General features: G+C 38.4%; 29 protein-coding genes, 2 long non-coding RNA genes, 1 other non-coding gene and 1 pseudogene across 43 annotated transcripts in view; 13 read left to right on the top strand and 20 right to left on the bottom strand.

The window, feature by feature from the left end:
• The window catches only part of LOC116303169 (radixin), a 36,670-nt gene extending 35,146 nt beyond the window's left edge, over positions 1–1,524 (bottom strand). The window contains exon 1 of one of the 2 annotated variants that reach the window (XM_089032387.1): positions 1,374–1,524. The gene's annotated coding sequence lies outside the window, so the exon portion shown is untranslated. The remainder of the gene's footprint in view (positions 1–1,373) is intronic. The other variant, XM_089032390.1, reaches the window with a different exon arrangement.
• A 231-nt stretch (positions 1,525–1,755) lies between these two features.
• LOC116303168 (radixin) lies at positions 1,756–15,069 on the bottom strand. 2 transcript variants are annotated; one of them, XM_031712663.2, is made up of 17 exons: positions 15,009–15,069; positions 14,533–14,662; positions 14,277–14,360; positions 12,526–12,621; positions 10,889–10,993; positions 10,392–10,481; positions 9,732–9,799; positions 8,898–8,981; positions 8,395–8,541; positions 7,784–7,880; positions 7,539–7,702; positions 7,036–7,145; positions 6,296–6,447; positions 5,687–5,791; positions 5,322–5,522; positions 4,681–4,858; positions 1,756–3,770 (listed from the first exon to the last, which is right to left on the bottom strand). In XM_031712663.2, the coding sequence occupies exons 2-16, from the start codon at positions 14,542–14,544 to the stop codon at positions 4,694–4,696; spliced, it is 1,680 nt and encodes a 559-aa protein (XP_031568523.1). In that variant the 5' UTR covers positions 14,545–14,662; positions 15,009–15,069; the 3' UTR covers positions 1,756–3,770; positions 4,681–4,693. The 2 variants fall into 2 exon arrangements, with proteins under 2 accessions (XP_031568523.1, XP_031568524.1); XM_031712664.2 differs by having other exon boundaries at positions 14,941–15,036.
• Positions 11,813–11,886, top strand: LOC116303177 (small nucleolar RNA SNORD34). The gene has a single exon (XR_004197921.1). It is a non-coding gene; the product is annotated as a small nucleolar RNA SNORD34 (small nucleolar RNA).
• Positions 15,070–16,329: 1,260 nt separating the features above from the next.
• On the bottom strand, positions 16,330–29,090 carry LOC116303170 (radixin). 2 transcript variants are annotated; one of them, XM_031712667.2, is made up of 16 exons: positions 28,959–29,090; positions 26,848–26,903; positions 26,673–26,756; positions 26,252–26,347; positions 25,663–25,767; positions 25,315–25,404; positions 24,674–24,747; positions 23,856–23,939; positions 23,082–23,228; positions 22,497–22,593; positions 21,982–22,145; positions 20,883–20,992; positions 19,883–20,034; positions 18,739–18,834; positions 18,174–18,329; positions 16,330–17,739 (listed from the first exon to the last, which is right to left on the bottom strand). In XM_031712667.2, exons 2-16 carry the CDS (start codon positions 26,857–26,859, stop codon positions 17,575–17,577), a joined length of 1,632 nt encoding a protein of 543 aa, XP_031568527.2. In that variant the 5' UTR covers positions 26,860–26,903; positions 28,959–29,090; the 3' UTR covers positions 16,330–17,574. The 2 variants fall into 2 exon arrangements, with proteins under 2 accessions (XP_031568527.2, XP_088888511.1); XM_089032385.1 differs by lacking the exons at positions 26,673–26,756; positions 26,848–26,903; positions 28,959–29,090 and adding an exon at positions 26,495–26,581.
• Positions 29,091–30,271: 1,181 nt separating this feature from the next.
• On the bottom strand, positions 30,272–31,559 carry LOC116303175 (uncharacterized). The gene is made up of 3 exons (XM_031712675.2): positions 31,367–31,559; positions 30,816–30,983; positions 30,272–30,590 (listed from the first exon to the last, which is right to left on the bottom strand). The coding sequence occupies exons 1-3, from the start codon at positions 31,443–31,445 to the stop codon at positions 30,370–30,372; spliced, it is 468 nt and encodes a 155-aa protein (XP_031568535.1). The 5' UTR covers positions 31,446–31,559; the 3' UTR covers positions 30,272–30,369.
• A 689-nt stretch (positions 31,560–32,248) lies between these two features.
• LOC116303167 (solute carrier organic anion transporter family member 4C1) lies at positions 32,249–42,955 on the bottom strand. Its single transcript, XM_031712662.2, has 11 exons — positions 42,841–42,955; positions 39,806–39,954; positions 39,167–39,358; positions 38,487–38,866; positions 37,760–37,969; positions 37,108–37,297; positions 35,916–36,093; positions 35,602–35,746; positions 35,154–35,332; positions 34,338–34,552; positions 32,249–33,643 (listed from the first exon to the last, which is right to left on the bottom strand). Exons 2-11 carry the CDS (start codon positions 39,951–39,953, stop codon positions 33,420–33,422), a joined length of 2,061 nt encoding a protein of 686 aa, XP_031568522.1. The 5' UTR covers position 39,954; positions 42,841–42,955; the 3' UTR covers positions 32,249–33,419.
• Positions 42,956–44,451: 1,496 nt separating this feature from the next.
• Positions 44,452–49,032, bottom strand: LOC116303172 (SH3 domain-binding glutamic acid-rich-like protein 3). The gene is made up of 3 exons (XM_031712670.2): positions 48,873–49,032; positions 47,583–47,756; positions 44,452–45,024 (listed from the first exon to the last, which is right to left on the bottom strand). Exons 1-3 carry the CDS (start codon positions 48,918–48,920, stop codon positions 44,962–44,964), a joined length of 285 nt encoding a protein of 94 aa, XP_031568530.1. The 5' UTR covers positions 48,921–49,032; the 3' UTR covers positions 44,452–44,961.
• A 343-nt stretch (positions 49,033–49,375) lies between these two features.
• Positions 49,376–52,549, top strand: LOC116303176 (SH3 domain-binding glutamic acid-rich-like protein 3). The gene is made up of 3 exons (XM_031712676.2): positions 49,376–49,534; positions 50,627–50,794; positions 51,474–52,549. Exons 1-3 carry the CDS (start codon positions 49,484–49,486, stop codon positions 51,537–51,539), a joined length of 285 nt encoding a protein of 94 aa, XP_031568536.1. The 5' UTR covers positions 49,376–49,483; the 3' UTR covers positions 51,540–52,549.
• A 695-nt stretch (positions 52,550–53,244) lies between these two features.
• LOC116303171 (uracil phosphoribosyltransferase homolog) lies at positions 53,245–61,045 on the bottom strand. The gene is made up of 8 exons (XM_031712668.2): positions 60,717–61,045; positions 59,305–59,347; positions 58,342–58,411; positions 57,296–57,358; positions 56,679–56,773; positions 56,119–56,185; positions 55,776–55,874; positions 53,245–54,998 (listed from the first exon to the last, which is right to left on the bottom strand). The coding sequence occupies exons 1-8, from the start codon at positions 61,034–61,036 to the stop codon at positions 54,886–54,888; spliced, it is 870 nt and encodes a 289-aa protein (XP_031568528.2). The 5' UTR covers positions 61,037–61,045; the 3' UTR covers positions 53,245–54,885.
• A 189-nt stretch (positions 61,046–61,234) lies between these two features.
• Positions 61,235–69,240, top strand: LOC116303166 (spermine synthase). Its single transcript, XM_089032885.1, has 10 exons — positions 61,235–61,507; positions 63,012–63,105; positions 63,776–63,918; positions 64,450–64,541; positions 65,561–65,718; positions 66,139–66,225; positions 66,574–66,685; positions 67,346–67,425; positions 68,181–68,296; positions 68,799–69,240. Exons 1-10 carry the CDS (start codon positions 61,329–61,331, stop codon positions 68,836–68,838), a joined length of 1,101 nt encoding a protein of 366 aa, XP_088889011.1. The 5' UTR covers positions 61,235–61,328; the 3' UTR covers positions 68,839–69,240.
• A 93-nt stretch (positions 69,241–69,333) lies between these two features.
• Positions 69,334–75,891, top strand: LOC116303165 (monocarboxylate transporter 10). The gene is made up of 5 exons (XM_031712660.2): positions 69,334–70,156; positions 71,637–71,871; positions 73,114–73,667; positions 74,146–74,515; positions 75,264–75,891. Exons 2-5 carry the CDS (start codon positions 71,646–71,648, stop codon positions 75,620–75,622), a joined length of 1,509 nt encoding a protein of 502 aa, XP_031568520.1. The 5' UTR covers positions 69,334–70,156; positions 71,637–71,645; the 3' UTR covers positions 75,623–75,891.
• Positions 75,892–80,057: 4,166 nt separating this feature from the next.
• Positions 80,058–84,839, top strand: LOC116303164 (uncharacterized). 2 transcript variants are annotated; one of them, XM_031712658.2, is made up of 5 exons: positions 80,058–80,186; positions 81,935–82,013; positions 82,184–82,394; positions 82,967–83,525; positions 84,128–84,839. In XM_031712658.2, exons 2-5 carry the CDS (start codon positions 81,953–81,955, stop codon positions 84,164–84,166), a joined length of 870 nt encoding a protein of 289 aa, XP_031568518.1. In that variant the 5' UTR covers positions 80,058–80,186; positions 81,935–81,952; the 3' UTR covers positions 84,167–84,839. The 2 variants fall into 2 exon arrangements, with proteins under 2 accessions (XP_031568518.1, XP_031568519.1); XM_031712659.2 differs by lacking the exon at positions 80,058–80,186 and adding an exon at positions 80,903–80,961.
• A 154-nt stretch (positions 84,840–84,993) lies between these two features.
• LOC116303174 (trafficking protein particle complex subunit 10) lies at positions 84,994–99,500 on the bottom strand. The gene is made up of 23 exons (XM_089032674.1): positions 99,337–99,500; positions 98,404–98,485; positions 98,157–98,298; positions 97,647–97,846; positions 97,257–97,458; positions 96,818–96,929; positions 95,884–96,131; positions 95,544–95,687; positions 95,117–95,228; positions 94,302–94,381; positions 93,795–93,886; positions 93,115–93,255; positions 92,227–92,336; positions 91,926–92,056; positions 91,099–91,270; positions 90,650–90,831; positions 90,124–90,271; positions 88,771–89,221; positions 88,093–88,216; positions 87,908–87,962; positions 87,290–87,345; positions 87,097–87,159; positions 84,994–86,105 (listed from the first exon to the last, which is right to left on the bottom strand). Exons 1-23 carry the CDS (start codon positions 99,359–99,361, stop codon positions 85,539–85,541), a joined length of 3,639 nt encoding a protein of 1,212 aa, XP_088888800.1. The 5' UTR covers positions 99,362–99,500; the 3' UTR covers positions 84,994–85,538.
• An 87-nt stretch (positions 99,501–99,587) lies between these two features.
• On the top strand, positions 99,588–102,292 carry LOC116303163 (glycoprotein endo-alpha-1,2-mannosidase-like protein). The gene has a single exon (XM_031712657.2). It carries the CDS (start codon positions 99,841–99,843, stop codon positions 101,251–101,253), a length of 1,413 nt encoding a protein of 470 aa, XP_031568517.1. The 5' UTR covers positions 99,588–99,840; the 3' UTR covers positions 101,254–102,292.
• Positions 102,293–102,620: 328 nt separating this feature from the next.
• Positions 102,621–123,882, bottom strand: LOC116291773 (cAMP and cAMP-inhibited cGMP 3',5'-cyclic phosphodiesterase 10A). Its single transcript, XM_089032730.1, has 27 exons — positions 123,665–123,882; positions 119,962–120,111; positions 119,800–119,828; positions 119,609–119,720; positions 118,814–118,863; positions 118,700–118,731; positions 118,127–118,226; positions 117,746–117,779; positions 117,537–117,596; positions 117,292–117,350; positions 116,672–116,722; positions 116,530–116,588; positions 115,998–116,049; positions 115,579–115,721; positions 114,242–114,403; positions 113,580–113,635; positions 108,445–108,503; positions 107,743–107,885; positions 106,814–106,903; positions 105,984–106,131; positions 105,355–105,510; positions 105,045–105,095; positions 104,828–104,949; positions 104,003–104,114; positions 103,731–103,811; positions 103,314–103,402; positions 102,621–102,880 (listed from the first exon to the last, which is right to left on the bottom strand). The coding sequence occupies exons 1-27, from the start codon at positions 123,801–123,803 to the stop codon at positions 102,769–102,771; spliced, it is 2,451 nt and encodes an 816-aa protein (XP_088888856.1). The 5' UTR covers positions 123,804–123,882; the 3' UTR covers positions 102,621–102,768.
• Positions 123,883–124,444: 562 nt separating this feature from the next.
• LOC116291018 (uncharacterized) lies at positions 124,445–138,530 on the bottom strand. Of its 2 annotated transcripts, none has more exons than XM_089032589.1 (16): positions 138,373–138,530; positions 137,899–137,974; positions 137,348–137,486; positions 136,897–136,995; positions 136,572–136,730; positions 136,384–136,482; positions 135,750–135,867; positions 135,170–135,345; positions 134,645–134,773; positions 134,380–134,445; positions 133,460–133,569; positions 132,898–132,967; positions 132,660–132,759; positions 127,521–127,626; positions 126,148–126,208; positions 124,445–125,730 (listed from the first exon to the last, which is right to left on the bottom strand). In XM_089032589.1, the coding sequence occupies exons 2-16, from the start codon at positions 137,970–137,972 to the stop codon at positions 125,689–125,691; spliced, it is 1,548 nt and encodes a 515-aa protein (XP_088888715.1). In that variant the 5' UTR covers positions 137,973–137,974; positions 138,373–138,530; the 3' UTR covers positions 124,445–125,688. The 2 variants fall into 2 exon arrangements, with proteins under 2 accessions (XP_088888715.1, XP_088888714.1); XM_089032588.1 differs by having other exon boundaries at positions 137,899–138,007; positions 138,373–138,527.
• Positions 127,716–135,809, top strand: LOC148909874 (uncharacterized). The gene is made up of 2 exons (XR_016120192.1): positions 127,716–128,007; positions 134,897–135,809. It is a non-coding gene; the product is annotated as an uncharacterized LOC148909874 (long non-coding RNA).
• Positions 128,003–131,131, bottom strand: LOC148909875 (uncharacterized). Its single transcript, XM_089033366.1, has 2 exons — positions 129,770–131,131; positions 128,003–129,494 (listed from the first exon to the last, which is right to left on the bottom strand). Exons 1-2 carry the CDS (start codon positions 131,129–131,131, stop codon positions 128,298–128,300), a joined length of 2,559 nt encoding a protein of 852 aa, XP_088889492.1. The 3' UTR covers positions 128,003–128,297.
• Positions 138,531–138,582: 52 nt separating the features above from the next.
• LOC116304473 (inhibitor of Bruton tyrosine kinase) lies at positions 138,583–172,255 on the top strand. Its single transcript, XM_089032586.1, has 34 exons — positions 138,583–139,161; positions 140,670–140,760; positions 141,382–141,552; positions 141,651–141,781; positions 142,252–142,362; positions 142,885–142,970; positions 143,142–143,226; positions 143,624–143,741; positions 143,823–143,863; positions 144,408–144,538; positions 144,715–144,832; positions 145,358–145,427; positions 145,497–145,538; positions 146,134–146,362; positions 146,850–146,955; positions 147,293–147,466; positions 148,086–148,423; positions 165,344–165,412; positions 165,546–165,628; positions 165,723–165,760; positions 165,978–166,077; positions 166,741–166,790; positions 166,966–167,017; positions 167,464–167,581; positions 168,028–168,088; positions 168,344–168,667; positions 169,062–169,238; positions 169,321–169,364; positions 169,668–169,940; positions 170,161–170,349; positions 170,709–170,789; positions 171,009–171,110; positions 171,242–171,272; positions 171,682–172,255. Exons 1-34 carry the CDS (start codon positions 138,850–138,852, stop codon positions 171,826–171,828), a joined length of 4,293 nt encoding a protein of 1,430 aa, XP_088888712.1. The 5' UTR covers positions 138,583–138,849; the 3' UTR covers positions 171,829–172,255.
• On the bottom strand, positions 145,618–149,421 carry LOC116291019 (uncharacterized). 2 transcript variants are annotated; one of them, XR_016120191.1, is made up of 3 exons: positions 149,059–149,421; positions 148,707–148,814; positions 145,618–148,289 (listed from the first exon to the last, which is right to left on the bottom strand). It is a non-coding gene; the product is annotated as an uncharacterized LOC116291019 (long non-coding RNA). The 2 variants fall into 2 exon arrangements; XR_016120190.1 differs by lacking the exon at positions 149,059–149,421 and having other exon boundaries at positions 148,707–149,052.
• A 1,222-nt stretch (positions 172,256–173,477) lies between the features above and the next one.
• Positions 173,478–187,545, bottom strand: LOC116304472 (DNA polymerase theta). Its single transcript, XM_031714210.2, has 15 exons — positions 187,337–187,545; positions 187,147–187,193; positions 186,259–186,965; positions 185,679–185,896; positions 185,415–185,563; positions 184,504–184,795; positions 183,621–184,229; positions 183,300–183,515; positions 182,897–183,132; positions 182,526–182,684; positions 177,790–182,259; positions 176,929–177,076; positions 176,437–176,597; positions 175,771–175,950; positions 173,478–175,301 (listed from the first exon to the last, which is right to left on the bottom strand). Exons 1-15 carry the CDS (start codon positions 187,452–187,454, stop codon positions 173,952–173,954), a joined length of 9,060 nt encoding a protein of 3,019 aa, XP_031570070.2. The 5' UTR covers positions 187,455–187,545; the 3' UTR covers positions 173,478–173,951.
• Positions 187,546–188,515: 970 nt separating this feature from the next.
• Positions 188,516–191,460, bottom strand: LOC116304469 (metallophosphoesterase MPPED2). Of its 2 annotated transcripts, XM_089033370.1 has the most exons (4): positions 190,768–191,460; positions 190,193–190,308; positions 189,669–189,779; positions 188,516–188,933 (listed from the first exon to the last, which is right to left on the bottom strand). In XM_089033370.1, the coding sequence occupies exons 1-4, from the start codon at positions 191,292–191,294 to the stop codon at positions 188,824–188,826; spliced, it is 864 nt and encodes a 287-aa protein (XP_088889496.1). In that variant the 5' UTR covers positions 191,295–191,460; the 3' UTR covers positions 188,516–188,823. The 2 variants fall into 2 exon arrangements, with proteins under 2 accessions (XP_088889496.1, XP_031570067.2); XM_031714207.2 differs by lacking the exon at positions 188,516–188,933 and having other exon boundaries at positions 188,942–189,779.
• A 323-nt stretch (positions 191,461–191,783) lies between these two features.
• Positions 191,784–198,318, top strand: LOC116304474 (uncharacterized). Its single transcript, XM_031714212.2, has 9 exons — positions 191,784–192,038; positions 192,235–192,270; positions 192,480–192,515; positions 193,868–194,092; positions 195,133–195,213; positions 196,054–196,080; positions 196,275–196,301; positions 196,859–197,056; positions 197,432–198,318. Exons 1-8 carry the CDS (start codon positions 191,900–191,902, stop codon positions 197,014–197,016), a joined length of 729 nt encoding a protein of 242 aa, XP_031570072.1. The 5' UTR covers positions 191,784–191,899; the 3' UTR covers positions 197,017–197,056; positions 197,432–198,318.
• Positions 198,319–200,060: 1,742 nt separating this feature from the next.
• LOC116304470 (melanocortin receptor 5-like) lies at positions 200,061–201,414 on the bottom strand. Its single transcript, XM_031714209.2, has one exon. The coding sequence runs from the start codon at positions 201,335–201,337 to the stop codon at positions 200,129–200,131; it is 1,209 nt and encodes a 402-aa protein (XP_031570069.2). The 5' UTR covers positions 201,338–201,414; the 3' UTR covers positions 200,061–200,128.
• Positions 201,415–206,081: 4,667 nt separating this feature from the next.
• On the top strand, positions 206,082–213,365 carry LOC116304482 (pyridoxal kinase). Of its 2 annotated transcripts, none has more exons than XM_089032599.1 (10): positions 206,082–206,303; positions 206,449–206,503; positions 208,508–208,612; positions 209,547–209,630; positions 210,647–210,681; positions 211,064–211,149; positions 211,645–211,690; positions 212,325–212,427; positions 212,670–212,858; positions 213,228–213,365. In XM_089032599.1, exons 1-10 carry the CDS (start codon positions 206,211–206,213, stop codon positions 213,341–213,343), a joined length of 912 nt encoding a protein of 303 aa, XP_088888725.1. In that variant the 5' UTR covers positions 206,082–206,210; the 3' UTR covers positions 213,344–213,365. The 2 variants fall into 2 exon arrangements, with proteins under 2 accessions (XP_088888725.1, XP_088888724.1); XM_089032598.1 differs by having other exon boundaries at positions 208,505–208,612.
• Positions 213,366–213,586: 221 nt separating this feature from the next.
• LOC148909873 (uncharacterized) lies at positions 213,587–215,430 on the top strand. The gene is made up of 2 exons (XM_089032600.1): positions 213,587–214,508; positions 215,102–215,430. The coding sequence occupies exon 1, from the start codon at positions 213,587–213,589 to the stop codon at positions 214,175–214,177; it is 591 nt and encodes a 196-aa protein (XP_088888726.1). The 3' UTR covers positions 214,178–214,508; positions 215,102–215,430.
• Positions 215,431–215,770: 340 nt separating this feature from the next.
• On the bottom strand, positions 215,771–220,461 carry LOC116304481 (uncharacterized). The gene is made up of 4 exons (XM_031714222.2): positions 220,172–220,461; positions 219,109–219,348; positions 217,858–218,069; positions 215,771–217,474 (listed from the first exon to the last, which is right to left on the bottom strand). Exons 1-4 carry the CDS (start codon positions 220,389–220,391, stop codon positions 217,202–217,204), a joined length of 945 nt encoding a protein of 314 aa, XP_031570082.1. The 5' UTR covers positions 220,392–220,461; the 3' UTR covers positions 215,771–217,201.
• Positions 220,462–221,434: 973 nt separating this feature from the next.
• Positions 221,435–226,023, bottom strand: LOC116304477 (uncharacterized). The gene is made up of 3 exons (XM_031714216.2): positions 225,594–226,023; positions 224,530–224,789; positions 221,435–224,099 (listed from the first exon to the last, which is right to left on the bottom strand). Exons 1-3 carry the CDS (start codon positions 225,862–225,864, stop codon positions 223,287–223,289), a joined length of 1,344 nt encoding a protein of 447 aa, XP_031570076.1. The 5' UTR covers positions 225,865–226,023; the 3' UTR covers positions 221,435–223,286.
• Positions 226,024–226,703: 680 nt separating this feature from the next.
• Positions 226,704–236,224, bottom strand: LOC116304475 (NADP-dependent malic enzyme). 2 transcript variants are annotated; one of them, XM_089033172.1, is made up of 13 exons: positions 235,993–236,224; positions 235,684–235,843; positions 234,531–234,664; positions 233,652–233,877; positions 233,243–233,404; positions 232,811–232,914; positions 231,717–231,826; positions 231,303–231,400; positions 230,231–230,344; positions 229,754–229,865; positions 229,288–229,430; positions 228,580–228,753; positions 226,704–228,044 (listed from the first exon to the last, which is right to left on the bottom strand). In XM_089033172.1, exons 1-13 carry the CDS (start codon positions 236,070–236,072, stop codon positions 227,790–227,792), a joined length of 1,872 nt encoding a protein of 623 aa, XP_088889298.1. In that variant the 5' UTR covers positions 236,073–236,224; the 3' UTR covers positions 226,704–227,789. The 2 variants fall into 2 exon arrangements, with proteins under 2 accessions (XP_088889298.1, XP_088889299.1); XM_089033173.1 differs by having other exon boundaries at positions 235,684–235,822.
• A 717-nt stretch (positions 236,225–236,941) lies between these two features.
• On the top strand, positions 236,942–260,971 carry LOC116304479 (17S U2 SnRNP complex component HTATSF1). 2 transcript variants are annotated; one of them, XM_089032364.1, is made up of 14 exons: positions 236,942–237,196; positions 237,739–237,882; positions 238,582–238,651; positions 239,042–239,089; positions 239,725–239,805; positions 240,677–240,750; positions 241,893–241,967; positions 242,757–242,848; positions 243,256–243,346; positions 243,559–243,648; positions 244,039–244,104; positions 244,999–245,145; positions 245,923–246,008; positions 259,515–260,971. In XM_089032364.1, exons 1-13 carry the CDS (start codon positions 237,032–237,034, stop codon positions 245,968–245,970), a joined length of 1,191 nt encoding a protein of 396 aa, XP_088888490.1. In that variant the 5' UTR covers positions 236,942–237,031; the 3' UTR covers positions 245,971–246,008; positions 259,515–260,971. The 2 variants fall into 2 exon arrangements, with proteins under 2 accessions (XP_088888490.1, XP_031570077.2); XM_031714217.2 differs by lacking the exon at positions 259,515–260,971 and having other exon boundaries at positions 245,923–246,725.
• Positions 247,340–253,590, bottom strand: LOC116304480 (BTB/POZ domain-containing protein KCTD16). 2 transcript variants are annotated; one of them, XM_031714218.2, is made up of 3 exons: positions 253,310–253,590; positions 252,940–253,015; positions 247,341–248,885 (listed from the first exon to the last, which is right to left on the bottom strand). In XM_031714218.2, the coding sequence occupies exon 3, from the start codon at positions 248,808–248,810 to the stop codon at positions 248,043–248,045; it is 768 nt and encodes a 255-aa protein (XP_031570078.2). In that variant the 5' UTR covers positions 248,811–248,885; positions 252,940–253,015; positions 253,310–253,590; the 3' UTR covers positions 247,341–248,042. The 2 variants fall into 2 exon arrangements, with proteins under 2 accessions (XP_031570081.2, XP_031570078.2); XM_031714221.2 differs by lacking the exons at positions 252,940–253,015; positions 253,310–253,590 and adding an exon at positions 250,661–251,059 and having other exon boundaries at positions 247,340–248,885.
• Positions 260,070–269,014, bottom strand: LOC116304476 (pre-mRNA-processing factor 17). Its single transcript, XM_031714215.2, has 20 exons — positions 268,827–269,014; positions 268,523–268,609; positions 267,947–268,007; positions 267,598–267,666; positions 267,205–267,253; positions 266,646–266,826; positions 265,789–265,885; positions 265,381–265,504; positions 264,819–264,909; positions 264,420–264,465; positions 263,999–264,100; positions 263,693–263,757; positions 263,546–263,596; positions 262,624–262,664; positions 262,432–262,524; positions 261,953–262,029; positions 261,758–261,858; positions 261,317–261,360; positions 261,162–261,230; positions 260,070–260,970 (listed from the first exon to the last, which is right to left on the bottom strand). The coding sequence occupies exons 1-20, from the start codon at positions 269,001–269,003 to the stop codon at positions 260,862–260,864; spliced, it is 1,734 nt and encodes a 577-aa protein (XP_031570075.2). The 5' UTR covers positions 269,004–269,014; the 3' UTR covers positions 260,070–260,861.
• A 1,400-nt stretch (positions 269,015–270,414) lies between these two features.
• LOC148909872 (uncharacterized) lies at positions 270,415–271,606 on the top strand (annotated as a pseudogene).
• Positions 271,607–277,469: the final 5,863 nt, after the last annotated feature.

The following is a 277,469-nucleotide window of genomic DNA, read 5'->3' as shown; positions in this document are numbered from 1 at the left end:
AGGGGGTGAAAGTTATGGCACTTGGATACAAAGGAAGAGAAAGTCATCAATGATGAAGCTTAGATATAATCTTAGGGAGTGTTTTTCTTTTGCACGCGAAGTCTTTAAATAGTACATATATTTGCTTATAAACACATTCGAAAATGAGTGGATTCAAAAAAATTCAGTTGGTTTCCATACGACATACTAATCGATGTGTGTTCACCGACTTTGATCAAAATTTAATGGAGTTTCGTGCCGAAGTTGAAATTAATAAGCGATAAATTTATTCTTATTTGCAATAAATATTCATAAAGATTAAATAACCTGAGGATAAAATAGGAGACATTGTAGAATATCTAAGTAAGCAACAAAAATTTTTTTGGTCTGTAGCGCCGAAAGTTTCAAGTATTCAAATATTATAAAAATTTTTTTGGGTTAAAAATAAATAAAAAAATATACCTAAATATGTGTAGTATGAGCAATTGGTCGAATATGTAAAGTGTTATTAGTAAACGCGTCAAAGTAGTTAAGGTTATCCGTGACAATATCAAAAGGCATTTGTTCTTTGATTAGAATGTGTTCAAACTTGTTCTACGTGTCTAAGACTCGTAAATAAAGAGTTAGCTCATTACCGAGTCCCCTGAATCTAGACCGGGGGTGTGGGATTCTTGGTATTTTGAACGTTCGAGAACTGGAGCCGTGCAGAATGAATAAGCTTCTGAGAATGTGCCTAATCAAGCGATCGTTTTTACATTCAATGCAAATGTAGTAATTTCTAACTCGAAAATTTTCAATTACCAAATTTATAAATCTTGCCTGGTTTGTAAATATTCCTTTTCTTTTTTAAATATATGTATTGATCAATGTTTTAAAAGGGCGTATGTTTTGAAGAATTAGATAATTGGACTTTCAAAAATTTCAAGAACTTTTGATAAACTTCATTCGAAATGTTGAAATCATCCATCCTTATTATTTATATCTTGTCTTTGATCGAAGAAAAATAACTCTCTAATCAACTCTTCAAAAATTAGAAAAGTCTTTTGGTGCTTTACCCTTATATAACAATTTGTTTTATGTATCAATTCGTTTTTTATAACGATTTGTTTTATATAACAGCTTTACACTCGTTAGATTAACCTTTAAATCAGTGATTTAATGTAATTTTTTAAATAAAAATACTTGATATGAATCCGTACTAAATTATACCAACTGGACTAAAACGTTTTTGAATATATATACAAATATCAGAATGCTCTGGCGGGAAATTGAGATAAAGAAGGCCATCGCGTGGAGAGGTTATAATAGAGCCTTGTAGATATCTTGAAATAATCAATAACTAAATAACTCAAAACATAAATAGTATTTTGGGTGATAAACAGTGTACAGCTTACCTTAAATCGAGTGCAGAGAAGAGATTGTAAATTGAAGGCTTGATTTGACTTTAAGTCCGACGATATTCCAACTAAATCTTATGGATGCTTTCAGAGTTTCTTTCCAAGTAATAAGACAACTCCCAAGAGCTCACGCAACATTCATTCAAAATTCCATGCGTGATTGGGAACAAAGTGATGACGTCAACGCACTCGTGACGTCATTTATTGGGATATGCATGCCTGGAAAGCAACAGGGTCACCATAGCAATAGATTGAACGTCATTTGTATATGTATGTCTGGAATGTTATGGATGTAATTTAACGTGTCTTGAATGAAGTCACTCGAGTGAGTTCATCACTGAAAATATGACATCCAAATACCAAAAGACAAAAAGAAAGATAGAAAACCAGTAATTTTTAATCAGCAGTTTGTCTTGCATGAGGACTTACTTGAGTAAGGGCTTTCGATTTCCGGTGTATTTCTTTACAAAAACACTGCAATATATACCCAAAAACAAAATACTGCTGTTAAATAAACTTGGTTTTTCCCCCCATACTAACTGGACTATCTATTTACATGACTTACCACTATTTGATCATGGATTTGATGTGAACAGCACTGTATAGAAATAACATGTTTATACCCAAGCTAGACCAGAATGCACCATGTTCACACCCCATACTAAACGGTCTAGCTTTAAAAAGAGCCGTATGGAAAGAACAAGATGTTTGTACCCAAGCTAGACCAGAATGCACCATGTTGATAACCCAAACATAATGGTCTAGCTTTGAACAGCACTGCATAAAAAGAACAAGATGTTGGTACCAAAGCTAGACCAGGATGCACCATGTTGATAACCCAAACAGAATGGTCTAGCTTGCAGCACATATGAATGCTGCTCAATTTGGAGGACTTAACAGGTTTCCAATTCTCAAGATTGGAATACTATGGCTTCATCCAAATTGAGATGCTGTGACGTCATATGTCAGGGGCTTATTCCAAGTAGAATGGGGTTTGCCCCCATCAGCATAAAAATTAATCGATTTTTTAAACTTTTTAAAAGTTTGTATGAAAAGAATTTAGCATTTCAACCAACTATTTGTCTAAACTATTAATAAATATTGGGAGAATTGGTGATTTACATTTTTAAAAATATATTTAATTGTTCCACACTGTTCAGTTACAAATATTCACAATTAATGACAGTAATAATACCTTATAAATCACAATTATATAGATTATACTACAATAAGCAAAACAAATTAATAGTTAGGAATTAATAATTTTATGATTTTTTTTAGAATTTTGATATATTTTTGCTCGTTATGATTTTAATCATATTTATGAAAGTTTTAATTATTATATATTAAGTATTAAGATTGCCATTATTATCATTACTAATATTGAAATAATAATCATATATAAAAAATCATAATGGCAATAATAATAGTGTCATCAATCATTATCGTCATCAAAACTTTAACTGGTTTCAGAGGAAGAGATTTCATTTAACCAGGTCATTAGAGATAATTTGGTTATATTATGATTTGATGGTCTTTGATCATAAACGTTTTCAAAAGGGTATAATCATTGTTTTTTCCTTCACAGCTGTGCACACCTCTTGAGAATTCACCAAAGCTCTTCACAAAAGGTTCCAAAGCTCAACAAAAGGCAGCTGAGTTAGAACGATATATTCCCTCCTCCAGCAGTTTTTCGACTCAACAATGCTGTTTTTTTCTGTCTCCAGCCTAAAAACAAAGGACTCCAGGAATCCAGCTTCTTTTTCTTTGAGTGACAGATGTGAACCTCTGTCACACCTAGTTTTGAAGCTGCTTTCAGTTCGAGTAAATAATTCTTATTTAACTAGGGTCCTTGGTTTCTTGATGCAGAGACTTGGTTAGTAGCAATGTGTTAATAGTTCTGTAAGAGGCTAAATTAACAACTTAGATACTCGAATCTCTAGAATGTTTTCATTTAGTGCAAGAGAGGTTTCATCCCACTCCCAAGAAGCAACACAGCTGTCAAAGGAATTATATCATTTATATGAAGATAACATATCTGTAATAACAATGTGGAAGCATCTCTCTCTGACCAAGATATTTCAGCAGTTAAACAACTTTATAAGCAGCAATGAAAAAGAATAAACATCAAATACAAAAAATTCTATCCGAATCTTTAAGGGCAGCAGGACTAAACAAGGAAGTTTTCAATCATTGGAAAAATGGTCTACAAATCGTACTTATATTTTATTGTTTTATTTAAGTGGTATTTATTTAAGAGATGATTCTATTTCTATCTATGCTTTCATGTTGCCGAACTACTAGAGTAGCAGGGCTATAATTAGTGATCTACCTAATTAACTAACACACAACTAGAGCAAGAATGATTGGTCTTCCCATCCTATTGCCCTTTATCTGTTAAGATAAGATAAAATGAAATAGAATAAACATAAGGCTATAGAGTCCTTATAGTTATAAGCAGCCAGTCAGCGGGTCATTCACAATGGTTAGCTACTAGAAAAGTCTATATAGTGACTAATTATTTATGAAAACAATGTCTAGTGGTAGAGTTTCATGTGATTGAAGTTACTATTAACAAGATACATGTAATAAGAAAAAAATTGCACCTGGCAAATGTCTCAAATGTCTTTTGACTACTTGCTATTCATGGGTTGAATAAACGAACAATAAGAAATAAAAAAATGGTTCCCAAACTTTGCATTGTTAGGATGTTGCTCAAGTATTAGCCCATTTTCAGTAGGGTGCAAACTAGTACCTGCTAAGTTATTATAAGAGTGTTGCTGGGTTACTGTCTGCCGGTTAATGGAAGTGTGTCAATAGGTACAGTAGATTGATGTTAGGATGTTGGCAGCTTTATGGCAGGCTGTCAGTGGGTTGTCACGTTATGCTATTTGGGGTGGCACGTGCTGCTAATATGCCACCTCTCACCAAGGCAACTCGGGTTTCACTCCCAGGTTCCCATTTATCCCATGTGAGTAGAGTTGTTTATTTGTTCTCTCCTGCACTTCAAGGGTTTATCCCATGTGAGTAGAGTTGTTTATTGGTTCTCTCCTGCACTTCAAGGGCTTATCCCATGTGAGTAGAGTTGTTTATTGGTTCTCTCCTGCACTTTAAGGGTTTTTCTCCAGGTTCTCCCGTTTTCCTCCCACCTCAAAAATCCACTTCTAAATTCTAATTTGATCTTTGGGTTTTCGCTTAGTTGGACCCTGTCTCTGTTGTGAATGAATGTCCCAGGTTGTGATACAACTGGCAAAGCTTAATAGATTTTTATTACGACACCTAGAAGAAAAATACCATGACTCACCTGATGAAGAGATTTACATGCTTTCGAATTCATCAATTCTGCTCTTGGTGTTGCCCTGCCTGATTTGTTTCAGGGTCTTGTACTTGTCCTTTCCTTGCCTCATGTTCTCGGCATGAATTATGTCCATTTGTGTTGCTTTCTTAGCATCCTTGGCCTGGTTAAGTTCGGCTGACAGACTCTATAGAAAATATTAAGGAATGATTAGTATACATGTATTATACTAAATATAGATATTCCAAAGTCTTGTGAGATTGAAATGCGGTCAAACATTGCAAAATAATAAAGGTCTTTGGCTACATGGAAAAGAAGAACAATATCAGTCAGAAAACCATAATTTTTCCATGACCTGGAACCAATTGACTACAAAATATGGTTGCAACATATTAGCAGTCCGCTTGGCTAGGCTTGTCCGCATTTCAATTTCATGGAGTTAGGCTTCACGAATTTGCAACGTCCCCTGTGATTGGTTAGGTTTAGGGGCGGGGTTGGGAAAAGGTCATTGTTTTCTATTGTTTTACACATGTGCCCCCTCCAATAGGATCACATCTTGCAAATTCGTGAAGGACAACCCACTCCATGATGCACAATTGTGACGACATCTGTGAAAAATGCTATTAATGTTAAATTATTACTGTACTCACAGACAACTGCTCTTGCATTCTTTGGTTCTTGTCAGCTTGAGTCAAACGGTTCTCTTCAGACCTAAGGAGGCTCTCATCAGCTGCATTCATCTGCAGGTCAGCAGTCTTGGCCTCCTCCTCTTCTTCCTTCTGTGTGACCTGTAACTGCAGTTCCTCCAGTGCCTTATGCTTCTCCTCTCTTTCTACCCTAGCTACCTCAAGCTACAAGTTAGTCAGCAAAATTAGTTACTATTGCACCTCAACCATATTCAGTACTAGTAGAAACAAATTAAAGGTATGTTCTATTCAAGCAGCTGGGTTTAAAATAAAGACCGGTCAATGGACAACTTGTTAATGGGTTAAAAGAGAATTCTCCCTGGACTTACCGCCTTCTGGTTCTCTTCCAGTTGTATCCTCAGCTCCTCTGCTTGTCTTTCTTTCTCAAGACGGATTTTTTCCTTCTCTTCTTCAGTTAGATGCACCTTTTCAGACTTTAGGCAGGGAATGGGGAAATTAGGAAAAAAACAAAATGGATTTAGGGAATTCAAGGGTAGTAAAGTGACGGCGCAATTATTAGCCATTCTACAGTGGGAGGTGAAATCTGGGTCGAGTTGGCATTGCAGTGCATTCAGGGACTGTTTTAGGACCAGGAAAGAAGAAGCTATCTTGTCCCCTAAAACAGTCCTACAATGCGTTCATAATCAAATGAAAGCATCAAGTTTAAACTATCAAATCAAAACAATGACTTCAAGTCAAGGTTACACTTGATGAGATGATGACAGTAATCATTATTACAATGTATCTCATCAAGTGTAAACTCAAATGGGAACCATTGTTTTCGTGGTCCTAACTTTTTAGACCAATTTGGGAAAGATCTATGGAATCACACATCTGCATGGGAGTGGAGTATTTTGGGTCTCCTAAATGTAGGATTCAAGAATTTTCTCTGGGCTCTCTGGCTTCCTCAGGCAAGCTCAGAGGTAACCAATACTCACCAGGTCTTCCTTCTCCTTCTCAGACTCTTGCAGTTTAAGGAGAGCCTTCTGGTTCTCTTCCATCAGTTTGGTTAATTCAGTATCCTTCACAAGAAGTATTTCTTGCTTTTCTTTTTGAAGCATTTCAAGTTCTTCATCCTTTCTTCTCTTTTCTGTGCAAACATAACCAGGATTTCACTTGATTTTCCACCCAAATTCAACCCGGCCTCATAAAAGTGTTTAAAATTATGCAAGCTATTAAAAAAAACTCCTGCTGCTGTCAATCAAAATTGATCAGTTGGAACCCTTAAGATCGTTGACTGGCGGCAGTGAAAAACAAAAAGCAGAAGTCTCCCAAATATAATAATAAAAGTTACTCTATGTATGTGTTATGAATAGGACTACCGCATAATAGGACCTGTATGTGTGGTCACACGACGGCAATAGGTCACTTGCATTATAGTCATTTACTAAAACTACTAGAACTACTACTTTCTTTTGCTCAGTTCAATGGTCTTCAAAAGGAATATGGGCTATATCGTCTATGAGAATTGTCAGGGGAATTCTATTCAAATTCAAATTTCAAGTAGTCGTAATTTTGTTTCTAAGGGAGGAGAACTAAAATCCTCAAAAAGGTTCCACTAGTGCGTTCCGAAACCTATAGCATACTTCGTTAGCCCTTACACGACGATACTACCGGAATATGTTGTTTTGTTCCCATCTACATGTAACAAGGCCACTGACATAAATATATGATCTACCTTCTTCTTGTTGCTTGAGTCTCTCTTCCAACTCTAACTGTCTCTTTTCTTGTTCTCTAAGCTTTTCTTCATTTTCTTCACGTTTCTTTTTCTCCCGCTTTATCTTTGCACTGAAAAAGAATGCTGAATCAGTGACGATAGTAATCAACTTTCTTACCAAAATGACTAATTAAAACCCTCTTCGACAGGGTAGTTGTGGAGATAGAGTTAACTTATACAGCCTGTATCAGGTATTTTTGGGTATTAAAAAAAAAAAAGAATTACCATAGCTGGAAAGAGAATGTTAAAATCAGTAAAACTGCAAAGCTTTTAAGTTCAAAATTTGCGAAGATATGACTTTTGAAAAGTGTGAATGTTATAAGAAATTCCCTAGAGATGCCTCCAACAAATGCTTTCAGATAAAATTTTGATTTTTGACAATTCGTGTATTATTGCAACATTTGAAATTGCATTATTGAACCCACTTTGTTCCAAGATGATTGCATGGAAATGGATAAACTTACTGTTCAGCATCACGCACTGCTTTCTCCTCAACACACTGTTTCTTCATCTGCTGAACTTCAATGGAGTCAGGCTTTCTTCGGCGCATGTAGAGTTCATGGTTGCCCATGCATAATGCCAAGATGCGCTTGTTAATTCTCAAACGTTCGGTAAAGAAGATGAAATCCTGAAAGTTGTACAGTGAAAGTGTTACAATATTTCATAAATGTAATTGAGGTACAGTACCAAGATTTTTTAATATACTTACTGGCGCTTTCTTGTCAATTGGCTTGATGACAAATTTCTTGTCATTGAACGAGATGTTTCTGATTTCACTCCATGGGAATCCAATCTTTGGTGTTAGTCTGCAAGAGATTCATTTATTCATTCATTCAATTCCTCAGGGGTCATTTTGATCTAGGTTGTTTGGTTAAGATTGATCCAGAAACGAGGTAAAATCAAACTTAAAATAATTTGGTCAGTGATCACAGGGTTCGTGCTGAGGTAACCACTTAAAATTCAAGGACTATTCAAGGAGTAAACAAGGACCCAAAAATAAATTTTCAAGGAGTATGTTCAGCAAACATATTCCAAGGTTCTACACGGTGGTGCACGTGGCCGACTTTCAGATTTTCCAGTCTTTCTGACTAGATCTATTTCAGAACCATGCAAGTAATGACCAAAGCAAAAATTCAAGGAGTTTAAGGAGTAGCACGAATCCTGTGATCATGACTGGGGACTCAACAAACAAACTCAATATTTCAGTAAACAATATAGATTGAGCTCTGGTTGCTACAATACATTAATTATCTATAGGTGACCTTGAGCATCCACACTGATACCGACCCCTTATTATACCAAAGTATCATCTTTATTCACCTGTCTTCCTTCTCATAGATGTTCAGTCCAAGAGCGTCCACACCCAACAGCAATCCAGTGCCCTTCTTGTTCTTGATGTCGAAGTAATTCACACCATACATTTCAAGATCCTGGCAGATTTTCAGATATTCCATCATGGCGTCATCTCTGAATATAAATACAACAGGCAATATCAGAAATTTATTATCTATACTTTTTCGTATTTTTTAAAGTTAAACCTCAATGACAGACCCTTTTTTCTGGGCTGCATTTGATAGGGGCAATAGAAAGAGCCTTGGTATTGTGCTAAAATTTTAGGGCCTCAAACGCTGTTTATTGTATCATATCAACAGTGTAGACCCCTTGCATTTGACATGAAAGCAGCTCAATATTTGGAGGACAAAACAAAAGAATTTCAATCTCCTGAGAATTGGAAACCTATTGTTATGTCCTCCAAATTGAGCTGCATTCTGACATGCTCCAAGGCAACTAATGGGCATTTACTCTTGTAACGATTGACTTACTTCATGGTATCTTCATGTTCCTTCCACCATGTCATGATCTTCTCTGCCCATTGTTCCTGTCCTAGCTTGTGTTGATCCAACACTCTGTAATAGAACAATCAAGAGTGAACCTCTAAAAAATATCTAAAAGATCAAGATCATGTGGCTCGGATGATCATGTTAATGGCGGTCCCGTCCCTAATTAACTAGAGACGTTAACAGAGGACCACGAGTTTATCAGTAGTATTACTGTCAAGTGTTATCCTCTATAAACAAAGTTAATTTATTTTATTTATTTATAAGACAACCTCTAACAAATATCTAAAAGATCAAGACTGAAGCTCTAAGAAATCTGTTGACATTGTTTTGTTCTGAAATGTTTGAGCAGTTGTTTCTTAAGTTAATAAACCGGTAGACTTGATAGATTGAGTGGTTTTTTGACTTGACTGACTAAATGACTGATAGACAGAAAGGATGTAGAAGTAGTTCCAAAAATTATCCATACCCCCCCCCCCAGAGAAATTTGGAACTTCTGAGGGGTAGGGGGTCAGAAAAAACAAAACTACTAAGTTTGTATGTAAGAAAATTGGAGTTTCTGGGGGTGGGGGGTCTTAATAAAAAATCATCTGTGTGGGGTTTGGATATGCATAATTTCTGGAACTACACATTGGGTGAAATGAATGTGACAGGGTGAATGGACTGCTGTATCAGTGGAAGGGAATGGATGGATCAATAGAATGAATAGCTGAAAAGGAAAGATGGAATAAATAAAATGAATGGATCTTTTACCCAATTTTTTTTTTAATGGATGGATGGGATGGGGGATTGAATGAATGCAGTGGATTCCAAACTAACCTTTGAGGTAGCAATCTATCCTTGGATATATCTTTACTCGAATCCCAATCTCCATACTTTACTTGACACTAAAATAAATTAATAAATTAAACATGAGAAAAGCTGGTGGGGTCTATAAGTTGTAGTATTACTTTCCTTTTACTTTGAGTTCTGTATAACTTTTATTACAAGCATAGTACATGAACCTTTCTCACACAGCAGTCATGTTGACTTGAACAATAGATTCCCCCCGTGAGCCTCGCATTCAAGCATTTCAGGATGAGGTTGTTTGAGGTTAAACAAAGGTATTTATTCTTACATGTAATAAACATGCTCAAAGAATGAAAAGTGTTATTCATTTTGGAAATAATTGTTATAAAAAATACTCATTTGTCTTATCCTACAAATGGACCTCAATCATAAGGCAAGTAAATAAGTATGATTTTAATAAACATGGTTTTATGTCACTATGGGACTTTCATTTTTCCAAAAACATTTAAAGGATTTTTATTAAAATTTGTTAAAAGTTAAAGTTCGTTAAAATTTCTCCAGATTTTTTGACTTGAGGAGTTTTTCTGCTTAATAGTAAAGAATCTAGGCTGGGATTCAGGCTGCCTTGCTTAAAATCGTTAAAGGTGTTTATGGACTCTTCATACGTAAAATATTTTTGGTTGTACTTACAGCATAAGAAGCCAAAAGAACAGATGTTTCTGGCGGACAGTAAACAGAATCATTTAGAATAGCCTCTTTGACTTGTAAATAGAACATCCTCTGTAAAAGTAATAAATAATAAGAATATTAGTATATTTACACAAGTGAATATGATAAATCTGAAGTACTCATTGGTTACAATAAACGTCTTATGCTGCTATATTCCCTTACAGGTGAATATAACGTGCACATGTGCACTTGTTTTTCAATTTGTGCTGTTTGCAGAGATTTAAAAAATTTGAAAAAACAAAAACTCTTACAGTGAAGTAAAAAATATACAACTTCTACAATAAAAACACTTTGAAATCCAGCAGACCATCATTGAACACATGAATATTTTTGCATGAAATAAAGGCTAGAAGTTTCTTGTGAACTCAAAAAGTTAAAAAGAGGCAATTCATGTAACAATGTAAGGTACACCTATATTGTATGAAAATGGAACTACATGTATAAACTTCAACACCCACCAAAGTAATTTCCTGTATGATTTCTTCTCCAACATCCTCTGGGAAGAACTTGACAATGAACTTAAAATGAAGAGGGTCTTCTTTCTTGACATCTTGAGCTGTTACCTAAAGAAAAATTGAAATATATTGAAAAATATAAAGGCTAACCCTGTGTAAATGAGTCCGTAATCAAAGAACACAGTGGTAATTTGGAATTCAAAATTGGTCTATTCAAGTGAAATTGTGATCACAATTTTTTTAAATTTTTATGATCTGTGATGAGATCAAAATTCATCCTTTTCTGTGATCCAATACTAGCATGTTCTAAAATCCATGAATCCTGAACAATTAATATTAATTTCTGTGAACCATGATTATAATTTTTTACTGTCCTGAACTGTGCAGAGAATCCCCCTTACCACCCCTGTAGAATATTTTAGATAAATTTTTTTTAAATGTGTGCTCATGCTGTGTGCTCTCATAACACACACACCCCCAACCAATCAGAAAGCAAGAATACACCATAATAACCCTGAGGCACTACTAAGTAATAATCTCTTGAAAATAAACCTTTATTTACATGGTTTTAATGCACAATATTTCTCCAGGGAAACCTTTCTTAGGAATAAACAGTAAGCTGAGTCATGGGGCTTATAGTAAGACAATTCGTGGATTTATTGATACTAAGGACAAATATTTGAGGAAGCTTTTCCTTAAACAAAAGGTGTCATTTCTATATTCATAGGCATGTCATAATCATGCTTGAACTAGGATTTGGTTGGAAGTGACATAGTAATTCACCCTGCATTCCCAAGGGATGTGGTCATCGCCAAAATCAGTTCTTTCTAATAACATTTTTCTTTCATTATTTTTGTATGCTTCGTAACCATCTCTAAATATTATCTACTCTAATTAGTTTCTAATAGCACAACACTTTTTTCTCATGATTTTCTGTGATGACCAATCTTACCCACATTGTTTGAGTTTTACTCTGATAACACTAAATGTCTGAGAAAATCAAAGTCTATAGTAATATATTAGGCATTCCAAGTTTGAGGGAAAAACTGGGTTGATGTAACATTGCAGTGCATTGTGAAACTGTTTTGGGGATGTTTTAGTTGTGTGATTACCAACAATCTGGGCAGAAATGAGACTCAAGAAACAAAGGAATAATTATTACACAGTTTATTGTTCCCTCATAACATTAGTTATACAGTACTTTCATTTGTTTCTAATAGCACTTTTAATGTTTTGATCGATTGATCACTAGTTTTCTGGTAGAAATGAGGTTGAGAAACAAAGAAAAAATGACACAGTCCTTTGTTTGCACAAAGCCTTCATTCCCCCTTGATGTGCACGACCACTTGATCAGAAAAACCACAGTGGGCTACTATGAACAATATGCTGAGTGGTGTGATGTTTAAACATTAACCACAGGCATACTTCCAATACCTCATTTTAATAATTTATGAAGAAAGAACAGTGTAACAGTGTACTTTCACCCACAAAGGAACTTGTCACTGAGTCCCTTGAGGAATTGGTCTTGGGACCAAAACAATTTTTTGCATAAGGAAAGATGGCCTAGTGTCTCGTCCCCCAGAACAATAAATTCCTCTAAGAAATCACTACAAGGAGTCTATCATAAATATTTTCTGTACCTTTTTATTGAGCTTTAACCAAGCAATCAGACCTTTACTATCAACATATTGGAGACCAAAGTACCAAATTTCACGAAGACCAATAGTCTTGACAACCTGGAGAAATAGATCAATGTTTTAACTTCAACAAAAAGAAATAGATCAATGTTTTAACTTCAACAAAAATCATAAAAGCACCAACAATTGTAATGTTAATATTTTTGTTAAATTTTTAATAGAGTAATTATAACAAATCCATTAAATAGATAGGTTATAGTCATGAGACATATTGGCACTAAATTATTAATCCCATCAATTCACTGCATTGATTCTTTTGTTTCAACTTTAGTATTACATGTTAGAAAACTCATTAATAATTCATGAAGAAAACACAATAGAAATCATGACCATGAAGGTGATTTTAAATCTGATAAAGATTCGTCTTCATTTGCATAAACTTTAACTTGGATTTTCTCTATCAAACTTGGTTCATTTTGTAAAAAAATCGGTACACAATGAGAACAAACATCATAAGTTTTCTAAGCCGTTTAATAATCTCGCAGATCATGTTTTATCGGGTCTAAAACCACTCGGCTGCGCCTCGTGTTTTATACCCGATAAAACACTCCTGCTCGTTTATTAAACATTACTTAGAACAGGGTTGTCTTCAAAGATTAAATTAAAAAATTGATGAAATCCAATTTGCTAATCTTTCTGATTTGTATTTGAGATAAATACATCAAAATAATGTAGTGTTACACAAATGATGATCTATATACGATATGATAAAAAAAGAAGTCCAAAAATATATAAATAGTAGTTATATTAGACTTTTATAGTCAAAGTGCATGATTCAATGGTTATGAAATTCAAATTTGTAGTATTTAATATAAAAATTATATCGTTCATTGATGCCTTACGTGGTTGAATACCCAGATGCCTCGGTGATATCAGCTTAGAACTATGTTTTAAGTGCCACTTTGAATATAACAAGTCGACAAGTGGGTTTAGTATTTTCATATTTTTTTCAAGGACCAACTATGAAAGGCATTCTGCACTTTATGATGTCATTACAATTCAAACAGAAACTACTCAAAATAATCAAATACTGAGGTTATGATTTAAATTTTAGACTGAGCTGCAAGATAAATTTATCATTTTGAACTTTACTTATTTAGAATCAATAAATAAACCCTTGAAAAAAAGATAGTTGTACTCTGTTGGATTGAGCCCACTTTTATGCTTGATTGGGCAAGACAATAGAAAAACATTCCTGTCTTCATGATAAACACTGTTCTTATCTTTTGATGAAAACAACAGCTATTGTAAGACAACTGTGACATTGTCTTATTTCAAAAAAAAATTGTTAGGCACCACTGGATCAAAACAAATGGAAAAGGAATTTGAGAATAACGAATTGCACTAGAATCTTAACAGAATTGTTGGAAAATCGTTCTTACCTTTGCTTGAATTCTCACACAAACCAAAACAGCATTTTTCAGATTTCAAAATTTTAAAATAAACGGACCACAGATTTTGCACTGAGGGGGTGTACTCACATTGTTGCCAAGGGCAACCAATACGAGAGGGCCACACCCATTTCCACTCTTCTTTGCAATCAAATATTCATTAATCACAGGAATAATATGAGGTCAGAATATTCATTAAGTCATTATTTTGGCGTTATAGGCCTTATCTTGAAATGTCATCCAATGAAAGAGCGACGAAGACACCTTAATTCGCATGTACATAAGGAATGCTTATATAAATACCTGATCAAAAAGTTGCTTGCCAGTTGTACTAGATTGGATTGCAAAGTCTAACTCTGCATCCATGGTGGTGATCTTCACGTTTATCTGTAGGAAAGAGAAGAAAAGAGCAGCTCTGCTAGAGGTCCGAAACACATGGACGGCAATTTGATATGATTATCGACGTTATAACTAAAGTATGCACGCCATTGTTACGGCCGCCTAGAAGTGTCACATAAAAATCAAATTCTAAATTAATAGAAAGGTGATTTGTACTCACCGGTTTAGGCATCTTGGTTTTTTAGTATAACACCAGCTACGAGATGAATCGATGAATAAAAGTACGAAAGATGAATGAAAGATTTGTGAGTTTTGGTCGACGTCCAACTACACCAAAAGCGAAACTGCACCTAAGACAGAACGAAAGACGATACGATATCAAAAATTAAGACCACGAGCCTCAAAGTAATAAAAGGACTGACCTTTTTCTCCTATAAAATGAACAATAAATAAAAAGGGCCATAACCAACTCAAATTTTTGGCTTAACTTAATTTTTACTCAGAAATATGCGGTTAAGGAAGTTTAGATATTTCCGAGTAGCGCTGGGTCATTTCTTAGTTTTGACTCGAAAAAGTCAAAACTTTCATCTCAAATTAATAGAGCATAAAGACTAAAGGTTAAACTTACTTAAAATGTCGTTCTAAGAGGAAAATATTTGTAACAAAGAGTATTTTTAGCTGGCTTTTCAAGCATACCTAATTTTGACTCCTCCGTCGCAAGATGGGTGTACCAAGTAATAGGCTCATTGATGTAATCCCAAACCTTAATATATTGACCCCCCTCTTGGGAAATACCTGCTGGATCGCGGGCGCATATTTGGATCCAGATCCTATTAGCTTTATACAGTCACGCAATGCGCTGAAGTAAAGTGAAAGTCGTCGTGAAAAGTTAGGTTAAAAAAACTTCGAGTTTATAAAGTTGTTTATTTGGAAACGTATTATTTTCGAGATATTATTTTAGCCTCCGACATTAAGGTGAGAGAAATTAATAACAGTGACGACGATAAAATTTAAACCTTCATTACTATCATTATACAAAGCTAAATCACGTGACGTAATTTGAATAAATGCGTAGCATTCCCTCCCACTACGTACCACTTTGACACACAAGATTTTTAATTTTTAAGCACAAAATTTTGAGGCGAAAAAAACACGGCTTTTCCTAGGAAATGACTTACAATTTCAACCCCTAGAGAGAGATACGAAAATCATCCCTGCCCCCCCCCCCCCCCCCCCAGTATACCCCCCATCGATCCCCCATCGATCCCCCCCTCCCATACCCGGGAAAAATTGGCGAAATCCAAGGTACGCAATAAAGAAAGTTCGCAGTATTTGCAATCAGAAATGGCACGATCTTTGATTAGGAATTTGCGCGGAAAAGGAAGAGAGGATATATTTCTGACGATATATCGATATACGTGATACTGACATCATACTTGGGTACTCCATCGCTAATAAAGATCCTTTGACATTAACCTCAAATTACTTATGATCTATATTCGCGTTTTATGCTTCGTAATCACTACGGAAGTGAGCTATGGCATGAGAATGCGAACGGAAGAGATTTTTAAAAGCATTGTGACCACAGGTGGCTGTTTTGTATTTTTATTTTGAGCTCTCCAGTTACAAATTATCAATTCATTCATCGTTCGTTGTTTAGTTTCTTTATAAGTTTGTTCATTCTTGATCATTCACTCTTTTAGTCATTCTCTTATTCTTTCTTTCCTTTAACTTGCTTCTTTCTTTCTTTCTTTCTCTCTTTCTTTGTTTCTTTGTTTTCTTTTCTTTTTGTGTGTGTGTGTTTATTTGTTCATTGCTTCTGATCATTCATTCAATTTCTTTTTTCTTCCATTTATATGTTCGTTTCTTTCTTTCTTTTCTTTCTTTTTTCTTCTCATTCTCATTTTCTTAACGATTTATTCGACTGCGCAACGCTTGTCTACTCATTTAAAGATGCTACAGAACCCTGTAAATTGTATCCAGTCTAAAACTACAAATTAAAACTTCAGCAACAAAATCTTTTTGCTATCTTTTTATTAGTCAAGTACAAAATGTAACTTTGTCTATAAAAATGATTACAATACAAATTTTTGTGGAAGCTGACCACAAGCATCTTACTTTATCTTACTTTATCTTACTTTATCTTACTTTATCTTACTTTATCTTACTTTATCAAATAAAGGAATATATTGGACATTTTACCATATGAATTTTCAGTTGTCAAGTAGAGTAAGAACCAAATGGCTTGGATGAGAAGGGAATGGAAAGGAACAGCAGGAATGGGAAGAAAGGGAGAAGGAAAGAAGGATGAGAAAAGAAGTAAAACTGAAGGAGATGGGTGAGAGGGAATGAAATGAATGACAAAGTGAGAAGGAGAGGGATAAAAAAAGACAATTGAAAGTGAAATGTTGGGATGGGAAATGGGATAGGGGATGGAAATAAAACAGGAAGGAGGGGAGAAGAAAAGCATGGAAGTAAAATGGAAGGAGAGGGAGAAAGAAAGAAGAAGTAAGATAGAGGTGAGGGGTTGCAGTGGCAGATCCAGGATTTTAAAAGGGGGAGGGGGGTACCAAAATGGACACACAGAAAAAGCTGACTTTAGTAGCCACAGGTAGCCCAAGAAAAGAGAAAAACACATATAAATGTTGCCCATCCCTAATCGCAGTGCCTCCTCATTTTTTTTTTTGTTTGCAAAAGATCAGATGAGGGTACATTAGAAAAGAGGATGTGATCAAAGCAGGTTAGACGTACTATGTTTAAAATGATTGTAATAATCAATTTCATTCTACCGAGCGTAAAGAATATGATTGACTTCACATAGGGGAATCAATCTTATAGTCAAAGAAAAAAGATTAGATTGAAGGATAAAGAAATGGTAGAGTTAAACCAAAAAAAGTGGGTCACAAATTATAGAGCAGTTTTCACATGATGTGTGAAAAATGTGGTTTCATATGCCTGAGCCTTATTTGCCTGCACAGTGATGTTTTCTAATGTTTTGATTGGCTGATATGTTTCTCCTGAAACGTGATTGGTCCGAATGTCATTTAACCTTGGTGAGACCGTGTCTGTGCTGTGTTCATGCCATGTTTCAGGTATTTGATTGGATGGAGAGTAATTTCTAGTGCAATGTGATTGGTCTAGCTGGCAAATGCCTTGCCATATCATGACAGCATTTGTGCAGCTAGGTTTTTATAGTCATATGAAAATTGCTTTAGCAACTGTAATGAATGGTGGCTAATGAATGCATACCTATGAAGAAGATTTACAAGCATTCAAATTGATCAACTCTACTCTTGGTGTTGCCTTGCCTGATTTTTTTCAGGGTCTTGTACTTGTCCTTTCCTTGTATCAGGTTCTCTGCATGAAGGATGTCCATTTGTGATGCTTTCTGTTCATCCTTGTGCAGATCAAGATCTGCCCTCAAGTGCTGAAAGATTCGAGATTTCAACTTTAACTTAATTTAAGATTATCGTTTTATGGATTGCGCTATCTCCTTACTCTCTCTCAGAACTCCCAAAAATCACCCCTTCCCCCTCTCAGAATCTTACACTTCACATCTCCTACCCCCTTCAATAATACCCCCTTAATCTCTTCATTCCTTTGAGACTATTCATTATTTATTGGAGGGGTGGATGGGAAACAATTGGCTTTTTTGAATTTCTCTGTTTATTTCCAACATTCTTAAGGCTCCTATATATAACTCATCAACTATTTCTAGACACAATTTTTTGCAGGGTCACTTCCTCACCCTCCCCTCCCCTCCCCTCCCCAATAAACAATAAATTAACTGGATGGTTCCTTTGTCCAGGTGTAGTGGGACCCCGGGGACTGGTACAGACCAGAACTTCAATCAATACTTACTGCGAGCTTCTCTTGAAGATTCTGGTTCATTTGAGGCTGAGTTTGACGATACTCTTCAGAACGATCCTCTAAGTGTGCACTCTTTTCCATTTCTATGCTGTATTGTCTCTCTACTTCATTGTGCAGGGCTCGGCGCCTCTCTTCTATCTCGTCACGCTGGAAAGATCAGGCAAAATTCTACTCAATACACCTGACTTACTAAATTAATAACAACAAGCCATTAGAATGTCTGAGTTCGCAGAATATTGAGAATCTCAGTTATACAGAATAAAGGGTTAACATTGAATACAGGGTTAACGTTGAATACTGGATCATCACTGTCAAGGCTTAACGTTGAACAGTGGTTCCACTTTTCAAAAGATTTTATCAATTTAAACCTAGTCATTCCCAGCAAGGGGTCCTAGAGTGAGGGTGGCCCATTCCCTTACCCTTCTCACTAGCAGTCTTCTAATCTGCATGTCTTTTGGGAGAGGGGAGGGGGGGAGGGGCAATCATCACCATCGCAAATATTTCATCCAACAACCAGCTCATTTACTAAATTATGCCAGGTTTCCTGGAATCTCACCTCTCTTTTATTTTCCTCCAACTGTTCCTGCAATACTTCTATCCTTTTGGTATTGGCACGGCCGATTCTCTCTCTTTCATCTGTGGTCATAGATGACTTTTGATACAAGAGAAAAAGGAATAAATGAGATTTGTTTAGAGAGGGACTCCCTTCCTCTCCTTCCACCCCTCCCATCTCCACCACTTCCCTCCCCCTCCTATACCCATTCCCCCATGTCAAAAAGAAATAAAAGACTCATGGGATAGTTCAGGAACGAGGTGTAGTACACTAATTTTGATTATTAAACAATAATTGTATAAAATAAAATAAAATTTAAAAAAAATGAGATGAGATGCGATGAGATGAGATGAGATGAGATGAGATGAGATTTAATGAGATGAGATTTAATGAGATGAGATGAGATGAGATGAGATGGGATGAGATGAGATGAGATGGGATGAGATGAGATGAGATGAGATGAGATGAGATATGAGATGAGATGAGATGAGATGAGATGAGATGAGATGAGATGAGATGAGATGAGATGGGATGAGATGAGATGAGATGAGATGAGATGAGATGAGATGAGATGAGATGAGATGAGATGAGATGAGATGAGATGAGATGAAACTCACATACGACACCAAGCCTGGCTGGACTCGAACCTGGGTCACATTGGTGAGAGGTGAGTGCTTTTCACCCCAATGCCACCCCCGGGGGGTACTACCACCCCAACTTGGGTAGGGGTGTGCCGCCAGGACCTCAAAACCCTAACCCTAACCCAGACCTAAAATTTTGATTTTACATACCCTACCCCAGACTAAAACTAAGAATTGTACACCCTATCCCAGACTAAAAGACGGAAAAGACGGTTTTTCAATAGATTGCAATCAATATTTACTAATGTTTTTATTGTTTTTGTGCCGGCAGAAAGCGTAGCCTATTCGCCAGACAAAAACAACCAAATCGTTAACCCTATCCCAGACTAAAATGATACCATATCCCAGACAAAATGTCAAAAAATGATACCCTACCCCAGACCCAAAAGCCGAAAAACCATACCCTATAGGGCGGCACATACCCGTATAGCAAATATAGGGGAGTACCCCCCCCCCCCATGGGTGCCACCCGTGCTTCCCTTTTGATGGACATGTGTTATGCTCACCAACTGTTCCCTCTCTTTCTCTATCTCTTGAAGCGTAATGATTGTTTTGTTGTTCTCTTCTATTAGTCTTTCAGACTGAGAATTAATTGCTTTCAGTTCTTCCTCCTGCTGGATTCTCTTTCTTTCATACTCTTCTTCCCTTCTTCTCATCTCTGTTTTGAATTAAATCAGGAGTTTAGTTCAGTAAAATAAAGGACAATAAAAGGAACTGGTTATTGGAGATCAAAATTGGCTGAATTCGAATAAGTCAGGGTACAGCTTTATGACTCACAGATTGAACCCTGAAACAACATACTTTCAATGCTGATCTAAGTCAGGGCATGGCTAACTCACAGATCAAACCCTAAAACAACCTCTGGGCTGATCTAAGTAAGGGCATAGCCAACGCACAGATTGAACCCTGAAACAACCTCTGGGATGATCTAAGTAAGGGCATGGCCAACTCACAGATCAAACCCTAAAACAACCTCTGGGCTGATCTAAGTAAGGGCATAGCCAACGCACAGATTGAACCCTGAAACAACCTCTGGGCTGATCTAAGTCAGGGCATGGCCAACTCACAGATTGAACCCTGAAACAACCTCTGGGCTGATCAAAGTCAGGGCATGGCTAACTCACAGATTGAACCCTGAAACAACCTCAAACAACCTCTGGGATGATCTAAGTAAGGGCATGGCCAACTCAAAGATTGAACCCTGAAACAACCTCTGGGATGATCTAATGCTGATTGAATTGCAATTTGGCTTGCCAAGTTTAGTAGAGGGAGGAAAACCAGAGAACCCAGATAAAACCCTCAAGTCAATAGAAAGACCTAAAAAATATACTCGCATGTGATGTGGAGTCCAGAAATTGAACCTGAGACCACAGAGGTGAGAGGAGAGTATACTACCTACTACATCAATCTTGATACAAACACCAACCCTCACCCCCCTCAAAAAAAGCACTAAGGTCCACTCGCTCTAACAGGCAGCAACCTAACAAAACAAGTCACAGACTTTACCCTCATTGAAGCTTTCTATTTTTTTCTCCATTTCCAAAAGCTTTGCTTCTTGATTTCTTAGGGTTTCTTCATTTTCTCGGAATTTTCTTTTCTCTTCCTTCTTTTGGGCACTGAAAGAATATTCCATCTCTAGTTATTTTCATTGCTGTGCAGTTTACAATGATAAAATAGAGGATAAAGTGTGAAGACAGGGGGATTAGTGTGAAGACAGGGGGATTAGTGTGAAGACAGGGGGATAAGTGACCATTAGAATCTTTAAAAGATTATCGTTGTTTTTTTTTTTATTTTAGTTTTTCCTATGACGGTTGTTGAAATGCAGTAGACCCCCAAACAAGACATCAAACTTCACAGGTCACACTTCAATAAAGGTAGTTACTACCATTATTGTTGAAATGCGACCTGCGAAGATTGAAACTATATGGTTTATTTAGGCTCTAGGCATTTCCTTTCATTAAGACTTATATTTAGCTTTATTTATTTGGGCAAATGAGTATTTTCTTTCTTTTCAATGATCTAAATATATAATTTAATGTAATCTAACATAAAAGGAAAAAGTGATATAAAGATGTATTGTATTGTATTGTAGAAGATATAACTAGCTAAAAACTAGTGTGAGCTGGGTCGGTGTTTCTAATGAAACAGTAATGATAAAAGGGTAAATTATACACAGTGAAAAGATGAAAAAACTTACTGACGTTTCGGACGCTAGTAAAACTCCGACGAAGGACTAGCGTCCGAAACGTCAGTAAGTTTTTTCATCTTTTCACGGTGTATAATTTACCTTTTCATCATTACTTATTGTATTGTATTGCAAGGGCGGATCCGTTTTTTTGAAGGGGGGGTCTCAGGGGTAAATTTTGTGGGCAAAGGAAACCCAGTCGCATTTTTACCACAGGAAGCCCATTTGACCTCAGGAATGACAGGGGGGTCGCGACCCCCCGACCCTCCCCCTGGATCCGCCCTTGTATTGTAGTGTTTGAAGGACCGTCAATCAAAGAACTGCAATTAAAAAAAACTATATCTTGACAGAGATTTTAGACTAAATTAAATTAAATTTTTGAGGAAAAGAATATTATAATATTAAATGCAGCAAACTTACGTGTTAGCACTACGGATCTTTTTCTCCTCTTCACTCTGTTGCTTCATTTGTTTGACTTCAATAGAGTCAGGCTTTCTGCGTCGTATGTACAGGTCATGGTTGCCCATTGATAATGCCAAGATTTGTTTGTTTGTTCTCAGATGGGCGGTGAAAAAGACAAAATCCTACAAGGCAATCAAAAGTTATCCTAAACATTTTGAATGTATTTATGGTAGCATTTGCTGAAAGCTAACAGCTTTAAATTTAGACACAGTTTAGTAGGCAGCACACTTAAACCAACCCAGCCCTACTTTAAGTTCTTAAAACAAGTGTTACAGGTCACTGAGGATAAAAACTATGGACCTCTTTCTCAGTTTTAAGGCAGCATGCTCACCAACCAAGCCACACTTGCTCCTTAAAACAAGTTAGTGTGTGAGGTCAATGAGAATCAAACTATGGACCTCTTGCTCAGTAAGCAGCACTGTCACCAATTCATTAGCACTTCCTAGTATTAAGCCAGCAATATGTCTACTCACTGGTGCTTTCTTGTCGATTGGCTGGATGATAAATTTCTTGTCATTGAACGAGATGTTTCTGATTTCTTTCCATGGGAATCCAATCCTTGGTGTCAGCCTACAATAAGGTTTTAAAAAATATTTTTAAGACTGAAAAATTATAGAGAAAAAATGGAAATATTTGTTGTGGTAACATGCAAATTATTCAATTATTCACTTATTCATTATTTCATTAACCCACTCATTAAATCTTTCAATCCTGTATTTATTTATTCATTTACTCATCCATCCATTCATTCATTCACTCATTTTCTCATAATCACCCATTCATTCACTTATTAATTCGTTCATTCATTCATTCATTCATTCCCTCCTTCATCCTTCCTTTGTCCCTCCCTCTCCCTCTCCCTCCCTCCCTCCCTCCCTCCCTCCCTCCCTCCTTCCTTCCTTCCTTCCCTCCTTCCCTCCTTCCTTCCTTCCTTCCTTATTTAAAATTATTTATTAATTCAACTCCAAAACTTATTCATTTATTCATACTAGATGACTCAGTCAGTCATTAAGTAAATTCCTTTTTTCAATTATCCATTCGTTCTTTCTTCCACTTACTTGTCTCCTGGCTCATATACATTAATGCCCAAAGCATCCACCCCCATCAGCAGCTTTGTACCCTTTCTATTCTTGATCTCAAAATAATTCACACCATACATTTCAAGATCCTGGCAGATTTTCAGATATTCCATCATCGCTTCATCTCTGAATCATAGAAAATAAAAATAGGGAAAAACAAGTCAATTTTCTGTGTTAGCTGGCACTTCAAGGGGTTTACTGGCTGACATCCTTAAAATGGAGTTATAGGATCGTAAAATGTGAAAAGGTTATAATTAGTTAGAAGGAAATTAGTCAGCAGGAAGTTTGAATTTACTAAGTTTGCATTTGCTGATTGCAAATGACCAAAAAATTTAAGTCAAATCCATAGGAAATTGACACTCTAAGTTAACGAAGAGTTTAAGTTGACCATAAGTTCAAGTTTTCTGATAGTAAATCACTGAAAAATTTAGGTCAAATCTATAGGAAATTTGGAGACAGTTTGAGTGAGGAGCTTGGGTTACTGTGCGCACACTGCAACCAGGACCACTTTGATAAACTAGTATCATTAACCAATCATATTGAGACATTAACTTCAATATTCTTTAACCAACCAATCAGATAGCACATTGAAATAATAAGAGCGTGAGAACATGATAATTTGATGGGCTAACACTGTTATCAGTTCAATCTCCATCTAGTTTACTGTTATCTGATTGGTCAGTTATATTCAAGTGTCCCGGTTAGTAAGTCTGCACAGTAACTGAGTTACCAGGGGCCTACTGTAATACGTACTTTGGCATATCTTCATGCTCTTTCCAACATAGGGCAATCTTGTTGACCCATTCTTCTGTTGATAACTTGTGCTTATCCAAAACCCTTAACAGTACAAACATTCATCATTTGTTAAAAATATAATAATACAGATACACATATAGGCCAATCTTTGTTTACGTTTTTTCCTATTAGCATTAAAAAAATCAAGCTATGAGCAAACCGACTCCAGAAATCGAAAGAGAATGTCTTATTTAGTTACTACTGAAAATTTGAGAGCAACATGTTAATTTTTTTGGGAGTAAAATTTTTTTGAAAACACTATAAATTAATATATTATATGGTTGTGTCGCAACATGACCATACATTTCTTTGCAAATCATACCGCTTTCAAAAAAAATTTACTCCCAAAATATTGAACATATTAATCTCAAATTTTCAGTAGTTACTAAATAAGACATTCTCTTTCGATTTCTGGTTTGCTTGTAGCTTGAATTTTTTTAATGCTAATGAGGAAAAAACGTAAACAAAGATCAGCCTATAGACAGACAAGTGGACAAATTATCTGCTAGCATACTGATTGCAGACAATGATGCTAATGAAGAAAAACGTAAACAAAGATCAGCTTATAGACAGACAAGTGGACAAATTATCTGCTAGCGTATAGACTGCAGACAATGATGTTAATGAAGAAAAACGTAAACAAAGATCAGCCTATAGACAGACAAGTGGACAAATTATTTGCTAGCGTGCTGACTGCAGACAAATCAGTCAAAAGAAGCTGGCAGACAGGTATATACAGAGACAGGCAAACAGACTTCAATAAACAATAAACTAACCCCTGTGGAAGAAGCTTGTCTTGCATTAGCTCCTTTTCTTTTGCTTCTTCATGGTCTCCATGCTTTACTTGGCACTAAAAAAAACATTCAATAGCTCATGATCAACACATTAAGTTCTTGACTATTTCTTTTAATGTTTTAATGGGGGAAGGGGAGAGTGAAACCTTGAATCTTCGATGATAGCCAACTCAGGGTCAGGGCATGGCTAACTCACAGATTGAACCCTAAAACAACCTCTGGGCTGATCTAATTAAGTCAGGGCAAAGCTAACTCACAGATCAAACCCTGAAACAACCTCTGGGATGATCTAAGTCAGGGCATGGCTAGCTCACAGATTGCACCCTGAAACAACCTCTGGGCTGACATAAGTCAGGGCAGGGCTAACTCACGGATTGAAACATAAAACAACGTCTGGGCTGATCTAAGTCAGGGCATGGCTAATTCACAGATTGAACCCTGAAACAACCTCTGGGCTGATCTACGTCAGGGCATGGCTAACTAACAGATTGAACCCTGAAACAACCTCTGGGCTGACCTAATTCAGGGCACAGCTAACTCACAGATTGAACTCTGAAACAACCTCTTGTAGTCTCACTGTCTATAGCTTTCAGTAGTAGTCCCTTCTCAGGGCGTGTACTTACAGCATATGATGCTAATAATGTGGCAGTATCAGCAGGACAATAAATTGACTCATTCAAAATGGATTTTCTAACTTGAAAATAGAACATCCTCTGTGGAAAAAAATCAAACAATTTTTATTTATAGCTACTGTTTTCTTAGTTTTTCGTTTTTACTGTACTGTATACTCTCCTCAGACTGTCCCAACCCCTTGGAAATTATAATCCCCCTCTGTTGGGGAAGTATATAAATTTTCTGTAATTACACAATTTATCCTCTCAGACCCTACCCACCCCTTTGAAAATCGGGTATCGATATATTCAGGAGCTATTAAACAAGGGTACCAAGAGTAGATAAAATATTCAACCAACCTGAGTAACTTCCTGAATAAGCTCCTCTGTGATATCTTCTGGGAAGAATTTAACAGCAAATTGGAAAAGAAGGGGGTCCTCTTTCTTCAGATCTTGGGATGTTATCTTTGTAAGACAAGGATAAATATTTTTTTAATGCTGTATCAGGAGGGTGCGTGCCAGTAAAACATCTTTGGGGAAGGAGGAGGAGTGGAAGGACAAGGAGCAGAAAGCAGGAGGAAGGGGGGGGGAGGTGTGCCAGTAAAATATCTTTGGGGGAGGAGGAGGAGGAGGAAGAAGTAGCAGCCACATTTGGGAAAGAGAACTAGGTTAAGTGACATGGGGGTAGTATGAGGGCACACTATGGAGGGGTGTAGGGAAGGATAAGTAACATGGGGGTTGGTGGGTGGGGTCAAATGAGCAAATTAGGATGATGACTTGCCTAGGGAGGGAGTACAGAGGTGGAGCGGGGGAAAGGGGAAAGGATTGAATCATATTCAAAATGAAGGTAATATAGGGAGTAGAAATCAAGTAGGGGAGGAAAGGAGGGAAAGAGGGGGGAAGAAGCTAGGAGGGGTCATGGAAAGGACATAGTCAGGGGGCCACCTACCTTCTTGTGCATCTTAAGCCATGCAACCAGACCCTTGTTATCAACATACTGGAGCCCAAAATACCAGGTTTCACGAAGACCAAGAGTCTTGACAACCTAGAGAAAAAATATAATAAATTATTAAAGCTTTATATGTAGCTTGCACATTTTAATCCAAAAATCATCTCCAAAATGCGCAAATAGCCATTACAAACTGCAAAAATATACTAGAAATGCCACAGAAAATAGACAGTGTTTCCTTACTTGTTTTGTAAAGATAAAATTGGCTTAAAATGGGGAAAATTCAAGCAAGTTTTTCTGATACAGCCAAACCTTGGCGCCATTTTGAAAGACACAGGGATCCCAACTGGAATCGCACAGGAACCCCAATTCATCCCATTTTCCATTCCCACCAAGGTTCATTTAATTAGTATTTATTCACCTGATCAAAGAGTTCACTACCAGTTATTTTGGATGGGACGATGAATTCTAGTTCTGCCTCTATCGTGGTTACTTTAACATTAATCTGAAAGGGAAAAAATGTTAAAGGTTTGAATCGTTTGGGTGGAGAAGTTGCATTGGGTTCCAATTATAACTACGATTATTAGAGTACTTACAGATTTAGGCATTTTGGTATTTGAAGCTCAAAGCCCGCTTACAGCGAAGTCAAAACCTAGGGGGAAAAAGCAGCTTTCGTATCACAAAAAAGATTATTCTTAAATCTTAAATAATCCATCTTATGAATCCAAGGATATCTTAGGATTATTTAACTACATAATCTACTGTAAGTTTCGTACTAGTTTTGTCGATTATCGCATGGGTTTCAGAACTTAACTTTATGAATTCTAAAAAAACAGAATTAAATAAGATTCGTTATTAATTTTTTCGCCAAAACCAAACAGATAATGAACAAAAACAAAGAAAAAATAAACAAATAGTAAAACAAAAACAATACAAAAAACAAAATACAAAATGATGAATACTACAAAGTGAAAAAAAATTTCCTAGACAGTAGTTCTCAACTAATTTTAATCGAATCAAAGTATTTTATTTCTGTATAGAATCGAAGGAACCTAATCTTCGTAGAGAAAATTCAAGAGAATCAAATAAATAAATCGTTTTGGTTTTGTAAATGACTGATTTCTCGGCCTGCCCTTGCTTGAGCTGTTCGCCACTCGCTTCTACAACTGATCCAATCGCCGGCACGAACCCTTTAATAATTTGATAACCTCAAATCTTTTATTAACTTGTTGAAAATTACAGTAAAAACCAGAAATTTCTTATTAAGTTGTTGTATGGCTGTTTTTTTACCAATATTCCTTGATATTTTAGATAAATTTTCAACAATTCTCAACTCCAATAAACAAGAACAAAAAGTCTGTTTGGAAGCCAAACATGGTCATATTTTCATGTTGTTATAGTTAGTAAGACAATGCGTGCATACAAATACTTTCATAGCATGGGGGGAGAGATGGCTGGGGGAGTTTTATTCTAGCAGTAAATTAAATTTTGAAGCCGGCCACCTATAGAGATGGGCGTAGTTTCCATGATAATGGTTGCCAAGGTGATAGAAAGGGTTTTCATATTAATGGTTGCCATACTTTTCACTAGGAATGCAAACAAAAAAATAAAGTTGGGGAGGGGAGGGGGAGGAAAGCTAGTGATTACTTAATAGGGGATGGGTAAGTACGAAATTGTACATTATTTTTCAATAACCCACGTTCTTAAATAAATCCTTCCTAAAACCAAGCTTCTCATCATGTAATTATTTGTTTGCAGTAAATTATTTGAATAAATATTTTTGAATTATAAATAATTATATTTATTAATAAATTGGCAAAAAGTTGCTATCGATTCTAAGTTATCCACTGAATGAATTAAAAACCTGGATTTTTTAATACAAATATTCTTCTATAAACGAATCTTTTTATAATTATTTACGCGCGTTCACACCTAATGTGAATTCTGCAGTCCAATTAATTGAATATTAAATACTGTCAGCATGAAGCAAACTGAAAATAATCGTCATTATTAATTGCATTTTTTATTTTAAATCTAATCTCGAAACAAATCAAACAAACAAAGTTTGCTCCAAAACCATTTTAGTTTGAAGCTTAGATCGTAAATTTAATTCCTACGTAACAAAATTGCTCCCAAAAATTGATTATTTAGTTGTGCACATAGAACAAAAGCAAATGGTAGAATCACTCACCCAAAAAATTCAAGAAAAATATTCCCTAAATTCTAGAACTTTTGCAATCTTTAGTTGACAAATAACATGCATTTTTTGGATAACGTACATAGCCTTTGTTGTAATAAATATTCGTTTTGCTTTGATATATGAATTCTAACATTTGCTCGAAGAAGTTCATTTTATTCTAGGAGAAAAGTTTCCAATGCTGTTGACGGTACAAAGGGTTAATTGATTTCGCTTCGACTGAAATATTTTCACACCACTAATTAATCTATATCAAGCAATTTTTTCAATGGTTTTTCAAAGTGTTGTTTTTGATATCAGAATTGATTTAGTATTAATTGACTTTTTGAAGCTACAAGTTAATTTAAAAATTGCTTGTGCAAAAAATATCTTTAAAAGAGTGTTTTAAGAGTTTGAATATAAAAATTTGGAATTGAGTATAAAAAGTATTTAGCAGTTGAAGCTAAATAACGCGAAACCAACATCGCTACGAATATTATTATTATCATTAATTTATACAATTTTACTTACCTATATTTCTTTTGGTAATGTGGGTTGAAAAGTTGCACGAGCACTTGTGTCGAGCAGTGTGGGAACGAAGCTATTCCAGAAGATATTTGTCCTTTCAATTTATCTTGACAACTCCCACACAGATGCAATAGTCACCCCCTGCTATTGAGTCACGCAATGTCAAAGATCATTCTTCTCGCGTTTGTAACGATGTATGACGTTAAACTAAATATGCTATGTCACGCTACAGGGACCAAGAGTAATACAGTCTTGGACTACAATGGTTACTATGGCAATGATGATTTTTTTTAGAAATCATTATCATTCTCTGTATATACTTATTTCAATAAAGTTAGTCACCAAAAACCTAGAAAGCTGAGATGTATGTCACGCTACAGGGACCAAGAGTAATACAGTCTTGGACTACAATGGTTACTATGGCAATGATGATTTTTTTTAGAAATCATTATCATTCTCTGTATATACTTATTTCAATAAAGTTAGTCACCAAAAACCTAGAAAGCTGAGATCACTGAGCATCATGGGAAACTTTTCATATCAAAAAAGCATGTATATGCAAAGCTTTTTTAATACAAACTGCAGCTCGATGATGCTCAGAAGAGGCGAGACTGTAACCGGTAAAAAATTCGCAAGTTCATGAACAGTTATCAAGCGGTTGAACGTGAAAAATGAATCTACCCATAATACTTGTCGGCCTCAGCTTTATAGCTTTTCAGGTGACTACCTTTATTGAAATAAGTGTATAAGGCTCATGTGAAGTTCGACGTTTGACATGAGCATACCTTTGATATTTTTTTCTTCGCTTTTATGAACTTAAATAAAGACTTTGTTCATTTATTTATTGGAGTAAGTAAGTTGTAAACCAAATTGCTTAATTGAACTGTAGCTGATTGAAGAAAAAAAAACATCAATATCACAGCCTCATTAAAATCTTAAATTAAGGGAAGAAAGAAAGAAAGAAAAGAACGAGCGAGCGAACGAACGAACGAACGAACCAACGAACCAACGAACCAACGAACCAACGAACCAACAAACGAACGAACGAACGAACGAACGAACGAACGAACGAACGAACGAACGAACGAACGAACGAACGAACGAACGAACGAACGAATAAAAGTTCTCTGACTCATATCTGAAATTTTTCCCGCGCAACAAGATTTCGATAAGAGGCCTGAGGCCTTGCTTCAGTCAACCATTACAATGCGTGATGTATTTTCTTTACCATGCTCGCGTCCAGTTTTCCATCCAATCAGAAAAAATTCAAAGTGTTTTGTTTATGTCGCTCAGATAAAATATACACGTTCATGATCAAATATTAAAGCCGTTTAATCTGCCCGAACTAATTGTTCATACAAATCAAATCAATATGACAGTTCTTTTATATATTGAGTAAATTCTTTTTTTCGTCCTATCCAAGTTGTTGGTTGTTGATATTTTTCCCCGGGGACCCCGGTGGTCCTGGAGGTCCAGGAGGCCCCGCTGGTCCGGCCGGTCCTTGAAAACCCATGATCCCTGGTGGCCCTTGCTGCCCAGTCCTTCCGCGTCTACCGTTAGTGCCAGGAGCCCCGTCAGCGCCATTGCGGCCATTTTTACCCGGTTGACCAGGAATTCCAGGCGGACCCTGAGAACCTGAAGAAACATGCACAAAAGGAACCTGAGTGGACCTTTTTAACTTGGACATGAGATTTCTCATTTCATACCACATATCATTCCCTTGAGTATTGTTTTTTATTTTGTACCCCTTCCATGAGAATAGAAGGAACGCTCGCCGCCATGTTGGTTGGCATGACAAGACACCAATACCATAAAATCTTTAAAGCATACAAACTAAACTGCGCAAGTATCAATATTTACCTTGACGTCCTCGTTTTCCATCTTTTCCTGGCCTCCCCGGAATACCGGGATCTCCTGAGCGTCCAGAGGGACCGGGGGGCCCAGGAGGCCCTGGTAGTCCCGGTGGGCCGGGTTTACCCGGGGGCCCGGGTGGTCCTGGCGGTCCTGGAGGGCCTTGAAACCAAAAATCTGAAAAAGAAATCGAGCGGTTCATAACACATTCCCGTAATTTTCGTGTTTTTGCAATCTTTTGTAGCGAACCAACAAAATTTGACGTCGAAAAAGCAGCACATGAGCCCTCGATAAGAACGACCCAACAAATCGCTCGCTTGTCAATCATCACGGTTGGCAGTAGCTCACAGGAATCTTCGAAAATCTGTAACCAATTTAAAGGTCTTTTTGTGATTTGAATTACTGTTAAATTCATAAATGTTATTTCAAACCCCACGAAGAAATGATTTGCGCGCATTTAACGATACGTTTTATTACTTTTATGTGCGTAATTCTGTATTTACCTCAAAACTTATCACGGTTAAATTGGTATGAGCGATGTTAAGTGATAAAATACTCACTGTTTTGTGGCCTTGCAAGAGAGTTTTCCCCAAAGAATGCCAACAGTAACGTCAATAATACGAAAATGCCCCTCAACATCTCGTAGTTCTTGTCTCTGGCTGTCCAAACAGGGCTTACGAGTCAAGCAGACAAAAGGCTGTATATTCAGGCTTGTCCTGCTTGTTATGTTGACCTGTGACGCATAACTGTCCTGTCTCGTGGGGATTTTATGTCGTTATCTGATTCGACTGACGTACCGGTCTTTGAAGTCACATTGTGGTTGGAAAAATAGTTGGCCGTTTTTATAATGCAATTAAAAAACGACGTCACTTCCTTAGAAAGAAGACGGTATGTCGCCGTACTGCGTTGCCCACAGGCAGCCCAAACAAGGTTCCTGTGTATGGTTTATAAGGGGATGTATGGGAGTTATGATAAAGTTATGAAAATAAAACGTTTCACTCAACAATTTGCTTCAAAACATGTTGCAGTCGTTGCTTTTCCTTTGTTAAGTCTTCTGGAAAAGTTTCAGCGCGATTTGAGGCCGTTTAGTGGGTTTTTTCAAAATCTGCTCTTCTCTACCTAAATTGAAACTTCTCCAGAAGACTTAACAAAGGAAAAGCAACGACTGCAACATGTTTTGAAGCAAATTGTTGAGTGAAACGTTTTATTTTCATAACTTTATCATAACTCCCATACATCCCCTTATAAACCATACACAGGAACCTTGTTTGGGCTGCCTGTGCGTTGTCATGCGCTTCCCCACCACCCACCCCCTGCAGTATTAAATCCACAATATTTAGGTCATGCTCTTCTTTCCCACCTCCCCCCCCCCCCCCCCCCCTCCCTTAAAAAGACCTCAATTCAAATTTCAGGTCATTCAAAAGGATGAAGAAAGCTCCCGCTAAAATCATGTAAGATTTTTAATTTTGAGACTCATTGAATACGTACAATTGACTATTTCTAAAATGATAGCTTTTGTTTGTGTTCTATAGATGTCAAAAACAAAACATGGGTTGCCTGTGGCTTCTATTGCCGTACGAGAGACTGGACATAAATCAGTCAACATTCAAAATTATACGACTTGAGATTCATTTTAGTATCAATAGAATAATAAAAAGAAAAATTATAAAATCCATTTAAAAATTGAATTCAAATTCAAATTTGGTGTTTTTTTTCCCAATTTCATTATTAATTAAAAAATTGATTCGTGCGATAATAGCAATGCATGTGTGTTTATACCAAGTATAAAAGTTTAAATAGATAAGAAATCGAATTAAAATTCCATATTGCTCACATAATCACGTCAGGTGATCCCTTCCGCCATATTGGATTTTCGTAGTCACGTTACCCATGCTAAGACGGCTGGTCATATTAATCACAGTATCCGCCCTAACATAATAGAAAGAGGTCACGCGACCTTTCCAAATATGGAATGAAGTGACCACGTGCTTTATCATACAATTACGTGACACTCCCTCATAAGGAAGATTGAGTCACCATTTTCTTCGAAAAAGCATTAGATGCTCGCGTGGATCAAATGCGGCTGGACAATCACAAGGCAATCCCTCACAGGACAGAATGAGTTGCGCGCTTCTCAACAAAAGTGGAGTAGATGCTCACGTGGTCAACACGTGCTCACATCTAATATAAAAACTGACCACGTGATTTGTAATACCTTATAAGGCAGATTGAGTCGCGCGCTTCTCAACAAAAATGGAGTGGATGCTCACATGGTCATCACGTGCTCACATCTAATATAAAAACTGACCACGTGATTTGTAATACCTTATAAGGCAGATTGAGTCGCGCGCTTCTCAACAAAAGTGGAGTAGATGCTCACGTGGTCAACACGTGCTCAAATCTAATATAAAAACTGACCACGTGATTCGTAATCCCTTACAAGACAGAATGAGTCGCGCGCTTCTTAACAAAAATGGAGTGGATGCTCAGTGTGGTTATCACGTGGTAACGTCTAATACAAAAAAGACTGACCACGTGATTGGTTGGTACGTATGTCGTATATAAGCTGAATCATTCTCATGTGTTAACTGGACCTAGGTTTCTCGTTAAAAGTTAAATTTCAGACTCTTTGCCGAGCAGTTCCGTAGAGTCCGTGGCGCCTGGTGACTGAGGAGGTGATTCACTGACAGGCGAACCCAGCTCGATGTTGTCGTTGTCATCTTCTTGTTTCTTGTCTTTCAGTTGAATCAAGGTCTCACCCATGGCCAGCTCTTCGGGTCCCTCGTTCGAGGGTTTGTAAAACCAGAATGACAGGAAGAAGAACGTGATGACCAACACTGACAACATGAAAAGGTGGAAAGAATTTAGGTGCGCATGCGTAAATTGTTGATCAACATTGTCTAATTCTGATTGGACAGTCTGTAATGGGTACTATTCCCTTAATATCAGCCGGGAATCAAGGAGGAATTTACCTCTCACCTTTAGGGTCTCGGGTTTGTTTCCTGAACTGAATTGTCATCAAATGCGAGTAGAATGACTGGGTATCTCGAACCTTAAACCCAACATAGCAGTGCTCTGATTTTGATCAATCAGGAGGTTGTTTCAAGGTTTGATCTGTGAGTTAGGCTTGCACTGACTTAGATCAGCCCAGAGGTTGTTTCAGGGTTCAATCTGTGAGTTAGCCATGCCCTGACTTAGATCAGCCCAGAGGTTGTTTCAGGGTTTAATCTGTGAGTTAGACAGGCCTGACGTAAGATCAGCCAAGAGGTTCAGGTTAAGGCGTTTTGAGAATTAGCCATGCCTGCCCGACGATTCAGATCAGCCCAGAGGTTGTTTCAGCTAGCGTTCTAAAGAATGTGGCTTCTTAAAATTGTCTTGAATGCGAGACATACATGGGAATACAAAAAGAAATGCCACAAATTCGGTGATTTCTTTTGTATTTTCATGTTAGCCTTGTATCCACGATACTTTTGAGAAGTGTCAATTGACGTTTGCTTTATTTCTCAAGATGTTCTCGCAAGAGGTACTTACATCCTGTCGCTACACCAATTCCAGCTAAATAGTACGAGAGAGTGTTGATGTCATACACAAAACAGCGGCCAACCTCGTCGCAGCTCTCCCCCCACAGCATACAATTCTTGTCGAATAAGAAGCCGTAGAAGATTGGGCTGGGAATCGAACCAAGGCCACGGAAAAACACGAACTGTAGACCCAACGCAAACGCACGCTGGTTGTAAGGCACGCACCTGGAGAGGACATAATGCAATGCTTTAGCTTTTGTGAGTTTAGACAGATAAGGTGCAAACTGGTCTAGCTTTGGTAAAATATTTGCTTTACCCCTTAAGTTATTTTGGGCTTCCTTTGTCAATAGCCACACGGGCACCCCTAATTGAGAAGTTTGTAAGCATGAAAGTCGATCATCAGGGCCCCGTCCACACGTATCCAGGTTTTTTTTTCTATCCGCAAATTATTTTTTGCGGATACGAAAATGTTTGCGTCCACACGCAGCGTATTCCAATCGTTTTCACCGTCCACACGTATCCGTTTTCGTAAAATTTGCGGATACGGACACAAAAATTTCCGGACACGTGTGGACGGGGCCTAGGACTAGCATTAGGTTTCAGCACGCTCTCCGCTGGCATCCGAGAAAGGAATGGGAAAGCTGATGACGGAGAGATCCTTCTTTGCCTCTCTCCCCGTTCCCTGTCTCTTCAAAGTTGCCACCGGAAACGTAACTAGGCTAGTTTTTTTGATCCCAAGTATTATCCCAAGTTCTACCTGATTTTAGACATACTGGGCTCACTGTGTGCAGGAATGGACCACAGGTATCCCAACTGAAATACTGACCTGAGGATAACAGTTTTCGATGGGATTGCCTTCAAGAACACAGTCAACAGTAGAATAAGTATAATGGCCAAGAACCAAATAAAATTCGAACAACCATCACCACGATCACAGTACCCTTTCTCCGCGACGCTAACTGTCTGGTTGATCAGCGGAGGAACACAACTGCAACTGCTGTAATTCTGTAATTGAAAATAATAACATTTTAGTTCAAACTGTTCAGCAATCTCTCCATTTAAATAGCTTTACATTCTCCCAGTCCAGGTTACGCAGTCCAGGTTACACCCCTTCCCCCCTGAGTATATTTCTGGCCAGTATCTTGCTTGAGGTAACCTTCCTGCCCACTCTCCATGAATATATTTCTGACCAGTTTAAGGTAGACCCCCACTCCCCTCCCCTGATCATATTTCCTTCCTACCCCCTCCCCCTGAGTATATCCCCAAACACCTACTCCAGGTCCTTTCACCAAACATCCCGCGTGACAAGGCGACATGTACGTGACTCCATCAGATCCACACACTGGGTTGAAGTACTCCTTGGTGCATGCGCAGTCCAGGTTACAAAGACTGCTGACCCCTGAATCGACGTTCAAACTCCTGGTAAGATATAAACCACAGGGAATCCAATTTAGAAAAAGCATTTTTGGCGGCGTCACTTCTCATGAAAAATAAATAACAAAGACATGGCTGTCACGGTGGTCGACATAAAATAAAAAAGAAACTAAGACCAAATTTTTTGTTTAAGTCATCCAACATGGCGGCATACCCGTTATGATATGGTTGAGTCACGCCAGCGAGATTCACCGGATCACAGCCAGGAACGAACCAGCTTAACGGTCCAAAAATCCCGACACACGAGAAAATCACACAGAATTTGGCCGCCATTTTGCAGGAATCTCGGACTTTGAACCGACGCACGACCAAACTACCGATCAATACACCACCTAAAACAAAAAAAACGATGTATGCACTGAAATGGTTTATAATAGATTCATACAACCTAAAGGCAAACAAGGCGAAAGACACATAGAAAAACAGACAAACAAACAAAAAAAAAAAAAAAACAGAAAGACAAAAAGACATGCAGACGGACGGACAGACAGACACTTTAAAGAAAATGACGCGCATGCGTACAACCAAGAAAAAAGGTGTAAGGCGAACATGCGACTGTCATGTTGGATTATCTAACAAGAGAAGCTAATGAGGAATGATTTGTTATCATCAACCAAGATGGTGGTTATGGCGTAACATGCACATGCTCGCTATTGATGCTTGCATCCACTCGTAGGCACCGTTTGATGTCATGAGCACTCTTTGATGCTATTTCTAGAATCATTAATCTATTTTAAGAATCATTGATCTATTTTTAGAATCATTGATCTATTTTTAGAATCATTGATCTATTTTTAGAATCATTGATCTATTTTTAGAATCATTGATCTATTTTTAGAATCATTGATCTATTTTTAGAATCATTGATCTATTTTTAGAATCATTGATCTATTTTTAGAATCATTTTATCGCTGTTTTTCTGCACACGCATACTGCGCGCGCTCTAAGCTGTTTGCTACTGGCCAGTCAGAGTTTCAAGAAAATATGAGCAAACAGCGTAGAGTGCGTGCAATATGCCCGTGCAGAAAAACGACGCTATAATAAATATTATAAAAACAGATTAATGATTCTAAAAATAGAACAGTGATTCTAAAAATAGCATGAAATAATGCTCATAATTACGCGCTGAAATTCCCTCTTTTAGCTCATTTTCTCTTGGTACAACACATCGATACTCACAGAACATCCCTGGGATAAGAATGATATGTGAATAATTCTAAAAACAGATGAATGATTCTAAAAATAGAACAGTGATTCTAAAAGTAGCATCAAAGGGTGCTCATAATGACGCGCTGAAATTCTTTCTCTTAGCTCATTTTCTCTTGGTACAACACATCGATACTCACAGAACATCCCTGGGATAAGAATGACTCCCAAGTAAACGCCAGTTTCAGTAAGATTAAGACCAAACTTATCCTGAAGGACTTTAGGTAAGAATGAGGATATTCCGGCCGAGAAAAACCCACAAGATGTGGCGAGAGTATTGAAGATGTAGGTTTTGTTGGTTACAAGTTCTTTGGCAGCAGGGATTATATCCTATAGACAAGATATATATAGATATAAATATATAATGCAAGGGCGTAGGCAGGGTGGTGGGCGAGGGGGCTATAAACTCCCTTTCGTTGCAACAAAATGGCGGCATTTGTAGAATATATACACTAATTTTGATTTCTTTTCTAAGTGGAAAATTAAAAGAGATGCCGGTTGTTTTTTTGTTTTTTTTCGTCCTGAGTTCCGGGGGCCCAAAATAAAGCGGATTTATGAATTTGCCCCCCCCCCCTCTCCTCGGAAAATCCTGACTACGCCCCTGTAATGTTCTCCGATTAAGCCATCTGTCATTCGCTAGAGTAATGTTATGAGATTACGCCACATGTCATTCCCTTGAGTATCAATTCTTTGTTTAACGGTTGCGCACGAGAGAAGACACAAGAATATGGATACCACAAGAACAAAGAATGTCTAAAATGATAAAATTAAAAAAAAAATTCTTCACAATACCTTGAGGTTTCCTTTCAGTTGTTCGTTATCCTTCGGAATATCGCCCGCTTTCATGGCTTTTTCTCTCATCTCACGGGAACCTGGTAACTCCCTCGGGAAAGCCAGTAAACCAATTCCGCTAAAAACGAGAAAGACCGCACCAAAGACGTACCCCACCCACCACGCCCCTATCCAACGTGGGTCATCGGTGTTCAGATCCATTCCCTCTGGCTGTTGAAAAACAGAACCCCTTTTAATGACAGGTTTGTGATCACGTGATACTAGTGTGCTGTAGACGAGGCAACAGGCTTATATTTTGATACTCAGTGAACTCACACACTTGTTTTAAGGAACAAGTGTGGCTTGGTTGGTTAGTGTGGTGCTTTAACTAAGCACGAGGACCATGCTTTGTTCCTCAGCCGACCTGACCTGCTAAGCAAAAGGTCCATTTTTTTAAAGGAGCGAGTGTGGCTAAATTGGCTATTTGGTTAGTGTGCTGCTTGCTAACCAAATTGATTATAGTTTGATCCTCAATTACCTCACACATTTGTTTTAAGGAGCAAGTGTGTCTTGGTTGGCTAGTGTGCTGCCTGCTAAGCAAGAGGTCCATAGTTTGATCCTCAGTGACCTCACACACTTGTTTCAAGAATCAAGTGTGGCTTGGTTGTGCTGTTAGTGTGCTGTCTGCTAAGCAAGCTGTCTATATTTTGATTGTGACAGAGGTAACCCAGTCAAACATCACACAAACCTGCTTTAGATCAACGAACACGCCAAGCACCAGTCCCCCTAATACAAATCCGAGGCCGGGCCCCATAATAGACGATGCAAACCAGACCCCAAGATATAAAGGCATGTTTTTAGGCTTCACGTTCTCATCGATATACGCGGGCCCAAGAGAGTACAGCGGTGTGGTTCCTGCGCCCATGAACAGTTGACCACATACGAAGATGAGTATGTAATACCAATCAGAGTCGTAGCTGGACACACACAACACGTTGTCCATCGCCGTCTTATTCTTCACACTACAAAGATCTTGTCTTGTAAAGGTGATATTTTCATCTTTGTTACTTGAAGGGTAGTATGCACCGATGAGAGCATGGGGAAGAGCGAAAATTAAACAGCCAATAGCTGTTGGGGAGAGAAAGAGATGTTAGAAGGCGAAGAAAAATGAATAACAGTTCGGACTAATCTTACTCTCAGCTAAATTGTTAGTCTGGTTTTCGAACATTTTGCAACATGCAACATGCAACATGCAACATGCAACATGCAACATGCAACATGCAACATGCAACACGCAACATGTAACAAAACCTTCACCAACATTTTTTGCTGAAATGCCTGTATATAGTAACACCGCTTGCATTTAAACCACATGCTAAACTGATTTTTCTCACTAGATAAAAACCCTCTTATTAGTACTAGATTTACCCGTGATGAACGATCCGTAGCCCAGCCATCGGATCTTGTTGCCAAAACCACCGTAGAAGCTCACAAAACAGACAATAATCAACGCCGAGACGTCGTTCCCAGCAGAAATGATTCCCAACTCAGTTCCTGTGAATTGAAACCGCTTTTCGATGGAAGGTAGAATCAGCTTGGTTATACCGTTTACAGCTATACCTGATATGGTTAGAAAAATGTATAAAAGTTATGATTAATATTGATGTTCGGCTGCTTCTTAGTCACGCAAAGTCTTATCTACCGTCACGCGTGATACCTTGAAAACTGCTTCGTTTGTTAAAATCATCAATCAAGGGTGCCGTAGCTGGCGTATATTAGGGGGCTTTCATTTATTAGCACATGGTGGTGTTGGTGTGTGTGTGTGTGTGTTGGGGGGGGGGGGGGGGTGATTAGGCGAAATTGTAGGGGGGGTGATATGTTATTTTGGGGAAGTGGTACTGCACGGCCACGGTACAATCATCCGTAAAAACCAATCACAGCGCGCGAGATTATTGCTTATCCAATCAAAATCCTTTTATAGACAAACGTCGTGGCCACCAAGGAAATTCCATACCGTGCATTTTTCTCAGTCACGTAAAGTCTTATCTACCGTCACGCGTGACTTACCTTGCATTACGGAGAATATGACAAGAAATACCATGAAGCATTTTGGGCCATTGAAACACTGGAGACAATCGGGTTTGAACTTTCCCCATCCAAAACGAAGGTCGTCTTCCTTCAACTTCGAATTCATTTTTTCTTTTTTCTCTTTCATGCTGAAATGGGATAAATGAGTTATCTAGCTGTTGTCGTTGTTGCTACATTTGCATTTAATGCTATCAAAATTGTTATATAGCTATTTCAAAAAAGGTTGAATACTGAATACAGCATACTGAATAGTGCATTCCAAGACCGAAGTGTCGGTCTTGGTAATTTGAAATAAAAAGTAAATATACAGCAAATTAACTCTCTACATGTAGTTAGTTTATTGTTTCAGATGGAATACACTAGAAATAAAATAAATAATAATAATTAATCCTACTTTAGACAATGTCACTATGACCCACAATGCAGTTCGGTCTTGGAATGCACTATTCAGTATGCAGTACATGTATAGTATTAAGTAGTATTCAACTTTTTTTGAAATAGCTGTATAAAAAGTTTGAATTTAGTCGTTGAGAACTTTTGATAGTAAAGTAATGTTGTTCCTTTCTTGTGTAGTAAATACCGAGAAAATGGCGCGAAAACGCGTCTCGCAAACTACAGACGAAAAAATCGTCTTAATACAGGAAAAGATTAAAAGAAAAAGGCGAAACTCAATATTAAATAACCTAATTTTTCCACATGACTGGAGAGTCCTTGAATTTTCAAGTGTACAGTATACAATTACAACTTGATGAAAAAAAGGGGTCAAAGAGTGATAAACTTGGACACGTTTGCCCCACAGCAAAAGCGTATCTCATAACATGAAAAAGAGTATCGATAGTCTGTTGACATAAGCCCTTCAAAAACGATTTACACCGACATAACGGCTCGTACCTACATGAAGTTAATTTGAGGTCTACGACAAATTCTGCTTCTTTCTGTTTTTGCTTCGTTACACGTTTTCGTTCATAAATAATAAAAGATGATGATGAGACGGATGATGACTAGGTTATTATTTTTCTGACGTATTCGTTATTTCGACGAGCGTTCATTCAGTCCGTTATTTGTTCCCTTCTGATTCGTTCGTTCGTTCGTTCGTTCGTTCGTTCGTTCGTTCGTCCGTTCGTTCGTCCGTCCGTCCGTCCGTCCGTCCGTTCGTTCGTCCGTCCGTCCGTCCGTCCGTCCGTCCGTCCGTCCGTCCGTCCGTCCGTCCGTCCGTCCGTCCGTTTATCGTTCATCCATCCGTAAAACTGAGATAAAGGTAAAGGTGATTCATATTACTGCAATAACGCGAGACAGACGTGGCCGAATCCCGGAATTACTAACCAATTGAGCATGAGCTACTCCTGCTCCATCCGTCTGTCAATTCAATCAGTTCGTTTTTTCCTGCATCACCATCACTTTTTTCACACGAGCTCTCTCCTTAAGCTCCCTCCCGTCCCATAAACATCGATACTTTACAAAAGTAATCCCCTAACGGACCAGTAAGTCCTTCGATGTTATGATAACCTTAATAACCCCTCCAAAGCTATCAGACAATGGTAGCAAGTCCAGACTTGTATAATAGAGTCATCCGATTATAACATTCTCAGTCTCGGCCTTCAAGCATAACCGACTAGTCTTTGTCCTCAAAATTTATTCAAAAACAAACTTAAATTGAAATTAAGACTTGCATGAACGATTCTAATATTGAAACGAAAGCTTTCGTATAAACATTGAAAAGTTAAAAATTTCAATAAACATGGGTGGATGGAAGAGTTTTCGAGAATGTTAATTTTCAAATTTAATTCGCAGGATAATAAAGTCTAACTCTAGAATAAAAATCCTATAGGAATATAATAGAAAATATATGTGTATAGAATGCATAATTGAGATATCTTAATAAGTTTTAAAAGATAAAGTTATCCAAGTATCCGAACCCAAGAATCAACATTATAAAAAGGCTCGTTTGAGATATTTTAACTGAACGTACAATTCTTTATAATCAGCAGCAGACTTAAACAAAAAAGAATGTTCAATTCGTTTCTACCCCTGTAAATGCATAATCATGAAAATTAGAGCGACTATGCGTGCAGGACTAGCCAACTTGTAAATATTTAAGAGGTGCTAAGCCCTTGTGCATTTAACAAATTTAATCTACAATCATTTGATCCCTATTTTTGACTTTATAAGTTATATTTGCAGTGATTTTACTGAGAATTAATTCTACAAAGTTCGTGGGATAACTTTAGCACCTAATGAAGTTAATAACCAATTTGCACTTTGACTCCTCGTCACAAAAGCGTTCTTACGTAATAATACATATATGATATCTGCACTGAACTCTCTAGAGATAAAATACTCTTTCCTCTAGGGGTTCATAAAATACTTGGAAAAAAAAGACTCAACTAGCTTAATTTAAGATCCCAAAGTTAAAAACTGTTCATGGAAGTTTTTTTAGGTCGAGCCACGATTCCGAATTTTACACTTGCAAAAAAAATTATTTACATTTTATATTTTTACCTTATGTACGATATTTCATCCACAATCCTTAAGTTGAACGATATTATTCATAGGTGATTTGATGTCAAACTGTTTTTAGAAAAATTTTGCTCAATTTGAAATAAACTCAAGCAGTTTTGCAGCAGTTTACGGTTCTCGTATGCTGATTGTACAATAAACTTTACAGTTTAACATTTAAATTAATTACATATTTCACACGCAGTGCCAATGACAGAATTAATTCAATTTGCTGTCATTATGGCTTTATAACACTTTTACTGCTGCCCGGGAAGGGTGCTAGAGTTTATCATTCTTGGCAGTATTTAGCTGAGTTCTAGTTTTGGGATAAGAACTAATTTGCTGCTTTTAAATGCGTTTAAAGCAAGGAAGGTCAAGGCAAAAGGCATCTCTCAAGAGATTTAAAGCTACAAAAAAAGCATAAAACGTTTTCTTGAAAATTAAATATTGCTGACTTATAGATTGAGACATTTTTCTTGAAACTTAGATATTCCTGACTTATAGATTGGGGCATTTACCTGGATTGAGTTCTGCAGGCTTGGAACTTTGAAGAGCTTTGTTGTACTTCTAGGCTAACAAGCTTTTCTGAAACGCAGATCTTAACTCAAGCGGAGAGGAATTTTAGAAAACAATAGTGGTGTTAAATATTTGTCTGGATCAAGGACTCTGGAATTTACGGATCATCGAAGAAAGGCAAGGTAATCGAAAGAGGTCCAAAGGTATCGACTTTCTATCAATTCAAATGAAAATTTCAAGGAAAAAAATCAAAAAATAAGAGAAAAAAATTGCAGCAAAATATGCTCGTTTGCTGGTGTACTCCGGTGAAGATTAAAAAATATCAAGAAATTTGACAGTCTGAAAGGGGGATCGGATCCCGAATCCCGCGCTGTTCTTTTCCCGAAATCCCGCATCCCGCGACATTTTGCCATCGACGATCATATCCAACATGCTCAAAGGCATTTGAATTTTTATTGTATCTATTTATGTTTTCACGTTTTTTCCCGAAAATCAGAAAGAAAAAACCCACATCCGGGACATCCCGAGTCGAGGCCGATGCAATTGTTATATTCAATATTGTGCCGGCGCATCAGTTACAGTGCAATAGCCCACTTCCGAGATATGCTTCGGTTGTCACGCACAAAGGTTTCAGTATGAGGCTACGTGCTAAATTAAATTCATTTTTACCGCCTGTCACGAATGACTGAGCATTTAGCAGGTAGCCTCATACTGAAACCTTTGTGCGTGACAAGAGAAGCGTATCTCGGGAGTGAGCTATTGTGTTGTTACATTCAACATTGTGCCGGCGCATCAGTTAAAGAGGTGGACACACGGCGCAATTGCGGTTTTTTTTTTCTTTTTGCGTTGTTAAATTCAACATTGTGCGCATCAGTTACAGAGGTGGACTCAAGGTGAATTTAGTGATTCAGTCTTTGCAAAAAAAATACTAAATGAAACATTTGACTCTATTCATTATATTTTCATCTTCGTCTGCACACTCTGATTGATCTCAAACTGTGCTGTATTAAGAAACAGAACATGGTGCTGACACCATTTACTGATGTGCAGCAAAAAAAAAAAAAAAAACTGTTAAAAAAACGATATTGACAATGGTAATTCCATGTTTTCTTTTTACATAATGAAACAACAAAACAGCATTTTTCATGCTCTGTTAAGTAGTGCAGCATGTAGGAAGCACCAAAAGCACTGAAAAAGTGCAAGAAGCACTCGTCACCTATCCTATTCTTCATGCTTCTCTTCACACTTCTTTTGTGCATTCGTCACTTCCTGTGTGGGTTTTACTCAGACAGAATGGAGCATAGAGAAAGCTGTTTCATTTCTTAATTGAATATTATTTTAATAGTGATTGGCATATCAGTGAGAGCGCTCGCCTCTCACCAATGCCACCTGGGTTCGCGAGTCCTGCAGGTTTTTTTGTCGTTTGGGAGTAGAGTTGATTGTTGGTTCTCTCTTGTGCTTCAAAGGTTTTTCCTCCCTCCACAAAAATCAACTTCTAATTTGCAGTTGGAATCCAGAGGAAGAAGAGCCACTGTGGAGTCCACTGTTAAATCTCATTTTTACTTTTTATTTTCCCATTATTTCCCCCATTATCTCTTGAAATTATACTCCACTAAAAAACGTATCATTTAATTCTCAAACATTTTGTGTTTATTTTATGGCATAATTTTAGAAGGTGCATGTTATCACAGGAAACTTTTTCAATTTCCCAAATGGGAACTTTGGGAAATTATTGGGAAATCACAACCCAAATCTTGGGGATTTCAGAAAGGAATACAATTTTTTCCCAACCTTAGATTTTGTTGCATTTTCCCAATCATGGGAATTTATGTGAATTTCCCATAAAAGTCCCAGAAATTACCCAAACATTTGCCAGAATGGGAATCATGAAAAAATTTCCTGTGTTATTAAAGTTGATATTGTGACAAAAATGTGAAATAAACTGTGTATATTAAGAATTCAACATTCTTGGAAATTTACTGAATCTTACAAAGTATAAATTGCTTGATTGATAATGTTATCTTAATAGTTTTTATGGCCTTGTATTAATTCAGTCGCATGATTCTTCTATCGTTGTTCATGCATTCTGCAACTACATGGACTGTTATTGAATGAAATTTTGCTCAAATCTGTAAAAATCCTGCTATGTCCTCATCTTCAACTGCATTATCGAAAGCGTTAAAATCCTTTAAAAATATAAAAAAGAGAAATACTTTAAATTCTAACTTTTAGATACATTTTGATGCATATTAAATGCCTATCACCCTTCTGACAATATTCTCAGAATTGCTTCTACATGGGGTAAGATGCGAATGATCTGAAAAAACTGCATGGTTTGAGTGCGGCTTCTTGAAGTTATAAAGGTTTTTCTGTGCCATATGCTAATGTCGTAACCTATGACTATGTCGGATCCAGGGGAGGGGTGCAGGGGGTGGGCACTGCACCCCTCCCCGGTTCGACTTTGTGCCCCTACTTCGAAGATAATGAATATGAAATAATGTTTTTTCCCTGTGATTCTAAAGGGGGCAACCCTCCCTGGGTTAACTTTGTGCAGAGCTCCCCTCCCTGGATCCGCCCCTGTATGAGATGAGTCATTCATGGGTTATTTGTTGTTCCTCTTAATTCAAAACCATGACTACTATGTGGAAACTAACTTTAAATAATTTCTTTATGAGCAATGGGGAAAACAATGACGTATTTCAAATTCAATTTATCTGTGCAAGTAATGTTTTGTATATTAAATGATTACTCCTCATATGTCACAACATTAGCATATGGCATAGAAAAACCTTTATAAATTCAAGAAGCTGCAATCAAACTATAAAAAATTTTCTGTTCCTTCATCATCTTATCACATGTAGAATCATATACTGTGAATATTGTCAGACGGGTGATACACTTTAAGTAAAGTATGGAACACTCTAGTTTTTGAATTCTCTGCTGCTGAGGGTGAGCCTCAATTTTGTATAGAATATTCAGTAATGATGAAAAGGTAAATTATACACCGTGAAAAGATGAAAAAACTTACTGTCGTTCATTAATCCCGTTGGGACTAATTAGGCTTATTCACCTATTGGGCACTCTTAGTCCCAACGGGATTAATGAACGCTTTATTTTCAACTAACCTTTTCTTTTGTCTTTTGATTGTTTGTTTTTGTTTCCTTGCCTACCTTGCTCTCATTGGTTTCTTTTGTCTTATTCTATCATATATACACTCCTTTCTACCACTTCTTTCTCTTTTACTCCGACGAAGGACTAGCGTCCGAAACGTCAGTAAGTTTTTTCATCTTTTCACAGTGTATAATTTACCTTTTCATCATTACTGTTTCATTAGAAACACCGACGCAGCTCACACTAGTTTTTAGCTAGTTATATCTTTATAGAATATTCAAGTGTTTCAGTAAATGTCTTCATGGAATTTGAAAGTGATTGCATTGTTGAAGTTGTGCATTCTTTACTTTACCATTGGTATTTGGAATTATTTGACACAGAAGTTAGACTAATCCTGGGCAAATGTAAAAGTCAGTAATCAAAGGAAGACAGCAGTTTTTTACCAATGTGTAGTTCCAGAAATTACCCACACCCACACCCCACAGAGGAATTTGGAAGTTCTGAAGGGTTTGGGGGTCTGAGAAAAACCAGAAATTACAGAGTTTGTATGTAAGAAAATTGGAATTTCTGGGGGTATGTGGTGGTGGGGGTGGGGTGTGTGTGTGTGTGTGTGTGTGGGGGGGGGGGGGGGGGGGGTGAAGTGGAAAACATTCCTCCACAAGGGGGTATACATAATTTCTGGAACTACACAATACAAAAACGATTTATTAGACAAGTTTGCTCTAACAGACCTGAGCATTAATAAAATTTCCACAAGAAAACATGTACATGTGCTGCGTGCAGTTAAAAATTGCGCACAGGATTAATTGGCAGAACAAAAAAGAAGAAGTGCTTTATAGAACTGCACACAGCACAGCATTAAGCATAAAATACAAATTACAATAACCAACATAGATAGGAAAGGCTCTAAAGAAATAGCACTTTTGGCATGCTCTCATACATAGAGCATGCAATTTCAACCAATCAGAATGCAAGATTGATAAGAGTTATTTTATGAGATTTAGCCATGGTTACATATTGAAGCTTCCGGCTGAAACTCGTGTGAGACACATTTCAGGAGTCAGGTTGCTAATTTAAGCCTTTTTTGAGTAGGATGAACATGCGGCATTGAAATAATATTATTGTCTAGCTTGGATTCTAGGCCTTAGAATAAATTAAATGTAAATTAATCAATCAATGGTATATTATGTATTATTGTGGTTTCAATGTGACGAACAGATGTTGTATCTGTTTTTTCAATCATAAAAATAAGCTCAACAAATATGAACTCCACTAAGACCCTTTTAGGTTGTATATTTGCTATTATATTTCAGTCCACATAGGTGTCATTCTCTTGAAGATAAGATTCTTTGTTTGAGTTGTATACATATTGCTTATGCACAACTAAAAAAGCAAAGAAATGATACTCTAGGGAATGACACATAAAATGAATTGTATGCATGTTGATTGTGCAAAACTTAAAAAGCAAAAAAATGATACTCTAGGGAATGACACATAGAATAAATTGTATACATGTTGATTATGAACAACTAAAAAAAGCAAAGAAATGATACTCTAGGGAATGGCATATAGAATGAAATAAGAAAACCTTACACCCAGGTAAACATGTCAAAATATTAATCAGTAAACCTACCCCAAGATACTTGTCTCCTTTAGCAAACTGTGGTGGAAGTGCTTTGGGATCATTAGCTACTTCTCGCATTTTCTGTTTGAGGTCTACAGAAGTTGCTATGTCGATATATTCAATGTCACAGCCTTTGTAGTTGTTGCCAAGTATGCATTCAATCTTTTGTTGATGCTTCTTTAACTGTAGATAAAAATAAATTCAATACAAATGCCTTAAGAATCAGTGATATCTTTCCCATCTGCTTGAATTCGTAAATTTTAGCTGTATATTGACTGACAATATTATCCTAGTGGTGAAAAATGATGGTTTAAAATGGTGGAAAAAGTACCCCTTGTCTTCATCTTAGCTTTTATACAATAATTGTTCATGGGCCATTAATCACAAAGCTATGATTTAATATGCTTTGCAATAATGACCCTTATCAAAAAAGCTGGAACAATCTAACGCTTATAATGTAACATTATATTTGAGATATAGTCTCTCGTAACCCCAAAAGAGATTAACATGCTTCTAATATTTTTTAAAATTTGTAGATTTTAGCATTTTTTATTCCAAAATACCAGCAAATCTTTAAAGGAGAAAAGAGTAGTAAGCTTATTAATTAATTAATAATGAATTATTAATATTTCTGAAAAATCAATATTATTGTTCAGATGAGTATTGTTCATGTCAACCCTGTCAAAACACAATCATTTATTTATAAAATATTTTTCACTTGCTAATTTTGTATAAAACTGTCCAACTGCTTCAGCAATTAGTGAAAATGAAACAGCTACATGCATAATTTTTACCTACCTCGGTGTTGCAATATTTTTGAAATTTTTAGTAATTGATGATTCGTGGTGGCAATTATTAAATGCATCATTAGCCAGGCATAATGGCACAGTTTGATAAAATTTGCAATTTAAGAAACTTTTCAATGGAAATTGTTCGAAAATAACATTAAAAACTGAAACCGTATTTGTGACAAGCCGTTTTAAATATAATACGTTTTGCAGAATAAAAGCAACATCCTATATAAGTCGAACAAATACGATCATTGTTTTGCCAATGGAGTTCTGTTTTAGGAAGGGAATTTAGTGTTGATCCTAAGGATCGAGTCTTAGCAATACTACTTAAATTCCAGACACATTAGACTCTGTTTCTAAGGCAAAGGATTGAAGTTTTTGATAGTTAGAAGTGAGCCAACACAGACGTAGAGATAAATTTCAAATTACACTATTATCGGAGCTCAACTGCAACCAAAAAAGGACAAGAACAAGGAAAAAGATTGGAGAGAGAAAATAATCTTCTTACCTCCAAATTGCTCGAAACTGTGGAAATATAGACTGTGATTTTAGACATTTTGTGGTGATTTAGGAAGAAGAGACGACAATGATACTACTGCAGAAAAATGTATAGAAGAAGAACTGGCTACACCCTGACACTTCAAAGGCTAATCTTACTACTGTTTTCCAATTGGCTATTGAGCAGTTTGTTATTTTTATGAATATTTGTCACGCAATCACTCCAGATCCTTAATCCTCAACTCATTCATCTAAGACAACTAGACATTTCGTCTCAAAAATAATTAAAATGACTAAAAAAGTAAATAAGAAAAAATAAAACAATTTTGTCGTAAACGAAAATATGGTTTTTTGGCTCCCTGTGGTGTCATGTCCGAGTAGAGATTGGTAGAAGTAGTAGTTCCAGTCTTTTTCGGTTGTTAGTAAGTAACGCCTGGTTAACATTATTAGTCGTTTTTAGTCCTACTCGGTTAAAATTATGCCCGACGAGCAACGCCTGGTGAATTCTACCAGGGCGTGTAGAATTCAGTAATAAATTAAAAGTAGGCGTTATTGTTAAAAGAGAAGTTGTATAATTCTATTCTCTTCCTCTCGGAACTCGTTTTTTTCCAAATTTCCACCATGTCAGGCAAGATAGTACTTTATTTCTCGTCCGCTTCGGGCAATCAAGAGGTAAGTCGATTTGTGGTGAAATTTTAGTAGCGGTTCTTGTACGGTCTTGCATTTTCAAATTGACCACAGACGAGGTCAATACTTTGCGAGGAAGGAAAACTTAGATGAAATTGTTCGAATTTTTTGGCTTTGGTAGCTCATTCGCCATTAAGAAATGAGCCCAAAGAGATTTTCTAATTTTTTGGTGCTAGAAAACTTGAGTTATCGCGTTCAGCGAGCTAAAATTTGCGAAAATTTAGAAGACTCGTTTTGTTTTTAAGACTTCAAAGCTCAAAGGGAGACAAGCGCTTCAATATGCAAATAACGTTTGCTGAAAATTGGCAATGAAATGCATTGAATAATTGACAATTTTTTTATCCTTTGAATGCGATCCAAAAATATAAATTATTAAAGATGCGAGTTCCTTTCTGACTTTGTAACAAAGAAAGACACGAAAATATCTTTTTTTGACTTTTTCAAAAACATATGCGTGAAAACGGTATAACTGTGGTTTTAGATATTCTGTGAACTCAGACAATATTCGACGGCTTGTTGTGAAATTGGGTTTTAACTGCTGTCAGAATATAAAAGCTATGGACAGATCATTTTTGATTGACAGCAGCTAAAAGTCTAATTTTAGTGTGCAGCTCGCAACTGCCGAGTTCACAGAATATAGAAAACCACAGTAAATACAATATTTAATGCATGTGTTTATATCACCCTCCTTAAAATGGGATTGAAATTTTCAAGGGGTGGGGAGGGTATATTGTGTAGTTCTATAAAATATTCATACCTTCCCCACAAAGGGGGATTGGAATTTCCAAGGGGTGGAGATCCAGAGGGTGTATCGTGTAGTTCCAGAAAATATCCATACCTCCCCCACAGAGGGGGATTGGAATTTCCAAGGGGTGGGGAGGGTCTGAGGAGGGTATATTGTGTAGTTCTATGAAATATTCATACCTCCCCCACAGAGTGGGATTGGAATTTCCAAGGGGTGGGGAGGGTCTGAGGAGTGTATATTGCGTATTTCCAAAGGGGTGGGCAGGTCTATGGAGGCTAGGGTATATGAATAGGGTATCTCTTTGTAACATTTTCTTCTCTTATTTAAATCAGATAAAGAAGCAACAGATCAAAATCCAACAGGTATTGGATGGCAAAAAGATACCCTATACAATATTGGATATTTCAAGCGATGCAGATCTTCGAACAAAAATGAGAGAACTGATGGATGATGAAAAAGCACTACCACCACAAATTTTTAACGGCGACCAATACTGTGGGGTATGATGAGTATTTATAGTTATTAAACATTAATAATGGATTTTATTATGTAGTTTACGATAGTATGAAAGCTTTGATTGGTTGAGAACTGTGATGTATTAGTAAACAGAGCATGGTAGCTGACGCCAACTGCGCTGACAGCCAACTTTGCAAAGTTGTTTTTCAAATGGATTTTACCTCATCGTGCATCGGATGACCATCATGGGGGGCTTAATAAATTTCTTTTTCTGTTAAGGGGAGGGGGGTTCTTATTTGAAAGGGATGCTTGAGGATATATGGTTCAATTTTTCACTATGTAAACCAGCTTCTAGCTGATAGTTCATTTTTGTGTTATGATTATTTTCAATTTCATAGAGTGAAGGCATTAAACCCATGAAATAAAAACTACTAGTCAACATGTAATAGTCAAAAAGACACAAAAGAAAACAATGGAATTAGGGTCTACTAAAGTGTATTAGGCCTAGGGCAAACGTCGAACTTTCCATGCACCGAACTCATTAAAAACAATGGATATCAGGTGATAATGAGGTGGCATTCTTTGATGTAATTAAGTTCGGTGCATGGAAAGTTCGAGTTTGCCCTAGGCCTTAGTCTAATATCTATTTCGCGGGTTTAATGAGTTCCCTCTATTGCTGCAGCTGCCTTGATAATCTGTCTTATCTTTTCATCTAATTCACAGAACTTTCAAAGATTTGAAGAAGCCATTGAGGAGGAAACCCTCGAACAGTTCCTTAAACTAGAATAGGGTCACCCATGGAAGAGTAAAAATAATTTCACATTTTATCACAATCTCATTACTTTTGATCAATTTCTATAATCGTGCACTAATAACATTTCCAATGCAATGTTCCAATGTTGCATCCACCTCCAATACATATTCCATGTTTTTCTTGCATTGGTCCGAACCAGATAGGTTTATCAGTGCAGGAAATGTTGCAAGCAGTGTATGGTAGTACAATGCATGCATTTTTATCTTTCGTTTCAACTAATCATTAGGTTTAAATATTAGGTATATTTTAAAATCAGTCGGATTCGATTTTACATTTTCCCGAAGTTATTTCGGTCAGTAACTCAATGTCATTAAATTTGCTTGCAGGTAGAAGCATGGCATACAGATATAAGTAATAAATACAGTATAAGTGGTCGTGTTGTATCAGATATACAACCACGAGGCGTAGCCGAGTGATTGTATATCTGATACAACATGGACACGAATACTGTATATGACTTATCAAACGTCTAGGTTAGTTCCTTTGTGTTTCACTAAAATTTTCAAAATTAAAGTGAATTTGGCCAAGAAAATCCAACTTAAAGTTTATGCAAATGAACACAATTTTGTATCAGATTTACAACACTCTTCAGGGCTGTGATTTCTGTTGTGTTTTCTCATACATTATTAATAAGTTTGATAAATAAATTTATGAAACAGTAATAATAAAAAGGCAAATTATACACTGTGAAAAAGTTTTTCAGAGTCTTTTACTCCGACGAAGGACTAGCGTCCGAAATGTCAGGAAGTTTTTTCACGGTGTATAATTTACCTTTTTATCATATACTGTTTCATTAGAAACATCAACTTAGCTCACACTAGCTTTTAGCTAGTTATCTCTTCTATATAAATCTGTGCATGTTATTGAAGGAAATATTTGATCACCATTTGTTCTAACGTATGTTTTGTTGTTAGCACATAATATCCAAGTGCATTTTAAAAGACATTATGTGAAACATCCATGAATAAACTGGTTCGTGAATGAATTGTGTGCTTCTTTTTTAATCACAGGGTAGGGGTGGGAATGAGGATGGTTATAATTGGGGGGGATGGGAGGCTAAAGCACTTTCATGTTATGATGTTATAGGGGTGGGGATGAGGATGGTAATAATTGATGGAAGGTGGAGGCTAGAGCATAATACACTGATAGGTTGCAAGCATTTTCAAGACAGTTAACAGACAAAAACATGGCGGCCATTGTGGTGCCCTTAACAATGGATGCTAATAAGAAATCTTTCATTAAATGGCACCAACCTCCCCCGAGAGGCTGAATAGGGGTGGGGATGAGGATGGTATTATAACACTACTTTAAATTTCAATGGTGAGACCTTACATTAAATTTATTTTAGTGGGCGTTTTACAAATAAATGTATATCCAACCTGAGGCTAGCAGGGCATGTAAAACAGTTTCAAAACTTAATATTTTTGTTAGTTTATGGGCAATCTTTACAAAACTTTACAGTTTTGATATTAGAGTGCAAACAATTAATCCATGAAGCACTAATTACTAAATAGTACAAAATAGTGCTAATTAAACAATAGAAAACAATGGAATTTGCATGAAATTGTGCTGTTTAGTATTGCTAAAGTTTTGTGGATATATTGTTTGCACTCTATCAAGGTTACAGATTCGATAGTTAACCCTTTACCAATAAATTGAATTGCTTGTAACACCACTCTCACTTATTATAGGTCTATTGTATTCAATAGTTTGAATTAATTTATTTTCCTTTTTTTTGACATTGTTTTATCATAAATTTAACGAGTATGTGTGAGTCATTGGTCATTGTGTATTTCCAGAAACCATACCCACCCCACAGAGGAATTTCTGAGGGAGGGATGTCAGAGAAAGAACAAAATTACAGAGTTTGTATGGGAGAAAATTAGAATTTCCACTAGTGGTATGGGGCAGGGGGTCTTAAAAAAATTCCTAGGGGATTTCCTCTGTAACTACACATTACCATATTGCAGCAAAAATGTTATTTTTAAGGGTTGTGTAAGGTATTAAATGGAACCTTCTCAAAATTATAGTGGCTACAAAGTTAAAATGAAAACAGTTATACTTTTTGTCAATGGAATTTCATTTGTATTTCCATCAATAAGCCTTGCATTCAAAATAACTTTGAGGTGACTGGGAGAGCTTGGTTGGCCCAACAGTTTTTAACCATGCTATATCATTGTTTTTCTAATTATTATCAAGGATCTTTTAACATCAATAATAATCAACACCAGCATCACCATGACAATCATCATCAACACCGAACCATCAACACCAATCAATTAGTCATCATCATCACCACGTCCTTACAACCACCACTTTCACCATCATTTATCATCACAACCACCATCATTTCCAATGTAACATTATCTGTCAATGTTTATCATTATCGTCGTCATCATTAAAAATTATCATTGTAAAAGCTCACTCTTAAGATGTGCCTTGCCTGTCATGAACACAGTTTCCAATGTAAGCCTACGTGACATGCCAGAAAAGGATTAATTTAATATAGCATAGAGCCTCGTACTGAAACCTTTGTGCATGACAACTTAGAGAAGCATATCATGGAATTAGAGAACTGTAATCTTTTTCTTAGTTTGGCAAGGTTAATTCCAAACCATCAGTAACTTTAGTGATAAATATGATAAAATAAAAAATAGATTAAATTTTATAGAATATTAATGCTGATTAATTTCAGGCGATGCAAAGCTATCAGCCTAAGTAACAACTACAATAACACCAATAGGTTAATGTTGGGGTATCAACAGGTTGATACGAGGGTTAATGGACAAAATTAATTTTCATTGGCTTCCTTGGTTACAGTATGTCACAAATACTGCAGTGTATGCATCCCCTTCTTCTGTAATCCTTTTATCCTTCAAAGCAGCCCTTAGGGAGAAGCCTGCGAGGTTTATAGGCAATAAGATGAGAAATTTACCACTTTCCATACTTCAGTTCACTGGTCAAACAAAATGTAAGTTTAGTAAGTTTTTTCATCTTTTCACGGTGTATAATTTACCTTTTTATCATTACTGTTTTATTAGAAACACCGACGCACCTCACACTAGTTTTTAGCTAGTTATATCTTCTGGTCAAACAAAATGCATTTAGTCAATCCTGCAAGGTTCAAATTTAAAAAATCCTATGAAAATACCTGTTAGGGTCTAATATTTTAATGCTTTCTGTGTTACCAGTGAACTGATGTATGGAAGGTGGTGAATTGGGTTGACAATGTACATGTTATCCCTATCCCCCTTCCCAGACAACTGCTTCATTTTTAATTAACGTCTTTACAAACAATATTATAAAACCAACCAAAAATGACTAATTGACATCAGTCCCAAAATATTTTTGTCCAAATAATATAGAACAGTCCTCGTGAACTTCTGATGTCAGGATTTTTAATGAAGGGAATTTCTTGAGTATTGTTCTCACAGCTGTGAATGAAATAACGAACAGAAAGCTATTACTAACGAGCGGATCTGAATTAGTGAGGTAACTGAAGTAGTGGGGCACTGCAAAACTGAGGAGTTATGAAGCCGAGCGAAATAGTGAGGTAATTAAAATAGTGAGGAACTGAAAAACTGAGATGAAAATTGATCAGTGAAAAATTAGAACATGTTCTCCATTGGAATATAAATATAAAGCTTAGAAATCATGTCACTGCGAGTATTAGCAATATTACTTTTTTCATTTTGCGGCCTGGAAATCCATGGTTTCAAGTGCAAATTGACACCTTCAAGTTTTCTAGATTCTGATTGGCCTAACTTTTTTTCCAGATCAGCTGGAAGTACATGGGAATCAAAGGTGGTGTACGGCACTTGCCTCACACCTCTGTGGTCTCTGGTTAGGAGTGTGTTGGTCTGTGAAATCTAACATGCTAAATTCAAATTCAATCTCTGAGATAGTGGTGCCCTGTCTTACATCAGCCCCAAGGTTGTTTGAGGGTTCCATCTGTGAGTTAGCCCTGCCCTGATATAGATTAGTCTAGAGGTTGTTTCAGGTTCCATCTGTGATACCCTGACTTAGATCAGCCTAGAGGTTGTTTCAGGGTTCCATCTGTGAGTTAGCCATGCCATGACTTAGATAAACCTAGAGGTTGTTTCAGGGTTCCATCTGTGAGTCAGCCATGCCCTGACTTAGATCAGCCCAGATGTTGTTTAGGGTTTCAAGGTAGTTGCTGCTTATTGTACTTTGCTCAAGTTTTTACTTACCTTCTGGGGTAGAGAATAACGAAAGTATGATAATGTTTCTTTCTTGGACGCCATGTTCAAATAAAACATTGATAGCAGTGGTTATTGTTGCTCCTGTGTCTAAGAAAAATAAACAAATAATAACATCTAGCCATTACAGCATTATAAGGGCCTGAGTAGGGTATATTGTGTAGTCACAGAAAATATCCATACCTCCCCCACAGAGGGGGATTGGAATTTCCAAGGGGTGGGGAGGGTCTGAGGAGGGTATATTGTGTAGTTTCATAAAATATCCATACCTCCCTCCACAGAAGGGGAATGGAATTTCTGAGGGGTGGGGAGGGTCATATTATTTCATACTTACTTAATAAAGGGTACATTAATAACACCTTTCTTTTGTCAATATCTTTAGGAAACTTTGCATAATAGACCTGAAAGACAAGGACGACATTTAATAAACACACTCTGGTTGGAATCACGAATAAAAAAAGAAACTGTTCTTACACAAAATGATGAAGTCTAGATTTGTACTGTTGTTCTACTCTTACTGTGAACACTCGAGTTTGTCAACCAATTAGACTATGAATCGAAAACAATAGAATTCCAGTTTCACTTATCTGTTTATTCATCTCTTTGAATAACTTTTATAGACATTCATAATAATTTGTTTTATCAACTAAAGATTTAATAACTATGATCCGAGCTTTCGGCCTACTCACCCATCCTCAGGGAAATGAAAAATGTTACAATTGACAAAGAAAAATGCGATCAAACCATGGCATATGTGCGTGCGCATTAAATTTTATAGACTTTCAACGCATGTAACTCCAATTCTATCGCTTTCGATTTGTAATCTGATTGGTTGACAAACTCGAGTGTTCATCGTTAGAGTATAATGACAGTAGTCCTCATTCATTTTCCTACCACTGGTTGTTGCCTTTCTTCATGTACTTTTATCAGTATTTTGCCTATTCTAATTGATCGACAGCAGTCTCTCAAGCCTTTCTCCATGGCTTCACCTGCAAACAGATCACAAAGTTATGAACATAGAGTAAAATGACCAAAGTTTTAGGCCTTAGATAAACAGTTACTCTTTTAATTCTAGTTATCCTGCTTAAATAATTGGTATTATTATTATTGGTAGTAAAACTTAAAGTGCCTATCACCTGACTGACCATATTCTCAGTATTGATTCTACATGGGGTAAGCTGTTAAATGATCCCAAAAAAAATTCAGTTTGAGTGTGGCTGTTTGACATCATAAAGGTCTTTTTCCATGCCATATGTTAATATGCAGATTAAGATTCCCATTTTTCCTTTCCGCAAATGGCAAATGTGACTACGTTTTCATCTTAACCTTTTGCAAACCTTCTCGACAAGACAAGACATTCTTTTGTTTATCTACTACTTGGAGTTTTTTTCAATTCTTTTTCACTAATTTTAAAGAATTTTTTAATGGTCAACTGACGTTTCACGTTTGTCGTAAACGAGAATCTTAAACTCTCTAATGACTGTGACATATGAAGGGTTATTTCTTCTTACCACTTCTCATTATGCTCACTCCACAGTTGCCGCTCATAAAGGAAAGTCCCTCATATTCAGCACCTTGAATGGTAAATATTCCATAATTATATTATAGAGGTTTTACAGTGTTGTTCTCAATAATTTCACAATAGTCCCCTTCACAGTTCCTTGCATATCCGCAAGTTAAAAACCTACATTGCTTTGCTGGCATGCATTTCGGTATGCATTGCTTTATTTATTTTAGACCAAACTTCCGTTCTCTTCCCTTTCCTCTCCATTGCTGGGTTTTATCAGCTGATAAAAGTCTTTGAATCTCATTATAAATAAACTATGTATGTATGTATGTATGTATGTATGTATGTATGTATGTATGTATGTATGTATGTATGTATGTATGTATGTATGTATGTATGTATGTATGTATGTATGTATGTATGTATATGTGTGTGTGTGTGTGTGTGTGTGTGTGTGTGTATGTGTGTGTCTGTCTGTATGTATGTATGTATATGTATGTATATGTGTGTGTGTGTGTGTGTGTGTGTGTGTCTGTATGTGTGTATGCGTCAACCAGAAAGAATTCTACCAGAAACGTGAGATTCAGCTGATATCCATTCTGCATGAGACAAGAATTAATGACCTAATTAAACCACCAATTGCATCCTATGATTCACTCAGGTAAATCAAATGAATAAAGATTAAAATCAATTATTAATTTTACTGAATAGTGTTGTAGAGATTGTGATTTTCATATGGAAATATAGTTCATGTGCACACTTTGATGGCGTCAGTTTTTGATGATGACTATCGTAGTTGTTGGTTGAGTCGTCGAGTTGAAGTGTGTGTGAAGTTGAGTGCATTTTATACAGCAATAAAGAAAGCTCTATATCAAACATCAAGTAATTTTTTACACTTTGATGGCGTCAGTTTTCAATGATGACTATCGTAGTTGTTGGTTGAGTCGTTGAGTTGAAGTGTGTGAAGTTGAGTGTGTTTTATAAAGCAATAAAGAAAGCTTTATATCAAACAACAAGTAATCTTTTACAGTATTAATGATTTCATGCTACCTGTTGGTGTTTTTACTGTACTCTTTTCATAAGGAAGAATGTTCAGACCCTCTTCTACAACAAGCCGAATCTAAAATACAGAGAGAAGACTTAAGACAACTGGGAACAGATGCTAGTGCACTTATCTCTTCCTGAAGTAGCATCACCAATGATTAGAATTTGTTAGGTCTCTTACCAGGGTTCGTGCTGAGGTAAACACTTAAAATTCAAGGACTATTCAAGGAGTATTCAAGGACCCAAAAATGAATTTTCAAGGAGTATGTTCAGCTAAATATGCCAAGGTTTTACACAGTAGTTTCACATGGCTGACTTTCAGATTTTCCAATCATGCAAGTAATGATCAAAGCAAAATTTCAAGGAGTTTTCAAGTAGTTTAAGGAGTAGCATGAACCCTGTCTTACTCTCTTAGTTGTCCTCCCTCTACAAAGCCCAATATGCCAATTAGCCCCCCCGGGGAGAAGGGGGTACTCCCATATATGGACTATACGGGGATGATCTGCTGAACAGGGTATGGTTTTTCGAGCTTCTTGTCATAAACAGGGTATGCAATTTCACTCAAGTTCAAAGTTCTTCCTAAGTTTCCTGTCATATTCGGGTTTCTAATTTTGTGATGATGGAACTGGTTATTATGGTCGTCAAAAAACAATACGTAAGCTGACATGATAATTGAACAGGAACTCAGTGCAATTAATTATATCTTTTGTCATAAACATGGTCTACAATTTTGAGTTTTTTTGTCATAAACAGGGTACCCCTTTCAGAATCCCAGCAGAACTCCCCTACCAAAATCCTGGCGGAGTACCCCCTCAGGAGATCAGCCCAGCATTTGTTTCAGGATTTGATCTACGAATTTGCTGATCAGCCCAGAGGTTGTTTGAGAGCTTACTTTTTGTATGCCCACAAAAATTATGATATAACTAGCATAGGACTTCTTCCTAACTGCATATTATCAAAAACACTTACTAATCTGTCACCATAGAATATAAAGTCTCCACGGCTGGTTGTTCTACGATTCAAAACCAGAATATAATATATTTGTTAGATTACGTGTGACTTTAACTGGCATCTTACGACTAGAAAAATGTAGTTTCAATGCGTAGTAGTATGTTCAGGTGTTGATTAGATGATTCATGTCTGATTCATGGTTCATTAGTGCCTATCATACAGGCTATATCACAGATCCACGTTTTTATTTTGCAGTCTGGGATGGATACCACATGCATGGTCTTGTATGGTCAGCCTTGCATATTTATATAGTTGTCTCTCACTGCTGTTAACTGGAATAATAGTCCCCTTCACAGTTCCCTGTGCCATCTTGAAAGGTAGCCGTACCTTTGCATCGAAGCGAGACAAACGGTGAGCTTGCAATGACAGAGACGTGCATAATTGTTCAAGGTGTTAAAAAAGGTCTCTATCATTGCAAGCTCATCGTTCGTCCTTCCCATTGCTGCCAAAAATCAACATGCAAGTTGAACATAAAGAGTTTAATAAACATGAGTGCATAGTGCATGATATACTTAAACCATCTAATCATAAAATAAAAACCACAAAAAGAGTTTTTAAGAATTTTGTTAATGCGTAACACGTTTTACGAGCCAACGATATCATCTATGAATGAATGGTTTGACCTTTAATTTACGAACTCTCAGTCACCCAAAACGATGATCAATTCACAAAGGTAACAAATAACTTATAAAGAAATGAGTTCTTCGTTTTGATCGATATTATTCGTACAAATGTGTACAAAACTTCCAACAGACAACTCTATATTTAATCAAGAAAACAGGAATTATTCAAATGAGCCCTAACGTTTTTCTACAATTTTGAAAAACATATCAAAATACATCCTTTTTATGACGTTGGTTATTTACCCTCGTGTCTTTAGCTCACAATATTTACAATCTAATTTTGAATAATAATCTAAAAAATACCAAGCTCGCATGAAATTTAGCGCCTGGGAATAAAGACAAAGAGCCTAGCCGTTTATATATAAATATGCTAAGGTTATTTTTATTTTTAAAAAATAAAAAATAGGTAAGGAAACGATTTTTACTTTGGAATTTAAGTAAACCGAATGCGAAAGTTTACTTTAATTATACGGTAAGTCTCGGAGTTAATGAATTAAACTAGCCTTGGATTTGATATCTTTAATAAGTTTTGATAAAATGGTGTCGTAGTATGCTTAGTTCAAGCTGTGAGTTTGTGTGAAGTTTGTTTTTTGGTCCATTAGAAGAGAATGTTTAGATAAAAACACTGACGATTTGAATGAATGACTTCACATGTGGTGCAAACTTGCTCCACAATTAAATATAATGCACCAGAATTATCAACTAAAATGGTAAAAATTATTCAAACTATTTAAACACAAGACCTACCTATCTCTCAAAATGGTCTGTAGCTCACAAACTTGGTCGTTTACTTTTATTTTTCGGAGTTGTGGACCAAAGTCAAGGTTGGCGTGCGTTGAGTTTTCTCGTTCGATTCGCGCGATTTTGCTTTTTGGTTTTTCTTCAACTGGTTCTTTTAAATCTCCATTTACGAGTAAAGCGTTATTCTGGTTGCCGTCGCATTCGCCATTCTCGATTCTATCTTCCTTGTTTCTATTTGGAGTCTTTCCCTTTCGTTCTGCTAGTATTTCGGGCATTTTTAAGATTCTTCTTACTGTGTTTTTCTCCGCACTTTCGAACTGCTGCATGACTGTGTGTGCACGATGCAAGAACTACTTCGGAGGACACTCGTTAGTGTTTGTGTGCTTCCGACGTCGTACGAATAAGTCCCGACGAGTCTCGAGTATCCTTCGGAACAGTTGCATAAATTTTGCATATTTTGCATAAATTTTAATTTCAACTTTGAAATTACGAAGATTTCCGAAGATTTCCGAACATGCATCGACTGCTGCATAAGAATTTTCACCTCGTTTACATCGGTTCTGCAAAGAGAAGGTTTCTGTGCATGTGGTTCTGTATATTTGAACTACACGTGAAAACATGTCTGTGGTCCAAAGTTTGTTAGATTTTTATGAAACGTCTTTAGATTTCTCCAAAAATGAAGCTCGGACAAAGGTATTCGATATTCTGAGAAGCTGTAATGTGAAAGGGCCATTAGTAGCTACAGACCTTGGGGATAAACTTGGTTACATGTTTGTCTTCGTTGGTACTGATGGAGGGTAAGTTATCACGACAACGGGGTAATTAAGTTATCATGACAACGCAGGCGAAAATTCAAATATTTCCTAACTCTTAAGGACATCAACCTCACACTAGTCTACCCCCTCTGGGTAGTTTTTGCTTTTCTCAATAATAAGGGGGGAGCAGATCACGCCGGGCACAAATGACCTCAAAAACGGCATGGGAAAACGTGCCCAGAATAAAGAAATCCTATTAATTTTGTTATTCGACGTCCAACTAAGCTGAAATTTTCATAGAATATCGGGGAAGTGCAGGTTTATAAAATGATTCATTTTTAAGAGGTTATGACGTTTCTATGACGTCATTTTCAGCATCTCCTTTTATGGTAATTTCTTATTGTTGATTGCTGTCTTTATCATTTGACTTGATCAGATGGAGAGTGTTGTGCAAAACATTGCAATGTTTATCGGAACTCGCTACGACGTTTCTAACTAAAGTTATTAAAGATTAAAGGAATTTGTGACATCACCCAATTTGACGTCATCTTGAATTGTAAAATACTCTTAAATGCTGTGGAACGAGTGACTTCTCTGAGCATAATTGTTACTTAGCACTAAAGCAGTGTTGATACTCTTTAAAATCTTATTGGGTTAACTTATATAAGCATTTTAAAATTCACATGTCGTCATAATGACGTAAGCATTATTTCTTGTCTTAATTATAGCGCTTTGGCTTCAAAATTCAAAAATCTAAAACGATACGATTTTAGATCATTACTAGTGTAGTTTATGTAGAAATTTTAATGCAACGTTGTTAGGAATTCGAAAAGATGAATGAAGCAACAGTTTTTATCAATGCTTTTCAAATCTTTTTCCCGCCAAAAATTGGTGGGAAAACTATGAAATTAAAAATTTCTATAACTTTTGACTGCCTTGACCAATCGAGATACGGTTTTCAAAACTGTGTTGGTTATATCAAGAAGCGTCTACAAACACACATTTCACGAAGCATGAATCAGGTTCAAATTATATGAAAACCATTGGAAAACAATGTTATGACGTCATTATGACGTCATACCCGTAACAGTAATGCTAAAGACTATTTATTTTAATCCGTCTGGTCAACCCTGATATTCTTTCCAAGTTTGATATATATCTGCTGACTTGTAATTTAGAAAATACCCCAACCATGCCGATTTTGAGGTCATTTGTGCCCGGCGTGGAGGGGAGAATTTTACCCTTATGTTATCACAGGCAGAGAATGCAGTTTCAGTGAGTATTGAAGGGTATATACTCGTCACTCGTGCTTGAGTCGGGCTCGAGCTTGGCTTGCTCAACCGTCGGTGACACAGGGATTTGTGTTCCCCCGAGTTATGTGGTCCCCCGAGTTATGTGGTCCCCCAAACACTGAGCACTAGTGCTGTGTGTTACCCCTCTCCTGCCTATGAAACATCTTTTGACACAATTCTCTCCCTCAGGTCAAGGACATATAGAGAAATATATTGTTTTTTCTTTATTCTTTGACACATGCTTTGTTTTTTAGGCACTGGACATTGAGAAACTATTCTAATGGACTTGTATCTCTTGATATTGTACAAATTGTCAAAGATGGTGGATCTGAACTTTTATCAAAAGAGGTGATACAAAAATCAATGGAAAGACTGCCCTTCTATAGGACATATTATTATGCACTTGCTCATACAGAATACCCTCCCCATGAGCGGGATTAGGCCAAGCCTTATATCCCAGAGTTTTTATTAAGGATCAGAAATTGGAGAATGCTCTGCTAACTGGTGCTCAAAATTCATGATCATCTCCTATTATTTCAAAACTTAAGGAAAACCCTGTATCTCCTGGGTATTCCAAGAAAATTAAGGCTTAAAGCTAACCTCCTCAGACCCTCCCCACTCCTTGGAAATTCCAATCCCCCTCTGTGGGGGAGGTATGGATATTTTCTGGAACTACTTAATATACCCTCGTCAGACCCTCCCCACCCCTTGGAAATTCCTATCCCCCTCTGTGGGGGAGGTATCGATATTTTCTGGACCTACACAATATACCCTCGTCAGACCCTCCCCACCCCTTGGAAATTCCTATCCCCCTCTGTGGGGGAGGTATGGATATTTTCTGGAACTACTCAATATACCCTCGTCAGACCCTCCCCACCCCTTGGAAATTCCAATCCCCCTCTGTGGGGGAGGTATGGATATTTTCTGGACTTACACAATATACCCTCCTCAGACCCTCCCCACCCCTTGGAAATTCCAATCATTGTTTTTTAATGATTCAAATTTTATATCATCAAAGGCATTAGAAACTCTAAAGAAATCTCTTCAAGAAGTGTTTTCAAGTAAGAAATCAAGAAGACTCCCAAAAATCATACGGGATGGACCTATCGATCCATACTTGGGTACCATGGATGAACGTTTAGTGGAGTATGACATTGACAAGTAAGGAATGGGGTTATCATCATTACCATCAAAGATGAAACTGTGTAGACGAAACTATATGATACCAAAATAACGGTTGTTCATCAGACAAAGTCTGGCCAGAATTGGGACTTGGCTGGTCAATAGACCTCCTTGGCTCTCACGTAATGTTTTCCCATTTCAGACCACGTTTCATTCCCTTGAGTATCATTTCTTTGTTTAAGGTTTGCACTCGGTTGTACATGAGAAGACACATGAATATGGATACAGCTCCAGAGATACAGAATCTCATTCTCAAGGGAATGACACGTGGTCTGAAATGGGACAACATTACGCCAAGCCGAGGAGGTCTATTATTTGCCTTGTCAGCCATTTTAACCAATGACGTAGAGCCAGGATGGGGTATGCCCAAGCAAAATCTAATTTGGGCGGTTCAAGCAGCGACTGACCAGTCATTATCTTAAAGCCCTGTCTGCTTATCTCAATCATCCATAAAACAGGCCTCAAATGTGAACATGTCTTACGTATAAAATAACTCCTTTTTTTCAACAGGGTGGTTGTTAATGAAAATTCTCCTTATCAAAATATCAAGATTTTACACTCCATAATTTATGGCAACATTCTTGTGCTGGATGATGATGTCAGTAAGTGTCATTCTTAATAATCTTTTTGAAATTCCAGCTTCACACATATTAATGATAAAAGGGTAAATTTTACGCCATTAAAAGATGAAAATACTGATGTTTCGAATGCTAGTCCTTCGTCAGAGTAAAAAGTTTTTTCATCTTTTCATGGCTTACTGTTTCATTAGAAACACTGATGCAGCTCACACTAGTTTTTAGCTAGTTAACTCTTTGCTTCACATATACACCTCGATACCTCAAATACTGCAGACCTTGTAGACCTTTTTACAAACAAAAAAATTAATCTTTATTGGACATCAATCAAAAGTGTTTCTATGACAACAGGACGTGAATACTCACATGAACACACTCACACACATTCAAACACCATCATTCCTAATGCCCTTATCTCATGCTTCTTGTTGCTGTGAATTTCTCACTCGAGATATATTTTCTTTTAATGTAAATGTCACTGGATTCCGGCTCCAAATTTAAAATGCTTGACTGCAAAGCGATGGGTATTGACTATAATTTGAGGGTCTTCAAGATCAGGTAAATTAACACTGAGAGCTTTGCAGTCATGCAAGCGTTTGAAATTCGGATTTGTAATCGGAATCTTATCACATATTTAAGAAACCCTTTTGACCCAAAACTCAATTTTTCGTTTGTGATGAAGGTCAAGTTGTATGGTCACATGCCCGGGGAGGGGGTACTCTTGCCAGTTTAGGGTAGTGATGTGCCACTGAGCCCACTGAACCCTAACCCCATGCTGTTCCAGAGCAAGATCGCTGAACATCACAACCTGTTCCGGTATTGCGAAAATGGATACCCTGTTCTAGAGAGGAGAGATTGTAATTTCATATACCCTGTTCCAGAGCGAGCGCGATTTTATATACCCCGTTCCAGAGTAGAATCATTGAAAACCATACCCTGTTTGGTGGCATGTACCGGTATAGCGAATATGGGGCAGTATCCCCCCCCGGGTCAGGTGACTGGGAATCGCAGTAAATTAAACTGATTTTTTATTTTGTTGTTTCAAGACTTAGCTGAAAGTGACATTTCCTACACGAGAGCCATCACTGGTCAAGGCCGAGAAGATTACAAAGACAAGACAGTGTTGATTCTTGGAGGTGGTGATGGTGGAATACTTCATGAACTACTGAAGCAGAGTCCCAAGCAAATTGTTATGGCAGAAATATCTTTTTTATACATGTGGGTTTCCTTTTTCTTGCACTTTTCAAAACAATAAGGTTGTTTATACAATAGAGTTCCCTGTGCCCTGACTTAGATCAGCCCAGAGGTTGTTTCAGGGTTCAATCTGTGATTTAGCCGTGCCCTGACTTTGATCGGCCCAGAGGTTGTTTCAGGGTTCAATCTGTGATTTAGCCGTGCCCTGACTTTGATCGGCCCAGAGGTTGTTTTAGGGTTCAATGAAATTCAAAATTTTGAAGGAGGCACAAGTCCATGGGATGTGACCTCAAGTTTGAGATAATGGGATTCCACTGTAATAACTTTCTCTGCTAGTAGAGGAGGCGGTGTTGTTTGCTGAGAGTTGATTTATGTTCACAATTAAGCATAAATATTGTTAACAATCAGTCCTTAATGGCTCTTGAACATAGATGAAATAGTTGTTAATCATGCAAAAAAATATTTGAGGGGCATCTGTGGAGATTCCCTGGATTCCTTGAAAGGGGACAATTATGAGGTAAGTTGTTAACGAGTCAGTGTTAATGAGTCTGGGACAATCAGTCTGTCAGTCAGTCAGTCAGTATAGGTCTGTCAGTCAGACAGTCAGTCAGTCAGTCAGTCAGTCAGTCAGATGCCCTGATCAAACACTCCCACTTGTTTTTGATCTATTACGTAAAGTCCATAAATGTAAAGCGCATTGAGATGTTGTATAAATGTGCTGTTTAAGAACCTACCATTATTATTGATATTATTAGTAATATTATTAATATTATTATTATCATTATTATTATGATTAAATCTTTATGTTAAAAAAGATTTTTATGGTAAAAAAGTCATTCAGTTGATATTGATGGATTTTGACCAGGTTATCATTGGTGACTGTGTAAAAGTCATGAATCAATACATCAGTGAAGGCAAGGTGTTTGATTATGTAATCAATGACTTGACAGCTGTACCAATTACTACTGAACCTAGAGGTAAGCAGCAAGTAATGCCCTGTGATTTAATGCATTTTAAATTGATACTTTGCTTTGCTGAAAGTCCTCCACAGAAAATTAAAGATTGTAAGGCTCATTGAGGAGCAAGTACAGTATGATGTACAATGCTATATAATGTGCTATATCATCATCATCACCATTATCATCATTATCACCATTATCATCATTATCACCATCATCATCATCACCATTATCACCATCATCATCTTATCATCATCACCATTTTCATCATTATCACCATTATCATCATCATCACCATCATCATCATCACCATTATCACCATCATCATATTCACCATCATCACCATTATCACCATCATCATCTTATCATCATCATCACAATCATCATCACCATTATTATCAGTCATCATTATCACCATCATTATCTTATCATCACCACCACCATCATTATCATTCATCATCATTATCACCATCATCATCATTATTAGTCACCACCATCATTATTAGTCATCATCATTATCATCATCATCATCTTATCATCACCACCATCATCATCTCACCATCATCATCACCATCATTATTAGTCATCATCACCATTATTAATCTTCATCATCATCATTATCACCATCATCAGTCATCATCATCACCATCATCATAATCATTATTTTGTTCTAAATAGGCTCACAGTGGGATTTCATGCGACTCATTCTTGACCTGTCTATGAAAGTCATGGCTCCAAAAGGAAGATACTTCACACAGGTTAGTGAAACTTTCCACTGTCCCCTCCCCCCTCATATGCCTGAATAATGCTTCCTTGTCACCAATCTCCCCCTTCCCCCAGCACCCTGTCTGGCATAGGCCATTCCAAAGTTAAAAATTCAATCAAGTTAGGACATTTTTTATGGATGATGAAATAGATGCCATCTTAGAAATTTTTCCAATAAATCAACCCCATGATGCACTCAAATGCTAACTTAACCCAGTTTTTCCTTAACCTACGAATGGCTAGTACTGTTTTCAAGGCCAGGAATCAAGGAAATAGGAGTTTATTCACCTCATCTCCTAGGTCTTGGGGTTGATTCCTGAACTTAAAAATGTGTGTGCAAAGTTTGTTAAGTCAAAGTTTGATAGGCCATCAAATAGACTGTTATCTCAAGGTTGTGTGTGCATCCAACTTGACGGGCCACAAAATTAAAAAATGCAAATTCAGTAAAATTGAGAAGCCAGTTTTATATTTAAAAAGGAGAATAATCAATTTTATGAATTCTTATTGACAAAAAATTCATAGAAATGTATGATAATTCCTATTATGACCTCATGTTCTGGCATCGTGGCCTGCCTGTCAAGTTCCTTAAATTTGGATGTGTATGCAACCTCGAGTTTTCCTGCATCTCTTAAACCTAACATGCAAAATTCCAATTTGATCTGTGAGATAGCCATGCCCTGACTTAGATCAACCCACAGGTTGACTTAGGATATTGACTAAGATTTGAAGTTTTCTATTTCCAACACAGGGAAATTCCTTCATGATGAGCGATGCTTTAAAGATGTATGAAGAACAGTTGGGAAAACTATCATGTCCTGTTGAATTTTGCAAAGAATCTGTTCATGTACCTTCTTACGTAGAACTGTATCCTTGATTACATATATAGATAATGCTCTCTGATTTGTTTAAGATTACTATTTAGAATCTATTTAGAACATACTCTGATTGGTTAAATTTAATTAATCTCTAGAATATTCTTGCTTCATTGGTTACAGATTACTAAAACCTCTATAGGACATGCTCACTCATTGGTTACAGATTACTAAGACCTCTATAGAACATGCTCACTTATTGGTTACAGATTACCATATAAAACTGTGTTCTCCAAGCACATGTTATGCCATAGCCGCCATGTTGGTTGATGATAACAAAGCATTGCTCTTTAGCTTCTCTTGCTAAATGAACCAAGATGGCGGCTGTTTCATTAATTAGATTTTGAAGGATTTTGAGTCATGTTGTTGAAACCCAAGAATAGGACATGTCCTCTAACTAGTTACATATTCCTTCAGAGAAACTCTGTAGGATATGGTCTCTTGCCTAGGTAAATCTAATAGTATCTTGAATATTTTTCCTTAATGGTTTCCAGCTGGGTGTTTTATGAAATTTGGAAGAAGGATCAAGCTTGAATTAGGAATAGGCCTTTTGATACAACAGGTGACGTAACCCTACCCCCTTCAAAGGAGAAATTGTGTCAAAATGAACATCAGGAATGAACAGACCACCTCCATATTAGTAAGAAGGCAAAGTTTCAGCTCATAATGTTGACTTTAGGAGAAAAGGCTTTTTTTTTTTTGATTTTGTATTTAACACCATTTCTCCTATACTCAACGTTAAGAGCCTAAACTTTGCCTTCATACTAATATAAAGGTGCTCATTCCATTTCCGATGTTCACTTTGACACATTTGTTTTATTTTTAAGGGGGCAGGGTCACGGTCACGTGACCAATTGTTGCAAGGGTCTTTAGCATGGTATTAGCATCTTCTCTAAGTAACTTACTTTTGTTTTGAATTAAAATGTGGTAAATACATTTAACTAAATCAACTTATATAGTTAATTCCACTCTACTCCATTTCATTCCCTTCCATTATACTCCACTCTTGCATGATGGTCGAAAACGTAAACTGTGCTCATTTGCTTCAGACCATCGTAGTGTCTCAGGTAGGAGATTACAGAGCTCCAGCTGCATCCAAGTCGTAATTTCGGGAAAAAACTAGACTTTGTACGGTGCTTTGTCTTTTTGATGTTGATGTGTGTGGCAGCACAAATACAGAGAAACTAGAAGAGGTCGACCGGAATTTTTCAAAAGGACATTCTTCACTATTTAGTCCATTCAAATCCTAAATTAAATGATTTCGACTAAGGAACTTTCGGTAGAAGAAAAACTAAGTGAAACGTAGACAATCACTTTATAAACTTCCCACTTTCAAGCGAAGAAACAATAGATATTTTGTTTAGTTTTACTTCAAACTTCACTTATCAGTAGTAGAAGGCCTATCCTTTCCATGTCCTTGCAACAAGCTCTTAATTTTTAATGTCGAAGAAATAGAGACGCTTTTTCTTCAGCAATAGGAATTTTGGAAAATGCTTCAAACTCATTTTTTTGCGCGACATTCGCCTAAAAAAGTAAAAAAAACAGGGAATCTGATTGGACGATGCATGTGACGTGCACCGTGTCGCACACCACCTGACTCTTTCTTTAACTTCAATCCTTTCAATTTCACCTCATCCTCTTCCACTCGACTTTACTCGCCTCATATCTGGCGCCCGTCGTTAACCATTTCAGTAGAAAACGCCGCGATAATCCGCTATAAATTTAGACGGCGGTCATCGGTGTACGAGTGAGAAACAATACGACAACTTCGTAGCCGCACGGTAATTTACCGTAGCCGTAATTACGCGTTGTGATTGGTTGAATTACTTGAAGACTATATGGTACAGTATAGGTATGTTCTATAAGTCTTTCCCACTCATACGATAATTATTCTCATGGGAAGCCATTTCAATGTCACTGATAGCATTTCGTACAACCATAGTAGTTAATTGGAATGTCTGGGAAACCTATTGTTGTATGTTTTTGTTCGTCTTTATCGTTATATATGATGTTGACCATGCACAGTGAAGGAAAAGTTGCTCCATTTTTTCACAGTATTAGGGAACATAAAAGTTTTTTTCCCTAAAAAATCGTTCTAAAATATGTATTATTTGTTAATCAATCCTTTTTGATAATATTAATTGTTTATTGAAAATGAAATTGCCCTTTTTAATGCTTTCTTTATCATCTAGTAACTTTTAACTGTATCTGCGCGGAAATATTAATTCGCATGGATTTTGGTCTTGGAATGAAAGTTTTCACTTTCAAAATGTTCATACATGAAAAACATTTAGGGGGGATCGGAAAAACGTTTACCAGTAAAATGGAAGGGGGGGGGGGGGGGTTCAAATTTTTTTTTTCAGATAATTGGGGGGGATGCAAAATTTTTAGAAGAAGCTACGAGAGATTGCCCGGGGGGATAGTTATTCTTTGGGAGACTTCAAGGGGGGTCTTAAGAATTTTTTTGTCATTTAAAGATTTCACCTGCTCCCCTCTACCATACATTATGAACGCAGCCTTAGGAAATGAGTATTTTCAGCCATACTTGCTTTGGTTCATTGTGCACGGTCAGTAACACGTGATGGTACGATTATTCAACATCAAAGGTACAAGCGTAAACTCTGACATGTAAGAAAATTGCTCAATTTTTTCTCTTCTCTTATGAAATTTGCTCCGAGCGAGTGTAAACCAATAGCAATAGGTGGGGGTTAATATATGGGGTCAGTCTAGGCTGGGGAAAGTCGTCTAGGCTGATGAAATACGTGCTGGCCGAAGGAGGAATTAAAAATTCCACCTGGGTAATTTACTAGTCTCGCATGCCATTATGGCGTGATTGAGGTGCGGAGGGTCTAGTTCACGAGAAGCGGATCTATTTTCCCTTACTGCTCACCCCAAAAATATCTGAAATTTCATGTGGTTTTTTTTCCTTCCTCAAATCCATTACACATTCCTCCACGAATAATAAAACTACCTATCTCAAACTTCATGGATATTTTAGGCAACCAAATTTGATTAAATTCTGCTCGAAAGGTTCCCCAAAAATTTGAAATTGTATTCAATTGTTCAAAATTTCGTTAAACAAAAACTGATATGATTAATGAATTGCTGTCATTGCAGTTGAACCCGCAATGCGGTATTCCTTTGCTTTAAGAATCTTCCAAGTGGGGCTTTACGGCTGATGCAATGCGGTTGTCACATTTGCATCTGATTTGTATGCACCATTATGTCACGTAAACGCGAGCTACGTGACCGGTTACCGTCGCATCCAAACGCTCACAGAAAAAATAACAAAAAAACACATTGAGCTGTGCTTAAAATCTTTGTCATAACAGAATCACACAATGGCGAAGACTAAAGATTCAAATCTTGATATAAAAGTCCTTGAAGCGTCAGAAATTCGGGACATCTCATCTTCCGAACACCCAGACATCCCAGATGGCGGATGGGGCTGGTGTGTGTGTGCAGGGACGTTTATCGTAAATTTTATCGTATTTGGAATCCATAATTCTTTTGGAGTTGTATATGCTAACCTCTTAGATGAACTTAACATGGGGAAGGCAGAGACTGGTGAGTTTTTAATTCTTAAATTGAATATTGAAATATATAATTTTTATTCAGTCCTCAGTTTGACAACAACGCCGGTAAAATTTGTACAAATTATAAACTAAACTAAGACTTGACGTCGGTCTTGGAGCAAAAAAACTTTGAAATTTCAATTGATGCTAGATTTTACGGGGGGAAATCCGTCTAAAATCTGACATTTATCTGCTATATATAAGATAAGTTATGATGAACGCGACAATAAATCTTAATTGTATCGCTAGTATTTATAGAAGATGCTTATCGTCGAAGATATCAATTTTGAAATTAATTATTTGAATAATACTTGACTTGAACTTTAGTCTATTTTGGGTCTTAAATTTCGTATTTTTAGTTTTAGCTTTTCCTTTCAATCCAAAGAGATTACTTTTCAATACGACTCATCTCTCGAAGTCCGTGCTTTAATTAAAATAATAGTGTTATTACAGAAATTTGGCAGACGAGTTTGTAAAATAGTTTATAGTTAAAATTTTTATTTGACTTCTTAAGGCCTAACTTCAAGGTTAAATTACCACGACTTTAGACGTTCTTTTACTGATTAACCGTGCCGAATTTAAACAAATACAAAACAACTCGCATATTAGGACATTAGCTTGTTTTGATGCATTTGCATTTTGAGAAGCTTGTTTTGATGCTACGAATATAGATAATATAATCTTAAGAGTTTTTCTATTTATTTTGACAAAGTTGAACGCCTATGTCAAAATAAGGGTTCAATGGACGCGCTTCCGAGGGGCGAAAAGTCTGAAAAAATGGCTTGGCGCCAAAATCTTAGCCGGCGTTCAGCCGGTATAATATAGACCTATCCCGAATTCGCTTGACTGATCACGAAACAATGGTTTCAAGTCGAGGTTGAACTTGATGAATAAAAGAATCAAGTTCAGTCTCGACTTCAAACCATTGTTTCGTGGTCAGTCAAGCGAATTCGGGATAGGTCTATTTCCAAATAATGGATATTTTTAAAGCGCCAAAGCCATCATTCTATTTGGTCAAAATTATATGGCCTTTAGTCGTGCTTCGTGACCTTTTTTATGATTCTCAAAGCCTTTCGACGAGAAAAGGTTAACTATACCTGCATAAAATTTTTCAAAGCTCACACGTTAATGTTAAAAAATGTACAAAAATGTAGATCAAGGGAGGGGAGGGCCGGGTGGCAGGCGGACCAACGCGACCTCTAAAACTCCTTTTTCCTGTTCCGTCTCTTTACAGCGTGGATCGGAGCGATGGCAATGGGTCTTAACTTCATGTTCGGGCCAGTAACCAGCCTCCTCTGTGACCGTTACAGCTGTCGCGCCGTTGCTTTCGTAGGCGCACTTCTTTCGGTTCTCGGCCTATTCTTGACGTCATTCGTCCAAGAACCAACCAAAATGTACGTAACTTATGAACTTCTATTCGGCGTTGGGTCGAGTTTTTCGTTCGTATCTTCGATTGTAGTGCTTGGGGATTATTTTCACGATCGTTTGGCTTTTGTTAACGGTCTGGCCACGTCTGGGAGTGGTGTTGGATCGTTAGTTACCAGTCCCGTTATGAGCTATCTTCTGTCTACGACTGGGTGGAAGAATTCAATGAGGATACTGAGTGCTTTTGCTGTGTTGCTGTGGGTGGCAGCGTTCTTGTATCGACCCAACACGAAAATCGATCGAACTAGAAAACAGAGAGCTAAGCTCTTTGATTTTAAGATATGGAAGAACAAAGCCTATGTGTTGTGGGTGGCAACTGTCGCCATATTTCAGTTTGGGTATCTCATTCCGTTTGTTCATTTGGTGAGTACACGGGTCATTCCCTTGACTATCATTTCTTTCTTTAACTTTGACAGTAATATTTTCCAAACTCCAACCACGTGCGATTCCCTTAAGTATCATTTCTTTCTTTAACTTTGACAGTAATATTTTCCAAACTGAGATCACGTGTCATTTCCTTGAGTATCATTTCTTTCTTTAACTTTGACAGTAATATTTTCCAAACTGAGATCACGTGTCATTTCCTTGAGTATCATTTCTTTGTGGAGGAGAAAATGTTTTTGATACAAAAAACTTTCCAGACCCCAACCTAATAGCATTCAAAATTTTCGGGTACCCCCCTTCAATCGTTTAAAAAATCCTCCCAATCTTCCTTTTGACTTTTCAAGGCCTCCCCTGTTCCACTAAAAAAAATTTGAGGGCCCACCATTTTCTCCTCCACCCCCCCTCCCTCCCCGACTTAAATAATGACTGTGGTCCCTTACATCCACTGTTATTGCAGGTCAAGTACGCAGAGGACCTTGGAGTGTCCAAGTCTAAAGGCGCCTGGCTCATAGGGTTTTTGTCCATCATGTCAACCTTAGGCAGAGTCGTGTTTGGGAAAATATGCGACTTCAAACGAATAAAGCGGCTCAATGTCTACCAGCTTTCCATCTTTGTGATTGGCATAAGCACCATTCTGTGTCCGCTGGCCAAGTCGTACGGTGGGCTCATCGGATATTCTTTGACCTTTGGTTTCTTCGATGGTTGCTTTGTTGGCCAGGTCGCTGTCATTACGGCCGATATTGTGGGACACGAGAATCTGTCTCAAGGAGTTGGGAATCTTTTCGGTTGCCTCGCGATTCCCATGAGTTTTGGACCCCCTGTTGCAGGTAAACACTTGATTATCATTGGATAACTGAATGAATCCGCAACGCACACGCACTCAACCAACTCCCAGTGGCATTTGCGTTGTCTGTACTACTTGTGGTCAGCACCTTTGGCTGGTTGATTGTACGCATGCGCACTTTATTGACTACAGCATTTCGTACACATTTTCAGTTGCGTAGTACTGCATGCAGTGTGTGCGTTCGTTACTTGTGGCCAGTAGCTTATCATGTTGATATTACACATGCGCAGTTGAACGACTGCCGCTGACCACATCCTTGTCTACGTTACTCATGACCAGCGGTTTATACTGCTTTGCTGATTACACATGCGCAGTTGAGCAACCGCAGGTGACCTAAAAATTTCTGTTTTCTGCGTTACTTGTAGTCAGTAAATTTAAATCGGGTTGATATAACGCACGCGCAGATGAGCGACTGCAGCTGACCTTGTCTGTGTCTTAATAGACTGCAGGATTGAGCACGTGTACGTTGATGTTACGAATGAGTCAAGTGACTAATCCCTTGTTCAGTACCGTCTCACGTCGATCAGACAAAAAGAAAACAGGACATTTTCTCGCTCCTGTTTCCCCTTCACCTGTTTTTCAGTATATTTTGCTTTAGGCGGCCATTAAGGCTTAAATCAATAGTAATTTTTCCTTATGTATAACACTGAAATCATGCCTCCAGGACCCACGTACGTTCTTACTTCAAGTGCTTCACTCTTCAAAATCTCTGATAGTTTCTTCCTCAACAGGCTGGTTATACGATGGATTTGGCTCCTACGCAGTCGCCTTCTACGTGTCAGGAAGTGTCGCCATCTTTTCATTCTTCCTCATCTTCGTAGTAGCTTTCCTGCTTCGACACAGGAAATCCAAAACTAAGTTTGAAAGTCGTCGACGAGTTTCGGTAACAGACTCTAGAGAACCGGTGAACAAAGATGGTTTTTCGATTCGCGAAAGCTCAGGATATTCGTCTTCACGAAGTGGGAGTGAAAAATATGATAGTCAACCGCTTCTTCTTAAGAGAGAGCTCGTTAGTCCTAGAGAGGATTACTTATCAGGAACAAAGCTGAGAGATTTGTTTTTTGAACTTGAAAGAGAAACTGTTCTATAAAATATTAGGAATTCATCAAATGCCTCAACTGACTTTTTTTAAAGCTTTTCATAAAACTAGCGGAGGGTTTTGGGAATTGTCTTCAAGTTTGCTTGATTTTATATACAATGGAGTATTTCTATATTTTGCTATTTAAAGAGTTTAGTTATGAGGTTAAGAAGTTAAATTATCTTTCAAAATTGTGTTAAATGTAATAAAAGTTATAATACAAAGATTACTGTCTCCATACAAAACAAGGAACACTAATAAACTATATCTAAGGCAATCTATTAATTCGGTGTTATTGCTGTTGTTGCTGCTGCTCTTAGAAATCTCAATCGCATTTCTAAAGTATAAATTTGCCGAAATATCAGTTTCATCTGTTTTGGACTAATGCGCATGCTCGTAGGTAATTACGTAATACTTTTTCCGCTGTGCCTCTGGTTCGCCGACTCGGAATAAATGTCATGAAGAAATGAACCATCGACTTTCAAGAATGTTAACAAATTTTGTAAGTTTTCCATTTTTAATTTTAAGCCAAGAGAAAAACGAATGCCTTTTTTCATATTTATCCCGTTTTGCTCGCCAGCCTCAGTAATGAAACTGTATTTTACGGCTCTTTAGGCCTCTATACACGTTGGTGAATCTTTTTCGTGTGTAAGTATAAGTGGGGGCGAATTCTCCTAGCTTCGTCCATTTACTAAACACGCGTGCATTGAGTACCAATTATCCCCTCGAGGCTCTAACTTGATTGGAAGGAGGCTTGTCAAAGTTAAGTGGTATAACATCATTCTAGTTGTCAAATTGTGTCCTTCTTTCTCCATTTTCATTTGATTTAGAATGTCATTTGAAGGGTGAAAAAAAACTCAAAATGATACTTTTCGCTTTAATGAAAGGAAAAAGTTTTCGGAATGCTCCGACGGAACCGCGTCCTTTACCATTTCTTATTATTATTCCTATCTTTAAATATTTGCTCCGGGTCACTTTAGTATAATTTAAATTACCACTGTCCAGATTCCGAAATGACTACTATCTTATTGCTATTGAAAAATTATGATTCATTTTGTTATGACTTATACAATGAATACCAAAATTCTTCAAAATAGTCCTGTTTAGCTCGGGCGTAATTTTTACCCATTTCAGACCGTGTCATTCTCTAGAGTATCATTTCTTTGTTTAACGGTTGTGTATGAGAAGACACATGAATATGGATACCACTCAAACACATATTCTTATTCTCAAGACCATGTGCCATTCCCTAGAGTATTATTTCTATGTTTAACGGTTGTGTATGAGAAGACACATGAATATGGATACAACTCAAACAAAGAATCTTATTCTCAAAAGAATAACGTGGTCTGGAATGGGAAAACATTACGGTAAGGAGGTCTATTAGCTTGGTGCTAATTCGGGTTCGGCATGCCTTTTGGACTATTTTTAAATTTGTTGCGTGTTTTTTGCCTTACCTGTACGACGACGAACAATCGGTACAGCGGATTCCGTGTGAAAATACACGCGTAAGCCCCCATTGTTTGCATGTACAGCTGCGTGAATCGCATTCAAGGCTGTGATTGGACGTTTGGAATTTTCGTACTCTTTGATTGGTTCAGAGGGAAGTCATTTAAGAAAAATAACTAATTAAGTTTTCATATAATTAAAATGGCGACTCAGTTCACATTAGGATCGGACATGTCGGAGGATGATTGAAACAAAGTAATATTAGTCACCGATTTTTTTTTTTTTTCTTTGCTAAACGCTGAGGAAATATGGTATTCATCGAGGGAGAAACGCGCGCTATAGAGTAACGTGAGGGATCAAGAAACGCTTCGAAAAGAATCAACAAAAACATCAAAGAAATGCAAAAAAAAAAAACGAAAACAAAAAACCAAATTCACGGCCATCAAATATGACTTTCTTTAACATTTCTAAATTAAATGCATGTAAGTAAGAGTTAGTGATAAAGATTTATGAGACTTTCAATTCATGTGATGAAGTCAAAATGCGTACTATTCGAATTCGTTAGCAGCTGGACCTTTTTTTCTAAATTTGGTGTCAATCATTCCCTTGGTATCAGAATTTTCTAGATTTACATATTTTATACATTTTGGTAGTATCTTGATTTCAAGACAAAGAAAAATGGGGGTCAACGAATTGGTTTCCGATATGTTTTGCCGTAAAGAAGTGAGAAATGACTTTTCTTGATATTTTGCCCATCGAAACATTGTAATGACGTCATCACCATGAACGACCGCGCCCTTTACTCATGCGTAGTAAGGATGCACTCACTTGTTTGACTTGATAGTTGACTTTTGTTGTGTTTTCTTATATTCTAACCCCTTAATTCACCTAAAATATATTAATCCAGCATAACTTACAAGTGTTATTTTGTACTTTCGACTGCCAAACGCTTGTAAATGGGACAATTTCACGAGGGAAAATTCCGGCATTTAAAGAATGTTGTACGAATTTAGGAAGTTTAATGTTCGAGTATTGAGTTGACAACGGGCTATTTTGATAGGCAGAATCAACTGCGCATGCTCTGTTAGGATTAGCATATTATTTACTGAGATAATCCCTCTAAGCGGTTTGAATTGTCATTTTTTGACAAATAAGACATGAATTCTATAAAATTTAAAAAAATGGAATGAATAAATGAATGAATGAATGAATCAGAATGAATGAATGAATGAATCAGAATGAATGAATGAATGAATCAATCAATCAATACTATGAATAAATGAATAAATGAATAAATGAACGAATGGACGAATGAATGAATTAATGAATGAATGAATGAATGAATCAGAATGAATGAATGAATGAATGAATGAATATATAAATGAATGAATAAATGAATGGGATGAATAAATGAATTAATCCCATTTATAAGTTTACCACGGCAATCACATGAAAGTAATAACATTGGTTTTCATGACATTCGTGAAATAAAAGTCTATTATAGGAAATTACAATCATCGACCTAAAATAAGTTTAATCAGGATAGAGAGAGTTAGCGATCTTTATTTATACACGAAATTTTTATCCGTCGTTACAACCGGTTGACATAAAAGTCGTGCAGAAAGAAGACCTTGGAAGTTCATAAAAAAATATCTTCTTACTAACAATGTCATTACGATATCAAACAGTGAAAAAATCAAATATCTGTGTTAACTATTTTAACGATTTTCTTGGCCAAATATCCAAACTTTTCTGTACAAAATGGGTTTTTATCTAATGTATTAGTCAATTAAGACTCCTGCCCTTGGACAGATCGCGGAATTAACGCAGCGAGACCGGGGATTTAACGCACTTTAACTGCCATTGTGTGAATGCAGGAAGACACGTGGAATTTAAAGCGTACTTCAACAGTTTTAAACAACAAATCTTTCCCCGGGGGTCGGAGGTGGGGATTTTAATTGACTACTGAATAAGATAATAACGAATACGAGTCCCACGACTAAGTAAAAACTCAGAAAAACTCTAGCAATATGAAACAAATTTTCTCTCCTCTTCGTAAGATGGCGTCTAGTAAATTCGACGTCTACCATTAGGTGACTACGGTACTCAAATATATCGTAGCTCAAGGGTAGTAGTCAAATTAACGACTTTTTCTTATAAAGAAATTAAGCCTGACTGGGAGGTCGCTAACGGTTGTTATAAAATATAAAATGACTCGTAAAACTTGCACACGAATTATTGGCATGTCGTTTGTAAACAATTAAAGTATGTGAGAAATATGTTTTTTTATTATTTTTCCCTCTTTTTTCTTATCAATTTTTGGCTGCAGAAACCCGTTATCATAACTGATTTTCAAAAAAAAAAAAAAATCTCGTTCAGGCGTTAGGTTCAAGAAAAATATTTAATAAACACGCAGAGAAAATTTTCTTATTCTTATAAATTTCTAAAGGAGTCTAGTCGCCGCCTTAGATCGTTTTAAAAGCGCGCGATCTACTTTTGAAAAACATTGGTTTCTTTCACAAGTTTCTCTATCTTCGACTTCTTGACCCGACAACTATAAAGACAAACGCAAAACACTCAAGTCATTTTCGCTTTTTTGAGGTTTGAATCAAATGGACTTGAAATGATATATCTAAGGCCAATTAATAAGACTTGACATTATGTTTAGTCGGATGAAGATAAGAGTATAAAGCAGTACTATTTGTTTCTAGAATAATTTCTTTATATAATATGGCTATTTCATCGAAAGCTGGCTTACGAATTGTTATATTATCTCTCAAAAGAGTCCGTTATATATCCAATACCTTTTTCAAAATAAATGATCACTTTAGCTTAGATTAAGTTCCGGTTTTACCATGACCCTAAACAACGAAAAACAGGTGCTGCTTCTAAATATTCTTAAACGCTTTACGGTATCTGCAGGATTCATTAACTCTTTTGGGAGCTATAAAATAAATAAGTGCTTCCTGTCTTAACTACTTTGAATCCTAAATTATAGCAATAAACTTCCACAACGGCTTGGTTAACCAATAAATAGTTAGGAATTTTGGGTGGAAAAACACTTTTTCGTGGTCGGTGAGCAACAGAACGGCAAACTTGTGTCGTTTCGTTTTGGGGAATAAATAAGGTAAGAGTATCAACCAATTAAACTGGTAAAATCAAATTTAAAAGTCTTGTGTTACTTGAAAAATTTAACTGAATTTTAGCTCTATAACGTTAAAATACTTTGTGAAAAAATCTTGGATGTTAGAAGCCTGCGAAGTGCTCTCAACTCGTTAATTGTCGAGACTACGCCTCGAACTTTAGCGAAAAAGCTCTTTGAGTACAAACTAGTTTCCCTAAAAGGTTAAGTTAAGTTTTCCCTGAAGCAAAATCTGAGAGAGTTAAACGTTATGCGGGTTGCGAAGACATGAGTTTTGGTTTTCAAAATGAAGAAGATTTGCCCAACAAAAAAAAAAAAACGTTTTTTTTGAAAACCCTTTCACTACTAAAGGTTTTTTAAATTATCTTTATCAAGAAAAAATTAATTCAATTATTCAAAATTATCTCAGCTTGAGAGGAGAAAAAATTTTCTTAGCTTTTATAAACCAATCTTTGCTTTAGTAAAATTTTAAAAACAGACCGGCTTTTGACTTATTGTGCGATTGCCGCTCGAGGCGACCTTGAACGTTTTATTAAAAATTAGCGAAACGGCTATTTTCCAAAGCATTTTCTTTTCCTAATATGAAAGAAGTAGTGGGATTACTAAGTACTTGGTACTCATTGGACTATACTCATTTTGAAAGGATATAAATGGGGTAAAATAGGCGGATGAGTTTATTAGGGAAGTTGTAACAAATATAGTTCTACGCGACAATAAAGCACTTCAAAAACACTTTTATCAGGATAGCTAACCAGGCAAGGTAAGAAAACGCCCAAAAATTCTTTTTACAAGAGTTAGGATTTTGCAGAAGAGTAATATGAAATAGAATAAGCGGATCCTGCGAAAAGCAAAAGACTTTCGATTCCGAAGACACGTTCGTGTAAACATACCGAGGAAATTGTCTTTAAAAAAAAAAAATTCTTTGAATTCTTGAAATTTTTCAATGCAACTTTTAAAGTCAATTTCTTTTTCGTAAAAAACACATAAATGGTTTCCATAAAAAATCCATTTAAGGATAACACCTCTTCATATAAAGTTATAAAAAACTATTACAAATCTCGCGTTCTGATTGGTTGGGAGCGCATGCTCTATGAGAGCACACAGCATGTGAGCGCGCTTTTTCATTCGTATCAAAAAACAAAAAAACGGTTATCGTAATTTGTATTTCATAAAAGAAATAAAAAACTTGCTCGTTGTGCTGTGTGCAGTTATAAAGCACTTGGGGATTGGCAGAACACTCGAGAAGTGTCGAGAAGCAATCCGCTGTGCGTCGTGCTTTTCCTAACACTTCTCTCGTGTTCTGCCAAACCCCGCGTGCTTTATGACTGTACACAATTAACACGCGCGCACATTTTCTATTTCTTCAAAAAGAGCCGTTTTTTGAAGAAAAAAAGGTTTTCCTGCCTCCACGAAAATCCGTGCCCTGACTTAGATCAACCAAGAGGTTGTTTCGGGGTTTGACCTGTGAGTTAGCCGTGCCCTGACTTTGGTCAGCCCAGAGGTTGTTTCACGGTTGATCTGCGTGTGGTTTATCAGTGCAAAACGCTTTCATCAATCTCACTTTAAATATATTGGTTCCTTGTTGACTAAATAGGAGGGTAATGAATTTCTTACCGAGTGAAAGGAGGAGGGCTAAAACCATTTTCATTAACCAATCAAAACCCACTACTCGAGCTGTCAATCATATTTCTAGACATTAAATATCACACACGTTTGTTTGATTTTTGTTGCAGATCAACCGTCTAGTTGTCATGGCAACGGCATTCACTATAGTTACTCTGTTGGTATTTTTATCAAGTTTAGAAACAACTGGTAAGGCGATATAAACGTTGAAATAATAAATCATTCCGAAATTTTTATCAAAATTTCACAAGTATGAGTTTCCTGTGGTTAACTTCGTTTCCAGTCTCTTCTGTTTTTCTCAGTTTTCTGAGACACAGGAATCCCATTTCTTATTTCGTTATTTTTTTCGATGTCTTTAGAGTCTAGAAATACTCCTTTTCAAAATGAAAATTCTTTAAGACGAAATCAGCCCAGTGATGAACAATGCGCAGTACGCCGGCCAGACGGTACTTGCCTCAATCAATGGCGAGTGGGAAAGAAAGAAAAAAGCGGATTAGACGTGTTAGAGAAAAGACAAGCCAAATGCGATAGAAGAATGTCAATGAACTGTAGGATGATGGGAAGAAAAAGGTAGGTGATTTGGCGAAACTATCACAACCACTACTACTATACCACTAGCAATACACTATTGCTATTGCTGCTGCTAATATACTACCACCACCACCACAACTACTACCACTACTACTACCACTACCACTGTCAATACTACCACTACCACCACCACTACAAATACCACCACAACCACAACCACAACCACTACCATCACCACCACACTACTACAAATACCACCATCACTACTACTACCACTACCATCACCACTACAAATACCACCATCACTATTACTACCACTACCACCACCACTACAAATACCACCATCACTATTACTACCACTACCATCACCACCACACTACTACAAATACCACCATCACTATTACTACCACTACCATCACCACCATACCACTACAAATACCACCATCACTATTACTATCACTACCATCACCACCACACCACTACAAATACCATCATCACTACTACCACTGCTTTTGCTACTACTACTACTAACAGTTCCACTCCACTATGATAAAACCTCTACCTAAGAACTCTTTAAAAACTATCTTCATCTTAGGATTCTTTTGTCTCAGAGCGCTACACAACATAGACTGTACTCAACCAGAAGGTCGACGTAGCCTCCTCTGCAGAAAAGAATACTACAAACGGCTGTACCCTAGCACACCATGCGACAAGCGATTCGAAAATTGTGAGAAGCTCTACATGTACAAATCAGCTCAGAAAAGCGCAGACTTAGAAACGAAGGAAACCCAGAAATGTGACTTGAAATCCCCCCTCTGCTACTTTCCATACCCTGGGAAACGAAAACCCAAGCAAGACAAGGATTTGGGAAAAAAAGAAAGTCCTGACAAAACTGGGTCGAAATATTCACTGCTGCCCGAAACAAGCCGAGAAGAAGTGGAAGAAGAAGAGGTTGACCACAAGGAAAGCGTTACTGAGACAGAGAATAACCTCTTGGGGGGATTTTTCGTGGGGCGCGAGACGACAAAGCTGCCGTACGAGAAAGAAGAACAGGAAATGGACGGTGTACCTACTATAGAAGAAGATGGCGACGACCCTAAACCTGTTGCTTGTAACCCGAAGAGAGACTATCAATGTCGTTTTAGAATATTTTCTGGCAAAAGAGACCAGGTAAGCTGAAATAATTCATAACGAATTACACTTTTACCCGGTATTTTTAGGTATAATAAGGTGCACTGTTTTAGCGTTTTTTCTACCCAGACAATCGATGAGATTTTTAAAAATTTCAATCACCAAATAACCAACCATTCACTCAACTGACTTCAATCAATTGAAAACCATGTAGTATAAAGGTACGATGCGATTTTTCATGCGACTTTGAAAAGAGTATAGTGAATGCATTTCACCCGTGAAATAAAAATTATTAGTCAACGTGTAATAGTCACTAGAAAAGTGAAAAGTCTCACCGTGCGCGACCAACGTCGCACGGTTGGACACACGGTGTGATCTAGTTTTTGCAACGATGCATAAAAAATTAACAGAACAAGAGAGAAGCGCTATGAAAAGCACGACGCCTACTGGGGCAGCAAAGCAAACAAGTTTTCCTTTACATTTTCTTATGAAAAAATACAAAATGATACAGACGCTTCTTTGAAAACAGATAAAATAGTGAGCCCGCGCGCGTGCTGTGCGCTTTTATAAAGCACGCGAATATGACCAATCAGAAAGCGGGATTCATGACATTAATGAAGCATTCTTCTTTTTTCTTCCAGACCTTCAAAAAAGCAGCAAGCCCAAAGTCCTACAAATAAACTATAGCCAAGCTCCATGAAAAAAAAATCACCGAAGTAAAAGAAATTAGATTAGATTAAGAACATTAGATTTACTTAAGATTTCGATTGCAGATTATATATATTTTTTCGTCTGTATAGACAAAGAGTAAAATGTACTTAAATTAGCTGCAGAAAAAGGAGGGAAAATGGATGTGGAACTTAGTACTTTAGTTCTCGTAGAACCTGCACACACTTAGAAAGACGTTTTTGTTGGGCTTGTGACGTCATGGCCGCCATGTTGGATGACATCAATAAAAGACATCATTCAATATGGCGGGTTTGGACGAATTTCAAAACCTATTTTGGGCCGAGCACGAATGTATCCCGCAGGGAATTCTGGGATACTTCAGAAACCAAGCAAAACCACAATACATCGCGTTTCGTATATCTAGAAGCCCATGCAAGGTAATTTAGTTTTCAATTGTCATAGAGATCTTTTAAACACACTCAAATTGGGTTTCCTGTGGTTACATTATCTTTCCGAGTCTGCGCACTATTTCATTACTACGCAACTAACTACAACTCCCTTTCTCCTTTATTAGAAGCGATAGGCATTAATAATCATTAGGATAATATCTACAAGGCTAATAATTTCTTAAGATATGACAAGCTAAATGAAAATTACTGAATGGAATAAATTGAGAGAATTGAATTTGGATCAATCTCGTTTTTTAAAAGCTTTTTTTATAACATTTTAACTGTTTTTCAAATATTTCACCTCCTTATCCCAAGAAAACCGTTTTCCCTTATTTCTGTTTCTATAGAAATTTTGTTGACTACTGCAAGCCTATTAATTTCAAAAGGTATTTCCTGACATTTCAATGGTTTTTTTATTCATTTTTGCCCACCATCATTGTATTGATTTTGTTTGACCTTTTCTTCCTATAGCATTTCAATGTAGTTATGTTCATTTTCCCTACCAGCATTGCAATGGTTTTCTTTGGAATTTTCTTCCGGCATTTCAATGGCTTTTTTGTCTCCTTTGCCTGACCACATTGCAATGGCATTTTATCATCTTTGACACAATGAACACTTCAATAGCTTCTTGGCGATCTCCTAATTTTAGTGCCTTTTTATCCATTTATTTTACTAACACTTCAACGGCTTCCTGCTTATCGATACCTGATTTTTTAGCATCTTCTGAATATTCTCTAAGCATAATAATGGGTTTTCAGTTGTTCAACTTTGCTCATCTCATCACAGCTCCAGAGAACTGCCTATATTGAAGGCATAATTGTTTAAAATGTCACCATCTTTTCGGGCGTTCCTACTCAAACACTACAATGGCTTTTCCTATCCCATCACTATCAATCAACCTTATTCCTCCAGTGACTGTCAACCACGTCATGAGTCATAAACATTCCTTGTTGCTTGGTAACACCAGCACTTGAATGGCTTGTGTGGCATTGTAAACTTGTCCACATTTAAATGGCTTCACAACGGGCGGTTCCTTCGGCGAAATCTTCGCGCTCACCGTTTGTTCCGGGTTTTTCTCCGAATCGTTTTTACTTCCACTTTCTTGTAACTCTTTCTCAGAATCCTTATCAGTAGTTTCTGATTTCTTCTCGCCTTCTTTCTCCTCGTTATGCCATTCGTACGATTTTAACTTTACATCCGGGAACGGTAAATACCCTCCAGTCTGAGGTATGACGTCAAGGGTGACGTCACATGTTGCCATGAAAACCATCGGCATGGCAACTACACCACTATTCTTACCCGAAATTATCCATAAGTTAGTGTCCACGGCGACTTCGTACAGGAGTTCCCGTTGTTGTTTTCCCGTTGGGGTGGGGGGTGAGGACACTTGGTCCGCTCCATGGGTATTAATGATGGTAATATTTAGTCTACAGAGAGTTCCCTTGTGGAGTTTATTGTCCGATCCTGGAGCTTCTATCCTGGACTGGATCGTAAACAAGGTCTGAATTGTTTAAGAAAGAGGTATTTTAGAAGAAAGATTCTGACATAGAGTCAGTCCTACTTCAAAATGTGTAGATTAGAGATGCGCGCATGCGTATTTGTACGCTAATTTGATCCCACATGGACTAAATCACAACCAGGATATTAAAATCAATGGAATTATATTTTTTCGGAATCTTTTGACTAGAGAATTGATCTGGTACGAAAAAGGGTATAAAGGAAGATTTCCAGATTCTTTATGAGCGATATATTCCTCCAGTAGCTTGAAGGCTTCAGGGGAACGTGTCTTTCGGCACATTTACTCAATTAAGTAAGGCACAATCATCCTTCAACACGGACTCAGGATATTGCAATTTCTGTAAATAGCACTCTGTGTGCGCTACTATTTCAGTTTGAAGACCTCTTTATGGTGCCTTAAGCGTTTAATCCAGTGGATTCCTAATGTTCACATTTTAGCGCGTGATTTAACGCCTTCGCACGGGCGAAGACCAACCTCAGTAACTCGTTTTTTGCATCAAGAGGGAGCGAATATCGGTAAAATTTGCTAGAGATATTGGATTATTTATAAGAAGCCCACCATTTAAAAAAAAACTTTTCTTTTCCCTACGACATTAAGATGATCTTGTAAGTGGTCTAATGTAAAAAGTACAAAAACTATCAGATTATGGTGAACGCGTTCGTTTTCATTTTACTTTTTGTAAAATGACATGAATAATGCGTTATTAAGAGTTGGTGACGTGCGTGACCTGACGTGACGTGCGTGACCTGACGTGCGTGACGTAGCTATGACATTATTAACCATCGATATAAACTTCTTTTTTAAATTAACCTTAAAAATGCAATTAAATCAATAAAGGAAAAACGTAAACGAAATGACAAAAAGGAATGAAGGTTAAAGAAAAAAGAAAAAGAAAAAGAAAAAAAGAAAAAAAAAAAAAAAAAGAGAAAAATATAGAGAAAGAGAAAGGAAATAAACGTCAAAAATTACTTACTTTTGTGTTTTCCCAATGAAAATCATAAAGATAGCAGCAGCATTCATCCAAATTATCTGATTCCTGACAACAACAACAAAAAAAAAAAAAAAAAAAAAAAAAATTAAAAGCAGGTATCAAACAGATGGGGGTGGGGTAGGGTGTAGTCTACGACTCCCAAACTTTCTAAAACTTTGTTGAAACCTCGACGTACCTTGTTTCTGAAATTCAGCTTCAATTGGCAGTCGAGAAGCTGTGGTGAAGAAGATGCTGGATATTGAAATGGAAAAAGGAAAATGAGAGTTTTTCTCTGAAAACCTCAGTTTAGTAAGTAAGCAACATATTCAAAAAGAATGGGGTAGGGGATTGGGGAGGGTGGGCTAAGGAATTGGTAAGGGATAAGGATGGGTGGGTGGGGGATTGATAAGGGAAGGGTAGGGAATTTGGGAGGTGGGTAAGGGGAGAGTGGGGTAGAAGATGAGAAGGTTGGGGTAGGGGATTGTGGGCGGTGTGGTAGAGATTTGGGGAGGGTGGGGAAGGAGATTGAGGATGGTGTGGTAGGGGGTTGGGGAGGGTGGGATAGTGGATTGGGTAGGGTGGGGTAGGGTAGGGGATTGGGAGGGTGGGTAGGAGATTGGGGAGGGTGGGGGAGGGGATTGGGGAGGGTGGGGCAGGGGATTGGGGAGGGTGGGGCAGGGGATTGGGGAGGGTGGGGCAGGGGATTGGGGAGGGTGGGGTAGGGGATTGGGGAGGGTGGGGTAGGGGATTGAAGAGAGTGGGAAAGTGGATTGGGGAGGGTGGGGTAGGAGAGTGGGAAGTGGGGTGCTTCTACCTTCACTGTTCTCAACTTTCCAAAGTAGTGACATCTCTTGTCCTTCAGTCAGACTCTAAAAAAAGGAAGGAAGGGAAAAAAAGAATAAAATGCAAAGAATGTATATTGAATGTAAAACATGTTTAAATAACGAAGAAAGCAGGATAGAGCACAAGGTAGAAGAGACCTGTGACGACTTTACTTACGAATGGCGCCTCGTTATGGACCGGAGTAGTCGTAACCGCTGGACAATCGGCTATCGTGAGTGTAGGCGCATCTACATGTAAAGGTATTGGGCTCCTTCCAGCTATTACTGTTTGAATGAAACGACTAAGAAAGAAAGAAAATAAAGGACATAAAGGTCGCAAACGGATATCAAACTAGAAAATTATACTCCTTGCACATGCTAAGAATGACCTATAAACAAAGAAAAATACAATAAAACATGCGCGATTCATTTTCCCGCCATTTTTTCTGAGATGTGTCTTCTTGTACCATATTGATCTCGTAGCCAATACAATAAGACAAGCGCGAGCCATTTTCCCGCCATTTTATCTGAGATGTGTCTTCTTGTACCATATTGATCTTGTACCATATTGTTTTATTACACATTTAGGTTCGCTATCAGTACCGCGAAGCCATAAAATAAAAATCATATGATTGACGTAGTAGATAAGGTATCACTTCACGGTAACCTGGAAGCCGTGAGTTTTTTTATTTTATCGAACTTAATGTGCAATAAACAAATTATTACATGTTAAGAGCTTGATATCGTTTTTATTCGCTCGTTTTTCATATCATATAACTCACTCGCTCGTGGACTCGCTTGTTCGCGATATATAAAAATGATATCAAGATATTAACATGTGTTAATCACTATTTACCTCTCGTTAGAGCAGTGCACGATATGCCTGACAGTGAAGGGCCGTCTGAACGAGCAAACAAGCTCGGAGAACGAACAAGGTTGAAGCCACTTGCAAGAGAACATCATCAGATGCTCTGTGATTTCCTCCATCTCGCTCTGCTTACTCAACGGCGCCAGCACCACCAGATCAAACTCCATCTTCTCATAAGGCCCACAACGAGGTAGCGTCACTATGGCAACGGCCGAGGTGACGTCATCGCCCTCGTGGAATGATGGGAAGGTAACCTTATAAGGGTGCTCGGTTTTGGGACTGGTTTCCAGGTTGGATGAGATGTACGCTGTTCCTGATGTGATTTGGTGTAGCTGTAGGTTTGTCTTGGATGTTATTTCGAGTTTGGAGTTTGGTTCTATTGAGCCTGGACCTACTGAGATGGTGATGCGTACTCGCTGCGACAGACCGGCAAGAAGATCTAAGGAAATAAAAAGCCCATTTAAAGCAGTAATTTTTTTAGTTTTTTGGCAGGAAATGGGTCAAAAAATGGCCGTGAGGGCTATTGGCAAGGGAAGGGGGGAGTCTCAGGTCTTTACAGGTAAAAGAGACATGCTTCGCAGGCGATGAAAAGATCACCTGGGAATCACCATGACAACATGTCTCAGAAATTCAAGGTACTGCTATATAGACCGTTTTCTCAAGGTTGCGTGCGCATCCTACTTGACGGGTCACAAAACTGAAAAACGCAAATTCAGTAGAATTGAAAAGTCAGTTTTATATTTAAAGAGGAGAATAATCAATGTTATGAGTTCTTATTGAATAAAAGTTCATAGAAATGTATGATACTGTAATCCTCATTATAAGCTCCGGTTCTGGTATCGTTGCCGGTCAAGAGGCAGCATGGTCGAGTGGTCATAGTGTCGGTCTCGCAATCCGGTGGTGCCGGGTTCGAGTCCCGCTGAGGCCACTAGCTGAGACTGTATTTGTCCTGATTTCGGATTAGTTCAGATTCAGTTTCTCGACCATGCTTGTAAATAGCCAACTGGTTTGCCTCCTTACCAGTTGGGATTCTTAACACGCTTTATGTTCATTTGATCATTTCATTTCAGTTTATTAATTGTAGGAGGGCCATAATGGAAACTACTGGGTTACCAGTAATGTATGTCACCCTCGTTAAAAAAAGTCAATTTATTTATTTATTTGGATGCGCACTTAACCTAAACGGTCTATTGCCTCATATTGGAACATAGAACAAAAGTAAACCCAGTGTCAAATAATACTTTCCATTGTTGAATTTCTCCTCCAACACCTGGCATCGGCATCATTTGCATATCAAGGAAAAATGGATATTTGACAGATGAGTTTAAAGGAGTTTCTTACCACTACTAGACACGGTGATCTTAGGGGGATCTGATACAACAGAGAATCCGCTAGCCTCCCTGGTGAGATTCATCTGTGGCCACACAAAGTTCAGCTGGCCAATCTCTACACAGAGTTGCTTCAAGAAGTACTGACCCTCCTCTGGGACCTGAAACCAAAAACAGAACAATGTTATAAAATAAAATAAATGAAAAAATAAATCCACTTTATTTACGTCTCAATGTATTTAGCTCTTCAGAGCTAATTGGGTAGACAAATTATGAACTGAAATAGATGAATATAAACATAATACTGTTAAATATCCCAACTGGCAACCCAGAGGCGAACCAGTTGGCTATTTACAAGCATGGTCGAGAAACTGAATCTGAACTAATCCGAAATCAGGACAAATACAGTCTCAGCTAGTGGCTACAGCGGGACTCGAACCCAGCACCACCGGATTGCGGGACCAACGCTATGACCACTCGACCATGCTGCCTCCTATGTAAATTCTGAAGCAACAGAGAATTCTAAACAGCGGTATTACCTGGACGGTTAGAGTGTAATGATTGATGCCAAACAGTAAAGGCACATTACAGCACTCCAGGGTCGCTTCTGACTCATCCTTCGCCATGGGAGGGTCCTCTGTACGAACAGACTGGGCTGAGTCAACCCTTGTTAGGTGAGGAGGGTCAAGCCCATCGTCATTGGACCCTACGTCACTGGCATCTATAACAAACACTGAACAGTTATCATACTGGGCATTGACTTAGATCAGCCCAGAGGTTGTTTCAGGGTTTGATCTGTGACTTAGCCACGTCCTGAATTAGATCAGTCCAGAGGTTGTTTTATGGTTCAATCTGTGAGTTAGCCATGCCCTGACTTAGATCAGCCCAGATGTTGTTTCAGGGTTCAATCTGTGAGTTAGCCATGCCCTGACGTAGATCAGCCCAGAGGTTGTTTCAGGGTACAGTCAGATAACACAGGTCTTCTTACCCTCGCTGGTCTTATCAGAGAGGTCTTCTTCAGACATGGCTGCAGAGGATATAACGTTTTCCTGGACGGTAGGGGACATGGCCCTGAGAGATCTTTTGCTGGAGTTAAGACTACTGCCTCGCCTGAGGTCTGATGAATGAAGGCTGAAACTGATACGGCGACACGTCACTTCCTGGAAAAGAAAACAGGGAAAACATCAAAAAAATTATGGGGTACTAATGGGCGTATCCTGGATTTTCTATGTGTTGTCACTCCCCCTAACCTCAGCGAGTCATCTTCTCTCCCTCCCCTTCCCCCAAATAATTGCTTATAGCAATTCAAGGGCGAATCTAGCCAAAATTTTAGGGGGGGCTGATTGAGTTGGGGGGGGGCTGATTGAGTTTAGGGGGGGCTGATTGAGTTTAGGGGGGGGGCTAATTGAGTTTCTTCCGTCAAAATAACGGAAAACGATAAAAAAAAGCATTTTTTTTATTTTTTCCTGCTGAAGGGGGGGGGGGGGGGGCTTCAGCCCCTCTTTGCCCCATTGGATCCGCCCTTGCAATTAATCTTCCAATGGGAAGAAATGACATACAGTAGATACCATAGGACTACCACTAATAGTACTTATGGGGAAGGCATGGCATCATCCCATTAACCATGATGGTAACAATTAACTGTAATACGAAGAGCAAGAGGATTTCCTGTGGTTACATAGAGCAACCCCAACAAGTGGGCGTGGCAGGTTGGGGGTAGGGTCCTTCCCCTGAATATGCACCTGTATTATTTAACTTCATATCTCCTGTTGACCGGTTAATAGAGATGGCTTTAAAATGAGAAGTTCAACACACCTCATGTAGTCCGCTTTGAAGGTCAAGTTCAACCTTGATTCGCTCGCCCACGCTTCCAATACCCTTAAGAAGCTTGATGCGAACATCCTTGACTCGAAGAAGGGGCTCGGCACGAATAATGATTGGCTGCTCTGGAAATATATAGTAAAAATGATGATCGTTAAATAACAGCTGCACCAACATCATTATAATCATGATCATTACCATTAACAACATTTACATCGACAACACCATCATTTGTCATCATTATCATCACCATCATTATCACCATTACCACCACTACCATCAGCATACTACTCACCAACATCTAGAGTATCTCGTATCAGCTGCAGCAGTTCTTGTGCATACTTGGACTTCTTTTCAGGAGGAAGAGTTGACTCACAAGCCAACATGGAACATGAGTAGGCATACGTCAACATTGTCAAAGAAAGCAACCAATGTACGTGTTGACTTTGGATAGGCAGACAGACAGACAGACAAAAAGACAGACAGACAGACAGACAGACAAGCATACAGACAGACAGACAAGCATACAGACAAGCATACAGACAGACAAAAAACAGACAAACAGACAAGCATACAGACAGACAAAAAACAGACAGACAGATAAGCATGCAGACAGACAGACAAAAAACAGACAGACAGACAAGCATGCAGACAAACAAAACACAGACAGACAGACAAGCATGCAGACAGACAAAAAACAGACAAACAGACAAGCATACAGACAGGCAAAAAACAGACAGACAAAAAACAGACAGACAGACAGACAAACATGTAGACAAAAAAAACAGACAGACAGACAAAAAACAGACAGACAGACAAGCATGCAGACAAAAAAAACCCAGACAGACAGACAAAACACAGACAGACAGACAAGCATGCAGACAGACAAAACACAGACAGACAGACAAGCATGCAGACAGACAAAAAACAGACAGACAGACAAGCATGCAGACAAAAAAAAACAGACAGACAGACAAGCATGCAGACAGACAAAACACAGACAGACAGACAAGCATGCAGAAAGACAAAACACAGACAGACAGACAAGCATGCAGACAGACAAAACACAGACAGACAGACAAGCATGCAGACAGACAAAACACAGACAGACAAGCGAGCATGCAGACAAACAAAACACAGACAGACAGACAACGTAGACTAGTAGACCAGTAAGAAAGGATATTTATCAAGGTATTTGAGTTTCTTCTGACATACAACCAGCTTCATGAGTACTTGTGTAGCAAGAAGAGTCCATCTCTCATGGCGGTACACCTGATACACACTCATTAACAATGGCTCTGCTTGGTTATACTCTTCACGACACCTGAAACACCATTACACATCAGAAAACCAGATACTTTATTAGTTATTGCCTGGTAATTTCCATAGAACTTGAGGATGTGAATTTAAAAAGAAATAATACTCAAGAGAATATGACACAAACATTCACATCAAGATGATGGTAAAAATGTCCATGATGATGATAATGATGATAACGGTGATGATGCATGATGATGGTGATGATAATAATGATGATGATGATGATGATGATGTTTGAGATGATGATGAATGAAACTGATAATATCATTGATGATACTGATGACTAATGGTGCATGATAGTGATGATGCAATAAAAATAATTATATTTTTACAACCACCACTCCCCGTAAGGGGCACATTCGTGAGGTTCCCTCCACACACACTTCATTCTATATTTAAAACATACAACACTCAACTCACATGTTGATTTTTCACAATGTTGTTAATGACGGATGATGATGATGATGATAATGGTGGTGAGGATGGTAGTGATAATGATGATGCATGATATACGATGTGTACAGCACACTCTGCCTTACTCACATAAAGAACTCGGCCAGCTCCATGCCGAGAGACTTTGCAGCACGAGTCCGTCCAATATTTTTGAAAATTTTGATAGCTGTCTCAGTTAATTCCTACAGAGAGAGAAAATTTTGATTAAGATATAAAACATGACAGTGTAAGAATAAGTGATTGGCGTAAGAATCTACCATACAAACACTGTATGTACTGTTTATTAAATGGCTTAAAAAACTCATGATGTATGTTCTAATATTGTATCGAATTCTTTACGAAATGAACCAAGTTTGATAAAGAAAATCCAAGTTTAAGTTTATGCAAATGAAGATGAATCTATATCAGATATAAAACCTCCTTCATGGTAATGATTTCTATTGTGTTTCCTTCATGAATTATTGATGAGTTTTTAACTTGAATTTCAAAATAATGGACTACTTCAATGATATAGCGGCAACCAGTGGCAATATGTTTAAAGTGTTATAAGTTTAGGATAAGCCAGTAGCAGTAACAACAAAATTCAATAGCTCATACCAGATAAAGCTTTTGAAAAGCATGCTTAGATGATAATGCTTCATGAAGTTTTTTGGTTGGAGAGTTTGAAGCTAACTCGCCTGTAGAAAAGACAGAAAATTGATTGAGAAATGCCAAGATTGAGTATAGAAGCAAGCCATCCCATCCCCCTATCCCCTTGTTTACAGGGAAGCATCGGTAGTGTGGGCTGCTAATGCACAGCCCCTCACCAATGCGGCCCAAGTCCTGCCGATCTCAATGTTGTATGTGAGTATAGTTGTTTGTTGGTTCTCTCCTGTGCTTTGAGGGTTTTTCTCTGGGTTCTCCAGTTTTCTTCCCTTCTCAAAACTCAACTTCTAAATTCTAATTCGATCTCTGGGCTTTCACTTAGTTTGGAGCCTAGCTCTGTTGTGATTGTTCCACGCTGTGATACAACAGTGAAATCTTTGTAGATTTTTTAGAAATTTATCACTTATCACTTGTGCTTTTTGTCATGCAGCTTGACAGCAGCTCCTATCCTACATACTGTAATGCTAATGAGCCAGAGGGGTGATAACTAGAGGTTATCAGTTGTCTAAGCATCTGACCATTTTTACTCGTCACTTGTATTTTGGCTCGTCTTGCATAGAGATGCTCAAACTCTCTCTAAACTCTATTGTACCCGATGGCGAGCAGATGAGAAGTGCTGATATGTGAAAGCCAGTCTAATGTTACTAGCCTGATATGTACATACATGCGTATCAGGCATTATCTAATCTCATATCATGCAAATTCTTTGCAGAATTAAATGATAATGTACTATAGAATGAAGAAATTGAGATATTTTATTAGATCACCTTCTTCTTGGTTTTTGCCGATGCCAGACAACAACGAACAAACAACCTGCAGCTCTGTCTCACTAGGCATCATGTGTGGGAGGAGAGCACAATGACGACCAACCTCTTCCAGCTGCAAACATAAAATAAACCTTAGGTTTGATAAAGTTACATGTAAAATATATGGTATCTTTTAAGCTAATGTTCAGCGCTTGCCTCTCACCATAGGCTGGTAATGAGATTCATGGGATTCATTCAGCTGATTGATACCAAGCAATAGAATACTCTCTGGTTGATAGCACATGACGGACAGTGTTTGCCTGTCATTGTAGGCTGGTAATGAGATTCATGAGATTCATTCAGCTGATTGATACCAAGCAATAGAATACTCTCTGGTTGATAGCACACGATGGGCAGTGTTTGCCTGTCATTCCTGTCTATTTCATACCTTGTGTTTCGCATACTGATACAGATGAGCAAAATGCAGGCTGTATATGATGTCTTCCTCCCCGTACCGCTTAAAACATGCTCTCATAACCTCCAACACTGTCAGTACAATGCAGCATGCTATACTGCCTGTTGGCATACTGACCTGCAAATGTACACCAAATATGAGGCTCATGCTAAATTAGAGAACTAGAAAATGCACTTTCATGCTTCTCATTATGCAATACATTATTACTTAAAAAGCATGTGAGGAGTAATCAGAAAATGAGCAATCAGAAAATGAGCAATCAGTCCTCTGATTTTGCTGGGCCATAATCGTTCTGGCAATATTTCACACTTACCTTCAAGATTTCTACTTCATGCACAAGGTTGTGTAAGAAGTCCAGAGTTCGCTGTGCAATCTCCCAAGGTCTGCGCAGCTGGAGCAGCAATTTGCATTGGCGTGCGAACAAGTAGTGGCGCAGATCAACAAATGTTGCTTCTTGGGTCTTGATGAGCTCTCTCAGGAACAACTGGGGTTCTCTGCTCATTGGGGCCCCGTCGCAACACTTGCATTCACGCATGAAGATATCAATGCAAGCTAATGACTCTGCAATAAAAAATATCATAATCAACAACAATAATTTTGATGAAAAACACTACACTTTTGAATTTTGTTGAAGACATGCTTCGACAGAATGTAGGTCATTATCAGTTCCAATAATAATGATGATGACGATGACGATGCATGGATGATGGTGATGATGATGCATAGATGATGATGATGATGATGCATGGATGATGATGTTGATGATGCATGGATGATGATGATGCATGGATGAGGATGTTGATGATGCATGGATGATGATGCATGGATGATGATGATGATGATGCATGGGTGATGATGATGATGATGCATGGATGATGATGATAATGCATGGTTGATGGTGATGATGATGCATGGATGATGATGATGGTGGTGGTGGTGAGGATGATGGTGCTGCTGATGATGATAGTGCTAATGATGGTGGTGATGATGGTGGTGCTAATGATGATGATGGTGACCGTTATGATGGTGAAATTTAAAATGATGATGATGATGCATGGTGTTGATGATGATATCAATGATGATTTTGATGATGATGATGATGATGATTTTGATGAGGATGATTATTATTGTGACAATGGTGCAGGATAGTTATGATGCAATTAACTTGTCAAAGTAATTACCTTATGCTGTCAGCAAAACTTATCGCTCTAAACCTTCTCATTCCTTACAAACAGAAAGTTCTTTACCTCCATATTTAGAATTGATGATCAGCTGTGTCAGAAGAGCATCAATCTCGTCATACTGTATCAGCGCTTCCTCATACAGACCCATCATTTCGAAAACAAATGCTAGCTCTTCCTGAACAAACAGTGAACAAATATAACATAAGTTACAAGTGTAATCTATTTAGTGTTAGAGTATCTCATCTTCTTCTTATCCCATCCTATTTTATCTCATTGTCTACTTTTATTCCTTTTTTTGTTTATTGAAGTAACAATATTCGTATTATGATCATCTGGGTGGATGTAGTCCTGAGAAGGACCATTTGATGGGACTGACGTTTCGACAACCTGTTTCCCTGTCTGAATTTCTCTTACATTTCATCCCATTAGCCTCTAAGAAATGTTCTGAAATGGGAAAACAATATGCCCATTAAAGGTGAATAGATCAACACAACTTTCTTACATGAAGAAGAAAATAAGTTGTAAAACTCCATCTTGGCTCTGTCCTCTTCTCTCTCAATGCTCGAACCCTGTCTTCAAACTTGCCGAGGTGACGATTGAAAGAGATTAAGAGTAGCTGTCGCAACTTGACCACGAGACTCTGCCAGGATTCTATTGACTTTGTAAACTGACTCTCTTTCATTGGTTCCCATAATTGGGCCACTCTGGAATAGGAAATATACTAGTCACAAATCATAGCATACAGTACTTTAGGAGCCCTGACTTGTACTGTATGGATGGAATACAGGACAAAAATTCTGTGTACTCTCAGATCACCCATTTCCAATCTTGGACATACTGGTTGACAATATTTTTTGTCCGACAATGTTTTTTGAAATATATTATAGCTAACCTGTCGTTGGTTTTCCCTCCAAAGTCACTCTTAATTTTATCAAAGACGGATCCTCTAAACTGTATCTTGGATTTATTTCCTTTCAAAGAATCCTGAGCAATAACTTGGACAATCAAGTTGTCAACGATGCCTCTGTCTTTGAGCTTTCTCTGCCATTCGTTGATACTGTCCTTCACTTTACTCCTATACTCATCAACATCCTGAAGATAAATAATAATAGTTGATAAAATGTTATTGTAAATTAGAATATACCTGAAACTACAAGACCCTCCCCACTCCTTGGGAATTCCAATCTCCCTCTGTGGTGGAGGTATGGATATTTTCTGGAACTACACAATATACCCTCCTCAGACCCTCCCCACTCCTTGGGAATTGCAATCCCCTCTGTGGGGGAGGTATGGATATTTTCTGTAACTACACAATATACCCTCCTCAGACCCTCCCCACCCCTTGGAAATTGCAATCCCCCTCTGTGGGGGAGGTATACTACAAATAATGACATGTTCTCACCTGGCAATCAGTCCAATAGATGTGGAAAAAAGGCTGCCGATGTAAACTTGATGCCTTCTCTATATCTCCAACCAGCATACTCTCCTGCAGGTTGACGAACCGTGCCTTTAATTTTACTGTCTTTGGCGGCCTGCCAAATGATCTGTGCAACAATTATTATGTATGACTGAGCAAAATTGTGTACAATATACAGGGAAAGATTATTGGGATCTGTTTATTGTATTGTGGAAACTGGAAATTTCAATACCTTCTCCATTCTGTAGCTGTATCTGGAAGCCTTCGTTCTAGCTCTGGGTTTAATTGAGTGTAGACACTTTTATCTCCATAACCTACAAAAAATGTGGAGAGTAATTGTTAACAGATTACATGATTACCTCATAGACATCTTCTCTCTCCTCTAACATGATTATACTGGGAAATTCAATAAAGGAATTTAGAGGAGATTCACTATACACCCTCCGCAGACCCTCCCCACCCCTTGGACATTCCAATCCTCCTCTGTGGGGGAGGTATGGATATTTTCTAGAACTACACAATATACCCTCCTCATACCCTCCCCACCCCTTGGAAATTCCAATCCCCCTCTGTGGAGGAGAAATAGATATTTTATGGAACTACACAATATACCCTCCGCAGACCCTCCCCACCCCTTGGACATTCCAATCCTCCTCTGTGGGGGAGGTATGGATATTTTCTAGATCTACATAATATACCCTCCTCATACCCTCCCCACCCCTTGGAAATTCCAATCCCCCTCTGTGGGGGAGGTATGGATACTTTCTAGAACTACACAATATACCCTCCTCATACCCTCCACACCCCTTGGAAATTCCAATCCCCCTCTGTGGGGGAGGTATGGATATTCTCTGAAACTACACAATATACCCTCCTCAGACCCTCGCCACCCCTTTGGAAATTCAAATCCCCCTCTGTGGGGGAGGTATGGATATTCTCTGAAACTACACAATATACACTCCTCAGACCGTCGCCACCCCTTGGAAATTCCAGTCTTTTTAAGAAGAAGACATTTTCTTTGAATGCAGATATAATTTTTAGCACAAGCCACAAAGTAGGAAAACTGTCTTATCAGATACACCGTGCAAGCCAAGTCTGACAATCACTTTCAATTTCAAAACAAAATCTTTCTCGACCGTCTCTGACAACTTTAACGTCTACTTACACGTTACAATGGGCTTTAAATCCATCCTAGACGCCAAAGTCCAAAAGCCGCATTATCAATGCATCACCAATGACACAAAAATTTAATTTTTCGCGGTGAAATTCAGCGAAAATTTATTTTTTTTTTGGACGAGTTTTTCTAATTCTTCCTTTGGGCAGCCATTGTGATTCCGGAAGCACATGCGCAGGAGCTATATCCGCTGGTTGTTATTGTTCGCACCTTCATAATCCAAGATGGCGGATATTTTGTTGTAAATAATTTAAGAGCCTCCTCGTGTAGTTTTAATCTGTGTTTTCCATTTTTATTTTCATCTTAAGTTGATTTTTTGTTAACAAATCGGATAGTGTGGGCGGTTTTTACGTGGAAGACAAATATTGCAATTTTTTGAGCCGATCTTCATAATATCTAATTATAACTACTGGAGGATCTACTGGAGTGTAACTTGATACACTTTCCAAAATTTAGGTCAAAAAAAATAATCGAAAGAAAACAATTTGGGAAATTATGGCGTTCAATCTTGGTCGCAGACGTAGGAAGTTCATTTACCTTGCAGCTGCAGCTGTATTTTTGTTTGGATGCGTGTTTATAATGCGTAGAATTTCGTCAAGTGAGGTTGAAGATGAAGAAGAAGTTAGGAAGTCCAAGATAACGAGAGACTGGGAGAGATACTTGGACCCCAAAGAATATTTGAAAGATTTAATGAAAAGAAATAGAACTCTGAATTCAACATTCTTTGATTTTATTGAACAAGAAGAGAAGAAGGAAGCAAGATTAAGGAAAGCTGGGAAAGCTGTTGTTACAGAGGAAAAAGCAACAACCGGAGATGTGAACTTAGAGCTTCTCGCCCAACCACCAAATTATAGCGTTCATATATTTTATTACATGTGGTATGGGGATCCGTCAAAAAATGGCAATTATGTACACTGGAATCACAAGTATTTGCCACACTGGGATCCTCTTATAGCCAAGAAATACGCAAAGGGTACCCACGTGCCCCCGGAGGATATCGGAGCCAATTATTACCCAGCTCTTGGGCCGTACAGCTCAAAGGACCCAAAAGTGATTCATAATCACATGAAGCAGCTTTGTAGGGCGGGCATTGGGGTACTTGCCGTGTCGTGGTACCCCCCTGGAAAAGCTGACGACCAAGGTGGACCCCCAGACACTTTAATACCTCTACTGCTAGAGATTGCTTTAATGTACAATTTAAAAGTGACCTTACATATAGAGCCTTATAAGGGCCGTAACGACAAGACACTACATGAAGACGTGAAGTATATTGTTAAGACGTATGCCGAGCATAAGGCATTTTATAAGCACAAGCATAAAGATGGTCGAATGTTGCCATTACTTTACATTTATGACTCATATCTCACCCCCGACGCAGACTGGGCAAAGCTGCTAAAGCCACAGGGTTCCCACAGCATTCGGAATACAGAATATGACTGTATTTTCATAGGATTGATTGTCAAGGCAACACACAAGGATACTATCCTCATTGGTGGATTTGATGGGTTATATACCTATTTTGCTACGGATGGCTTTACATATGGTTCGACGTGGAGAATATGGCCTCAGCTTTCTGCTTATGCCACCCAAACTGGGACCCTTTTTATCCCAAGTGCTGGCCCAGGGTATATCGACACTCGAGTTCGGCCTTGGAATTCTCAGAATACTAGGTCTCGGCAAGGTGGGGAGTATTATAAGAAAAGCTGGAATGCTGCAATCAGTGTTAAACCAGAGATTATTTCAATAACATCGTTCAATGAATGGCACGAAGGAACACAGATTGAAGAAGCTATTCCCAAGCAAGTGTCAGGAATTACTTACAATGACTACACTCCTGAAGGACCTGATTATTATATAAAATTAACTAAAGAATTTGTCAAAAAATATCAAGAATCACAAAATAAGTAATTCAATTCACATGCCAATCACAAGCACTGTGTAATATTTTCTCATTTTAGATATGTATTGTCATTCACTTGAGTATTATGTCTTTGTTTGCAACTAGTCTTATAGAAGTAGGCCATGTTGTGGTCTAAATAGCCCACTTCCGAGATATGCTTCGCTTGTCACGCACAAAGGTTTCAGCATGACCTGTCACGAATGACTGAGCATTTTGAAACCTTTGTGCGTGACAATCGAAGCATATCTCGGAGGTGGGCTATTGGGATAACAGTACACCTAAATTTACTATAAAGGTTATTGACAAAGGTCAAACAGCTATTAGGATTATTTAACTATTATCAATTCAATAGATTAGATTTCATGTGAGTGTGACAGCACAGTAACTTGTATTAACTCAGAGTTACTGGCATCTGAAAATCCAAACTCAAATCATTTTTTAAAAATTCAATTCAGTATTGCTTAGGTTTGTTAAGATAGGATAAAGACATTTAACCTGTGAAATAAGAATGTTATTCAAGGTGTAATAGACACACAAAAAATGGAATTAGGGATGGTCTACTAATGTGTATTAGTGAAATAAATACAGTCAATGTCATTAACATTGTCCACTGAAAAAAGACATTCAGACATTTAGACATTCAGACTAAAAAGAAATATCACGTGTTTCCTTGAATGTTTCGGCATAAAACAAATGCTGAAATACCATTCTCCATCGTATATCCTCACTAAATGGTCTGGGCATTCTGGATTTTCGATTGACTAGTTGAATCTTACATTCAAAGTTAGGCTGACGCACACGAGGCAAAGAATACATAATGAAACACATGATATTTCTTTTAGTCTTAATGTCTAAATGTCTTTTTTCGGTGGACAAAGTTAATGACATTGACTGTATCTATTTCATGGGTTTAGTGACTTCACTCTATTGCTTGTGTAAAGGCCAGCAGACATTCCAAAAGTCTATATATAATAACCTGTATTTATGAGTAATGCTTGTGCACTAAAATTAATATTTAACTTTTACTCTCTCCAGAATCATTCTTAGGCTGCCTTCATAATGTATGGCAGGGGGGGGGGGGGGGCAGGGGAATTTGAAATTAAGGGAGGGATTGGGAAAATTTTGGTAGGAAAAAGGGGGGGATAGGAAAATTTTTATCAGAAAAATGGGGGGGGGATGCACAATTTTTGGAAGAAACTACAAGCCTTGCTTAGGGGGGATCGTATTTTTTTGCATGACTTTAAGGGGGGGTTTAAAAAAATATTCTGGACATTTCAAATTTTCACCTGCCTCCCCCCCCTCCCCCTGCCACACATTATGAACGCAGCCTTAAAACTTGTGAAAGTTACAGTCAAGGGTACCAATAAAAAACGAATTTAGAAAAATAAAATATCTTTACTAGATTTGTGCAGCTTTTTGTACAAAACTTTTTACAAATATTTCTCTTCTTGGAAGATGTGATTCAACGATCAGGTCTTTTGGATAATATACAAGGTTATAAAATAAATGGTTCTAATAATATCTTAATAATCAATGAAGGATAATGAGCGCTGGATTCTTTCTTCCTCTGGTATGAGTAATTGTGTTTGGGATCTCTGGCGCAGGTCGATCTTCTCCCATTGGGCTAAGTTGTTTCTGAAAGGTATAAACATGATGGTGGTGAATAAGAGTGGGCATGGCTTGGTTAAAGCATTCTAAGGCTTGCTTTTCACTTGCGATGGAATAGACCTAGACTCGGGTGTTATTTTTTCCCATTTCAGACCATGTGTCATTCCCTTGAGTATCATTTCTTTGGTTATGCACAGTTGTGCATGAGAAGGCACAGGAATATGGATGTAGCTCAAACAGAATCTTTTTCTCAAAGGAACAATACTTAGTCTGAAATGGGAAAACATTATGCCCGAGCCGTGGGAGTCTATTGGAATTTCACTAAGCTAGTAAACTGTAGTTTGATCCAATTGAAAGAGGGGAGGGGAGGGGGTGTCATATTTGCATAGTCAGCTCACGCAAGCCAGTTGAAAAAGCTACCAATTTAAAGTACTACAAAGAAAAACATTTTTCTACTTACTCAATGTTGTACATCAGGTGTTCCATGTCGTTGATGTAACATTGTAGCAAAAGAAAACATGGCTTGACAATACCTTTGAGAAATCCCACCTACAGATTTAAGACATTGTGAGAAAAGGAAAAGAAATTAAGTATTCTTTGGGTAATGAGTGGTTTTCATGTGGGGAACACTTTTTGTAATGAACAGCACGTAGATCGTAGAGCAGTTTTTTGCATGAGTGGGAAACGATACGAATGAAAGTCTTAAAATGTTCAAAACTTTACTGAGTGCACTCGTGGTTCCACGTGAGTTTTGAACATTCTTAGGTCATCTATGACCAATAAGAGGGCAGTCAATGGAAATCTTCATAAGGGGTCGTACTGTTTATACAAACATTGTATGTAACACTGTACAAAAGTTCCGCGCTAAGCTGCTGACCTGGTTTTGAGGAAGCTCTTTCTTTCTTGTGCGATCCATCATCGGCAACGGATCAACTCCTTTCTGTTTTTCCTCATCACCCTGAAGGAATAATTTCGATCAGCCCACGATTTAATCACATCCAGGTGAGGGGAGGGGAGGGGAGGGGGGGGGGAAGAATCACCCTACTTGTCTCAAACACCCCTCCCCTCCAACAATAGTTCTGCAACATATGACTTAACAATGTTGTTCTACAAGTTGCAGGCCTTTGATGTCCGCATCTTTAAACGTACCTGTGTATAGAACTCCTCAAAAACCAATTTAACAGCTGTTTTCTGAACGTGCCAAGGTTTTGCCGAGGTACAAAGGTCACATGCCGTCATAATCAAGCGACGAATTAAACTTCTGTAAATTAAGAAATACAAATATGTCAAAGTAATTTGAAATGCTTGGGAACATATATTAGATTTCGTATGTCTGTGAAATAAGGTATGATTATTCTCACTGCACAGAGTTGACGATATCTTTTGAAATAATAAGAGCACGCGAGGCTGATCTTCATCCAATCAGAATACCCAAAAATGGCACCGTCACAGTCATTGAACTGCACCATAAGGTTTCGTTACACGAAACAATTTTTAGAGCAACATTGTTGTGGTAAAAGTTGACCTTTTGTAACATTGCGCGCAGTAACACAAATCGATGGCAATAATGTTGTGAGATTTAAAGGGTGGCTGATCTTCATCCAATCAGAACACTCGGAAATGGCACTGTCACAGTCACGGTAGGGCACTGCACCATTAAGGTCATGTTACACGATACGATTTTTAGAGCAACAATATTGCGCGCGGCAACACAAATCGATGGCAACAAGGTTGTGAGTCTTAAAGGTCGTTCAAAAATTCTAACACGTTGCTGCAACAAAATATCGTTAAAAATTGTAACCGCGCGCCTTGTTACACGAGAACAATTTTTCGCGAGACATTGTTGCGCAAAAAATGGTCGTTGCGAATCGTCTCGTGAAACTTCATAAAGGATAAAAAAATGCTCTATTAGAGGTGTGCAAAAAGCAAAAAAAAAAAAAAAAAAAAATGCTTAAGAAACAACTTAAACTTGACCTGTGTTCTTCATTCTCCCAGTCAAAGGAATTGTCTTGATGGATCTTTTCCAGGTCGCTTCTAGTGCCAAAAAACAAGGCCAGATCGGTGGCGAGAATGGCTTCTTGAAGTCCTTCGAGAACCTATCAAGGCATCAAGAAGCAATTATAATAAAAAATGAGTAACCTGTAAAAACTATTCTTTAAAAGATATTTGTAGCTCGATGCCTGGTACTTACGCTTCGATAATCGACTGGATTCAGGTGTCCAAACACGTTGTGTCCTTCATTCTAAAAAATAAAATTACAACTTGTAAGAAAGGGCGGGAGAATAATTTGGCTCTCTTCATATACAAACGCATATGGCTATTAAACTAGTAACACCGTTAATAACCTACTGCAGCCCAAAAATTACCTATAAGATAAATTTTAAAATGTTCAGCGCGCTCGGCTCCGGCGGGAAAATGATTTTTTCCCCTGTTCAATTAAACCAACATGACAGCAAATCAGTAACAGCGTTGATAACCTAATTTGCTAACAAATTATATACCTCTAAGATAAAGACGCCCTGATGGAAGTGATGCCATTCCATAGTAGACGTAGTGTATAGGTTGGCTAAAGGTGTTTTGGTTTGCAGCATAAATGCGTTGTTTTTCCCGCGGTGGTCCACGTCATGGCAGATCCCGGCTATGTACAGAGAGAGTTTCTACAACAGAAATAAAGAGAAACCAAACCTCAATTTGTTTGAACCCTGAAACAACCTCTGGGCTGATCTAAGTCAGGGCATGGCTAACTCACAGATTGAACCCTGAAACAATCTCTGGCCTGATCTAAGTCAGGGCATGGCTAACTCACAGATCGAACCCTAGAACAACCACTGGGCCGATCTAAGTCAGGGCACGGCTAACTCACAGATCGAACCCTGAAACAACCTCTGGATTGATCTATAAGTTAGGGCAAGGCTAACTCACAGATAGAGCCCTAGAACAACATAACGCAACATTGAAATTGTTTCCCATTGTGTATCAGTAACTTATCCAATCACAGCGCGTAGTTACGGTTACGGTTAAGATATTGTACGACTACAGTACGACTACAAATTTGCCGTTTCTTTACCACTGGTATGAAAACTGCGCTATACATTTACTGTAATATACTTTTAAGTGTCTTGTATTTTACCTCGAGTGGAGAGAGATTCTTGTTTTTACGAAGAAGGATGTAGACACTGTGCGAAACTGAGAAGGCGTGTGCCCAGTTATGATAGGGAATGTCTCGGTAACACTTACGAACCATCAGGGTAAAACGAACAATGGTTTCAAGATCCACTCTGAAAGAAAATAAATAGAGGATATTACATGGGCGCGCGGAGATACGAATTTTATCTTCGAGTGTTGAAAAGATCGCTACGTTCACTCGTGAGAGATTTTCAACACGAGAAGATAAAATTCGTATCTCCAAGCGGCCATGTAATCTTCTGTTTATTATATAATTATCAATGAAGTTTTTCAGGCAATTCTTTCCGTTTTTTTTGTTTTTTTTGTTTTTGTTTGAATAGCCATCGCAATGGTGTTATCTCACACGTGAAAGCAACATGTTATTTTCACGTGTGAAGATATCAATTTTTCGAAATAGAGAAAAATAGATATTTCATTGGTAATTATATAATAATATAAGATATATAATGAGGTAGGACCGGCCATTTGGATTAGCGAACACCTCTCTTGAACAACCGAGAGATCATCTCTGGGCCCAATTGTACGAAGGGTGGATAGCGATATCCGACGAATAAATCCTCATCCAGTCGATAAGTCGACGCCGTTATCTAATAAATTTAACCACTGAATATGATTTATCGTTCGGATAGCGCTATCCAGCCTTCGTACAACTGGGCCCTGAAGGCTAAACCTAATAAGAGGTACCCTCCTTTAACCGACCGTTGAACAATCGTCACCTCTATTAACCGAGCGCCCGGCTTTTTACGGGTGACCATTTTTAACTCCTTTACTTACTTGATTTGGCATGACTCAAAAAAGTCCTGTGTCATATGAATGAAGTATTTGGTCAGCAGATCGTAATCCTGGTGGATGTCGAAGTCCCAGCTAAAGGAATGAAGAAGACATTGTTACAAGGTCACTGTTACGGTCATGACACGGGATTGACGAAATCCAATAGGCCATTAAGAGGGAGCAAGCTTGCTGTGTTTCAATGGATATGATAGGGCAGGACAGGACAGCAGGAGTGGTGAAAAGAAGAGAAGACAGAACAGCGCAGTGCAGTACAGGTGAAGAGAGACCACTCCAATTTAACTTCAATCAGGTATAGAGTTAAAAATATTGAGCTACGAACAAAATGTTCGTTGATTGGCTATCACTCGTTTGAGCTGAGAGAAGCGAAATCCCCTGGATGAGAGGAGAGGAGAGGAGAGATATCAGGGTGTTAAGTAGAAACTATGGATGTAATAGTAACTAGACACAACATACCAGAGTTGTCAATAAAATTGTTGGTAGGCGGTTATGAAATTGAAATAGGCGGTAAACTGGAAATCACTGGAGCATGTAATCAAGGCATACTTCTCACCAGTCTCACTCCTCTCAAAAATTCAAGATGGCGGACAACGATCGTTGAAGTTTCGATTGCGTTGCAGTTTTCGTAGTACAGCAACAAAGATTGGGTTAAAATTTATTTTATTCACACATTTTGCTAGTTTAAAGAACTCTAATCAAGATTTACGATTACATTGGGAATTGGCTGAGTAGGCGGCTGAGTTAGTGAGAGAATTGGGAATTGGCTGAGTAGTCGGCTGAGTTAGTGAGAGAATTGGGAATTGGCTGAGTAGGCGGCTGAGTTAGTTAGAGAATTGGGAATTGGCTGAGTAGGCGGCTGAGTTAGTGAGAGAATTGGGAATTGGCTGAGTAGGCGGCCCAATTAGCAAACATACCTGTAAAAGTCAGGAGGGACCATGGCCAATTGAGAACCCATGGCAAATTCTTCGATTTCTTTGTCCGTTCCACGACAGTGGTAAGTTAGAACTTCTAACGCAACCTGGTGCTTTTGTTGAGCACGGCATAAACAGTTGTAGACCTGAAAAAAAGGCAGAAAAAATGAGAAAAATTCAATCGAACATCAATATTGTCCAAAAACCAAGAACGGGTAAGAGGCATGTTAACGGCGCATGCGCATTAAGGAGTCTCTTAAACAGGTTATTTCGTTCGGAATACCAGATTTTATTGTTGGTTTCTGTGTTGTTAATTTAAGAATTTAGGACCATACTTTCAGATATCGAGTGCTGAACCGTCGTATGGCAGCGCGAAGCATTTACGGGTACGCCGGAGATTTCGACCACGACACCGCTATCCGAAGAATTACAGACTGATCAGGAAGCTCGCCCAAAGCCTAAGGGAGAGGTTAGTCGGCCCCTAGACCGTAGATAATTAACCCCTTGCTATGACCACCAAACTCAAAATTTCGCTTGTGACTTTGATGGCTTTGAATGCATACTCACTCCTTTCCGTGTGGGATGCGTTTATGGTAAAACTAAACGTGACTTCATTTATACGAAAAGATAAATGGGGAAATACCAAAAGTGATTTTTAAAATTTTTATATTTATCAACTTAAAACCCAAACAATGTTTGATTTACCTGACTGTAATGTAAAGCTAACCCGCAGTATCCCGCGAACATCTCAAACGACTGCGCATCTGAAGACCAAAAAAGAGTGTCATGTCAAAAATACTCTCTCTCCCTCTCTCTCTGTCTCTCTCTCCCTCTCTCTGTCTCTCTCTCCCCCTCTCTCTCTCTCTCTCTCCCTCCCTCTCTGTCTCTCTCTGTCTCTCTCTGTCTCTCTCTGTCTCTCTCTGTCTCTCTTTGTTTATACTTGAAAAAGGGCGTAAATGGGAAAAACCGTAGTGACTTAACTGATGATAAAGTAGAGTCCCTGTGTTTTGAAATCATGAAGCCAAATAGCAAGTCTTTTGCCGTTTTAGCCTGTTATAGGCCTCCTAACTATGATACACGCTCATTTTTCAATATATTTGAAAATGTGTTAACAAAAATAGATTCTGAGTTTAAGGAAATTTATATCCTAGGGGATTTAAACTGTGATTTATTATCTACTAATATTAATCAGCAAACCCGCTATTTGAATACGACTGCTGAATTGTTTCAACTTACGCAGTTAATCACAGAACCAACTAGAGTCACTGAAAAAAGTAAAACCCTCATTGATGTGATCTTAACGAATAGCCCAGATAGGGTAGTCCGAAGTGGAGTGGTTCACATTGGTATCAGTGACCATAGTCTGGTTTATACAATACGGAAAATAGCAATTCCGACAAACAACAATCACTGTAAGATCTCATTTAGATCGGCTAAAAACTTTGACTCCGACAAGTTTCTTATGGATTTAGCAACACTCCCTTGGGATTGTTTGGATAATAAGGAAAGCCCGGATGACATGTGGGACAGATGGAAAGAGTTATTTCTCTCTGTTCTTGACTCGCACGCTCCGATCAAAACAAAACGAATAAGAAACAAGAAGTCTCCCTGGATGACAACTGATTTGAGGAAAGCTATGTACGATAGAGATAAAATGAAACAAAAAGCTACTCAAACGAATTCGAGGGACGACTGGAGTGATTATAAGTCTATTAGAAATCGCGTCAACAACGAGATAAAAAGAGCCAAGAAGTCATATTATGAAAATCATTTTGCACAAAATTCAAAAAACTCAAAGGAGGTCTGGAAAGCTATTAATGAAGTCCTCTCACGAAGGACTAAATCTGGCTCTTATGTAACATCTATCAAAACAGGTGATACATCGATGTGTGACTCGAAGGAAATAGCTGAGGTATTCAATTGTCATTTTTCTGAAATTGGGACTAAATTAGCTTGTTTAATTCCCGATGGACCGACTGCTTATAATGATTATCTAATTAGAATTGGCTCAACATTCACCTTACGACACACATCAGTTGATGAACTTATGAAAATCATTAATTCTATTGACGTTAAAAAAGCGACAGGTCTTGACGGTATACCATCTCATTTCATCAAGATTGCTTCACCAGTAATAAGTCAATCACTAGTGAAGCTATTCAATCAATCAGTTGATAAAGGGATTTTTCCCAACGGCTTGAAACTTGCGAAAGTTACGCCAATTCATAAAGCTAATGACAAAGATGATTTGAATAATTACCGTCCCATTTCGGTCTTACCTACTATTGCTAAGATTTTCGAGAGAATAGTTTTTAACCAGTTATATGAGTATCTAAACTCAAATAATTTACTTTCTCAAAAGCAGTCGGGATTTAGACCGCTTCATTCGACTACTACTGCACTCCTAGAAGCCACAACGGAGTGGCTTACCAATATGGATGAAGGTAAATTGAACTGTGTCACTTTCCTAGATTTTAAAAAAGCTTTTGACACAGTAAATCACTCCATACTTCTCCACAAATTATACTATTATGGGATTGCAGAAGAGTCGATAAAGTGGTTCAAATCTTACCTCACAGATCGTAGTCAGAGATGCTACATAAACCATACCTTATCTAGCTCTAGAACACTCGATTGCGGCATCCCTCAAGGCTCAATCCTTGGGCCATTATTATTTATTATTTACATAAACGATCTGCCAAATAGTGTCAAATTTTCAAATGCTAGAATGTATGCTGATGACACAAGTCTCACCACTTGTGGCACATCACAAAAGACTCTATTTGACGAGGTGAACGCTGATATTTCCAATATTCATAACTGGTTGAAAGCTAACAAACTTAGCTTAAATTCAGCTAAAACAGAGCACATGTTTATTGCTTCTGACGATAAATTGAAAAAAATTACCTCCGAACCACACATATATTTAAATAGCAAACCAATTACTAGAGTCTCTACAGCAAAAACTCTGGGTGTTGTGATTGACGAACGGGTGTCTTGGGTTGCTCATATTGATTACATTTGTAAAAAAATATCCTCTGGATTGAGTGGCATAAGACGAGTCCGCGATTACATCCCCTTGGAGACAGCTATTACCATATATGAGGCTCTCGTTTTACCTTGGTTTGACTATTGTGACGTGGTATGGGATAATTTACCAGTAACGTCTGCTGAAAGATTGCAAAAAATGCAAAATAGAGCTGCAAGAATAATAACAAAAAGCAGCTACGATGTCAGATCTAGTGATATTTTAACTTCTTTAGGCTGGAAAAGCTTACAAAGAAGAAGAAAGGAGCATAAAGCAATAATGATGTTTAAGACTTTAAATGCACTTGCACCAAAATCTGTAAGGGAACTCTTTTATTTTCAAGAAAATACCTACGATTTTCGTGGTAGAGAGAAGTGCTTAAAGTTACCGAAACCCAGCACTGAGTTTTTAAAAAGAGCTCTCTCTTATGACGGTGCAAAAGTGTGGAACTCGTTACCCCAAAGTGTCAGACTGTCCAATAATTTAAAATCTTTTAAGAGGAATCTTTCGTCTGTTGGTCCTTAACACTTTAATTACTATAATATTTTTGGGGGGTAGATGAGAATTTATTTCATAAATCTGTCTATATATTCTTAACGTTATTATTAATTTTTTATATATATTACCTATGAACTCGGTTTTCATGAAAACCAATTTGTACATTGATGAAATTTCCCGAGATTAAATAAAAGACATCTCTCTCTCTCTCTCTCTCTGTCTCTCTCTGTGTCTCTCTGTGTCTCTCTGTGTCTCTCTGTGTCTCTCTGTCTCTCTCTGTCTCTCTCTGTCTCTCTCTGTCTCTCTCTGTCTCTCTCTGTCTCTCTCTGTCTCTCTCTGTCTCTCTCTGTCTCTCTCTGTCTCTCTCTGTCTCTCTCTGTATCTCTCTTTCTCTCTCTGTCTCTCTCTGTCTCTCTCTGTCTCTCTCTGTCTCTCTCTGTCTCTCTCTGTCTCTCTCTGTCTCTGTCTCATTTCTATAGATTAGATCACATTGTAGTGCGTTCCTTATCCTTCTTCTTACATATTTTTACATTTACCAATAAGGTTATTCGCTCAGTGTTGAGCATTTTAGACCGCTCAAAATAAATGAAGTTTTTCAAATAAACTAAATGAATAAATGTTGGAAATTGTACATTTACACCTTTTGCCGTTCATTAACAGAAAATGTACATTCATCTGTGCCAATAGTTGTATCAATAACGTGTAATGTACTTTCATCAACACCACAAGTAACATCATTAGCGCGGATCAACTTTCAATAACGATAATTGAATATGCGTGTACATTCATAGGCATCAATGGACAATCAATAGCGCGTTCGTACATTCATATGCGCGGAATGTATTTTCTTGTGCGCGAAATTCAACTTCAATAGCACCAATTGACAGACAATTGCATTTATGGACAATCATTTACCCAAAAGTGAAAATTCATTAGTGCTATTAGCATAATCATTGACAATCTATAACGCGTTTGGACAATCATGAGGGTCAACGTTATATTCTATAGCGTGGTTCGACAAACATTTGCATGATTCGAATGAACAATAAGAGAAATAAAACAATCATTAGCGATTTGAAAAAAAACTATTTTAGCCTTCAATTTCTTCGCCATTTATACATCGTGGCAAATACGTTTGCATATATCTGAACCACAGATCACATTTAGCGATAGTGATGGTTGCCACATTTCTCTGGAACCCTTCCATTAGCAACTGCTTTCTGTAGAGACCTAGAGCAATCCCTTGTCGTCTTGCCTCAGCCCAATACAGTTCGTATGTTGTTGGATCTCTGGACGGCTGATGTCGGCTTTGATTGCTGCTTTAAGTGAGCTAATTGCTATTCTCCTACGCAGCCGCTATTATGGAGGCAGTTTCCTGAGTTTTTTATATGTTTTAAAGTGATAAAAAAAATCGCTAATGATTGTTTTATTTCTCTTATTGTTCATTCGAATCATGCAAATGTTTGTGGAAGGGAAGGGTTCCAGAGAAATGTGGCAACCATCACTATCGCTAAATGTGATCTGTGGTTCAGATATATGCAAACGTATTTGCCACGATGTATAAATGGCGAAGAAATTGAAGGCTAAAATAGTTTTTTTAAAAATCGCTAATGATTGTTTTATTTCTCTTATTGTTCATTCGAATCATGCAAATGTTTGTCGAACCACGCTATAGAATATAACGTTGACCCTCATGATTGTCCAAACGCGTTATAGATTGTCAATGATTATGCTAATAGCACTAATGAATTTTCACTTTTGGGTAAATGATTGTCCATAAATGCAATTGTTTGTCATTTGGTGTTATTGAAGTTGAACTTCGCGCACAAGAAAATACAATCCGCGCATATGAATGTACGAACGCGCTATTGATTGTCCATTGATGCCCATGAATGTACACGCATATTCAATTATCGTTATTGAAAGTTGATCCGCGCTAATGATGTTACTTGTGGTGTTGATGAAAGTACATTACACGTTATTGATACAACTATTGGCACAAATGAATGTACATTTTCTGTTAATGAACAGCAAAAGGTGTAAATGAAGCCAGTGAGGTGGCAAGTGCTGTTTCCTTTGGGAGTTTATTCCATTCCATAAATGTTCTTGGATAAGATGAGCACGTGTAATAATCCCTTATAGTCATTGGCTGTATGGCAAGCGTACTCTTTGGAGCGGGTTTTTTGAGTAGGAATGACTAACTAGTTTAATTCTGACATCCTTTTGACAGACTAGTTTATTTCTTGACAGATTATATATTTTTTCCTTTTTTATAAAGAAGTAACGAAGAATTTAGGATTAAAAATTGTGTTACCTTCAGTCGAAAAGAATCCCCTATAACTATTGACCATTTGGACTACACCAATAATACTAAAGAAAATAGACAAAGTAAATATGTTAAGATCGAAACAAGTTACAAATACAGAGATTTTGAGCACGACAAGTGGCTGACACATTCAAATTATTACACAGAAAGTTGAGCAATATACAAGGGCGGATCCAGGGTTTTTTGAAGGGGGGGTCTCAGGGGTAAATTTTGTGGGCAAGGGAATCCCAGTCGCATTTTTACCACAGGAAGCCCATTTGACCTCAGGAATGACAGGGGGGTCGCGACCCCCCCGACCCTCCCCCTGGATCCGCCCTTGATATAGCTAATAGAGTAGACCCCCCTGCACGTGACGTTAAAACAGTTCAATTTGAAGGACAAAACAAAAGGATTTCTATCTCCTGAGAATTGGAAACCTATTGTTATGTCCTCCAAATTGAGCTGCATTCCGACGTGCTGCAAGGGGTAGCAAGGGGTCTATACTTAGTTTGCAATCATTCCAAAGAGAGTAAAATAACTCAAATAAAGCCATTGCCGTCATGTTGGAAGATATGACAAAAGAAATCATTGAAAAAGCTTTTGTCAAATTCTTCCAACATGGCGTCTATGACGTCATGCGCAAACGAAGGATATTCCGTGTGTTTCCATACCTTCCTTTACACCTGACGGGCACGCAGAGTATATTTCGCGTGGTGTAGCCAGTCTTCATGTCTACCTCTCGGTTGAATCGGTGATCTCTATAAGCATCGCGTATGTTCAGTATCATCCCTTTGGAAGCTACGTAACCAGCGATGCCTTTAGTAGCTTCGAATCTATTGAACGTAATCGAAATATATGACACTTAGATACACACAAATGACTAGAGTGATGGTAAAAGGGTAAATTTTACACCGTGAAAAGATGAAAAAACTTACTGACGTTTCGGACGCTAGTCCTTCGTCGGAGTAAAAGAGGAGAGTTCTTTTACTCCGACGAAGGACTAGCGTCCGTTCTTTTGAAGAGCTCTTTTACTCCGACGAAGGACTAGCGTCCGAAACGTCAGTAAGTTTTTTCATCTTTTCACGGTGTATAATTTACCCTTTTATCATTACTGTTTCATCATAAACACCGACGCAGCTCACACTAGTTTTTAGCTAGTTATCTCTTCTCACAATCAAAATATATGACACTGAGACACACCCACTTGTCTAAAGTGATTTCATTTAACCCGTGAAAAAAAAAGTACGCAAAATAGTTAGTAGAAGACTCTAAACCCATTGTTTTCTTTTGTTTTTTATCAACTAGTACAAACTAAATAATCATTTTTCTTTCACGGGTTAAATAAAATCACTCTACAATCTTCTGCAAAATAAAATGTGCCACCTAGTATTTAAGAGGACCATCCCCCCTCTCCCCCCGTAGCAATGTTGTCTCGCATGCATTTTACCAGCCAACCGGTTTACAGTGTAGAAAACTTCCTTGGCCAACATTGCTAGGGGGAAAGGGGGGAAAGTGGCACATTATTTTTGCAGAAGATTTGTTATCAACCAGTACAAACTAAATAATCATTTTTCTTTCACTGGTTAAATAAAATCACTCTAGCTTATGTTTACGTTGTGTGGGTGACTGACCACAGGTAGCCCAAGCTCAAGATATCTACCATATAGAAATCTAAAATCTCTAAAAATGGATTTTTTCAATGATTACGATGGTGCGCGCAGTCTTTACTCGAAGGAACTTGAATTATACGTCACGCAACTTTTAATTTGATAAGTTGTAAGAGCGGGCTCTCTGTGTATTCCAGCAAAAACTTAAGTGTAGTAAATGTTACTGATCTTGATAAAGACGAAATAAGCCTGGCTATGACTTTATACGAGCAAGACGCTCACTTTAGGCATGCGCCATTTTGAGTGCGCGCTGTCTCATCCATAAAGAGGAACGCAGGCTCACGTTGGAAGAAATTAATTTGTATCGCCTCTTTGACGGAAAGATTTTGAAGTTTAAATACCTTATTTCTAGTCCGTTTTTGAACTTGAATCCCGTACCGTCCTCGTCTCCTTCGTCGAAAAGATTTGCGTAAAGTTCATTTGTTTTGGTGTCGAGTAAAAACAGAGAGCAACGATCTGCATTGACCAACTTCTTTGCAAAAGCCTGGGGATGACAAATGGAAAATGAAAACGGGAAATAGAAATTTGAAGTTGAAGATAAGTATGTTTGGCTTCCAATTTTTTATTCTCTTGTTCGTTCCTTCCTTCTATGATTTCGCCCATTCTACTTCTATGTAAATATAGTTGATCGTTGGTTCTTTCCTCGAGGGTTGTTCTCCGGATTCTCCGGTTTTTCCTCTCACTCCACAAAAATCAACCTCTGAATAAATCCCATTTGTCTTCTTTTCCTTTTTCCCCTTCCTTTCTCTCCATCACTTACCATAATTTTCTCGATAACTACATCCATGGTACATATCTCATCGAAAATCGATCTGCAATAACAACAGAAAAAAATAACTAAACTCATGTAAATCACGCAGGTGCAGAGGTCTCAGTTGATGTGAGCAAATCCCATGTTCTACAGTGGCGTAGCAAGAGTTGGAATGGTGAGCACACGCGTTTTGGCGCGAAAATTCCCTCCAAATCCACAGGTAGCCCAACAAAATAGAAAAATAAAAAACTCCCATTGGTCAAACGTTCGCAATTCTCCACGCCCCTGATATCCCATATTTATTCATAACGATTTTATTCGCAAATGAAATGATGACGATAATGGCAAAAAGGGTGATAACGTAACAAGGAGGAACTGAGTGACATAATACGCTTTTTTTTTTTTTTGTTTCAGTATAAAAGGCTAAAGATTTTAAAGAAAATTATAAAGTTTAACGTTTTGGACCGAAGTTATCATTTGAATACTAATATTAATTAATTAAGTCATCCCTCAATAAACTAGAAGAAAAAATGAAGTTTACCTGACGACGTTCAATAAAAAGCTGTTTAAATCCTTTTGCTTTTGGATTTGCTTTGATATCTAAATACATTAAGAAGATAAAGAGCATTAATTAAGTGTCAAAGTAAAAATAATTATCATTAGCTATTATTAAACCAACTTACCTCAGCGTGATGAATTGCTATACTTCCCCACACCAAGTAACTGTTTAAAATCTAGATATGCCAGATAGAAAATGAAAATTAGAAGGGATTGAAAGCGAGAGAAAGGAAAAAAAATGGGATCTCAAGTAATTCAATAAAGGAAGAACTAAGACAGATAGAAAAATGGAATGAATGTAACTAGAATTTGCAGCAAAGTCAGCAATAAACAAAACGAAGGAGAAACAAAATCGATGGGTTAACCCACCAACAGATTGACCGACGATCGAAGGATCATTCGACCACACTATCGACCAATCGACCAACCAAAAGAAAATAAGCATCAGACTTGGTATGGACAACCAACCAACCGACCAAAGGACCGACCGGATCAATCAACGTTGGGAGCTTTGGAAATATGACCCTCAACAATAGATCTCTTTACTTTGGGCGTAATTGTTTTACCATTTCAGACCACGTGTCATTCCCTAGAGTATTATTTCTTTGTTCTACAGTTCACATCAGAAGACACATGAATGTCGATACAACTCAAACAAAGAATCTTATTCTCAAGGTCTAGGTCTAAATAGGTCTAGCCTTGACTGAAATCGTATCATGACATAGGAATAAAAAGACATTCCTACCTCTTCGTCTTCTTTTTGAAAAGGAGAACTTCCTAACGATTTGACAAGCTCTACAACCCCTACATTCAGAACAAACACGGTTATTTACTAAATGTGACCTGTTTACTCTGTACGGTTGTTAAAAGATGATGCGTTGTGGTAACACCAAATGACGTAAAATTGTATTGATCGCCATTTTGAATATTAAAACTTGATTAAGAATAGAAGATCCCAGGTGAGAATGATAAACCACGTGATCACCTTACCAACTAAAATGCCATCTGATTGGATGATAGGTTGACAGAGAACGGACTGGGCAGTACTATCTTAAAAGGGGGAGAAAACTAGATTAGATAAATTTAGCATTTGGAAAAAAACAAAAGCAAGAGAGAAAATCGAAAATCAAGAAAATACAGACAAACAGACAGAAAGACAGACAGACAGACAGACAGACAGACAGACAGATCTATCATACCTTCTATGCCGATCCCTTTAGGGAATCTTTCATCCTAAACAAAAAGAGCAAAGTATAATAGTTCTGCAAATTCACTTTCCTTATGAAATCAAGAGAACACCACTCGAGCGAAAAGGAGAAGCATTTTAAAAGTCATATGCAACTGTGTTTTGCGCGCTACACGTCTGCAACGGCCACTGACGTTGAGGAAATGAATGCCGTGTGATTTGACACTTCTATGCTACGCGCTACACATTTTCATTGTTCATTTTTAACAAGATCAAACTAGCACGCATAGAGTATGTCGCGCGATTTGCTACAGGAACAGATCCAGTGCAACTTTGGGTAACATTTCTCTGCATGCTGTTGTCGGTTATGCCGCGCGCAGCGTGGTGGTCTCACCCCTAAGATATCTTTAGTGAAGACATTCTCGCCACTCTCTGCCACATATGCTGCTACAGTAGAACCTTTGCCGATGGGTTGGCGATTAAGAGTACGACACCTAGTAATAGTTAAATCAAAGTATAATATAATTGTTAGCCCAAGCACTTAAAAAATAGAGATAAGGCGGACATGATGCATAATTATAAGAACTGAAAAAGCCAAGAGGAAATTTATGGCAGCTATGACGTAACGTTTAGCCCAGGATAAAATGATATGTCAGCCATGTTGGTTCCTTTGTTCCATTCATCCAACATGGCGGCTATACCATAATGTTAAGCCCAGGATAAAATGATATGTCAGCCATGTTGGTTCCTTTGTTCCATTCATCCAACATGGCGGCTATACCATAATGTTAAGCTCAGGGAAAAAAATTCATAATATGTCAGGCATGTTGGTTCCTTTGTTCCATTCATCCAAGATGGTGGCTATGACGTAACGTTTACCCAGGAATTCAGAAAAAGACATGGAACAATAATATGATAAAGACAAAACTATGCAGCGTGCCTTTTAACCAAAAAAAGTAACACATACCTTGGTTTTGTTTCAGAATATAGATAGATATCCTAGAATAGAAGTGAAAAAGGATGACGAGTTGAAGATTGTGAATGAGATAGTTTTGTCAGAGGTACAGGTTCTAGTTCTTACCGTTCCGTTCTTATCAACAAGATACAAGGAATGTCGATCTGCATGAGTCGCTGTTAGGACGATAAAAAAAATCAATTAATTCAATTCGTTTTTGTTAAGGGAAACCATCTTCTAACGTAACTCCCTTAAGGTGCTGACACACGGTGCAACATTGCATGCAACATCGCACGAAACCGGACTGTTGCAGCGTGTGTCTACCCCAAACTTGTTGCATGCAACAAATCTGAAGTTGCTGTGAATCGCGCTCTACTCTTGCAACATTGCGCGCAACAAATTTCATCATATGAACATGGCTGCAACATTACCTGCAACATTTTGAAATTTCCAGCCAATCAGCTAGCACCAAATTTATAACTTCTGACCATGCATCTTAACATATCAGGCTGACACAAGCGATATTGCGTGATTTTGTTGCAATGTGTGTCACCCCGATTCAAATTTGTTTCTTGCAATGTTGCGCGCAATGTTGCACCGTGCGTCAGCACCTTTAGTACGTCGGATAGAGGTTGGATGACTGATTTAGCCAATCATGACGCGCGACATTGATGATCACTGATTCGATCAAAAGTTATTGGCAACTGCACGGTAAGGGTCACGGTCACTGTCACGGTAAGGGTCACGGTCATGTTCAAAGTCACGGTCATGGTCAAAGTCACGGTCACGGTCACGGTCACGGTCACGGTCACGGTCACGGTCACGGTCACGGTCACGGTCACGGTCACGGTCACGGTCACGGTACGGTATGTCAGTACTGTTTTTAATGATCATACGAAATGTGTTCTATATATGTCTTACCGGCAGCAATACTTTTCACGAGTTCGTTCATTACTCGTGCCTTCTGTGGTTGCTGATGGATATCTTTGGTTAATTGTTGAAGCATCTTGCGCTTGTCCGAGTGTACGCAGAACTGGCATCAAAAATATCAAAATCTTTAAAATCACGCCTCATTCACTAGTACGAGAGAATAGGAGTTAAAACCGACGTACCTTCCATCGTGAGAGCGATGAATTGACGCCTAAGAGAAAATAAGTTATTAGAAATGTTTTCCATTTGGGGTCGCTGTGGGAAATAACTTAGCATTTGGGGTTCCTGCGTTCCTGAGGACGGTACTATACGATCTAATTTGCGTACCGGAAACATTATCATACCTTCAGTAGTTCCTTCGATTTTTCGTAGATAGTGAGATTTTCGTATTAACCATCTTTCGATTTGATCGCAGCTTGCTACCTCCAGTACAAGTTCATCTAGTACGTTAGGGTTGGCTAAAAGGTAGTCTTTGACTTGCTGTTCTGTTAGTCCTAGCAGTAACCAAGGTAACCAGTACATTAATCACAAGATAGGTAAATATGAGATGGGGGCAAAATTTGCAACTTAGGAAGAACTAATCGTCGGTGTGATTATTGTTTGAGACATCAAAATGGCTACTACCGCAAACTACCTGCCATGACATTTAAATGGCTTCCTTGCTATGACATTGAAATGCCTTCCCCTTCTGAACCAATCCAAGGCGCACGATTGCCATTTAATCAGTGCCTAATAAAATCTCTTGACCCCGAAAGCCCATTGAAGACCTGCCATGACGTTTAAATGACTTTCATGCCGTGACATTGAAATGGTTTCCTCTATGAACCCATCGAAAACGCAAGACGACATCCGAATCAGTGATTAATAAAATTTCTTGAACCCGAAAGCCCCTTGCGGATCTACTGTTATGAGAGAGAAAATGAATGTTTTTACAGACTAAGCTAGACATCAGTTTTCTAATTACTATTTCTTATCGTATGAAAACAAGATAAAGAACGATCAATTAGCTATATAAAAATATCGATATAAGATTTCAGCAAGGCTGCCATCACGCACAAGTTTAGATAATGGTATCCATTGAATTCACAAGTAAACCTCTTAGCTCCTCCCATTGCCATTTGTACCTCTGGTTACGCCCTTCGCACTTTTTATCCCTTTGCTCACTTATTTTGACACTATTCTTTTAAATCTTATGATAGAAATATTCCTCGTAGCCTTTTCTATACATTTACAATATGTAAAAACGCAAAACGAAATCCGAATCAGTAGTCAATAAAATTCTTTGACATGAAAACCAATTACAGAACTGCCATGACCTTTAAATGCCTTCCATGCCATGACCTTTAAATGGCTTCCATGCCGTCGACATTTAAATGGCCTCCTCTCTAAACCAATCTAAAACACAAGAAAGACACCCGACAGTTTACCCAACTATAAAACTCTTGAACCTGAAAACCAATTGCAGATTCTATACTGCAAGCTACCTGCTATGCATTTGAAATTACTTTCTTGCCGTGAAATTCAAATGGCTTCCTCTTCCTCAATCGAAGAGTGCAGATTAGTAAACCAGGAAATTTCATAGTTCCCTACCGCGAAATGTTGAGTTGACGTAGTACCATTAAATTACTGTAACACAAGTCAAAAATCAAAAATTAAACCATACCATTTTCAAGGAAATTCTTGTCTTTTTTATGACACTAGACAAAAACAATCTTTTTCTTATCCTATTTCTATTTTATGTCAAATGAGAGAAGTCTGCGTATTTTGCCGCTTTGCTGTCTCCGCCGTTTCCTCGGCTCGTCTCTTGCCATTAAATTCCACTTACATCGGACCGAAGAATTGCAAAAAACACTTAACATTTCGTCACAATTTAATAAAAACGACAAACAGCATCTTAATATTTTAATAACTTTGTGGAAAGTTTAATGAAGGAGTTAAAAGCTTTGTTACGGGTTCATAGTGCCGATCGTCTTTTTTTTTTTTCTTTTTTCTTTTTCCAACCTGTCTTTCACTCTCTTTTCTCACTTTTACATTTTGAGACATGTTTTCACTTTAGCATTTTTTAAAGGACCTGTCTGAGAAGGAAAACCATCTTTCTTTGACTTTTTCTAGAATCTCAATTCTAGATCAATATCGCTAAATACATGTCAAAAACACAGTATGAAAAATACGCGAGATGTTATAATTAATAGTTGTTCTCCTTCATGAAAACTGGAAAGATACAACCCCTCGAAGCGAAAAACAACACATACATTCATAAAAATTCTTTTGTTTATCAAAAGTATCATAAAAATCTTGGCTTAATTTTCCGTTCCATTTGCTATACCGCGGTTATGAAATACTAATTTTAAAAGTAATGGATCTCCGTGAGAACTATAGAGGCTTAAAAACAATGCGAGAAGGATAACCAAACAATGAAAAACAGTAAGGATTTTAAAAAGTCTTTTAATTAAAAATCGTTGTCTAGCTTGATGGGAAATCCATGGGACTTCTAAGTCATTTAGTGTCAAGGAAAGCTAAGGGAATGCCTTTTTCTTTTATTTAGCGGGCCGATATTAAGATTTCAATATGCTTTTTTCATTGCTTGGCTTGCGTATTTAGGATCCAGTCATCAAGTATATTGAAATGACGTAAAAGAAATGTCTATAGCCTGCCTTTATTAAAAAATTAAAAAAAACTAATAAAAAACCCGGAGTTCTTCAAAACCTTAGATAACAAATGCTTGATTTAACAATTGAGTCAAAAATCAAAGGGGAAAAGTATAAATATCTTAAAGAGATAACGATATACCGACTTTTTTTTAATTTTAGAAAGTGTTGTATATTTTTCCTTTTTTGAACGATAAAAACAAATATGCGAAAAAATTGAAAGCGTACGATAATTAACGGTAGGTTTAATATTCTGTGTGATCTAAAATTATTTGCTCTTATAAATTAACCGGCTTTCTTGAAATAAGAACGAGGGAAAAAGAGCTCAATTAGAAAAGAAAATAAATTGAGATAGAAAATTTGTTATTAGTTTTGAAAAAGATAAATGGTCTCAAAGCAATAGAACTGATTTTCTTTCTTTCTTTCTTTTTTTTTCATGTCGTTTTTCGTCTTCAGATTCTAAGATTTGGATAACTTTAAAATCGGTTGAATATTTTTAGCTAGTAATTAAATTTTAACTCGCTATAGAACTAATCATTTCTTTCGATGCAGTCAACATCTAATAATAAAGCGTAACTTTTTTACATGGTTTAAAAACTGCAAGCTTAATTTAAATTTTGTGGAACAAAACATCGTGCTTTTCTTCCCAAAATTTCATTATTTTTAAATTCAACAAGTTTTAAGTATGCAATTTAGTGATGACAAAGAACAATACTACAAGACCTAATAGTAATGTTTCACACAATTATTTTAAAGCCCGATGAGAGTTAAATGAGAAAATATCAAGTTTCATCAACAAAGTGTGCATAAATTACGCCAAGTCAAATAATCCCGAAATTTGAAACCCTAGAACTCATAAACCCATCTACACGAACAAAATCTTGTAAAATACCTATTTTTCTGTCAGCAGTTGCCAAATTATTCTAATAATCAATAAGAGAGGTGTATTTATTTGTTTTGGAGAAGTAGCTATTTACACATTTACAAGGGTTTGGGAGAAAACTTTTAGACTCTACATTATTTTTCTATAACGTCGTACTTTGGCCTCCGTTAGAGTTTCGAATGGTGTTGAATATATTAAATAATGAAAGAGTTTGATCTAACTTTCAGCTGTTTAAAGCTTTTAAATTGAAGCTTCGGCAATTTTCTATTCGGGGATGTTTTAATATTTGTTTTGATATTTGCATAAAAATCGAAAACTTAGTCCCGCATTTTGAAGCAAATCTCCATTGAAGTCTTCATGTTTTCCCCCCAATAGTTTTTGCTCAATGAAAAGAAAGTGAAGCTTTATAGTTTTTCAAACGAAGAAGGAATAATAATTAAGACATTAGGGAATTACCTTGACAAGTTTTCTTAACTGAAAGTAGAAAATTTTTACATTAAAGTGAAGTAAACTTACCGCGCGAATGGCGAGTTTTCAAGAGTCCGTCTTCAAGATTTGCAGCGTTTTCTTTCAGAATTGGCCTTATCTGAACTTGGTTGGGTAAAGGTGGAAGCCTTCTGACGCTAACTTGTCGTGTTGGAGAAGACATTTTCATTTGTTTTTGGAGAACTTACAGAGAAAACTAAACATGAAGAAGATTCCAACAAACTCATTGCCATTGTTGTTACCTTGGAGCTTCTTCGTCAGATTTTATACCAACTTCGGAGCACGCGCAGATTCGTCGTCGGCTTGTTGTCAGCCAATCATATTTCAGAAATATTTCCCTAAACACTGTCGTTCAAACTTCGGTAAATTATCGGAAGAAGATTCTTCACTTGACTTCCGTTTCCGTTTCCGAAAATTTATTTGAAAAATTATATATTAACAAGAGACCTTCTCTTGATATTAAATATTAATAACATTAAATAATCATTTTAGTGAAATTGGAATTTAAAATTAAACTTTTAGGGAACATATCTCTGTTTTATTAAAATGTCAGCCTTTCTTTCATGAAGATCAAATTTAGCCGTTATAGAGAATACGACAGGACTAAAATATTTTATAATTTTTTTGTTTTTAAGTGTTTGATGGCATTGAAATCATGTCAGTAGATACTCAATGAAATAATAGTGCTAACGGATCCCAAGATATTAGTTTCCACATTTTTTTTAGACAAGCCAGCCGGATCAAAAAATATATATATTGTGCCGCGTCTCACCCCACTCTCCATAGTAAGTTTGCACTAAATCTGCTAAATGCATGAAATCAGGATTTTATTTCGCGTCCCCTTTATACATACACAGACGCCATCTGAATTTGTTTCATTAATTTATGAAAGTCGTTCAACCCACATTTTTTAGTCGAATAAGAATGATAAAAAGTTGACTTTAATTCCTGTTTTAACCTGAAGGCTGCGATCATATATATTGACTTTTATGGCCATTAAATTGGTATAAAGGAACATTTATAGACTAAATCAGTCCATTACAACCATAGGGCATTGGGATTTAAGTACTAAAGCCGGTCTTTCATGAGGTCAAGTCGATGAAAATGAGGAATTTCGACGCTATATAAGACATCAAATTTCCAAACTTTGCAACGCGGGTTGAAAAATAGATAGATTAAGAAACCGACACAAACGGCAGATACTAAGTGATGCAAATGGCTGCGCACTTTTTCCGCCAATAAACTCAGAATTGCTAATGTAATAGACAACTGAATAAGTAACGCATCCCCCAAGATCACCTCAATGTTTACGACAGTTATACGCATACCGATTGAATTACGTCTACCAGCTTATATATTCGATCTAGGGTTTGGCTAGATGACAACTAGAATCCAAAAAGGCTTGAGTTTCGGCACGTATACGTACCCCTTCGGTCATATATCATAACCACTGAGCGGCTAAGCCGATCTTATATATCTTGATAAATAAATTTAAGGGCATCATTTTTTTGATTATTGTAACATTATAAAACGCATTTTCCCTCGTGAAATAAAGTTGATTTTATTTTACTTGAAAAATATAAATTTGAGGAGATTTTTTCTAAGTTGCGTTGGGTGGTTTGGAAAAAATAGTATTAAAGCTTGACATTGCACATAATTCTCGAGAGAATGTGGGAAAATAAGATATCTTAGAGCCTGTTTATTTCGCGCTGTCTTTTGGCCTTTCCACCAGGACAAAGTCAGAAAAGCTTGTGTCCGCTCAACCATTTCAAATCAGTCTCAGCTTTCCAGAGACGATGACAGAGACGATTTCCTTTATCTTTGAAAGAATTTGTCCCTCATTTTCATCATGTTTCCATGGCAACCCTTGGTTCGTTTCAACTGTTGCTTAGCAGCAGGATCGATCACGTGTTAACAATGCCAGCCTTGATATGAGTCAGTGAATGCCATTATTTAATCCACTTGAAGGCCAGCCAGATAATCTTCATTGAAGAACTTGTCGCGTAACAAGATTGATCATTGTTACTATGGCAACAAATCCTTAGCTTTGTCTTTTAGAAGGGATTCACCCATAGAGTGCTAAGCCCTTTCGCTTCCTACAAAGATTCAAAGTGAATTAGAACACAAACCGAAAAAGACAACTTATCTTCAACCCAACAGTATATTCTGATAATCCTGAATGGGTTCCCTGTGGATTTTAACCTCTTCTCCCACCCCCTTAAAACCACACCCTTTTAGGCATTTTCTCAAGCCTCTCGTTTCTTTTTGCTGACCAAGACGAGATACATTCCCTTGTTAAAGGTGACACTTGAATAACATTCTGCTAGTCAAATCAATGCTGGAAGTGAAAAATGATACCGGTGGGTACCCTGTGGATACTATCTACCTCCCACTGTAAAATCTAGATTGCTTGTGTTTTAGTGTAATTTCATCAAAAAAGAAGCCGATAATTTGATAATAAATCGTTAATGGCACAAGGAAAGAAGAGGAAGTCTCCTCGTGTGTTATGATACCTTAACTTGATTGGTTTGTTCCAGAACGTGCAGAGACAAAGGTGCCGCAATCGGTGGAAGTCTGGCAAAGAAACCACAACAGGAAACCAAAATGTCAATATGAAGCAGCGATGAAAAAAAGTGATAAATAAAGTAATTAAAATTTCAATGCGCAGAATTCATTAATTTGCTTTTTTTGGCTCACTTGAGAATGGAAAAATTACGACATAATAGACGCCATCTTGGTTTAATTTAGATATTATTAAACTAATAATTGATGTCAGCTGCTCGAAAAGCAGGTGCTTTTCTGAGTTCCACACAAACAGGGTGCTTTAAGGCCGGTTTAGACGGTACGATTTTCGCCCGGGGGAGGGGGGGGGGGGAATCTCTTGAAAAGTGGGTAGGGGGGCTCGACGGACGGTTTTGAAAATGACCCTAAAAGGTATGCATAAATTAACTGAGATGCTGATTTCAGACCCTAAAAGGTACGATCACATTCAAAATGACAACCTTTCCAACTATTATATTCTTGTATGACGTTTGATATTTTTCAAAACGAACAAATCTGATCCTAAAAGGTACGGAGTCAGCCGGGAGTCAGCCGGAGACCCTAAAAGGTACGCGAGGTCTCATTTTCGACCCTAAAAGTCCCCCCCCCCCCCCCCCCGGGGAATTTCGCCTACAGCTATCGTATACAACGCGCTCGCGTCATCCTACAACTCGAGTCGTAGCGTGTAAATCAAGCCTACAACTCGCCTACGACAGACGCGAGCGTGTTGTATAATATATTTGTAGGCGAAAATCGTACCGTCTAAACCGGCCTTTACAGTCTGGCTTGAGAAGAAATGTAAAAACACCATGTTTCTACGCAAACTAGACCACAATGCTCCATGCAATAGCCTTTGCGATGTCATGGCCGCCACCTTAATCTATTGGCACTTTTTTGGTACATTGTAGCCTCTATGTAAACATGTATTTAAAAATCAAGGCATTAGCCATTGAATACAATAACGCCTTTTCAGTCTAACATAGTCCCGACCACAGACAACATGTGCACCAGCGCTCTAGGGTAAAAAGTGGTCATTACAAAGCTCTTGCTAAAGGTAACCCAACAAATAAAAATGTGTAACTTATATATTCGCTTGTACAGCAATGACACACACAAATAATAAATCTCTTGCTAAAGGTAACCCAACAAATAAAAATGCGTAACTTATATATTGGCGTGTTCAGCAGTGACACACACAAATAATAAATCTCTTGCTAAAGGTAACCCAACAAATAAAAATGCGTAACTTATATATTGGCGTGTTCAGCAGTGACACACACAAATAACATGGCTGTCATGTATATTGCGCTAAATCAACTTAAGATTCAATGCTGTTCTGACTAACCTTTTATATTCTCGGTATAAGACCATCTCTCTTTCTGTCCCACTAAATTCACTTTCTGGGGATGGAGTTCGCGCCATTTTTTTAGAACTAATTTTCTTGGAACCACCTATTTATAAAATATTATTGAAAATTACAACTGATCAGTATGGATCTTGATAAACATTTGATTAAGAAAATAAACGCAAGAATTGAAAATTAGACAAAAGGTACACTTACCTTGCAGGATAATTGTAATTCTCTGAGCCATACGGAACATTATGACCTTATTATGCGTACTTTCTTGCGCATGCGCAAGGCGCCCACGTTTTAAAGATCCATTATTATGCAAATTAAGAGACAAGGTATATAACCACGTGCAGAGCCAAGACCAAGCCTCTTCTTTCTTTGTGTAAATGTGAGGAAGGAAAAGCATTTGGCATCAAACATGATCAGGGTGGGTCAAGAGGACTACCATGAGTGCCAAGTACGGTAGTAAAGCTAAAGCCAGGTAATCATAACACCGGGTGGGAAAATAAGGTCATAATGTTCCGTATGGCTCAGAGAATTACAATTATCCTGCAAGGTAGTGTACCTTTTGTCTAATTTTCAATTCTCTTTCACCATACTCCATATTATGCCCTTATTATGCGTGTTCGAAGAATGACGCCAAATGATAAATAGCATAAGACATATGTGATTTGCATTTCATCATCTATTACTTTTATTAGATTGCAAATGTTGAGATTCTTGTAATCTGAAATCTGAATTCTTACAACGAATTGTATAGTTAAACTAGTCTTATGAAAGGACTAAATTCGCGAATGATTGATCGCTTCGAACAATAGGTTTATTATAGAACCTGTTGAACGTATTGACTGAAGACCAGTCTGCATGTTTGAGAATATCTACTAGTGATGCTCCCTTGAAAAGGGCATTGGACGTCGCTGCACTTCTGAAGCTATGAGCTTTGTAAATTGACGTGTCTATTGAAGCGTTATGCAAAACTAGTTTAAGCCAACGAGCTATAGTAGCAGAACCGACTGCCTTATGGGGCTTGATATATGAAATAAATAATGGGTTTACTACAGATTGTCCTGCGAAACGCAGGGGCTGCGATTCTTTGATATAGGAGAGTAAATGTGCTTTCGGGCACAAGTCTAAGTCTTCAGCGAAAGCAGCAATTTCAACACGTAAATTAGGTTTGCCTGGACGTGAAGTCTTGAGGCGGTCTTTTACGACGAACACGATTTTGTCATCGAGAACTTTCATGTCTGAAAGGTTAAGGCTGTGAAGAGATTGGCATCTTTGGGCCGTAGACAAGGCGACTAGAGTGACAACTTTAAGGGTCAAGTCTTTCAATTTAAGTGACGAACACGGTGACATTGAAGATTTTAAATAGGCGGTAACAATACTAACGTCCCAAGTTGTATTGTATTTAGATTTCGGAGGCCTTCCCATGAAGATTCCCTTCATGAATCGTGAGACCAAGTAATGTGATCCAATTGCACGACCAGATACTGATTCAATAGTGGCAGATATGGCTGAACGGTAGGTGTTGACTGTACTATACATTTTACCGTCATTGTAAACTTTGTAGAGGAAGTTCAGAAATTCTTCTATAGGAGCTTGAAAAGGATCCAGCGATTTTGAACTGCACCAGCTACACCAGGATCGCCAGGCTGAACTATATTGTTTTTCAGTTCCTTTGGACCATGATTGGCAGATAACTTCGGCAGGCCCTGCTGAAATTCCCTGACTGCTGAGCTTTTGCCTGATATAGTCCAAGCGGCTAACTGGAGTTGGTTTCGTAATGGATGTAGATGATTGTTGTGGCGCAAAATAAGCAAGTTCGGCCACTTGGGGAGTAGGATGGGTCGAGCGATTGACATCTCTAACATTGTCGGGTACCAGGATTGAGAAGGCCACACAGGTGTGATTATCAGGAGACGAGGAATCTTGTCCGCTCGTGCATGCACTAGAACTCTGGGTATTAGGCTAAAAGGAGGAAAAGCATATCCATTTAAGTCGTGCCATCTTAACGAGAAGGCATCACACGCATAAGCGTCGGGGTCGGGCGACCACGAAACAAAGCGTTCTAGCTTTGTATTTAGGCGGGACGCAAACAAGTCAATATCTGGGTTAAACGTGGTTTGGGTTAGCCAACCAAATACGGTAGGGTGAAGGCTCCATTCAGTTCTGTCATTAAAGTGACGAGAATTAAAATCAGCTTTTTGGTTATTTAGGCCCGGAACGTGCACCGCAGAGATTACAATATCCTTTGAAATGCACCATTGCCACATCTCTCGAGCCAAACTGTTAAGGGAGGGAGATTTAATTCCACCCATGTTATTGATGTAAAAAACAGCTGTTGTATTATCAATGCGCAGCTGGACATGAACTGAGCGGCGCTCACGAACAAAACACTGAAGAGCGAAAAAAGCTGCAAGTGTTTCAAGGTAATTAATGTGTAGGTCAGTTTCATTCACTGACCAGAGTCCACCGGTGTTGCGTGACTCGCAAAATGCACCCCAACCCAGTTTGCTCGCGTCACTATCAATTGTGACGTCTGGTGGAGGGGACACAATGGGGAGACCATTGTGGACAGCAATAGTGTCAATAATCCAATGGAGATCTGAACGAGCTTGAACACTTAATGAAGTTTTGTCCTCATAAGACGCCCCGAAGGAAATCAATTGTGATTTACACATTTCAATAGAGCGATAAAAAAGGCGTAGATATTTGACAGCGCGAAAGGCTGAAACCAAGAGTCCTGAAACCTGGGCGACTTCGCGGATGGAAGGCGAAGGGTTATCCAAAAGCCGTTTACTATAGGAAATAATTTTGTCGACCTTCTCTTCGGAGAGAGAAATAGTCATCTGAATTGAGTTTAACTCAAATCCGAGAAAAGACCTTGTTGTAGATGGCTCGAGATAGGACTTGGTAGTGTTGATAATATAACCCAGGCTAGTTAACAGTTCGCAAACTTGATGGGTGTGACTAAGGCATTGGTACTTAGATGCGCCTATGACGAGGGTATCGTCAATGTAGTACACAATACGTATACCCTTCGCTCTTAAATAAGCATACACAGGTTTCAGGATTTTGGTAAAAGTCCGTGGAGCTAGACTATAGCCAAAAGGAAGACATGTAAATTCGTAGAGCAAATTATCCCAGGAAAAACGCAAATATTTGCGGTCTTGAGGGTTTATAGGTATGCTGAAATACGCATCCTTAAGGTCAATAGTGGCCATGAAATCTCCTGGGTGTAATAGATGCTTTACGAAGTCGATGCTTTCCATCTTAAAGCGAATCTTACGAACGTATTCGTTTAAAGGTTTAAGATTGATAACTGGTCTAAGATCACCTGTCTTTTTCGGTACCAGAAACAAAGTAGAGATAAACTCGTTAGGGCAATGGTTAGTCTCTACAATAGCTCCTTTAGAGCATAACTTCTGGATTTCAGATTGGATTAACACGCACTCATCTGAGGGTAAAGAGCGTTGTTTTGGGGCTCTGAATTGCTTCGGGATTGACTCGAATTCGAGTCGATAACCCTTGACTGATTGCAAAATCCAGCAATCAGAAGTGATCTTAGACCATTCATCAATCTTGAGAGCTAAATTGCCGGCCATTGTACAACTTGTTATAGAAGGTGTGACACTTACATTGGTCACTTGTCCTTGTATGAATCTTGTGTTTTGGTTTGGGGTTTGTTCTGGTTGAACGGGCGGCGTCGTGGTTTGTAGCTCTCGTAGTTGTCGCGATTGTCCCGAGCAGATGAACTCGGGTTTCTTCGGGATAAAAAATGATCCCTAGGCTTGTAGTTTTCGCGTTTGCGTTTTCGATTGCCTCCACTTCGATCATTTCCTGTAATTTTTGTGGCAATCCTGTTCGCTTTAGAGATGTCGTCTACATTCTTTGACAGGTCGTCGCCAAAGAGAAGCTCCGAGATTGGAGTGGATGGTGCACACAATGATTTATAACCTTTGCCTAGCTCGGGTTTAAGATGTTCTCGGCGCTTTAATGACATTTGGTAACCGGCATTGCCGATGAAAGAAATGGCCTCGGACAACGAGCCCACAAGATCTTTAGGATTCAGTAGCTCTTTCTTTTTCTTGGCTTGAATCACAGTTTCAGTAAGTGAAACTATTACCTGGGCAGTCTTGACAACAGATTTTTGCACCTCTTGAAGTCCTAAGTCGGCCGTTTTGGCCCTGTGGGACAATTCGTTCCAAAGTGGAGTATTTACTCGTGGAACGCACAATAGCCCGCAATTTTCGGGAGTGCGATATTTATCCACAAGAGGTTTCATTCTATCCTCCATTGGCTTCGAGGTGAACGATTCGTTCACTCGTTTGGCTAGGAAATCTAGCACTTTAGGACCTTACGTTTCGTTAACATCACAAATCGACGGTGGAAATTCAGACTCTTCGGGATCCGCTTGTGAGTCAGAATCATCACTCGAAAGGTCATCGACTAGTGGATCACTAGGGTCAAACTCTTTACTAGAACTTTTTGGATCGTGTCCCGAGTCGGGAACAGAACTTGAACGTTCGATAAGCTGAGTCAGCTTGTCAATTTTTGAAGACATCTCATCAATTCCCAGATGATGATGCAGTTGGAGCAAAGTATCCTTCTTGAACAGAGCCGAGTCGGCTCGTATTGAAATATCTGGAGTATCATCCATCTCTTCATCGAAGAGCAAAGACTCATCTTCCTCGGCAACTTTCTTTCGTTTTGGAGAAGAGGACTTACTGATGTTCTGCTTGTCAGTAGACATACTCATCGGCTGACAAAATATATACAGAATAAAGACAAAAATGGTTTAGGAAAAACTCGCTTAAGTGAAACGAAGCGAGAGCAAAACGAGGGCTTACCTAGTGCGATAGCACGAAGAAAGAAGAGGCTTGGTCTTGGCTCTGCACGTGGTTATATACCTTGTCTCTTAATTTGCATAATAATGGATCTTTAAAACGTGGGCGCCTTGCGCATGCGCAAGAAAGTACGCATAATAAGGGTATAATATGGAGTATGGTGAAAGAGAATTGCTGGACGTTTCGACGCGGATATCCTGTCATCATTTTCAACAACTGATCACTGATACAAAGATAACTAAGAACGACGGCCCTTTGTAATCGAAAAATGTAATTTGTCTTTTACCTTTCTTCTTAATGGCGTGAGGCGGTGATGATAATCTGTCATGAGCCTGCAGTGTTTTGGTGGTCAGCTGTACCTTGGGTTTTCTTTCGTTTTCATAGTACTTTAAAATAAAAGTTTATCTTGTAAAATCATCAGTTCATCCTGCCCCACCCATCCACCAATTTTTCCGCCCATTTAACCGTTCCATCCCCCCTCCCACCCATCATTAGCCCAACCATCGACTCATTAGTGTACCTACCATTAGTTCCTTAACTGAGGAGGTATCTACGAGCTGGTTAAAACTGTACTCTTCATTTCTCTCAATTAACCTAGAAAAAAGCAGTCAAAATCTTCAAAAAATTGTTTTAGAATTACGTCGGATAGGGAGGTCCTTGCGTTGGATTAATTTGAAGTATTCGCTCAGAGCCCCTCTTTTCTCGACAGATTGGCCTCCAAAAACGAGTTTGGATTTATAGAATAATTTCTGTTTTCCCATAGCGCATGCTCAGGCACATTTTGTTGTTTTTCGACCTCGTCTCCAAAGTCCGCGTTTCTCAAGGTGCTTGAGGTGCTAACGATGAGAAAAACAGGCTCTAAGAATGAGAGTGTGAGAAAGGTGTTGACAATAAAAAACCCAGGCTCTGGCAACGAGTATAAATAGTTATTTCTCCTTTTAACTGCGCATGTTCAGGCAAAATGTCTGTTTCTCGATCTCGATCCCAGAGCCTGCGATTGTTATGGTCAGTAACGGGTGGAGCGAGAGTTGCTGACCATGAGGAACGCAGACTCTGATATTGGCTATTTCTTTGATGCGCTTATACCTTTGTGTGGCTGCTCTGTTGGCCAGCGCATGTGAGAACATGGTGAGGAGTTTATTTCGTGTGTCGCGCTTGGCTTCTTCTTTCCTCTGTATTTCTAATTCTCTTTCAATCTGATTATAAAAAAAGCATTCAAAAAGAATGAGTATAACACAGTGTTGTCACGTCACACGGCACGGTCACGGTCACATGTTACCCGGCCTCATCCACTAAGGATGATATAACCGTCATGTGTCACAGTATTGCATGTCTTTACAATAAGAGTGCGTGGAATCAATGCTTACACAATGATGATGCTATAACACAGTGTTATCACGTCACACGGCACGGTCACGGTCACATGTTATCCGGCCTCATCCACTAAGGATGATATAACCGTCACGTCAAAGTATTGCATGTCTTTACAATAAGAGTGCGTGGAATCAATACTTATACAATGAGAATGCATAACACAGTGTTGTCACGTCACACGGCACGGTCACGGTCACATGTTACCCGGTCCTAATCGGAAATCCACTATAAGGATGATATAACCGTCACGTCAAAGTATTGCATGTCTTTACAATAAGAGTGCGTGGAATCAATACTTATACAATGAGAATGCATAACACAGTGTTGTCACATCACACGGCACGGTCACGGTCACATGTTACCCGGTCCTAATCGGAAATCCACTATAAGGATGATATAATCGTCATGACACAGTATTGCATGTCTTTACAATAACAGCGCATGGATGATGCATAACACAGTGAAATTATCACGGCACTTGGCACAGTCACGGTACGGAAGTGATCACTATACCAATGAACAATGCTTATCCACTAAGGACACTGTAACCATCACATCACAGTATTGCACATCTTTAAAGTATGTTTTATCCAAAGTCACATAATGTGCTGTAAAGAGTGAAAGGTCGTTACCTCTTCTGGATCTGGTTCCTGTTCCCCAAACACTAGCCTGTACGCTGCTAATGGTGGAAACTCGACCTGGAAATGAAACCACAAACAAGACAACTATTAATGGACATCACAACCCCCAAAAACAATTGTTATAAATCTCTTGTTCTGATTGGTTGAGAGCATGTGCCTTATGAGAGCACACAGCACACGCACAAACTATTCTATTTCTAAAATGTTTTGGGTATATATATATTTTTTTCCTTCATCAAATATTTTGTGCACAAACCTTAGGGAACTTCTGGTCAAATGTCAAAGCTCCATTAGACTGTGCATTAGTGATAGACTTCTGTTTACTTGTCGGTGCAGACTGTCCTCGGCCACTCTGACTGCTCGAAATGTCTGTCAAACCAGATGGCTGAAAAAAGGAAAGAGCAACAAATTAATATGTTGAAGTTTTACTTTTGCTTCAGTCTATTGTGCAACACAGGGAGCCCATGTTACAGCTTTACAACTAATTTTATTGTTCCATGTCATACAGGTATCTCCTCTGATGCCATTCTCATACCGAGACCCTTGCATGTTAATTTTGGTCTCCAACAAAATGTTCTCAGCAAATCCAACTCCCAGAACATCAATATGTCGTATTAGCCAATCAGAAAAAAGAGATAGGTTCATTGGCCCCAGACTCTATTATCTCTCTCCGAGGCATTTTAGCTGACCGGACTAAGAGGAATGCAGGCTCAGGGAGCGACATTGCCCAGACCGTCTTTGCAGAAATCAAAAGGAATGCAAGCTTGGGGAACAGACGTACCGTGAATACGTTAGAGCGTGCATGCTTGCTGTTGTGCCATGATGGGCGGGCATTATCAGCAATCATCTTGTTAATGTCACTATTAGTCCATTTGTGTTGGGTCTCTTCCGTACTGGACATCAGGGTGTCACGGTGGGTTCTCTCGTACTGTAGAATATCTTCCCAACTGAGCTTTCCTATGGATGCCAGAAAAAGAAAACGTGTTCAGTAAAACCTATGTTGATATTTTGAAAAGCAAAGTAGTCGTAATAGTGTGTCTATGGGTACCTATAGCCTCCTGCACAGTTGTGCAGGCTGGCTTTCGTGACTAAGATGTTTATTCCCACAAATCCAACTACCAATCAAGCCAAAAATATAAGGGGAGGCTTGACCAAATTTTGGCTTGACTTGTAAGTACCAGCTCAGTTTACTGTGAATTGATTACTTTGATCAAATAAAACTATATATGGCTGAAGGGGATGGGGGTGGGGGTAGGGCTACAGCCCTCTCCTGGATCTGCCCTTGAAATCCAATGCCCATGACATACTAACAAAATAGAACACTGATGTTCTGGTACAACTAGTCTTTTCATTTGTATTACCTTTTTGCATGACTTCTTCCAGATTGCCCGGACATAGAATAAAGTCCCAGAAGGCTTTGATCTCAAAGACTTTCGACAGGTAGCCTTGCTTCTTGAGCTGATGCTCTAGTTTAATGATCTGATATCGAATGTAAGAATTATATAACTGGCATTAGATGTGTATATATTTAGGGAACTTTATCTTTGACAGGGTAAGGGGTGGGGTGAAATTGGGGTGGGGTGAAATTTTAGGGGGGGGGGGGGGGGAGCAAAAATTCTGGCCATTCTGTTTATAGGTTTTTTTTATAGTCACCACCACCACCATCATTTCCATCATTATCTATCATAATCATTATCATCAATCATAATCATTAATTATTATCATTATTACCATCCCCAGTCACTATCCATCACCACTACCACAACCATCATCATCATTATAACCACCACTACCACCATCATCATCACCATCATCATGACATCATCATTGTCACCACCATCATCACAGCCATCAACATCATCATCATTGGCATCATAATCACCATCCATCATCATCATCAACATCACCACCACCACCACCATCATCATCATCATCATCATCATCAAAATCAAAATCATCACCAAAATCATCATGACCATCACAAGCATTTCTCACCTTATGATAAACAGTTTCTTGTATATCTTCTTTGTAGCTCCGGTCATTCATTACTTTGGATTTAGGAAGTCTTATGACAACTTTGTGTCTATCTTTTTCCTGAAAAACAAAGGATTTTTACAAAACATGGATCAAGGTCACAACTCTTTATCACAAAAAAGTTCAAAAAAAAGTCATTCATGAAGTACCTCCTTCTCTCTTAGCCGTCTCTCTTTTTCTACTGCTTTCTTATTCCTTGTTTTGAACTCTCTGTGTTGGTTTGATACTTTTTCTTTCAAAGCTCTTTTATAAATCCTTTTGTAGTAGTCTCTGAGCAACTCAAGATCTTCGAGCATGCGATCACGTAACTATAGACATGATAAAAGTATGGGGGGAAACGTGAGTTTATAACAACAGAAACCCAAGTTCAAATGGCTTAAACCACTACCATAACATTTTTTTCATAAGGGAAAAGAAGTTATTGATGTATTATTATATCACAATTTTTGTTCCAGGAAACTTGAAACAACATACCCCTTCTCTGTATTCTCTTCTCTTTTCGTCTTTCTCATCTTCCTCATCACTGCTTATGGTTTTGTTCTTTTTAAATTTCACTTTCTTTTTCTTTTTCTCCTACAAAATATTGAACAAAATTTAAAATTTGATGAATTCCTTGTGGAATATTTATCAGCTGAATCACAAGCTTTCAATACATAAAACCTCTTAAATATAGTTTAGCTATTCCAATGTGCTATTTCCTGGGGAGGGGGGGGGGGAACTCAGAAATTTTGAAAATGACCCCTAAGGCTTGGGAACTTTTGATTTTTATCCCTAAAAGGTACCAATATTTATCTATGATATAAGTGACAGCAGATAAATAAATAAGAGCTCATTGCCTTTTATCAGCTGGTTGAGACCCATCAATTAATTCCCAAAAATGAACTTCAAATAGAATTTCCTAATAATTTTGTTTAACAGTTTTTACCTGTTCTTCAGCTATTGGTTCTTCCTCAGGTTCATACTTTTTTTGTTCGAGTGACAGTTGATGGTCGACATGATGTTTAAGCTCATCGTCTGACATGTATCCTCCAATCATGGGAATGAATGTAGAGGACATATGTTTTCTAAAGACAAAACAGAAAGTTGGTTATAATGAGAATAAAATGACAGCAGCTTCTTATCATATTTTGTTCTCCTCACCACCACCACCACCACCACCACCACCACCATCAATAACAACATCTTTATTTAGCACTCCTTAAAATAACATACATGTAACATAACTACCATCATCACCATAACGACCATCATTGCACTTTCATTATCACCATCATCATTACCATTATCTTTGTTCACCATCCCTATCACCATCATCACTATCATAATGATCGTTGTCATTTCCATCACCATTACCATCACCATCACTATCATCATCATCAACATCACCACCAATATCATCAACATATCATCATCACCATCACCAACTATACAATTATCATCATCCTCATACTAGTGTGTTTTATGAGTACAACTTACTTTAACTGTGGCTTGACTGGTCTTCTCACTGCTTCTTCAGTCTTGCCTTCCTTCTCTCCTTTTTCAACTTCCATCTCTATTTAAGTTATTACTTCAATCAGGTATAAAACTTAAAGAAAAATGTAATAAACTTTCAATAAATAAATAATATTTCTAACCTAGTCTAAATTAAGGTCTCCTAGAACAACCCTGAGTCAAAAAAAAGACTGTATTAATAATAAAGTTAAGGATTTAAATAGCCAAAAAGTTGTTGAATATTTTCACTCTTTGGAAAACAGGCTTAGTAAATTTAAGCTTATTCATCAATATTAAAATAATTATTGAGCTCATTAGCAAAGTCAAGCCATTAAAAACGTCGAAATTTTAGGTTAAATGGTTTCAAAAATATTTCTAAAATACGAGAAATATGATAAAAAGAAAATAATTTGGAAAAAAATAGTTCATTTGGCAAAGAAGCACGCTGCTCAAAGATACCTTCGAATAAAGAAGAATGAGACGCCAAAATGCCCTAAAATTCTTATCTCCTGCATTCCTGCGACGTTAAGAAAGTCTCCATTTATCAACCCATGGTAAACAGAATTAAATTTAGCTTTAAATTAAGTAAAAAAGTCGAATTTTGGGGGAGAAAAAGAAGAACTTGGAAACCAAAACACGACTGTTTACTACAAGGCGCACCAAGGGAACACGACCCATCTAAGACGATCTGTGATTGGTTCTTTAATAAACAATTGTCCAATCAAAATACTTCTTACATTTTATCAGCTGAAATTTTTTAGGTGATCTCATTGGTGCTTTGTTGTCCAATCAAAAGCTTTGGTATATCGATACTGTAAGCTTAAAGACGTGTCTCAAAATGGCGGCCGACTGAGTAAAAAGCAAAATGAAAATTTTCCTGAATGAAAAAAAAATTTTCTAATAATTTGATGGTGTTGGTGATGGGGCAGAGAGTTGATGATGGACTGTACTCCAAGCTGCCGCCTTCCAGACCACGCAACGATTATTCTATCCGCCACTACTCGTGAGGATTTACCAACGTTTCAGTCCATCGTAAAGAAAGTTTGCTCAAATCCTGCAAACTTGACTGATCGCCTTGGTCGCCATGCGATCCACGTAGCTGCCTCTTGCGGCAAGACAGACATATTAGAATGGTTGATTAAGGAGTGCAAAGTAGATATCGAGATGCGGGACTGGGAGTCGGGATGGACGCCATTGCATAGGAGCGTGTTTTATGGCAAGCTGAACTGTGCAGTGAGGCTGCTTCAGGTAATGGAACTTTGTAAAATGTTTGGAAGATCTTTTTCAGATTAATAAATTTTGATATGCACATATTTACAGTGCAACTACTATAACCGGGGCCATTTACACAGCTAACCAATCAAAATGTAGAATGAGAACGATGCATTCCGAATTAGGATGGTTGAGTCAATCAGAAACCTAGATTGCACATAAGTTGACCCTAATTTATTGTTTTCATTCTGCAATTTGATTGGTTTTTGCTTTCTAGGTGGCCCCCAGTTATAGAAATCGCACTGTAATAGCAATGACTTCTATTGTTGCATGGCTCTCCGACAACGAGTTCCAACAACTGCATATCATTAAATTTTGTGGGGTGTTCTGTAGTTGGTCCACACTATTGCCGGTTTTCACATGACGTCATCAAAACATGAAAATCTAAACTATAGATCGTATAAAGACATTTCTAAAGTATGCTTTAGAAGTCAGTTTTATAAGTCACAAGAAAAAATCTCGAGTCATTTCGATGTTTGGTTCCCGAGTTATGAAGGTTGAGTTTGTTTCACACAATACCGTCACGTCTATTTAAATAGCGATGAAAATATTAAAACAATTTACTTTAGTTGAAAGATTTTTCGTTAGACACGTTCAAAATATCTATTTAAAGTATATTTAAGTGAAATGTAGTCAAACATATTAACTATTCCATTACTTTAAGCCTTTGGAGTTTCGTGCGCCATGATGGTGTACCAACTTGGAACACCAAGATGGCCGCCCCATACATTTTAACCAAAAATTGCGTCATGTTTACTCGCCTATAGTTCCGTAACGAAATGCTTTACAGCCTTAAAATTTGGCCAGTATATGTAGTTTGGACCGCTTTACAAGAATATAAAACTTCTATTTCATTATAGTGCGAATTTACGCTTTTGAAATTTATGATGAAGTAGGTGAAAACCAAGAATTGATGGGTTGCAAGCATTCTTAAGAGAGTCAAAAGACAAAAACATGGCAGCCATTGTGGTGTCGTTTGCAATAAATGCTAATGGAAATATCTTGTTAAATGGCACCAACATGGCCGTGATGATGTAACTTGCAATCAAAGAATATGAGGTTAGCTTATCATAGAGTAGCTAGGTGATATAGAGTATGAGAATCAAGGATGATGTAGCAGTAGAGTGTGGTATTGAGGAAGAGAGAAAAGCAATGCATCACTTTTAGCTGTCAAACACTTTATTTAAGATGGCAGATCTTATGCATGCATGCTAAATAATGACACTGTCATGCACAGTACTCGTCTTTCACTTATGGGTTCTTCCGTTTGAGTCCAATACTCAGCATCACAGGATGTGATTAGAGGTTGTTAGGTCTCTCCCTTGATTCAAGGCTTTTCCTCTGAGTTTCTCTCTGGTTTTCCTCTCTCCACAAAACCTAAACATGTTAATGCCAATTTGATTTTACTTTGACCCTGATCACCCCAGAGAATGTTTCAGGGTATAGATAAAATTTGAAAGTTTTTTATATACTGTTTTTTATAGCATGGTGCTGTTCTTTATAATATCGACAAAGATGACCTTACACCACTGGACTTAGTCATGCTGGACAGCCCATTCAAGCTATCTATATCAGGTATAGGATATACACGTAGCCTTCTACATAGGTTTTCTTAAGGCCGGTTTAAGTGGTACGATTTTCGCCTACGACTATCGTATACAACACGCTCGCGCCATCCTACAACTCGAGTTGTAGCTTGTAAATCAAGCCTACAACTCGCCTACGACAGACGATACGATAGTTGTAGGCGAAAATCATAACATCTAAACCGGCCTTTAGGGTTGAAATGTCGTCATGCAACATATGGGGGGTCTGAGAAATGTTGCATGACGACACTCTGTGCAGGATGCTAGGTAGGATGATAATGATGGTACCATTATGATTTTCATACCACCAAATCCTTAAAATAATTTAATATCAAACCTTTGGGAAAAGCTGGCCGGAGATCGATTCTAAGTTAATGCTTAAGGATTGACATGTTTAGTTGCATTTGACTTTTGAAATTTCTGATTTCCGACTATGACCTTTAATTAAGTTTCTTGTGAAGTGTGATCGTCAAGGTGGTGACTGATGTTTCGACAACCTGAGTGGAAGTCATCTTCAGAGTCCAGTGAGAAAATGAAAGACAGTTGATGGTATAACAATTAATTTTCATAGTATTTTTTTTAGTGAAATTATTTTGTTTTTATGTATTAGTTGAAGGAAAAGTAACATCAAACTATGAGACCAAACTGAGTGATGAGTTATCTCTTCATGTTGGTGACGTCGTCACTGATATTCACGTGACCCGGTCTGATTATTGGACGGGTAACTTGAATGGTGTCCAAGGATTCTTTCCTAAAAGATGTGTACAGCTTACTAAACAAGGTACTGTAAAATACAAGTAATGAATATTTCCTTGAGCTTTTAGGTACATATTAATTTTATCAAAGACATATATAAATACATACATATACCTCTTTTAGACTATAGGACTGATTTGTATACCTGGGGTGCAAATACAAATTTTACTCTTGGGCATCAAGACGAAAGTTTGAGGCAAAACCCTGAACTGGTTGAGACTTTGAGCAATGACAAATCCACCAGCATCAAACAGGTAGGAATACAAGATGGGAGAATTAGATGGAGAATTAGATGGGATGGAATGGGTGAAAAGAAGAAAAGATGAATTGGTGTATTTGATGGATAAGATGGATGGATGGATTTGATAGATGGATGGGTGGGTGAGTGGGTGGGTGGATGGATTGAGGGAGGGAGGAATAGTATGATAAAGAAATGATGGATAGATGGATGGATGGATTTGATAGATGGATGGGTGGGTGGGTGGGTGGATGGATTGAGGGAGGGAGAAAGGGATAGAAGGATAAAGGAATTATGGACAGATGGATGGAATGGGTAGATTGACATATAGATAAAAAATGTTGGTCAATAAATGGGTGGATGAATGAATGAATGGGAGGGCAGGAGAAATGTAAATGAGACAGATAGAAAGATAAATGTATAAAAATAAAATACAAATCAAATCAAAATTAATTTAAGAGACAAAAATGAACCATGTTTATTCAGGTTGTGATGTGCAAGTTTCATTCTGTTTTCCTGACTCAAGATGGAAGACTGTATACTTGTGGTCATGGAAGAGGAGGGAGACTGGGACACGGGGATGAACAGACACAGCTGGTAAGATAGTATAAGGGCACAGACACTCGATATGTAACATTGCGCACAACATTGCAGGCAATGCTGTTGAAGTAGGATAGTATTCTACTTCAGCAACATTGGGTGCAACAAATTGCGTCATGTGTCATGGCTCGCAAAGTTAATTGCATGCAACATTGCGCGCAATGTTGCACCATGTGTCCGTAGCTCTGGATGCATAAAAACAGTAGTCCCTTTTACAGATCCCTGTGCCATCTTGAAAGGTAACCATGCCTTTGCATTGAAGTGAGACCAACGGTGAGCTTGCAATTATAGAGACCATTTTTTAAGACCTTGGGCAATTATTCATGTCTTTAACATATTTGCAAACTCACCGTTCCTCTTGCTTCGGTGCCATAGCAGTTGTGAGTAGAGTTTTTTAGGTCTCTCGCTGGATTCAATATTTTTTTCTCCGGTCTTTGCTGTTTTCAACCCTCCTCAAAACCCAACACGCAAAATTCAAAATGCTTTTGTAGCACTAAACATGTTATATCCTTCTTCAAGGCTCCGAAGTTAGTAAAAAGTCTTAAAGAACACACGTGTACCTCAGCTGCTGCAGCTCAGGATCACACAGTCGTTGTTACAGACAGGTATTCATTTTTGTTACTGATAATCCATTAACAATCCCTTGATACGACAAGTGAGTGAGGACATTGATCATGAGGATCAAACTATATATATACTGGTATATTTTAGCTCTACTTGCTATATAATAAGCCATATTGTTTATTTCAATGTTTCCTTGTTGCATTATTTTTCAGTGGTTCAGTGTTTACATTTGGATTAAACGACATGCATCAACTAGGCCATACTCCAGCTCCTTCTCAGTGTCTTGTCCCTTCAAAGGTAAAAACTGTATAGGGATGAAATGGTTAATCAATATACGATGTGTAGTTTCAGAAATTATCCACTCTCCCCCCCCACCCCACCCCTCATGAAGGAATTTTTTAAAGTCATCCCCTACCCCTGCAAATTCCAATTTTCTTCCATATGAACTCTGTAGTTTTGTTCTTTGTCTGCCCCCCCCCCCTTCACCCCCACACCTCGGAAATTCCAAATTCCTTTATGGGGGAGGGGGTATGGTTAATTTCTGGAACTACAGAAAGCTTTCACGTTATGGCAAGCTATGAAAATCCCCATTTGTCGCTTGTATTTTCTTGTAAGCTGGAATTACGAGTGACTCATAGAATACTTCAAGGTATGCCTTTCAAAACCTCAGTATAACTAGTATGTATCTTTTTAGATACAAATGAAGACTTGGAAAGGGAAGCATATGATTGGTGTAGCAGCAGGGCGATACCACACGGTATTCTACACCCATAATGAAGTGTATACTTGCGGTCTTAACATTGGACAACTGGGTAAGACATCAATATATACACCATTTAAATCAAATACAAAAGTGTTCTGTTGTTTCCTAATTAGGTGTTTTCTATTTGAAGGTCATCTTAAAGGAGAAAAATTCCTCACTAGTCCAAGACAGGTAAAGATGGGGAAGGTCTGAAGAACATCAATACAAATGTAACTCCCCAACAGCAGGGGATTGGAATTTCCAAGGGGTGGGGAGGGTCTGAGGAGGGTATATCGTGTAGTTCCAGAAAATAGTGACCTTTAGATACGACGACGAGTACGAGATCGAGTACGAGTTTTAAAATTGGACCTGTGCACGTGGTTAACGCCAAATCGTAGTCGATTTCCGATTTTTACAATCTAAAGTTTCAATCGACGTACACCAACACGACTACGAAAAGATAGTGCCTCTCTTTAAAAGTTAAACACTCATACTTGTTCTCGTACTCGTACTCGTCGTCGGATCTAAAGGTCTCTAATATCCATACCTCCCCCACAGAGGGGGACTGGAATTTCCAAGGGGTGGGGAGGGTCTGAGGAGGGTATATTGTGTATTTACAGAAAATACCCATACCTCCCCCACAGGGGGGAACTGGAGGGCGACTAGATTTTCCAAGGGGTGGGGAGGGTACATTTTGTAGTTCCAAAAAATACTCATATCTGTCATGATTGTGCAGGTAACAGCTCTTCATCACAAGGACATCACCATCTCCATGGTAACATGCAGTGATGCAGCAGCAGTGTGTGCGACAGGCAAAGGGGACATATTTGTACTCAATCAGTATTCCTGTCAAAAGATTGTCAGTAGGTAAGAAAATGTGCTCAATCTATAATTTTTTAGATAATTATTACTGTGGTGTTCAATATTCTGCAAACTCAGACATTTCAAGATTTGACTATAATTAAGTGTCACCTTCTCTTTGAAGACTAAATAAAGTTAATGATTCATGGTTATTCATGTTTTAGATTTTTTTATGTCCATAGATTCCCTGAGCTTACTAAGGTGTTGGTGGCTGGCGTAGATGTTGATCTGAACTCAAACTATGAAGCTGCGAAAGTCCAAGACCATGTTACACTCACATTACTGAATGCAAAAGGACTGGTTAGTGTTTTTGTTGGTGAATAACATTGCATTAAATTTACTGTACAAAAAAAAAAAAAAAAACTCCAAGAATCCTATCATTAATAATAATAAAAGACCTTTGCAGCACAACATGTGAGTAGAGTTTGTTAGGTCTTTCTCTTGATTTATCAAGGGTTTTTCTCTGGGTTCCTAAATTCAGGCTAAATTCAATCAATTTGATCTTTGAGTTAGCAGTGCCCTGATTTATTTTATCTCCAAGGTAGTTTCAGGCTTCAATCTGTGAGTTACCCATGCCCTGATTTAGATCAGAACAGAGGTTGTTTCAGGGTTTGATCTGTGAGTTAGCCATGCCCTGATTTAGATCAGAACAGAGGTTGTTTCAGGGTTCAATCTAAAAGTTACCCATGCCCTGACTTAAATCAGCCCAGAGGTTGTTTCAGGGTTCAATCTGTGAGTTAGCCATGCCCTGACTTAGATCAGCCAAGTGTTTTTTTCAGGTTATCAATAAATATAAACATTTCAAATTTCAATTTTTTTTCTCAGGTTTATCAGTGGAAAGAGAGCTATGGAGGGATGCGAAGGTGCAAATGGTTGTTGAGGAAGGAACTTCTTGGTAAGATTACTTGATTGTGATCATCGTTGTATATGGTGTAGATAATTTTAAATCTCTTTTCTATGACAGTCGCTGATGTTGCAGTTGGAAAACAGCTTTACATCATCACAGGTATGTGGAGAATCTACTCATTGAGGTTTCTTCTGTCTGTCCATTTGTCTTTTCGTCTGTGTGTCTGTCTCTGCATTTCTGTCTGTCTGTCTTTGTTTGTCTGTCTTTGTTTATCTATCTATTTATATGTCTGTCTGTCTGTTTGTCTGTCTGTCTGTCTTTGCATTTCTGTCTGTCTTGTTTGTCTGTCTTTGTTTGTCTGTCTTTGTTTATCTATCTATTTATATGTCTGTCTGTCTTTTCTTCTGTCTGTCTGTCTGTTCGTCTGTGTGTCTGTCTTTGCATTTCTGTCTGTCAGTCTTTGTTTGTCTGTCCGTCCTTTTATCCATCTGTCTGTCTGTTTGTGACACATATTTAAATGAGTTTTTCTGTGGCACAGAGAAGATTATTGATTTCCAGTTCAGAACAGTTAATCGACCAATTGTAGTATACTACTTCGACAACCACACACACCATAAATTAGCTCTTTCTCTTATAATTAATTTAGTTTCAACTTTCTTTTCATTATTCATTAACATTACTCCTGTGAATCAATAAAATGTTAAAATGTTCAAAAATCTTAATCAGCAGCCTTTTGTATTATTTTCTACATCAGATCGAGGAGAGATGTTCACTTGTACCAATGCAGGTGGTGGTCACCCTGTGGTAAGACCTGCACGCTCTTCACCATCTCCTTCCCCATACAGGCCGTTTGGAGGCTGGGACCAAAAGGAAGTCATAAACTATAACGTCACTAGATGCCCCATGGTGCATCGGGGCATTAAAGTTTTTACTGATGGGAAGTCCAAGGGATTTGCTGTACTCCAAGTTGACCCGTCTACAGGGTAATGACCAAAACCATATTCACGTCAGTATTTTTTAAAAATTTCAACCATTTAAGACCACATGACATAGGTTTGCTTTAGTTGTATCCATATTCATGTGTCTTCTCATGTGCACCTGTTACCGTCGTTTGCATTACTACACAGTCACCCCAGACACAAATCGAGTCATGTAGTTTGCAATGGACTTCTGTCAATCATTCATGTTGACGCCATTTATACACGTTTGGATCAGTGAGTTGGCTTTTCTATCAAACTTTCTCAGTCAGATATCATGAAGGAAAGTTCCAAAAGCTATTGCAATAAGTTTGAGTACATCCAAGTAGAATGAGGTGCTTGATTGACGGCAGTCTTTTGCAAACTACATGACACGATTTGTGTCTGGGGTGGCCACATAGTAATGCAAACGGCGGTAAACAAAGAAGTGATACTCTAGGGAATGACACACTGTCTAAAAACCTATAAACGTCTATTGCTTATTCCATAACAGGCTTGTGAAACGACCAACTATACGTAACTCAACAATGGTCGATGACTTCGTTCATTTCTTAGATGAGACAATGGTTGAAGATGATATTCATGATGTGAACCTTGTAGTAAGTAGTTTCAAACTGCTACTCCCACACCCAAACCCTATGAATTTCTTTTCTTTTCCTTTCTTTTGACCCATTTTGTTGTTGAAAGATCAGTTTAAATTGACTTCTTATCTTGGGCAATTTTTTTCCATTTCTGACCATGTGTCATTCCCTAAAGTATAATTTCTTTGTTTAATGGTTGTGCATTAGAAGACAGATGAATATGAATACAACTCAAACAAAGAATCTTATTCTCAAGAGAATGACACATGGTCTGAAATGGGCAAAACATTATAACGTAAAAAGTTTTATTTTGATTGATCATTTATTGATTTTAACTCTTTCTGTTGCATCTAAGGTCAAGGGACGTGTTTTCCCCGCTCATGCTTTCATTCTCGCATCAAGAAGCCCAACATTTCGTAAACTTCTACTAGAAGAACACAAAAAAATGTCTCATTCAGAGAATGTAGCCATAATGACTGTGAAACTAGATAATGTTGAGGACTGCTCTGTAGTAACCAAGTATCTTCAGGTGAGTTGAAGAGTTTATAATCATTATAATAATAACAATAATAAACTCTTTATTTAAAGAGGGTAGCACGGAATAGTTACAAAATAACTAATAAACTGGTGGCCCTCATTATCATCATTATTATCATTATCATCATCACCATAATCATCATCACCCTCATCATCATCACCATCATCACCAGTATCGCCAACATATCATCTGCACAATAGATTATCATCATCATTACCATCATTATTATCATCATAATCATCATTATCATCAGCAGCAGCATCATAATCATTACCATCATAATCATTACCATCATCAATATTACCATCATCACCATCATTATCATGATCACCATCACCACCAATATCATCATCACCATCATCATCATCACCATCATCACCATCATCATCATCACCATCATCATCATCACCATCATCATCACCATCATCATCATCACCATCATCATATGGGTGGTGTAGTGGTAAGAGTGATTATCTTGTTTACAGAGTTGCTTGTTGGTTCTCTCCTTTGCTACTGGGATTTTCCTATTTCCACTATTCCTCCGTTTACAAAAGTGAGCTTCTAAGTAAAGAAAAGCGCCAAATAAATGAGATGTTTTTCTGCTTAACAGGATTTGTATAGTGGTCTTCAGGTGAACGATGCCATTCTTTTTGGCTCGAAAATTAACAACAAACCAACGAAAAAGACTCCCAAAGCCAAGGAAGTGAAGGTCTCTAATGGGCTGGACGAAGGGACTGAAGATTTGAGCTTATTAAACTTACTTGTTCAGAATTACGAGGAATTTACCATGGTAGATTTAGACGACTTCTCAGCTCTTTCATTTTTGGATAAAGAAAAAGAAAATGATGTTGTGGAAGATGTTAGTGACCCTATGGAAAGTGCCAAAAAGAAGCCAAAAAGTACTGCAAAAACTGATATGAAAACACAACCTAATACTAAACATAAAAGGTATTCAACATTGCTAAAATGCCGTTTGCAAACTACTTCTATCCTCCAACATGAGCAGCAGTAAGGGGGACTCGCGGTCGATGTCAAAGATTTACGGGTTTTACAGGCGGTTTAAGGAAGGCGCCGGCAGCGGGAATAAGCCGCGCGACAAGTCCTTACTGCTGCTGTGTTGGGAATCAAAGATAAGTGTTTATAAAAATGTACGATATATATACGATGCATGAATGTAAAAAGTTCACCAATGACTTCTGTATAATTTGCCTAAGATCCAAAGTTAACATACCTAAGCCCAAGGGTTTCTGGTGTTGTGGTAAGAAAATGCAAATAGAAGACGACACGTCAGCGCAGTGTTACGAATGTGGTAAGAATATTCGTAATGCCGTACCAAATGCTACCAGAGAGCAGTATTACGCCAATGGAGGTCGTAAGAAAACGCCATATAAGAGAATAAAATACTTCAGGGACTGGATGAGTCATATCCAAGGTTTACATCCGATATATTTAAGCGACGAAGTAAAGAAGAAAATCATAGACCATTTAGAAGAGCCAACCCCACAAAGTCTACGGAAAACGTTGAAAAAATTAAAGCTAGGGAAATATTACAAAGCTATTCCCTATCTTTTGTCTGAAATTACCGGTAAGTCTATTCCTGAGGTTTCTGATATGACAAAAGCCGAGTGGATGTTTTGTCGGCTGGATAAGGATATTCCTTATTACCCTGACGTAATCTATGAAATATTTTACAAAATTGACCCAAACCACCCCCTCTTGGGATGGATTCCAAGAAGATAGTGGAATTAGCATAAATCTTATGGCATAAGATTACGCGTAATTTCTAGACTGACGTTCGATATGTAAATAGAATCCTGTCACGATATTTACTGAGCAAGCTTTCTTTGAAGCTCTTCTTTTGCCTCCTGGTAGATCTTTTTGCGAGATTCCTCGGAAAGATCTTTTACGACTGTTTTTTTATTCCTTATGTCCGTCTTTAATTTCTCGTACTTTTCCTCTTCGGCTAAGATAAGCGAGAATTCTACGTCGTCTATCTTTCTGTCACGCAAAGCCTTTGAGACAAGGTCGGTAATAGTATTTACTTTAGCCCTAGACAGAGCTATTGTAGTGTCATGCTTGGATATTTTGCTTGACAACTGTTTCATAATGCCCATAGCAACAGCCGAAATAATACCACAGGCTGCCCCAACGCCGGCCAAAGGAACTCCAACGATTATTCCCGGCCCAGTAAGCGAAGTAGCAACGCCGGAGCCCGTTAACACAACAGATATGGATCCTGAAGTTATCGCAATCTTATGTAGCGTACTCCGGGCTCTAACGTACTTTTTTCTAACTTTTTCATAGTGTTTTGCCTGCCCTTCCAAGTAAGCCAAGATTAAGTTCGCTTTATTCAGACGAAAGTTTTCGGCGTTTAGTTCATTAGGTGTATAGGGAACATCTGGGTACAACTTAGGTGCTGATGGTATAACATCCATTATATATACTAATGTACGACGCTTTTGGGAATGATATTGAGGAGCAGCCACATCACGACAACCGGGATTACTGGAACTGGAGGGCCTTTAGGAAGATGTTTCCGCATGCAGACCCTAGTAAGTTCGAAAGAAGACCCGATGGGATTTACTATAACGGCTCTAGGATGTACAGCAATGAGGATTTGAAACATTCAAAGCTGGAGCAAGTAGGTGATCAGGTGCAGCGATTGACGATTGTACGCCCCGTTCATAAAGAAAGGCCACCAAAACCCGAGCATAAAGCACCTAATTTTCCTAGAAACTTATTGTTAACCACGGAAGATTACCCATTTTACGATGCTGAAGGTGGTGTAAACAACTTCGAAAAGCTGGTAACGCACCTGAAGATTTCAGTGGGTAAACAATCATTTAACGTAATACTAAGAAATATCTATAAGAATACGATGTTGAAGCATACGTCGGGTAAAGAGGCCAGGGAATGGTTAGCAGGGCCCAATATGCGGTATTGGCCGCAGCAGTTAGACTTTGCTATTTGGGCTGCCACTAAAGGTTGTGGTGTTGCCGCGGACATGTTTCACATTCCAATTATGCAGTTTCACGTTGCCTTTACGGTAAGGAGGTTGTTGAAGGAGCTTAACGCACCCCTACCAGGAGATGGAGCATTTAATCCAATGAATAACCGATATGACGCCGCAGCCCTGGAAAGGTTAATTAATGAGTTCAAACCACAGCAAAAAGACTTTCGTTATAAGGAGGGTAAGACGCATGGGCTGGGTATAGTTTACGTTTGGGGTGCCAATGGTGAGAAGCCGGCTGACTACGGACATCAGGAATACCCAAGTAATGAGTTAGAGTTCAGTGATATGGGTGGTAATAAGGGTAATAATTCATTAATTACTAGAATTCAAACGAACTACCCCGGCACTTGGGATCCATTTGTGTTAATGAAAGGAAAAGGTTTAAGGAACCTAGCCAGGATTAACCGTAGCATTGAAGCATTCGTGTACTGCATCCTGGGAGCGCAGGTAAATACCCGCAACCCCATTGTTGGATCCCAAGGCGCTTCACAGGAAACGCAACAAGAATTCCTAACTTTATTTGAGTCTGCAATAATAGAAAATGACATATCTAAATCGGTGCAGAGATATCAATTAGCGGTGCAGCAGTCTAAAGTGCGACTGGATTACGCTTTGTCGCCTGGTTGTTGGTTGATGCCAAGTAATTTGGTTATCAACGCCAATTCCGTCGTGGGTTATAACAACAAACTTCAGCGAGCAACCAAGGATATGAAGTTTGGGGTGAATGACGTGAACTCTGACACTCTTAGAAGCATCCCCCATTTCGTGGAGAAGCCTAAGAAGGAGCACGTAGAAAAGCCCGCACCAAAGAACGTAAAGAAGAAACCATCAAAGAAGGTTTTGCCTACGATATCTGAGGAATATGACCATAACTTACTAAAAGCCGGCTTAGCCACCGCAAGCATTGGTCTGAGCTATTATATATGGCGATGAACAACCCCTACGTAACTGGAGTAGATTGTGTCTATACGACATACACAGGCGAGAAAAAATACTCCCAGGCATCTTGGGTGGACGTCACGGGGATGTCCGTGGACCTGAACTACTCAGGGAAGAAGTTAATCCTTTGTAGTATTTGCATTGGTACGAGCAGCCATGCCAACGTCGGCTTTAGGTTCCTGGATGACAACGGCATACTGCAGCCTATGCGCACGAAGACGAACAACAGGGAGCCTGCGCATTTCTCCGTAGAGCCCAACCCCGGCAGCGTCGAAAATCTATCGGTTTGGACTTTCCATATGGTTGCTGATTGCCATGGGAAGGTAAGGCTGCAGATAAGAGTAGACGATACGGGAAAGGTCACGGTAAATAGCATAGAAAATCAAAGGGATACTATCTATAACCACGCCACCATCAGCACTCTTACGGTGCTTAGCCTTTAGGAGGATCTTTGATCCTTGATATATATGAATCCGCACGTTAAGGAAAATAGGTTTTTTCATTACCTGGGGGAGGAGGAGTACAAGAACGATGGTAATTGGCACGACACCGGGCTGTGGGTGAAGGTTGGGGGCCTGGGATTGATCATATGCACTATTGACATTTCGGCGGGGCGTTCGTGTAATGTAGGGTTTAGGATCGTCGATGAGACCAACAACCCACTAATGCCTTACAGAGCAAAAATTAGTAATAGGCATCCGGTTCACTTTTCTTCGGAGCCCCCCGTGAGTAGCGCAGAAGATCTAACGCCAGCAACGTTTCATATGATAGCCAATTGCCAACATGCAAAGCTTCAAGTTCGTCCCAGCGAGTTGAGTGGCAAAGACAGCCGCTTTCGGATAAATGCTGCTCCGACAGAAGGTCCTCCGACGGATGCTATTTGGAATCATAAGCCCATTAGCACCATGACCGCCATACCACTAGTTCCGCATTATCAAGGCGGTGCGAATACTATCTTTACTTATCCCCAGTCGAGGACGCCTCGGACACCCGACGACGATAAGCCCGACATAACATACAAGGATAAGATTAACCCTTCATCTTCTTCAGGAGTACCACTCCAATAGCTACGACTAACATCCAAATGTTATTCCCCACAAACTTTAGCAGTTCTCCGCCGGCCCTAAGTGCCAAGGAAACAACCGAACCCAGCAGCCCAGGAAGACCGGCTGCCATCTTTTTTCCCAAGTCCGTCAGCCCATTGCCTAATTTCTTTACGCCCGCGCCTGTAGCCTTAAGCGTGGACAAGATCACGCCTACTACGGTGCTAATAGCGACCGCAAATGCCAGCGGAAGACCATACTTCAAAAGGGCTCTTTTTACCTTTTCCTTGGTGGTAAGTCCCAATTCTCTTTCCAGGTTGTCCTTTTGCGCTTGTAATTCCGCGACTCTTTCCTGAAGGGCTTCTAATTCCCTTTGTGCTGCCTCCCTTTCCTCTTCGGGACGAGTTTGGTCATTGATTATTTCCTGCTGCCGCTCTATTTGTCCCTCCAGGTCTTCGATGGCCTGATCTCTTTGCCGGATTTGTTCTTCCTTAGTGTTAATTTCGGCAACCAACCGTCGCCGTTCCTCTAAAGAGCCAGCTATGGTGGTACGTAAGTTCTTAGCTTCTTCCTTGCTTATGTCCAGGTCTTGCAGGGCGAGCTCGAAGGCTTTTTGGGCTTGGTTCCTATCGCGCAGGGCTTTGTCTGTTTGTTCTCTCATTTCTATCATTCTTTGGTTTTTGTCGTCAAGTTCTCTTTTTTGAGCATCGAGGAGTAGTCGGTTTTGTCGCATATAATCTGCTTCCCTTTCTTCCATTGTTTCCTTTAGTCCTTCGACTTCCCTTATGGCTTCGATGCCTTTTTGTTGCCGCTGCATTAGGGTCTTGAACTTTTCAAAGGCTTCGCTGGTGTTTTCATCGTTTTCTCTTAGTCTTTCCACCAAATTAGGTCTTCCTAATGCGTCTTTGATTTCTTTTGGGAGATTACTGGTGAGCCTGTCGGAGTCTTTCCTTTGGTAGAGATTATACCACTTATCCCTTCCTTGGTACTGGATTTGAATTTGCCCCTTATCTCCGGTTTGGAAATTAAGGCGGGCCAAGTCCACATTTGGAAATTTCTCCCTTACGTCGTCCAAAAGCCCCCTTAGCATTTCGGTTCTTAGGTCCGTGGAATCCAAGTTTTGCAATTCCAAATATTCTGGAATAGGTCGCCCTGGGTTCCTTGATTGCCACTTATCCTCTAAGGAACGCCAGGCCTCGCGGGCCCTGCTGCCATATTTGCGTCTTAGCTTGTCAAAAAGGCCCCGCCCGTCAACGTTGTCATCAGGAAGTAAAGACTCGTATTCTTCGTCGTTAATGTCTACTTGGCCTTCTTCGGTAAGGGGGTCAAAATCCGTTCCTTCTACTTCCATTATATATGATAAGCTCAAAGTTAAATCCCAACGTATTACCTAAGCAGGTTGGCGGGCTGAAAGCGGAACGCACCTTTCACCGGGTCACCTTTACCCCCAGTAGCGCAAAGCCAGGGGAAACGCTGTACGTAGGCGTGCCCCGCCTAACGGATAACCTAGTCTTAGTACCCGGCACCTTGGCTTTAAGGTTCGACCTAGCGGTACAGTCAAGCCCCACAGATGAAAGGATTATCGTTAACAACGTGGGCCGCAACATCGTTTCTAAGATGCGCGTAAAGTTCGCCAGGGAATCCTTGCTGGACTTAAATAGGTACGATCTGTATACCACCTATAAGGATCTATGGTTGACGGCCTTTGACCGCGCGCAAAGGATAGAACAAGGAATTGGCAGTGTCATTCTACGTAAGGTCCGCACACCTACGAAAACGCAACCTACTGACGGCAGCGGAGAAACCGCAGTGGCAGACGCAAAGCGAATAAAGACAGCCTATGGTAGTAAGTATGTCATACCACTGGACTTTGAAGTAATCACGAATCACGGCGCGTATTACCCAAGACAGTTATCCGAGCTACAGTTTGAAGTAACTTTAGCAGATGCTAATAACATCATTGGTGGGCTAAGCACTGCACTTACCACAACAACCCCATACTCTATTACCAACTTAGAGCTGCAGTACGAGACCGTGTACAGCGAAGAGCTGGCCCGTAGCGCTGGCATGGAATACAGCTCCGGAAAGGCATTCCTTTACGACCACGTAGTGATGTATAAGACGTTCAGCTTCCTGGATAAGACGGATGAGGTTATCAACCAAAGCATTAACCTCCCCCGAAGAAGTCTTACGGGGTTGATGCTGGTGTTTGCTAAGCCCTATGAGGCTGGTAAGCGCGACTCCGAGGCCTTTCACAACCCCAACATTACTAACGTGGGGGTCAACATAAACGGCGTTCCAAACAAGGTCTACTCCCAGGGGATAAAGCCCGCAGACGTGTACAGAGAGGCCATGCGCAAGTTTGGCGACCAAATTAGCCCCGAGGAATTCTTTAATGATAAGTATGCGCTGTGGATTGACATGCGCACCATTAACGACGAAGACCTACATGGTCAAGGCCTCCGTCTAGTAAATACGCAGGATGGCATAACATTGGAAATCAAACGCACCAAGAATGCCTCCGCGGGCGACGGTGATAAAATAAACTGCTACGTCTTCGTCGTGTCTGACGCGCAACTGAGCGTAGAAATGAACCAATTGAAAAGCGTTGCCTACTAGGACGGCTGAGGAACGAAGTCGTCAATGTTAAAATATGTCATTCATATACGATGCTTCGCGTATTTGAAAGCAACGGTACGAAACTGCAAGTCGTGCAAGGCGATAAATTGTACTTCAAAGCAAAGGAAGTAGCGGCCGCATTGGGTTACGAGCGCCCAAAAGATGCGATTAAGGTGCACGTTCGCGATAAATACAAGGTAAGGCTTAGCGAACTTAGAATGGAGGTGAATCGCCTCCCTTCCAATTCACACCCACATTCCCTGTATGTGAACGAATCCGGATTGTATCAGTTGATATTCTCCTCGAAGATGGCAAAGGCAGAAGAATTCCAAGATTGGGTCCTCGAAGAAGTCCTACCCGCGTTGAGAAAGACGGGTAAATATGCGATGGACAAACGCTTCGACAGCCCGAATAAATTAGTTTTTAAGATAGAAAATGAAGCTGACCTGCATGCAAAGGTAGTCGATTACATGCGTAGGTTTTACCCTGAATTCATCATAGCACCAGGCCTTGGCGAGCTGCAGGATTCAGACAGCAAGCGCATAACCTGCTGGCGAAAAGGCTACCAAGCCGGTCAACCCGACCTTTTGATCCTAAATGCGCATAAGAAATACCGCGGGTTATGCATTGAGTTAAAGACCCCAAAGGGAAACGGCGTATTGTCCGCAAAGCAATCCAAAAAAATTGCGCAGCTTGATGTAAATGGTTACCTAACTATGGTTAGCAACGATTACGACGTCATCTGTCGTGCCCTGTCGGATTATGCGGACGGCATTCGTATTCCCTGTAAGGGCTGCGTAAAGCGGTTCAAATCCTACGACACTTTGAAAACGCACCTAAAGATATTCCATAGGTATAATGAAGCTCAGCTTGACTCACTGGCGTGATCTTGTCCACGGTAAAGCATACGAAATAAAAAATTACGTCGTCTTCGAAGACATCGACCGTTTACGGTTAGTCCTCAAAGACTTAGAAGGCAAGGAATATTCCCTTTGGGCGCCGGATTGCGTGCGGTACGTAATTCAGGGCGAGGAATTCACCCACTTACGCAGCTATGGTAAGGTAAATGGCCGATGGAAGTTTGACATTGAAAGAACAGTCACTCCATCTCCTCTTTGTAGTTAAGCGCCCGCTGCGCTTTAGGATCCGCGGAGCACCAATGCCCCACAAAGGATCCTTCGGAGAATACCCTGTCGCAATGAAGGCAGGTGTATTTTTTACGCGGCTTACGAGGGGTAATGCAGTCGGCAGGTAGTTCGCAAGTAATACAGTCCATATATTGAAAGGGTAATTAGAATGCCTCCCAGAAAGGCAGCTGCGTAGGCTAGCATATACCTTTAAAAGGGGTTCTTATCTTTATTTATTATTATTAGATTATGCAAGCGCCCTTAAAAGGGGTCTTTATTTTTATTTATTATTATTAAATATCCTTAATTATTCTTAATAATAATAAATAAAAATAAGAATGGGATTTGAGACTCTTTGCACAAACCCTACTTTACTATCTTAGGTCCTTTCTAACTTCTACGGGCTTTCCTTGCCGCCTCATTGCCGGCATGCCAGGCCTCAAAGCGATCTAAGTACTCCTTAAAGCCGCCTTGGCCGTCGTAGAGACACTGCCAAACATGTTGGTCACTTCTTTGACAGCCGCAGCGCTCACAAGTTGCCTCCCAATATTCTCTATCCTCCCACCTTACGCCTTCGACGCAGTCAAACTCCGCAAAGCGCTGGTCAATTTCCTTCTTCCGGCGCGTTAACTTCCTTTGGGTTTCCTTTGGGCAACATCGTGCAGCAACGTCGCCGTGCTCCTCGCAAGCCACGCTCAGCAGGTCGTAATTGCCGCGGCACCGATGTCGATGCCATTCGTCGTTCTTGTCCTCCTCGCAGCGCTCACATACGTTCTTTAGGCAAACGCGGTTATCAACGTGGTAATCCAACATCTGCGCGCTGCTAAAGAGGCGATTACACTCCTTACAACGCCTTTCGCGTGCCTTCTTAGCGCACACCTTCTTTTCCAGGTGGTATTTTAACATTTGCTTGCTGCTGAACTCCTTGTTACACCGCTCACACTCCATATATAATAAGGATTTAATAACCCTTATATGGGATACCGCATAAAGTCCTTAATGGACTCTTTTGCCCCGGATACTATTTCAAAGAGTGTCTCAGAATGTTGACGTTTAGGTTAAATCTTTGTTAAGTATATGTGGAAACTATTTCAAAGAGTGTCTCAGAATGTTAACAATAAGGTTAAATCTTTGTTAAGTATATGTGGAAAGCCCGTAAGGATTAGTAGGCGGCTTAAAATAGTAAAGTAGGGTTCGTGCAAAGAGTCTCAAATCCCATTCTTATTTTTATTTATTATTATTAAGAATAATTAAGGATATTTAATAATAATAAATAAAAATAAGAACCCCTTTGAAGGGCACGTCTTAACAAAGATTTAACCTTATTGTCAACATTCTGAGACACTCTTTGAAATAGTTTCCAGGCATCCTTAACAAAGATTTAACCTAAACGTCAACATTCTACGGGGGATATCGCATGAAGTCCTTTACGGACTCCTTAGCCCACGTTGCCATCGTCAGCAGGGCACCAAACCTTTCCGCGCGCTTCAGACCACACATTTCATCGTACAACTCCTGCACGCGCTCTTTTAACCGGTCTATCTCCTCCCTTTGCATTTCTATGGTGTCTCTTTTATCTTTTGCGTCGGCGACAATTCTTTGCACTGCTTCCACTGGCTCCATATATATCAGGGAACAAGTTCCCTTCGAAAGAAGGGATATAAATGAACCCAGATCACATGCCTTGTAACGCTTTAATAGTAGGACCCACCGGCTGCGGAAAGACCCAGTTCGTGGTAGAGCAGCTATTAGGACCCTTTAGATACCGCTTCGACTATATCGTGCTATTATGCCCCACCTACGTGAATAACCGCACCTGGACGGGCATAGGAGTGAAAGATGACGACTTCTTTGTAGATATCTTAGATCCTAACGAGTTATCCGGCCATCTTAAGTTTTGGCACAAACAATTCCCCAAGAATACGCAAACCCTCCTTATACTGGATGACATTGCCTGTGGGGACGACGTAAAAAGACGCACTTCCGAGCTCGTTAAACTCGCCTTCAGCGGTAGGCATGACAATATCAGCGTTTGGTTGCTCTCGCAGCAGCTTACCAGCGTCTCTAAGCCCTTCAGGGAAAACATAGGTTCACTTGTCGTATTTTATACTCCGAGTCGGAGTGACCTGGAAACCATCTTAAGCGACTACGGCGGTGAGATATCCAAGGAACAGTTACACGAATACATGCGGCACCTAAAAACGCACCAACATTCCAAGATGATCTTCTCTTTGAGGTTTCCGTATTCCATTAACATATATGGACATTGAGCAGCTCTTAGATGAAGTCCCCACACAGTTAGACGAAAGTAACCTCAAGGAACAACTTAACATCCTCGTGTCTTCTGGGAAGTGTAAAGAAATGATAGGCAAGGAACTTACCCATGAACAGGTTAATAAGTTGTCGGAAGAGGAGGTTAAGAAGTTCCATAAGAGGTACGAGGCTGCCCTTGCAAGTAAGACCACGGACGCCGTAGCAGACTCCGCTATCCGACTTGCGACTAAATTGCTTGGACTTGCACTGCCTATAGACGACGTGGAGCAACTGCGGAAGGACATTAGCGAGGACTATGTCATCGCCCAAGAACTTAAGATAACCTGCGGGTGGTTGTCTTTGAAGTGCGGTAAGTTAATGGCAGTCGCCTCTGCGGCACTTCACGTAGCTCAGCACGTCGACTTGAAGGAGGTACTAGGTTCCTTCGGAACATCTTGGAAGGACTTCAAGAAGGATAGAGAAGTCGAAAAGGTCTTCCAGGCGGCACTTGCTGAGGTACCTGATCAAGTCGCCTCAAGTACTTAGTCAAGTCGTTGTCAAGTCATTGCCAAGTCATTGTCAAGTCGTCATCAAGTTACTTGTGAAGTCCTTCAAGTCCCTTAATATAAGATGAGTGGCACCGAAGAACAACCACCCGTAGAAGATACCAAGATTACCAAGGCTAAATCTCCGGGCAGAGTCGCTGCCGGAAAGAAGCTCGCGGAGATGAATAGGAAGAACAAAGCCAAAAAAGAAGAAAAGGTGGAGGAAAAAGAAGAGGAATCCTTTATTAATCCGGGATACGTCATTGGCGCGTTAGGAGTCGCTATAGCAGCAGGCAGCCTCTACTTACAATGGCGGGCTACGAAGCCAAAAGTAGAACCACCAACATATCACGCACCCGTGCAGGAGCCCCCTAAGAGAAGCAAAATACCCGTGATGGAGTAATAACCTTCTCGCTCTGTAATATAATGTCAACCGCGTTATTGAAAACTGTTGAAGAAGCAGCTATCATTACTTCCATCGTTGCGGGTATTGGTTGGGTAGGTAAGAAAGTGCTCAAAGAAGACTTTACTGAAGACCCAAGCAAGAGCTTCGCTAATTTTGCTAAAATGACCGCTGCCGTAGGCGGGGCTATCATGGCAAAGAATTACCTACAGAAGGAAAAGTACCTGCCGACGACGTAAGCTTTGCTTGCGTCTAATATAAATGGCTAGCGTAGTCGTAGGCGGAGTTATTGCAGCCTTAGCATTCACTGGAGCTAATTATGGTGGTCAATATTTGGATAGATTAGTTAGAGGTGATCGCAGCGGAGATTTAGCCGCCGAAAGGAAAAGGCATGATTTAGCGCTGGAGAAATATCAGCGAGACGTGGCGGCTTGGAATGAAAAAAGACAAGCTTACAGGGATTGGTTGGACAAGAATTACCAAGACAAAATGCAGGCGGATAAGAACTTTGAAAATACAGACTACGCCTTTAAGCTCTATGCGCAGGCGCACCCCGCGGCATTAACGGGGTTAAGAAAGCCTCAGTTCAAGAATTACTACCAGCCTTCTAAGAAACAAAAAGATAGTGAGTTGGTATTCGTGGGAGTTGCAGGGCTGGCAGGAGGCGTAGCTTTGGCGTATTTAGTCTAAGTCAGCAAGCGTAGCTTACTTCTAGAAGGAAACTGTGTTTCCTGAAATATATGATCGTCTTTTTGGAAAGCGACAAGAATGACTTTACCACTTATCTGAATCCCCCCATCAAAGCCCATAAGGTTAGGCTGGTTAGTTGCTCTTTGTACAATTCTTGGTATAACCTGATTAGGGGCATAGTCACTGAGCATACAGGAGGATCTAACTATCAAGCCGTATTGCTGCCCGATGGACATTACACACCAATCACACTGGCCAAGGAATTAGCAAAACACGGTTATACTCTCACCACAGGATTGCCGCACGAAATGACCCTCAAACATAATATGTCAAATTATTCAATGACTTTTGGAAAGTCTGACCCATTGGGATCTTTATTATGTGCTTCAGGCAAGACGATTACCAACACAGCCATACCTGTGAAATGGAAAGTCGCATCCTCTTACGAAGTCTATTGCGACTTGGCCCATAGTTACAACAATGGAGAAAAGTCTTCTCTTATGTCGAAATTCCTACCTAAGGGTAATCCATTTGACCTGGTAGAATACACTCCCATTTCTTTAAGCTATGATTTGTCTAATTTGGTAGAAAGCATAAACATCACCATTAAAGTGGACGGAGAGACGGTGGATTTCAATGGACGTCAAATCAATCTCGTCCTGGAATTCATATAATGGGCCGCGTAGAGGATAAACTCAAAAGGATTTACTATGGACCTGAAGGCTATTGGAGAGGAGCATCAGCTATCAAGAAACTCGCGACCGCGGCCAGGGTATCAGAAGAAACGGCTAAGAACTGGCTAAGAAAACAAACCCTCTGGCAGGTTTATCTTCCCGTGCCTAAGTACATTCCCAGGCCCAGCTTCACCGTAAATACCCCCAATGAAGTTCATCAGGCGGATTTGCTTTTCTTACCGCACGACAAGGTGAGAAAAAAGACCTATAGATACGCTTTGACCGTAGTTGATATCGCAAGCAGATACAAGGACGCCGAACCCATAACCAGCAAGGATTCTGGGGAAGTCGCAGAAGCCCTAGGTAGGATTTATAAGCGCGTCTTGAAATGGCCTAAGCTGCTGCAAGTGGATGCGGGGACAGAGTTTATGGGCGTGGTTACTAAGACCCTGAAAGACCACAGCACCAAGATTAGGAGAGCCGAGGCAGAGTACCACAGGGGTCAGAGCATCGTCGAAAGATTCAATAAGACCCTGGCCGAGCGTCTCTTTGGGTACCAGTATTGGAAAGAGCTGGAAGATCCCTCCAAACGCAACAGGGAATGGACTCAGAGGCTCCCCCAGGTCGTCGCGGCTTTGAACAACGAGGCGGCCAGGGCTACGGGGATGAAACCCAAGGATGCCATAAAAAAGAAACACGTGGAACACAAGTCCTATGTCAGAAGTTCGAGGGCGGTCGGACTGAAGGAAAAAAAGCTACCCCGCGACATAGTGGTCAGATATCTCTATCAGCCGGGGGAACTCGAAGGTGGCAGTAAGAGAGCCACGGATCCTAACTGGTCCCTGGAAACGTATGAGATTTCGAAGTCCGTCACCAAGGAAGGGCAACCCGTGTTGTATTACCTAAATGGCCCAAGTCGCGGATTTGTCATGGAAGAGCTGCTCATAGTCCCCAAAGACTCAGAGTAGCGCAGCACCACGCGCCCGATTGCACTCTAGGCATGTCAGTCTTACATTGCCTCTACAATGGCCGCGTTTATTATTTATGCGATCCACGGAGAACTGCTGATCGTCATTTGGGTCAAACCTCCATAGTAGAGGTATGTTACACTTTGCACACCTTGCCCCTTTCTTATAGACGTCGTCCACGCATAGGTCGAACGTCATATTTTTTTCTTCGTCGTGCCGCTTGTAGCGAAGGAGTTTCTTAGCAATGTTCTCCTTAGCTATGCCTTCTGGGGTGCGGTCGTAACGCAGTTGCGGACCCCAGGCTCTTTTTAACTGTTTGGCATACTCCACACGGCTTACGGCGGTGTAGATAAGGTTGCTCCAACACAGCCGCTGGTCTATGATCCATAAGGTTTCTTTTATGGTAAGCCCTTGCGCGCTGTGGACTGTCATGCAATAACCTAAGCGCCAGTCTGGATGGGAGGTTATTTTTTCCACCTTTTCTATGGGTACCCAGGCTTTATCGTGCGTTACTGCGTTCTGCAGTTGGATGTCGGTACCAGGTACCCAGACGTCTCTTTTTTGCATGCGGGTGTCGTGGGGTTTGTAAGAAACGGGCACCAAATGCGTAGGGAAGCGCTCTCGGTGTATATTTAGCAAATCCTTTTGTATGCGAGACTGTGCCGCTCGCTTACTACTTAGCACCAGATCCTTAGGGTGCCAGGCGTATAGAAAGTCCTCGTATTTCTTCGCTCGTACGCGTTTGCGCAGTGTTTTGCATTGCTCGGCGTCACTGAGGCCCCTCAATTCCGCTTTCAGGTTTCTTATTTGATCCTTACTGCGGTAGTCGGTGTTAATTTCCTCCGCATGGTCTACGAAATCTTTCAGCCATTCGTGGGGCATCTCTCCGGCTATTGGAGGAGGCTGGCAGGGATCTCCGGCGAATATTACTTGACACTTTCCACGGAGGAATTCTACGAATTCTTTGAGGATTTCTAAAGGAACGGTGCAAATCTCATCCCAAAGTATCACCGGAGGTATGTCGTGGATGGCTTCTGGTACCCACTTTTGGCCATTCCAACGGAAGAAGCTGTGGTACGTTTGAGCGTCGTGGCCCATTTCGCAGAGTTCTCTTTCCAAACGATGTGTTGGCGTTAGCACCTTTATCTTAGGAAAGAGTTCTAACACACGCGTCGTCTTACCACTGCCGCCGGTACCATAGAGGTAAGAGAAGCGTTGGTAGGAAATGGGGTCGGCAACTGAAGGTAGAGGCTCTTCCGTCGGCGCTACGGTGCCCTGGGTGTGCAAGGCACCGGAGGTGCCCCCGTGATATTCTACACGTGCCCTCCAAGACCTTATCTCCTCATCTTTAACGCGCCATTGACCACTTTCCGCCAACTCATCTTCGGTGTAGAATTCTTTCATCTTCTCTAACACTTCAGGCTTAACGTACAAGGAATCCGTGGCTACGCGCGGAACGTCCTCTTTGTCAAACCGTAGGAGCATCGCAAGTAGGTTAATATGCGCATATGCTAACATACTCGCACGCAGGTGGTAATATTGCGGCCTGTGGTCTTGGTAGTAACAAAGTGCATTCCATTTCTGTTCTTTTTGCTCGGCTTCTATGAAATAGTCCCACTTCTCCACGGACACCATGGTTCCTTGGTCATGGGCACGTTTTATGAGGAAACTCAACTCACCTTCGTCTGTTATTAAGCGCCGTTGCATGTGTTTTTCTCCCTCCTTAGCGCCCTGGGTGAATTTACCTATGACAATTCGGGCCGTAGGGTTATGCTCTGGTAACCATTTGGTAAAGGCGTTGTGACAAAGTATGGCTTCATGCGCTGTGTATTTTAAAAGCTTGCGCTCTTCAAAGAACTTCAATAGGGGTATGGGTATCCATTCTTTCTCTTGTAGATGCTTCCCGTACCACGCGTAAATTATGGGATGTAAGTCTTTAGCCAACTTCCAAGACGTTAATCGTACGAATCCAGTTGCTGGGGCGTCGTAGTGACCGTCTAACGAAACGCGGAAGAATTGGGAGTCTGGATGTCCGTAACGGTCGTAATATTCTTTACAATCCCCTAGACCTTTAAAACTTGCAGGGTAACAGTGTTTCATATCCAGAGACACGTACTCGTCTTCGTCGTACTCCATGTTCCAAAGACCACCGTGACCATGCTCTACACAGGCTTTGGCTATGTCTCCGAACTCTTTTGGGGTAGGTTTCCACCCATTCCTCTTCTTGGCCGCCAAGAAGTCCAAACTACGAGAGCTGAGGACCTCGTCTGAGAAGTCCTCACCAAGGGATTCACATGCACTTTGTATGCGCAGGTGTTCCATTTCCGGTCGGTATAAAGTACCATCTTGGGTCATAAACTGACTTCCCTCCGCGTCCATTAACCATATGGAATTCTCATGAACTAATTCTGTCAATGGAGAATTCTTATAGACCTTCGTTTCCTTCTTCCTTGGGAACCGCAGTTCGCGCCAGGCGTGCCCATTGTGCTGGTAGATGACTATAGGCGCACCGCGGCCCCCATATTTGTGCGTTCCGGAGTAAATAAAGCCGTCGGTGATATCTTTCACATGGATTCGCCTCTCCAGCGCCGTTTCTAACTTCTTGATGTTATCTATCGACCCTCCGGTCCTATTAGTATCTTTTTCCCATTTCCTGATGGCTTCTCTTCTCTTTAAAGTCAGTTTACCGCCCCGAGAGGAGTCTTCAAAGAACTCTCTTACTAACTTCCCTACGCAGTTACCAGGATGTCGCATCGGTTTCAACTTCTTAACGTCTGGCGTCTTTATCTCGTACGCACCGTAAATGACTACGGTAACCGGGTAAGCAACCTCGTAGAACAGCATGTCTATTCCTACCAATGCTCCGGGCGTGTGTTTTCGTTTAAGACAAACAGGTCCTTCTTACCAGACGCCCTGATAGGATTGCGCCCCTTTTCTATCATCCACTCGCCGTCTAAATACTTTATGAACGTTAGCTCCAACCGGTAGTTACCTTCGGGTATTAAGTTAATTATTCTTTCAGCCCTTTCTTCTGTCATCGTCTCGTCCGTATCTCCCTCCATAAATGTTGTGAAGGCAAAGTCCGCATCCAGGCGATCCAACACCTGAGTCCTCAGTCGGCGCACAGTTTTGTTACGAATGCTCGTGATGGTGTCCATCTATATCTAAGGAATATTTTAACCTCCGTTTGCGGTTCGACAACTAGCAGCAGTAAGGACTTATCGCGCGGCTTATTCCCGCTGCCGGCGCCTTCCTTAAACCGCCTGTAAAACCCGTAAATCTTTGACATTGACCGCGAGTCCCCCTTACTGCTGCTAACATGGCTGCCATGTCTTTTGTCATTTCATTCTCGTGAATGTTTACAAACTACTTCTATCATCCAACATGGCTGCCAAGTCTTTTGTCATTTCATTCTCTTGTGAATGTTTACAAACTACTTCTATCATCCAGCATGGCTGCCATGTCTTTTGTCATTTCATTCTCTTGTGAATGTTTACAAACTACTTCTATCATCCAACATGGCTGCCATGTCTTTTGTCATTTCATTCTCTTGTGAATGTTTACAAACTACTTCTATCTTCTTTTATTATTTAGGAAAAAGGGAAAGAAACACATAGATGAAGAAAATGTCTTTAAAGGCCTTAAATTCAAGAGAACAAACTGGTACGTACTCGTGCGCAGTAGAAAAGAATACAGCAGCGGACCAAAAGAATTGCAGGCTCAGAGAATGAAAGTGACGTCATTCATAAAGTTAGCTGCCTTGCTGAAATCGTTAATTTTTCTCTCTTTTTTTCAGTCCAGAGTTCCACGATGTGGCTATAGAGTCTGAAGATCATGTCAACTTTCATTGTCATAAATGCGTTCTCGTAGCTCAACTGGGTGAGAAAACCACTGAAAGCCTTTGTAATCTTTTTAGTCGTGAGTAAAGAAATAGCCTTTAAAAGAACTGACTTTTATTATCGTCTTTTAACAGACTATTTCAGAAGTATGTTGGCATGCGGATGGCTCGAGGTATGAGTTGCATTTCCATCTATTCTCTTATTTTTCCCCAGACGCTGATTTTGCTTCTCTCAACCTGCACGAATTAGCCGGTCAGAAAAAAATTCGTTCATAGCTCAATTTGTCCTAGTTCAAGGTTTTCAGCTCGATAAAGAACAGCTTTCAGGTGTTCCTCAGGCTTTATCTTGGGGCCATCACTAATTTTCTAATTGTCTGGACATTTTTTCAGACAAGCAAAGAGATGAAGGTTTTAAACATGCCAATTCATTCAAGTGTTCTTGAAATTGTTCTGGACTATCTTTACACCGATGACACTAAAACCATACAAGGTATCGCACTCCGTGGTTAGCAATATTTTCAAACCTTGGGAAAATTGACATCCGGTTGACTCAGTTGGTTTAGCATTGCACTGTTGTTGCGCGAGATGTTGTGGGCTCAAGCCCTGGCCGGACCAACACTCGGGGTCTTAAAATAACTGAGGAGAAAGCGCTGCCTTTGTAAAAGACCAGTTTCGAGTTCCAAGTTACCGCTGTGTTCCTTGATTACAGACTCATTTACACAGGATTAACCTCGTATCGGTGTTTAAATATTCACAAATACCAACGGTAAAGTAAAGAATGCACAACTTCAACGATACAAACACTTTGAAACTCGACGGACCTTGACTAGAACCCGTGAATATTCTGCACAAATGACCAATTCTGCCACGGATGACCACTTCAAACGGCGGTACCGCCCGCACTTCATTATCACTATTCATTATCACTAACCATTATCGAAGTTATGTAAAAGAAGCACTGAGGACGTAAAAAAACCCTGGCAGTGACCATCCTCAGTGCGTACACCTCGTTACTAACCCCTTCTCATGATTGGAAGCGTTTTTGAGTATGAACATAGAAAGGGCGCTATATAACTTATACATCATCGTAATAATCGCAAAGACATGAAATCTTCTTTGTACCTACTTGGTAAATTATTTTATTCTTGTCTAGGCCAACAAGATATCGAGTTTGTTGGAAATATTTTAGTTATAGCGGATCAGGTGAGACATAGTACTTTACAGCTTGTAAAGACCAATATTTTTTTCATTCTATTTTTCTTCGAATTTCCCAAAATAGATAAAAAAGTAATCTGCAAATAGCATATGAAAAGCGTTGAATTTCTGTGTAAAAAGTAATGCATTTTCGGCGCTCACAAATGTGTGTTTTCATTGATAGCTTTTGATTGGTCGTCTGACAGAGATATGTGAATCAGTGATGACTAAACTCAGTAAGTATTACCGCCATTTGCATTGCTACGCGGCCAACCCAGACAAAAATCGTATCGTGCACTTTGCAATAGACTGCCGTCAATCAAACACGTTGACGTCATTTACACGCGTTTAGATCGGCCCGGATAGGCCCGGTGAGTGTGGCTCATAATACTTGTAAACAATCGACAAGTTTTGGCGCCTTTTGGATCACACACGCGTGTAAATGACGTCAACGTGTTTGATTGACGGCAGTCTATTTTAAAGTGCACGTCACGATTTTTGTCTGGGGTGGCCGCGTAGCAATGCAAAGGGCGGTAAGTTTGCATCTAGCAATACTGACATCAATAATAAAGGCGTTCATTGTCAAAAGATCCCATCAGATTTTTAAAATTTATCTTCTAAAGTTGTGTATTACAAACTACTTTCAAATGCACTATAGCAAGTATTTCTTATTTTTTTCTAGTTTCACACAAGAATGCTATTGAGCTGCTAGAGTTCTCCTGTGTTTATAATGCAAGTCAGCTGAAGGCGTCTTGTCTCGAGTTCATCTGTTGTAACCTCAGTAGCCTTCTCGAGTCAGGGTAAAGAAAGTAATCATAATAAATTACCATATTGATTTGTTAGGGTGCTTTTGAGTGTGTTGGCACTTCTCCAGTGAAGTTTGTTTTCGTGGTAGATCGAGGACAATGGTGGTGATGGTGGTGATGTTGATTGCGGAAACGATGATGGTGGTAGTGATGCTGCTGCTGCTGCTGCTGATGATGATGATTGCGGTGATGATGGTAATGATGATGATGCTAATGGTAATGATGTTGGTGGCGGTGATGATAATAAATGATCATGATGGTGATGATGGTAGTGGTGGTGGTGGTGGTAATGACAGTGATGATGACGGTGATGATGATGAAGGGGATGTTGATGTAGTTGATGGGGATGACGATAAAAGCGAAAGCGATTACATTTAACATCATTGATGGTCATGATAATGATGATTATAACCTGTTTTTTTATACATATTGTTTTCCAGATTCCTCAATCTTTTGTCTGAGGACACTCTGAACGAACTCTCCACTGCTTATCGAGACATGGTAAGAACTGCTATGAAAGTTGTAAAAATAACCCCTTTAGTTAGCTAAATTTTTTCCTATCTTAACTAGCCTCTTGGAGAAAAGTCTTACATTAATTAATCTTTAAAAGAATCACCGCAAAGAAAGAAATAATACTCAAGGGAATACATGGGAAACACAAATGGGAAACACAATGACTAAAATGTAAATAAATTGCATTCCAATTAAAATGAAAAAGAGCTTGGACTTCTTGATAAAATGTCTTCTTCGTATCAGATTTCCAGCATGGCTTGGAGGATGATAACGCCTTCACACGATCACCTATCTTTCCTCTCACCCGAACTATCTTCTTCTTCTTCGCCAAGAAAGCGACGAACGTCCAGCCGAAAACGGTCCGTAAAAAGTGAAAGCGAAGAAGAGACAGAAAAGGATACCAATGTTTCTGAGGAGAAGGTGCAAGAAAACGGGAATCGAGAACAAAAACTGAGTGAAACAAACCATGAAAGCGTTTTTGAAGTTGAAGAAAATGAAGAAAACTTCAGAGAAAAAGAAAGTAAAACTATTTTAATGGATTTAATAACAACAAACACTGAAAATAAGGTAAAAATACATTTTGTAGAAATAGTGACTTGTTTTGCTAGAGTTTTTCGATTCGTATTTTGAAACTTTTCAGTGGCTTCCTTGTCAATCAAAGATAATTTATTCATCCCACATGAATTTTGGATCGAGTTAATGAGCTGCAAATCAAAAGTAAAAACTTCTTTCTTAGTAGTAAAAAAACTTAAAAAGCTTTAAAAACTATTAGAACAAATCAAAAGACAAAAACCTTCTTGTTTTTGAAAAACATTTGAGTCATAAAGTAGACATTTTCAATTTTTTGAGAAATTTTGAAGTTTTTTTTTTCTGACAATTTTCCCACGTTTTATACTTTTGCTTTTATCATTTGGTTTCTGAAACAAAAAAACTGTACTTTTTTTCTTGTTTTCTTACTTAGTTGGATTCTGAAAAACTAAATGACGAAGGGAATTGGTATCGAAAAGAGGAAGGAAAAAGCGAACAGCCCAAAACATCGAAATATAACAAGAACCGAAGCTTAAAACAAGAGGAAAATATTATAAAATCTTCACCGAACACTTCAAAACCCCAAGAAATTCCAAAACCCCCAAAACAGGTATGAAAAGAGATAAAAGCATAAAGGATTTCTTAGAGTATGTGGAGTATTTTAGCTTGATATCGTTATGGATGCTTTTCAGGACCTGCCGCCAACAAGGCCTGCGTGGGGAGTGAATTTTACGAGGTAAATAAACTCATTCACGGACAAGATTTTGTCAGATATTTTCGAATTGAATTTGATTTTAAAATAATAATTTCTGCAAAAGAAAGTTTGTTTAATATTGTTTCAGTTATCACTTGTTATATTGGTTATTGTTTGCTGCTTTTGTTGCTGTCGTTCAGTGTTGTTGCTGCTGCTGTTGTTGTTGCTGCCTTTGTTGTTGTTACTGCTGTTATTGCTGCCGAAGTAAATTACACCACAATCATTCTTCATTACCTGAAAATATATACCTGTAGTGAGAATATTCATGATATTTGTATTTCAAAGCCCCTCAAGTCCACCATCAAGTGACTTAAAAACCATAATGGAGCAAGAACAGTTGACCGTCCGAAAACAGGGATCCCACTCAGAAACAAATAAAAGCAAGACCAATAGATCGATTAGGATCGAACCAAAATCAAAACAATCCCAGAAACAGAAGAAAAAAGCACTTAAGAATCAACAGCTTGACGTAACTGTTTCTCCTGAACCCGAAAATGAGACGACGACAGGAGAAGCGAAGACAGAAGAGGCAAAATCCAAAGTCATATGCAATCCCTGGTAAAAAAAATATTATAATTAAACAACATAAGAAAATGCTAGAAAAAGTATATGACGATGATGGTAATAATGATGATGCTGGTGATAGCGATTATATGTTGGTGACGATGACTGGCAATGATAATGATTATGATGAAGATGGTGATGGTGATGTCGATGATGGCGAGGATAGTGATAATGAGGATGATGGTGATTATAAATTTTCGTGTGACATTTTTAGGGGTTTACAAGAGAAAAAGCCAACGCCCGTGAGATCGCTGCGTGAGTTAATAGAACAAGAAGAAAAGTCTGCACAATCAATTCTACCGAAGACAACAGCCAACCTATCGCCGAAAACGCTAAATACCACTAGGAAAACAAACGAGAAAGGAAAAGTCGAGAAGACAAGCGGCGCCAAAAGGAAAATAAGGTAAGATTGGACGACTAAGAGATTAATAAGCCGGGGGGAAAAGTTGCCGCGATTCTGGTTCATGAGAACCAAACGTTTTTGACCCAAGAAGTAAATAAAAGGTCAAGAAAATGACATGAAACTTTTCCTTCATAATTACAAATCCAGGTACTTAAAAACTAAGTAAATGATGAGATGAAAGTAAGAAGAAAAGTTTACCGGCACATTTTTTAAAGGTTTGCGGAGTTGTTTCCGACGCGTTTTCGTGTTTTTCCCGCCAATTTTTCGAACATGCGCAATAGATTTTTTACCTGTGGAGATGATTAGGAATTATTTAACGCTCACACGTTGTTATTCTCGGGGTTTTTTTTCTTCAATAGCTGGGGACTGCCTCAGGTAGAACAGAAAGCTATGCCAGAACAAGAAGCATCAGGCAAAGAACCCGCAGTATCACCAAGAAGGTACGTATGGTCGTCTACAGAGCAGACTTAGACGTGCGAGAAACAACCTCTGGGCTGATCTAAGACAGGGCACGGCTAACTCACAGATTGTTGAACCCTGAAACAACCTCTGGGCTGATCAAAGCCGAATTCCTATCATATCTTCTTCATAAAGACATTTTTTGAAAACTTTACGAGCGAGTTACGAAAGTGAGATGCATATCTTTGTTTGTTTTTTAGTGCCTGGTCGTCCAGCCCTAGTCCGGGTTCTCCTCCATCGGCTTCCGTTTCGTTTGCGGATATTCTTCACCTTCAAGAACGTGAAAATACTAATCTAAACAGGTACAACTTCTCGCTTGCTCCATTTTTGATTTGCATATTTGTGAGGTCAAATTTGTTTTTTTCATTTTGTTTAAATTTGAAACAATATTAAATCATTGCAATATTATGAATTTAACCTTTTTCCACCTCAGAGCGAAAGAAAAGCCACTCAGCTTAATTCAAGTGAGTAGAGCTTCTAATTTTTTTGTTTTAGATTTAATTTATCGAACCATGAAATCGGTACCCTCTAGGCTGAAGACAGGGCTGACCCACAGATCGCGCCCTGAAACGCCTTCTGGGCTGATCTAAGTCAAGACATTGATTAAACCCCGAAATAACCTCTGATCTGATCAGGGAAGGTCATGGCTTCTCAAAATGAGTTGGAATTTAGCTTGGTTATGAGATTTAATTTTATGATATTTTAATGTAGCCTTCTTCTCTATCAGCCCTGTCTTTTTTAATTTATTAAGGGATTATTTTTAGATTTTGAAATTATTTGTTGATAAATGGAAAAAAGATTATTATACTCTTGTAAGATTTAGCTTGGTTTGAGTAAGCCGAAATAATTTCCAATTTTCTTAACACCCTACAGCTCGAAGATCGCGCAATACAAGAATTACTAGAGTACTACGGTGGTCGGGACTGCGCATGCGAAATAATCACCGTTGAACGTGTCCCAGCAGCCACTGCGACACCAGTGTGGAACAGAGCAAGGACAGCGTCCGCGACAAGCACGTGATATCAAATGGCTTCCGTATACCAGTAGTGATTGGTTGGTTTGCGTTCCTCGCTTTTTCATTGGTTCAGAATGCAACCCATTTAAGAGTCACTTCTTGGCATTTTTTTATTCATTGTTATTTTTAACCATGAAATCTAAAATTATCTATTTACTAGTAAAAACATTTTTTTAGGTGAATTGGTTACACAATTTCGACTAAACATTCTTTTTAAATCGAAAAATAGACAAAGAACATTCCATTTATTAAAGCGAATGTGGTCAAGTCAGGTCGTAAACAATTTTGAATTATCACTCACAAAAATATACTTGTAAAAAGGGAAAAATCTAGGGAAAGCTCAAAAATTATATGCACTCTATGGTTGTAATTTTAAGGATATTTATATTTTAAAAACATATTACAATGAAAAGTAAAGAAATTTGTATTTTAGAGTTATTTAATATTAATTGTACGAATCTTTACTAGTGTCACTAATTATGGCTTATTGTATAAATTCTTTTGTGTCAATTTTCTAGGCGTGAATAATTTATTTCTCGTGTGGTCGGTTGTGAATTGTATTGAAGCAATTTCCTTGATTTCGGGAAGTTTGCATCATTCAGAAGACATTTACCTTGTCTAAACAAAGTCGTATTGGAAATATTGCTTAAAATGGAAGGCAAAGCGTCTGGACAGTTTACCGAGTAATTTAGTTGAAATTCTTTCATCTTTGGGGATAACAGGAAAGCCAACGAAATGGAATCTAAGCTCTACGGGATTTGAATATTCTTTAACACTCATTTGGAACCAAAACGAAGGAAAAGAACAAGGATGTAGTGCTTTTAAAACTATACAACAGCCCAATATGTCGACTACTTCCAATGACTGTGATTCTTCGGAGCCAAGAGAGTTGTGTGGAGAACCGAAAGAAATGTTTGTAAAGCCCTTTTTGGACAGCACGGAGAAACCTGTGTTGAACGTAAGCAAAACAGATTTCTCAGGTATTACAGAAGTTTCGCAAAATGAAAATCTCTTCAAGTCTTCTTCTTTCAAAAATAAAGAAAATTTCTTGCGTTTTAAAGATGTGAAGAAAGGAATAATTGAGCAAAACTTGGGAGAACCTCGATTTCCAGACGAAGAAAAAAAGCGCCAAGGATTTCAAACCCAAAAAAGAGATACAAATGTTAAGGTTGACGTTGACCACTTACAACGACCTAGCAACACTTCCCTTGACAACAAGGCCAAGTGTTCATGTGGTGAAGAGTTCAAATTCAAGGAAAGAGCGATAAAGCACATTTTGTTTAGTTGCCCTGTTAGTTTATGTTTTAGAATTGATTTAGACCTAAGAATTCACCGAGCGATAGATCAATGGAGGAATGAAGAGCAAAGAATCTTGGGTCGAAAATGGTGGCATGCTTATAAAACGAGTGGCTTCCCAGATGTAAAGATGTCTTTCCCAGAAAACAACCTGGACGAGTTGGAAAGAATGGTGAATGAATTCCTCGCAAAGGCTGGAAAAGATCGACTCATCGACAAGGATAAAAATAAGTTTGTTTTAATAAAGGGTTTAGAGAATTTGCCTTACGAGTTGGAGAGAATGTTTGTGTAGTTAAATCCCGAAATTCGTTCATCCATTTATTCCACTAAAGCGGCAGACAAACGATAAGTTATAATCAATTGTTTTGTGCTTTATTTAATCAGTATCCAGAACACCTGCGTTCCTTTTGGTTTCCTTCAAGGATTTTGAGCAAATCCAGCAACTGTGAACAGTTTTACATGCATGGATTTAGTTATTGGCGCTTTTCATTATTATACCCAATCAGCACCTGCTTGCCTTTTGATTTCCGTCAAGGATTTTGAGCAAATCCAACAACTGTGCACAGTTTTACATGCATGGATTTGGTTGTTGGCGCTTCTGATTATCATACCCAATCAGAAAACAGTAGTAGTTGGATTCAATTAGAGCCAATCGTGTGGTAACGCAGACCAAAACGACCGCGGGCTCTAAATGAGAATAACGAATTCCTGCAAGCGTCATTTTTCTCTACAATACATTGCATGCCATATATATTAATTATATCGAATGAGCAAGAGAATTTTAAGTTACAAAAGATTCGATGATAAAAATATAATAAATAAATAAATCTATTTACAATTCTAGTGGATTCATTGTGCCCCACGAAGGTCCGGCCTTCAGTTTGACAGGCAGTACAACTGCTAATTTCATTGCATTCTCCATTTCCTTCTTAACTATCGCCGCTACTCGGTTCAAGTCCTCCTCGGCTACTTCTAGTATCAGCTCATCGTGTAGCTGAAGAACAACACAAGCGCCATCGATAGACTGGGCACTAGATCCTCTCCTGGGAGTCTGGGCACTAATTCTTGTGCTTTTTCTGCGAGAGGTCATTTCCGGTTCATTGTGGTTATTCTTATGTCGGTGAGTTCGTCGACACGACGAATACAGTTCTGTCAACTTCCGGTCTATGTTTAGCATGGCTATCTTTACTAAGTCAGCCGCTGACCCTTGGACTGTGGTATTCACCGCCTGTCGTTCGGCTTGACTTCGCGCATGTGCGTTTGTGCTGTTGATCGCTGGTAAGTACCGTCGTCTATTAGCTACAGTCACCACGAATCCATTCTTTCTGCAATTTTCTACAGTAGTTTTGAGATATTTCTTTATCCCGCTAAAACGAGATTTGAATTTCTCGATATAAACAGAAGCGTCTTCTTCTCTCAAATTTAGCTGCTCCCCGAGGGATTTTGCGCCAATCCCGTAGATAATCCCGTAACAAATTTGTTTAGCCCGTTGACGCTGTACATCATTTACAGCCGCAGGCTCAATTCCGTTAAGAGAGCCCGCTATCATCCTGAACACATCTCCGCCGGCATTCAACAACTTGAGCAGGCGCTCGTCTCTAGACAAGTGAGCTATGAGCCGCAGTTCTAATTGAGAATAGTCAGCGGCCAGCAAAATACCTCCTTTAAAAGGTATAAAGGCAGTGCGCATGCTCACTTGAAAAGAATTTCCAAGAGTGTTATTTGCCTGAGTTGTTTTCCGATGCCCTCGATTTGTTCTTTGGGCTACCTGTGGCGGGCTCTCGGCAATCACCGTTGGAAGATCAATCTCAAAGTCTCTAGGGACATTTTGTAGATTGGGCTCAGCGAAGCCGACTCGGCCTGTGGCAGTATGCGTTTGACATGTGGGGTAAATCCTACTCATATTGAGCCGTGCATTGAGTTGTTTTTCCCTTTGAACGGGATACACAACTTTGGTCAGTGCACAATTTATTCGTCTCCATTCAAGGATAGTACCTGGGAGCGGATGCAGTGGTTTGAGTCGCTCCAACACTTCCTTATTCGTACTCATGTGTTTTAGTAATTTCCGTCCGCGTTTCCCGCCATTTGTCGTACCACGACGCGTCGCGCCAAGTCTTCTTCCGGCATTAAGACTCTCATCGATCTTGCCATCAGCTGGGAGTTTCAGTTCTATAAAAAGGACCTAAAGAGAAGGAAAGAAGCGATTAGGCTGAAAAGTATTGGGGGCGAGAATCCCTTCCCATGAGAATAAACGGACAAAATGCGTGGCCGCCATATTGTTTGACATGACAAGGGAAGGGAAGGGAACCAATGCGGCCCGAGTTCGAGTCCTGCCGATCTCGATGTCGTATGTGAGTAGAGTTGTTTTTGGTTCTCTCCTGTGCTTCGAGGGTTTTTCCCCGGGTTCTCCGGTTTTCCTCCTTACTCAAAAATCAACTTCTAAATTCTAATTCGATCTTTGGGCTTTCACTTAGTTTGGAGCCAAGCTCTGATGTGATTGTCCCACGCTGTGATACAACAGCGAAAACTTTGTAGATGTGTAGACAAAAGATACCAAGACCAAATAATATCTTGTCAAAGTCAACCAAAATGACGTCACATGCACCCAAGAATCCGAACATCAGGAATGAAGTGCAAAAAATGTATATTACCATGGCAACCTCATCGGGACTAGTGAGAGAGAAGCTATGATTGGCTAGTCTATATGCCTCTTCTTCAAGAGTACGAAGCTTGGCTTGGAGGATGGATTTGAGGTGATCGCATTCGGTGTCTGAGAAGCCAATACCGTTGAGTTCCATGCGCGCCAGGCACTTCATGACTGGCATTTCTACCTGTAGTTGTGGAAAGTTAAAAGAAATTACAGACCGACCAAAATAACCCATTCGATAACCAAATTAACCGTAATTAGTAAAAACACACAGGTGATTATTGAAACTCTCGCGCGCTGATTGGTCGAGAAACTCGCACCATCACACGATAATCACCTCCAGCGATAATCCAAAATGGCGGCCAGCCGCTTTGCTGCTGTTACCGGAAAAAAATGTCTTTTATCTTTTTTTTGAAACAACCACCTGTGTATTTATACTAAAACAATTATTTGCCTCAGCCTCAGTGAATATCGGGGAATAATAACCTCGCCACTCGAAGACTTGCGTCTCGGTCAATATTCCCCGATATTCACTCCGCCTTCGATAAATAAAGAAAGAAAAAACTCAAAACTGACCACCAAACAGTCAACCTACACATCATACCAATAAACTCTCTACCGTCAGCTTTTTTCAGTCTTAGAGAACCTTCAAACTAGCTAGTTAACGTACCTGATAGAATGCCTTGTCAAGATGATCCTTTTGCAGATTTGAGCGAAGCTGTTTCATTAACCAATAAACGATCACCGCCTCGGTACAAGACCTCGCGCGGCCACTTGCTGGGCTTTGACTGGTCAGTCCAAAACCACTCTCCCCAAATCCCGCGCTGATACCTAGATTAAAAGAGATACAATAAAATACTTTAATAAATGATCAAAATTGGTCTAACTTTGAATGTATGCACGTATTGGAGTCAATTTTAAATGAGTGCCAAAAATCGCAATGCACGGCACGGTGACGGTACGACTCCTAGTGAGCCAATCAGAGTGCGCGAGCTTGTCGCTTATCCAATCAAAACGCTGGGATACGGCACCATGCCTTAAAGTGGATAAAGCATTGCACGGTCACGGTACGATAACCGTTTAGCTAATCATAGAACGCGAAATCAGTGCTCAGCCAATCAGATTGCCGGAGATTACATTGACAGTGTCTGTGTGGACGCACCTTCTAATAGACTCGCTTTGTCAACTACGTACTCTCCTGTCAGTTGGTGAAGGGTCTTCTCTCTCGACGATGGATCAAGCAGCCATGCAGCTACTTTAGGATCTTCTATTTCTCCACTTAGTGTTATCCCAGTGCTTTGAGCAAGAGCCTGAAAAAAAGACAAACTGTTCTTTACTTCATATTTTAATTATGCGATTAGCCCAGGCAAATATAGAATTTCTAGAACCTTTATTTCTGCCTATCAATAGACCTCCTCGGCTCTGGAGCGCTCGAGAGTAATGTTGTCCCATTTTAGACCACGTGTCATTCGCTTGAGAACAATATTCTTTGTTTGAGTTGTATCCATATTCATGTGTCTTCTGATGTGCAACCGAGCGCAAACCTTAAACAAAGAAATGATACTCTAGGGAATGACACGAGGTCTGAAATGGGAAAACATTACTTCAGAGCCGAGGAGGTCTATTTATAATGTAAGGGTCTAAATAGGCCGCTGTTCAAGAGATAGAGAACGAGCACGTGTGTTGCGCAACACAACGAGCAAGGTCTATTTATTGTTTTTATAACATATAAATTAGTATCGTGATTTTCCTATAGTTTGATCGTGAGATAGCAACCAAATAAACCGTAGTTGATGGCTAAAAATTGCAATAACTTATTAACGTATCCGTTATTTTGGGTACGACTGATAAAAATAATTTTGGGTGCTCTCATAAACCTCGGGTCACCAGCCAATCAGATATGATGAATTCCTTGTCTTGTTCGTAAATATACCTATCCATACCTAATTTTTTTTGATTTTCAGAATCTGACACTTCGGACATGCGCTGTACATTACTAAAGACAAATATTGAATAGACAAACCTTGTATTGCGCAGTAGAGTCAAAGCAGAACTTCATTCCTTTCCGTTTTCCTTTGTATTCCAGGACGGATTTTATCCCTTCAACACGAGCTGCGACAGACAAGTTGGGAGCGACCATTGATTCGTCGTGACTTTCGACGTCACTAGTGACGTCATCGCATTCCTTAAGTGAGGTGTAGTAAGCATCTTTGCCGCTCCAACAAACAGCGACCCCAACGACAACCTCATCAGTCCCCTCGATAGGAAGCCCCTTCGAGGACCCTTGGTTCATTGGAGGACCTTTATTAAAGCGCCCTCCAATCTTAGGGACGTTATCGAGTAGTGTCTCGCAGCCCACCGCAAAAGAAAACTCCTTTCGCGTCTTCCATTCTCTTAAAAATGTATGGAAAAGAAGATCATTGGCTGACACGTCAATGATTGAAACACTGGTAAATGTACATGAGGGCGAGGCTAGAGAGTCTACGCATGGGGAGTCTAGGCTTGAGTCCGATGCCTGGTTGCTATGGGTAACCTGTGAGGTTAAGTCTGACTCCGGAGTTTCGACAACGAGAGTTTGATGCTCAAAATTGTTTTCTTGGGAGCGTTTTGGAGTTTCATGATTAGAAATCTCTGCCTCAAGGATTGATTTCTTCGCTAATTCTTTATCCCTGGCCTTGATTTTCGTAAGCTGTTTTCCTCTCCCATTTTCCCTCTCATCCAAATTTTCTCTCGCTGCGCCGATCATATCAAAGTGCCTTTTACCATGGTCGTCTTCTGTCTGTTTTCCCTGAGTTCTGGCAAGTAGCACATTTGTTTTCGAGCTTTTGTCTCCCTTCAACTTCTCACTCTGCAGTCTCATTGCATTATCTTCGTTGATAACGCTTTTTAAAATATTCTGTTCCTCTCGCTCCCCTGAATTTTTAGCGACTACAAGTTCACACTCATCACCAATGCTCTCCGACAGAGACAAATTCAACGAAAATGACCCCGAGTTGTCCAAGTTTTCTTCCTCGTGTCGTTCCTCGCCCGGTCTAGAGGTCAAGGAGATAGGTGATATGGGAGAAACTCGTTCATTATCTGATCCTGTGGACGGTCCTGAAGGATAAAACCTTCCTGTCGACTGATATCGAGAACAGGAATCAAACTCTCCAATGACGTCATCACAGCCTAGGTTTCTATTGGCTGCTCTCTCAGTAGTTTTTTTCTGAACGACTACGTGTTGGTCAATGTCTTCAGTTTCACTAACACCCTGAGCAAAGGTAATTGGACCCCTTGCTTTCTGGTTGATGACGTCAGAGTGCTTTCCCATGACGTCATCATAACCTGGATTTCTATTGGCTTCTTTCGCAGCAGTTTTCTTCTGAACGACAACGTGTTGGTCAATGTCTTCAGTTTCACTAACACCCTGAGAAAAGTTGATTGGAACACTTTCTTTCTGGTTGATGACGTCCTTGTCTTCAGATAGGTCATGAAAGTCTAAAAAGTCTAGAGTAGAGCTTTGCTTTTCCGTATCTTCAACTATTATACCGCAGTGTTTAACTAAGAGATCATCGGAGATAGAAGAGGTACCTTCGAACTCTAACTGCTCCATCGTAGTGCTAGATTTTTCTGTATCTTCTACCATGAGGCGCGACACGATCTCCTTGGACGCTTCCTGGACTCGATGATTAGCCATAAGATCATCGGAGGTAGAAGATATGCCATGGAACTCAAGGTGTCCTTTCGTAGACCTACAATATTCATTAGTGTTTGTGCCAGGGTGTGACTCGATCTTCCTGGACTTCCCCTCGTCGCGATATTTAGCCTTAAGTTCACCATTGAGCTCCAATTCCCCTGTTCGAACAGACTGCTCAGTGGCGTCCTTATCGGGGCGTGACTTCATCTCCTTACCACCGATGTATTCATATTGTCCTGTGTTACACTGTTCACTAGCGTCTGTCACGGGACGTGGGTTCATCTGCGTGAACCCTCCACACTGCGCCAAATAACTATCACTCATGCTAAAACCCAAGGCTTGAGATCCAAACTCCTCATCACTCTTCCTCCTCCTCCTATCGTCACTCGCAGGTCTGTCAGTGTTCTCTTCTAGCGGCTCCGAGTAGAGTTCAGGAGAAGTCGTAGGGCCTTGTTGATTTAGCCTCAACTCAGACAAGTCTTCGGAGTTATCAAACAATACAGCAGATGAACACGATTCATCTTGGGCTGAAAACGACTGCGTTGTATTCAAACAAGATACTTTTTGCTGCATGGAATCTTGACAAAAACGTTTACCAGCGCCTTCATTTTCATGAAGTTCGTGCCTCGGGATCTTCTCCTTCGGAGACTCGTCGTCTTTTTGAATTCTTGGAGATTGTCGCTTTGGTGGTTTAGTTTGGCTAACCGGAAATACGTCATCGATATCAGTTGAACGTCTCTGATTTGTAGATTTTGAAGGACCAGGGGTGGAGAGCTTGGGCTTTGCTTTAGAAGTCAAGGAGCACAGAATATCCATCGCCTGGCTTCGTTTTTCTTGATCTTCATGTTTTTCTTTGTTTGTCTTGGTTTCTTGCAATTTCGTTTTCGTTTCCATGACTTGATTTTTCTCTTGTTTAGCCATCTCTTCCTTCTTACTTGTAGAACCCACCTCTTCATTACCTCCTAACTTTTCAACAACTTGATTGGCCATTGCTTTATCACGTGATATTAAATCCACATTCCCATGAGCATCTTTGCCCTTATTTTGAAAATTCTTCTCATCCGTATGTAAATGTCCAGTGTTTTGATTGGTGGTTGCCGAATCACGTGACAACAACTTTGAGATCTTACAATTTTTGTCATAAAGTTGGTTTTTAGATTTCATCGTTCTGCTGTGGATTGAGTCTTTGTCTGGAGTTAAATTCACGCCCTTGGGCACATAATCTTTCGGGTGACCGCTGACTGAATTACTATCTGATGAGCCGTCTATGACTTTATTTAGTGAAGAGACTTCGGTGTTTCTGAAGCCACGAGTAGTCTGCTTGTCGTTATTGTTCGTAAACGAATTGAATTCTTCGATACTTTTTGCTAGTATTCTTTCATTTCGATCGCCAAGCTCATCCATTAAGATAGTCTTTCTGTTGTGTGTTTTACTACTCAAAATCCCATGGTAATTCTGTTCTGAAATTTTGGAAGAGTTAGACGAGTGACTTTTGCCTTGGCCTTCTATCGAGGAAATCGCCGCATTTGTTTGGATGTTTTTTGTCTGCTGCTCAACGATTTTCACCTCGGTGCTTCGTTTACCATCATCAGGCATTTGCATATTGGTGACTGCTATTTTCTCCGGGTGAAAATGCCCGGTACCCTCCGAGATATTGGTCCTACCAGGCATATCATTAGCTGGTTTTTTCGCCTTCTCCAAAAGCCCTGTACCACCCGGGATGCTGGTCCTACAGGGAATATTAGCGGTCATTCCTTTTTCCTTGCCCAAATGCCCTGTACCCTCCGGTGCAGCACTCGTACAAGGAGTATCACCTACGATACCCGAGCCTCGTGGAAGAGTCCCAGCTTTCTTACTTGCAAAGGAAGAATTCCCAGTGTTGATCGGGGATTTTTGGCGTTGCCTTGAAGGGGGTGACTTGCGGGACTTCCTGTATGATCCCGAAGAGCGCCGCCTACCCGACTTTCTTCTCTTTTTCCCTGACGCACTTGAGTTGCTCGCCGATGCCTGGGCATTCTGAGGTGATGTACTTTCTCCTTGACCAGGAGAAGAATTCGCAGGTGCATCAGGCGCCCTCCACGCGATCCCAAGCCGTGCGACATCATCCTGAAGGAACTTTTTAGCCTCTGCTATGATTAATACTGCTGCTTCTTTTTCACTAAGCCCTCTTTTTCCTGCCACCCAAATGACGCGAGCTTCCCTCCGATGACGGACTTCCAAATCCGTCTCACCCATATGTTTTCGCCCGCTGATAAACGGTACAGCGTTGCTCATTATACTCTCGATGTCTTCCACCTTGGCTGACGCCAGCGATGCTATGGTCTGGAAGCCAGCGTTATAGACGATTCGCGCACGCGCGGCATTCAAAACAGAAATCCTCACCAAGTCACAAAGCTCTCTCTCAACGCCAAACGACAACCTGCTCTGGAACTGAGAAAGCAAGAGGTCTAAATTCTGCCATCCAAGTCTCTGACAAAACACAGTGACCATTCCAGCAAACGTTGAAGCAGAACCTTGTAACGACTGAATCATCCCACGAGTCGCTCCATACCGACGAGCCACGAAGTTTAGAGGGACCTCTTGCACCAAATCCTGCAGCGCTAAAGCGGCGAAGAAGCGACGATGGACTCTTAGTTGTTGTCTCTGCTGTGGGGTACTTGTGGGGATTCTCCCGCGGGATGCTAATGCTAGGTAGACCTCCTTGATCCCGACTATGTCCGCTACTCGACGCATGTGGGAAGGAAGGCGTTCCCAAATACTGAGGAATTGGCTCCAGTCAATGTCTGGCCACTGTGCCTCTACGTAGATGGGCGTCACCTTAGTAGAAAACATTTAGAGTTAACCTGAGGCAATACAGTAGGAATGTATGTAAATGAGGTGGTTTTTTCAATTAGGGTAGGGTGGGGGCATGGCTGTGACTGTGGGATGACGCACCGCACTGTCACGTCACGGTAGTTGACGACATGCGGTGAACCAAACACAGTACGTGATATCATTGCTCAACCAATGAAAATGCTTGAACACGGCGCCGTCATGGTAACGGTACGTTCGTCACGCAAAATTCAATAAAATCAGTGCTGTACCTGGTATATGATATGCAGCTCACTCTCCAATACAAAACACTTTCTTGCTTTTTGTAGCTCAGCGAACACAACCAAAGCTTCGTCTGGAGATAGAGCAGAAGCGACAGTAGCAGTACCAAGCTGAGTGGGTACGTATCTGTCGATAGATTCTTCCACTTCCTGAAATATTCAACAACAGCAGAAAGAATTTATTGAACCCTGAAACAACCTCTGGGCTGATCTAAGTCAGGGCACAGCTAACTCACAGATTGAACCCTGAAACAACCTCTGGGCGTAAGGGCACGGCTAATTCAAAGATCGAACCAACCCGAAAAAAGCTGATTTTGGCTTGTTGGTTTGTAAAGTGTGAGAGATGCTAATGAACGACTTACCTCTTCGCCATCGGATCTCTTTTCCTTCACCGACTGTACACGAATGAATTCATTATCCACAAGAAAACTGATCGTCTCCGTGATAGCACATTTACTACCAGTGACGTCAGTCTCACTGGATGATGACGCAAAAAAAGTACACCCAGCGTAACGCTCGACGTCACGCAATCTCGTAACGACACCGCTAGCGATAACTTCCAGTAACGCTCTCTTAAGTCCACCGTTTTTTTCTTTGACTATAAATAGAAAAATGTTTTCTTAAATTGATTATAAACACGTGGAAATTGGTTGACAGGTTGGAATCCGGAATTGACGTCATATTCCTACATGGAAACTAACCCTAGTCTCGCGCGACTGGATATTCGGAAATTAATTCTTATTCAAGACAAAAATAGGAACTTACGTAATAAACAGCTCTTGACAGCTTTCAACTCAGATTTCATCAAGGTCGTTGCCTTGTGCCTCTCAGTTGCCTTGCACACCAGGATACTCTCCCCGCGGTCGTCCACACCCTTCCGACCAGCTCGTCCGGCCATCTGTTTATAGACCAATGGATCGACCATCTTACCATGGAAGGTTGGGGTACGGATGATGACTCTCCGCGCGGGAAGGTTTACACCTAAAATATAGGAAAAAGAAAAAAGTTTTAAAAAAATGAATTAGGATATATTGATCTGCTCTGGAAATTACTGCAAGAGATCTATATGAAATCTGTGGCACCTACCGGAACATAAAGTAGATGTAGCCACAAGGACCCTTATGGTCCCTTGCCTGAACGCCCCTTCAATAATGTCCCTCTCATCCACAGTCAGCCCAGCATGATGGTATGCCACACTATACGGGATTATACGCCTCATCACCGAGTCCAACCCTACCGGTGTTCTCTTCAGTTGCTCAAGAACCTCTTTGATGGCTTCGACATCAAACGCGATCAAATCCGACGCCCTCACGAAGCCACACTTCGGGGTTTTTCCGTCGTTTTTCGACAAGCCCAAATGTCCGATGGTAGAAAAATGGCGCGCAATCGCCTCTGCCTGCTTCTCGCACCAGTTTTTTGTAGGACAGAATATCAAGACAGAGTGACCCCCGCTGATGGTCTCTTTGCATAAGGGGATCACGTGATCGTCGTCATGGGCAACCACCGCAGCGGGGTCGATGTCCCTGATTTTTTTCATGGTGTTGTCGTAGACTGTCGGGCCGACTTTGACCATCTCGGTCAGGGGGACTGGGCGGTAGGCGGTAAAGTACAAATCCGCTTTCAACCAACGGGCAAGCATGTCTAGGTTGGGTAAGGTCGCACTCATGCAGACTATTTGTATCGCGGTCTCAGTCACTGAAATAAACTCAGAAAATTAATGAAGGAAAAACGAGAAATCACAGAAACGTCTAGAAATGTTCAAACGTGCATGGTCTCAAATATGAAATTTGTCTTAAACCACTAACTTTTTTAAGGGGAGAGGCTGGAGGGAGACCATTTAACGCATAGCATAGTAGAATAGTGCTGACCAGGAGAAACGCAGGCTCTGGGTACGAAATTGCGCAACACTTTGGATTTCGCTAGTTTTGCTGTCGTTTTAAAAATAAAATTTTTCCTTAGCTTTTGTCACCTTTCTCTTCATTATTTTGTCCATCCTTGACTTTCCCTTGTCCACCGATAAAGAGAATCTTGGTCAAGAAAAGCTCCAACAAATATCCCCTGTGGGGGTCCCCTAACATGTGCATCTCATCCACCACTACTACCCCCAGGGTAGAAACTTTGTTCTCCTCCAGGAGACGATTGAGTAAGCTGTTGGCCTTTTCGATTGTGCAAACAGCAATGTCAACAGCGGCAAACCCACCGGCAGGATTATGGCTGCCCATGAAACCTTCTACGCGGACACTGGCCTCTTGGAACAGACGCTGTGATTAGGGTTGTTAATTGTAGCATCAGTTATATGTATCAAAAAATAATTATATAGGAAGGACTTAATTGTTTATGGGGGGGAGGGGGTTGGGGGGTTTGACAAGAAGTAAACTTTAAGGGGGGAGATTCTCCAGAGAATAGTCAGGGGACAGGATTGGCAAATGATGTCGTCAAGACCTGGCTCTCCAGAGAATATGAAGGTTGGGGAAATGATGAGTTAAGGACTAAGGTGACATGGGTGGTATGTACTGTTACGGCACTGTCTGTCTAGCTCAGCACTGTATAGTTCATGCCTGGGGTCACAAGTTTGATTCTCAACTGAGCCACACATGTGAGTTGACATTGTTTCATGTGTTGCTTTCTCTCTTGCTACAATGGCTTTCTGCAGGTCCTCTGGTTTTCCTTTTATTTCGTAAAAATCAAAATTCAAGGTTGGTGTTCACTGTTGTGTGTTGTAAATATAGAATGTAGTGGTAGTGCATGTGGAGTGAACCTCATGGAACAGTCCTTTACGAGGAGTGATGGTCGTAAAGTTCATTAGAAGAAGGAGAGACACCATGCAACAATTCCTAATGTCACAAAGACAACGAAATTCTACTCTCTTCTACTTTTTACCTGTAAATAAAACATCTTTTCTCTTGCCACACTAACATACGGCAGAATAAAGAGTGCTTTTCTCTTTGTTTCTAGTACCCTCTTCAGCATCAGGAGCTCAGCAACCATGGTCTTGCCAGCACTGGTAGGGGCAGAGTATACTAGATTGCCTGATTACATTTAAATAATATTTATTAAAACGGTTGCACATGAGAAGACACATGAATATGGATACATATGGTCTGAAATAGGCAAAGTAGTGTACTCCCATTTACTGTTAAATACCTCCTCGCAGCACATTTCCAGTTCTTAAACACTCTGCCTGCCATTCAAACATGTGTGTGATACCCATGTCATGGTATCGCTGTAGTACTGAGGGCGGTAGACCCCAGGAACTTAAGCTGAGGACATCAGCACCACCACTGCTGGGTTCCATCTCAAGAACACTTGTCATGCTACCAGTGCTGCTACTGGGCCTTGAGTTTTCATCACTGGTTGATAAACTGTACAATTAAGAAAGAAGGCATGGCAGACAAAAATTAGAAATTACAGCCTGGTTTACAGTGCTATGCGACGTACTGTGAACATTTCTATGAGTTTTTGATTTCTTTTTGACATCTTTTTGATGACTTTTTGACAAGTTTTTTTTTGATGTTTGCATAGGGGAAGTTTGTACATCGATGTTACCATTTTGAAACATTAAAGTGAAGCGCTAAAACGTAATTGGTTAGCAGTAAAGAGATCTATTAAAACTTGTCAAAACCTTGTATGAAACTTTTTTGTTTGTTCACGATTCAGTGTGTAGCACTTAATGAATGGGATTACTGTGCAAAAACACTAACTAGGGTTTTAATTTGAATTTCACCTTGGATTGTCATTCCTTTGGCCATTAATTTTTTCACCCTCATTTTCTACATCTTTGTCAGCAACTATTTTACTGCTCTGAAATTTCTTTTCATTTTGTTTAGACTTTTCCTTTCTTCCATTGTCATCACTCAAAGACACACTCGATGCCAAATTAACAGGTGAAAGTGCTGGAACATCAGCTATTGGGGAAACTAAGATGTCTGCATCTTTGTCGACAATTCTTTTACTGTTCTGAAAATCCTTTTCATTTCCACCATCATTATCATTAAAAGCAGCACTTGATGTCAAATTGACAGGTGAAAATGCAGGTAAATCAGCCGTTGGTGAAACCAAGACATGTTGACTTTCTTCTATCGGAGTTGAAATCCTTTCTCGTGCTCTCAATGTTCTTGTTTCCATACTGAAAGGAGTTGTGCTCGCAGCATGAGGAATATTTCTCGTCTCAACACCAAAAGAAGTTGTATTTTCACAATTAGAAGATTTTTGAAACAGATCAGCTATGGTCACTTGTGGTGTAGTTGCAGATGTCTTGTCTGTTGCTCTGCGCTTATGGGGAATGGGTGTGGTACTAACAGATGGGCCATGTTCCTGTTCGAGCCGGTCCATTTCAGACAGAGCTGCGGCATCAAAATCAAAGCCAAAAGATACATTGAGGGAGCCATTAGGTGAGGTAAGACAGGGGCTGTTTCTTGATATGGCTGGGACCTTGATGAAAAGTAAAAAAGTTTTTAGCAAGTTTTTTGAAAGATGTGTTTTTTATTATTATGATTTTTTAATGCATATGTCTGCTTTTGAAGATCATTTGAAGCATACCAACCTAAAATCCTCTGTATTAATCTTGTCTTACCACTAAAATCGCCAAATAAAGATATATCTCTTATCTTACCTGCCCTTTCGTCTGTCTTGAATAGCAGCTTGCAGGACTTTTGAATTCTGATTTCAAAAAAACAGTAAAAAATAACAAAGTTTAAATGGTCCACAAAAGCTAAAAAATTTACCTTTATGATAACAAAATATCGAAGTTGAATGTCTAGTGTTTTTGTTTGAGACTCTCTCGGGAAAATTTAAAGTATTACCTCTTTTTACGGCGTCATTTCGTAGGTTTTTCTCTCTCTCTTTCAAACTTGTACTCGTGTTTGAAAATTTTGAATTTACGTTTTTTTTGTGTTTCCATGTCTGAGATAAGCGCTTCATTCCCTAAAATAAGGAGTTAAATAAATGATAATAGAATATGATATAAGGTTAAAGCGTTATTCGTCATGATATCGGAATAAATAGAGAAAAAAGACGAGGAAAATGTTGTAAACAAATCGAGTTCAGTTTGGACGCCATGTTTGAATTCACCGCCTCGGCTGCGCATGTTGCTTTATTATTATACCGCTGAACAACACTTAGATTGCGGGCGCTAAAAACAGGAATCCCAATAGCAATATCTTTATTCCCTCTTTGTAAATAAAATCACCTTCTTACAAGAAGAAGAGTAGATATTTCGTGATGCTTGATAGATCTCTTCAGCTCCACAGATGTTAAACTTAGTTTCCTCAATAATGGAGGTAAGTGTGACCTCAAGTTTTACCCTCCCCACCCCTTGAAATACAAATCCCCCTCTTATCTGTGGGAATCTGAAACTACACAATGTACCCTCCTCATACCCTCCCCACCCCTTGGAAATCCCAATCGCCCTTTGTGGGGGAGGTATGGACATTTTCTGGAACTACACAATATACCCTCCTCAGACCCTCCCCACCCCTTGGAAATTCCAATCCCCCTCTGTGGGAGAGGTATGGATATTTCCTGTAACTACACAATATACCCTCCTCAGACCCTCCCCACCCCTTGGAAATTCCAATCCCCCTCTGTGGGGGAGGTATGGATATTTCCTGTAACTACACAATATACCCTCCTCAGACCCTCCCAACCCCTTGGAAATTCCAATTCCCCCTCTGTGTTAGAGGTATGAATATTTTTTTTGAACTACACAATATACCCTCCTCAGACCCTCCCCAACCCTTGGAAATTCCAATTCCCCCTCTGTGTTAGAGGTATGAATATTTTTTTTGAACTACACAATATACCCTCCTCAGACCCTCCCCAACCCTTGGAAATTCCAATTCCCCCTCTGTGGGAGAGGTATGGACATTTTCTGGAACTACGCAATATACCCTTCTTAGACCAACCTTGGTTTTAGCAGAACTTGTAAATCAAATAAACACTGTTAAATACATCTTTATAAGAATTCAAAGTTTATTGTGATATCATATAATGGACCTGCCTTCATTTGATTACCTTATTTAAAAGTGTCAAAAATTCAAATTTATATATAAACATTGAAGTAAAAAATATGTATATCTTGGACAAATATGTCAAGTTTTATGGATATATGTCAATTAATAATTTATTGTTATTATATTATTATTTATTATTTCATTGTAAAGAGTGCAAGAGTTGGTATCTTTCAATAAATATTTATGTAATTGATTTCTATTATATGCACGGCATCCCTCAGACGTATGCATGGATTAATTTTTGGAATTGTGAATTGTGCAATGAGAATGTGTAGTGTTTATTTGTTTGGAAGATCAAAAACAATCGGCTTTTGTTTCAGTTGGTAATGTATGTTTGCAGTTGAAGCATTAACAAAAGTTGTTACCCCGTTAGTCTGAATTCCATAGCCTGAAATTTGAAGAAATAATTTTTAACTTTAATTTTTTAATTCCCTTAATAATGAATGAATGGATGGATGGATGGATGGATGGATGGATGGATGGATGGATGGATGGATGGATGGATGGATGGATGGATGGATGAATGAATGGATGGATGGATGGATGAATGGATGAATGGATGAATGGATGAATGATGGTTGGATAGTTGGATTGATGAATGAATAAAGAAAGGATGAATGAATCAACAGATTGATAGATTGATGGGTGGATGGATGAATGAATGGATGGACGGATGAATGTATGGGTGGATGGACAGATTAATGGATGGATACCATAGATGGATTAATGGACAGTTGGCTGACAGAATTATAATAATAATAATGGGAGGTTCTTATATAGCACATTTTACATGGTCTCAATGCGCTTTACATCTGTTGTTTAAGTGATATTATAGCCAACTTAAAACCAACTGACTGGCCAAATACTCCAGTTTTGAGTTCTTTATTGCTCACGTTTAGCCTTGATTTGCTGCAGAACATTCACATTTTCCAGTAAAGGTCTGTGAAATTTCAATTTTTTTTGTTGAAGTTGTGCGTTCTTTAGTTAACCCTTGGTATTTGTGAGTATTTTGAAACTGATACGAGGCTAATAAGCCTGAGTAAATAAGTCTGTAATCTAGGAACACAGCAGTAATTTGGAACTTGAAAAAAGTCTATTAAGGAATGATTGTTTGATTGATTACCTTCATGGATGTGTCCAAAGATGTGATACTTCGGTTTTACTCTGTTCTGGACAGCTTGTAGCAAATGAATACAACCAGCTCTTGCTTGAGTAAAACAAAGATCACCATACCCTAAAATAAATACCAAGAGAGAACAATGCATAAACGAGACAAAGCAAGGGTGGCATAGCCGTGTGAGTGCTCGCCTCTCATTAATGCGACCCGAGCTCGAGTCCCGCCAGGTTCGGTGTTGTATATGAGTAGAGTTGTTTGTTGGTTTTCTCCTGTGTTTCGAGGGGTTTCCCGGGTTCTCCAGTTTTCCTCCCTCTGCAAAAATCAAGTCCTAAATTCCAATTCGATCATGGAATGAGGGCCACAGGTTTGTTAGCCACTGGCTATTAAGTGTTACCCTTGTGAAAAAAGGACAGGGTTTTTTTTTTTTTTTTTTTTTTTACACACACATGGAAATAAGGATTTCTAAGGGGTTGGGAGAGCCTGCTGGGTCACATTTCCTCCAAGGATGGAAACTTTTGATAACATTTCACCTAAAGGAGGGCCATGTGTAATGAGAATATCAATGCCATCAGGAATTTGGTTCCACTTTTCCTTGAGTTCCTCTCCTCTTGGTAACATAAATGCCCAGTTACCAAAGTCTGGTACCCTAGAAGAAATAGAGTCCTCATTATCATTAGCATCATCACTTTCACAAGGAATGTTGAACATCATTGTCTCCACCATCATAATTATGATTATCAGTACTACCACCTTCACCTTCATCATCATCACCATTACCATCATTACCTGCATCTCTTTTACCATTCCCATCTTCATAATCGCAACTATCATCATTATCATCATCATCATTATCATCATCATCATCTCCACCACCATCACAACTTTTTTTTTTTTACCATTCCCAGGTCTATCATCATATCATTGTCACTGTCATCATCATTATCAGGCCACACCATCATTACCAGCACCACCATCATCATCATCTTCAACACATGAACACTTCCATCACCACTCTTATCTTCTTTACTGTGACCCCATCTTCATTGTTACACATCACACCGTTAATTAGCTTATCATCATTGTCATCACCATAATCATAACATACCATGGTGATCCATAAATTCGAATTCTATTAATAGTAACCTCGGAGTCCTCAAGATAAGTCAACTTTGTTGTATCCAGTAGTTTTTTAGCTTCAACTGGATCACCTTTTTCCCCGACAGATGTTCCCCAGTAACTATACAGGTATTCATACTTCTCCCCATGCATAATAAGATCATGATTTCCAGCGATGAAGACCTTATGAGGATGACTCAGCGACGTTATAAACTTTTTAAATCCATTAATCTCCTTCATATTACCAAGCATGGTAAAATCCCCTGCGTGGATTAAAACATCTCCATCCGGTATCGGGTGCTCAAAATTCTTAACGGAGTGGGTATCGGATATACACACAAATCTCGTATGGTTCGGTGGTTTTGGAGTGCTCGGATCCATTGGTTCTACCTCTTTAACCGTCTGTGAAACTTGTAGAATACTCCAGGCTTTGTTTGGCTCTTCAGCATGTTCCTTTACTACTTCGTCTAACTTAGAAGATGGTGATTTTTTCTTCAGAAATTTCATAAGTGCCATTGTTGCAAAAACTCTTCAAAATCCTCGCGAACTTACAAAAGTCGTAAATAAAAATTGTCCCGCAACAATATCTAAACGAAGCCCTTATAGTATTTAAAATATAAATACTTAAAAGTCAAGAAAAAACAAGGGAAAATACCCATTGATCTGTTAAATGGCATCTCATTTCCTGTTATGCTGGATATTAACCAGGCGTTTCTCGTACAAAACCGATTAGGACTGAGCTTGACTTTGTAAAAACTGAGGGAGGGGAGGGGTAAAGAAGCAATGCGAGTACAAAACTAAAAATATCTTTATTTATTTCAAAAATAATATAAATTTATCAAAAAGACTTTAAGTATTCATATATAGGTAGTGGCTATTTGGAAGGCAATATATTTAAATAACAAAATTGGCGAAAATTAGAGAACCAAATTTTTCCTTTCCCTACCCCTGTGAATAGATAATTTACTCGTTTCCAGACTTCACTCTCCTGTTGGATTATTTATAAGATTCATACAGTTTATTTTCTTCAACAGTTTTTGTTGAACTTCAAAACTTTTTAGATTTAAATCTTTTTACCATTGATCCTTAGTTTGATTTCTAAAAATCTGTAAATTTTAACAATGCCTCCTAAGAAAGCAGCTAAAGAGACTTCGACAAGCAATGGAAATATTCCTTTTTTCCAAATTTTTATATTCTTGATCGCTACAGTTTCGATGGCTATAAACTTTGGGATAATAACAGGAAAAATTCCAATCAAAGGTAAGTTGATATATCAAATATTATTCTAAGGGTCTTATTCTTTAAGTATATATAAAAAAAAAGGAATGATTAAAAAAACCAGTTGTTTTTCTTTGTAAAATTTTGGAAAGTTTACTCATACGTGGCCTAAATCTTGTCAAATTTGATGAATGGTTTTCGTTTATTTCCTAACGATTTCATGTTATTATTTTTTAAGGATGTGTTGGTCCAGCTGGAAAAGATGGAGAACCAGGTAAAGGATACTTTAATATAAAGAATAATTTCTTTAATATAATTACAATAATGAAAGCGGAACAAGACCAAATCAATCATACTTTTTAAAACTTGTATTATTCTTATTCAAGTTTTGAATCATTAATAGTGAAAAGAAAGCTCTATTTGTTTTATTGTTCAATGTCTAACAGTGTTAAAAAATGGATTTTTCGTTTGATATTTGAACAGGTTTGGCTGGCTCCCCTGGTGAACGAGGCCTACAAGGTTTGATTACTACCAGTTTACAATTGTAATTTTTTTTACTCGCGGCCATAAAATATTTCATTCAAACGATTCCATCATAATAAAATGTAATTTTATCCTGTAATTTCTGAATAGTTTGGTTACAAAACCAGCTATTTTCGGCCTAAATTTCACGCTTTTGCACAATGACACGTATAGCGTCTTGGATTTCTGTTTTCTGTCACGGGATACGATTTTTCAAGTGCTAATCTTTGCTTCACTTCACAATATGAATATTTGAGTAAAAAATTTTGATATGAAGACATTTGCCGTACAATTCTTTTTTTCTCTCTTCTTTTAATCCTAAAGTGAATTTCGATTATTGATTGAGTTTTAATGAAGAAATTGGGGGGAATTATCCTCGAAATTTTGGCCAAAAATTCAAAGTTGAGAATCCTTTTGAATGTAATATTAATAGTTGTTTTAATCCACGTGGCAGATCAGACGGGAAGCCATTAATGGTGCTTAGCAATCTCGATCTCTTTAGCCTGTTTCTATGGCAAAAAATAATCTTTGTTGTTGGGTATTCATGTTAAAGAAGCTATAAAATGGAATTCTTCTCTTTCCCTGGGAAGCATTTGGGGAATTTTGAAGGCCGACCATATCATGCTTTGAGGTTAGATAAAGGAGGAAAATAATTTTGTAGACTCAAATCGTCTCCTAAATAATAAAATATAAGAAATTCTATTAATTATAAGTATTAGTAAGAGCAAGGATTGTGGTTTAAAAATCAACTTCTAAAACTCTTATCAAAATGGGTCTTTCTCTTAATGATATGATTATAATATCGTAAAAATATGTTGATATAAGCAAGTAAACTTTTTCAGCTTGGGTGTAATGTTTTCTCTTTCAGTCCATGTGTCATTCCCTTGAGTATTATTTCTTTGCTTATCAGTAATGCTACAGAATATAATGACATAAAGTGCAACTGAAAAAATGATATAACCTAGCTGAAATTTAAAGAATTAATTGCCAGCGTAGCGGCCCAAATTGGGAAATTTTGAGGGGAGGGGGGAAGGGGTGGGGGGCCTGTGGAGGAGGGGATGAGGGAGACACCCCTTCCTCCTTTGCCCCCCAAAGAATGCTAATTTGGGCCGCTTCACAGACTAAAGAATTAACTTCTAGAATTGTTCACTGGTTTAAAATTAGATACATAAAAATTCCCATAACATTAAACATGACATAAATTTTAAGATACTTTTTCTAGAATTTACACCGACTACAGCATAAATTTTATGTTTTATCAGCATTATTGGTAAACAATTGATAAAGAATTAAATTTAAAAATAGATATTAATGATATTTATCATTTAACATGGTCCATATTTATACAGGTGCTCCAGGAGATAAAGGTCCCAAAGGGGACCAGGGGGAGAGGGGGCCCCAAGGTATTAAGGGAGATCCAGGCCCATTGGGCCCAGAGGGTCCTTCTGGTGCTCCGGGTACTAATGGTGAACCTGGAAAAGATGGTGCACCAGGGAGTAATGGCACTGATGGGGCCGCTGGGGAAAATGGTTCCCCCGGTGAGAAAGGGGACACTGGTGAACAAGGGCCTCAAGGTACTTTATTAGAAAAAAATCCTTTTCTAATGATTAATTGATAAATTATTATAAATGTGATAAAAGCCACACCCTGATTGGCTGGTTAACTATCTATAAAAAATAAAAATTAATGGTATAACCTCTGAGGCACTATTCAGGAACTACACCAGTCTAAAAAATGTTTTGCATTATAAAATCCCCTCTCTTCCCCACCCTTTCTGAATCTGAATCTGAATCTTTATTTAACCACGGTAAAATACATCAGTCAATTACAGCTAATAATATATAATATAAATGCTAACTAAATACAGATATATAATATACATAATAATAATAATAATAATAATAACTGAAAACTCATTTGTTCAAGAACTTTGTCTCCTCTGGTTCAAAGTGAACATCAATGAACTATGACATTTCATTAATATTGTAACATACGTCTGGTATTTATTTTATTTCTTATTGTGAAGCGCCATGAATTTTGATATGTGCGCTATATAAGTTCCATTATTATTATTATTATATACATGCTTTAGATACTGCTTTACATGTAGGCCGTGGGAGTCTTTACATTAAGAAAACACATTTTCAATGTTTTTCTTGAATTGTGAGATGTTTTTGCCTCTCTCGCTCTCCCTCTCACTCTCTCTCTCTCTCTCCCTTTGGTACTACCACAGGCAGCCCACAAGTAACAGTAAAAATTATTCACAATATCTAGTTCCAGAATTATAATCCATACTGGAGGAATTCTTCCTCCTACCCCCAGAAATTCCAGTTTTTTTCCATACAAACTCTGTAATAATTTTGTTCTTTCTCTGACCCCCTACCCCTTGGAAATTCCAAATTCCTTTGGGGGGGGGGGATGGTTAATTTCTGGAACTACACAGTAATCAAACATGCAACTCATTAAAAACCACTTGATACAGAACATGGGCTTCCTGTGGGAAAACTAATTCTCCTTGGGGGGGAGGGGGAGAGGGGAGGTATAGATATTCTCACAAACCATGTACAGTTTACAACTGTTAAATATAATGATGACAATTTAACCTTTGTTCCAGGTCCAGAAGGTACCCCAGGCCCTGTTGGTCCAGAGGGTACCCCAGGTCCTGTTGGTCCCGAAGGTGCAAAGGGAGACAAAGGTACACTAGATATTAGCCATTCTGGGTTAGGAAAAACCTTGGGTCAGGGTGGCATTGCAGTGCATTGTGGGACTGTTTAGGAGGCAAAATAGATGCCATCTTGGTAATGTGTCCTCTAACATAGTCCCACAATGCACTGCAATGCAAATTTGATACAGTAATTTCCTTGGCCTGGCAAGGGCTAATACTGTATTCCTAGGACTACAGAGGGCAATAAGGAGTTTGCATATTGTGTTATAGGTGGCAGGGGGCGGAGGGCTATTGGCACGGAAAAAAATAGTACACTATCATAGTATGCATTAAACTAAAAGTGGGTGGTCAGGCTTGAAAAATTGGAGAGGCTACAGATCCTTCTCTTATCCCCACCTCTTCTAGATTTCTCCAGTCTCTGTATTCATAGCAGATACCTGATCAATTATCAGTATAAAGGGGCAGCCTTTTGAAAACTTAGAGACCCTCATAATGAGTGGCCAAGAAAACATGACGAAACTTTTCTATGGTTTGCAATCCCTCCCAAGAAAGACAACCCAAAGACGTAGCAGCCATGCATGGTAGTGATATAAATAATGAAAGCTATAAAACGTTTTCACTCACATGAGAAGGCAGCCATAAACAATAGAAACTTTCTGAACAGTATTAATTGCATAAAAATAGAGTCCAATTCCAGGAGGATAGAAAACGTATTGTTTTGGTACCCCATAACGGCTGCTGTGATGTCATGTGAAAACGCTCTATTGAGGATCTTTTGTTAAATCCCACGAACATGTGATGTAATGTGCAATCGAAGAATTGTATTAAGTTTTTGGTTATTAATTTGAACAATATTCTTGCTATTAACAGGTGACCCAGGAGTGGATGGAAAACAAGGTAAAGAGTTTAGTCCTGAGAGAAAATAATTTCAAATTATTGCAAAAAACGTTTGAGCAGATTCCCTGTTTTATGCTGAATAAGCATTTCTTAGAAGATTGAGCAACAGAAATTAAGATTGCTATATGTGTGTCATTTAGATTTCCTGCAAATTGTAGATTAATTTATTAATTTTAGATTTTGTAATATTTCAGGACCACAAGGAGACAAAGGAGATCAAGGTTAGGACCATTTCCCATTTTCTATTCATCAACTGTTCAGTCACTTATCCATCCATTCATCCATCCATCCACACACCCACCAACCCACCGACCCATCCATCCATCCATCCATCCATGCCATTTATCCATCCATCCATCCATCCATCCACACACCAACCAACCCACCGACCCATCCATCCATCCATCCACCCACCCATCCATCCATCCACCCACCCATCCATCCATCCATCCATCCATCCATCCATCCACACACCCACCAACCCACTGACACATCCATTCATCCATCAATCCATCCATCCATCTATCCATCCACCCACCCACCCACCCATCCATCCATCCATCCATCCATCCATCCATCCATCCAAATCATACATTCAACCAGGCAGTACCTTAATTTTTTGCAATTTGGTCCTTTTGGTAACAATTTGAGGACAAAATCCAAGGTTTTCACTTCTAGAGGTAATAGCTAATGGGTGACTCATCCCACATAATTCGGGTCCAGTAAGATGACAGTTGTTTTGACCTTACACTTCATATTAAGCGATGTTTCTTTGCAGGACCAATTGGAAATCCAGGACCTGAGGGACCACAAGGCCCCCCTGGAGATATGGGACCACAAGGCCCCCCTGGAGATATGGGGCCTGCAGGACCCCAGGGGCCTCCAGGACCATCAGCAGAAGTTGGAGCGGCAGATGATGCAGATATCGGTGAATAAGGACATAAAACTAATTGATCTTGTGACAATGGACAGGCAGGTGAGCCAGAGGACAGGCAGGAATTCTAAACACAGGGAACTCATTTCATATATATTGGAAGATTGAGTTGTTGTTTAGTGTTGTTGTTGACAGTTTTTGTTTTTGTGTCCGAGGTTGGACTGGATGTTTCATATATCTATTCTGATTTATGTTGCTCAAAGCTGGTTTGTTTGGTTTGATTTGGTTTGATAAGAAAGACACAAAACACTAACAAGTGTAATTTAAACGAATGGAAAAGTCCGGGGAATTAACTAATCATTCTATAAAAATGGGAACAGAAAGAACAGTATGAACAGTCATGCAAGCTTTGAAATTTGAAACCCAATCTAATTCTTGAATAAGTGCATAGATAAATGATTTTGTATTTTTTTTCAGGACTATTGACTGGAAAAATGTTGAAAAAATAAGACAAGTCGTTAACAAGATTTCAAGTGGAGATTGAGTAGAAATATATTGGACGTACTACTGCAGTAGAACGAAAAATAATTCTTGAAAGTAAACAGCTAAATTAGGAGTGAAACTATATCGACTAATGCTCTTATTTTACCCTGAAGGCTTTAACCACTACTTAAAGCTCCGAACTTTACACAATTTGGACACTTTTAGTTATAAAATATTTGTATAAAGTTTGGAGCACTTCAATATCCTCCGTCCTTAATATGTCATTTTTCTCCCCTAACAATTTTTCTGTCATTTCTTCCTCTTGAAGTACTACTGCACAATTTACTTGACACAATTTGGACACTTTTAGTTATAAAATACTTGTATAAATTATAAAGCACTTCAATTATACGATTTTTCTGTCATTTCTTCCTCCGCAAATGAACAAAAAAGCTAATCATGTTTTTCTCCCTAAATTTTGCGCTCTTTCTTTTTTTATAGTCGTTTATCTCTCCTCCCTGGTCCATTCCTCTTCGCCTTCAAAATATTAGCGATTTTTTCACGCTCATAATACGAGAGAAAAAGTTCAACTAACAAACTTATTTCTATAACAAAATGACTCGAAATTCTTGAAAATTAGATTCTTGTTTTATTGATATTTCAGTCCGCCATTTTGTACGATTCTTTTAATGATTTTAGGAAAGCCAAGTAAACGTTTTTGGAAGCAGTTTTTTAAATATTCAACTTTGTCAATTTTTTAGTGAGGAAAAAAAACCAATTATTTACTAAAAAAATTATTACATTGTCGTTAATCTTAGAATATTATAGTTTAAATTTTAATGAATGTTGATCGATTTAATAAAATTTTGTGTGAAAAAACCTTTGAAGTGAAATATATTTAATTATAAAATAACTGCTCTACATCTCGCAATCTGATTGGTTAGGAGCGCCTACTTCATGAGAGCGCACAGCAGCATGCGTGCGCACTTACAGTTTCGTCATTTACGTAATTTGTATTTTATAAAAGAAATAAGAAACTTGCTTGCTGTGCTGTGTGGAGTTATAAAACACTTGGGGGGGATTGGCAGAACACTCGAGAAGTGTCGAGAAGCAATCTGCTACGCGTCGTGCTTCTCCTAACACTTCTCTCGTGTTCTGCCAACCCCCGCGTGCGTTTTCTATTCGTATTTTATAAAAGAGATAAAAAACGTGTTTGCAATGATGTGTGCATTTATAGATTATCTCTTGGGGATTAGCAGAATTTCTCTCGTGTTCTGCCAACCCCCGCGGCGCGCGTTTCAATTACTATATGTTTCTTCAATACAAGCATTCACAACGTATGATATCTAAGACAGAAAAATATTTTTTCTGTTAAAGATGTTGCTTCGTTAGTTTTAAAGTACTTTTAAGGGTACTTTTTAGTTCTTACTGTTCCTTGTGTTTAATTTTCTGGTATACCATTGAAGATTTTTGACGTATTTTCTTGGAAAGTAAACTCAATGCATTTTCTTTGTTTGACATGTTTGTTTGTTCTTATTTTCATTCTTTCTTTACCTTCTTTCCTATTCTCTCCTTTGTTTTCCCTCAATTATAAGACGCTTTTTCCCGTCAACGCCCGTTTTTACCGTTGCGAAGTTAAAGGCTTTGACTTAAACGTTCCGAGAATGTTCCTCAAGTTCCGGAATCGAAACCTTAAGCTATATGTTCGGTGCGAGCCCGAGTGTCGTTGAGCAAATAATTATTTAGCGAATTTTAATTTAATAACGGCTGGCTATCATATTTTTCTATGTATTAAATACTGACGAAGGCTGCCCTTTAATTTCCAGAAAGATAACTAAACTTGTGAAGGAAGAAGGATGCATTATATACAATCTTTTATTTTTAACGTGCAAGCTTTTTTTTTTCTTGCTGCGCCGGCAAAAGTTTACAGGTTTTTGAACTCAGTGTTCCTTTAATTTTTGATTATAATTTTTATTCCAATTTTCTTTTCTTTTGTGAAAGTTATAAATAATAAATGAATAATGAATGAATCATTAAATTCTAAATAATTGGATTTCATTTTGAATAAAATCGAGTAGAATAAGAATAAGGAGAGGTACGACAAACAACTGCGATGGGCACAATCAAGCTGACTGTTGACGACAGGTGGTTTATTGAAAAAAAAGAAAAAGGACAAAAAAGGGTTTGGTTGCCATCACCACACGATCGAGGATGGCCGGTTATAAATCCCAAAATTCGCACCTTTCAAGATTTAGAACAAGGCTGGATTCTCAGCTCTTCCTCGATTGGAATTACGAAACACTTTATTTTTCGGTGAATGTATTACTAATGTTTATGTAGTGATGGTCATTAAGGATAATCTTAAAGTTTTCGGTTAACACCTGAGTAAATATCTACAAACTTATACTGAACTTTTATGGAACAGCCATATTTCTTTTTACGTAAGAATTGAATACAATCAATACTTTTTCGCAACTCTCGCGAAGAGTGAGTGCCGAATTTATGAAAAGTTTAAATTTTGGTGACTCCATACCCTGCCCCACGCCTTTCCCGAATGTGGAAAAACTATCCGATATTTTAAAGCATTTTTTCTGAAAGTGACACTTCTAATGAGTTTTCTTTATCTTTATTTACTTTTTATTCTCTTGAAATTTACACCTTTTAAAATGAAAAGTTTATAACTATATATTCTTATTCCATATCGATTTTCTGCTCAAAACATAGAATGATATTCTTATTTGTAGTCGGACTTGTTCTGGACAAGGAATTACGAAGCGATAACTCATCAAGTTCAACATTTTCTATGCTCTGGCAGTTTGTTTGCACTTCAGGGTTAAAAGTCTCCCTCTTGAGGATACTTGGCTCGTTCGAAAACGTCGATGGCAGCTGAGAGGATAGGCTGCTATTGAGGTGAGCTCTTTCGAAGGAACCACAGATTAAGGACTTGAAAGCACTTCTAAAAGCTTTCATCTGCCACGAGTAGAGAATAGGGTTCAAACAGCTATTCAACAAGACAAGAATAAACTGTATATCTCGAAGCCAGTGTATAACTTCACAACTGCAAAAACTACAAAAGTTCATCACGTATATAATTAAACATGATGGTAAGTAGCATAATAGGTATGCCACCAAAACAAGAGAAAAGACCTTTGTTACATGCTTTTCGGCTCTGGCATTTCTCTCGCTTCTCTGACTAGCTCTCGCACCTTCAGCATTGGAATTTCGAGATATTTTTCGAAGTACATATACACAAGAAATCAAAAATGACACAGTTACACAAATAGCTATGTTCCCGAAGACAAAAGCGTATCTGATGTAGCCTACTTTGAAGTACACAAATGGTAAGCTTATGGCAAAGACCCAAATCATGACAAAAATCACTCTTGGTCTTTTGGAAATCGCACTGGACTTATAGCGAAGAGGGTAGGCAACTGCAATATGCCTATCGATGGTAATAACGGCCATGCTGAGTAATGAGGCGGTGCAGGAAACGAAGTAAGACAAGTGTAGCAGTTTGACCCATGAAAAGTGCAAAATTGACTCCCCAAGCCCTTCCATGAAATGCAATACCACGGAAATAGGCACCACAACAAGTCCAACGATGAGGTCTGCACAGGCTAGATTCCCAACTAGCAAAATGAAAGGCTTTTTCTTCAGTTCTTTATAAGGATCCTTAAAAATTGCCAAGATTACCAATGAATTTCCAGAAACTACCACGAAAAAGAAGACAAGAGACAACGAGAATGTCAGAAACGACAGTTCTGTCGGTGCTTGTGCATCTTTGCAGTCCGCGACTGTAGTATCTGGGGGATTAGATACGTTTGAAAGATTTTGGTCCATTATTAGCAAAGCTAGCAAAAAAACTGCATGCGTCTTCCTCTTAACTAAACTCCAAATCATTTGATCCTTCAATTTAAAGATTCTATGTCCTAGATGTCACCTGTTTCTCGAGTTCCCATGACAACGATATGTCGATATTTCCTCTGATAAATTCATTCGTTTGCTTTTATAAAGTCTACAATCAACTGAATTAAAAAGATGAAATTAAAAGTGAATTATAACTTCATGAAGGATATGAGAATTTTTCTCCTGGTTAAAAAAATATTTCCGAAGTGTTGAAAGTAAATAAAGACATCGAAAATTCAAAGTAAAATTATATCAACTTGAATTTCAGTTGTAAATGTGAATTTATTTTATCAATTATTTTTGATTTTGATTTTGCCGTGCAAGTTAAAATAAAGAAGACAATAGATATGATCTCATACGAAAAAATATCTGAAATAAATATAATTACGCAATGACTCACGCTTTTTGTAAACATATAGATTTTTAATCAGTAACTTTGATGAATGGAGTGTGAAAAGAAATTTTGCAATTTAGATATATTAAAACACGTTGAAACTCGAAAAACAAACATCTAGCTCTTTGTCAAGGTGAAGTTATCACTCCGCTGGACTCTGCTTGCAAGCTTTCAAAACCCTTAAAATAGAATCTTTTTTTTAGAATTATATATATATATATATATTTAATATTATTATTAAGAAAACTGACTGAAATTAAACAAAAAATTTAATTAAAAACTCTTGACAAATGCGATATACAAAAATTAAAATTTGTTGTTTTGTTAAAAGCTATGAAAAAGTTTTATGGGCGATAGAGTGCAGGCACTAAAACCGTAAACATTAAATAGTACTAATTAGTACTATTTCATACAGAATCCTTTGTTTTCTATTGTTTAATTATCACTATTTAGTGCTAAAAATGTGTATTTGTTTTACGGATTTAGCGTGAGCCGCACTCTAAGTGAAAAATACAGAAATGGTCATAAATTACCATCGCTTGATATATGGCATAAGAAAATTGCCAATTCTGAAAAAAAGGTAAAAAGAATTGAAACAAGAAAATTCGACTAATTTTGATCGCGCCAGATTTAGAGAATAATGATCTGATATATAAAACGTGTGTCAACATTAAGTAACTTCCGTAAGTCACTGGATGATTTTTTTTCAATAATTAGAATTCGTGATATACTCTGCCAGCAGAGGTACTCTTCCCCTTTAGCAAAATTACCAAGGTGAGGTCGTATTGTGCCCCCCCCCCCTCCCCCAATGATTACCATCCTTCAATTAGGAATGTCTTTATGTGAATACCTGTTGTCATGCTATTGCAAACCTGTGCTTACTTGTTCGATGTCCTCGTCTGCAACAAATAGTACTTCATAAGAATATTCAACAAAACTGTCCATTTCAGAGTCATCTGATTCCACATCAGAGCTGTTTTCAGAAGAATCAGAGTCGTATTCGGAATCACTGGACAGGAATTCTGTACTACTATCGCTGGAATTGATTCTTTTATCCCTTGGTGTTTCAGCAAGAGCAAAATTAAGGACACGTGCTACTAGCGCAGCTTTATTTCCTGTTAATACGTTTAGATTGTTCTGCTTGAGGTAGATCTTTAGTTGTTCTTCTGTCAGAGCTTGGACTTGGTGTTCATCTTTCCAGTTAATGTTTGGAAGGGTGTTTCGTTCAGCTTTCCTTTTTTGAGCTTTTATTTCAAGAAACTCAAGATGTTGAACAAAGCATTTGAGAGTGGTTTCATCAACCATCAATTTCTGGCACACCTCCTGCATTTTATTCACGTTGGATGAGGTTAACCTACCAGAAGCAAACATCTGCATGATTTGCACACTTGGAAGTTGTCGGTCGACTTCGTCACTCAGACTGGTCACACTAGATAAAATGTATCCGTGTGGTTTTATATACATTTCGAATAAAACTTAAGGCCCCCCCTCCGTCAAAAGAGTGATCTTAATCTGAGCCCCCCTATCTTAGCATCAATTTTATGTGATGCCCCCCCCTGGTTTTTCTGCCCCCCCCCCCCCCTCCTGATAATTATTGCACAGTCCCTTAATGAAATCCCTATGGGTTTCAAAAACAAGATACAACATGTTTTAAATACCAAAAACCTCAACTGCATACTTTGCTAGTGCTTTTCAGTTGCTGCAGACACTACTGATCTTCAAAACAGACTGAAGGGCACACCGAATAGAATCGGAGTCTTGAGAAAGAGAATAGGTAAGAAGAATGGAACATTTACCAGGCTTTACATGAGAATGAAAACCTCTGAAATCGAAAAGGATTCACAAGTAGAATAAAGTAAAATAAAAGTAGAACATATGTAGTAACGAATAATCAATTGCCTCAGCGAAGAGGAATAAAACTTTGAACGAAGCATTTATTTGATTGATACGTCATTACTTAAATTAATAAATATTTTTGGCCAATAATCAGGCTCAATTCCTGGGCTTGGCACTGATCACCCTTAAGACGTGAGTAGAGTTTATATAGATCTCTCCCTCGATCAAATTTCTCCAAGCCCCCCACCCCCCCTCCCCCAAAGAACTTGACACACTAATATATAACTGATTCGAATCAGCCTATCTCTGAATTAGCCGTGGCCTGACCAGTGACGGATCCAGCTATGGGGTGCAGGGGGTGCGTACCCCTCCCCCCGAGAGAAGGTGACATTTTAAGAATTGTCGCCTATTATAAATCTTAATCGATCCTTTGCTCTACACTTTTATTTTTATTATTTATTTGTAAATGATATACAAAATACGCTGCATCTTACCGTAAATTATTTCGATTCAATACCACATATTAAAATGCAACTTGCGTAGAAATAACTCTAGAAACTAAAATTTTCTTGTTTACTGACGTCATCACTCATTATGACGTCATAAGCCAAATAAGTGCACCCCCCCCCCCCCAAATCCTGGATCCGCCACTGCTGATTAAGATCACTCCAGAGATTGTTTCAGGGATTCGATGAGCTGAAGTTCGATAAGGACAAAGGCTCCATGAATCCATGATATCACAGGCTGCTCAAAACAAGTCCCTGTCTATAGTGAAAATAATCTGATTTCAGGAGATTAACATTATTCAGCGTCTCAAATCGGAAGTAAGGGACCTCAGAAACCTAATTACAAGAACAACTCTCAGACGTTTTCGTACGTAGACTGAAAACTTTACAGTGTATGAACGCTACTGAGGAAGACAGGCTGTAAAACTGGAAATTTATCTGAATGATAATTACGCAATGACTCACACTTTTGTAAACATATAGATTTTTAATCAGTAACTTTGATGAATGGAGTGTGAAAAGAAATTTTGCAATTTAGATATATTAAAACACGTTGAAACTCGAAAAACAAACATCTAGCTCTTTGTCAAGGTAAAGTTATCACTCCGCGGGACTACTGCTTGCAAGCAAAACCGTTAAAATAGAATCGTTTTTTTTTTAGAATTAAATTGTTTTTTGATTAAAAAAAACTGACTGAAATTAAACAAAAAATAATAATTAAAAACTCTTGACAAATGCGATATACAAAAATTAATTTTTTTTTGTTTTGTTAAAGCTATGAAAAAGTTTTACGGGCAGGAACTGAGAAAATACTTTTCCTTCGTCGTTCACAAACTAGTTTCATTACAAATTATCGTAAAAATAAAGGACAATATAAATTATTAAATTATTATTATTACTAGTTTATTTTCTCTTCTGCAAGAGACGTTTCATAGGTATCATGCCCCTTCACCTCCCCCCATGTCATTCTCCTGTTTAAACAGTGGTTGTCCTTTGCTTGGTATACACTTCATATTGACGTGTTTGTCTTTCCTCGGCCGATACTTACAAAAGAACGTGGTACTTCGATCGAATACGCCGCAAAAAAGAGAGGAGGTGGGAAAATAAATGCTACGCGTGTATTCAGCTGCCTATACCTGTGTCTTAATGTTTTTGCGAGTGTTTTAAGAACGACATATATTTATATAGAGTGGCTACGCGTCAACGCGTGCTACGCGTGCTACGCGTGCTACGTGTCAAATTGAGTATGCGGGCTGCCTGAGTCTTAATCATAGTTTTATGTAAATATATGATACACAATTTCGATTTTGACGCGTTGACGCGTAGCCACACTAATGAGAGAAATTTTAAGTGCGGGATATTCGATAGTTGTACCGACACACGGAGTGCCTATACGAAAACACTAAATGGCCAGCAGTTTTAGGCCCCGTCTACGCGTATCCGGAAATTTTTTGTGTCCACCAATTTTTTTTTTCGGATACGGGTTGCGTCCATACGTGTCCGCAAATTTGACGAAAACGGATACGTGTGGACGGTGAAAACGATTCGAATACGCTGCGTGTGGACGCAGACATTTTCGTATCCGCAAAAAATAATAGCACTCCTTTCGCTCTGTGTGGTTATTTTTTGAATTTAGCCCGTTTTAAGGATTTTTTCTCCCACCAATAAGAAATAGGTAGCCCAATCTTGGTTTCTATGGTGTCGTGTTATAAGGAAATGTATGGGGATTCTTCAAAAATGTTGATAAAATCATTGAAACGTGAAATAAAGCCTCGAAATTTTACCCGATTATTGAGAAATAGCACTTCTTTCGCTCTATGTGGTTATTCCTTTTAAAACGGTCTAAATTTTTTAAAAAATCACACAGAGCGAAAAAAGTGCTATTTCTCAATGATCGGGTAAAATTTCGAGGCTTTATTTCACGTTTCAATGATTTTATCAACATTTTTGAAGAATCCCCATACATTTCCTTATAACACGACACCATAGAAACCAAGCTTGGGCTACCTGTGGTGCCAGGAACACCCGCCATTTGTACATCGTCGCGTGGAAGAAGCTAAGCCGGCTTCAGCTTCGCAAGGGAAAAATAGTGAAAATACAAAATACCCGACACTTTAACCACAAAGAAACAATGTCGAACGGCCCATTTTGTAGAGTTTTATCAATCCAAAGTCATGTGGTATCTGGTTACGTAGGCAACAAGTCTGCAACCTTTCCTCTTCAGGTAGGTATAAATATTGACCTACGTTTTTGCTAGGAATTCTTTGACAAATATTATGTAAACCGTGTTACGTAACTTCGAACAAGTTTGATTTATTGGTTAATATTAGCTGGTATAGTAGAGCTGTTTTTATTTCTTCGTTCTTTAGGTCTTAGGATTTGAAGTCGATACCGTGAATTCGGTACAGCTTTCTAATCATACAGGTATACATGTAGAATAGTGTCCAGATGTGTGAATAGTTGACCTGAGGGATGGACCATTAGACAACTAAGGGGGGGATAGGAGTTTTTGTTGCATGATATTTATATTTTTTGAAGGTGAAGTCCTTGCTCGATAATTTTTTGGAAATTTACACAACCCCCCTCCCCTCCCCCCTTCAATTGTCTAGTGGTTCCATCCCTGTATTCTTGGCGTGCATGTGACGTGTTAGCCCCTTGTTGGTTGACCTTGATCATAGTTAATGGAGCAGAATGCATAGTTGGGAAACCTATTGTTCTAAGTTTTTGTTTAACTCTATCCATTTTTATATGATGTTGACCGTGCACAGAAAAAGTTGCTACATTTATTCACAGTCTAAGGGAATATAGAATTTTTCTCCCTAAAAACGTTCTTAAATAGTTATAATTTGTCGATTAATCCTATATGACTAATATCAATTGTTTATTGAAAAGTAAATTGCCTTTTTTAATGCTTTCTTATTTATCATCTAGAAACCTAACTGTCTCTGCATGGAAATATTTATCCGCATAGTTTGTTTTCAAAATGTTCATGCATCAAAATAATGAGGAAATGAGTATTTTTAGCAATAACTTGCTTTGGTTCATTGTGCGTGGTCAGTAACACATGATAGTACGGTTCAACATCAACACAAAACAATAGCTTTGTCTATGGAGTTTCCAAACCATTCCAATCCATTAACTATGCTTTGATGAAAGAAAATTTATTTCAAAAGAGAATTTAGGGGAGCATAATTAATTTCAAAAATTCAATTTTTGCTCATAAATTGACCCTTCCCAATGACAAATCATTTAGTTTGGACATTTATTATTATTATTATTATTATTATTATCAATTTTATGTTATTATTATTATTATTATTATCATTTTTTTCTTTTATATTATTATTATTATGGATAGATATATTTTTCATTGTAGGATTTATGAAGAGATAATCTATATGTCGTATATATCTATATAGATACCAAATACAATTTTTTTTTCTTAGTGAGAAATCTTTTTAAATTAATTGATTATTATTATTATTATCATTATTATTGTTATTATTATTATTATCAATTTTATGTTATTATTATTATTATTATCATTATTATTATTATTATCAATTTTATGTTATTGTTATTATTATTATTATCAATTTTATGTTATTATTATTATTATCATTATTATTATGAATTTTATGTTATTGTTATTATTATTATTATGAATTTTATGTTATCATTATTATTATTATTATGGCAAGTTTTATTTGTCTGTATATATCATGTTTACATTGACCAGCGGACTAAGTCTAGGCTGGTTAAGTTCATCGTTTTTTTTCAATCCTTTCTTCAGCTTATGCATATTCATAGAACTTCTTGACTATATTAACGTTCTGGCTTAAAATCCATTTCTGACATCGTTCTATAAGAAAGTTCACTTCCCTGTCTGTATTTGTAATTGTTCTTAGGTCTTTTCTTAGCTGTTCGTGATGTCCGAGAAAGTCAAACACTATGTTAATCTGATTTACACTTGAGCTTTTGCACTCTTTTTTGATGCCTGCACATAGTTCCGTGTATTTTTCTTGTTTTTCAACAGTTCTCTTCGCAATCTTACCAACTTGACAAACTGTGCCTTCAAATAGTGTCCAAGCATTAGTTTCTTTATCTTCTACAACTATGTCGGGTTTATTGGCACTGTTTTCTGGAGCTTTCTCAAGTTGAAAGGGTACATTCCAGTATATTTTTGCCTTTTCATTTTGAAGTACTGCTGATGGTAGACTTTGTTGGTACCATGGCTTTCCATTGTCGCTTTCCTGAAAGTTGTACTTTTCCAGCAAACAGTGGTATATCGGTCTCAGCATTCTGTCGTGTCTGGCTGTGTAAAGGCTTTGGGCGATCTTTGAGCAGCCACTTAGTACATGTGTTGTTGATTCTGTAGCATTATCATTATTATTATTATTATTATTATTATTCTTTTTACTTAAGTAGGCTATAAATACTATAAAGGGCAAGTACTTCAAGCGAGCGAACTCCGAGAATTGTTTGATGGATTAAAACTAAACGACATACACCACTACTCGCATTTATTAACAGGTACGTAAAGTTACTATGACGACCCTCAACAACCAATCATATTATACAATAAGAAAACAAAAGCATTCCAGCTTGCATGCATGAGCCCATCAGGATTCAGCAAGGAAGCCAAGATCAGAAGGTTCTTACTATGACAGTGTGACTACATCAACCAAGGTCACCCAAACAAATTTCAAAGCAATAACTCATATTTTTAATGCTGCATAACAGATGAATCAGTGAATTCTGGGTTTTAAACTGTTTCTTGTTTACTTCTTGTCATACACACACTCGTATAAAGTAAAATATTATGACTTTAAAGAGAAAAATGTGAAAATTTGGACAGATTCTATTGTTTTAATACTCAATCGTGATTGGCCAATTTGCATGAAAATTTGTCTGAGATTTTGTCTGAGATTTTGAAACCTTCATAAAGGACCAAAAGAGTACAAGAGCATGTCACAAATAAGCTAGGACCCTAAATGCTCATTAATTATTCATGAATTTTTGGAGCCGTTCAATAAACTCTCAGATTGTGTTTTATGTACTGTTTAATAAATGAGCAAGAGTGTTTTATCAGGTATAAAACACGAGGCGCAGCCGAGTGGTTTTAGACCCGATAAAACACGATCTGCGAGTTTATTGAACGGCTTAGAAAACTCTTGATGTATGTTCTCATATTGTACAGAATTCTTTATGAAATGAACCAAGTTTGATAGAGAAAATCCAAGTTAAAGTTTATGCAAATGAAGACGAATCTATGTCAGATATAAAATCACCTTCATGGTCATGATTTCTATTGTGTTTTCCTCATGAATTATTAATGAGTTTTCTAACAGGTCTCAGGTCTAAAACACTCCTGCTTATTTATTTTAACTATACATAACCCTATAGGTTTGATTTCCGTTTCTTTTTCTTATTGGTATTTGATTTGTACTGTACCTTTCACTCCAAGGTTATGTCGGTTGCAAGTCATTTTTACAAGAAGTCCGTGAAGTTGTGAAGCATTTGCGAGATGCAAATCCCAATCTAATATTTGGTATGTTCTGGCATTCTTGTTTTTTTAAAATTATTTTATAGTTTTTTTTATAATAACTTACAAATTCCTCGCACGCTGATTGGTTATTTTTTATCATCAATAAGAGGACAGACAGATAAAGCTGACGTCAACGAGCGCGCGCTACAACGAGTCGGCTACGCCTCGTGAATCCACACTACTTTGACAATGTGATGATGCAATTTATTGTCAATAAGAGGACAGACACATCAAAAACTGATGTCTATTTGTTAAATAGTTTTGACAACAATGATGATGGTTATGATAATGATTATGATTTAGGTGATAATGGTGATGATAACATGAATTAATGAGATGGTGATGGTAATGATTCTTAAATATAATAATAATAAAAGTGGTAATGATGATGGTGCTAGTGATAAGGATGAATGTGATGATGATATTAGCTCAATTGGTAAGAGCGTTGGACTGGACTAACACTCAGGGTCTTAAAAAATCTGAGGAAAAGTTGCTGCCTTTATAATTACATCTCTAAATGGTTAGACCTTTACGTGGCTGAATGACCACGTTAGTGGCATTCCAGTCCCTAATTAACAAGACATGTTAAAACAGGACCACAAGTTTATGAGTTGAATTACTGGTGAGTGTTATCCTCTATAATCAAACTTAATTAATATTGGTGTTGCCATATAGAGGATGATAGCAATTATGGTGATGGTAATGATTCTTAAATACAATGATGATGATAATGATGTTGAAGATGATGATGGCAGTGATGATGGTTATGATGACAAGGGCAGATCCAGGAGGGGCAAAGGAGGGCCAGAAAAAAAAACTGAAGAATTAGATGCTTTTTTTTATTGTTTTCTGTTGTGTTGGCGGAAGAAACTCAATTACCCCCCCCCCCCCTAAAATTTTGACTGGATCCGCCCTTGGATGATGGTATTAAATCTTAAATGCAATTATGATGGTGATGATAGTGGTGATGATGATTATTACTGTAATTATTATTCAAATTATTATGTGTTGATCAACAGTGTGTGATCCAGTTATGGGTGATAATGGAAATTTTGTAAGTAAATTTTATCTTAACTACATCTGCCCCCTCCCCAGGGGAATGTTTTGTTCTTTGTGTATAATTCTGGAATTAAAAATGTTTTATAGCGTTTCTCAGTCACATGCATGAAATCCTACAATTAGCCGTTGTGATGGAGTAGCTTTTGGTGGACGTCAATCGAGGTGTTTTCACAACATTCCATAGGCACGTGCCCTCAAAAGCCTTGTGTTTTCCAGCAATGTCATGAAAACACTTTGGTTGACATCCATCAAAACCTTATTTTGTCTTGATAGAAATTTTTACGATTTCGCACATTTGATTTAGAAGCGCCGTAAGATGAATAATATGTATGTTGATATGTTGTTATAAGATGTATTCTAATTTCTTCAATTAACAGTATGTGCCAGAGGATTTGTTACCAGTCTACCGGGACGAACTTGTGCCATTGGCTGACATTGTTACTCCTAACCAGTTTGAAGCTGAGTAAGTTGGTGCTGGTTTTGAAGCTGTATGGTGGTGTCCATCCATCCTTCTGTCCGTCTGTCCATTCATCTGTCCATGCATTTATTCATTTCACCTATTCATTCATTAATCTATCCTTGTATTAATAACATAATTTTATGGAGTGCTAATAAAGATGTTTTGCTTGTATTCATACCTCCATTCTTCCTATAAATCATCCGTTTCCTTGCACGCTCACTCAATCCTACATTTCTTTTACTATTAATTAATTAACTTATCCATTTATTTATTCATTCACTTTCTGAGTTAGTGATTTAAGCTTTGCCTCTCTGTCTTCATCTGACCCTCTGTCCGTCTGTCCATCCATCTGTCTGTCCTTCCATCCATCTGTCTGTCCTTCCATCCGTCTGTCTGTCTATCTAGTTTCTGTCTGTCTGTCTGTCCTGCTCTACCCATACTTGTGGGTTCAGTGTTTGTATCAACACTGACATTTACTATCACTTCTATGACCCACAGAATGTTAACAGGAATTAAAATCAACACTGAAGAAGATGCATTTAAGGTATCCATTGATGTCATGATCCCTTTCCTATCTATATTAAAACCATTTTCATAATACACGAGCAGACAAATACTTATAATTTGAGGCGTCTGGGTTTTTCCCTTCCGTCAATCAAATTTCCAATGGCCAGAGTTAGTATTTTTTGATTGGCGGCAGCAAAAAACCCCAACATCTAGGGACCATCCCTATTAATAGACCTCCTCGGCTCTGACGTAATGTCGTCCCATTTCAGACCACGTGTCATTCCCCAGAGTATCATTTTTTTGTTTAAGGTTTGCGCTCGGTTGCACATGAGAAGACACATGGATATGGATACAACTCAAACAAAGAATATTATTCTCAAGGGAATGACACGTGGTCTGAAATGGGACAACATTACGCCGTGCCAAGGTCTATTGGTGTGATGTTACAGCACAACACACAAAAGTATGACCACATTTAGAGTATTCACATACTTCTATGAACAGGCTTTTCGATATGAAGCTGGAATTTTTTACCAAATAAGGTGTGTAAAGCTCATTTGGTATCCAAATGCCTGTGCATAGAAGCATGCAAATGCATATCATTATCAAAATGAATATATTGTCATTCATTATTAATCTTAGTTGCAATAAATTCTGGATTCAATTATTAGGCAATGAAAGTCTTACATGACAGAGGTACTAATTCAGTTGTGATAACCAGCTCTGAAATAAGCAAGAGAAACATGCTTGTAGCACTTGGAAGCTCCTATAAAGGTACTACTAACTAACTAACGTTATTGCCAAGGGCCAATCCAGGGAGGGGAGGGGGAGGGGGAGGGGGGTAGGGCTGAATTGGGTAGCTAGTCTAAAGGATAAGGTAAGACCTAAAAAGGACACTGTCATACCTTTCTAGGTAACAGTCACCCCCCTTGCAATCGTTCTGGATCTGCCGCTGTATTAGCAGTCTTCAACCCAGTGAGGTCTCAAAATTTGAATGTTTTCTATTCTCAAATTAGACGGCAAGCATGTTTGTATCCGAATGGAAATTCCAAAGCTTGACGTGGTGTTTACTGGGACTGGGGACTTGTTTACGAGTCTACTGTTAGCCTGGTCATATCGACATCCCCATGACCTGCAGCTGGCCTGTGAAAAGACTATGTCAACTGTACAAACTATCTTAAAAAGAACAATAGCTAGTGCGAAAGGTAATTTGAATAGTATTGTGGACTGTCTACTAAAGCATGCCATTTCCCTACTGACACCCTACCAACGCCCTACTGACAATCTAAAAACACCCTACTGACAACCTACCAACACCCTACTGACAACCTACTGACACCCTACTGACACCCTACCAACACCCTACTGTCACTCTACCTAAGCCCTACTGACACCCTACCTACACCCTTCTGACACCCTATCTACACCCTACTGACACCCTACCTACACCCTTCTGATACCCTATCTACACCCTACTGACACCCTACCTACACCCTACTGACACCCTACCTACACCCTTCGACACCCTACTGATAACCCACAAACACAACTATTTTAATGCTACTGTTTTTCAGCTATAGCTGGACCTGACAACAAGCCCAGTCCTGCTCAGCTTGAACTTAAGCTTGTACAAAGTCTTGACGACATCAAAGAGGCCAAAATTATATACAAAGCCGAGATAGTATCCTGATGAACCCTTCAATATCTGTTGCCAAGATGTTTCATGCAATACAGTATGATACAGTACAGCTTTTAAAACAGATGTTAAACTATACTTTTCTTATATAACTTTGGTGATACGTAAGCTGAGCAGTGAATTTCTACTGGATGAATATTTTATAAACACTTATAAATACTCAAATTGATCTGATGACTATGATGACAAAGGTGGCAAAAAATTTATTATAAAATTTTGAGATTATGACCATGGTCTATGGTGGTGATGGTGATGATGATTGTGATGATAATGATGCTGGTGATGATGGTGAGTGATGATGCTGGTGAAGATGGTGATAGTGATGATCGTGGTGATGATGATGGTGGTGATGATGATGGTGATAGTGATGGTGGTGATGATGATGGTGATAGTGGTGGTGATGGTGATAGTGGTGGTGATGATGATGGTGATAGTGGTGGTGATGATGATGGTAGTGGTGATGGTGATGGTGGTGGTGATGATGGTGATAGTGACAATGGTGATGATGATGATGGTGATAGTGATGGTGGTGATGATGGTGGTGATAGTGATGTTGGTGATGGTGATGATGATGGTGATAGTGACGATGGTGATGATGATGATGGTGATAGTGATGATGGTGATAGTGATGATGGTGATAGTGATGATGGTGACGATGATGATGATAATGATAATGATGGTGATATGAATGTAACCGGCGGCAAGGTGCTCAAATCACTAAACAGATTGCAAGTGTCTTGGCAAAAGAGTTTATTCACAACTCAGCTTAGTACATCACAAATCAGTACAAAACTAGAACGAGATTACAGCTCTCTGTCTATAAAATAAGATATTTACAATAAGATGTAGGTTTATATATATTGTGATACTTTTGTTAAGTTGAAACTATTATTATAAAACGATAATAAAATGAAAAATATGACTAAAATCTATGTACTCTTGTACTAAATCTATCTGGCTTAGATATAAATAGAACGGAAGTTACGTCATAGCTAATTTGAATACCACATATACCATAATATGAATTGCCAACGAGTATAACATACTGACGCAAAACTAGGTGTTTATATGTTTAAAATGGAAGTTATACGCCGTTTAAATGATACAAGAATAATGGAAAACTATGGAAAAGTTGTTGGAAGGGTTTACTAATGTTTAGGTAAGTGTTTAACCAGTTATTGTTATGCTAATTTATCCTAAACAGTGATATGATTACCTCGTGGTCAATCCGTGACCTTGCAAATTAAAGTTTACGAAGACAACCAAAAGGTCTATAAAAGGTCTTTTAACCTGCGGTGAAGGTTACTAAAACTAGTTTAGAGGTTAAACGAACGTTTACAGCGATAGTGATTCCTGTAGCTATGTTTAGAACGTTTTAAGAATGAAAACTATTGGTTTATACGCGAGTTTACCAAATGATGGCTAATAAACGATGAATGCTAGATTTAACTACTATCCTTAGATTTATGGTTTAACTTCGTTAGTTCAACACTGAAAACGCTAAGTGATGCTAGATTACTTGTTTAAGACGAGAATTATCCTGACTACGAGTTTATAGTGCAAAACCTTGTTTATGTTTAGAGTTAATTACCGTGAAATTGATTATTATGATACTCGCTTAAGGTTATTCACGTATGATTAAAATACTAGAACTTACTCTAAGCTAAAGAACTAAATACGATACTTAACTACGAAGTATAATGACTAGATATAGCAATAATCTATCACAAAATTATCTTAACTTTATCCTAGGTTAGATGAATAGACAGCAAGGATTGTACCTTCTAACGACGCGAGTTCTTTGTCTTGACTCTGTGGTTCGACGCTCTTCCAAGTTCTCTTGCTATACTGACTAAATTTACTTAAAAAGCTATATTTATGCTTGAGTCTGCATTCCTCATGTATTACAATAATCCACGCGCAATACGCCCAAGGCGCACTTGTTCCGTAGAACGTGGCTTATGCTAACATTACTCATGTAATCCCAGGAAATTAATTAACTACTTGTTTGCAGATTTCACTTGATATAGAGGAAGAACATTCCTTAGTATCCGAAATTATAATTAAACTAATTAAAACTAGGTTAAAGTCCGATTTACTATTGTTCAAAATAACGTTCTTTTGACTCTGTCACATGAAACAGGTGCATAAAATGATAATTATGATGACAATTATTGAAATGACAATAGCATTCCAGTAATATCAGTTATAATGTGTCCCAATTTTTCTTTTATTCACATACATACTTATTTAATTAATAACTTGCTAAATGTGAAAGACAACGATCAAAATTAAAAAATTTAGGTAAACATTATACAAACATTTTTTGGTTCCTGTGTCCTGGCTAGTCGTCAGATAATTTCTGTCAAAATTTGTAACCCAACCATGTAACCCACAAATCAACCCCAGTGACTGACCAGCTACAGTGTTGAACAAAATATTTAATATTAAATTTTTTTTGTCAAATAAATAGGTTAAAAATAGGTTACTACTAAACCAAATACACAAAGTATGTTGTATATTTTTTAGAATGATGAAGAAATTGAAAACGTGTGTGCATACTGTGTGCAGCTATAAAGCACATGGGGGCTGGCAGAGCATGAGAGAAGCGTTAGGAGAAGCACGACGCGTAGCTGAGTGCTTCTCAACACTTCTCGAGTGTTCTGCCAATCCCCAAGTGCTTTATAACTCCACACAGCACAGCAAGCAAGTTTTTTATTTCTTTTATAAAATACAAATACAATAACTGTTATTTTAGATAAGAATGATGCAACTAAAAGTATGCACCCATGCTGTGTGCTCTCAAAAAGCACGCACTCACAACCAATCAGAACGTGCAATTTACAATAGTTATTTCATAACTTTATTTACAATATTTTGAAAGGATGCTTTTTCACTATAGTGATTTTTTGAAAAAGTTCCGATACCTTTATATCACAGGGTTTGTGCTACTCCTTAAACTCCTTGAAAACTCCTTGAATTTTTGCTTTGATCATTACTTGCATGGTTCTAAAATAGATCTAGTCAGAAAGATTGGAAAATCTGAAAGTCGGCCATGTGCAACCACCATGTAAAACCTTGGCATAGTTAGCTGAACATACTCCTTGAAAATTCATTTTTGGGTCCTTGAATTTTAAGTGTTTACCTCAGCATGAACCCTGATATCAGGTTGTTTTGTACAATTACCTGAAACCCAGAATTCTTATTTTGTTTATTAGCTGTCTTATTATTAATAAATAAATGAATAATGCTACTCCTATACATGGAAAAACATTTACTCCAAAGGTAAAGAGGTATTTTATATCAAGGTTTTGCACCATAGCGCCCAAAATACAGCTTGGGCTGCCAATAAAATAACAATAAAATCCCTTTGCTCTTGGGAATTGAATTTCTTTCTCATGTAGAACGGTTGTATTGTTCCTGCCATCTAACATGGCTGCCGTCACGTGATGGAGCAAAACCTCTAGTGAGTATGTGTTGGTGCTATAAGACTGTTAAAATTGCATTGCCATGGATGCTCCTTCTCAAGTCTTGCCAGTAAACAAAGAAGTAACACACAAGGTCAATGGCCAACACAGGGTGCTGCCACTAGGAAACATGGTACATGCTGGTGTAGATTGGATACAAACATCTTCAAGTTTATCTTGCCTTTCATGATGTAGCTCACACTTCCTCCTCATCTCCACTCAATCTCTCTGTCCTAACCTCTCTCTGCCACTATACAGGCTATATACACTGGAGTTTGTACCCAAGCTAGACCAGAATGCACCTTGTTTGTTAAACTTATAAAAGACCCAAGGTACATACATGTGCTAAAATGCAAAAACAATACACACAAGCTGGAAGTTCTAATTATGATTTTTTATCCCAGGATCCCGTTGCTTTCTGCTTTGCAACAGCAGCATTTGTTTTGGCATATCGCTCCTCAGATCCCTCGATTGCACCCAGCTTTCCTGTGTAGTAATCCGAAAAGGCTTCTTCAATTTCTTCCCAGGTGTTCATTACAAATGGGCCTCGCTGAGCGACAGGCTCCTTTAGAGGAACACCTGCAATCAGCAGGACATGGATGTCTTTGTTGGAGTTTGCCTTGATTTTAAACGACGTTCCTGGACCCAAAAGAGCTACCTAAATCAACCAAGAAAAATAATTGATTGTTTATAACCTTTTGCTCTCTTAGGGAAAGTATGTTTTTAGTTTGGGGGGGAGGGTTCAGAGTTTGTTCACGGCCCTGCCTTGTTTAGGAGGGTCTTGAATTTCTTACTGGGTGAAAGGGGAAGGCTACAACCATCTTTTAAAATTTTACTGCAAATTCCCCAGCCCTCCCCCCCCCAAAAATGTACCTTCCCTTAATTATTATAAAAGAAGTGTCTGTCTGTCTGTCTGTTTCTTTTTCTCTCTTTCTCTCTCTCTCAAAAAACATGCCGAAACATGTCTAATTTGTTGTGGTCACCATAGCTGACATCTTTTTAATAAAACCGAAAGCGAGAAGTAACAATACATCGTCATACCTGGCCCATAGTGGCTTGTATTTTTGTATCACCAAGTTTTCCAGCTCCCCGCCAAACGTACGCAAACCCGTTGTAATTGTCTGGAACCTCTTGGTTAAATTCTTGACCCTGTTCTACATGAATATCCAGGTACAACATAGGAGATCTGGTCTCTATTACGGCTTTAGTTCCAAGGCTTTGTCCTGCTATGACCTTAACTGTTGTCTTACCATCTGCAGGTGACAGAAACATTTGAAATTCACAGCTACTGCCATATGACGTGATAGGCATAATTTACTGTAGCATGGTCCAAGGGGGTTCTCTTGCCAGTTTAGGGTAGGGATGTGCTGCTGAGCCCTCTGAACCCTGACCCTGTTCCAGAGTAAAATCACTGAAATTTATACCCTGTTCCAGAGCAAGATCGCTGAAAACCATACCCTGTTCCGGTATTGCGAAAATAAATACCCTGTTCCAGAGAGGAGAGGGCGTGATTTCATATACCCTGTTCCAGAGTGAGCACGATTTTATATACCCTGTTCCAGAGTAGAATTGCTGAAAACCATACCCTGTTTGGCGGCACGTACCTGTATAGCCAATATAGGGGAGTACCCCCCCCCCCCCCCCCCCCGGAGCATGGTGTAGCATAGTGTAGTGTAGTGATGTGTGGCATGCTTCTACGGTATGGTATGGTGTGTTATACTATGGTGTGGTGTGTTATACTGACTGTGGTGTAGTGTACAGTATTATATTGTTGTGTAGTGTGGCATAGTGTAGATGTGGTGTAATGTAGTGACTAGTGTGATGTAGTGCGGTATGGTGTGTGATATGGTGGTGGTATGGTATTCTAGTGTAGTGTAATGTGGTGTGGTGTGGTATGGTGTAGGACAGTGTAGTGATGTATGGTATTCAATTGCCCTTATACTATGACATCACTGCTTGTTTATGTGGGGGATAGAATCGCCAAATCCAATAGAAAATTCAACAAAATTTGCTCCTAGTGAAACAGTTTAATTTAAAATGGCCTGGTTTTCAGATATAATATGTGTTAATATGTACTAAAAAATATTCTGAGCGTTTGCTGGCTATTCTACTTCTCTTCGTGGATTGATACTGGTTTTAGAACAATTTTCGGTGAAATTGCGTTGATTTGACCCCCTCCAACGACCATGACCATTTGCGTTTAAACAATAGATTGTTTTGATGTGACGTCATAGTGAAATAGGGCAATTGCACAAGAGCTAAATTTCTCACACATAAACTCAAGCTACTCACCAGGACTTTTAACAACTGGTATTTTCTCAGCCGGTGTATCCTGATATCTAGGCTTGATCATCTTATCCTTCGCTGGTAGGTTCACCCACAGTTGGAATCCTTCCATAGGACCGCCCTTCTTCAAGAACTCTTCCGTTGGCATCTCTGAGTGAACCACGCCTGAACCGGCAGTCATCCATTGGACCCAGCCATCTTTGAGGACCCCACTATTACCAGCACTATCTTGGTGCTTTGTCTCACCTAAGAAATACACATAATTTTAGTAGGAAGTTAATAGCGTGCTAACAATTAATGCGTGAAACACTAATTACTAAATAGTACAAAATTGTGCTAATTAAACAATAGAAAACAATGGAATTTGCATGAAATTGTGCTATTTAGTATTACTAAAGTTTCACGGTTATATTGTTTGCACTCTAACGGAAAAAATGGAAATGGAAAGGACAAATGGGGATATTTCTCCAAATGTTCCTGCTTGCTGGGGATTCCATGCTGTTGTCCTATCCATATCTGTGCAATGCTGAGTGTTGTGCTGTGTTGTCAGTATACTATGGAAAGAATCTTTAAATATAAACTGTGCAAGAAATAAACTAAAAGCTAAGTTCAAAAACGTAAATTTAAACTTGTATATATATCGAGTTGACAAAAAAATAACGCAGCAAGACATTTAACTGCAATTCCCAAATTTATCGATTTTAAACGTAATTGTATCATCACTACTCTATAATCCCATGTAAGCAACTATCGCATTATTTTCAAATTCTCTTTCCTGTCCAAATTAAAGATTTAATTTGGATCGTTTCCATTCGCATTCTTTCGAGGGAAAACTATGACTTATGGAATCAGTCTAGTATAGTTTGGGATGATATAATTAATCTGCAATAGGACTACATGTCTGTCCAATTTGGAAATAATTGAATCCAAAAAATTCCTCTGACTGCCAAATTGGACTCGGCCTATCGACCTCTTCCAATTTTGTCAGTCCTCGGAATTTTTTGATCCAATTTATTTTCAAATTGGACAGCATGTAGTCTATTACCTATACTAAAAAGCAACTTCTTACCATTTATAATATAAGTAACAGTCTCAAACCCTCGATGGGGATGATCTGGAGCACCTACAGCCTCACCAGGCCCATAAGTCACAGGTCCTAAATGATCCAACATCAAGAATGGATCGCAGTTCCTTATTGTATCACCGATTGGTCGACGAACAAGAAATCCGCCTCCTTCTCGCATTTGCCTTGAGCTTTCTAGCCTTGATACAGACCTCGGTTTCGCCATTGTAGAAGTAAATTAATCCTTAAATTTTTTTACGATAGATTAGTTTGTCGAACTGGCTGGAAGTTTATAAACAAACCTTGACCCATGAGACAACGCGAGCCCGGCGGAAGTGACACAGCAGTCCTAAAAATAGTCGGTGTTGAGTCAAGAGGGGTGGGGTGGGTTCGCTGTCGAACTGTATTGAAGAAATATGACAAATATGGACGATCAAATAATCTAATGATATGCATTGGGTGACTAATGTGAGTAAGCAATTTCTTTTCCTGAATCAAAAGTAGATATGAGAAATAATGCTGAGATATAGTTAATCAGCATTTTTAAGATGAACATCTGTCGAATGCAACTTAATGCAATATATTTTTCGCATTAACATCATGCCATTTTAAGCTTTAGGAAATTCACAGAAGAAAATAGTTTTTAGCTAAATATGTGGGCCCTCTTCCCCTGTGCCTGAAGGCCAGCGACTAACAATCTATGGCCATTGTTGAACTCATTTCATTATCAAGTCTATTTTTTTTCAAAGTCAAACCCAGGGGAAAACCCTCAAAGGAAATGAGAGCCAACGAGCAACTTTACTCAAATGATGGCAATACTACAGTAATCAAACCAAGCTCATATGGTGAGAATTAATGACGTATTAGTTGTTCCAAGACATATTTCAAAGAAGGCATCTATTTTGTCCCCTAAACAGTCCAACAATGCAAAGCAATAGTATAGGGTTAGCAAAGCAGTGCTTTGTAAAGGGGTACTGAGAAGTGGGAAGGTGAGGGGGACTAAAAGCCCAGGCTACTAGAGTGCAAACAATATAACCGTGAAACTTTAGTAATACTAAATAGCATAATTTCATGCAAATTCCATTGTTTTCTATTGTTTAATTAGCACTATTTTGTACTATTTAGTAATTAGTGTTTCATGGATTGTTTGCACTCTAATTGCAACAAGCGATACTAGATGAAACCCCTTAAAAAATTACCTTGATTTTTTCTCCCCAAAATATGTAGTTATTGAGACAAATTTATCTTATAAACTTAAAAACATTTCAATCATGGTTTCCATTTTATTGAGCAAACAATTAACATTATAACAAAGTAATTAGAAATTAAGTTTCGTAACATACCGTGTAAATGTGAAAATAAAATAAATGATTGCATATAATCTATATAGTAGAAAAATAGTTTTCCTGGATTTCTGCTTACATATGTACAATACTGTCCGCAAGAGTAAAATAATTACACCGTCTTAATCTGTAAAAAAGCCTCCCTCTTTCTAAAGCTGTAGAGTGAAACAGTAGAGTGCATACCATAGTGAAAAACTTATGTAAGAAATTGCACAAATTAGTAGAGCTCAGCAGACCGTAGACCTTCAAAACTTTGCATTTGTACAATTTTCTTAGTCAACTTTTCTTTATGGATATATGGTATGCACTCTATTAGATTTATTTTACACTAAATAGTACGAAGTTTATAGGGCTTTTAATACTCCAGTTTAGAGTTTTCTTTGCTCTGCGTTAGTCTCAGTTGTGCATTATAATATTCAGCTATACAACCAAAAAACATGGCACATTAATCAACTCAAACTGTTTCATAGTTCGTACGTCTTACTATACAATCTACCTTAATAAGAAAAAATTATTATCTTTAAATCAAAGCCAAGACTGAGCAAAGGTGAACTCGAAATGGGAGTATTGCGATGTCAATCGTATGGAAAAGCAACTTCTGGTTAAAAAAATGCAGTTCTATAAGGATTTTTCTTGCTTTATTCATTGTCCAATGTTTCAGGTGGAGATAAAATCATTGGTAAAATTTTTCATTTTTCAAGTGGATTTTCTGAGCAATTGAACCTGGAAATATTTAAAAGCTCTATGGTTTCATCAGTGCTATTAAGCAATAATCAGCACTAATTATAAAATGCTTGCACTTTAACATTAGGGTTAATCATTTAGGTTTTAGTAATTAGCATTCACAAGAGAATGAAATGACAAAAGACATGGCAGCCATGTTGGATGATAGAAGTAGTTTGTAAACATTCCCAAGAGAATGAAATAACAAAAGACATGGCAGCCATGTTGGATGATAGAAGTAGTTTGTCAACATTCGCAAGACAATGAAATGACAAAAGACATGGCAGCCATGTTGGATGATAGAAGTAGTTTGTCAACATTCACAAGACAATGAAATGACAAAAGACATGGCAGCCATGTTGGATGATAGAAGTAGTTTGTAAACATTCCAAGAGAATGAAACGACAAAAGACATGGCAGCCGTGTTGGATGATAGAAGTAGTTTGTAAACATTCACAAGAGAATGAAACGACAAAGGACATGGCAGCCATGTTGGATGATAGAAGTAGTTTGAAATGGAGAACCAGGCTTGTTTTCATGTTTTTTGGTTCATATTACTGTTTGTGACTCTACGGATATTTGTCTTATTACTTTGATACATTTACTAATTCACTCGTGGTCATTCAGTTGGCAATAAAATAATTCTCCAATCAAGTAAATAATTTATGCCACAACTTTATAAGGTCTATCAGTCAAAAATCACATAAAATCTAATTGACAATTACTAGAATTTGTCTGGAAGTGAATAAATTGAAAAAGAATATTATTGTTCAACACCCCTTAGACTTTCAAATTCTCAGTTCCCAAGGCTTAGCCTTGATTTTGTGAATGATATTCTGAATTTGTTTCAGTGAAAGTTTGCAGAATTTAAAAGTGCTTTTATTGTTTAATTTGCGCATTTGTCCATACTTCATCAATGGTGATTGTCAATATTTTATTCATTAATGAGACTAACCCTTAGTGGACAAGTCTGTAATCGAGGAAAATGGCAGCAAAGTAGAAATTTGAAAAAGTCTTGCAAAATTTCTAGTTCTAAAATTCACTATCTATGGAGATTACTCATCTTCGTCTTCCCATTCTGAGCCCGTTTCACTTTCGTCTTCACTAGAAGAATATTCAACAGCTATACGCCTGGCGAGGATGGTCGCAACATCCATTGTATTGTCCTCTTTCTCTTTAACCTTCTTCTTCTCCTGCCCCTGGGTCTTCCGTAGCGCCATGCCCTGCCGTATAGCAGCTAACAGGTCACTCCTACTGTCTACCTCCTCTGACGGCATAGGAGCTTCACCAATACTAGACTCAGATGTTGTTAAAGACATTGATGAGGGGGATACAGTTGGCATGGAACCAACAGATTGTTGTGATGCAACTGAAGCTGACGATGCAGACCCTCTGAGATTTGGGCCATGGCCAGGTGTTGGTGGGGGTGGTGGGGGCGGCGGTGCAGGCACTCCTGCAGGAAGAGGTGGAGGGGGAGGGACTCCTGTAGTGCTATGTGTTGGTGAGGTATTCACAGATCCTGGCATAGGAGGAGGCGGTGGGGGAGCCGATGTAGGTCTGTTTACATTCTGAGAACTGGTATATCTTCGTGATGTTCTCTTACTTCCTGGAGAAACTTGCTGTTGTCCTTGAGGAAGGCTGATTAATTCAGTTGTTCCCTTACCACTAGGAACGTCTCCATTTTCTTTCCTTTCATTTTGATCATAATGCGTTTCTTTTTGTGGGCTGCCATCTTCAGGGGCACGAATGTGTTTCGTTGCATTCATATTTGGACTTTTGAATTCCTCTCCCTGTGGACAGAAATTTTTTCTCTTGATTGCTTTGACAGGTGCTTTGGTCTGCGTTCGTGTTCTAACACGTCCTTTGTTCTGGAAAAAAGAAGAAAAAACATCATCAAAATTAGATCGGGATTTGGAGTCGGAAAAAGAAATAGACCTACTTTGCCATATGGGGCAACTGGGAATGCAAAGACCACACAGTTGAGGTGTGGGTTCTACCACCATGCCATCCTGACTCCCTACACTGGCTCTCTGGCTTCCCTCCATTAAAAATCAATGTGTCATGGGGGAATATAGAAGGTGGGGTGGGGGGGGGGGGGGTAACTAGTACACCCGCTTTGAAATAAGGAAAAGATACTGTAAGACCTAGAAAGGATGCTATGTCATGCCTTTCTAGTTAGAAGTAACCCCCCTTGAAATCATTCTGGATCAACCACTGCATGTCTGTCAGAACAAAGTGTGTACACGACCTTAAAGTGAATTGATAAAACAATGTTATACTGAACAATTCAAATATTACCTTTCTTTTCTTTTTCTTTTCAGTTTCCTTTTTCATTTCTTCGCACCAAAGTTCAAAGAAATATTTTGGATCTGTGTAAAATTTCAGTCCATCTTTATCGTCATCACGATATTGGTTCATCTCTGATAATTTTGGAGGTTCATCACATCTAAGGTAACGATCTTTCATCGTAGTTGGCAGCGTATTATTGGTTAGTACCTGCTGGTCGGTTACAATTGTACTTTTGAATGCTTTTCGCATATTAATGTCTTGTAATGATACTATGACAAAAAAGTGGAGAAATGTACATAAGTATTGTCATCATTAGAGCCCACCACAATGAAGGACGGATTTGGTATCTTGATTTTGGGGGGGGGGGGGGGGGGGGGGGGGGGGGGGAGGGGGGATTTTCAAATGTCAACATCCCTATCGTAACATTCATAAACATCACCATTCTTCAACACAGATACCACTATCATTTCGTTAATGTATGTAACCAAAACGGTGGGCATGATGTTACGTGCAAGCAAATTAAGAAATTATTAAAATATGACTGATTAATGACAATATAACTTTATCCCTTTAAAGCTTTTTATCGAATAGTATTAACCAGGTCTAAATCGATTAAATAAATGAAGTCTAGATAAGCCCTTAATAGGCAATACTGTAAAATGCCTTCAATATTTGAATGATCAAATGAGCTCTTCCATAAATCGGAAACGCATAGAGAACGCCCAACAAATCAATTCATCAATCATAGAAAGACACTTATCATTTAGATTGAAATTAAAAACATATATCTGAGATCTTCAGCGATTTTTACAAGGGACGTTCGTATTTTAGAATAGAAAATGAAAGCATGAAACTATTCAAAGAAATATCAACAACAACCTAATTAGGGAATGAACTTTTCAACTCATTTTAACCACGGATTTTTTTTAATTGTTTTAGCCAACAATTGTACCAAATTAAAAGAATCAAAACGATAGACATTTAAATAAGACATAACATTTAAAACAGTTGCATTAAAATATAGAATAAGATTCAACAATTTAAGAATTTTATGTGGAAGAATGAAAGCTTACTCTGTTCGCCGGCGGAGTCTAGCTGTGTGACTTTTATAGACAATTTCTGTATCCTTTCTTGCAGAGAATTCGACCGTTTACTGATATTAGAAGCCTCAGAGAATAGCTCTCCAAATACATCTTCAGCATGTTTGGAAAGGCTGCTTAGTTGTCGAATTATTCCACTTAAAGTATTGACAGAGACAGCTTCAAGTTCGCTCGCCAGTTGTTGACTTCCAAGCTTCCCGCGACTCAACTCAGTCGGTTCAATAAGTCGCTTAATTAAAGGCATTTTGGAAAGTTAATTCAACGGAGAGTTAAACAGAAAGAGGAACCACGAATGGTTCTATTTTTCGGGCTTTTTTGTAAAATGGCTGGCCGGGTTTTCAGGAGTTAAATATTCAAGTTCACACGGAAACAAAATCCCTCCCTCGAACACCCAATATGGCGGACATACCCTTCCCATCCATCACCGCGGTTCATGGGATTCGGAAAGCACTCGGAATTGAGTCGTATTTCCTTCGAATCATTATCTTAGGTTCATCGGTGCGTACTATCAGCTCGTATATACAGTCCATGTCATTAACGTTGCCCACCGAAAAAAGACATTTACACATTTAGACATTTAGACTAAAAGAAATACCACGTGTTTCATTATGTATTCTTTGCCTCGTGTGCATGAGCCTGAACTTTAAATGTAAAATTCAACTCGTGAATCGAAAATCCAGAATGCCCTGACCATTTAGTGAGGATTTAAGATGGAGAATGGTATTTCAGCGTTTGTTTTATGCCAGAACCTTCGAGGAAACACGTGATATTTCTTTTAGTCTAAATGTGTAAATGTCTTTTTTTTAATTTTATTTATTTATTTAAATATTTAGTCTCTGAGTTCTCTCCAAGATCTAGGCTCATCTAGGTAAATGTCTTTTTTCGGTGGACAACGTTAATGACATTGACTGTATATACTATTATATTATATATATCGGCCTCAGCGGCCTCAGCGGCCTCAGCACTGAAAGTTTATTTATGTTGACCTAATGACCTAGATCTCTAGGCTTACATCGGTCTTACATCCGGGGGGCCGTGGACGCTCATAAGCGGAAGGGAAAAAAATAAAACGAATGGAAATAGTTATTTTTCCAGGTTATTTTATTTTTGCATTCTGATTTTGTCATTTCTTATCTCACCATTCACGTAATGTACCAGACGAGGGCACATAACCGGAGTAGCTTATAACTGGTCAAGTGTGATCTCCCTACCATCCAATGCCTTCTTTTTTTTGAAATTCAGTCTATTCACCCTATTGAAATAACCCCTCCCACTCTCCCTTCACACCATATGGCCATTGCCAATAGCTAGCTACCCTGGGGCCCAGAGGTTATTGCATTCTCGGCGCTCGCTCGTTCAATGTTCCGGGAAAAGCGAATAGAACCTCTGGAGCCCAGGGCAATAGCTAGCTTACCTAACTCAAGAAATCAGAACAAAAAGGAAACAGTTCCATTTCCTTTCCGAATCAAACGACTGCTGAAAATAATATTCAGACAGACAGACAGACAGTTAGAAGTGAGCGTGCTCAATGCTTATTTTTCTCCAAAATAAATCGATTTGTATAGCATTCCGTTACTTTCAAATCTTTTATTTTCTTGAATAACGAACCTACGTAGATATGAACATCATCATCAATATCATCATCATGATCATTACCATCACCAATATCAATATAATTATCATCATCAATATCATTAATATTTGCTGCTTCCGAAACCGACTTCGATTCTGTCACAAGTGAAAACCAGGCCTTAACTTAGAGGCCGCGTATACGACAAGGTAGGGTGATTTGACCCTATGCGACATGCTATCGACTAGAGCTAACCCTTTCATTTTCGACGTTACTTGGATAAGAAAACTAAAACCTTTAATAGCACAAGGGTCTCCCTACCTATAAACAACCTCCAAAGCGGGTAATAAAATTATTTTAGAATTCGCTAAAAAAATACTTTTGAACAAAGTGACTAAAATCCGTGTTGAATAAGCTTTTATCAAGTAATCCCAAGATGACGAATTGGACAGAAAAATAATCTTCGCAAGTCTTAAGCTCGTTTCCTTTAAACTTCACAGTTTGATTGATTTTAATATGCTCTTTCCAGCTATAGTAGTTATTTTTCTGTTTTGATAGTTTAAAAATACCCGATAAAAGCTCATTGCCGATTAGAGTTTTTATATTTTAGGACCTTGGGATGTGGGGTATTCATAGGTCAACGGGATGTAAGACATGTAGCTGGGGTCATAGACATGCTGTTTGACCAATTCCTCCTTGTCTTCCGGTTCCGATAGTTCAGAAGCCAGCCCCTCCCGATAAGCCGTCTCGGCTACTTTCGTTGCTACTTTGATGGAGACTTGACGGATCTCACCCAGGGGAGGGTAGAGGGAACCTTTGTCAAGCTGCGTCTGCGTCACTTGATCTGCCAGGGACTGGGGAAAAAATGACATTCAATTTGAAATGAGAGTGTCACTGGAAGGGATGAGATGTTCATGTGAAATAGGACGTTTGCATGATGACTTCATTTGACTCCCACTACCAAGGTGCTTTGCGAATTAAGGAATGGTCAATGCTTGGCGTGCGTTTATCTAGAACTAGATAGACGCACAACTAAGCATTGAGCATTGCTTTTATAACATATCAAAACTGTAAAAGAATATTTTTTGATCAAAAAACATTGAAATTTTTCTCTATTGGAATCTCCATTGCATAGCGCACGCGACTCAATCACGTCAGCGTGCACCATCCCTTTCTGGCTGCACGCTCCCACATGCTAATGAACCAATCAGAGCGCGCGTTATATCTTGGCTATGTTATAATTTCTTTTCTTCAAATTAGTATTCCTTCGTAAGAATAATAAGACAATTGGTGCTATTTAACTGAACAAAAGAAAGCGTTCAATGGATTCTGGTAGTGGGAGTCAAATGACACGATCATGCAAACGCCCTATCCCAACATTACACTTACTTCAGCTGCAGTAAGGAACATACTGTCTGTGATATGAACCGCCTCGCATGCAATCACTCCCAAAGCCAGTCCTGGGAATATATAGGAATTGTTGCCCTGGCCAGGAACAAAGTGGCGACCGTCAGGGAGGGTGACAGGGTCAAATGGACTTCCGCTGGCAAAAATGGCTCTACCCTGAAATTTTGGATAAAAGTGTTAGCCAAGTAGGTGATACAAAAAGATGGTGGTAATGATGATGATGATGATGATAATGATGATGATGATGGTGATGATGATGATGATGGTGATGATGATGGTGACGATGATGATGATGATGGTAATGATGATGATGGTGATGATAATGGTGATGATGATGGTGATGATGATGGTTGAGGCGATAATGATAACTGATGAGGATGAGTGATGATGGTTATGGTGATAATGATCGCAGTGATGATGATGATGATGATGGTTGTGATAATTGTTAAGGCACTGATGATAATGATGCTAATTACGATGATAGTGATAATAATAATAGTGGAGGTAATGATGATGATGATGGTGATGATGATTATGATAATGGTTGATGCGATGATGAGAATGAGAATGATGATAGCGATAGTGATGATGATTGTGGTGATGATGGTAGTAGTGTTTATTATGATAATCATCATCATCTACCAATCAAGCTGAGTACTTAAACAGTTCATTTCCTAGTGCAACACGTACATCAGTCCATGTATAGGCATCTACTGCTTGACACTCTGCTTTTGATGTTGGATTGCTCAAGGCAAAGATGATAGGACGCTTGTTAAATGAAGCCATGTTCCTGCAGATCTCTTCTGTGAAGGCTCCAGGTACAGCAGCAACACCTATAAAACGTTAGATATTCCACGCAATCACGCCTTCAATTTTATCCTACTTTAGGCCAATCTCATTCAGGGCACAGGTAATTCTCACAGATCAAGCCCAACAACTTCTGGGCTGATCTAAGTCTAGACATGGCTAACTCCAAGGGCGGATCCAGCCAAAATTTTAGGGGGGCTAATTGAATTTAGGGGGGGGGGGGGGGCTAATTGAGTTTCTTCCGTCAACACAACGGGAAACAACAAAAAAAGCATCTAATTCGTCAGATTTGTTTGTTGTTGTTTTTTAGCTGAAGGGGGATTGTCAAAGGCCTATTATGATCACTCACCTATTATAGCAGTTGGCTTGACTTTCTTGATTACATCCGTTATGTTATCGATATATTTTGTTTGGTGGGCATACACCAGTTTGTGTGCATTCAAACCACCCACTGCGCGGTCCTGTAGCCAAAGAAAACAACCATAAAAGTTTTTCAATTTTTCATGACTATGAAAGTTGCACGGACCGGTAATGTCCGTCCGTCCGTCCGTCCGTCCATTTATTCATTCATTAATCCCAAAACTGTCGAAACGGCCTCCTTAAAGATGGGAAAACGAATTCTTTCCTCAAAGATGGGAAAAAATAAATATTGTCTCTCCATCATCTTTCCATATTTTGCGTCCGTCCGTCCGTCCGTCCGTCCTTCCTTCCTTCCTTCCTTCCTTCCTTCCTTCCTTTTTCAAGCTTCGAATAAAAAACTTTAAAAACTGAGAAGAAAATGATAGCTATTTTAAGACAAGTATTTATTATTTATGTCTCAACAAACCTTAACTACGAGTCCCTTTGAGTCAACCAGCCAGATTTTCATTTTTGCTTCTTCTTCTGACAGCCCTTCTTTCTTCATCGCACGCACTAACAAGTTTGCAATGCCAATGGCAGCCTGTCAAGATTTGATAGTGAAAAATTCCACAATGAACTCTGGAAACCTCAGAGCTCTTTGCATGATTTTCTTTGCTTAGAGAGTGTCTATGCAGATACTATGAGCACCAAGTTCATACTACCTCGCTCTCTCAGATTACGACTCTCCCTACAACATCCACTTAACATCTCCCTTAAGGCCCTGTTACACTGTGCAGTTTTCCAAGTAACTTGTCTCAAGGCCCGTTTACGATAACGATTTTTGCTGCGATTTTTTTGCGATTTTTTCCATAATAAATAATGGTAAAGAATTTACTTGTAAAGTTTGTTTCAGGATACCAAGATTTTGCTAGACGAATGTCTCTTTTGAAGGATGAGACAAAAGATTTCATGTTTCCAAAAATTGCCAAAAAATCGCAGCAAAAATCGCCGCAAAATTCGCCAGTGTAAACGGGGCTTCACAATGCCGTCACAAGACAAGTTGCTGGAGAATTGCTCAGTGTAACAGGGGTTGTCTCCCAATAGACCTATCCCGAATTCGCTTGACTGACCACGAAACAATGGTTTGAAGTTGAGACTGGACTTGATTCTTTTATTCATCAAGTTCAACCTCGACTTAAAGCCATTGTTTCGTGATTAGTCAAGCGAATTCGGGATAGGTCTATTGTTTTTGTTGTGCGTACTGTTGCACAAAGTAGAACTCACTTATACATTTTGCAACAGATTGCAGCAACTGCCAACGCCATTGCACAGTGTATCACCAACTTTTCGTAGGAATTTCAAGGGTGCATAGGCACATTTCTCATTTCTTTCCAAGGAGCCAAAAGATGTTGCAAGAGATCGCATTGCAGGATAACACCTCAGCTCTGCAACTTGCAACACTACATTTTCAAGCATTGCAAGACAAGTTGCGAGAAAATTGCACAGCGTAACAGGATCTTTAGCTTTAACTGTATATTTTTCTCTCGTCCTATGCTTACCTCACCAGCACCTTGAAAGACTATTTGCTGATCTGAAAGTTTTGTTTTGGTGATTTTTAGGGAGGCAAGGATTCCAGCAACAGCAACAGCTGCAGTTCCTTGAAACAAAATTTTAAAAAATTAATAGAGGGGATTTGTAGCAGCCATGTTGAAAGGAAGGAACAGTTGAGGCTGGTATCCTAAAAACAACCTCTGGGCTGATGTAAGTCAGGGCATAGCTAACTCACAGATTGAACCCTCAAAACCCGAAGCAATCTCTGCAGGGCTGATATAATTAAGTCAGGGCACTGCAAATTCACAGATCAACTAGACTTCTGTGAGTTGTATTTAGCAGAGGGAGGGAAAGATGCAGAACCCACAACACCTGGTCAAGATCCAAACACCTACTGTATAGAATAATATGTATTTTTTTACCTTGGATGTCATCATTAAAAGTGCAGATCTTGTTCCGATACTTCTCAAGTAATCTAAAAGCATTGTGGTTACCAAAGTCTTCAAACTGAATCAGTGTTGTTGGACCAAATCTGAATATCAGATCAAATGTAAAATAATTATTATTACAAATATATTACTATTATCGATGTGACAAATACTCCTATTTCGACTTTGCCTTTGCTTAGTATAGTTTATGCAACTAATTGGGGACACTGAAATTAAACCGAAATGAAGAAATTATTAAAGTGCTACTATGACGAAAATCGCTCAAACTTGGATTCAGCTGAAACTTCCTAAGAATACTCTTTAAAGGTCCAATAATCACTGTATGAAGTGTTTTCTCGATATTCAGTACGAAAGTATGATATTTTTACGATTATTTTTTGGAGTCTGTGACGTCATACACTCAACATCGAACATCGCTCCATACATTTATTTGTAGTTTATGATCAAAATATCAGTAGTAAAGGGAGAAAGAAATACCCAAACACCCCAAAATATAAATTATAGTCACAAGTAATGTGAAATAAGCACATTAGCCACCCTTTGGGCTTCATAGGAATAAAATAAATTAAGGATTTATATACAAAGAAATATATGTAGCAATGTTTGATGTTGAGTGTATGACGTCACAGACTCCAAAAAATAATTGTAAAAATATCATACTTTCGTAGTGAATATCGAGAAAACACTTCATACAGTGATTATTGAACCTTTAAAGAGCATTCTTAGGAAGTTTCAGCTGAATCCAAGTTTGAGCGATTTTCGTCAGAGTAGCACTTTAAAGAAACATAAAGTGTTTTAAGAATCCTAACTGGCAAGGAGGCAAACCAGTTGGCTATTTACAAGCATGGTCCAGAAACTGAATTTAAACTAATCAGGAATCAGGACAAATACAGTCTCAGCTAGTGGCCACAGTGGGACTCGGACTCAGCATCTCCGGGTTGCGAGACCAAGCTATGACCACACAACCATGCTGCCTCCTTATATTCGAGTATTCAATAGTAAAATACTTTTTCCAATAAATCAAATATACTCTAATGATAACAATCAAATAGGTTTGAACTTGATACCTTTGTAAAGCATCTTGAATAAACTCATCAATGAGTTCATCATATGCTTCAGAGTTGTCACGCTTCTGCCGGACACCGATGTAAAAGGGATCGTCAAGCAGGGACTAGATTAGGAAAATAAATAGAACATTGTCAGCATTATGAAAAGTAAATTATTGCATTATTATTATCATCACCATCATCATTGTTACAGTGAAGACACTCTAACCATGAACACTTGGCTTTATTCAGATTTTTATTTCCTGAGCTTTTTACTGCTTCAAATACTCTAAAAAAGTAGGATTAAACTCAAATATGCTATGTGATCAAAAGATAACTTATGTCTAAATGATTCACTCAAGAAAAAAAGTAGTAAAAAACCATAAATTGTTCATGGTTAGAGTGTCCTCACTGTAATAAAGATGATGAAGAAGAAGGTTCCAAGATCCTTACCTGGTTATTCGTACCAACATCTATCATGACAGGCAGACAACTTCTGGGGTTAATACCTCCACAAACAGTGTACAAAGCAAGCTTTCCCACAGGAATACCCATGCCACAGCAACCAAGGTCACCCAGACCAAGAATACGTTCTCCATCAGTCATGACAATGGCCTGGAGTGACATCACAATGGGAAAAAAACATTGTTGCAGAATATAAAAAATTCTATTTTCTATTCACATCTCCAGAGGAAGTGTAAGTCAGAGTAAATCCCCCTCTGTGGGGGAGGTATGGACATCTTCTAGAACAACACAATATACCCTCCTCAGACCCTCCTGACCACTTAGAAATTCTAATCCCCCTCTAGATCTGTTGTGGGGGGGGGGGGGGGGGGTTGAGGGCGGAGGTACTAGTACCAACCTTAACATCTTGTATGGGCCAATTAGCAACAATTTCATTAACATGCCCTTTGTCATAGATAGAGACAAACAGCCCTCTTGGTCGTCGGAATATCATTCCATATTTCTGACAAGCCAGCCCTACTGTCGGAGTGTATACTATCGGCATTATTTCTTCTGTGTGGTCAAATAATACTCTGAAGAATAAGGCTTCATTCCTTTCCAGCAAGGCCATAAGCTGAATGTACCTAAAATCAAAAGGGGATACAAGAAATGGTTAAATAACATTATAAACAACTATTATTAATCTTGCTTTCTGATTGGCTGGAGGAGCATGAGAGATTCAATAAAATAAATACTGGTTTCCAATAAGAAAAATAGTAAAAAATATTAAATATACAATATATACCAGGGGCGTGACATAGCCAGGATTTTCCGAAGGGGGAATTTACTGAAATTCAAAATTCTGCCATTTTGTTTGGGACCCAGAAAAGCCGAACTAAAAAAAGCCAGCATTGCAAAACTTAGCAAAAGCTAATGAAAATTACCATATAAATTGAAGGGGATGGGCCATGACCCCCTAGGGCCCCCCCCTGTCCCCTTTTTATACAATGCATGCTTTATTAGAATACATAGCAACTGTGTGTGAACTCACTTTTTCGTCATTTGTATCCAAAATAATGGCTAATAATATTATAATTTATATGTTATGAAGAAATAAAAACCTTCCTTGTTGTGCTGTGTGTAGTTATAAAGAACTTGGCTACATGTTGTTCATGCTAATCTCTGCTATTAAGAGCTTTATATCTGCACACAGCACAGTAGTAACACACATGTATTTTATACTCGCAAGATTTTCACAGTCACACCAAAAATGCTCCACAGCCATGATAATGCTTACTTCTCCAAATCACTTGTTTTTCTATGCAACTCTGCATAAACTCGCTTGGCTTGGGTATCCTGATCCGACACGTAGGGCGGCAGCAATCCTTGAATGCCAAGGATTTGCCTTTCTTGGAGTGTGAATGCAAGACCCTGAAAATTAGCACCAGAGTATTACATGTTTTTTTACACTGTTTTAAGCAATTTTTGGATGTGAATTTTAAACATTAGTCAATGGCATAACATTTGATTCTCATGAAGTTATTATGCAAGACTCCCAAACAATAGGTTGCTATTAATAGACATTCCCAGTCTCATGTGAAATTTTATTGTTTGCCTCTGACGACTGCAGACTGATTGATACCAAGCAATAGAATACTCTCTGGTTGAGATAGCACATGATCAAGATATGCACCTGGGGGGGGGGGGGGGGTACTCTTGCCTGTTTAGGGTAGGGATGTGCCGCTGAGCCCTCTGAACCCTGACCCTATTCCAGAGTAAATTCATACCCTGTTCCAGAGCAAGATCGCTGAAAACCACACCCAGTTCCTGTAATGTGAAAATAGATACCCTGTTCCAGAGAGGAGAGAGCGTGATTTCATATACCCTGTCCCAGAGCGAGCGCAATTTTATATACCCTGTTCCAGAGTAAAATCACTGAAAAACATACCCTGTTTGGCGGCACGTACCCGTATAGCTAATATAGAGGAGTACCCCCCCCCCCCCCCCCGGGATATGCAGTGATTTTCTGTCTTTGTAGGCTGGTATTATGATGAGATTCATGACTTCAGCTGATTGAGTCAAATTTATTGTATGGAGAAATGACTATTTATGGCTCTTGCAATTGAAAAATAATATATACTTTGTAGACAAGAAAATAAAATAAAGTAAGCTTACAAAAGAAAAACATGGTTATCGTACAAAGTGAAAACAGTTACTGTAAAAATAACAAATATCAGGTTAAATAGAGTGCCTTTTTATATGAAAATTCCCCTTTATTCAATTTTTTTACTCCAGCTTAAGGGTATTAAATATTATTTTATACCAAAACGAATTGCACAGCAGCAAAGAACAAAGGCTTGACCATCCAACGGTTCATTGCGAAATAACATCGTTTTTCCAGTAAATGTTTAATACTGTTTTTCCTGTTGAAAAACATAAAAAAATCTAACCTTATTCAAGCGGCTGTCGTACATAATATCCGTACCACGAATAGTAGGAATTTTGTTGACCCTTTTTTCTTCTGTCATTCTGAAATACGCTGTAGTTGCAGTAAAAATCCTCCGTGTAGCTGCAAGCCTCACCGAGTGACTACAACGTGACAAACAACAACTTGAATTACACGAGGTTAATAAGTAATTGTTTAGCAAACAAAAAATATAAGCTCATTAAAATATTCACATAATTGCATTAAAGAATCCGGAGTGGACTTCAAAAAGAAAAATGGTCTTCTTTTCTTTCATTTTCGATTCCAAACTAACCTTTCTTTCAAATTTAATGATTTGAAAAGGCTACCAACTCGAGAAGAAAGGGTTGGAACTCCCTTTACAACAGTAAGCATAGCTGACAATATGACAGACCAAAACACCGTCCAGAAATTATAAGGTTATTTTGCTTGCATGTACAAGTTTGACTCCGAAAAAAAACCCTTAGAAATGAATGGAGGAGTTATTGATTTTAAATTTAACCGGAGACGGAAAAGATCAGGAAAGCAGATTTTGACGATTTTGACAGGTAAAAAAATCACGTTTTGACGTAGCGTACACTGCACAGTGGGTTTACAACCAATCAAAAAAATTATTTTAAATTATAATTCTTTGTGGCCTGCTTATCGAAAAACAGTTGAAAATAAATTATATATATTAAAAAACTAGTTTCAATCGATTTTGAACTTAAGGCTATGTTTTTCAGAGTTTTTAAAATAAATTTGTATGAAAATAAAAAGAAATTTTTCATAGAGGATTTTGTGGGATCGTTTTCCCGCCAAAATTGTCGCCTGCAAACTTACCAAAAAACAGTCTGAAAAAAATTCTTAAAAGGAAAACGTGAGTCAAAGCAGCTGAAATGGGATATAAATACTTTGAACTGCAGAAGTGCACGTCTAATGATATTGTCTTAAAAAGGTTCAAAAGTTATGAAATAAAAGAAGTAAAGATCATGAATGTCAGCTGAGCGTCCCCTATCGCGTGACAAAGGTCACGCACTTCTCTACAACGCGAGCCAGCGATTTTTAAGATTTTTTGAGAATCGCTAAAAAAATAAAACAAAATCAAAACAATATTAAAATAGAATAGAATGAATAAAAATTCAATCCAAATTTTGATTTAATTATCTAATTTATTTATAATTATATTTTTTCAAACTAACAAAATATATGCGTGCGCATGAATAATGTTAAAAACAGCTGACATTAACAATGCCTGTCTCATGCTGTCATCTTTAAACCAAAGTTTCAAAAACTTGGTCAAAATTTGTTAGAAACTCTCAGTAAAATTTGCCGAAATATTTATATTTGAAGCCATGGAGGGTAAGACCAATAATGATACGACTGAATTCCTTCAAGAGCTCAAGAGTCAGGCATCGCTGAGTCGTGGTAGAGGAGAGAAGGATTCAAGCACTTGGGTTGACCCAGCAGATGGAACAGCTTATGAATGGGATAAGGAAAAGCAAGGCTGGTTTCCAAAGGTATGGAAAATAACAAACTGAAACACGAAGAAGATTTTTAATGAATGAATACAATAAAGGTTTTTGTATGATTGTTGATAACAAATTTGAGGTGAAAGATTTAATAGGAATATATAGAATTATATTTATAGGAGATAGAGTAAAATGGCATAAATTCCCCTAGAAGGCTCCCACAACCAAGACTCTATTATTGTAAATACGCCTTTTTACAGTTTCGTTCAGTGAGCATGAATAATAGTACCAAGTCAATGTTGGAGTTGTCTATAAAGTATAGTTTTGCTATGCACAGCAACTCAATCCAACCTTTACTGAACTTTAATATTTTGTGGTTAATGACTTTGGTCAGCACATAGGTTGTTTAAGGACTCAATCTTAGCTAGTCATGCTGTGTCGATCAGCCCAGAGGTTGTTTCAGGGTTCAATATGTGAGTTAGCTGTTCTGAGTTGATCAGCCCAGAGTTTATGGTCTTCCTGTGTCCATGGGAACCCCATCATTTTTTTGTCTACTCTACTGCATTAAATGTATAAAATTCATCTTCCAGGTTGATGAAGACTTTATAGCTGCATACCAAATGAACTATGGATTCACTGCTCCAGAAGAAAAACCTGAGGAAAAGCCATCAAGTTCCTCTGATACAACAATAACAAAGGATGGTCCAGTTGCTGCTACTGCAGAAAGCTTAAAGGTGTAATTATTATAAACCTGTAAAAGTTAGCTGGAAATATTTTTTCATATTTTGAAATTCTTGCTGAGGGTAAAATGCATGCTTTAGCATTGATCTTGCATACATTTATTGGAGCGATATTTATTTATGCTTCACTATTACTGTGGGATAATTTATATAAGTGATAAAATGGTTTACATGTAAATACTGGTGAGTTTGAGCTGTAATGTGGCTGTATCTTACCGTATCCATAACTTTGCATGGTGACTGGATGAAATATGGGAAGACAATGGGAATCGTTTCTCACTCATACAAGAACTATTCTTATGAGAAGCCATTTCAATATCACAGTATATCGTACAATGTAGGTGCAGCAAGACACTGCCTTACATTTCCCAATTATACAAAATCTGCTCAATAACTATAGCTCCATCTGTATAGAGCGTTTTCACTCACGTGAGAAGGCAGCCATAAACAATAGAAGCTTTCTGCACAGTATTTGCATAAAAATAGAGTTCAATTCCTGGAGGATAGAAAATGTATTGTTTTGGTACCCCATAATGGCTACTGTGACGTCACATGAAAACGCTCTATAATATTTTAGTAAGTCTGCAATGAAGGTGCACCCGGCCCAGGATGTTGGGTTGCCTGTGCTTTTGACAAAGGAAACCCACACATCTGGAATACATTCATAACTTTATTTCTTTAACATTTTTTAAGGAAAAGGAAAAAGATGAAACAAAAGAAAAGGATGAAAAAGGGAAGAAGAGAAAAGCTAAAGAAGAACCAAGTAAGAGAAGTTTGTCTTTCATTCATTACTCATTCTTACATGAATTTTAATTTTTCAGTTTTTTATTTTTTATAATAAAACTCTTGTTGTACATGTGACATCATAACCACCATCTTGGTTGACTTTAGTCTTGGTGTCTTTTGTCATGTCAACCATTTGTTTATTTATTTATTCTCATGGGAAGGGATGCACGCCACCAATAAGTGGAAGATTGCTAGATTATAGCTAAAGAGGAATGTAATGTCAACCATCATGCCATGTCTTTTGCCCTTTTATTCTCATATTCTCACTACCAATCATAGTACTGTGATTTTACACCAATCAGTTTTAGTTAAACATGAACATAAGGAAAATAAGGATAATCCCTTCTACAATCTTTTTTTTTTGTAGCTTGGTTCGACATGGATCAGGCCAAAAATACGAATGTCTATGTGTCAGGTAAAAATTATAGTAAAAGATACAGTATTTCCTAAATTTATAGTTATGATAGGTAGGATTAGATAAACATGTTAATTTTGATGATGGTGATCATCAATATAATGATGATGATGATGCTGATGCTGATGCTCTTGATAGTGCTGATGTATATAATGATGATGTTGGTGATGCGGATGATGCTGCTGATGATAGTGATTATGAAATATAATGTTAATGATGACGACAAAGATATTGATGGTGATGGTGACGTTAATGATGATGTCATTGTTGATGATATCATTATGATAATGACATTGATAATGATGATGATTGTAAGTATTTATGATGATGCTGGGGCTAGTGCTGGTGGGGGTCAATGATGATGGTGATGATAATAATGCTGTTGGTGACAATTATGATGATGAATGACAAAGATAATGACAATGGTGATGATATTGACTTTGATGATGATGATGATTTCATCGATATTGTTATTTATTGATAATGATGTCATTGATTATGATGACATTGATGATGATGATGATGACATTGAGGATGACGATGATGATAATGATGAGCAAAACAGATGGTGCTGATTGAAACATTATTGACACAAATCCATCAATCATCTCTAAAAAAATTGTTTGCCCTTAAAGGTCTTCCCTTGGACATCGACGAAGAAGAATTTGGAGATCTGATGTTGAAATATGGAATAATCATGGAAGACCCTGATACAAGTTAGTATCAAAATACTTGATGTTTGTTATAAACCCATCAGAATCACTAGCAGTGTTTGCATATGAACGACAGTGTTGTATCAGATTTACAGCACAAACTGAAGGCGAATGATTGTAGATTTGATGCAACATGGACTTATCTAAATCACTTTTTATTTAAGTGTCTAGTCATTCTAGCGCTTTCGCACTAATTGGGGACACTTTTCACTCACATGCACTACCACTACATTCCATATTGTATGCACACAACGCTCAACTCACATGTTGATTCTTACGGAGGGAGGAAACCGGAGAACCTGGAGAAAACCCTCATAGCATAGGAGAGAGCAACACATCGAACAAACTCAATTCACAATTCAATGTGGCGACCGTACGGCTCGAACCAGCGACCCGACCCGTTTGACTCACAGCTGTGAAAGACAACGTGTTAGCTGCAAATGCCACCCATGCTACCCATAGATTATTATATATACCCATAGATTATATATCTATTACATAGATAAAATATGCAGTTGTATAATTTTAGACTTGAGTGATGATTTTGAGATGATAGTCACTGCTCGAGCGGTGAGGTTTTCCAAAAGCTTGCCAGCGTGGCAGTATTAATACTAAAATGTCTTTTAATCCAGAATTTCATCTTTTCTTTAATATTTGAGTCTAAAATTATACAAGAACAATTATTCACCTCAGGCTCAGTGAATATGGAAAATATTTACGTCTACTTGCCTCTTGGTAAATATTCCCCGCTAATTACTTGACCTTCGACAAATAATTTGTTGAAATTTACATCTGATTTGTATGGGCCTAACTAGAGTTTATGTAATATTGTGTTATGTTATTTTATGATATTAATTATGAAATTAAATTATAGGCAAGCTGAAAGTCAAGTTATATAAAGATGAAAATGGTAAACCTAAAGGTGATGGTAGATGTTGCTATCTGAAGGTAAAATATATCAAAATCTATCAGTTGTGGCTGTAATCACAGAGCTGGACAATCACGAACGAAACCCTCAGGTTCATGCTAGGTAAAAGCCCAAGATCGAATTGGAATTTAGAAGTTGATTTTTGTGTAGGGAGGAAAACCGGAGAACCCAGAAAACCCTCGAAGCACAGGAGAGAACCAACAAACAACTCTACTCACATACAACACCGAACCTGGCGGGACTCGAACTCGGGTCGCATTGATGAGAGAAGACACATAAAAAGCACACGCCACCTGTGCTTCCCTAAATATATGCTTTTATTGAGATTTACCATTACTGGGTCGACGGCAGAATGCCAAACAGGTTTTGCAACCCAAATTGATAAGACAAGCTGAAAGATTGAATCAGAGTTTAGGAGTTGAACAGAAAAAAAAACCTTTGAACCCTTGCAGAGCTTTCAATAGAAGGCGGCAACCGGCGATTTATCGCCGGATACTTCTGCCTAAACTGCCGGCTATTTTCGACTTAATAGTACACATAATTAATAAAAAAGGGGTCTAAAATTCCATTTATTGCCCCCTAATATTTGAGAATAACCACTTACTCCAAAAAATATTGAAAGCTCTGCCTTGGAGAGAACCAACAAACAACTCAACTCACATGAAACAGAGCCCGTCAGGATTTGAACACGAGTCGCATTAGTGAGAGGTGGCGCATTTGTGGCCCACACTACCTGTGCTTCCCTAAAAGGGCTTCAAGGTTTTTTTCACAAGGTTCTCCAGTTTTCAAATGGAATCCAAAGACAGAAGAGCCACTCCGTGGATGTTGCCTGTTCCACTCTTTGGAAGTACCCATTAAGTACTATTTAAAAAACGAGAAGCAGTATATTATGGAGTATAAAAACCTGTTGCGTAGCTGATACAATCGTTTTACATGAGAAAGAATTCAATTTCCAAGAGCAATTTAAGGGATTTTATTGTTCTGCTATCTAACCACGGGCAGGTAAAGCTGTATTATGGGCAACAGCATGTGATGTGCAAAACCTCTATGTCAATGACTACATTGATGATGCAGTGGCCATCTTGAATTGTAATGCATTATGGGTCATCCAGGGGGCAAACAAAGCTTTGTTACAGTAATGACAGCAATGTTTTCTTTTTAGATTGAAAGCATTGATCTTGCTATTGAACTTCTTGATGAATCAGAATACAGAGGACACACAATCCACGTGGAACAGGTAGGGGAATCTAAAGAATGACATCTTGTTTTGTATGCAGGGAACTGTAAAATATCATGATAACAATGAAAAACACTGTTACCCTATCTCCCACAAGAAAATGTATTCCTCAGGAGTTGAGTTAGCCCTGCCCTGACTTAGATCAGCCCAGAGGTTGTTTCAGTGTTCAATCTGTGAGTTAGCCATGCCCTGACTTAGATCAGCCCAGAGGTTGTTTCAGTGTTCAATCTGTGAGTTAGCCATGCCCTGACTTAGATCAGCCCAGAGGTTGTTTCAGGGTTCAATCTGTGAGTTAGCCCTGCCCTGACTTAGATCAGCCCAGAGGTTGTTTCAGTGTTCAATCTGTGAGTTAGCCATGCCCTGACTTAGGATCAGCCCAGAGGTTGTTTCAGTGTTCAATCTGTGAGTTAGCCATGCCCTGACTTAGATCAGCCCAGAGGTTGTTTCAGGGTTGATCTGTGAGTTAGCCATGCCCTGACTTAGATCAGCCCAGAGGTTGTTTCAGTGTTCAATCTGTGAGTTAGCCATGCCCTGACTTAGATCAGCCCAGAGGTTGTTTCAGGGTTCAATCTGTGAGTTAGCCATGCCCTTACTTAGATCAGCCCAGAGGTTGTTTCAGGGTTCTATCTGTGAGTTAACTGTGCCCTGACTTATAGATTAACCCATAGGCTGTTTAAGGGTTTAATCAGTGAGTTAACTGTACCCTGTTTCAAGGATAATAACACTCATAGTAGGGGATAAGGATCTAAAACCAATGCTCTCTGAAATCATTTCCTTTACGTTCTTCAGGCAGAGTTTCACATGAAAGGTAATTTTAACCCGTCGTTAAAGAAAAAGAAGAAAAATAAAAAGAAGAAAAAGCCAGGGAAAGGACAAGAAAAGTAAAGATTAAATATATGCTTGAATTTTTTTGTATGTTTGTTATTTTGTTTGTTTGTTTGTTTGTTTGTTTTTTGTTTTTTTTGTTTTGTTTTTTTGTTTGTTTTTTTTTGTCTCTACATCGAACTGGCCATTTTGACAGCCATCCATTTCCCCCTATTTCTTCCCTTTTATTCGTTTGTTCATTCATAATGTAGCTGCGTATTTTTGCGTGATTTTTCCATTTACTTGTCTTATGGACAATTTTGGCGTCAAATACAAAGATTGGCATTTTTTCATTCGTGCGTTGGGGGCGCGTAAGTTGGTTCTTTCCTCATTCGTGCATTCGTTTTTTGCTTTCGTGGGCGCTTGCGTGTTGCTTCGTTCATTGGATGATCAATATTCGTTTTCTCTTACTATTTTTTTTCAGACTTTTAGACTGGGTTGATAGAGATGTTAGAAAACCTAAAAATGAACGGGTCGTTATAATAAAAAATATGTTTGACCCTAAAGTCTTCGAGGTAAGTAGTTTCCCTGTTGTTTCTATGGTTACTGTTAACGCGATTGTTAGTATTGCTTTCAGTGTTTCTGATGTTTTTGATATGGTTGCTACTACTACTGCTGTTGATGTTGCTGTTGTTGTTGCTGCTGCTGTTGTTGCTGATGATGCTGTATCGTATTATCTATTTGGTACATTATTCAGCTTAACTGAACTGACTCTTTTGCTTTACAGAAAGAACCACAACAGATACTCGAACTGCGTAACGACCTACGAACAGAGTGTGAAAAATACGGCGACGTTCGCAAGGTCATGGTCTTTGATGTAAGTAATAATACATATTGGTAGTATCAGCAATTTTTGGATATCTTTTTTTTTTTTTTTTTTTTTTTTTGCACACAAAAATTATCATTCGGGGTAGAGGGTCACAAGTTAAACAGTTAACAAAATTACTGTCACGTTTCACCCTCATTAAATAAAGTCTTCAATCAATCAATCAATCAATTCGCTGCTTGATGCGCAGACGCGTTTTCCCGCCAAAACTTATAGAAACTTCCGGTGTGGTAACCACGCATCAGCAAGAAAGAGAAATTTGAGAAGGTTGAAAAATTTGATTTAAAAAATCGAGAAAAGCGCTGAAGTTGTAAAGACCAGATTTTCGACCTTATATTTTTAGCTGAATTGTCAAGCCAAGTTGTCCTTTATTTTTTTTAGAGAAACCCAGAAGGGATTTGTTCAGTGGCGTTCAAAGAACACGAGTCAGCGGATGCATGTATCACGGTGAGTTGAGTGAACCTTGGAGATGAGTTATCCGATGAGATTTACTTTGGGGATCGTTGGATGCAGGGGCAGATTCAGGATTTTGTTCAGGGAGGGGTTCTGCGCACAATATTAACCCAGGGAGGGTTGCATCCCTTAGAATCAAAGGGAAAAGACAAAATTGGTTATCTTCGAAGTAGGAGCACAAAGTGTAACCAGGGAGGGGTGCGTACCCCCTGCACCCCTCCCCTGGATCCGCCCCTGGGATGCAAAGTTGGGGTAGAATTTGTTAATAGCAGTATGATAATAGATGTGAAAGTGGTGACTGGTAATGTTGGAGATGATGAGGAATATGATGTTGATGAAGATAATGATGATAGTGATGATGATGATGATGGTTATGGTGATAAATATGATAATGGTGACGATGATAAATATCATCATGAAGATGATGATGATGTTAAAAAAGATGATGTGTTTGGGACGATGATGGTGATGATGATGACGATGATGATGGTGTAGATGGTGGTGGTGATGATGATGATTATAGTTGTGATGATGATGATGATGATGATGAGAGTGATGATGGTGTAGATGGTGATGATGATGGTGATGATGGTGTAGATGGTGGTGGTGATGATGATGATGATTATAGTGGTGATGATGATGATAGTGATGATGGTGTAGATGGTGTAGATGGTGATGATGATGCTGCTGATGATGATGATGGTGTAGACGGTGGTGTAGATGGTGATGATGTCGAGGATGATGATGATGAATATTGATATGGTGATGATGAATACGATGATGTGTTGAGGATGCTGACTCATATTGATGAAGTCCAAACCGTGACCGTGTCTTCCCCCGTCATTTTTTCACCATCCTCTTTCTTGATCTATATTTTTCTTTATCCAGGTAATGAATGGTCGTTGGTTTGCTGGTAGGATGCTACAGGCGTCAAGATGGGACGGTATTACAAACTTTAACATACAGGAATCCGAGAAAGATCTGGAAGACAGAATGAAAAACTGGGAAAAATATTTATACGGCGAGGAAGACGAGGTATTTTCAAGTTTGTCATTTCGTACACTTCGTTCCCCTTGTCTCCTCCCCCTGTCTATTCATTTTCTGTCTGTCTGTCCTGTCTATTGATGGTTTTCAACCATTCCCAAGAGAATTACATAACAAAAGACACGGGGGCCATGTTGGAGGATATAACAAAATAATTCATTGACAATTCTTTTGTTAAGTTCCTCCAACATGGCCGCCGTGAAAACCATCAATATTGTCCTGTCTGTCTGATGTTCCTTGCTTCTGTGTTGGAGTGTCCGTCCATTCATTTTTACCATTAGAATTTCACGCTTTCAGGAAAGTTGATCCATGGAAATTTTTTCAGTTCGATTGTTTGTAGTACTTCTTGTCTGTCTTTCTGTCTTTCTGTCTGTCTATTTTTTTCTCTTTGTTATTTAAATCATTTCTAATATTTTTCAACTTTTTAGGATTATATATTTATATTTTATTAATCAATAACGACTTCCATGTAAAGAAGTTTTATACTTATGGAACTATCGTTTTTAAATAAAGGTGTGTCTGTCTGTCTATCTTTCTGTCTGTCTGTCTGCCTGTCTGTCTTTCTGCTGCTCCTCTTCATGTCTGCCTTTCAGTCTGTCTGTCTGTCACAGGGTTTTCATTAAGGGTTGAGTATCGAACAATGCATTCTCTGGACCATTAAAGAAATGCAATGTAAAATGTTCACTTAGTCCACAGGACTCTCGTCTGCTGGTTTGTCTGTCTGCAAGTGTCTGTCTGTCTTATCTCTTCCTTTCTTGTATCCTTCAGCCCTCCAAAACTGCCTCTCCATCCACGACAACCACAACAAAGCCTTGACTCACTGACTGCTGATGGAAAAGTAGAGTATGTAGAAGGCAAGTAGAAACCCTCTCTCGACAATGTATCATAATCTCTGGTGTGGGTCTTCATTCAGTGCAACATGCCTCTGAACTTGCTGAACAGATTTTCTACGAACGTACCCATAGAATCAGAAAGTCTCCTTAGCCAATCACATGACGTAAATTCCGGCACCGTTTATCCAATCAGAACGCAGATAGACGCTACTTTCACGGCGATTCTATAGAGCAGTTTTCGTATGACCGTGAAAAGTTCACGTCACGAAAACGGTCGTGACACGGCAAGGGATACGCCAGACCAATCACATTGCAGAGAAGTTCCTCTCCATCCAATCAGATACCCAGAACATGGCATGAACACGGCGCGGACACGGTCACGCCAAGGTCACGGCAATGCCAGACCAATCACATTGCGCGTGAAGAAAATCAGCCAATTAAAATTCTAGAAAGCATCACGGTCACGGCACGCCACGCTAACGGCACTGAGCTTTTCACAGTTATGCGAAAACTGCTCTAATCGCTTCCTTGCGATGTGAATCAGATCTGAAACATCTGGCTTCTATAGGGAAGCCATTTTAGAGAAGCGTATTGTGATTTTTCGAATTGCTAACCAATTACGGAATCAAGGAAGCCATTTAAAAGTCGCGCACGACTTGATGAAGCTGTTTGGATGTCGACGAAGTAAGAATGTACTTTTTGACTGGAAAAATAAAATAAATCATTAAAATATCATAATCTGTAAACATTTCCTGTGAACATTTCCTGTAAATCTGTAACATTTCCTGAACGAAAAACATTCGAACTATAAAATCTTTTTCCTCTATACAAATATTTAAAATATTTACAAACATTTGATTATGAAATACTGCAGAATTCTTATAAGTATTACGAGTATTTTCAAACAATAAACACTTGAGCACCGTTTTTTTTACACTACCTTACAAAAATGTAAATAAACCACGTTTGACAAATCCATAATAGAAATAAGTAGTTTTACAAGAAAATAAACGGCTAAAGTGACATTATCATGCTTAGCGAAGGTTTGTGATAGCAAACAGCAAGGCGCCAATACGCTTTTAGATCGCTCAAGTGTGTTTTCCAATTTTTTCCCTGCCGTCTCAAGAGGCCCTCAATTATTTTGTCATGTCTTCTGCATTTTCGTTTTTTTTTTTTTGTTTTGTTTTTGTTTTTGTTCAAATACTCAGCGTTATAGATTAAATTTCAGTCTTAACTACTTGTTTTTTACCTTCCCAAAAATCTTCTTTTTCGCGTTTAAACACAAAATTTTGTAAAACATAAGTTAAAAATGCAAAATAAACTCAGAAATATTTTTTCCGATTACTTTTATTTGTTCATAATAATCTTATTTTATTCACTTTATATTTTTATTTTATCTTTTAAGCCGTACTTATAGCTTGTTAGTAAACTACACAGTTTTAGTCCAACAAAAATATTTTCAAAAATTAACACATTTTTCTGATTAGTAATCCGAAAAGAAGTAAGATTTTTTTTTTCAAGTTTACATTTTAATAACTTGCGCTTGTAATTCACAACAATAAGCTAATGTATTCCTTTCAGTAAAAATTTAATTTGCTCCAAGCAAAGCGACTTGTCTCCTTTAATATTTACTCAGTTTGTGTACTGTATATTGTGGAAGACTGGTTGTTAAGGGTTTTGGGAAAAAGAGGTCTTAAAATAAATTATGAATCACCATTTCGTGTTAGGACAGTGTTATTCTTTGAGACCAAAAAAGTCATCGTTTACGCTGTTTTTCTAACACCTTTATTTTCGCCCCGAAGGAAATAATTTTTAGCTGCAAATTGAAGATAAATCAGAATAATTGTACTTTATCTTTTAATGACAGCTTATAAACGTATACGGAATTTTAGGGAATCTTTTAAGAAAATTATAGGCTTACCTCGTAATTCTATTCTTAAAGTCCTAAATATTCTGTTGCTCTAATGCCATTTCATGTCCAAAAATAATTTTCGTCCTATTTCTTTTTAAATGTGGGAAAAATATTGACCGGTACTTAGCAAAGAAGTAGGGAATTCAATTAGTAATGTTTGGCTTTTCTCTTAAGAAAGTGTAGCTCGTAAAATGATTCCATTTTTCCTCTTCTGTTTTGTCGTTCCCTTCATAGCCTCCAATTTTACCTCCCTCGGACGTCACCAAGCGAAACCCAGCATCCGTAAGTTGTGTAAAAGCTCTTTCCAGTTGGTTATATTTGAGGAAAAATCTATTCGTATATCGTAAGTGGTGAGGATTTGGATCTCGAGTTTGATTCAGAAAAGTTCCAAAAACCTCTCGGCATAAAGAAACTCGCCCACAAACAAGAATCCTTCGTAACTTTCGAAATTTGATGTCAGCTTGTCCCGAACGACCAAAGGCATAGGTCTTCCGCACGTGAACAGATATATAGCCATATTTTTCATATAAAACAGAATTGCTATTTCCATTTGTGTATATCTCGAGCTGTCTTCTCATATCGTTCAGTTCAAAGTATTCTGCTTCGATTTTAAGCCTTTCTACTTCGTTAAAACCCTCTGGAATATGAAGCTTCAGACTTCGTAGATAATCCAAAATGTATCGAAACAAATCCCCATCGCGGTCTACAAAATATTTCCCATTTGCATCCTTATCGAGAGTGTGTTGCTTTCCCCCGAAAATTCGTCCCAAAAGCGAGCCCTTCACTCTTGTAAGAGTGAAAACAGATGTGGAATAGTACTTTCCTCCAACATTTAACTCAATATTTTCTGGGAAAAGCTTCTTGTTTTGAGGTCCTGGCGAAGCGATTGATAAAGAAGACGCTCCAGCCATCGTCGTCAAGTGAATATGATATTCAGTCACCAATCTGACAGCACTTCTCTTTCCAGTCTTTCAGTCTTTCTTCAGCTGTAAGATAAATAAATATGTAACTTAAAATGTCCAATGACAAACTATCTGTCTACGGCTATCTCCTAATTGATTTTTTTCTCTTTTAAATGTCTTTTCAAAGCAGTATAGCTTTGCGGAAAAGGCCTAAGAGGAACTTAATTCGTTTAAAGTGTTGTTCTTTGGATTATTTTTTAATCTCTCTTTTTTTTTAAAAAAAAGGCTGATTTTCTATTTTCCTATTTCTGTGTCCAATTTTTGGGACTTGTTTTTCAAGGAAATTTATTTTCTCCGCGGGGCTCGAGGCCAACATGCATTGTTTATACGATAATTAATTCCTATCGTAAAAATAATCCATCAAACACACTAAAAGACGGTTGAATTTGACTCTAATGGTTTTGGAAACAAGCCTTATTATATGAGTGAATAGACCGCTTTACTTTAATTGGACGTAATGTTTTCTCTATTCAGAGCTTGTGCTATTCCCTAGAGTAACATTTCTTTGTTTACGGGTGCGCATGAGAAGACATATGAATATGGATACAACTAGAACAAACAATCTTATTCTCAAGAGAACGTTTCAAAATGTTATGTAAAATGTTACGCCCGAGGTAGAGGTCGTTAAATTTTTTGACTCTTTGAATTCTGCAGACGTTTTTCCGGCTCTAAATCAGGCAAACGTCATTGGGTATTTATAAGAAACTCTTATATTGATAAGCTCTTAAATCAAAACAGAGCTTAATGATCTTTATTGAAAGTCCGACTTCCGGGTCTCTTTTGCTAAGGAGCTCGACAGCCCTATTGCCGTCACTATAGAAACCGTTACTATGGTCACCACTACCAATTTTGTAACACTGCGGTCGCTAGTAGAAACTTTAATCACCATAGTAACCTATAATCTCACAAACGCTGCGGTTGCTATGGTAATTGCTCCCGTTACTGTGGAAACCACTTTTTGACACCTACAAATCTTTTCAATCAGCATCTGTTATTTTTCGTTTTTGTTGTTTTTTTTTTGTTTTTTGTTTTGTATCCGGCGATTCAATTATCTATTTTTAATTATTTTTGGAAACGTACTGTACGCGACCTTGTTTCAATAAGTTAATCACCAAAAACTGCAGCTTGGTGATGCTCACAATAGGTGAAACTGTAACTGGTAAAATATCTCAAGTCCGCCAATAGCTATCAAGTGGTTGAAGCATCCAGCTTAGCTGAGAAAAGGTTTTAGCCAATAAGAATCAAGAAAATTTGTAAAATTTTCAGGTGACTCCCGCTAAACAATAGTTAACAATTGCTAAACTAGTTTTTTTTTTTTTTTTTTTTTTTTGTCAAAACAGGAAGATCTCCCAAAAGAATTAATCTCCAGATCTAGACTTTGAGTCAAAACAAGTCTCAAATCATGATTAAAGGGAAGCACGGGTGGCATAGCAGTGTGAGCGCTCGCATCTCATCAATGAGACCCGAGTTCGAGTCCCGCCGGGTTCGGTGTTGTATATGAGTAGAATTGTTTGTTTGTTTTCTCCTGTGCTTCGAGGGTTTTCTGGGTTCTCCGGTTTTCCTCCCTACACAAAAATCAACTCCTAAATTCCAATTCGATCACGGAATGAGGGCTACAGGTTTGTTAGCCACTGGCTATTAAGTGCCACCCTCGTGAAGAAAGGACGTTTAATTAAAAAAGATGTTGTGATTCACAGAAAAAAGGTGATCATGTTACGGTCCACAAAAAAATCCTTTGCTCGTGTCGCATGTACACTCGCTTCAATTCTGGTTCCTAAACAGGTTTTTCTTCTTCATACCTCGTTTCAACTTGTTTCCCTCGTTGCTTTTTTCTTTTTCTGGTTCCTATACAGGTTTTTCTCAGTGTTCATACCTCGTCTCAACTTGTTTTCCTCGTTGCTTTTTTTCTTTTTCTGGTTCCTATACAGGTTTTTCTTGTTTAAACCTCGTTTCAACTTGTTTTTCTCGTTGCTCTTTTCTTTTTCTCTTCCCTCGTTCTTTTCTTATTGTCTATTTCCTTTCCTTATCTTAATTATCGCCTTTATTTTTATTCTAATATATGTTGTCCTTCCTCTTTCCTTCCCGCCTTCATGTAATTCCAGACCTCACAGAACAGAAGATTAATTTCCATAGATGGAAAGAGGATATTAAAATTAGTGAAGCCGCGAAGATGAAAGAAGGAAGTTCAAAAACTGCAAAAGTATGAATTTTCAAAACCAAATTTCGTATAAAAACAATTCGTCGAAGGCATCTTTTGCAAAATTCACACTTTTCAAAATAGATATCTTTGCGAGTTTTGAACTTACTTCCTTAAGACCTCTCAGTTTTACTACTTTCAACATGCCCTTTCCAGCTATGATTATTATTACTTTGTCTTACTAAATAAGAATTAAGCTCACCAAGAGACCAATGGTCTCTGGCGCTCATTCATTCCTTCCTATGATTGTCTATCTTCATTAAGCTACTCGTTAGCACTTGGATGAAAACACCACAATTTTTCAAAGTCCGAATAATTGAAGTATTTGAGGATAATTTGACTCAATTATGATTATGTAAACCAGATTAGAAAAGATTTTCGTCTGGAAGCCTGCTTGAAGTTGAGAAATTTTGGGTTAAAAGAGAAAAGAACGATAGGGTTGAGTAAATGACGTCATTTACTCACAATTTAAATGCTAAATAAAATTGATGATTTTTATCTGAGACATTTTACTGTGTAGAAAATATGTTGCTTGGCTACGATTGGGGCCATATAGATACGTTTAATTAAGTTTAAAGTCATTTCCAATTTTTATTCATTTTCTTCCACTTTCGCCACACACATTCGTAAAGAAGCTGAATTATATATCACTGATAAACACACAATATTTTTGTCCGGTTCATTTTACCTTTAATAAAAACATAGCTTTTATATAACTTTTTATAGCCTTCAATTGTCATTTTGAATTCCGCTCATTAATGCAAGTTTTAAAGCAAGATTGAAATCAAACTTCGAAAAATAAACTGAATGATTGAACCTCGATGGGAACGCATGAGCTGGTTTGACTAAAATTATTCTGATTTGAAGATCGATATGGTCATAATCACGCATAGAACGATCGGTTCAATTATATAGACATTTGCATAATACACGTCTGAAACAACTCTTATCAGACTTCGCTGGTCATAGTATTGAACTATTAACACACAGTTTAAGCACTTTCTTTCTTTCTTTCTTTCTTTCTTTCTTTCTTTCTTTCTTTCTTTCTTTCTTTCTTTCTTTCTTTCTTTCTTTCTTTCTTTTACTCTCAGTTTCATTTCATTTTTTTTCTATTTTCAAACTTTTGTTTCTTCTATTTGTTCGTTCTTGCATTTTTCATTTTCTTCTTTTTCTCCCATTAATACCTCGTCAAATTTCTCATCGATATGAATATCTCATCTTCCGCGTCTCCCATGGTTTCTCCAAGAAAAGAGCCCTTTTTTAGTCAAACCAACCTTAATAACAATCATTTTCATTATTTGTGAACCGCATCATTAAACCCGAGTCTTTCCGGTTCCAAGTACAAATAAAAACGTTCCCAAAATTAAATATATGTTTTCATCATAAATGTACTTGTGCGTCATTGATTATTTTCCACTTTCCTTCTGGAAAATCCCCTCTTTGAACGTATTAAAATTGAGAGAAAAATTCAACAAAAATTTCTTCGAAAAATATAGTTTTTATTTTGAGCAAGTTTCCCCCTGCTAATTTAAAGGTTTTAGCGTGCTTAAGTCGTATGATGATGGTAAAGAAGTGAACAATTGGATATCATTCGTTTAGAAAGAAGCTAAAATGCTTTAAAGCGATTCTTTGTCCACACTGTAGTTTAAGTCGTCTTAAGATTTTTCGAGTTTCATTCCTTTTGTTGTAAGATCTATTGCTTTCTTGTCGACAGGTATATTTATAATTTCAAATGATTATCAAATTTACGTCTTTATGAAGCACATATCTTAAAAAGAATTCTTTGTATTTTATATTTTAATTCAAAACCTCAATAAATACTCCCTTTGTCAAAAAGATGGTTACTTTATAGTTTTTTTTTTTCGGGACTGTTAGACTTACCTTCTTTTTTAGCAATAATTTTCTGCACTCCTTCCACAAGACAGACTGCCCAACAACCTTCTGGAGATCTCGCGGCCTCAAGATAAATAAATCATCTAATTATTAACAACCCTTTTGGGCGCTACTTCCGCTGTAAGACTTGATTAGGAACTCATTCAAATCGTTCTTAGCTTTATTTTGGTGGTTTTAAGAAGTATTCTAAATTGCATAATTCTAATTATTCAGTTGGATATTTGAAAAAAAACACTCGATCAAAAAAAATATTTCGTGTGTGTGTTCATCACTTCGCTTCACTTCTGCTCCATTCCCTCGCAAGATAAATAAAAAACATAGTTGTCGTCCTACTCTTGAACTGTCTATTTAAATATACCTTCGCGGTGTTTGCTGTATTTCTCCCAAATTAAATGATGCCTTGTGGCAGTATTTTTCCTCAAAGGCAGTCACTCCGATTAAATTCCTCTCCGCTATTGTTTTAATAACTGTCAACAAATTGGATCCGTACAAAATTCGATTCTTTATCGAGCCGTAATTTTATTTTTCATCTTCCTTTTGCATAATTTTAAAGACATTTTTTAAAATCAGATAAGGTTAATGACTTAAAAGTTTGAATGTCTTGATTTAAGCGAGCAGTACTCGAGGTAGATAGGATCTCCTCAAAGATGAAACGGAATAGATCATTGCGTCATTTCATGTCACTTATTTCCACCAATGAAAACAGTTATATCTAACGCAGGTGTTTTCGACTCTAAGCAGCTTTAAAGAGATATAAACAGACTTTGGTCGTGTTAGACTCGTGTCATTTCCTTGAGTAGTCTTTCTTTCTTTAACTGTGGGCGTAAAGTTTTCCATTTCAATCCACGTGTCATTTCCTTGAGTATTCTTTCTTTCTTTAACTGTGGGCCGTAAAGTTTTCCATTTCAATCCACGTGTCATTTCCTTGAGTATTCTTTCTTTCTTTAACTGTGGGCGTAAAGTTTTCCATTTCAATCCACGTGTCATTTTTTGAGTATTCTTTCTTTCTTTAACTGTGGGCGTAAAGTTTTCCATTTCAACCCACGTGTCATTCCTTGAGTTTTCTTTCTTTCTTTAACTGTGGACGTAAAGTTTTCCATTTCAATCCACGTGTCATTTCCTTGAGTATTCTTTCTTTCTTTAACTGTGGGCGTAAAGTTTTCCATTTCAATCCACGTGTCATTTCCTTGAGTATTCTTTCTTTCTTTAACTGTGGGCGTAAAGTTTTCCATTTCAACCCACGTGTCATTCTTTGAGTATTCTTTCTTTCTTTAACTGTGGGCGTAAAGTTTTCCATTTCAACCCACGTGTCATTCTTTGAGTATTCTTTCTTTTTTTAACTGTGGGCGTAAAGTTTTCCATTTCAACCCACGTGTCATTCCTTGAGTATTCTTTCTTTCTTTAACTGTGGGCGTAAAGTTTTCCATTTCAACCCACGTGTCATTCCTTGAGTTTTCTTTCTTTCTTTAACTGTGGACGTAAAGTTTTCCATTTCAACCCACGTGTCATTCCTTGAGTTTTCTTTCTTTAACTGTGGACGTAAAGTTTTCCATTTCAACCCACGTGTCATTTCCTTGAGTATTCTTTCTTTCTTTAACTGTGGGCGTAAAGTTTTCCATTTCAATCCACGTGTCATTTCCTTGAGTTTTCTTTCTTTCTTTACCTGTGGGCGTAAAGTTTTCCATTCCAATCCACGTGTCATTTCCTTGAGTATTCTTTCTTTCTTTAACTGTGGGCGTAAAGTTTTCCATTTCAACCCACGTGTCATTCCTTGAGTTTTCTTTCTTTCTTTAACTGTGGACGTAAAGTTTTCCATTTCAACCCACGTGTCATTCTTTGAGTATTCTTTCTTTCTTTAACTGTGGGCGTAAAGTTTTCCATTTCAACCCACGTGTCATTCCTTGAGTATTCTTTCTTTCTTTAACTGTGGGCGTAAAGTTTTCCATTTCAACCCACGTGTCATTCCTTGAGTTTTCTTTCTTTCTTTAACTGTGGACGTAAAGTTTTCCATTTCAACCCACGTGTCATTCCTTGAGTATTCTTTCTTTCTTTAACTGTGGGCGTAAAGTTTTCCATTTCAACCCACGTGTCATTCCTTGAGTATTCTTTCTTTCTTTAACTGTGGGCGTAAAGTTTTCCATTTCAACCCACGTGTCATTCCTTGAGTTTTCTTTCTTTCTTTAACTGTGGACGTAAAGTTTTCCATTTCAACCCACGTGTCATTCTTTGAGTTTTCTTTCTTTCTTTAACTGTGGGCGTAAAGTTTTCCATTTCAACCCACGTGTCATTTCCTTGAGTTTTCTTTCTTTCTTTAACTGTGGGCGTAAAGTTTTCCATTTCAACCCACGTGTCATTCCTTGAGTTTTCTTACTTTCTTTAACTGTGGACGTAAAGTTTTCCATTTCAACCCACGTGTCATTCTTTGAGTATTCTTTCTTTCTTTAACTGTGGACGTAAAGTTTTCCATTTCAACCCACGTGTCATTTCCTTGAGTATTCTTTCTTTCTTTAACTGTGGGCGTAAAGTTTTCCATTTCAACCCACGTGTCATTCCTTGAGTTTTCTTTCTTTCTTTAACTGTGGACGTAAAGTTTTCCATTTCAACCCACGTGTCATTCCTTAAGTATTCTTTCTTTCTTTAACTGTGGACGTAAAGTTTTCCATTTCAACCCACGTGTCATTCTTTGAGTATTCTTTCTTTCTTTAACTGTGGACCGTAAAGTTTTCCATTTCAACCCACGTGTCATTCTTTGAGTATTCTTTCTTTCTTTAACTGTGGGCGTAAAGTTTTCCATTTCAACCCACGTGTCATTCCTTGAGTATTCTTTCTTTCTTTAACTGTGGGCGTAAAGTTTTCCATTTCAACCCACGTGTCATTCCTTGAGTTTTCTTTCTTTCTTTAACTGTGGCCGTAAAGTTTTCCATTTCAACCCACGTGTCATTTCCTTGAGTATTCTTTCTTTCTTTAACTGTGGGCGTAAAGTTTTCCATTTCAATCCACGTGTCATTTCATTGAGTTTTCTTTCTTTCTTTACCTGTGGGCGTAAAGTTTTCCATTCCAATCCACGTGTCATTTCCTTGAGTATTCTTTCTTTCTTTAACTGTTGGCGTAAAGCTTTCCATTTCAACCCACGTGTCATTCCTTGAGTTTTCTTTCTTTCTTTAACTGTGGACGTAAAGTTTTCCATTTCAACCCACGTGTCATTTCCTTGAGTTTTCTTTCTTTCTTTAACTGTGGGCGTAAAGTTTTCCATTTCAACCCACGTGTCATTCCTTGAGTATTCTTTCTTTCTTTAACTGTGGGCGTAAAGTTTTCCATTTCAACCCACGTGTCATTCCTTGAGTTTTCTTTCTTTCTTTAACTGTGGACGTAAAGTTTTCCATTTCAACCCACGTGTCATTCCTTGAGTATTCTTTCTTTCTTTAACTGTGGGCCGTAAAGTTTTCCATTTCAACCCACGTGTCATTCCTTGAGTTTTCTTTCTTTCTTTAACTGTGGCCGTAAAGTTTTCCATTTCAACCCACGTGTCATTCCTTGAGTATTCTTTCTTTCTTTAACTGTGGACGTAAAGTTTTCCATTTCAACCCACGTGTCATTCTTTGAGTTTTCTTTCTTTCTTTAACTGTGGGCGTAAAGTTTTCCATTTCAACCCACGTGTCATTCCTTGAGTTTTCTTTCTTTCTTTAACTGTGGACCGTAAAGTTTTCCATTCAACCACGTGTCATTCCTTGAGTTTTTCTTACTTTCTTTAACTGTGGACGTAAAGTTTTCCATTTCAACCCACGTGTCATTCTTTGAGTATTCTTTCTTTCTTTAACTGTGGACCGTAAAGTTTTCCATTTCAACCCACGTGTCATTCTTTGAGTATTCTTTCTTTCTTTAACTGTGGGCCGTAAAGTTTTCCATTTCAACCCACGTGTCATTCCTTGAGTTTTCTTTCTTTCTTTAACTGTGGACGTAAAGTTTTCCATTTCAACCCACGTGTCATTCGTGTCATTCTTTGAGTATTCTTTCTTTCTTTAACTGTGGGCGTAAAGTTTTCCATTTCAACCCACGTGTCATTCTTTGAGTATTCTTTTCTTTTTTTAACTGTGGGCGTAAAGTTTTCCCATTTCAACCCACGTGTCATTCCTGAGTATTCTTTCTTTCTTTAACTGTGGGCGTAAAGTTTTCCATTTCAACCCACGTGTCATTCCTTGAGTTTTCTTTCTTTCTTTAACTGTGGACGTAAAGTTTTCCATTTCAACCCACGTGTCATTCCTTGAGTTTTCTTTCTTTCTTTAACTGTGGACGTAAAGTTTTCCATTTCAAACCACGTGTCATTTCCTTGAGTATTCTTTCTTTCTTTAACTGTGGGCCGTAAAGTTTTCCATTTCAATCCACGTGTCATTTCCTTGAGTATTCTTTCTTTCTTTAAACTGTGGGCGTAAAGTTTTCCATTTCAATCCACGTGTCATTTCCTTGAGTATTCTTCTTTCTTTAACTGTGGGCCGTAAAGTTTTCCATTTTCAATCCACGTGTCATTTTTTGAGTATTCTTTCTTCTTTAACTGTGGGCGTAAAGTTTTCCATTTCAACCCACGTGTCATTCCTTGAGTTTTCTTTCTTTCTTTAACTGTGGACGTAAAGTTTTCCATTTCAACCCACGTGTCATTTCCTTGAGTTTTCTTTCTTTCTTTAACTGTGGGCGTAAAGTTTTCCATTTCAACCCACGTGTCATTTCCTGAGTATTCTTTCTTTCTTTAACTGTGGGCGTAAAGTTTTCCATTTCAATCACGTGTCATTTCCTTGAGTTTCTTTCTTTCTTTACCTGTGGGCCGTAAGTTTTCCATTCCAATCCACGTGTTATTTCCCTTGAGTATTCTTTCTTTCTTTAACGTGGGCGTAAGTTTTCCATTTCAACCCACGTGTCATTCCTTGAGTATTCTTTCTTTCTTTAACTGTGGGCGTAAAGTTTTCCATTTCAACCCACGTGTCATTCCTTGAGTTTTCTTTCTTTCTTTAACTGTGGACCGTAAAGTTTTCCATTTCAACCCACGTGTCATTCCTTGAGTTTTCTTTCTTTCTTTAACTGTGGACGTAAAGTTTTCCATTTCAACCCACGTGTCATTCCTTGAGTATTCTTTCTTTTTTTAACTGTGGACGTAAGTTTTCCATTTCAACCCACGTGTCATTCTTTGAGTTTTCTTTCTTTCTTTAACTGTGGGCCCGTAAAGTTTTCCATTTCAACCCACGTGTCATTTCCTTGAGTTTTTCTTTCTTTCTTTAACTGTGGGCGTTAAAGTTTTCCATTTCAACCCACGTGTCATTCCTTGAGTTTTCTTACTTTCTTTAACTGTGGACGTAAAGTTTTCCATTTCAACCCACGTGTCATTCTTTGAGTATTCTTTCTTTCTTTAACTGTGGACGTAAAGTTTTCCATTTCAACCCACGTGTCATTCTTTGAGTATTTCTTTCTTTCTTTAACTGTGGGCGTAAGTTTTCCATTTCAACCCACGTGTCATTCCTTGAGTTTTCTTTCTTTCTTTAACTGTGGACGTAAGTTTTCCATTTCAACCCACGTGTCATTCCTTGAGTATTCTTTCTTTCTTTAACTGTGGGCGTAAAGTTTTCCATTTCAACCCACGTGTCATTTCCTTGAGTTTTCTTTCTTTCTTTAACTGTGGGCCGTAAAGTTTTCCATTTCAACCCACGTGTCATTCCTTGAGTTTTCTTACTTTCTTTAACTGTGGACGTAAAGTTTTCCATTTCAACCCACGTGTCATTCTTTGAGTATTCTTTCTTTCTTTAACTGTGGACGTAAAGTTTTCCATTTCAACCCACGTGTCATTCTTTGAGTATTCTTTCTTTCTTTAACTGTGGGCGTAAAGTTTTCCATTTCAACCCACGTGTCATTCCTTGAGTTTTCTTTCTTTCTTTAACTGTGGACGTAAAGTTTTCCATTTCAACCCACGTGTCATTCCTTGAGTATTCTTTCTTTCTTTAACTGTGGACGTAAAGTTTTCCATTTCAACCCACGTGTCATTCTTTGAGTATTCTTTCTTTCTTTAACTGTGGACGTAAAGTTTTCCATTTCAACCCACGTGTCATTCTTTGAGTATTCTTTCTTTCTTTAACTGTGGGCGTAAAGTTTTCCATTTCAACCCACGTGTCATTCCTTGAGTTTTCTTTCTTTCTTTAACTGTGGACGTAAAGTTTTCCATTTCAACCCACGTGTCATTCCTTGAGTATTCTTTCTTTCTTTAACTGTGGGCGTAAAGTTTTCCATTTCAACCCAAGTGTCATTTTTTGAGTATTCTTTCTTTCTTCACATGTGGGTGAATTTTCTTTAATTTCAGAGCACGTCATTCCATTGACTATTATTTCTTTATTTCATTTGGGCGTTTTTTTGTTTTCTAAGATTTTTATTCCAGTTTCAGACCTTATATCCTAGAACATATATTTTTCTCAGTTGTAGTTGTCAGGAGAGGAAAAATATTATTGGAAAGTGGAAACTCTGCCGGAAAGCCATTATTTGAACATTTTGTATATATTTCTGTCATTCTTTTTTCAGGGAATTGGCAGGGAATTGGAAAGGAAATGGAAGAAAGAAAAGGGATAAAGAAATTACCATCCGTTTATTATAATATACCCTATTGGAAATTCTAAGATCAAAATAGTGGTAATATATTAATCTACCATCTTCACTTAAGTATTTTAAATACTTATAAGCACTTTAAAACAGCTGTTAAGCGTGCAATTTGTTGGGGAAAGCCAAATGAGTTCCTTCGTGGGAAGCCAAGCAAATACATTCGTGAGAAACCTAATATATGTCGACGGGAAACCAATTACCTGCATGTTGGAAAGCCAAAAAAGTGCACTTCAGGGGAAGTCAAGTTAGTGCACGACCAGAAAACCCACAAAGTGCATGTATAAAAAACCCAAAACTGTGCAAGATGTCACTCAGGGTGAAGTCAAGTTAGTGAGCAACCTCGATGAGCTTTTGTTAAATTCTTGGGCCAAATTTGAGAACATGTGTGTGAATGAAAAAATGTAGTCCACGTTTTGAAAGCCCACAAAGTGCAAATCCAAGACTCACTAAACCCATTCAATGCTAAACTAAAAATGCCTCTTTAAATATTTTAAAAAAAAATTATTTAATAGTCGGTATATACAGCGTCATTAACTTTTCCTGTTTTGCCCCACTTGAAAATCCCAAAAGCCACTTAAGTGCAGTCACTGTTAGTACAAGAAAGCCATTAGAGTGTAGGTATTAAACCCGTGAAATAGATATTAGACTAATTCTATTCTAATTTTTAAAATATACAGTGGGGATTTTCGATACAAAAAGCCAATTCAATGTCGAATCTCGTGTCAGGAAGCCATTTGTATGCCGCATGCAGTTTTGAAGCCAATGATGTTGATTTTCCAGGTTCTAAGCCAATGAAATGGTAGTTACGCTAGTATGGTTTCAGATGTTATGGTTTAAAGTTTCCTTACACATAAGACATCCTTTTCAGTGTCGAGTTCTCTCTACCGGAAGCCATTTGTATGTCAAATATATATTAGTCCATGTAGAATATCATACTTATATCTGTGGTCTCTAAGTCCCATAACTTAAAATAACTCCGTCCCACCCGCAGCTAAAATAACGTAAGGAACTTTTGGTCAAGAAAGCCTCTTCAGGTGCCAAGTCTTGTGACCTAAAGCCATTTGTATGTCAAATACATATCATTCCATATGGAATATACTCATATCTGTGGCCTCTTAAGTTCCCCTAACTTTTATTTTATGACCCTGCATGTTCAATAACTTTAGGCCAAGAAAGCCATTTCAATGTCGAGTCTTACGACCAGAAACCATTTGTATGTCAAATACACATTATTTCATGTGGATTGGCGGCAGTCATACTCATATCTCTGGTCTGTACGTCTAGTCCCATAACTTTATAACCCCGTCCCATCCGCACGTGATGACCTTGGATGTTTCGTGTGGGTGCCACTCGCAGTCGATACAAACACCGTCGTGTGCCTTGAACTTGCTGCAAAATTAAATCACAGGAAAAATAATATTGACCAAACGTTTCTTAACATCCTGTTACAAGTTTTCACTAGAATTCCTTCTGGTTGACATCACATGGTGGTCAGTGTTTGACAACCATTTGGACCAGATAATGAAAGACTTTTATCAGCAGATTGAAATCCAGTAATTGTCTCAAAATGTTGATCTTACCAATATAATTTGGTGGATTTCCAGTCCCAAATATTGAGTTTTCCATCAGCATCACCAGAAATTACGTAACTAAAAAACAACAAAGATAGGTTTTTTACAAGAAAGAAAGAAAAAAAAGACTACAACTCCCAGGAGTCAACAGGACGTCTACTTACGCTCCGTCGGGAGAAAAGCTAGGCTTGCAGGCATATCCAGCCACCTGGGGGGGAAATAAACAATAGGATTTTTTTTTTGAATATGGTGATGTTTCGTCAGGATGGTGAAAAGGGCAAGTTGGACTTTATTTATATGTTCATGTTATGCCAGAATCATTACCAAATGTTATCATTATTATTATTTATCATCTATCATACCACTGCCATCGCCATCATCATCATCATCATGTATCAATATCCATCTATCATCACTGTCTATCATCAACACAACCATCTATTATCATCATCATCAATGATCATCGACTATCAAACCAACATCTATCATCATCATCTATCATTTTCATCAATATCCTAATCATCATTTATTATATCATCACCACCGTCATCACGCATCTAACCATCATCTTTCATCATCTGTATATTTCATCTAGTGTTCTTTACCATGTGACCTTTGAATATTTTCTTTCTGTTCAGCCGAAAGCGATTTTGAACTCCAAAAATAAGTATTTGATTATCCATGGACTGACACGCCAACCACTTTTCTGTGTACAAAAACAGATAAAATCAAAACTTGGTGGCTCATAAAAAACATAGAAAGCCAAAACGGGGAGGGACAGACTGTTTTCTTATTCTTACCATTGGGGTGCAGTGCAACAGCAGGCATGGAGTGCATGGAAGGCTCTGCGATGTACTTGAAGTCGACAGGAACATCCCTTTGAATGTGAATAGATGATGTGTAAGTTTGAACCAGGAGCAACTGGGAGGAGGGTAGATGGATGAATGGGGTACATGGAAGGATGAATTAGTGGGATGGATGAGATGGAAGGATGGATTAGTGGGATGGATGAGATGGAAGGATTAATTATTAGGATGGATGAGATGGAAGGATGGATTAGTGGGATGGAAGGATGGATAAGATGGAAGGATGGATGAGATGGAAGGATGGATAAGTGGGATGGAAGGATGGATTGGTGGGTAGTATGGAATAGTATGGATGGATGAGATGGGTTAGATTAAGTAAAAGATGCATGAATGAAAGAATTACGTTGGATGAATGAAATGTTATAAATAAACGAACACAATGAAAAAGTAAACAGTTTCTTCCCTCTACTCACCATTCCCATACTCTAATACTTTTATCATCTGACGTAGAAACAAATCGACGATTTTGATCCACAAAGGTAATCGAATTAACAGCCCCAAGATGTCTGGAAAAATGTAACAAGTCAAAGTGTAAGATACTGTGACAACTGAAATGGATAAAAACCATTGTTGACATTGTTCTATTCAAATAAATATATTCCTACCTGTCGTACTCTTGAACTATTTCATTAGCTCTGATATCCCACTAGTAATATCAATGAAAGATATAAGCATAATGTAAGAAAAATGAAGAAATCCTTCAATTGTGCCCACATTAATGTATCTACTTAAGAAATGACTGATAAAATGATACTGAAGAATGGGAGAGGTTTTTGCACCATCACGTAACAGCAGACATGTTAGATGGCAGGAACAATACAATCGTTTTACATGAGAAAGAATTCAATTCCCGAGAGCAAAGAGACTATTATCGCTCTGCCATCTAACCACAGGCAGCCCAAGCTGGATTATGGGCGTGGGCATGTGATGGTGCAAAACCTCTGAAAACCTTTAAGGGAATCATGTAGGGTGGTGGTTGTAGTGACTTGGTATTACATGTGAGTGGGGTTTGCTGGATCTCTCTTTCAATTCAAAAGTATCTCCTCTGTTTTCCCTCCCAGAAAAGGAATCCACATGCTAAATTCCAATTTCATCTGTGAGTTATGTAGCCATGCCCTGAGTTAGATCAGCTCAGAGGTTGTTTCAGGGTTCAATCAGTGAGTTAGCCATGCCCTAGATTAGATCAGCCCAGAGGTTGTTTCAGCGTTCAATCTATGAGTTAGCCATGCCCTGAGTTAGATCAGCTCAGAGGTTGTTTCAGGGTTCAATCAGTGAGTTAGCCATGCCCTAGATTAGATCAGCCCAGAGGTTGTTTCAGCGTTCAATCTATGAGTTAGCCATGCCCTGACTTAGATCAGCCCAGAGGTTGTTTCAGGGTTCGATCTGTGAGTTAGCCATGCCCTGACTTAGATCAGCCCAGAGGTTGTTTCAGCGTTCAATCTATGAGTTAGCCATGCCCTGACTTATATCACCCCAGAGGTTGTTTCAGGGTTTTGATGAAGGTATTAAGGGAATCACTGATCCTACCGTTAGAATCTTCTTGTCAGAAGTTCCGCACACAAACAAGTGCTGCTTGTCCTGCACAAAAAAAGATACAAAAAAAAGATCATAAACATCAAAGTGCAAAAAAACAAAACGAAAAATAATGAAGATTTAGATGAAGATTTAATTCACCTCATCTGGGTTAAACTTGACACAGTATGGAATCTTTCTGTTGGTGAACCGTCCAATGCATTCACCTAAAGATGAACACAAAATGTAGTAATACTACATGAAGATTTGCTTGAGCAAAAAGATATTTGGGTTACTGGTAACCTATGAAGGCAATTCCTACCCCTTGGAAATTCCAATACCCCTCTGTGGGGGAGGTATGGATATTTTCTGGTACTACACATACAGTACTAGCATTCTCAGACACTGGTCATATGGAAAAGATAAATGCTGTCTTAAAATCTTTATTCCAAATTCACCATACCATACCTGTCTCAGTGTCCCATAGTTTGACATATCTGTCGTACGCTGCTGTAAGGAATTGAGATCCACTGTTGTTGAAACAGATATCCCTTACTGCCTTATTATGTCCTGTTAAGAAAAAGAACAGTTTTTAGGCCAATAAGTACAGGAAATTGCCCAATCTCAATGACAATTTGGAATTTATAGGTATTTGTAGGTGCTTTATAACTGCAAACAGCACAAGCGCGGGTTTTCTATTTCTTCATTTTACCAGAGTAATCCAATACCGCTCAAAAGCTGGATTTTTATTGCTCCCTATTTACAGTACCGCTTTTGTAAGGTTAGGTTTAGTGCTATTGTTTGGATGACCAATCTATCGTTTTTTAATCCAATCATGTAACTCATTCCAAGCGGTACAGGCTGGCTCTTTTACCTCAGTGACACCCACCTGTAAACGTTCTAAGACACCTCCTGTTGTTATAGACCTCCCACAGCTGAAATATACATTATAAATCAACACCATATCATTAATACTATCTAATGTTACCATAGTCAATGATGCAAGATTATGGTGGGCTTTAGGGAATGTTCATTCTTTACCCATGTTCGCCAGGAAGGGATGATGAGATTTCTGGGGGATCATTGAATAAATCCAGCTCAAGTGGGTGGGTTTCACAAAAGATCTGAGTCACACAACATGTTTATAATAAACAGAATGGAAAAGAAGGAGGGGCTATTTTTTACACAACAATGAAGAGGGGGGTCAGATTTCCTCCCAAATAAAAGATGAGCAGTTGCTTAGGCGATTAGGCAAGTGTGGAAGGGAATTTTAGAATAAAATGCTTACCTTGACTTTACAATCCATACTACAAGACAGGAGAAGATGACCTGATACTGGGAAGAGACGGACGGCGGAAACACCTTTGGTATGACCAGTCCTGAAAAAACGAAATAAGAAAATTAAATATTATTATTAAATATTACTTACTGCAAAATGGTGTGATACATGTATTTGGCAATGGTAGTGATGCATGTATGCTCAATAGAGATGATGCTGCTGATAATGGCAATGGTGATATTGATGGTAAAGGTGATGATGATGGTAATAGTGATGATGGTAATGGTGATGATCATGGTGGTGCTAATGATAATGATGCTGATGATGGTGCTGCTGATGGTGATGGTAACGATGATGGTGCTAGTGATGATGGTGATGACGATGGTAATGGTGATGATGATGGTAATAGGTGATGATGGTGATGATGATAGTGGTGCTAATAATGTTGCTGATGATGGTGCTGCTGATGATGGTGATGGTACTGATGGTTATGATGATGGTGTTAATGATGATGATGGTGATGACAATGGTGCTGCTGCTGATGATGGTGCTGATGACGACGATAACTTACCAAGTATGAATGTGTTTCTTGGGTAGATAACACCTCTCTGGTGGTTCGTCGGTATCTAGTCTGACATCAAGATCTTTAGGTATGTGTAGATATGAACGTCCCTGGTAATCAACAGCATCTTTAACTGTTCAAAACACAAACGATGTTAGCTGACATAAGTAACTCAGAAAAAATATAAGTCCCAGATCAAGGTTTAAAATAATGACCTATCAAGATGCCGCTCATTATCACTGGCCAAAATTAATTTTAGCATAGTCACATCTCATTTCTGGCTTAATGTTACTAGTCAAAATGACCGGCAAAGCAATGATTTGACTGGACGAGTCCCAGCTCTGAATAGACATTATACAATGCCCAGCCATTATTTTCAGCCCTGGAAATGGAAACCAAGTGCCAGACCAAACTTACCATGCAAAGTACTTTTCTCTTCAACACTTTTGATTTCTTCTTTCTTGCTTCTTTTCTGCTTGGCTAACTCAAACTCCTCAAGCTTTTCAGCTTCCTCCTGCAATTCAGAGATGGCTTTGTTTTACGATAATTATCACAATCCCCTCAAAATACCAATCTACAGACTTATTCAATTGCCCTATTTCACTATGACATCACATCAAAACAATCTTCAACAATCTATTGTTTAAACGCAAAGGATCATGGTCGTCGGAGGGGGTCAAATCAACACAAATTCACCAAAAATTGTTTTAAAACCTGTATCAATCCACGAAGAGAAGTAGAATAGCCAGCAAACACTCAGAATATTTTTTAGTACATATTAACACATATTATATCTGAAAACCAGGCCATTTTAGATTAAACTGTTTCGTTAGGAGCAAATTTTGTTGAATTTTCTATGGATTTGGCGATTCTATCCCCTGCATAAACAAGCAGTGATGTCATAGTGAAATAGGGCAATTGCCCTGTCTGTTTAACAATTAGACTTAAAGCCCAAATGGTCTACGAGTCAATAGACAATGAAGTGGAAGGCCAAATGGGCTACTGACTCGTAGACAATGACAATGAGAGGTCTCATTGTTTTAGCATAAAGTAACTTATTGATCAGTCAAATAAATGGATACAAAAAATGTTGCAATTAGGATGAAAACAAAAGTTGGCCACCATTGTTTTTGTTTTCAAAGCTGGCACTTTTCACTACTTATCTATCACCAATATACCACTAGTATCTCAGCCTATCAGAGCACAGAATTAGTGAAAGACCAATAGTAGGTTTAGACTGATACATGTAGTACTAAAAACATAAATTTCTGTACCTCAGATGGCTTGGAGCTCTTAGACTCATCAATAAAAGGTGCCCATGGTCCCTTGTAGCCCTCAATGTCCCCAGGATCTCCAGGACCTTCTCTTTTTCTTTTATCTCCTGTTCGTACTTTACTGCTCTCAAATACTGTTCCTCCTTTCAGTTCATTGCATTTTTCAATGTCTCCAACAAAACTAGAAACCAGATATAAAATATACATGCATCACCTTTTGCTTTTATTTATTGTGTATATAATTTTTTGACATTGTATTGAACATGTAGCTTAGATTGTATGCACAATCTGATTGGTCAAGAACTGTGCTTTATTTATTATGGACAAGGTCCATATTGACGACTCTTAAAACTTTATTGCATGCGAGCTAAGCCTCAAATCCAAGTGTTGCTTGTTTTGTTATTCTAATTTCTGCTTTTGTTTACCGACTTCAGAAAAGAGGCTAAGCTCACATACGCTTAAGAGTTTTAAGAGTTGTCAATTCTGGCCAGAGATTTTCTAATTACCAGCCATTTTTTCAAGCCCTGTATAAGACGACAGTTGTTTTGACCTTACTGACCTTGACCCAGCTGCTGGATTATTGTCTGCACTTGGATCCAAAGCATAACCTAGAATGGTTCAATAGGATATCAAACTATTCAATTTCACAGCCAGTCCAGTCCCAGTGCTGCTGCTTTTGTAATTGCATCTTCGCATTGACTTTCAACTGGACAGTAGTTCAGGGCTCGAAACAGAAAACAATTGCAGCCTGCCATAGTAAAGGAGCATGCTAATAGGAGGTCATTCCAGTAAATTTTGCATGTCATTTTATTATTCATTTGGCAGTGCATTGTTATTTTCACCTGCAAAACTTGAAATTTGGCCAATCATTAGGCCATTGGAAGGCTGCTATTTCGAGCCCTGTAATTTTGAAAGCCACTAGTCTATTCATAGTCTAATCTTACATACTTACCATAACTAGTAAAGGTTTTTCTCTGGTTTTCAAAGGTGAAATCACTCATGTGTGACTCTTCTACATAACCTGTGACAATAGTTTTTAACAGTAAAATATAAATAATGATAAATAATATGTAAAATTCATATAGCCCTAATTTCTAAGTTCCATTAGAGCTTTACGACTCATTTCAAAATACATAGCAATAAATAAAAAGAACTAAAATACTTATGTTAAAAACTACAGATGATTGGAAGAAAGGTCAGTTTAGGACAGACTTTGTCCATGGATCAGCCATCATTTTGAGCTCTGTAACTCCAGAAAACGACACAGACAACGCAACAAAAATGAGAATACAACAACAAACCTGACAACATGTTTTTTGCTGCATTTTGTTGACGTGTCTTGTTAGGATTTTGAGGTCCAACCTAAAGAAAATAATTAGAAAATACATATTATATAGAAACAAAAAACCTGCGAGTTAAAATTGCAACCAGGATCCATGGTAATTTTGATTAGATTAGTTGGCTCTGGCATATTTTCCTAGACAAATTGCATTCTAGATGTTTTAGAGATCAGAGATTTCATGGCTTAAAATAATGGTCGATCAGTCTCTGGTCATGAACACAAGCCAAATTAGCTTAGTCATACTAATTTCTGGTTAAATGGTACTGGCCAAAATGACCAGTAAGGCAAAGATTTGACTGCACAAGTCCCAGTTCTGGCTGGACATTGCCTGATGTCTGGCTTTTACTTTAAGCCCTGCAATTTGTTTAAAAAAATAAGCCAGAGTCAACTAATTTAATTAAAACTGCTGCATGCATGGATGGAATAAACAACCATGCTTCACATATAGCACAGTTATTGACCAATCCAAGCATGCATAACACTGAAGCTACTGCATATAATAACAACTGTTTTTTAAGTCCTTAGCTTCGCTTACCTCAGGGGCAAACAACTCCTCATATTTAGCATTATACAGGATTTCTTTTGAAGACTTTTCAACTTTTCTTGTCGTTCCAATATCTTTCTGTAAAATAAAGAAATAAATTTGACAATCATGAATTGTAGAAAGGGTTTGCTCTCTGAGTCCAACTAGTAAAGGACACGCTATTTTTTGAAGGTCACAACTTAGAATAAGATAAAGCAATCTATATAAGTTTGCAAAATTATTTTCCCAAAGTTTTTTCATAAAACGTGCAACTATTGACGTTCTTTGCACGTTACGATTTCAATTTTTTTCTAACCTTATTTATAACTGTCGGAGCGCAATCCAATTGAAATTTTGACTTCAGACTATCAATAGAGGATCCAGGTTTGAGGTGAGCTGTATGATCTTCAGTTATTTCTTCATTAGGGCTGTCATTTCCTTCTGAATCACTGTTCTCGCCATAAGCATTGACCAAAGCTTGAATGCCCGCCATCTTGGATTTGATTAGAACGAGGGGAACCGGGCCTGAAATAAACTACGTCACGCTTGCGTTCTTACACAGGGAACCCACTACATAAACGGAGAAAGGGATAAATAATAACTTTATTGAATATAACATGAAGTATTAGGTTTTTGAGATCATGATAGTCTATAACGCAAATAAACAGAAAAGCTATAAAAACGCTTTAATACAATTTTTGAGGCGCGACTAAATTTTTTCCCAATTTCTGAATTTTAACTGTTTTGTTTATAGCTGGATCAAATACTTTGATAAATGATAGCTATTTTATTTAGTAGCATATTTATGATTAATTTAGAGATATTTAGGATCTTAAAAATCACTTGCAAAGTGAATCAAAGTCTTTCAGCCAATCAAATCTCTCGATGTTTTCCCGCCTTTTTTGCCAGAGGACAAGAAAATGGCGGCACATCACACCAAGATTTACAAGATTTAAGAAAAAGGATTTACTGTCCTTCAAAATTCCTTTTATCGAAGGAATATGATGTGAAAACCGTCTCTGCTTTTAAATGCATTCTTTTGCTGTCAAAGAAAGAGGATGGAAAATAGACAGAAGTTAAAAATACAACTCGAGAAATAGTCGCATCTCATGAGGCAGAGAGAACCTCTCAGGACACCAACTGATGTTTCACTCAGTGGCGGATTTGATTTTCTTTCCCAAAGATAATTGAAAAGTCGCGGTTAAGCGAGCTCGAAGATTTCATATATTACTTCTTAAATAAAATAGGGTGCATGAGTTTGGGATGGCGACCGTACTACTCTCGGCCGTGATAAAGGTAAGTACTGAATGTTGATTTCCTTGCCTTGTTCTGAAATCGCCTCGTCTTTTCCTCCAAGTTTAATTATCCTCCAAAGATCCAAGCTGATAAAAGAAATTTTCTTTCCGTTTTTGACAATGGAAGTCGGATATTCGTTCCAACAAATCAAGATCTCCATAAAAATAGGCGTTAGTGTTTTTAAATGCTACGGTATCACGCCTTTAGTAATCTCCTCACACCAAGTTGAATAATTAACCAAAAGTATAAGCTACACGGAAGACTTTAAATATTTCACATGGTTCAATGACGTATAACTTTAATTAACTATTCAAAACAAGAGACAACTTTGAATTAAAATATCTATATCTTTACAAAGTTGATATGACGGCACTAGCCAAAAAAAACACATACCACTCGGACTTAGATAGGGTAGTATACAGGCCCTTAAATCTCAGTTCTCTTAGTCTCAGCAATGTCCCTGGAGATTTACTTAGGAACTCTATAGATGAAATAACAAAAGGGAAGATATATTGAAGAGTTTTTTTTACCAGTACTAAGTATATCTGCCATCCTATTAAGAGATTTTGATTTAAGACCTTTCTGTACTTAATTATCAAGTGAAGTAAATGGTAGCGAATTACACTGATCCGAAACTAGACGACGATTACATGGTTGGTCCGACCAGTGAATTTCGCATAAAAGCCCAAATTGGTTTGTTGTCTATTCTGTTAATTTTTGGCATAATTGACAATGGTGTCATGCTTATACTGTTCGCCCGTTTCAAAAGCCTTCGACGTCTATCTAACTACTTCTTGATAGACCTGACGATAGTCGAGTTATTGGACTCCGTCGTGAACATTCCAATTTTTATGAAGTTCTTCCTGTTGACTAAATATGGTATGCCATATTGTTTCATCGTTATTTTCTGCTCAACGACTTGTTCTCTCAGATTTTCCAGATCGTCGATTGTTTTCTGGCCATTAAATATGGAAGACAGTTCACATCCAAGAAGTCCTCGACGAATGTAAAAGTATTTATTGCCTCTAAATGGGTCATTCTACTAGCCTTGTTACTCGCGTTCATGATTCCCAGCTTTACTTTTGAGGAAGAATATGTTTCTGATGAAGCATACCAGCGTCTTCTTTTTGGTCCAAACCAAGTAATCTGGAAAATAGTTACTCCCAGTTGCCAAGCATTTTCAGTTGTGGTCATTCTCCTGACCAATAGATTGATAAAGAACAGTAGAAAGTTAGTCAATAAACGACACGGAATGGGAATCCACGGAAAAGGTAGTAAAAACAGTTCCAAGGCAGTGAACACACTCACACTGATCATGGTAGTACAAACGCTATGCAAAGTTCCTGCGGCATGTCTACAGCTATGTTGCCGTTGATGATCGTATAAAGGGCAACCGTTGGTTCGCATTTTTCTCTTATTTCTTTTTCTTTCTATCTAGTTCAGTAATGCCATTGATTTATTTTCGGCGTACAAGTGGCTTTTAGACGCGCCCTTCGTCAATTCCGAAAACATCCACTAGCAAGGAACGCCTACCTAGATTATGCTGCACAGCACGGTTTGACGGCTTATCGTAATGGCCGCCTTCACCTTGACCCAAAGGTCATGAAACGCAGAGAAAGAGCATCTCCAAGATCAAAGGGAGGCTACTTTACAGGTGCTGAACTACCTACCAAAGAAACAGATTTATCTTCAAGAACAACAACCCAGAACTCTCGTCCCCTATCTGTGGCAACAGAAGCCGGCCTCTATTTTGGAACTGCCGATGAGGTTTGGGGACACACTGCAATTAGAATTGACTGATCTACAACTGAAACGTAAAAGTGGCAGTTTAAGCTCTCATGAGCTCGATGGTGGCATAGAGGAAGATGAACTAAAACATGTAGACACCACACAAGCTGTAAAGATGGGAGATATCAAAATTATGCCATCTTCCCCTTCCACTGCTAGTGCAATCGAAGGAGCTCATGAGCTCCAGTGGTGGCACAGAGGAAGATGACCTAAAAAATGAAGACAACATACAAGCTGTAAAGATGGGAGATATCAAAATTATGCCATCTTCCCTTTCCACTGCCAGTGCAATCGAAGGAGCTCATGAGCTCCGTGGTGGCACAGAGGAAAATGACCTAAAAAATGAAGACACCATACAAGCTGTACAGATGGGAGATATGCCATCTTCCCTTTCCACTGCTAGTGCAATCGAAGGAGTCAAATGCTTGCAGCCTGAGGAAGAACAAAGTTGCAGCAAAGAAATAAAGGCTTCTGCCAATGAGAAGATCAAAGAACACGAAGGAGTTTCCATTGAGGCAAATAATCCTGATAAGTTGATCCTAAATTCTGAAAAAAGGCTTGTCGATGCACCTCGGACAAGCCTCGACGTTCAGAGCAGCAGATATTCATTGGACAAAACTCATGTTGTCTCAAAGGCTGAAATTAAGAATGAGGAGAGTAAACCTTCAGATAAAGAAAAAATAGCTCAACTAGAAGCTAAGAAAGTTATGCCTCCAAGAGAAGAGGGTGAATTTTCAAATCAAAAGGCTGACCAACTTCCAAGTCAAAAGACACAATCACAAGAGGTTCAACTTCCAAAGGAAAAAACTCAACTAGTGAAGCTTTCAAGGGAAGAGGATGAATTTCCAAGTCTTCGCGATCAAACTGAAGATCCACAAAGCAAGGAAGAGGTTCAACTTCCACTTTGAAAAACAAGCTTCTCAACTAGAAACTCAGAAAGTTAAGCCTCCAAGTGACGATAAATTTCCAAGTCAAAAGGTTGACCTTCCAGATCAAACTGAAAATCCACAAAGCAACAAAGAAGTTCAACTTCCACGTGAAGAGAAAGCTGCTCAACCAGAAACTCAGAAAGTTAAGCCTCCAAGTGGAGATGAATTTCCAAGTCTAAAGGTTGGGCTTCCAGGTCAAACAGTACTGTCAAACGTGGCTGAACTTTCAAGTCAAGAAGTTGGACTACCAACTGAAGAAGGCAACCTACCAAGCAAAGCTGTTGAAGGGAAAGAAAAATGTTTCGTTGAGATTGAGGTAAAAGCGATGGTCCACTGGGACGGTTCCAAAACCAAGGCCAAAGAAACAAATGCTAAGAAAGAAGACGATACTACTTTTGATACTCGATTGTAATGTTTATAAGGTTGAAGCCGTAACGACCAAACGCAAAGCGACCGAATAAGTCAATCAGATTTAATAAAAATTGGATAATAACAATCAGTTAATTTTAAGTGATAAAAAGCCTTTAAATTGCTGTTACGAAAACTCTAAGATTTATCAGGCACATACGACGTTCATACGATGGCCAATAAGGGACATGCATCAAGCTTGACGAATTGCTTGAAATAAACGAATTAATGCATGCATATGTTAGACGATTTGCTGTAAATAAAAAACGAGTTGCTGCAAATGAAACACGTCGCTGCCCGTTAGACGAAATGCATGATGCCAAACGATGATTTTGCCGGTTGGGACTGAGTTCTAGAGAAGTTTGACGTGTTTGCATTTCCTCGGCATAGAAATAAACGATCCTCTTCCTGATACCTAGAAAAATTGCACATGATTATAGACTGCCGGTCACTGATTTTAATTTTCGACGAATTCTCAACTAAAAGATTGTATAATCCATTGAAAGTGGCGGGAAAAAAACCTTGCAAATTTTTTTAGTAGGCATAAGTTTCAGGTCACCCATCCAGCTTTTAACTTTGCCCTACCGGACTTGACTCAGTGCCATGAAATGGAAGTCCAAGTTTTTTCCACTGGACCACGTTTCCAGTAAATCAGCATAACAATAGCCGTGAAAACAATACACCGAATAGACCAGACTTTTTGATGTTATCTTTTCAACCGATTCCGTGCGTGGCAGAGATGCAAGGGATTAGCCGATATGGTCTGGGGGCCGGCTGGTCTCTCCCCTGATGCTTCGGCTAGAACATTTTCTTGCGTAATTCGTGCACCCAAGGGCAGAAGGATTTAATCGCCGTCAGGTCCGAAGTCCATACGCCGCCTCAGCGCTGCGGATGACGTCTCGGGGGTATTGCAAATTTGAATCGTTTTTTTTTTTTTTTTTTTAATTTCTATGGATTGGTTCGAACCCCATCGTATTCAGATTTTCTTTTTTTTTTTTTTTTTTTTTTTTTTTGCCACTCTTTTTTGCTCATATTCAGAAGATTTAACAATGAAGCAACCAAAACTCGATCGGAAAAATCGAGCGTACCAAGTTTCCATGAAATGCCTCATATGAAAGATTTACTGACAAGACCTTTTACTCCACATGACGATTTCAATTCTCGGTATTTTCTCTCTACATATTGCGGCTATAATTTCTGTTCATATAATGTGTACTACTGCATGTCTACCTAATTAGGGGCCAGCATTTCCCTGTCCCCTCTCGTTTTTGTTCAGAGCGATCATGTCTATTCTACCTATTCGATAATCAAATAATAGATCATTTAATTAATAATTAAATCATGTGTTTTAGTCTTTGCCAATAAACCTTTTATGTATAGGACATTTGTCTCATGTCTGGTTTTGACCCACTTAAGTCATCTATTGTTATGCATACACGCGCCGCAGTAGAACGATTTTACTGAATCCCCTGAACATTCATGCACAGAAAGTGAAAAGACAAACAAGCACGAAAGAAAACTATGGAATTAGTGTCTTCTGAAGGTTTATTTTCCCAAGCGACGAAAAATACCAATAATAAAAATATTATGGTTTTCTTGTGCACTTTCACGATTTTGTTGTTTAGCTGTTCGTATAGTTATTACGTTCTAATACATGTCATGATCAATTGCATTATGCTAAGGTTTCTCAGTTTAAAGTTCCAAGGGATCAAGGCAGCTCCCGTTGGCGGATAAACGCTCCAGTTAGCAAATTATATCATGGATAATAAAATTATCATCGATGATAGAGTGCAAATAATATACCCGTGAAATAGATAGCTAGCTAACTAATTACTAACTTTGTGTTATTGGTTGCCTAAGTACAGTTTAAAAAACGAGCCGGAGTGTTTTATCGGGTATAAAACACGAGGCGCAGCCGAGTGGTTTTAGACCCGATAAGACACGATCTGCGAGTTTATTAAACGGCTTAGAAAACTGATGATGTATGTTTTCATATTGTACAGAATACTTTACGAAATGAACCAAGTTTGATAGAGAAAATCCAAGTTAAAGTTTATGCAAATGAAGACGAATCTATGTCAGATATAAAATCACCTTCATGGTCATGATTCCTATTGTGTTTCCTTCATGAATTATTAATGATTTTCTAAGTCTAATTAGTCAAAGAAATAGGCGAGCCGTGACGGGTGAACTAGTGCACGTGTGCTACTCAAGGGCGCGCATTTTAAAATATTTTTAAGCACGCTGGCGAAAACTGAAACAATATTTTATTGTAAATGCTTTTCCTTCGTATAATTTGACATGTTCGCATTTTCGAATTCGTATCTGTTAAACAACAAGTGGAGCTTGATTCATGTTTTATGACTTGATATTCAGCTGACGACTGTATAATCTTCAAATTGTCTAGTGTTTAAGTCATTGCTTTTTCGTTCTTAAAACTAAATTACAAACGACGATAGTTTTTCTTCATTAATTGTCCACACTGCGGGCAGAAGCAAAAGTGGCGTTCTACGAAGCTCAAACAAGTAGGGCAAATACGGTTCGAAATGGTTTTTGGACTGGCCAAAGCCAATACGCAGAAGACACTGGAGTACTGGAACACAACATGCACATTGGAGTAATTTATGCCTTTCTCACCATTTCCAAGGAACAAGTAAGAAGATTTTATGGTGAAGATCTTGGCGAATTTATATTTAACTTGCTTTTTAAATTATCTAATCAATAACGATTTTGATGTTCTACAAATTTTAATTATAAAAAAATATAAAGATAAAAATGGTAGAAAACACGTTCATTTGCGTACTGGGTCTTTTTTAGCTATAGTTGTTTGAGTCTTGATTTGTTTTAGTTTATAAATGCGTATTGTCTTGATCTTTAGCGTGATAAAACAAATAAAAATGGTAGAAAACACGTTCATTTGCGTACTGGGTTTTTTGTGTCATGATTTACTGCAGAATTAAATGTGCGTCTTGTGTCTTGGTTTTTAGCTCAATTCAATAAACTTGTTAGAAAAAACGTTCATTTGCGTAATGAGTTGTTACTCTAGTAAACGCCCGTGCCCTTGTCATGCCTCACTGAATTCCTATGTGTTGTCTAATTAAGCACTATCTCCTATTTAATCCTAACTATTTCACGGGTATATTATTTGCACTCTAGTGTGCACGCACTAAACCCGTGAACAATAAAGTGCTAATTAGTACTAATTCATACCGAATATTTTGTTTTCTTTTGTTTAATCATAGTTTTATATTGTTTAAAGTTAGTATTTGTTTCACGGGTTTAGAGTCGTTTTCATATGACCGTGAAAGAATAGGCAAACTAATAGTTAGTAGTAGACTCTAAAGTAGTATAGGGAATGGGGGTTCCAGCGCAATCTCAACACGGGCAAGACCCGTGTCAAAAATCCACCTACGGAAACAACCCACTCCAAGTGTGGTTGGGGGCAACAGCGCAAATATGTTAGTCTATATATGGAGTGCGAAGAATGTAAGAGAACTTTTAAGAAAGAAGCGGATTTGAAAAAGCATTTGAAAATGAAGACGAAGTGTATGAGCAGTTATGATTGTGGATGTGGTAAGAAGTTTGAGACTAAGGTTAAATTGTTTTGGCATTGTCAGGACTGTGAGTACGACTACGACGACCTAAAAAGTGCTTGGTATTAGGTATAAAATATTTCCTATTATATAGATGGAATCCCAAAGCAACTTCAGCACGGTGTCAATACCCGGTAACGGTGAGATTGACGTTAGACAGTTTTGGCGTCAGTCAGAAAGGAAGGTTAAAAGGACTCTCCGAAAAGGTTTAGAGGAATTAGGAGCGTTGAAAGCAAGCATAATGGTGGAGGTAAGCCTATCAAAAGACGAGGTAATGACGACAGCAATGTTGCGATCAAAGTCGTTAGTGATATTAGAATCCACGAATCTGGATAGGTCACTCAGTGAAGCCTTAGAAGCAATAATGGAGTCGCTGTCTAACTACACGAAAGAAGGATCGGGTTGGACAGTAGAGGAGGTTGAAGGAATAGAGATAAGTATGGCCAGGTACGTACCCATACGAGGGGGGAGTTACGTACCGCTACCAACGTGGGTAGAAAGGAAGAAGGCTATTGTAAACGTGAAGAATGAAGACAATCGATGCTTTATGTGGGCAATCAGGTCTGCACTGTATCCAGCAGAGAAGGATCCCTGTAGGACAAGTAAGTATCCCACAGATGATTTAGAGTGGGATGGTGTGGAATTTCCCATGCAGTTGATAGACATCCCCATATTTGAGGAAATAAACGATCTAGCAATTAACGTTTACGGAGTCAGAGAACAGACGATAGTACCGTTAGTTCTGTCAAAAAGTAAAGGAGAGCGCGTACATTTATTCTACCACGGCGGACACTACTCATGGGTTAAACACATTAGCAGACTATTCTACAGACATACTAAGCACAAAGGCAAAAAGTACTTCTGCGACTGCTGCTTGCTGTCATTTACATCCTTAAATACCCTAAAGAAACACGATGAGATCTGCCGCGGAGTCGAAGAAGTGGC

The sequence above is a fragment of the Actinia tenebrosa genome, unplaced genomic scaffold (genome assembly GCF_029948245.1).
Source record: "Actinia tenebrosa isolate PJP-AT-01 unplaced genomic scaffold, QUT_ActTen_1.0 PGA_scaffold1__47_contigs__length_23844297, whole genome shotgun sequence".
Taxonomy (NCBI): Eukaryota; Metazoa; Cnidaria; class Anthozoa; order Actiniaria; family Actiniidae; genus Actinia; species Actinia tenebrosa.
Note: the sequence above shows the minus strand (reverse complement) of the source record. Positions and strands in the feature narration are given on the sequence as shown.

What these genes read in the sequence shown, in the direction of transcription:
- LOC116303168 (XM_031712663.2), bottom strand. An exon ending in TTCTTTTGGCTTCTTATGCT is followed by an intron (nt 9,800 to 10,391) that starts GTAAGTACAACC and finishes AATTTATTTTAG; the next exon opens with TGTCAAGTAAAGTATGGAGA. An exon ending in GAATGCAAGAGCAGTTGTCT is followed by an intron (nt 4,859 to 5,321) that starts GTGAGTACAGTA and finishes TATTTTCTATAG; the next exon opens with AGTCTGTCAGCCGAACTTAA.
- LOC116303170 (XM_031712667.2), bottom strand. An exon ending in GGCTTAAGATGCACAAGAAG is followed by an intron (nt 25,768 to 26,251) that starts GTAGGTGGCCCC and finishes TGTCTTACAAAG; the next exon opens with ATAACATCCCAAGATCTGAA. An exon ending in ATCTTCAAGAGAAGCTCGCA is followed by an intron (nt 17,740 to 18,173) that starts GTAAGTATTGAT and finishes CGAATCTTTCAG; the next exon opens with CACTTGAGGGCAGATCTTGA.
- LOC116303175 (XM_031712675.2), bottom strand. Translation starts at nt 31,445, where the DNA reads ATGTTGAGGGGCATTTTCGTATTATTGACGTTACTGTTGGCATTCTTT. An exon ending in TCTTGCAAGGCCACAAAACA is followed by an intron (nt 30,984 to 31,366) that starts GTGAGTATTTTA and finishes TTTCTTTTTCAG; the next exon opens with ATTTTTGGTTTCAAGGCCCT. An exon ending in TGGAAAACGAGGACGTCAAG is followed by an intron (nt 30,591 to 30,815) that starts GTAAATATTGAT and finishes ATGTTTCTTCAG; the next exon opens with GTTCTCAGGGTCCGCCTGGA.
- LOC116303167 (XM_031712662.2), bottom strand. Translation starts at nt 39,953, where the DNA reads ATGAAAGAGAAAAAAGAAAAAATGAATTCGAAGTTGAAGGAAGACGAC. An exon ending in CTACGGATCGTTCATCACGG is followed by an intron (nt 38,867 to 39,166) that starts GTAAATCTAGTA and finishes TCTCCCCAACAG; the next exon opens with CTATTGGCTGTTTAATTTTC. An exon ending in TCGAAAACTGTTATCCTCAG is followed by an intron (nt 34,553 to 35,153) that starts GTCAGTATTTCA and finishes TGTCCTCTCCAG; the next exon opens with GTGCGTGCCTTACAACCAGC.
- LOC116303172 (XM_031712670.2), bottom strand. Translation starts at nt 48,920, where the DNA reads ATGTCTAAAATCACAGTCTATATTTCCACAGTTTCGAGCAATTTGGAG. An exon ending in CAGTTTCGAGCAATTTGGAG is followed by an intron (nt 47,757 to 48,872) that starts GTAAGAAGATTA and finishes TTTTATCTACAG; the next exon opens with TTAAAGAAGCATCAACAAAA. An exon ending in AAGGAGACAAGTATCTTGGG is followed by an intron (nt 45,025 to 47,582) that starts GTAGGTTTACTG and finishes ATATTTTTAAAG; the next exon opens with GATTTTAACGCTTTCGATAA.
- LOC116303176 (XM_031712676.2), top strand. Translation starts at nt 49,484, where the DNA reads ATGTCAGGCAAGATAGTACTTTATTTCTCGTCCGCTTCGGGCAATCAA. An exon ending in CCGCTTCGGGCAATCAAGAG is followed by an intron (nt 49,535 to 50,626) that starts GTAAGTCGATTT and finishes TATTTAAATCAG; the next exon opens with ATAAAGAAGCAACAGATCAA. An exon ending in ACGGCGACCAATACTGTGGG is followed by an intron (nt 50,795 to 51,473) that starts GTATGATGAGTA and finishes TCTAATTCACAG; the next exon opens with AACTTTCAAAGATTTGAAGA.
- LOC116303171 (XM_031712668.2), bottom strand. Translation starts at nt 61,036, where the DNA reads ATGCAGCAGTTCGAAAGTGCGGAGAAAAACACAGTAAGAAGAATCTTA. An exon ending in CAGACCATTTTGAGAGATAG is followed by an intron (nt 59,348 to 60,716) that starts GTAGGTCTTGTG and finishes TTTGAATCGTAG; the next exon opens with AACAACCAGCCGTGGAGACT. An exon ending in ATTAATGTACCCTTTATTAA is followed by an intron (nt 55,875 to 56,118) that starts GTAAGTATGAAA and finishes TATTTTTCTTAG; the next exon opens with ACACAGGAGCAACAATAACC.
- LOC116303166 (XM_089032885.1), top strand. Translation starts at nt 61,329, where the DNA reads ATGTCTGTGGTCCAAAGTTTGTTAGATTTTTATGAAACGTCTTTAGAT. An exon ending in CTGAACTTTTATCAAAAGAG is followed by an intron (nt 63,106 to 63,775) that starts GTGATACAAAAA and finishes ATATCATCAAAG; the next exon opens with GCATTAGAAACTCTAAAGAA. An exon ending in GTGGAGTATGACATTGACAA is followed by an intron (nt 63,919 to 64,449) that starts GTAAGGAATGGG and finishes TTTTTTCAACAG; the next exon opens with GGTGGTTGTTAATGAAAATT.
- LOC116303165 (XM_031712660.2), top strand. Translation starts at nt 71,646, where the DNA reads ATGGCGAAGACTAAAGATTCAAATCTTGATATAAAAGTCCTTGAAGCG. An exon ending in CATGGGGAAGGCAGAGACTG is followed by an intron (nt 71,872 to 73,113) that starts GTGAGTTTTTAA and finishes GTCTCTTTACAG; the next exon opens with CGTGGATCGGAGCGATGGCA. An exon ending in TTTTGGACCCCCTGTTGCAG is followed by an intron (nt 74,516 to 75,263) that starts GTAAACACTTGA and finishes CTTCCTCAACAG; the next exon opens with GCTGGTTATACGATGGATTT.
- LOC116303164 (XM_031712658.2), top strand. Translation starts at nt 81,953, where the DNA reads ATGGCAACGGCATTCACTATAGTTACTCTGTTGGTATTTTTATCAAGT. An exon ending in ATCAAGTTTAGAAACAACTG is followed by an intron (nt 82,014 to 82,183) that starts GTAAGGCGATAT and finishes CGATGTCTTTAG; the next exon opens with AGTCTAGAAATACTCCTTTT. An exon ending in AGGATGATGGGAAGAAAAAG is followed by an intron (nt 82,395 to 82,966) that starts GTAGGTGATTTG and finishes CTTTTGTCTCAG; the next exon opens with AGCGCTACACAACATAGACT.
- LOC116303174 (XM_089032674.1), bottom strand. Translation starts at nt 99,361, where the DNA reads ATGGATTTAAAGCCCATTGTAACGT. An exon ending in CAACTTATTTTCTTCTTCAT is followed by an intron (nt 96,930 to 97,256) that starts GTAAGAAAGTTG and finishes CTGTTTGTTCAG; the next exon opens with GAAGAGCTAGCATTTGTTTT. An exon ending in GAAAGTTGAGAACAGTGAAG is followed by an intron (nt 87,346 to 87,907) that starts GTAGAAGCACCC and finishes TTCAATATCCAG; the next exon opens with CATCTTCTTCACCACAGCTT.
- LOC116303163 (XM_031712657.2), top strand. Translation starts at nt 99,841, where the DNA reads ATGGCGTTCAATCTTGGTCGCAGACGTAGGAAGTTCATTTACCTTGCA.
- LOC116291773 (XM_089032730.1), bottom strand. Translation starts at nt 123,803, where the DNA reads ATGAAAATGTCTTCTCCAACACGACAAGTTAGCGTCAGAAGGCTTCCA. An exon ending in TTCAAAAAGAAGACGAAGAG is followed by an intron (nt 116,723 to 117,291) that starts GTAGGAATGTCT and finishes TGGCATATCTAG; the next exon opens with ATTTTAAACAGTTACTTGGT. An exon ending in AAAAACGGACTAGAAATAAG is followed by an intron (nt 114,404 to 115,578) that starts GTATTTAAACTT and finishes TACGTTCAATAG; the next exon opens with ATTCGAAGCTACTAAAGGCA.
- LOC148909875 (XM_089033366.1), bottom strand. Translation starts at nt 131,131, where the DNA reads ATGGCCGGCAATTTAGCTCTCAAGATTGATGAATGGTCTAAGATCACT. An exon ending in GGTGCATTTCAAAGGATATT is followed by an intron (nt 129,495 to 129,769) that starts GTAATCTCTGCG and finishes TCCTCCTTTTAG; the next exon opens with CCTAATACCCAGAGTTCTAG.
- LOC116291018 (XM_089032589.1), bottom strand. Translation starts at nt 137,972, where the DNA reads ATGGAAGTTGAAAAAGGAGAGAAGGAAGGCAAGACTGAAGAAGCAGTG. An exon ending in AACAGAGCAGCCACACAAAG is followed by an intron (nt 132,968 to 133,459) that starts GTATAAGCGCAT and finishes GCTTTTTTCTAG; the next exon opens with GTTAATTGAGAGAAATGAAG. An exon ending in TCACGCCATTAAGAAGAAAG is followed by an intron (nt 127,627 to 132,659) that starts GTAAAAGACAAA and finishes TTTTATAAATAG; the next exon opens with GTGGTTCCAAGAAAATTAGT.
- LOC116304473 (XM_089032586.1), top strand. Translation starts at nt 138,850, where the DNA reads ATGATGGACTGTACTCCAAGCTGCCGCCTTCCAGACCACGCAACGATT. An exon ending in TGTCAAAAGATTGTCAGTAG is followed by an intron (nt 144,539 to 144,714) that starts GTAAGAAAATGT and finishes TTATGTCCATAG; the next exon opens with ATTCCCTGAGCTTACTAAGG. An exon ending in CGTTCTCGTAGCTCAACTGG is followed by an intron (nt 165,629 to 165,722) that starts GTGAGAAAACCA and finishes GTCTTTTAACAG; the next exon opens with ACTATTTCAGAAGTATGTTG.
- LOC116304472 (XM_031714210.2), bottom strand. Translation starts at nt 187,454, where the DNA reads ATGAAGCGCTTATCTCAGACATGGAAACACAAAAAAAACGTAAATTCA. An exon ending in ACAAAATAATGAAGAGAAAG is followed by an intron (nt 184,230 to 184,503) that starts GTGACAAAAGCT and finishes AGTTTATTTCAG; the next exon opens with TGACTGAGACCGCGATACAA. An exon ending in TTGACAAGGCATTCTATCAG is followed by an intron (nt 175,951 to 176,436) that starts GTACGTTAACTA and finishes CCACAACTACAG; the next exon opens with GTAGAAATGCCAGTCATGAA.
- LOC116304469 (XM_031714207.2), bottom strand. Translation starts at nt 191,294, where the DNA reads ATGGCACTTATGAAATTTCTGAAGAAAAAATCACCATCTTCTAAGTTA. An exon ending in CGAATTTATGGATCACCATG is followed by an intron (nt 190,309 to 190,767) that starts GTATGTTATGAT and finishes TATTTCTTCTAG; the next exon opens with GGTACCAGACTTTGGTAACT. An exon ending in TACACATGGCCCTCCTTTAG is followed by an intron (nt 189,780 to 190,192) that starts GTGAAATGTTAT and finishes TATTTATTTTAG; the next exon opens with GGTATGGTGATCTTTGTTTT.
- LOC116304474 (XM_031714212.2), top strand. Translation starts at nt 191,900, where the DNA reads ATGCCTCCTAAGAAAGCAGCTAAAGAGACTTCGACAAGCAATGGAAAT. An exon ending in AGGAAAAATTCCAATCAAAG is followed by an intron (nt 192,039 to 192,234) that starts GTAAGTTGATAT and finishes TTATTTTTTAAG; the next exon opens with GATGTGTTGGTCCAGCTGGA. An exon ending in TGGAAAAGATGGAGAACCAG is followed by an intron (nt 192,271 to 192,479) that starts GTAAAGGATACT and finishes ATATTTGAACAG; the next exon opens with GTTTGGCTGGCTCCCCTGGT.
- LOC116304470 (XM_031714209.2), bottom strand. Translation starts at nt 201,337, where the DNA reads ATGATTTGGAGTTTAGTTAAGAGGAAGACGCATGCAGTTTTTTTGCTA.
- LOC116304482 (XM_089032598.1), top strand. Translation starts at nt 206,211, where the DNA reads ATGTCGAACGGCCCATTTTGTAGAGTTTTATCAATCCAAAGTCATGTG. An exon ending in AAATCCCAATCTAATATTTG is followed by an intron (nt 209,631 to 210,646) that starts GTATGTTCTGGC and finishes GTTGATCAACAG; the next exon opens with TGTGTGATCCAGTTATGGGT. An exon ending in CCTAACCAGTTTGAAGCTGA is followed by an intron (nt 211,150 to 211,644) that starts GTAAGTTGGTGC and finishes TATGACCCACAG; the next exon opens with AATGTTAACAGGAATTAAAA.
- LOC148909873 (XM_089032600.1), top strand. Translation starts at nt 213,587, where the DNA reads ATGGTGGTGATGGTGATGATGATTGTGATGATAATGATGCTGGTGATG.
- LOC116304481 (XM_031714222.2), bottom strand. Translation starts at nt 220,391, where the DNA reads ATGGCGAAACCGAGGTCTGTATCAAGGCTAGAAAGCTCAAGGCAAATG. An exon ending in TGTTACTTATATTATAAATG is followed by an intron (nt 219,349 to 220,171) that starts GTAAGAAGTTGC and finishes TGTATTTCTTAG; the next exon opens with GTGAGACAAAGCACCAAGAT. An exon ending in TACAAGCCACTATGGGCCAG is followed by an intron (nt 217,475 to 217,857) that starts GTATGACGATGT and finishes TGGTTGATTTAG; the next exon opens with GTAGCTCTTTTGGGTCCAGG.
- LOC116304477 (XM_031714216.2), bottom strand. Translation starts at nt 225,864, where the DNA reads ATGCCTTTAATTAAGCGACTTATTGAACCGACTGAGTTGAGTCGCGGG. An exon ending in AGACTCCGCCGGCGAACAGA is followed by an intron (nt 224,790 to 225,593) that starts GTAAGCTTTCAT and finishes TTTTTGTCATAG; the next exon opens with TATCATTACAAGACATTAAT. An exon ending in AAAAGAAAAAGAAAAGAAAG is followed by an intron (nt 224,100 to 224,529) that starts GTAATATTTGAA and finishes TCTTTTTTCCAG; the next exon opens with AACAAAGGACGTGTTAGAAC.
- LOC116304475 (XM_089033172.1), bottom strand. Translation starts at nt 236,072, where the DNA reads ATGCTTACTGTTGTAAAGGGAGTTCCAACCCTTTCTTCTCGAGTTGGT. An exon ending in ACGACAGCCGCTTGAATAAG is followed by an intron (nt 234,665 to 235,683) that starts GTTAGATTTTTT and finishes GCTAATTTTCAG; the next exon opens with GGTCTTGCATTCACACTCCA. An exon ending in ATTCAAGATGCTTTACAAAG is followed by an intron (nt 231,827 to 232,810) that starts GTATCAAGTTCA and finishes TCTGATATTCAG; the next exon opens with ATTTGGTCCAACAACACTGA.
- LOC116304479 (XM_089032364.1), top strand. Translation starts at nt 237,032, where the DNA reads ATGGAGGGTAAGACCAATAATGATACGACTGAATTCCTTCAAGAGCTC. An exon ending in GTAGATGTTGCTATCTGAAG is followed by an intron (nt 240,751 to 241,892) that starts GTAAAATATATC and finishes TTTTCTTTTTAG; the next exon opens with ATTGAAAGCATTGATCTTGC. An exon ending in ACACAATCCACGTGGAACAG is followed by an intron (nt 241,968 to 242,756) that starts GTAGGGGAATCT and finishes TACGTTCTTCAG; the next exon opens with GCAGAGTTTCACATGAAAGG.
- LOC116304480 (XM_031714218.2), bottom strand. Translation starts at nt 248,810, where the DNA reads ATGGCTGGAGCGTCTTCTTTATCAATCGCTTCGCCAGGACCTCAAAAC.
- LOC116304476 (XM_031714215.2), bottom strand. Translation starts at nt 269,003, where the DNA reads ATGGCGGGCATTCAAGCTTTGGTCAATGCTTATGGCGAGAACAGTGAT. An exon ending in CTCCGACAGTTATAAATAAG is followed by an intron (nt 268,610 to 268,826) that starts GTTAGAAAAAAA and finishes TTTATTTTACAG; the next exon opens with AAAGATATTGGAACGACAAG. An exon ending in AAGAAACACATTCATACTTG is followed by an intron (nt 264,910 to 265,380) that starts GTAAGTTATCGT and finishes TCGTTTTTTCAG; the next exon opens with GACTGGTCATACCAAAGGTG.